We start from the raw sequence: 278,244 nt of genomic DNA, 5'->3' as shown, positions 1-278,244 counted from the left end.
CTATACTTTTTTTGTTCACTGCAACATCAGTTTTGATTATTCCTATTCCCCGCCAATACGCGTCTACATTTTTTTTGTTCGCTTCAACATCAGTTTTGATTGTTTCTATTTCCCGTGTATACGCGTCTATATTAATAAGGAGTGTATTTATTTCCTTTGTATGCGTGTCTACACTCCTTCTGTTCGCTGCAACATCAGTTTTGATTGTTTCTATTTTCCGTCCATGTGCGTCTATATTATTTATGATCGTTGCAACATTAGTGCTGATTGTTTCTATTTCCTGCTCATGCGCGTCTATATTCCTTTTGTTCGCTGCAACATCAGTTTTGATTGTTTTTATTTCCTGTCCATACGCAGTGATATCATTTATAGTTGTTGTAATCTCATCCAGCTTGGTATTTTTTTTACCAAAGAATTTATCAAAGTTGTCATCGATCCTGTTAACATTTTTTCGTAACGTGTAAAATTGGCCCGACAGCGTTGTAAACTCCGAAATAGTAGTTTTTATCCCCGCAAGATTCGGTTCGGTTACCGTCGGGGTCCCAAAAAAACTAGCGGTAGTGAGTTGTATATCGGTGACAGATTTTTTCACCTCGGTGACAGATTTTTTCACCTCGGTGACAGATTTTTTCACCTGCGCGTCGAGTTCGGTCACCGATCTATCCAACCTTATAAAACCGTCTTGGATTAATGTTACCCTATTCGTTATCGTCAGTAGATGTTCACCCGGTTTGAGTCGTCCGTCGCTGGTATACAACGCGATAGCGTTCTCGGCGGCATCACGCTGTCGTATTAAAACGCCATCCAGCGACACATTACTGGATTTCAATTTACCCTGGCGGTCTTGAAATACAACTATTTCACCTGGGTCAACACTGGTTAAGTTTAACGTATCAGCGATTTCATCCTCGATTAGTTTTTTTATGTCATCGGTGGTGGGCGTTTCCGTAGATTTTTTCAGCGCCGAAACCGGTCGTCCCCAAATATCAATCATCGTTATTGTAAAAAAAACGGTGTTTTTAATTAACCCGCCGGGCCTCTACGACCCCACTAGTGTATTCGTTTACAACCACATGAGGTGGTTTTCGCGATGATGAAATCGCCGCGAGCACGTTCAATACCTCACGGCCACATATCGGTGGGTCACTTAATCGCTGTGTTGGCAGCGTGGAATAAAAAACCGGGGCTGAACACGCCCGGATATACCGCATGAACTCGTTTGGCGGGGCTAACCCGTATGAATCAAAATAGACGATCGCACGCGGATCAATCGCGTACGCAACCCAATGAGTTCCCGCTCCGGAGGACCCATCGAGGTTAATTATGCCGGTTTCAATATTCCTTGGTGCCGCCGGTAATTGATCCCTCATAAAAACACCTCTGAAGTTTTTTATCGCTAACGCGTTTGCGGCGTCTATTAAATCAAAATTAGACATAGGAGTCATTAAACGGTTCCCGGTAGTCTTAAACCCTTTCCCGAATACCATGAATACGGGGTTCCCGGTAGTCTTAGACCCTTTCCGGCCACGGATCGTTTTATTTATAGCCTTTCCCGGTTGCCTTTTTCAGTGCCATCCCCGCCGCGGTACCAACGGCTCCTAACGCCGCCGCCTTAGCCACTGCTGGTGCGGCCGCGGCAATCAACGCTGGAATCGCAGCTAACAGCGGAAATATCCCACCGGTCTTTTCCATGTTTTTAATCGCTGTGGCTGAAAAAGTTATTTGAACACCCTTTTTATTCTTCATCGCATCATTGAAATGTTTTATTTGACGCGCCGTCAACGATATCTTATGATTACCACCTACCATCTGCGACGGCTTCAGCGTTATTGTGGTTCCGCATTGTTTAGCCGACTTTGATCGTAATTTCTTGACTTGACCATCAGTCAACTCTACACTGACAACACTATACGACATTTTATTGTAAACGCGTTTGTGTTTTCAATTACATGTTTTCCACTGGCGCATCAACGATTCTCATTCGTCCACCAACACCTTCCAGCAGCATTGATTTATCGCTGAGAATGACAGCAACCGCTCTATAATTGGCACCAGCCGGGGCTATACGAGCTCGGAAGTGTATATCAACGACGGATTGTCTCGTTAAATCAAGATGTTCCAACGAAAAATAATAAATCGGATACAGGTTTTTAAAATCAAATTGTGATATTTGCAAACCAGTGTTGACGTTTTGATCACGACCCATATATGACAGCAATCGATGATACACACGTGCGATATGGTTGTCGCCGTAATTAAGCTGTATATCCTCGGATGGTTCCTGTTGTCCGTTTATTCTCAGCGAAACATCCCTGACTCCTAATTGATCAAATATCATATGGCTGCGTTCTTGATTACCCAATCGTTCCCTATTCTGTAGCGCTATGAATATATGACGCGGGGCTGAAACACCCTGTTTTGATGCCAAGTGCCATGTAAACGTATCGGCGACGTTATCCTCTTTAGCATCAGTTGTTACCGCTAGCCAACTCAACAACGATTTTCCTCCCTGTTCCATAAATGCTAACAATCGTGCTTCCGTGGTAACTGATGGAGTCAGCACCGGCATCCACAATGCCATTTTAGTTAAAATGACTTTACCAGCAGCGACGCCAGCAGCACGCCATATTGCATTGTTATCATCGCCCCTTCGCGTCAGCGCGATTGTATGCTTAGCCCCATAGATAACTTTTCTGACATTTCTGCAGAATCCAAATATGTGATGGAGTGGAATCGCGCATGAAAACTTTCGGCGTGGTCTTTGCAACATCCCTACTCGTGTTGCGAATCCTAGATTGTAATTATCGTTAAGACTTTTTATAATAGTGAAATCAGCGCCTGGTCTTGCCCTGCGGTCTGGATTGGCTGCTTCAGCCTGTGGGTCAACTGCGTTATCTCTTGCCGTCAGCACGTTGACGTACTGAAGATGATCAGCGTTATCGGCGGAGTCCTTTGCGAACATCATAGATGGGCCCGCCGATCTTGTATAATCATCCGAGTATCTCGCTAACCCAATTATCGTCGTTGCAACATCAACCTCGCGTTCTATTGATTCAATTTCTCGCCCGTCAATAAGATATCTGGCGCTCTCAAATAACGCCATGATACCGTTGTTGACAAAGCCAACTCGAACACGATTGTCATCTGCGTATGGTGCATTATCGGCAGCATTTGTCACGAGTTCTCCCTCGATTTCGATAAACGCTTCACACGGCAAAAAATATTTACTGGTATCTTGGACTTGAAGTTCAATTCGCGATCGTAGGTCGGGTTGTGCTGCATAATAAGAATAATATTGATAATCACGGACAGAATCATCCCTGCGCACTGGGGCATCCATATCAAACGCGGGATCAGCGGTTCGCGCAAACATTTCTATTATTATTCATGTCCGTGTTTTCAATTGAAATCCATCAACGTCGTTTTCGTCGTAAATTCTTTGAATTCTGTTTAAGACCACTTCCCGCTATCGCGTTCATGAGCGCGTTGGTTGCCGCATCGGCGGATGACTGAGCCGCCAACGAGGGAGTCGTCATCAATGACTGAGCCGCCAACGACTCTAGTTTTTCTTCCACGGCGTTATTTATTACTTTGCTGACATTTGCAGGCATCACCGTCGTTGATGGCATCACCGGTGGTTTCTGTTTTCTTTTTCTCACCAACGACATTAGTTTGTCCTTTGCTGCAGAAAACGCCTTTCCGGCAACATCGATTCCCTTATCACGAATAACATCAATAGCCTTCATTCCTAATTGTTTGGCTAACGGCGCTACTTTTGGAGCCATTCTTGTAAATAACCCCGCAATGGTGCTACCGAGACCATCTCCATAGTACGCGCGGTAAACAGGCAATCGCGAGTTTACCACGTAGACGAGTACTGGTTTATCGTGATTGTAGTGTATGATCATCTTTATTATAAAAACAGTTTTCCAATTAGTGATTGATCACCCCCCCCCCCACCACCGAATCATAAATTTTGTCAAAAACATCGATTTTCTCTAAACGATTTCCTGGGGTTTTCACCTGTAAAAACCGACCAAAAAACGACCAAAAACGACCAAAAAACGACCAAAAATTAACAAAAATTAACAAAAACAACAATTTTATAATTTTTTTAATCATCCACTAACTCGTCTATGAGCGTTCGATATGCATTAATGTCCATGATACCGCCTGCAAATAACCGCTTGCAAATATCAGCGGCCTCATTGATTATTTCCGGCTCGTTTTCCTCCGATTAGTACCTCTAGCCGTGATATATCACTGAGAACACTATTAGGACAGGTAACGCCGTAGGATTCTTTACCAACAGAGTATCCTTTTCCTTTTTTTAGTTTTACCCTTTTTTCAACTTCCTTGTGGAATGCGTCGTAATCGGGATCACCACGATGTGGTAATGCGTTCTCATGTTTACTCGCTAAATACACTATTCTTGTCCAATCCTTTAACGTCTTTATATTTTTCTCGTAACCGCTATTGATATGCTCCTTATCTCGTATGCTCTTAGCAAAATTAGAGGCAGTAAAATCAACTAATTCTTCCCTGCTGCTGAAGCCTCTAATTTGATCTATTGTGCTCTTCTTGAGTACATTACGGGGTATATTCCCCCCTTTCTCTTTTTCTTCCGGTATTTCTTCCGGTATTTCTTCCGGTATTTCTTCTTCTGGTTCTCTTGCGGTAGCACCTAGTTCTTCTTCGTCGGCCATTGTAACATAAGGTTCTTGTGGGTCCATTATAGCGAGTGGTGGTGGCCTCCGTGTTGTTTCTAAAGACCTCTTCGTTTGTTCGGTCTGAGCCGCTATCTTTTCAAGTACGCCAAGCAGTGACGCCTTTTTCTTTCTTTCTTCGTCGGGAATATCCCCGTATATCGCTGTTTTCACGTCTTTGGTTGCACTCGTTATCGGAGCAAAGAGTTGTTCGCTTCCAACAGTAAAATCGGTTTGTAGTTGCTGCAGCGTTTGAAGTTGTTCTCGGACCCTGTCTCGTAACGGTATGAACTTTTTAAGCGCCGCTAGCCGCTCTCTGGCTAGTCGAGTAGTAAGTGATTCGCCTACCATTATTGCAATTGCTCCGCAATTTCTAATTTCCCGCCGAGTGTACCATCGGGGGCTCCACGGAGTTTTCGTCTATAATCCTTCTAATGTTTTTGATCTTACTAGAAATCTCCCGGCGTCGTTCATAAACACGTCCGAGTTTTTTTCGTATTATTTCAACGGCAGTGAATAGTCCAATGAATGCATTTGCGTCATTGTGGTACAAGTTTTCATTAATCGTATGTTGTAATCGTTTTATAAAAAAGTACTCGCGGGCCGGGGTAAAACGCCCCCGTTTCGATTGCTCGTTAATAATCTCATAATCGGATAATATTTTTTCGCTGTCGAGACTATCAGATAATTCAATTCCTTGATTTTTTAATTTTGAAATCTCGGCTAATATATTATTGATGTCTTCGATATTCATTATTCTTATAAAACATCTTGTTTTTAAATATAAAAAAATGAACTCTAGGCAGTGTGTTAACATTCGATAAAACCGTAGAATAATTCGTTTTCTTTCGGTGTAGCGTTCGCACTGTCATGGCGACTTCGTCAGCGCCATGGGCGCCGCTGATATTTGTGTACGAAAATCGAATTCTGTGTCCTTTTTGAGATCGCTGTTTGATATACTCGTTCTGCTACTTTTCGTATTGAGGCGATACAAATGTCAAAATATTTTCCTGCCTCATTCATCGACTGAAATATTTTTTCCTCGTGAGTTGTTGTATCAAATGACTTTACGGGTTTTGCTTTCTTTGAGTATTTACCAGTTTCGCCTTTTTTGGTATTTTGACTTTGCGAGATAGCTTGCAAGTTTATAAGAGAGTTATCAGTCTTATTATTATTAATATGATCAATCACAAGCCCATTCTCGATTAATCCGTTGAATACTTCAAATACCATCCTGTGAACATAATACTTCTTCTTTCCGGCACCAAACATCAAATACCCCTGATTGTTTACGGTGCCAACCGGTTTCTTCAGTCTACAATTTCTAACAACACCGTCGCGAGATGCCTCGTAATTAACGAGCACAGGGTGAGGTCTGAACTCCTGGTCCATTTGTATAATAATACTACTTGTCTATTTCATTATTTGGTTTAATTATAAACCTTTCAACGTAGTCTTGGGGGGTTTTAATGACGAAGTCAGCGGTGGGGTCAATGACGGCGTTTTTTATTCGTTTGTCATAATAGCGTTTTAACTCTCTGTATCGCTTTCCACCACAATTAATACACAACTGCGATTTTCCTCTTACACCAACGTGGCAAACCAAGCACGGGAGGGGGCCAAGAGAACCATTACGAACGCTTTGTAAATGATACCCGCAGAATTCACCCCTACATGATTTATTGCACGGGGTTGTCGACCCAATCATCAATCATTTGCATTTATTCATTATACTATATTCTTTCATTTAAATACTTGTTTTAATTATATGGATGAGTTCGAGAGATTAGCAGCAATTAAGCCCTGGAAAAATATTAAGTTCAATCTCGATAGAGTCCTCAAGGACGCACCAAAAGCGTTAATAAACGATAGAACCCTGTTGAGTAAAATACGCGATTGTATCAATGAATTCAAGCGTGATGGTGCATCTCATAGTTGGTCAACATTTCGAATTGATGGCGTTGTTGATGCTACCATGAACGACAACCGCGCAGCAACGATAATATCACAACTTGGTTCCAGCGAGTATTTCTTCAGAGTAAAATTCATTGTCCGGGTGGAATCAGGTAATTGGATCATACGTGATAAATTTGAACCGGTTCTCAGCGACAAGAAAACAGTCATTGTTAGCCGCGACTCCAAGCCGGGGCTGTTAACCGGAATTGACAGACCATACTATGAACGAGCGTATCCTGAAACAGCAGTTGTTTATGGAATATACCCGTTAAATAAGAAACCTGATATCGGAAAACTAGCGCCGATGAAACAGTCAACGGGGATAAATTGTGTAGCAGAACGAATAATAGAGCATTTTACAAATGCATGTCGAGGAAACAAATTGACTGATTTACGACGCAGCAAAGTCAACCAGTGGGAGGAGACAGTGCGCGAGCGTGGAGCGACCATCAGCGACATAGCGAGATTAGAAACGTCGTTAAGATTTCCAATAACCGTTACAACGATAACCGGTGAAGTATTACACGAATCGAAGTATAAATCAAAGGGAGCCCCAATTAAAATTATTGATCATAACGAACACGCGTGGACGCCCGCGATCACAGTGTTTCCACGGGATAGAACAGTAAAGTATATCCCCGGGGAATTTATACAAGATGGTTTTCTCGCGGAGAGGAAACTATTTGATGCTATTGCCTGCTTGTGTAAAAACGACCCTGTGTCAGTGTGGTTACTTCGCAGCGCTGAAAACGATGCGGATACTTTTGATCAGTTTGTAAGGCCAAACGGTGAATTATACCGCACTAAAGCGTTTCACAACAAGATGAAAAAAACCGCCATAGAATTTGAGGAGCATGATGAACAACTGCTAACAAATTGTTTTACGATTTCATCGGTTGCGGCTCATGTTGCAGCAAGGAAAAATGCGTGGAGTCCAACACGCAAGGAATTTCTACCGGATGTACAATCCAGTTGTTTGGAATACTATCACGGTGGACTATGGAACACTGAATACAGCCGCGACGCTATGATTTCCGTTGATATGGTTGCCTGTTATCCAGCGAGTTTTCTCGGGTATGGATCCGCCGCTGAGTATTTCAAACGATTTGGACACCCCAGACATGAAATGACTCGTGTTGCTATTAATGGACCACTGCCTGATTTTGATTTAACCGGATTCGCTCGCATAGTATCATTTGAGTTAGCGGCAGGACTTCATCGCTGTTGCTATATTTGGATCGGTAGACACATGGCTGAAAAGAAGTGGCTGCCAATAGCGCTGCTACGGTATATGATTGATTGTAAAATGCTAGTTTCGTTGATTGTCAGTGACGCGATTATATCATACCGAGCGCAGACTGAAGTCTGGTTACCAGAACCGGAGCGTCTAGATAGTATAATTGACGAATCCAGAAAACACATCGATGCCGACGAGGAATATATCATCGAATGGTCCAGGAGGATATTCAACCAACGAAACCGCGAGGCAAAAGATCTCGGTAGAAGAATAATCGGCAAGTTCACACAAGGTGGAAAAAACTGCGACTACAAACGATATTGCTCACGACTGATTATAGATGACGCAGAATATGATTTCGTAATCAAGGACGCAGTGGCGAAAAATAAATACGTGAACTGTAAAACAGCTTTCTTGTCCAATGGAACAAGGTTGGGTACAGTTGTTACTTACAGCGATGGAGACAGCCCGGCATACCCGCATTTGAGGGCGTCTATGCTGGGTTACGCCGCTATCAATTTATTCTCGACGATAAATAAATTTCCCGACACCGCGGTTAGAGTAGCCGTTGATTCATTTTACATAGACGCGAAGTATAAGGAAAACGTAGCCGAGTTTACTAGTCCGGACGAAAGTTGGGGAACATGGAGAATTAAAAAAGAAATACGACGCGATTATTCCCCGTCAGCAGATGTCACCGTTGAAAACAACTACTTACGCGGTGATAAATTGTCAGAATGGTCTAATGCACCACCGTGTTCTGATCCAATTTGTAGACACAAAACAGTTTATTTAAGCGGCTGTGGCGGGTCAGGAAAGACGACTCGGGCAATTGAATTATTTCGAACGCGGGCAAGTATAATCGTGCTTACACCGACCCATAGACTAGCGCGAGAGATAAAACAACGAAATGTTGACGCCGTTACTTATCACAGCTTTTTTCGATACAGCGGTGGTGAGTGGACTCCTGATCGAATGGGGGAAAAATTTATTCCTGAGGTTATCATCTGGGATGAGATATGTACTGTTTCGTTAGATGTTTTACAAATGTTTCTTGATTGGTTGCTGCTCGCGAATACAGCAGTAATCATGTGTGGGGATCATGGCCAACCACCACCATTTGTCGGCGAGGGTCCACATGATTGGTTAAAGGGTTTTGTGGACTATTATGAAGAAACCGATACTGATTACCGGGCACTTGATGAACAACTGCGTGAGGTTAAAAAATTAATCAGATTACAGCCGGATAGAGTTCAATGTGAAATAATCCGCGAGGTGATTCCGGAAACGCCGTTAAATGAATTCTGGGAAACATGGAGACCAAACGATTTGATTGTAGCGAGTAGAAAGATAGTCAGAGACACACTTCAGCGGAAGTTGTTTACGTTGCATAAGGAAAAGTTTCCAACGCGTCCAGTGCCGTTATGTTATAGACCCGCGGATACACAGCGGCAGAACAATGAAGTTGAAATCCCGGCCCCGACAGCGTCAGGGACAAAAAAACAAATTCTCGTGCTGAATGATATCGTGCTCGTTGATATCAGCGTCGTCGAGGACGCGCTACGTGCTGATAAATCCCCGTGGACGCTAGGATACGCAACGACAATACATTCCTCGCAGGGACTAACCATCACGGACACAATTGTTTGGATGGTTGATAATCGCATCGAATGGTCAAATCTAGTCTATCTTGCGGTGTCCCGAGTACGGAGAATAAATCAGCTTCGAAGAATTGTTGTTGACGGAGTCAGTGACGAAGCCAGTGACGGAGTCAGTGACGGAGTCACCATCGATGCAAGCGTCATTGATAGAAAACTCTCGGGTTACCGCCAACAGGATAAAAAAAAACAGCGGCGTTTTGATATTGATGCCGAATTAATAATTGCGTTACGACAACAACAGAATAATCACTGCGCGAGTTGCAATTGTATAATGAGTTGGCGCTATTCGGATAAAGACGCTCGCCAATTTACCGTGGACAGGATCGATAACAGTCTCGGTCATGTCAAAAACAATGTGAGGTTGACCTGTCTTGAGTGCAATAGACGCAACGGCGCTAGTTAAGACCACGCGGGGGTAATTGAGTATCGTCAGGTATCACTTGTAGTTGCTCGCGTGTAAACCCCCGCTGTGGGGCAGTTGGATCCAGTCTATAGATCGGTGGTCTACCAGTTGATCGTGTTATCGTTGATATGTTATGTGTGGTAACACTCCAGATAGGATCAGTAGCTCTTTTTTTACCGCCTTCAAGCTCTCCTGGTTCATACAGATATCTAACAGTGACATCGCCGAGAATCGGCTTGGAAACGCTATCTATTTTTGATCTTCCGGGTATATACTTTTCTTTAATCGCGTCGCTGGGCTTCATGTTGATTGCTCGGGTAATCTCGTTATTTAACGCGGCAATTACGCCTGGCAACCTTTTGACCCATTCACGAGATCGTTTTTCTTGGATAAATTCCTTCGCGTATTGATATCCAAATAACCGTTCAGCAACAGTCCGATTGAATCGTTCAACAATTGCCTGATCACGATGTAGCGCAGTATGACCTCGTCGTATCGCGACGCTATGATGTTTCAGCGTTGATAGAACAGCGCCGCGAAATTCACTACCGGGATCAACTTGTAATAGATTTGGCCAGCGCAGAGGACCTCTTCGATAAATCCGCTCAAACGCATCGGCTACTTCAGTTGCTGACTTTGTTTTTAACGGCTCCGCTTGTTTGTATCGACTCGCAACATCAACTACGGTTAGCGCGTATTTGTAACCGTTGTCATGCGGCAGAAATAGTATATCAGCCTGATGAACTTCATTAGGTACGCTAACATCAAAGCGCGAGAAGTTGATTTGTTTAGGCGGTGGTAGATAGATTTGCCATATAGCCTGTTTGGATAACCAATTAGCCGCAGTGGCCCTCGTTACTTCTGCAGCGCTTGCAAGCTTACCAATTGCGGCCTTCCCCTTCCAGTATCCTCTCGGAGAATAATAGATGGATTCCATGTTGTTATTATAAACGCTAGCGTTTTCAATTACCAGCGCGAGAAGCTCCGCTTCCAATCATTAATTTACCTTTCATAGCCGATTTTACCAACCATGAGGCCAATTTTTCTTTGAAGGATTTATCAGGAATAGCATTTAGCGCGTGAATTAATTTTACGTCCGCGATATGACGCTGTTGCAGATCGCTACTTTTGTAAGCAACATCATGAGCATGACACGCCTTATCGATAGCGTTTATTGGATACTCACCGGGTTTGGGCTGATTTTGATCATCGAGTCTGATATCTAATCGCGTTCCGGGGCCACAGTAGCTATATCCTGGGAGGTGTTTTTCTCCTGGATACTTTGCCCACGGGGTTCCGGGGAGTTTTGATAACTTGGCTGCAATATCACCTCCTCGCTTTTTTTTAAAACATCTCCGGGTCTAATAGAAATAAATCTAAATTTCTTTACACCGCATTGTACACACTTACCAGTAAGCGCCGATCTATTATTTCTTGTTGTAACGGTTGTCATATCATTTGTGCCAGTACGCACTCTGCACTTCACACAATATAGATCCATAATTTATGTATAGAGATATGAATATAATTGATTTTTCGGCGATTAAAACAAGAGAACCAGTTAAGCATGTTGCAGCGTTACCAAACTCGATCCGGATGATTATCATCGGACCATCTGGATCCGGCAAGACGCAATTGTTACTTAATTTAATAATAAGATGGATGAAGTGGGATAAGTTGTATTTGGTTGCTCCTAGCGTAGATGATCAACGATGCTACGAGGTGTTGAAAGATTTCAACGAGAATGCATCAGCGATCGCAGAAAAAAATGTTATTGAGTTTATTACAGATATCAATGATGCACCAGGCATCGATGATATTGATGGCGACGTTAACAATCTAGTCGTGTACGATGATGTTATGTTAGACAATCAAAAAAACCCAGCTAGGATATTTTCCAGAGGCAGGCATAAAAACACTGACGTGATATATGTCACTCAACGATACACTCAGATTCCAAAAGTAATCAGAGACAACTGTAATATTCTTGCTGTATTCAACGGCGTTGATACACACACGCTACGAAATATTTGGCAGACATGGTGCGGCGGTGACTTGGACTTTAACGTTTTTCGAAACTTTTTTAGTCATGCTCAGTCGACCCCACATGGATTTGTAACGATAAATTTACATGATCCTCGGACACGATATCGTATCGGACTTGACCAAATATTCGGTTAAATTGTAAATAACCACTTAGCAGCAGGGGGGGGGGGGGGGCGATGACATCGACGCGGTCGTCGCGCTCTTTTACCGAACGCTGACAACGCTGGGATCGCTGAGTGCAGAAGGTATCAATTAAACTAAATGACGATTGGACGATCCCCCGACGACGACGTCGTCTTTTTTTTTACCGGGTGCTGACGACACCGGATCCGCTGAGTGCAGAAAGTATTAATTAAGCCAAATGACGATTCAGACAAATGTCCGATTCGCCCCCCCCTGCTGCTAAACTTGCAGCAATCAGTTTATTGGTTTTAATTATTGTTTTCAGCGATTTATCTATTTGGAATAAACCTTAAACAATACGAGGGTATTCTAAGTGAAATGAAAGAATTTTAAGGTTACAAAATAAGAGGCTTCGGATATTACCTACTACAGACCAGCTATAGGGGCCCCGAGTGGTCTAAAGCGCTTTCCGTCACGGATCACTGCCATCTCACCTCTGTCTGCATGGGATCGAGTCTCGGATTCGGCTAATGTGGGTATATGAGAAAGCTTGCCAGTAGCTTCTCGTGGGTTGGTGGTTCTTTCCGGGGTTTTCCCGGGTTCTTCCTCCACCATTAATACTGGCCGCCATGTATAGCCTATCGTGTGCTGCAAAATGGCGTTAAACCCTACAACAACAGACCAGCTATATCATTTTTGCTACGTGTATTCACTCAACAAAATAAATGTTTTCAAAGTATTTAGCGTGTGTTGTATTAAAAAAAAGTAATAATTTATATTGAAAGGCACAAGATGAATGTATAAATGATCTTAACTTAGATGAGTGTTTTGACCGGGAAAACAAATATTTATTAGTACACAAGTGTACAAAAGATTCTTATCTTTAATGATTTCATATGAAAAATTCCCACAAAATGTTACCTACAAATGTTCCTTTCACACACAGTGAGAACTGGACTAGACAACGTGTTTTCTTTTCGTAGAGAAAGTGAAGAATCAATTTTTCTGTGTGTTGCATGATTGAGCTATATGTAATTTGGATAAAATTGTTGAGGTTGCTGAAAGACAAATGCATACACCTTGCACATTTTAACTTCACAGCAGTAGTTAAAGTATCAGGAATAAATCAAGTTAATGTCATGAACTTTAAAATGCGATTTTACCTTTAGGAAAGAACTATATATTTAAATTGCATATGCACACTATTGTCCCAAAAACATGGCAACGTTTAAATCAGAAAAGTACACAGCCTAAAAAAATTGTCATTGAGATAAATTCAATCAAAGATGAAGGATTGTAAAGGCATAACTTATACATTATTTATGCATTAATAATATGCAACCAACTTTACTGTGTGAAGCATAGAGCACATTTTATTATATGTGAGGGAATATCATCGGTTTTGGCCTATACGTTTCTGAGACTATTATACTAGACAAAAATAAGGGAACAAATATTTTATTGGTGATATAGAAGACAACAACAAATGTATCGAAATTCTCTCTCTCTCTCTCTCTCTCTTACACACATACACCAATAAATTTCCTTCCTCCTGTACTTTCACTTGGCTTTTTGATTTTATACACGACTTGAAATTGATAATAATCCATGCATAGTCAATATTGTTTGTTTAACTTGTCACCTTTTCAATTCTTTTAAGGTAGTCCGTGACCCTCGCATGACCTTTAGATCCACTTCGTCCTTGTGCCTGTCGCTCATGTCGTTACTGTGCCACTATCACAGGTAGTATAAGTAACTAGCGGCGTATATGTGGTTTTTTAATGCCTCTCTCCGACTGGAGTTACTGCCGGTGTCAGTAATGATATTTAGCAGGGTCCATAATCCACAGTAGCTGTACCACAGCAGGTGCTTTTCCTCTGGACACCTAATCCAGAGGAACCCGTGTGGTTTTCCAATGCTGGCCACGACGTAGACGCCACAGGTTCACGTCGGCCATGTGCCTGTCGCGCATGCCGTTGCTGTGCCACTACCACAGATCGTATAGGTAACTAGCGGCGTCACGCTCTCAATGTTCACCATGTGGATGCAGGCCATAACGCCGCCGATGGAGGTGAAGACTAACATGCTTCACTTTATACGTGGAGGGCTGAGTACCATGTCCTTCCAGGCCACGAACACAGATACACAGAAGAGCGTGGTCCCCGGCCAGTTCTTCTGGCAGATAAGCACCCTGGAAGCCCTTAAGCATCGGCACGAAATAATGGCCAGAAGTGCAACACGACGCTGTTCGACACGTTTAGATTCACGTAAGCGAGTCTGTGCCTCAAAAGCCACCAGAAGCCGACAGAGGAAATCCTGTTAGGCTTCGCGCCCAATAACCTGGACCGGACCTACCGCCAGATTCTGAGATTCAAGGGTCACGTTTAGAACATTGACACAGGTCTGCAGATGAGCCAGAAAAACTTCATCGGACAATATCATTATCCAGAATTTCAGCATGGAGAAACTCAAAATGGTCAAGCAGTCGATTATGAACATGTATTTTAAAGCTTGCGTCTTCCTGGAAAATGCTTGTCCTCTCAGATAAAATGAAGAACATCGATGGTGCTGAGGAATGAATGAGTCTCGTGGAGACCCCGGCAAATCATACAAATTAAAGTGCTGTTTATGTACACATGTGCACACATTACCACAGGAAAGACACTTTGTATCCGTTGCCTAAGTCAACTGAACAAGCTCGATGTATCATGAAGGATCTGCGCGGAAACAACCTCAAACAGGACGCTGGAGAGCTCCAGAAGCGTTGTCCTATTATGCTTACGGTCTCTCCGGTAAAGTGCCTCCAAGCGGGTAGCCAGACTGAGTCGACTTAACATTTCCGTCTCGGTCCTAAAGGCTATGCAAAAATGTTGCGTCTTTCTGCTGGTAGACCCTCCACTTCCTTGGTGATTGCTGCCAAGGTGGCAGGTATTCCAGCTCTCGAGCCCGCTGACAAGACGGCAGCCTTTGTGCAGCTGATCACCTCGCTTCCCTTCGAGACAAACTGAAGCACCTGCCAGGGCACAGCGGACAAGACCTAGATACACAGCAAAAACATTGAACTCATTCATCAGCGTTCCCGGCAATGGCACACTGCCTGCTCTATTTCGACTTGTTTGGACTCGTACCGAATAAAGAGCTCATTCTGTGATCCCTCTGGGCCCGAGGTGGCGACCCACTGACCCTTCGGCTCACATATTCGACCGTCCCTGTTAACAGGTGATCGACCAATATGTGACATCGCGTCCATAGAGGTTCTTACGCTGCCCCAGTACGTTGGGAACCTAAATTCCTCCGGGGTAAACCGTTCCTCGATGTTGACTCGCCCTGCTTTGCGTAGATTCCCCAGCTAAACTCGCTTTGTTCCATGCCTATGACAAGCAGGGCGACGATGGCAGGACATTCGAGAGCCTACGCCACCTGGAAATGACGTCACAAAGAGATTCTTTGACCTCCAAAATACGGATGCAAATATATTTCTGACAATAAGGACACGGAGGTAAAGAAAAAGAAACGTCGACGACCAGGACGCTGATGCTAAAGAGCACGCCAACAACATGGACGTAGCTCGAAATAAAGACACTGATACCGTTATAGAACGCTTTGACGAAATGACCACGATACGGTATGTTGATGAACAAGTCGCTCTTCGATTGACCGTTTAGGCTGTTTTTGACAGTATCCTATAGAGCTGGGTACCGCAGAAATGGTATTTGTCAACGTGCAGCGATACCTACTATGGTATGCCTCGATCACATTATGGAACAACAATTCAATGTTCTGGGGCAGGAGCCTGATAATTCTTTGTTTCATTTCTGTCTGTCAATAACTGGAAAAATATCTTGCTCTGAAGTGTAGCAAAATAACACCGTATTATATCCATTATATTATTAGGACAAAATAACACACTATTATTTCCATTATATAATTATTTTTAAAAAAATAGTAGTTATCGTGAGATAAAAGAAATTAAAATAATTCAGCAAAAAAGAAAATCAGAGCCTCCATCAATGGATAGTAACTTACAGTGGATAAATTTGATGAATTTATTATGTGCATGTTAAATATTGTACAAGTTGTAATTTAAAAGCTGTAATTACAGTGGGATGATTAAGTTTACGCCTTAGCTGATACTCGTAAAAACATCGTGCTGACAGTAGCGAGTGTATCGATAAAAATTTGAAGTGTTTGATATTAAACCTGTAATCAAAGACTGGGAACGTGTTCGTGGGATGCGGAACACGAAGGCAAGATATTTATCAGAGAGGGTCCGTAAACATTAAACACACTCAGTAAACAAGAAAATATTTAGTGGCCTTGAGAAATTATATATAGTTCAGATAGAAAACTGTGTGCTATTGAAAAGTGTAGGATGATATAGTCTTAAAGTTGTCAATAAAATATTGCTTCTACTTTTTACAGTTACAACTAGGATAAACTCTCAAAAGATTCTCTGCACTAAAATGTTATTTTTAATTATCAACCTATCCTGGCCAAACAACCCCATATACTCTATTCTTCTATCGTGAGTCCTACAGCGGTTTTCACTAAATGATTACTGATCATACTCCGCACTGCATCTAGCGAGTTGACGTGATGCAATTCAAATTGTTTTACAAATCATAACGTGTCTACAAGAACGAATGCTCTTTATCCGTCAGCCATGGTAGCATAACTGTAAAGACACTAGTGCCAAAGTAACCAAGAACAAATCATCGTAAATCCAATATCATAACTTAGTTTGGCACTATTTTCAAGGTCATGATTGCATGTCACATGCTGCGGGATAGTCGCTTGGTATTTAAATTCTAAATAATGTTATAAATATAGTAAACGGTGCAGTCACTCTTTGTTTATAAATGTATAATTACTGAAAACAAAATAATGTTTTTAATTTGTTTTGATATATTGGTGATAACCTGATCACATCTTCCCAGTAAAGGAAGACCATTATTCTGCAGAATTGGATATGCATCATTGACTTGTGGAAACGGTGTCACACTGATTTTTGCATTATGAAACAGTGCACACATTAGTCCATGGTTCCTCTGACCTTTGACATCCCATTTTTAAATATTTGGACAGCTATGTCCAAATATCAAAAATGGGGCGGCAAGGGTAAATAAAAAAAAAACTAGGATTATGCAAGCATCTAAATCAATTACATTAGCTCATGAACAATGACGTTTGCACATTTAACAGCCTAAACTCATTTAGCATTGAAATATGCTAGATATGTGAAATGTTATGTCAAAACCAATATTCCCTACTCTCCCGTTATATTTTTCATACTTAATACACACACACTTATAATTCATTTTCGCCCGACCGCCTAAGTGGCCTAGTGGTTAGAGCGTCCGCCTCGGATGCGAGAGGATGTGGGTTCGAATCCAGGCCGATTCATACCTAAGACTTATAAAAACTGTACTAGCAGTTGCCTCGCTTGACGCTCAGCTTTAACAGGTTTGTGTTAAAACTGGTTGACCTGGTGTTGGATAATGTGGCTGGGTGGGGCATGGTGCTACATGTTTGTGTCATGATGCCCCAGTGCTAGACGTAACTGTAACCTACCACAATGCAGACGTCGTATGGATATGACTGGAAAATTGTTACAAATCTAATTGACACACACACATTCGCCTCCTTATGCATATGTTAAGTTCTTGCTTATTTCAATTAATGATATTTTCCTTATGGAATATGTATACACTTACAAAGCAGAAGTAGGTAACGGTTATTTATCCCTTCGTTAATTTGTTTTTCCTTTTACTTATATCATACTTTTCTTTATGCAATTGGAAACTTTCTCGCATGCGCTACCAAATATAAGATTTTCTGTCCACTCCAAAACAGTGTCATCACGTCATATACACATTACTGTGTTCTGCAAGACCCATCAAAACAAACCATGCAACAAAAAATTGTATGCAACAAATTCTTTCCATTTCATTTCACACACGTAATGTATATAAATTTGCTACCTTTTATTATTCTTGCGTGCTCTGCCGGTATTTTTCTTAAGTACCTATATTCTACGCGGTTCTATTAAATGCCACCACATCTGGTGTTTGTATACAGTAAGAGTTACCTTGAAATGATTATGTAAGCTGATTTACTCACAAAAGCTATGCTATGTCTAAAATTACTTTAACTGTGAGCCATACGAAAGTTTTCATTTGTGTCATAATGCTTAATAAGAAAATATGTTATGGTAACCGAAATCGATATTTCAGCCGCTAAAAGTTGTAACAAAATCATTTCCCGACATTATTATTAACACAAGTAAAAGTAATATAAAAGTTGTCTTTCTCATCATTTGCATGAGTGTAAATATATTTTTCGAAGCCGCTATATAAGCTTGAATTTGGCTTCGAAAACTGAAGTAAGGACGGGTACGAAATGTGCTTCTAAAATCTTTATTTTGTAGATTTATTTCAAAACGACATATACATTTTAAATTGCAACGTGTGTGATTAAAAAGCCGTATGTAAAAGACTGTTTATTTCATCTTCTTTTTAGTTCTTGCTTTGGTTTTAAGTTTCCGTTTTCTTTGGTCATTGTTATTAATGGAATTGGTGGTTCATCTGACATTTTCTTTGGTGTGTGTGTGTATTGATGTGGTGGTGGTGGTTTACGAGCGTCCATGCACCATATTATGTTGATATTGTATCCGAATACTAGCTAATATTCATCAGAGTAATACGTGACGACAGTCGGCGCCAGGTGTAGCTAAATAACTACCTTATATCGATTGAACTTTAGAGTTGCGTTTCGCTCTTTGCGTTTTTTATGGTGTTCTGGACCTTTCTACCCGCTCTCTTCTGATTTTGTTAGGTTTTCAGCCTGCAGAAGGAGTTCGGGTGTAAATTCAGTTTTACAAAACTATAATCTTTCGAACCATTCATTGCAGATATACTGATTCCACTGTAACAATTAACAAATTTTACAAGGCTATCATACAGCTAACTGATACAGACTTTCCAAGTGCTGGGCATTCTAGACATGCGTCGTGAAGTCAGGCGAGCACAGAAAAAAAGGCCGAATACATGGACTGTTTTTGAATAATTGTGTCTTTGTTTAGGACTAATTCGATGCTGCATCTGTAAAGGAGTTCAATTGTTCTTGACTCGGTGGCAAAGGAGTTGAACATGCAATCTCCGTCAATATCGGCTCTGAATGAATCGTCAGATAAAATAACCCCTTTCAGCTTATTAAGGGTCACCTTACTTATGCCATGTGTAGATAATGATTTTTTGTCCCTTGCTAACGAATTTTTTATTGATCCAATTTCTCTTGAAACAATTTAGGCGAATTAATGTAATTTCATTTTTTTGTATTCTTCAAAGTCCATATCCTTTCCAACTTTATATTTTTAGAATCGAAATATTTACTGAAACCGTAGTAAGAACATGTTGGGTCCTTTTCCCAGAAGGAAAGTCATATTCACGAAAAGGACCCCACCGGCTAAAAGAACCTTTAAACGCTCTTTATTAAAACGATATCTTAAATGCTGTGGAAAACGAGTTATTACGCATTATAATTTCACTTGTGATATACAAATATTGATTGCAACTGATAGTAAAATAGAGTCAACCCATTTCGCAGACGGGTAAGTCTTTAAGTGAAAAATAAACCATTCAATAAAAGGACCTTTTTGAATACTTTATATATAGAAAACATATATTAAATCCTATTTAGAATGAGTTACTGTACAATATAATTTAATTTGTGAAATAGAAGTATTAATTAAAACTGAAAATCAAAATATAGTCTCTCTCTCTCCCTCTCCCGCCCCCCCCCCCCCTTCTCACACACACACACACACACCCACACCCACACCCATGTGTATACACCAACAAGATACTTACGCTCCTCTTCTGGCAATCGTATACTCATTATTCCTACTATGAAAACAAAGTCATATGGACGGCGTTCTTTTGCATACCAGGGCCCAGCAACGTGGAATGAATTGCCCACCGAACTTAGACACAAAGACAAAGTGACCACATTCAAGAGTGCTCTTAAAACTCACTTATTTCGACTGCAAGAACAAACTTAAAGACCTAATAATGTTTCCTACCTTAAATATTTTTTTAATAATGTTTTCTAATTTCACGGTGTTGGTTTTTGTAATCATATCATTATATATGTTTTTTATGTTATAGGTGTTGTCTAATGTTGTAGAGCGCTTAGAGCTTCTAAAGATTAGGCGCTATACAAAGTCCTCATTATTATTATTATTATTATTATTATTATTATTGTTATATATGTGTGTGTGTGTGTGTGTGTGTGTGTGTGTTAATATCGCCATCGAATATAAGTTTCCTAACTTTTTGCAATATTTTTGTAACTTTTCACAATATTTGTGTAACTTTTAGTAACTTTTCACACTTTAGTCATACTGGAGTTATTCCCCGTGTTGTACTAGAAAACACGTCATAGGACTGTAAGAAATGTCTCCTCCAACAGACAGGCAGGTGGTAATCCGGATCGTATTCAGCATCATAGGCATTTTTATTGGAGTTTCTGTAGCCATTGTGTTTGCAGCTAGGTACCACAACTGGAATGTGTCTATCTGGGGACTTTTATCAGGTATATTTCTAATTCTTTTAAAGTAGAACATGGTTTACTTTCTCCGACAACACTCTTACCTTCATTTCGCAATAGGTTGGTGTAAAACAGGGGAGATAATGATGTGATGACTTTGTGTTAAAAATAAATTCAATAAAATTAAAAGGTATTTCTGAACAGAATCTGTCACATAAATGTCAGCTCTGATGTTCTAATAAAGTATTGATGAATGTGAAATCGAGAGAGCCATTAAATTGTGTTTCGCCACTATAACATATGTTACACTTTTTAACCTCACTTCGTGTGGCAGTGTCAAAATCCAGATTCGTATGACCGATTACATCAGGCTTAGCGGATTATTTTAATACCACATGCTTATAGTTCTTGGAATTTGGTTGCCTTTGTGGTTATTTGAGACTCAAAGTTAACCGCATAGCGATCAAATTTAATATAATTTTTTGCAATCCCTTCAACAACAACAAAAATGGTCAATTCTACATTTTTAATTGTCCCAAATTTTCATTCTTTTGACTGGGTTCGACAAGATATTTGCATACTAAAAACAAAAACCAAAAACAATGTACAACATATTTATTTCTTCATCGGCTTTGATTTTGTAGTATATCTTATTGGCAAGGTATCTTGTAACTATTTCTGCTCCAATATGGGGTGTTATCGTTCATTATTCCATCAGCAGGAATGGAAAGAAATTTACTGGAATTCAGACCTTACCTAACTTCTCAAGATTTCATTCAGGGGCACAGGAGCAGTTTTGAGATTGAGGTGGTGATGTACAGCGGGTTGGGATGGCTGGGTGTTTTTCACTCATGGGGGGGGGGGCTGTATTTTAGAGCATTCTGAGCATAATATAATTAAAACACTACGGTTCTTTATCTTATTTAGAACAATACATAAATCCATAAAAAGAACAATCTAAAAATTTAATTAAAACAATACATGATTTACATTAGCACTTTACTGTTGATTCAAAACTTCCCCAAATTGCCTGATGTGTTTCCTTAGTTTTCACAAAGTCACTATCCACATGTCTCAGTACAATGATGACCTGTTCACAATTAGACTGATCTGTTGTTTCATGCACCATGATGGTAGAGAAGCGATTGTTTGTTATTATATTCAGGGCAAATTCCTAATTCCATCACTAATAGCATCTCATTTTATATGCCTGGAGATGTAAACTTGTAAGTTTTCTTTTCCATCCACTTTAATATTGTATCATCTGTATTGCTGTCCAATTTTAGTATCTGAATAAAATTACTGTTATTTGGCCATGACCTTGCAGTGCCAGTCTTTGGTATGCAAGAAATCGAACATTACTCAGGATTGTGAGAAACGGCTGTCTGTTCTTCTTTTCTCTGAGTGTGCAGATAATAAGGTCTCTTTAATGTATTTCATTTGTTGTGGCAGCGTGATATCTCTCTACGGCTTCTGCGTGGCATTGTGAGTGCTGATATTTCTTGAACTTTGTAAAATTTTGCGTCTTTCCAGCTGCAGAAGCCTTTTGATATGAAGCATTTGTCTGCCCTGGTATTGTTGATCTTCCCTTCAACCAATGCCAATATGCATATGAAGTAAAATACCACTGACCAACTTCTCAGATTGGAAACAGACATCAAACTCGCTTTTAACGCACATAGGAAAACCGATCGCAACCTCATAGCGGTTTTTTTAGACCTAGAAAAAGCGTTTGACCTAGTATGGACCAATGGACTAATGGCCAAACTAAACCAATTTAGAATAACTGGATGCTTGTTCAACTGGATTGGCGATTTCCTCACAGGCTGGAAAATTACCACAAGAATAGGCAACACCCATTCGGAAGAATTTTCACTTGATAATGGAACACCGCAAGGCAGTGTAATAAGTCCGTTAGTATTTAACCTAATGGTAAACGACCTTGACCTCAATGCAGCCTCCACAAAAATAAACTTGTCACAATTTGCAGATGATAGTGGCATATGGAGGAATGGAAATCCTGCCAATAACACAGTAGTTAAAGAAATCCAGCAGAGCCTAGACAACATAGGGAGATGGGCGGACAAATGGGGTTTCAAAATATCTCATGAAAAAACTGTGGCAATCATATTCACCCCAAAACGAAATAACAACCTAGTCTATCCAAACTTCTATATACAAAATCAATTAATCAAATACGTAACAGTAGTAAAATTCCTAGGAATGTTCTTTCACAACCACCTCACATGGAAACGGCACATTGAACAACTCACCCAGAATTGTAACAAAGATTTCAGTTTACTCAGGAACATCACAGGGACTGACTGGGGATCCAACCAGGAAACCCTCCTCACGATATATAAAGCCTAATTAGATCAAAACTGGATTATGGTTGCCAAGCATATAACTCGGCTAAGCAACCTGTACTACAAAAACTTGACACTATCCAGAGAAAAGCCTTACTGTTATGCACAGGAACACTCCCCTCAACATCATTAGAAGAACTACAAACACTAACAGGAGAACTACCCTTAAAATTACGTTGGCAAAAACTGGTCCTCTGATACTCCATTCGATTAGATACCCACCCAAAAAACCATCCCACCAAAATGGCTATAAATAAGTGTAAAGTTGTCTTCAAACCCAAAATCATACCCATCACACCAAGTGGCATAGTAATCCTTGAACTAAGAGAAAAGATACCTCTACTAAAAAAACAGGTAACAGACAATACAGACCAGAACAGATCACCATGGTTACAAAAACCACCAAGGATTAACACTGAAGCTACCAAATTAGGCAATAAAGAACGACAAGAAAACTTACTAAAACCTGTACTGGTAAATGAAATCGACCAAAAATACCCGGACTATGTTAAAATATATACCGATGGATCAAAAACAAACAACCCACCAAGAACAGCAGCAGCAATAGTCATCCCTGAATTCAATATACAAACGGGATCCAGATTACCTAACTATTGCTCCATTTACACCACTGAATTCTGGGCTATACTTAAATCACTACAATGGATCAAAGACAACCAAATACCTAAAGCAGTCATTATAAGAGATTCCCTAAGCGTTATCAGATCGATCCAAAATCGCAATACACACTCTAGGGAACAATTCCTCAACAGAGCATGCCAATTAATTGACAATATCACCACAGCACATCAATTAGTCGAGCTCATGTGGATACCGTCGCACATTGGAATCTCTGGCAATGAAACAGCAGACAAAGTTGCAAAAACCAAACTAGGAGATCAAAACTCTATCAAGCTTAACTATAGCTCTACAGAAGCAATAAGCTTCGTACAAACATATATAGACCAAACATGGCAAGATTTTTGGAACTCCTCCACAAAAGGTAAAAAGCACCATGAAACCCAAAAAAACGTAGATAGGAACATACAGCTACCAAAGGGTACCTATTTAGAACAGAAAACCATAAACAGGATAATAACTGGAAAAACTAAACTAGCAAGCAGTTTTGGAAGGTTTATAGGACCCAAACCAGCAACCATTAACTGCTTTAACTGCCACACCACCGAAGATCTACACCACATATTCAATATATGCCCAAAATATCAACCCGCTCAGATAATATTTATTTATAAAACCAAAAAGAGATTGGATCACCACACACATACCCAGAGTTACTTATGGACTTTAAAAATAAACAATCAGCATATAAAAATATAAATCAATTCATAGACTCAGCAGGACTTAGGAACAAAATATAATTACTATCCCCACAAAACCAAAAGACCAAGTAACTAGCTAAATAAATTTAGAAGCCACCACATAAAAACCCATAACATATCATTCAATTTTATAAAAGTATTAATAAATAATTCACTTACGAAACACCTATAAAAAACTAAGGAAACCGCAAAATTGGATGTCCTAGATGTCCTTAACGAACCGAGTAATCAGCTAGGATTCCGGTCCTAGATGTCCTTAACGAACTGTGTAATCGGCTAGGATTCTGGTCTCTTGCTAAATAAAGTATAAATAACATTCAATCTCTAAAAACATTAATTAATAAATAACTTAAAGAGGTAATATCTAAAAACTTATAAATAACATAACATAGGAAGCATACCCTAAACACCTCGACTAGTAATAAGTAATACCATAATAACCTTGAAAATCTCTCTTCATACATGATTTCTACTAAGAACCTCTATAAACAGCATAGAACATCCCCCCTCCTTTTAGAACATTTTGAAGAAGAAAAAAAAAAAATCGAAAAATAAAAGAAAATCCCAAGAAACACCAGGCAAGTGCAACAAGAAACTAGCAATGTAAAGCAAGCAGGACCATTCCCGAGCTCTCCTTCCCACTAATGACAGCCAACCATTCAACTGTAGTGACCTTTATGGACCCACAGATTGAGGCCAAACTATCAGGGTTCCTTGAATCCATAAAAGCCTGGGGGAGGTGGCACCATCCCCTTCCCCAGGAACAACTAGCAGACTGCAGTGCAGTCAGAAAAAGTGGCACATGCACAATTGTGTGCACGCCACTATAATTAAACTCAACAACAACAAAAGCCAGGTCTTGAGACTGAAAGTATATAAAACACGACAAGTTATCAACAATAAACAATAGAGACCAAATGAATATCTCGTGTATGAAATAGTATTGTTTTGTTCAAGATGAAGGAAATGTTACACATGTAAACATTTGAGAGCTTGTAAGCACAGTTTCTTTTATTTTGTATTATTTATTTTACTTGGAGCTTGGAACCTATTTTAATAGATAAAAATTCATTGATTTTGTTGGATTGAACATGATCAGATACTTACCAGTTTAACAAAACGGTGATGTTTGACTCACCTTACTTATCATCCGTCAGTGTCATATACTCCTGTGCACTGTCAGTTATCAGGGGCCCCGAATGGCCAAGTGGTCTAAAGCGCTCTCCATTACGGATCACTGACATCTCACCTCTATCTGCGTGGGTTTGAGTCTCGGATTCAGCCAATGTGGGCATGTGCAAAAGCTTGCCAGTAGCTTCTTGTGGGTCTTTGGTTCTTTCCGGGGTTTTCCCGGATTCTTCCTCCACCATTAAGACTGGCTGCCATGTATAGCCTATCGTGTGCTGAAAAATGGCATTAAACCCTACAACAACAACTGCCAGTTATCCAATTAATGGCCATGCATTGTTTAACACATCCTGCATAGTCTGGCCAATTTCCATTATTGGCCGTCATCACCAAAGTGACAAATAACAAGCCATATTTAGGCACATTTGCTGTTTATTCATGCTTTGTAAATAGTGGATTTTTATCTTGCTGTCCCTGCCACCCCAGCTCTGGTGCTCCTGTAATTGATCGACAGAATGAAGTCTTTTCCTCATATCAGTTCTTATAGTAGCACAAAGTTTAGCACCATGTTTAAGACCATTCTCCAGGAATGCACAGTGCATTTCCATATCAGAAAATAGCATACACGCTAGCCCAGTATAGAAGACTGTTAAAAAGAGCTCTTATTTTATTTGGTTTTATTTTTCATTCTCATTTGGTTTTAAAATAACCTTTCCTAGTGGATTGTTAACAACTATAACTTGGGGATTTTTCTGCACATGCTGGTTGGTGTCATGAATAAATACTGTACTGCACAGGCCTTATGAGGTCCATGACTGTCTTGAAGCTTGTTTGATTAAATCCTGAATTTGTTAGTTCCGTTGACACACAAACCAGCTGAACCAGTTTGGAATATTGTTTGCATTAAGTGCAAAGCATCTTTTCTTTAGAGTCAATGAATTTAAGCCAGAAAGTTAGCAAAATAATTCTATTCAGAAAGAATCATCTGATTCGGCAACTCAATCTACTGTGTAATCATAACATAAATTTTGTAATTTAAATGCACAGAACGGTCCTTGATCATAAATGTTTCAATTTATACTCAATACAGCACACTGAAGTCGACTATCTGTAAAGAAGGCATCGCTGTCATTGAATCAGTTAATAAAGGAAATGGACAATGATGTTGATAAGTGCCTTTTATTAATTTCATTGCACTGATTGGATAGACTGAATACAAATGATTATCTGCTTATGATTATCAGGTTGTGGTGCTAATTTAATTAATCATACCAGATTTGTTTTGTTTGAAGTGTTTGGATCAGCTGATAATTTAGTAACCTAGGCACATACCCAGTCAAGCAGTAATTGATCTCAATTATCAGTGACCACATGCTGTATGTAGCATCACAGGATGTGAATGAATAAATGGAGGTTGATTCAAGCATTCAGTATGCCCAGAGGCCATGAATAGTCAGGTAAAGGTACATAAAATGATAGCCAGGTAAAGGTAGATAAAATGATAGCCAGGTAAAGGTAGATAAAGTGCTTAGAATATGAAAATTGACAATTGGCCAACTCGTCTTAAAGTTGGGGAAAAAAGCACTAGTCCTGGACTACTTCTATGGAAAAGTTTACTTGTCTGACTTTAAAAATGTATAATCTGTTACATTGGGCTCTTGGATTTGATCAGCCCTGATAACTGATTTCAACAACTTGCCTTGAAGCATTAATTTAGGGCCATCAACTTATCCTCTCACTGTTTATGATCTAGCCTAAGGTAAAAATGAATGCTATTTCTTTCCATTATTAAAGTTAGAAAACAGCGATATTTTTGCAGATTATAATGCAGGGGTGGACAAATCTTAACTATATGTGGTAGTTAAGTGGGCTACCCAAATGGGAATTATAGTAGCCCACAAGAAATATTGGTAGCCCTCAGTTTTCAATGGATAAACATTTTCATTTAGCATGCCATTAAAAACGTGTCGACACATAAACTTGTATTGTGGTTAGAGGTTTAGAAAAATAAAATGACAAACACTCAAAGTACCTAAAATGGATGATGTAATTCTGTTTCATTTCTTTTTTTCAGCATCCAGTTCTCAGATATCTGTAACTTTAACTCAACAATCATTTAAAACTGTTTTCCCTATGGTTACAAGAATTTACATATGCTAGAAACAATAGAAATCCAGTTTTTGTTTTTGCAAATAAATGAAAGAAACAGTGTAGCATTAAGTACAAATCAAATGAAAATAAAATGTCTTGATTTTAAAAAGGCCTAAATGGGTGTCTGTACCACAGTCATGCAGTTTATACTACATCTAGTTTGTAATAGTCAGTAACCCACATGGCATTGTGTGGCTCCCTTCTGATTTTAAAGTGAAAAGCCTGAAGGATATAAATAAATGCACAGGTTAGACCTTGACTCAGCTTTAAGTAAATTACCTTAAAAAACATGACAAAATTCAGGTAGGCCAAAACTCTACCTTCAGTTACAGTTAAAAACATTAACTTTTATATATAGTGTCCAGTATACAGTAAAAACTGTATATACTGTAGATATACAGTACACTCTAGGGCACATAACACTGAACCTTATAAAATGCATCCTTTATTTAACTGTGTTGTTGTATGTTTCTATTTTTTTTTTAAATTCTGACAACACATACCAGTATAAATCTTATAACATCAGAAACTGATAATCTCTCAGCTGATTTGAGGAAGAGGTAATAAAAGCAGAGGATTTAAAGATGTTATCTCAACAAAGTTTTCCTTTCTGCCTTATTTTTACTTGCTTAATATATCTTTGAGTTTTCTTTCGATTTTCCATTTCTCTGTTGATTTTGTTTAAGTTATTGAACAATTAATTGAAGAAGAAAGTCTGATTGGAACAAAAGCTTGTTATTTACATTAATGACTCTTTAGAGTCAATCTTTCCTTGTGGTGAAATACAGACTGTGATGTCAATTGCTCTTGATCTAAAGGTTCACCCACACAAAGTAGTTCAACATAAACCACAGTCTATTCTTCCCTATAAGTGTTTATAGTAAAAGTTTGGTAAACTAAATTTTCTCTGGTTTGAGGTCACCCATTTTTTTGTTGTTTTTGTTAACTTGTTACTTAATTTGGTCATCTGAGCATCACTGGCCTTGTACCCACACGAATTACATGTACTAGTCTGTTTGCGTTGATTAAAACTAATTTACAGTATGCAGGTTGTCACATTAGTGTTGGGAAACAAAAAAACAAAATAATTTGACATGTTTGACATGTTATGGGTTTGTTTATCACAATATGTCATCATTAGGGCGTTGCTTTAACCCATTTTATCCTACACTGTATAACTATGAAATGTCATGGCCTGACCACATACATGGTAAATGTTTTACACACTTACAGTAGTTAAGCCTGCAATGTATGAAAGGTCAGATTTAAATTTTAACTAAAACTGAAACCATTTTGTTCACAAGGGCATGCACCAGATGAAACTTATTTGTTTTGTTTGATAAATTGATGTTCATTGAGCCCTCATATAAAACTCCCATTTGATAAAGTAAATTCAACAAAACAAGTGAGGATAATTGCAGGATATGCTAAAAACAAGTTAGGATAATTGCAGGATATGCTAAAGCCAATAGCACGTCAAATATTAGTCAGTGCTATCAAAAGAATTTCTTCATTAAGAGTCCAGGACTCTAAATACCTAGAGCTTGAATGACCCCCCACCCCCATCCTTCAGCCATTTTGTAAAGTGCAAGTTAATGTGATCATATAAGTGTATTTGCTGATCTTTCCTAATGTTGTTGTTGTTGTTGTTCTAGGGTTTAACGCCATTTTTCAGCACAAGATAGGCTATACATGGCGGCCAGTATAACTGGTGGAGGAAGAACCCTGGAAAACCCACGAGAAGCTACTGGCAGGCTTTCCCACATACCCACGTTAGCCGAGCCTTGGACTCGAACCCACGCAGACAGAGGTGAGATGGCAGTGATCCGGAACTTTGAGCGCTTTAGACCACTCGGCCACTCGGGGCCCCTTCTTTCCTAATGTAGTGTTACCAGTGTATGTTCATTCACTATTGCTGCATAATTGTACTTTAGTTTTCTTAACAAAATTTCCCTGTGAAAATAAATTGCAATGCACTTTTACAATGGCGGTTTGACATCAAACCAGGTGAAGAAATGTGGATGTCATGTCTATTACATGGAGAATCAAGTTATGTTAGTGTACATTAGCATTCATTTTGTTGTGTGTATTCCTTGGGATACTTTTATAATGAGCTTTCAAGGATTCTCATTGAAAAAGAATGAAATAATATGAATAATCGCAATTTAAAGGTATGTACAGTATATTCAGATTTTGAAAAAAATGACACCTGAAATGGTATTCTTAATAGGATTTTGAAAGTTGCAGTCTAGGACTTCTGCCTTCTACCACCGTTTTTCTAAATACTGTACGTGTTAAATTGCATTTGTTCCAAACTTCGTAGAAAGATTTGAAAAATATGATGGAATCAGAGTGTGAAAATGTATTCTTTTCAAGTGACATCTCAGATTAAATGTGTTTGTAATTAGTCTTTTGAGCAAAATAATCATTAGGCACTAACAATAAATAAACAGGTGTCTTAATTTCATTGTCTGCTATGATCTAATCGATGTGATTAACGTCTCAATAGATTTATTTTTCTTGTGATGGTCATTATCAATAACGATGATCATAATAAAAATCTAATTATGAAGACATTTTCAAAAGTCCGCTAGTAGCCTGCTGTGTTGCCGTACCTTGACAAAGTCCATTCTGGTAGCCTGTTGTCTTGCCGTAACTCAACACAATCCAAACATTCTGGTAGCCTGTTGTGTTGCTGTACCTTGACACAGTCCATTCTGGTAGCCTGCTATTTTGCCGTAACTCAACACGGTTCAACTATTCTGGTAGCCTCAGGCAACAAGTTACCACAACATTTGTCCAACCCAAAGATCATAGAGGGCAATTGTTTATAAATGTAGCCATATGTCCATGGGGCCATAACTGCACAATATATTGCCAGAAAACACACAAAAAATCAGTTACATGAACTTAATCAAACGGTTCATAATGTAAACCCTCATAAAATTTGGTTTTATTTCATGACGTCTTTCAAATCAGAGCTGACAGTTAGAAGCATGGGGGGGGGTGTTTATGTAGCTAAGCAAAGAAACTTTCAAAATGCAGTTACTCAGTTGAAAGGCCAAGTTCTGAAGTCAGACAGGAGAAATAACACCATTATATTTGGCTAGAAAATGGTGAAGTTGAACTTGACTAAGGCCTTCTTAATGTAAGGCCTCATAGGGCCTTCTTAATGTAAGGCCTCAAACTTTATTTCAGTCCATAAAGTCTTTTAAAAGTATTAGAGCAGACATGAAATTGATGGTAATGTTCTGTGACAGATATGGCCATAACTCAGTTATATTTTACAGGGCAGAGTAAATCAGACTTGTCCTGGGTCTTCTCAGTGTGAATTTAATACCTTTGGCTGTGATCCATTTAGTCTTTATATCTAGAGTGCCTTTCTGCACATTGTAACTGGACTAAAGGAGGAAGGAGCCATGATGTCTCAGTGGTTAGTGTACCAGACTGGTGACAAAAACAGTGCATGTTTAGAATCCAACGATCAGGTCAACCTGGGTTGACTACCATAGTGTCTATGGGCAGGGCATATTACTTCAGTTGCCTCATCACTGCATGTGTTACTATTCCATAAAAAAGTTTTTCAAAAGTCAGTGGGTATAAAGACTATATGAGATGGGTCGATTTGTGTTGTGAAATAACATTATATACTGTCTCCAGGGATTAGAGTATAACACACATTTTAAATTTTAATATGTAAATGAATTAACAAAGTTTAGGTGATTGGTTAGCAAATGAGTAAACTAGATATTGGTATTTAATAATAGGTCCTACAACATTTTGATTCACTAGCTGTATCAGCCATTTCTGTTGTCTTCTGACCACTCCAGTGGCCTAAGTGGTTAGAACATCGGCCTTGGATACAGGAGGTCGCGGGTTTAAACCCCAGCCAAGTCATACCAAAGACTTTTAAAAATGGTACTGCCAGCTGCCTCGCTTGGTGCTCAGCATTAAGAGGTTAGTGTTTTGACTGGTCAGCCTGGTGTCAGGATATTGGGTGGGACATACTGCTGTGTGTCTCTGGCATGATGCCCCAGTGCTAGATATCACTATAAATCGCACACTGAAGACATTATAGCAGTATGACTGAATCTTTTAAAAATCTAGGTTAAAATCTAAATCACATACACACACTGTTGTCTTCTTATATTTTATAGGGCTAGCAGCTGCAGCAACCTTGTATGTTCATGTATGCTACAAGAAGAAGAAATGGGAGACAGATCCATATCAACTGAAGGGTTACATGCTAGCAGGATGTTTTGTACAACTGATTGGGGTCTGTGGCTTTGCAGTCTACCTTACTCTTGCAATAACACAGAAACAAGGTGGGTATCAAATGTTTACTTCATTGATGGAAAAAAGTGCATCTCTTATTTACCTAGGTTTACCTCAATGACATACAACTCGGCTCCTTTTTATCCCCCTTTTCAATGCATCTTTCTCTACCACTCTCTTACATATGGATCAGACTACTGTGAAATTGTTTAATTTTGTGATTTGGTAAAAAAATGACATTTTTGTGTGTAGTAACCTTAATTATTTGGGGATGGTGTCCAGTATTTTCCATGGAAGGATCTTTGTTTGCTGGGTATTTAAATTAGTGGTTAGTAAGGTCAGTTAGAATTGGTCCATGAAAGATATGAAAATTGTGTCCATGAAATCTTTGAAAATTGGTCCCTGAAATCTGTGAAAATTGGTCCATAAACTAAGAAAGTTGATCCCTGAAATCTGTGAAAATTGGTCTATAAGCTATGAAAGTTGGTCCCTGAAATCTGTGAAAATTGGTCCCTGAAATCTGTGAAAATTGGTCCATAAACTACGAAAGTTGGTCCATGAAATCTGTGAAAATTGGTCCATAAACTATGAAAGTTGGTCCATGAAATCTATAAAAATTGGTCCACAAATTTATAAAAATCTGAAAATTGCTCCATGATATCTTGAAAACTTGGTCTTCAAATTGTATAAAAATTGGTCCACAAGGACTGTGATAATGGGTACCTATGAAGGATAATGAAATTACTCTTCTTGTAATTTTTCCTTCTTTCTTTTATCCTGGTGTCGAACATTGGCATTACTCATGTTTAAAACAAAATCTCTTTTTCACTTTCTCATTCTTTGGATGGCAGGGCAATAGATATCTTGAGCAGCAAATTTCATCAGTACATATATCTACTTCATTTCGCTTGTCTGATTAAATGTGTCTACAATCTACTTGATTATCTATTGTGTAGCAGTACAGATTATGACAAATACTGCCCCACTGATGTTATGCATATGATGTATACATTTTCTGTATATTTTCTCTCAATTATGAAGTTTTAATAAGAAAATGGGAGTCTGAAAACTTTTAATCTGTCAAAGTAAATGAATTCTGTAAATATAACATGTTATTTATCCATTTTTTGTTTATATTTACAAATAATTTTACATGTTCAGTATGGACAGATATATGGAGTGTTTTCTTCAAAGTTTTAATCGAGTTCCCATATTTTCTCAGGGTGAAACAGTTAATTCGTGTATCAATTCATCAGTAATTATGCCATTTTGATACAGTGAAACAAAAGGCAGAGAATCAATTCAAAACCATATTTATGTTATTAAAGGTACTTTTAATCTTAAGTGACACGAATAATCATTTGCCATTATTTTTTTATGTATGTTCATATATATTGTAAATTGTGTATTGTGATACTTATTGATAAGTGGCATAGGTGTATGGTTTGACATCTGTTTTCTTGTTTACTTTTGAGTCATCTCATGTGACATGATAGAAAATATAACCCTATCCAGTGTTTAAATGTATGGTGTACATGTTGTGTATGTGTAGAAATGTACATGTTGTATATGTCTAGAAATGTGCATGAAATGTACATGTTGTGTATCTTTAGAAATGTACATGTTGTGTATGTCTAGAAATGTACATGTTGTGTATGTGTAGAAATGTACATGAAATGTACATGTTGTGTATGTGTGGAAATGTACATGTTGTGTATGTCTAGAAATGTATGTTGTGTATGTCTAGAAATGTACATGAAATGTACATGTTGTGTATCTTTATTAATGTACAGGTTGTGTATCTTTGGAAATGTACATGTTGTGTATGTGTAGAATGTACATGTTGTGTATGTCTAGAAATGTACATGTTGTGTATGTCTAGAAATGTACATGAAATGCTTTTAAGGTTACACATATGATGTCAGTCTGCTATCAAAGAAGGCCGATGTTACTAAAATTAGAACAGCCTTTAATAACTTCTAAAAATCACGAAGTAGAATTTGACCAAGACAGAAAACACCAAGCGTCAAGGCCTGTTACATTTATACAGATGATGCATCAAATATGGCCACATTACCATAATGTTTAGCAGATACAACCATACTGTTGACAAATCTAATATACATTTTTTTCCCCACATCCCAAGGTGTGGCATGTACATTTTAAGAAAATTCAGTTACCAGCAATTTATTGATTTTAAAACAATCTCCTGAGATTGATTCGTTTGCATCAAAAAGATTAGTATTATTTAGATTTGGCACATACGACTTTTTGCTTGTATCATTGGAGCTTTAAATATGCAGAGCTTCTGGGACACGTGAGATATTTGAAATGCTCAGATGTGAAATCGAGCCAGGAGATAAGATTAAATTAAGGTATAGCAAAAAAAGTTCAGATGTATATTGTGTGCTTTTTATGATATTGAATAATTTTCGAATACTCTTTCACAGATGTAATGAATTTTGATCATCAGATGTTCATCAGTAAAATGGACAAGACTTGGGTATTGTTTTGTTTTACAGGATGTGGTGGCACCTAACGTGTAATAAATGAATTGGTTCAGGTTTTTGAAAGTCGTAAAAGTCAGATAAAATAATATGTCATAGTGATGTTTGTAGATAAGACATTGTATGATGCAGAGCTGTTCTTTAATCAATTTATCTGTTTATTTATTTACTTATATTTAAGTTTAAATAGTTGTTTGCTAAAGGTTAGGTAACATTGGCATTTCTTTTCATGATGTTTTGTTCAAATGAGTCTTTTAGTAATAAACTAGACATGCATCAGCTAAATGTTTGCAAAGTAAAACAGGGTTTTTATGTCTTATCTTTTTTGAGGGTGCAATTTTTCTTTGATACTAGATTGATTGCATGTCCTAGATAGGAATAAAAAAAGTATTAAAAAATTACGAGCGAGTTTAAAGGAAAGTTTAAAGATAAAAATACCCCCCAAAAAAGAATACAAAAAAACTTTCTGGGTGCCACCGCAAATTTTCAACTTGTGACCTCTTGTTTGGCAAGCAATACACACAGAAAGAAAGACAAATGTGGGTGTTTATATGCAAGATTGTTAGACTGAAATCAGTTTGTGATGTTTATTATAAAGTGAGTGACAATTAGAGAACCAGTCTGTGAAACAGCAAATTGTGGATTGATTGCCAGGGTAAACCTCACAGAGACTTGAATGTTGACAAGTCATTCTAAATGAAGCATCTAAAAGTAGTGAAAGAATAGAAAATGTTAACCTATGCATCTGAGTCATCATATGTACTCGCTTCACAAAGTCAATCCAACAGCAAACAACAGACCCTGGTCTGCTGGTGCATTATGCAACGGCAGATCTGGATCTACCAGGTATGCAGTTTACAGCTGGGCTTGACTTATAAATGAGTATATACAGAATGTCTTGTTTATGATTCAAATATAACCATATATAAATAAAATTATTATAGAAAACGGTAGATATTTTACGTTGATTTGTATCATTTCAGGTTTAATCATTGAAGGTCAAGGATACTATCTAACATGTGTCTGGTGTTTCATGACTTGGAAATGGGGATTTTTCCTCTTCTACTTTTCACGCATTTACCGCAGGCTTTACTGTGATATATACACCATACTGCCGAAGGATAATGATGACAACACATACACTGATTAAGCCCCATCAAGCATTTAATAGAAAATATCATTGACAGCAAACTAGGAAAATTCCTTGTCCTTCAACCTTGCACTAGTTTTTGAAAGTATAAAATATAAAAAGCTTTCAAAAGAATTTGTATTGAATAAAATGCAACTAGTGCATGATTTTAAGACTTTTCAGAATATGAGATTTAGATTTGGTGGCAAGACTTTTCAACACTACTTAAAAAAAAAAATTTCTGTTTATATATATATATATATATATATATATATATATATATATATATATATATATATATATATATATATATTCTCTTATTCATATGATGGTATCTTGGAATTAATATATTTAATTATGTTTCATTCCATTTTCATTTTTATACACCTGCCATGAAATAAAGCACATTATGGGGATGATCTCCACATGTCTGTTAACAGTTTTGTTTCTGTATGCTGTCTTCCATAGGATTTTAAACTGAAGGGTCATTGATTCTTGGGCTGAAATTTCCAAGAGTTGAATTTTGAAGACTAAGGTTTCACACTTAAGAGTCGTGAGAAAAACATGAGAAAGAAAAAACTAATTATTTACTTTTATTATCAAACATAGAAAGCATCAAAGAGCCTTGTTTAACACAAAAAGCACTAACACAAAACAACACAATTATAAAAAAAAATATAAAGAGGAGAACACAAGGAAAATTTAACAATAGATATTACATTGCACTCATTTGTAGAGTTTGTACTCCTCATTGTGGCAAATGGATTTTTCAATTGTGCATCTTTGAACCATGTGCAAAATCAATTGTTTGTCCATCATTATTCATTGATGTTTCAATCAAGGTGACTTTCTTCCTTGTGTCCCTGAAACATGAAATAATTCACTCATATGTAAGTCAATACATTGATAATTTTGATGTTTTTATATATAAATTGATTCTTTAGGTAGATTTGGGATTCAAAACCATGTGTACCTTATAATAATTACCTTTAGTATTCATTGGCCATGAATAATTATTTGTCCTTTACTTCATTATTCTTTTTCTGTCACTGTGTCATAGGTTGTGTATTTCAGTACATAATCTATCTGTGGTATAGGCAGATTGTTTCAACCCTGGTGGCTTGGGTAAATATAGAAACCTTTAGAAGATTCAGGAGTCTAAAGTCTAATTAAAGCAAAAATTTCTGTATAGCAAGTTTAATTCAAAAGTGCATACCTTGACCAAAGAGCCTGGTCAGTGATTGTCATTGGTCAGTAATCTCCAGAGTCAAACATACCATTGTATCTAGTACTACCACTGAGGTGTACCAAATAAGGGTTCATACATAATGTGTCTCGCACTGTATGTTAACAGTCTGCTCATCTTCTGATATATACACGTTTACTTATATATTCATATATGTATACTTATATGTTCATGTAACTTGTCAACGTATATATTTAATTTGATTGCTGTATATTCATGTTGCTTTTTTTTGTTTATAGTTTTGATACACTTTATTGAAAGATTGGCATTACAGTAAGCATGTTACCATTGTTTTGGTAAGAGCTCTTACCCGTTTTCTGGTCAAAGCAATATTTTTCAAACAGTTTATTTTTGTGAGTTCTGATAACTACTTACTTTGCAATGGTATACTTCAAACTTTGTTCATTTGTAACAAGTGCCATTTAAGTCAGTATAACATTTGTATGACTAAGTGCCTATAATCAAATACATGTATAGATCAAAATTGTACAACCTTAAAATAATATATTTTATGTGTGACTGTTTTTTTTACACATTGTTTTCTTACTTTGTAGACATTTAGTTTTGTCTTCCTATGAAGATGATTATATTGTTCAACCATGATACTTTTTCTTTTTTTTTAAATTTGCTTAACAGAGGTGACACGTGTAAAAGGTTTGACTGTAGCTGAAACAAAATGCAATATATTTCAATGTCTAATTTGACTCTTTGGTTTTGGATGGGGACATAATCAGTATATTGGTATGCATTTGTCTACATTGTTGGGGAAAGGTTCTGGAATGATCTGGGGAAACCCCTAATTGTCTTGTAGGATATCATACATCAGGCAAGATTTTTAAAAAGAAATATTTGTAAAGCAATTATGTTTACTAACATCGGATGGCATTTGCATATATTCTACTAGTGTATTTTACTGTATGCATTTTTGTAATGGTGTCTATAAAATTCATGATTCTTTATTTGTACACGATAAATCAGTTTTGTCCATAATGTATCAAATATACTTTAAAATACTCAAAATGTAAACTGCAATGTTTCAAAAACATATATACTTGTGATATTACAGCAGAATACTAAAGCACATATTGTATTGTACAACAAAATTATTCAAACTGATATTTACATAGCAAATATTTTTGTCGTCCATTTGTAGAAATTGTAAAGATTTTTCTTCAATTTTGTGAGAAAGTTTTCATATGTATATTCTATATTTCAAATTGATTAACATGAGTAAGTAAGTTGAACAGTAATTTTCAAACTTTACATTTTAAAAATATTTATTATTTAATTTATTGCTTATATATATGCATGAATATATACCAATGGAATATCTACCTATGTTGTACAGTTTGACCTGTGCAGTCAGCAGACCAGTGAAATATTCTCTGACTGTACAGTTTGATCTGTGCAGTCATTGGACCAATGGAATAACCTCTGGGTATACAGCTTGATCTGTGCATGGTCAGTGGACCATTGGAATGTCCTGAGTGTACAGTTTGATCTATGTGGTCAGTGGACCATTGGAATGTTCTCTGACTGTACAGTTTGATCTGTGCATTCATTGGACCACTGGAGTGTTCTTTGAGTGTACAGTTTGATCTGTGCCTGGTCAGTAGACCAATGTAATATCCTGAGTGTACAGTTTGAATATGCGGTCAGTGGACCATTGGAATATTCTCTGATTGTACAGTTTGATCTGTGCGGTCAGTGGACCAATGGAATGTTCTCTAAGTATATAGTTTCATCTGTGCCTGGTCAGTGGACCAATGTAATATCCAGAGTGTACAGTTTGATCAGTGCGGTCAGTGGACCATTGGAATGTTCTCTAATTGTACAGTTTGATCTGTGCGGTCAGTGGACCAGTGATATATTCTCTGGATATACAGTTTAATACGTGCAGTCAGATCTGTGTATCAGTACTCCTTGGGGGACTACACATAAGTGGTCTTTATTTACATGTATAGGTATATATCCCCCTTAATATTCATTCACGGGGATTTTAAAGAAATGGACATGGATCTATTGTAGTACATTTATCGATATTTAGATACAAAGAGAGGACGGGTAACAACAACAAGTATCACTTTTTTAAAATGCAAAGACTCCAGTAAAAAAAGCAGCAAAACTATCATATATATTCATTTGGTAGACAAGTGCAAATGAATTTTGTCAGTAATAATGTTTTTAAAAAAAATTATTGGTACTATGCACAGCTTCTTGTTGTTTTCTTTCAACTTGTATTATACATTTTATTCATTAATTCAAGGGTAATGGTCTAATATTGGTGTTGTGTGTCTTTGCTCTTAAAATAAGTAACAGAAAAGAGTGTAAAGCAACAAGCTTTGTAAAATTCAACAAGTAATTTATTTCACTAGAAAACAAAATGAAAATGAAAAAGAAGAACTTATTGTGAATAAAATCCGAAAAAAATCCTTGAATTACAGACACAAGTCCTAATAATTTAAAGCCCTGAATAAAATTCAATAGAAGTCTAAATCAAATCCAAAACTGAAGGTGATAATGTGTCTGTGGTAGCTTGTAGAGTGTTGATATGCCACATCTTTTATTGAATCACAGTATAATAATTCCAGGTTTGAATTCACTATAAGTTCCAGTGACTGTCTCTATTCAATATTTTTATCAGAGCACTTTTGTATTTCCAGAGAAAATAATCACTTGAATCCATAAATTTGAAGAAAATAGATTTGAGCACAAAATAATACTGGACACTATATATAATACAACTTGTTTATGCTAGAACTTAAAGCACACATGAAATATCCTGTTACAAGATTATATAGTTCTCTACTTGACCTCAGGTCACAATTAACATTTTCTATAAAAAAGAATATTACCTAATGGAAAATAACCTAGAATGATCCTGATGTTTACAGAATACAAATGTTAGTTATTATTAGAAACCAGAACCTGGACTATGTCAAAATACACTAAGGAAATTCCAAAACATAGACCAAGACCCAAATAAACATATTTACTTCTATTAATAATAATTCTGATTTTAAACTCATCACATAGAGAACTTTAGCTCTGTATTAGTTGTTTACAGATTAAAATAATAAAGCCCATTCAGGTCAAGCAGAAAATGAACTCAATTTTGGACAAGGTCAAGTCCAATATACAATGTTACATTACAATAGCATGTAATGAAATACATTTTTTTGTAAGAAAAACCTAACAGTGCAATGCAAATACATAACATTGGTCATGAGGTCCATAGTAGTACCATGTAATATCAGGAAATGAATTGTAATGTTGGACATGGGGGTCCATAGTAAGACCAGGTAATATCAGGAAATGAATTGTAATGTTGGACATGGGGGTCCACAGTAGTACCATGTAATATCAGAAAATGAATTATAATGTTGGACATGGGGGTCCATAGTAAGACCAGGTAATATCAGGAAATGAATTGTAATGTTGGACATGGGGGTCCATAGTAAGACCAGGTAATATCAGGAAATGAATTGTAATGTTGGACATGGGGGTCCATAGTAAGACCAGGTAATATCAGGAAATGAATTGTAATGTTGGACATGGGGGTCCATAGTAAGACCATGTTATATCAGGAAATGAATTGTAATGTTGGTCGTCGGTTCTATAGTAGTACATATACTATGATGTATCGGGAAATGTATTATAATGTATAATAGTGCTGCCCATTATTGTATCATGTTTTTGCTTCATTGTTTACAAAGAGTATATAATATTTTATTATCAGGCACAGCCTTGGCTGCTTGTGTATTGCTCATATATGAAAGATTTTGCTTACATGGTATGTAATATTTTTCGAAAGGAGTAACATTCTTCTTATTCATTAAAATCAGCTCTTGCAGACCATGACAAGGAAAATGGCAACATACCATTTGCCGCCAAATTGATTCATGCAGTTTGATAACTTAGAAAATAGAATGCAATTTACGATAAATAAAATCGTGGACACATTTGAAATTGTGTCCCTATCCTAACATGTAAAATTCTGATTTGTTTGTTATTATTATGTAGGTCCAATAGCAATAATAGGCTTGCTCCGACATGGTATTACCGGTAATATAGAAATTCTTGTTTTTATTGTTTTATTTTCACAATAAAGACTAAAGCTGTTGTTATCTTCTCTACTCGAGTTTTTGTTATGGTTGTTTTCATCGTTTCCACAGCTTGAAATTTTTTCATTAAAACTTAGTTAATATGTCTGCATGTTGTGTGACGTCTGTACATGCATAATGTTCCCATCCCCTAATCAACCGACGCACTGTCAGTAATTAAAGTTTAAAAAGAAACCAGATTTGTGTTCATAAAACATGCATTACCCACACATGCACAGATAAAAATAAAATCTACAAGTTCAAATACGAGTTTGACCAATTTGTTATAATGCACGGGTCATCTGAATATGACTACAAAGATGTATACAAAATATCATTTATCTATGTGAAGTGGTGTTTGCTAAATTGTGCTAAGAATGTGCTAGTAAAAACGTTGAAACGGTGTGTAATTAAAAAGATACTTTACAAATTTTTGTAAAGGCCTGAAAATTGGCACACGAATACAAAATGTTTTTTCTACATTCTGTGGGTGTACAATCATGCGAAGACTTTATCTTTTGTAAAGAAAAAAAGTCCAAAACGTATTTTAAAACATGTTGTTGTTGTTGTGGGGTTTAATGCCATTTTTCAGCACATGATAGGCTATACATGGCAGCCAGTATTAATGGTGGAGGAAGAATCCGGGAAAACCCCGGAAAGAACCACCGACCCACGAGAAGCTACTGGCAAGCTTTCTCACGTACCCACATTGGCTGAATCCGAGACTCGAACCGCCGCAGACAGAGGTGAGATGGCAGTGATTCGTAATGAAGAGCGCTTTAGACCACTCGGCCACTCGGGGCCCCTTTAAAACATGTAAAAATTGCATGGATGTCTAGAAAATCTAATCTATTAACTTGCATATGAATGCAAGTTTAGTGTGGTGGGGGTTAACATACATCAGCACCTTTTAGGCTATACATAGCAGCAAGTTTATTTGGTGGAGGAAGAAACTAGGAATGCCATGGGAAGAAACACCGACCCACATGAAGCTATTTGCAAGCTTGCTCACATACACATGTTGGTCAACGCCATAGACTACTCGACCCTCCCCTATATGAATACCAATATGCCTACTATTGTGTTTGTCTACCTTTATTAGTGAAAATAGAGGACATCCATAAAGAACGTACACAAACAATCGACCAGTTTCTAACTTCCCGTTAGTAGTAAATGGGGATACCCTAGCCTCAATGGGAATTATCATTACAGGACCCCCTGGGACAATCTAGCCTCAATGGAAATTTAACATGGAGAAAAATCGTGGGACAATCTAGCCTCAAGGGGAATTTAACATGGGAAAAAGTCTTGGGTCACTCTAGCCTCAAGGGGAATTGAACATGGAGAAAAAACCCTGGGCCACTCTAGCCTCAAGTGGAATTGAACATGGGATTTTTTTTTTTTTAATTTTTTTTAAATTTAAATTTAAATTTAAATTTAAAAAAGGGTAGGCAATGGAAAGGCTATCTCTTTTCGAGAAATATGGCTGGCCCTGAAAAGGGCCTTTGGGTTTTCTTCTTCTTCTGCTTCTAATTTCTTCTTTTTCTCCACCAACTTCTTATTTTATCTCCAACACTCTTTCTCTTCTTTTCTTTCTTTTTTTTCTCCTCCTCTTCTTTCTTCTTCTCTTCCTCCTCTTCTTTCTTCCTCTTTTCATTTTCTTCTTCTTTTTAATTTTTTCATTCCATGCTCTCATCCTTATCCTTTCCTCTTCATCCTCCTTCTCCTCCTTTATCTCTTTCATGACACCACTTATCTTGTCCTTTACCTTTCTCAAGTTATTAATTTCCATCTTTACACGATGGGGACTTCAGGAATAGTGGTCTTCAACGAGTCTTATTAACATCTGCTCCATCATTCCTAAATTGTCTAAAACGTCTTGCAATGTTTGCATCTTGTCAATTTGGTTCGAAGCCATCTTCTTTGTAGAATGGTTTGAACGACGAATACTGTGGGTTCTTATAGTGAAAGCGCGGACGTGATGGAAAACATCCCCCTTAAAACATAAAATTGATATTACCTAGATCATGACCTAACATCGTGCAGACGTGAAAGAAAACATCCCTACTTTTCTCATTTCATATAATATACTATCCACATAAGTGAAGCAACAATAAACAAACCCCAAATCTCCTATTTACACACGCAAATCATTAAAACAAAATCCATAATCTACTATCCACACAATCGTACGTGAGCGCTTACAAAACCCAAACTATACTCTCCACATACGCTAAGAAACAATAAACAAAATCCATAATCTACTATCCACACAATCGTACGTGAGCGCTTACAAAACCCTAACTATACTCTTCACATACGCTAAGAAACAATAAACAAAATCCATAATCTACTATCCACACAATCGTACGTGAGCGCTTACAAAACCCAAACTATACTCTCCACATACGCTAAGAAACAATAAACAAAATCCATAATCTACTATCCACACAATCGTACGTGAGCGCTTACAAAACCCAAACTATACTCTCCACATACGCTAAGAAACAATAAAGAAACCCATAATCTACCATTCACACAAACTTACGTGAGCAGTTACAAACACAAACACACAAACACATACCCTCGCACTATGAAAAAAGAGTTAGTGTTTATAATCACACTACTCTACCTACACACACACACACACACACACACACACACACACACACACACACACACACACATTGGCAAATCGATAGTTATTTCTTTTCTAGAGTATTGGGTAGCCCTTAAAAGGGCTGTTTTTTTTTGAACTCCAGATGCACCTATCTAATGGTTGCACCTTCCTGGCCTGGCGCCACACACGCATCTTCTTCCCCAGTCTCCTTTCACCTTTCTTCTGGGGAGCGCAGAGGGAGGATGATTCGCTTCAACACCCCAATCCTCTGTCTCGGGAATATTGTACGACATCCTCTCTTCTAGTTTCTTTTCCTCCTCTTCTCTCCTCCTCTTCGTTCTTCATTCTTTCCTCTTCTACTATAGCCTCCGCGGCCAGTTCATTTAACAGGCGCCTGACATATTCCAGATGTATCTGGAGTTCAAGAAGTTTGCTTATTCTGCTATTCATTCTTGTGTTGATCAATCAACAAGGGTAGCTAGACTGCCCAGCGAGTTTCAATTTATAGTGAAAGCGCGGACGTGATGGAAAACATCCCCCTAAAAACATAAAATTGATCTTACCTAGATCATAACCAAAAAAAACAACAACGCGCGGACCTAAAAGAAACACTCACTCACTTTTTTATGCTACCCATCACTATTTTAAATTTTTTTATAAATCACTTCAATAGACTATCCACATACGCAAAGCAATTCAATCTAACCCCAAATTTACACCTCAAACACCAAAAAAAAGACATCATTTTAATCTACTATCCATACCAACTTACTTAACCACTTACAAACACAAACACACAAACACATACCCTCACATTTTTTTAAAAAAGAGTTAGTGTTTATTTTCACACTACTCTACCTACACACATTGGCAAATGGATTGTTATTTCTTTTCTAGAGTATTGGGTAGCCCTGAAAAGGGCTGTTTTTTTGTTTGCTATGGCATTCTTTTTTAGTTTCTAAGAATGCGATGTCCTCTGAGGATAGACTTTCTGGCGATAGGTCTGCTTCTTCGAAAAGAGAAGAAGAACTCTTTGGTGTCGATACGACAATCGACAAAGCCTCTGTCAGCTTCAGGTTGCTGCTGCTGTTGTTGTTGTTGCTGCTGTTGCTGCTGTCTCTGAAGTCTGTACTTCTCTGTCCATTCTTCTTTTTCCCTGTTCATTACTTCTCTGAAGAGCTCTTCTATCAGGTCTTCAGTGATTTTTAACATTCTCACATTCTCTATTTCTTCTGGCTTCGGTATCAGACTGTGTCTGACCCTATGCAAATTCACGTAGGCTTCGTTGAGCTTAGCTAGTTTGGAGCACATCTTCGTAGGAGGATGAGTCGACAATGGATGGTTAGACTGGAAACAACCCCGGTTCTTAAAGTCAAAGCGCGGACGTGAAGGAAAACATCCCCCACACGGTTTTTGAGTCGCAACGTTTAGTGAGTGTCATGAGAGGGATAGTAAGAAATGAAAGAGCATCAATCCAACATTCTTATAGCTAAACAAAAGACAAAGGCATTTTTTTCAAAACACAACATTTTTTATTCAAAAATCACTTAACACTAAACAACAACTCTAACATTTTTAACAATAATCCAACAATATAACATCAAACAATTTTTTCAAAACGCAACATTTTTTATTCAAAAATCACTTAACACTAAACAACAACAACTCTAACAATTTTTAACAATAATCCAACACTAAAACTTTCTCCACTAGGTAAAGAGGGATAACAGTCTTCCATGGTTTCTAGTAATCTAGGATGACTTCTCTCAAACTGTTGATTTCTATGGTATTATCGAATTCTGCATACAGGATGACGTTCACCGTTTCTTCAGGGTCTCGGTCTTTAAACTGAATTTCCACACGAATCTGGCCGGATTTTATAGGGTGGAAATGTCCCTCGTCGCTGCCTTGGTCTGGAGTGAAATCGAAAGCCCACAAAGCGTAGCCTCCTGCATAATCCTCGTACGTAATACCGTGACTGGTATTGGTTCCTAACTGTCCGGTGGCTTCGTACAGGGACAAGTACGATCTCAAGTAATTCTTCTTGGTAAAGTCAGGTTCGAAAGGTCGGGTACACAAGGTCTTGCCATCGCGACTGACTTCGATTTTGGACACGCCAAAGTGTTGAAAGTAGAAAGGATTTTTTTCGGCAGCTCCGTTGAAGGCTGTATTCTCGACGATACCAACGATCAAACGTTTGGGTAACTGTCCTTGGAAAAGATGATCTTCGATCATGGATCGCTGTCCCTTGGGAATGGTGAAGGTTTTCACTTCCACGCGTCGTATGGGATACTTGGCAGTCGTTCTGCTCAACGTCTGACTGATGTCGTTTCCCACTTTAGGTAACACTTCCACACGGCGTACGTAGAGTCTGGCTTCTAGGATTTTGGTTTTGTAACCGTCACTATCAGCCATCAAATGGAAAGCGGCACTGCTACGATTCAGTCTCAGGCGGACATCCACCCCGTTCAGCAAATACTTTTTTTGCAACCACATGTCCAAATGCAAACGATCCATCAGTTCTAAACTTGTGTCGGCTCCCGTGATTCTCTTTCTTCGTTCTAGAAATCCATCATTGTTGTCTTTCTTTTCATCAGTTTCCAATATTTCAAACTTGGTAGGTTCGTCAGCTTCCCATACCACACAGGCATTGAGATGAGTGTTCTTGGCATCTATTCCGTACGTCAAGAGATTTTCCAGGTAGGCATGATAAGGGTAAGTATCCATGCTGCTACTGACCAGTTTGTTATTCAAGTACAAGTCCACTCCATTGAACAAGGAATGCATGAAATTGTTGACGGGAGCTACTGCTTCATCGTCTATAGCACCTCCAGTCTTATCTAGAATTTTGACTTTCAGGTACAAGTAACTGCTATTCAGATCGATGTAATCTTCGGGCTGTCCTTTGATTTCAAACTCGATGGGAGCGGAATCGGTCAGTGAGGAGACGGAGTGAAATTCCACCCACTGGGATTCTTGCATCGTCATCATCGTGGGGGGCATGGCAAACAGATCCAGTTACGTCTTGGAACAAGCGCAAGATTCTCGGTGAATCATTTTTTTGTCTCTTTTCTCAATAATCGAAAACGTCTAAGTCTCGAACGGTTCTTCTTTTCTTGGCCTTTCTAGCTTGAAGTCTGGTGAAAGGGTGTTTTCTTCGTCGTCTCTTTCTGCCTTGTCCTTGCTGAATGCCTGACTCGGTAGCGTGCAGGGCATTTATAGGTGTTTCTCGGTGACCCAAAATGTCTTTGCCCGTTTGCAGCAAGACATTTTTGCCTGCCCTCATGAAGGCTTCTTTAGGGTTTTGTTTGTCGATGATGACATTTTGGAGAAATTCTTTGCCTTGCGTCAGTGCCGCATCTTTCAAGGCGTGCAATCCGCGTGTCACCATCGGTTTCAACACCGGGGCCACCGAACGAAAGGCCGATTTTAACATATCTCCTAAACCGTGTCCTCGCTGTCGAGCAACCCCTCGGTACACTGGATACATGACTTACGAATCGTGAGAAAATCGTTTTCGAAAATGGAGTTTCACCGTGACTTTTCCTTTGGTGAATGGAATATTTTGTCCCAAATCTCCTTTTATAGTAATGCTGACCGTGTCCAAATACGACTTACTGACAGGCAAATAGTGAGGATGTACAAATTCGCGGTGGACGTGGTAAGTGTTTCCACCTTCCTCGTCAGTGTTCGTGGCAGAATCCACTTTGAAAGGCATGACACGCAGTAACGGTACGGAGGTGTGTCCCACCACGTTATACTCCACCACATCGGAGTACACAAACATCAAATTCAGTCCTTGGTTCAATTCTACCGGGGCACGAAATAACTTGCTAAAAGACTCGTTGTTGTAAACGATGGGTAATTCGCTTTTCTTCATCATGCTCATTCTCAGGTTCATGTCTCCGCCCAACATGTCATACAATTCAGGACAAAATAAAATGGACAGGATTTTACTCCGTTCAAATTTCATCAAGAAGCGACGAGCTGTTTTGTGGTACTCCATGGTGACACTTTTGTTAACATGCTCCAAAGCTTTCAGAAACACGGCATTAAACCTGGAGGCTATGGTGCTGACCAAATGTTGACCACTAAAATAATAGCCTGGGGAAATGAACAAGTGATAGGTGGTGTACTTTTGTGTACGGGTTTTCTTGTCATATTTGACATTGCTATCCATCCACTGTTGCAATTGTTCGTCATGAACTTCCACATCAAAAAAATTTTGATTGGGAAGGACATTGAGGACTTGGGTCGGGTGAATCATTTCTACTAAAGCCACTTCCCAATGGGCTTCGTGATCTAAGGGGATGGCTTGAGGTAATTTGGCCGTGTAACAGCACAACGTGTTCTTGGGAAACACCTCCATGGAACTGTCACTGGGTAAGGTTAAGTAAAATTGGTTTTGGTGACTCATAATTCCAGAGTTCTGTGGCTGTCCGAGGGGTTAGTGGACGTCAGAGGCGTGTCTCCGCCCAAAATGGGGTTCTGGTTGTGGTTGGAGTGGTGACTGGCACTGGCACTGGACACAAGGTTCCCGTGGTTCCCGTTCGAGGTGAATATCAGGGAGGGATTAGGAAGCAGGTAACCGATGCAACTGCTCAATAAATTGGTCCACAATTGTTTGTCTCCTTGTTGCAAACTCAAATTGGCGATGGCTGCCCCGATGACACAATACACCACGAAGATTTGGCAGAAAAAGACGATTTGCGTTTTAGGCACACGTTCTCCACACCACACCCACAAGGGTTGTTTTTGTAAATCTTGCACAGAAGAACTGGGTGAAGGAGGAGTGGTCGACGTAGCTGCGTCTGTGTGAAAAGGCATGATGGTCACTTCTTTTTATAGTCGATGACTTGCGAAGCGTCGATCCAAGAATCAAAACTGGGCGGATATCCTTTCCAACGTACTTTGACTTCTTTGACACGTCGTGGACAAACGTGAGGCTGCCGGAGACTCAGTCACCGCCGTGGCAGGTCGTGGTTTGCGAGTGTAAGGTTGCGTCCTGGCCGAAGTGCCTCTCTTGCGACTAGTTTTCTGTGGACTTTTATTTTTATGGGGACTTTTTCTCTGTTTCTTTTTCTGGGGGCTTCTTTTCTTTTTCCGGGGTGGTGGTGTCTGGTCAGAGGAGGGTCCTGCCACTGGAGAAGTTCTCCTTGGGGACCTGGTCTTTTTCTTCTTGGGGCTTCGTTGGACTTTTGTCTTGGGTATAACTTTGGGGGCATTAGGATCCCATCTTAAGAGTGAGCGAATGATGACCCCTCCTAGAGTACCGCTCCCTCCAGGTTTCAAAATGATTTGTTTTTTGGTTTGAGTGTCGATGCGGGGATCGGCCAGTTGGATCAAAGCGACTTTGTTTCGATCAAAAAAGCGTTTGGCTTGATGAGGAATCTGAATGATTCCTTGGAGTAATTGACGTGCCGTCACCGTGAACCATCGTAAGACTTCTTTGAGACTAGCTTCTAAGACACGAGCTCGTGTTTGTGGATCTTTTTCTCGACTGATGCCATACAAGGCACGAATCAATTTGACGGGAAGATGCGACTGAAGGGACGTCATGTTCACACTGTGTGAGACAGACGAAAAAGGGTCTGAGGTTTTTATAGATTTTTTTATGGGGAGTGAAATGAAGTCGAGGACGGAGACGTGTACAGGACAGGCCCTCCGTCTTGACACCAGTGGTGAAACAAGTGGGTATGAAATCGCAAATCCTCGGGAGTCGTAGGTTTCAAATCGACGAGTAAATAGGCGTGTGGCGTTTGAGTGGCATCGTCGTACGCCTGAGTCAGCCAAGGCGTTCCTAACTGTTTGGCTAAGACTTGCACTTGCGATTTATCTCGAGGGCTTTTAAACAAGACCACGTAATGCGCATTGAGACTGATGGTGCGATGAGCTTTACTTTGTTGAAACAAATTTTGGGTGATGTAAACGACACTCGCATTACGGTGATGCCCTTTGCGCGTGAACCACAGTTTAATTTCTTCTTCGTCTTCTCCTAACATGTCGTCGAAAATGACCAAATGGGTTTGACGGGTGTCAGAGACGATGCCGTCGTCTTCTTTAGGAATGCCTTCCACAAACACGATGGAATCGCCTTGACTTTCTCGCAAGAGGCTGTACGCCGATTACCACTCTTTGTAACACCACACGATTCGTTGAGGGGGTCGATCGATCAAATGATGTTTATGTTCGATCGAACGTTTGACGAATTCGGTTTTGCCAGAACCGCTAGGTCCAGCAATGAGCATGTTAAAGGGATGGCGAAGATACAAAGCCTCCCAACTGGCACGATCTAAGTGTTCGTCGATGACTTTCACAGTAGAGGAAGAGGGAGCAGAGACAGCAGAGGTAGCCATAGTGTGAGGAATGTCACTTGTGACACGAAAAACAAACAAGACAAGAGTTTATATACTTTTTTTCAGAACACGTTTATTGAATGTTTTTTTCAAACATGAATACGAAAGACAAAAATACATAAAAGCCAAAGGCTTAAGTACAAGAATAAAAGGCACATGATAACCATGAACGTGGAATAAAAACAAGTGTCTGTACAACAACCACATGTTTTGGGTAAAGTTCTAACCAGTTCCATAGTAGGGGGTAAGGTCACACAAGTGTCCTCCCGAAAGGGTCTTTCAGGCCTGTCCACGACAGTCCCGTCCTGGGTGACGGGTTCTTCTGGCACCGTCACTAACACGGGTTGAAAAGTAACATTTTTCCTTGAATAACTCTCGTGCATACTGGGCCACCTCTTGTGTCCAAGCCTCAAAACCCTGGTCTCGGTGATGTCCAACATTTGACTCCTAACCAATGTGGTTTCTTCTTCGTCAACGACATGGTAAGTTACTTCAATGAACAATGAACTATCGATCTTGCCTAGGGTTCCTTTTCATATACAGACCAATACCGACGTGACCGTACGGCAACGTAAAGTGATTGGGAAGTCTCACTCGCTTCTGGTACACGATTTGATAGACTTTTTCTAGGAGCCGACTGACGATGTGGTGAGTGGGTAAACGTACAATCTTGTTCGGTTGATAAGTGGTCACTTTAAAGTTTCCATCCTCTCCCGATTGCAAGGCTTCTTTCAATACCCCAAAGTTGACCACTCGACTGGTACGATGATTCAGAGTCAGTCCTTTCACTTTGCACGTCGTGTGCACTTCTCCTTGTTTGTCCCGGTATTCGTAGCCGTAATTTTTGGGACCACCACTGACGAAACTTAGAATCTTGTCGTCGGGATGCTCGTCTGTCCAGGCTCCTAAACGGTCTCCTTCGATGTCAGGGTGATGTTGAATCGGGTGATGGATGTAAATGCAACTGTCCGTGTCAAAGTACAGGACGCGTTCTTCTAACAGTTCTAAAGCTTCGTACAATTTTAAGCGAGCATGAGCTGTCACGTAAGCCGCAATGATGACATTTCCAAAAGGGTCGTCTTGTACAAAGTCCAGATCTTCTTCGTAATTGACCAAGATCAAATCCTCTCGAACGACGTCCACGTGTTTCATGTATTTGGTTTTGTCGTGAATCATCTGGAAGTAGCGGGAAGGTTCTGTCAAATATTCCGTCTTGGGTAAACACGGTCGTTGTGCCATTTTACCCCACAAGCAATTTAACATCACTTTGGCAAACGATCGCCTGCCTTCGTTTTTTTCGATGTGGTCTAAAGAGATGCCTTCTTGTTCGTAGTATTTCTCTTTGAATTGTATTTGGTCTTCGGGAGTGTGACACCAGGAAGGATAGCCGCTGGCTTCTTGTTTCAGTTTCAAAAAGGCATCCACGTAGTCGGCGAAAATGCCTTTCTGAGTAGGGTCACCCTTGTGGTACTGTTGTGTCTTGGGAAAGTGGCAAATTTCGTACACTTCTAACAGTTGGTATCCCATGTCCAGAGCTTTGAACAATTCCACGCTGACCCAGGTTCCCGTCAAGGCCCGTTCTTCCTGGCTGTGATGGCAAGGTTGGTCCTGGTTGCACGTTTCGGCACAAGTACGGCACAAGGGAAACATCAGTTTGCCTTGACAATGGTGAGGTAAGACGGGATGGTATAGGTTCGTGGGAGGCAAAACTTTACACTTGATCAAGCCTTCGTATTGTCGAATGTTTTTCAGGTCGATGTGTTCCGTCAGCAATTGCGGGTGCCCTACAGGAAAGCGATAATATTTGCACACGTAGGGATACAGTGAACACACGTCCAAGTATTTGATTTCTTCTCCTTTCTCTTCGTCGGCTTGGTACAGCAAACAGGTGGCATTGGTTCTTCCTCAGTACAAACTATCCCTCGGGTTCAACGGGTCCATGAACTGGTAACTTTCCACGAGGCGTTTAAACTCGGGATCGGTTTTCATACGGTGATCGTACTCGTGTTCCCACATTTCCACCACTTGGTATCCTTGCTGTTCTAACTTTAGGCGTCGCTGACAAGTGTCCTGGTACAAGTCTTCCATGGTTCGTTGTAAAAACTGATTTTTAATGCTACGGTCAGGGTAACAGACGGGACATCCATGAAATAAGCAGCCGTTAAACTCGTACACGATCTTGGGGTTTTCTAAGTCCCAGCCATCGACCGAATACGTTCCGATGGTCTTTTCGCCTCCTCCGTTGCGGGCATGCTGAATCCATTTGTCTTCCTTGTCGCACAAGTAATGTAACCAGCGTAGGGCTTTGACCGAGTATTGACGCTTGACATAGTGGGTCGTTTGAGGGCTGATGACAGCCACGGTGTTTTCAGGCATGAATCGTTGTCGGTACACTAAGGAACACGCTTTGGCAATGGTGCAAGCTTCTTTCAAAGGATCGACCTCTCCGTGTTCCATGAACAGTTCTCGAAATTTTCCACAGCAACGCCGTAAAATGTCCACGTCGGAACGACAATACTTTAGCATTTCTTCCTGAAAGTCGAAAGGGTCCGAGGCGTGAGCCTGGTACCAAGCGTAGAAAGCTTCTCGTTGTTCGGTACGCATGTTGTCGGGGTCGTAATAGTGAGCCTCAGGCAAATGGGGTAGAACGGCATGTTGATTGGCTTCCGTATTGAAAAAGTGTGGAAAGTACCCTTTAGCCATTTCTGTCATTCCAAACGTTTTAGGCATTCGACTCAAAGGCATGGCCAAATAGCTCATCGAATCTTTAAACTGCACTTGTCCCACTTGCATGAAAATGATTTTAGCTCCGTTCAAAGTCACTTTAGGACGCTCGGTGCCTTGTTCCGTATAGTACCTCAAAAGAAACTGTCCATCGTATCCAGAGAAATTGTGAGCCATCACCGTGGCATGACGATGACAATCTCCGTAACGTTCGATGTCCTCTTGGCTCCACGTCTTGTCGATGGGGTCTAAGACCCATCGGGCAAAATCGGCTAACGTGTTCGGTCCCCGAAAGATTTTTTCACGCCCTCCAGGAATCTTGCTGCAGTGAAGGCAATGACTGAAGATAGGTTCTTGAATGCACTTCTCGCACGCTCGATGAGCCACGCAGAAATTAGGAATGTGAATGCCGGTCTCTTGCATGCATTCGAAATCGAAAAAGATGAAATTGCCTTTCTTCTTGTGACCGTCCTCTTCCTCTGGTGGTTGTTGGTATTTTTGCACGTAACATTCGTGTTCCAAGTCCACGATGTGGTGACAAATGTGACATTTTTTCTTTCCTCGACATACGTGTGCCTTGGTACTATTGGTACGTATGCCTTGTCCACACGTAAGGCACAATCTCAGGAGTTGACAAGCACATTTCTTCTGTGAACCTTGTGTTTTCAAATGTTGCTGGTAACAGGCAGGGCTGACAAACGTGCGCAGACAAGTTGAACAAGGCACTGGTTCTTCGCTCAGACAGGGTGGAGAGGCCAAACATCCTGGGCATTTCCATCCACAAGACTTGTGTTGCTCTCGATTGTTATAACCATAATCACATTTCTCACAATAATAACCGTATCCCAGGAATCCAGTGATACTGGTAATGGTATCGAAATGTTCATCGTGATAATAGACATGAATATATTTTCCGTCCTTAAATTCTTGGCCTCGAAACAACAGAGACCCACGCATTTCTTGAGGGTGCACTTTCAAGGTGTAGCGTGGAGCTAGGGCATCTTGCAATTTTTGCATCTCAGGAATGTCACAGGGTGTGTCTTTGGACAGGCCAGCTTGTTGCAACAGGAGTTCTGCTTCGTTTCGTTGTTTGGCTCGGTCCGATTGTCGAATAGTTTTCCAGGCTCTTTTCCATTCTGTCGTGTCGTTCTTGTTGGCATAGGTTCGTCACACCACGATGGCTCGAGCTAAACACATCTGGTCTTGAGGGTTGTTAATTCGGACGAGACTTGTTTTGGTGTTGCGAAGGTCGTCCACCAATAACATCTTTTTGCGTCCAGTCCCTTGAGGAGGAGAGACGTGGGCCATTTTCAGTGTGGCTTTACCATCGGTGATGTCAAACTGGTCATTAGATTGTTGTACGTGTTGAATCTTGTCCATGACTTTGGAAGGGGTTAGTTCTGCGGGTCTGCTAAACTCGATCCAAACAGGGGATTTCAAACCGTCGTGATCTATGGATAGTGTCAAGCGATCGTCTTCTTTGGCTTGACATTGTCGCTTGAGTGCGGTGAGCAAAGAATCCCACATCTTGGTGATAAACCCTTCTGCTTTCTCTAAGGGTACGTCGGACTTGAAATCTTTAAACTTCACCGTGTAGGTGTAAGCCGTGGTTCTAAATTTTCTAGAGGAGCGCTTTTCCGTCTCTCGAATGGAATAGTACTTTTCAGGGTTGACTAAGGGTGGTGAACTTGGTTTAGAGGGTTCTGATTCTGGTTCACTCATGTCCTCTTCAAAATCACTGGCATGAATTTGTGCCAAGATTTCAGCCCTGGTACGAGGCGATAGATCACGTTTCTGCCTCTTACTTTCTTCTTCTTCTTCTTTCTTCTCGAATGAATAGGATCGTTTCATCTTGAGTGAAAAACGTCAAATGACTAAAGTTTAAACACCATAGACTAATTTATAGTCATGACAAACCAGCGTATATAAAAGGGTGTGTGTCTTGTCCTTTCACTATTCATTTCACTCTCAAACCGAGCACAACGATGGAAGAGACTACCCAGATGGAACGTTTCGTCAGAGCTTTGCGAGGGGTCATTAGAAAATTCTCTTCAGACCAGCCTACGGACTACTCTCCTTCCTTTCGAGATAAAAGTCAGGATACTTGCTATATCTGTCAGAAGAAAGGGCATTGGTCTTCAGAGTGTCCAGACCGTCAAAAAAGAAAAAAAAACAGGGGCTAAAAAAGACAAAAGTCAAGATACCTGTTATTATTGTAAAGAAAAAGGACATTGGTCTCCAGATTGCCCAAAAAAGAAACAAGTGGAGTCAGAAGAAAAGAAGGATTCTTCAGAAGAAGAGAGGGATTCTTCGGAAGAAGAGAGGGATTCTTCGAAAGAAGAGAGGGATTCTTCAGAGGAAGAAGAGGAAGAAAGAAGACAATTCTATTTAAAAGAGGCAAAGAAACAGGAGAAGAAAAGAAGAAGGGAAAAAAATGAGGAAAAAAAGGTGAAGAAATTCAAAAAACAGAGAGACTAAACAAGGAGAAAGAAGAAGTCAATGAACTTTTAATTAAAGTGTTCTGTGGTGAATTGTGAATTGGATTGTAAAAAATGGAGAAAAGAATACATGAATGATATAAGGTAAGTGTCTTTGAGTTTTGATTTTAAAATAAGAAGCTACACTCACGCACTCATACACAGACACGTACTATAAGGGTAAAATGGGTGGGGTTTATTTTTGAGTTATTGGCAAATTGAAATTGTATTTCTTTTCGAGAAATGTGGGTGGCCCTGAAAAGGGCCTTTTTCTTTATGGTGTAGGAGTGAGTTTAACCAATCAACTTTAACTGCCTTAAGCCTTTGCCACGGCCAAGGCCTACTTCTGATGATTGGGTTGAAATCACTAAGGGTGGTACGATAGGCTTAGTCACAGGGTTGGCGTGTTTAGCTCGGGAAGGTCGTATTCTCTTCGGTCGTGATAAAGAAGTCTGATACATTTGTTTCAGACTTCTTAACTCCGCTAAAATGTCCAACAGTACCGTAGCCGTTTGATTTTCACCCTCTTGTTTCTTTGCTGCTACTTCTTCTTGCTGTTGTTGCTGTTGTTTTTTTCTTACCTCTTCTTGTTGCTGTTGCTGTTGCTGTAGGAGAAAAGCTTGTTCCGCTTCCTTTTGTCGTTGCATAAATTTCTCCAATTCTTCTTTCTGTCTCTGTCTAAAATTCTCCACTTGCGGTAATGAAGAATGAGACGAAGGTTCCGGAACAAATTCTTGCGAGGTAAGAAAATCCACAAAATCCCAATGTACCTCTTCTGAAAGTAAGTCCGGGTTCCCTTGGGCGGTCTCCCCTGCTGGTACACCCCAATGGATCGTTTTCTGAATTTCCGTCATATTGAATCACTGTCGCATAGATTGACTGCACACAAGCGCTAGCGAATCTATATAGACCAACTGACGTCACAGACTAATCTCTTCGGATTGGATGCGGGCTGACTGAATTTTGTAACGCGTGTTTGGATTGGTGAATGAACTCAATCCGTTTCAATCCTACCTCTACCTATAAATAAGCGCAGTTCAGTGCATTGATTCACTTGTTCTCGTCGCTTCAAGATGTGGACCGTTGTGCAATCTTCTACGCTTGTGTCTTCCATGATGTTCCGGACGGACATACCCATGTATGTCCGTTCCAAGTGGACCGTTGTCCACAGGACAAACACCAGCCTGTGGATACGTAGGATCTACGTAGAAAGACAAGGATGCCTGAAAAGAGTGCTGATTTACGGTCCTACAGTGAAACGCAGCCTAAGGACAAGAAGAAGACCAATGCGGTGCCCTTTATGTTAATGGATACATTAACATAAACCCAAAGGCCCTTTTCAGGGCCAGCCATATTTCTCGAAAAGAGAATTACTTTATTCAATTGCCTACCCCTTTTTTAAATTTAAATTTAAATTTAAATTTAAATTTTAAAAAAATTAAAAAAAAAAATCCCATGTTCAATTCCCCTTGAGGCTAGAGTGGCCCAGGGTTTTTTCTCCATGTTCAATTCCCCTTGAGGCTAGAGTGACCCAAGACTTTTTCCCATGTTAAATTCCCCTTGAGGCTAGATTGTCCCACGATTTTTCTCCATGTTAAATTTCCATTGAGGCTAGATTGTCCCAGGGGGTCCTGTAATGATAATTCCCATTGAGGCTAGGGTATCCCCATTTACTACTCCCGTTGCACAGCGTTCAGTTTTATACCCCCTTGTAAGTAAATGTATGTGTCACCCAACCCCAAACCCCCAACAATAGCTGGGACGATCAAACTTTAAAAAATGAAGTTTAATACATTCATTAAAATAAACAGTTTTAAGTTTTAATGCTATGCAACGAAACTTAACCAGAATTATTTTTAATGGTCGAAAACGAAATTGAGGCGGTGTTAACATCAACTACAAAGCATAGCTTGAATTGACACAAATTGTAACCAAGGTACATTACTCAGGGAAGAAAGATTAAATGTAACATGGTAAAAGCGACAGTATAATAGAGGTAAATGTTCAAATTTGGGGTGGGGGAAAAACTAACAGCGAGAAAAGAATTTTGTAAGGTATGATAAACATCCCCAAACTGTACATTTGTTGGTATCTTTAGTGATATTTTGTGGGTGTTCTACCGTAAAATGGCCAAAGGAAGAAAGGAATATTTATAACAAATGGCCATTGCCTGATTCTAATCAAAAGCACTTGTTCGGTAATTCTGGTACGTTGTCATACGATGGTAGAGGAACACATGCAAGGTTGTGTACTGTTTTCTATTACCAGTCAACTACTTGTCTTGAAGCGATTGCCAGCCTTTGCATATTTACTGAGACTAACAGGTATGTTAGTATCAAATACTTGTTATGTCCAAGTAGGGATTTAATCCAAATTTTTGTGTTTATTTTGCTTCTAGATTACATTAACAAGTACGTGTGTATTCATCGTGGAGATATAATTCTCTATTCATTGCTGTATCGATTTAAATTTCCAATATTTTCTGGACTGGTTTGTAGTTCTTGTGACACTCATTCAGGTAATTTTAAGTCAACATCTTTAAATACCCATAGTGTTATAATGTGGAGGGTGAGGTTTTTTTTAATTGTTTTTTTTAAATATTTTATTGACAGCATTAAGGCTGCTTGAATTAATCCATTACGAACAAGCACAATTGAATTAGAGAGTTCTCTAATTCTATTAAAGATTTGTATAATTCAATTATAGAGGTCTCCAAATAGAACAAATATTTACTAACAGGTTTTCTAAAGATGTTTCATTACTCGATGGCTGTTTAATCCAATTGAAGAGTTCAGGATTGAACTGGATACATGTCAAATGGCCTACATATGAAAAGCAAAGACATGAGACGATCACCTGAAAGGGATAGGAACAAAGAGCGAAGGAACTAGGAACAGATCATGTTTCCAAGGATCTCCATAAAATGGGAGTTTGGTGTTGGGATGCTTTTTAAAAAAAATTATTAGGCTTTTGATGACTGATATGGATCAGGTCAGCACATTACAACACCACATGGCATAATGTATACCACCATGTCAGCCAGTTCTGCGCGTCAGGTAATTCTGCGCAACGATACGTCATTTCTGTAAACATTGGATCACGTGTTATTCTGGGTACAAAAATCCATATTGTATCAAGAAAGAACGATCGTATTTTAATTAAGAAAAGTGATATTCATAAATTGTACAAAAATATCCCACAATTCGACTCGAAATGCATAGGAAAATGTGATTTCTAAATGTCGATATGAAGACCCACTTCATGACTTTCTTGAACCTGTAACCCAGAAAATCCTATTTACTATGTATCTTTAATTCTTTTAGAATCATACAAATAAATACATTATTTAAAAGATGGAAATGTTTACCTTAAAAATTCTACATCTTAATCCAAGTTTTCAGTTGTGCATGAAGTTGTCCCACAAAATCGTCTTCTACCTAACGTGTCAACTAGCCGCTAGAATGAGATTCTCAAGAAATCCCCCAGCATATAGTCCGTTTTTGAATTCTTTAGTAATTTTCCCCATAAACAAGACGTTGTAAAGACATTGCTTCCTATTCATTGTTGTTTCTCATCCACGTAATATCTTACTATTTGTTCTAAAATTTTGAACTTTACTAAACAAAATTACAATTTCGGTTTAGTTTGCTTAATATATCTTGCCATTTATTGGCATTTTTACGTTGAATTTTGTATAACTTGCTATAAATCTGACATAATTACTCGACTGAACTGCTGACAGAAACAGTCCAAAGTAATGTATTTAATTTCGAGCGATAGCCCGAATGATAAACATTACATCTGTTCAAAGCTGTGCGCAGAATAGGCTGACGTATCGCTAGTCATGACAACACGGGGTTGGTATCCCGTGCGTCCAAAGTTAATATTATTTTGAACAGAATATTCTGGTGACTAAGCATAGCAGTATTTTATTTTCGTCAATCGGTTGAATTCGATATGCGTTTTGCTTTAATATTTATAAAGGAAACATTAGGTGCGCCGACCTTCCCGATATCATTGTAGAACAGTTAATCAGTGTTGGATACAGAGCACGGGTTTCTGGCAATATTTTCTCCTGTGTTTCCAGAATCTCGACTCCAGTGCGCGCTTTTCCAAGGAAAAGATCACCGTGTGGTGCAGACGACAAAGTTAAGGTATCAAACTGTCAAAGCATATAAGATTATCTCCCTTGTTGTAGCACTAATAGTGCATCTGCCATTTTTCTTTCCCTATTAAAATGTTGTGGCCCAGATCCTTTTGAACCAGGGTGTAGCACTTGTGAAAGTTTGAATGACGAATAACGCTGAAGATAAAAAACAAGGATGGTGGAGGTGGTAAAATATCAGACATCTTCATCACCGACTCGAGATGTTTTGGCTACATTTTAGTAAACTAGAGAATTGGAATATATGAATAGTTTGACTAAATTTGAGAAAATACCCCCCAGTTCCAAATGACAGTTCTGTGGCCATTTTATGTGGAGCAGGAAATACATAATTAGCAGCATTTCCAAGTGGAATGAGGATGTGTGTGTGTGATTCGGATTTTTAACGTAGCTTTAACAATTTTTCAGTCATATCACTACGATGTCTGCACTGTGGCAGTTTATAGCTATGTCTAGCACTGGTGCCTGATGTCCCACCAAGTCACATTATCCTGACACCAGGCCGACCAGTCCTAACACTAACCGCTTAATGCTGAACGTCAAGCGTGACAGCTGTTAGTACTATTTTTATGTCTTTGGTATGACTCGACCGGGAATCGAACCCACGACCTCCCGCATCCGAGACGGACGCTCTAACCATTAGGCGACCGGAGCGGTAGGAATGAGGATGTAAGAAACTGAATAATGAAAAACAGCATTCCGGAACAACGCGTATGCATTGTGTATTGAATAGCCACTTGCCATGGCACGTAGTTACCACTTGACAATGGAGCTGGGAAGGGATATACCATTTTGCACGTCCATAAACTCATTACATGTGTACCATCCCAATATTTAGTTACCTGCCCGTGATATCAGAACCAGTTTGTTACCATTTGAAAATTGGTATGGGGATGCATATCAGTTAGAATATGTGGATCATACTTAAACTATGTTATTGTGACCTATTTTTCACACTTTTTTGTTGTTTGAACTGTTCTTAGTTGCACGCCTCATATTTTGGATTCGATCTCATCTGCACATGAAAATTGGTTTTGTAGATACATCTGGACGGAAATAACTCAACCATGCGACATCTGGACGGAAACAACTCAGCCATACAACATTGTCATATTGATATATTTTTGAACGATTGAAAGTCTTTGGTATCTTCAGCTGTTTGGTCGTTACAGTCGATATATTCGGCCCTATTTCACCAGCACTATTGAAAACTGGTATCTAGATGAACGGGAAGAGCGACAGACATGACAAATCAAGGTTAGTTTGATCAGCTTTGGATACTTGACCGACTTTTATTGCTGAAGCATCATTAACATATTGGACCGTATTTTACATGAAAATAGACACATACTTCTCAATGAAAGTCAACTCTGCCAAAACTAGGTCATTGTTACCCGATATGCACGGGTAGCCGACTTGTATTTTGATACATGTCGTAGATACAACTCAACGAAATTCAAACTTACAAATCCAAGTCATTGCAATCTAATTTGTTTATTTCATGGTCTTGTATTTACAGTTGTTTGTTTAGTACACCCTCGTTATATTCGAATATTTCACTAACACTCGTGAAAATTAGCATGTGATACCACTTCAGAATAAATTGATGATATCAAACTAGGTAGGTACAGCTTGTTTTCATCCTTGAGTGACTTTTTACTTTTTGATTAATTCATTCGTTTGATATATCGGACCCCTTTTCAACTACACGTGTAAATTGGTATGTGGATACAATCTGACAAAAGTAATGTAACCATGCCATAATTAGGTTAGTGTGAAAATGTATTAACTTCTGACTTTTGGCAGGGCTATAGAAAAAGGTTCTGCATGTCAGTGCGTACCCGTTTCCGGAGCACAACTCCTAAACGTTGTTGTTGTTGTAGGGTTTAACGCCATTTTTCAGCACACGATAGGCTATACATGGCGGCCAGTATTAATGGTGGAGGAAGAACCCAGAAAACCCCCCAGAAAGAACCACCGACCCATGATTAGCTACTGGCAAACTTTCTCATATACCCACATTGGCCGAATCCGAGATTCAAACCCACGCAGACAGAGGTGAGATGGCAGTGGTCCGTAACGGAAAGCGCTTTAGACCACTCGGCCACTCGGGGCCCCCACTCCTAAACGTGTACAACATCACAATCGAACATGGTACACATATTAGACTCGTTTTCATTTCCATATGAATAATTTTTCATTTTCAATATTTCTATTTGTATGTCCATTTATGAAATTTTTGTTTATTGTCCATCGATTATGCACACTTCGATTTCCTCAACATAACTAACACAACACTTTTGTGACATTTGTAACGCACTAAATAAATCCAGGCATGTCTCCTCCATGTCACATTATTTCAGATTCAGTACTTTTAGTGTACGCCTGTTCATTCGTCCGTCATTTACTCTCGTTACTAGAGCAAATATTCAAACAACCGTTCAAGATTTTTTTTATATGAAGTACACTTATTTGACTAGTGCTCCAGATTTGAATTTTCCTTTTCACAATATTTAAATTTCATATTTTTTTAATATATAATTTTCTCCATACATCCATCCAAATATCCGCGGATTACATTTTGGGGCAAAACTCCAGAAGATATCATTAAGAAACTGGTCATTACCAAGTTTCAATATTTTGAAGGGCTACTGTACGACCTCCGGCGTTCGCACGTTAAAAACAGCTACGTAAGTGCATCATCAAAGCATCTCAGCCATTCTTTCTTTAGTTTAGATTCATCTCGACAAGTACTGCACTATACTTACAAAAAGGAGGTCTCTATATCCTTTTTTCACCGACTCGAGTCAAATTTCGTTTTAAGTTTTATTTTTCAATTTCTGTCCGTGCTTGATCCATCAAAACTGGACGATCGTATGCCTTTGTATTAGTACCATACCAAAAAACTGGACGATCGTATGCCTTTGTATTAGTACCATACCCAAAAACTGGACGATAGCATGCTTTTGTATTAGCACCATGCCCAAAAACTGGACGATCGTATGCCTTTGTATTAGTACCATACCCCAAAAACTGGACGATCGTATGCCTTTGTATTAGTACCATGCCCAAAAACTGGACGATCGTATGCCTTTGTATTAGTACCATACCCAAAAACTGGACGATCGTATGCCTTTGTATTAGTACCATGCCCAAAAACTGGACGATCGTATGCCTTTGTATTAGTACCATGCCCAAAAACTGGACGATCGTATGCCTTTGTGTTAGCACCATACCAAAAAAAACTGGACGATCGTATGCCTTTGTATTAGTACCATACCCAAAAAACTGGACGATCGTATGCCTTTGTATCAGTACCATACCAAAAAACTGGACGATCGTATGCCTTTGTATTAGTACCATACCCCCCCCCAGCCCCCCAAGTTACAAACCTATATTTCCCATTTTACTACCTTAGGATATTATTGCGTCTAAGCTAGGACCACGTTTTTCTTTTGCACCCTAGAATCGCACAAGTTGACGAGGTGATGCATCTTGACGCGTACTACACTTTCCTCACAAAAGTAAGTCACCGTGACCAATATTTTACGCTCCACAGTTCAAATTTTTGTTTTAAGTTTATTTATGAAGCACAGTTCAAGCACGAATTACCAATCTAGACGATTGCATGCATATGTCAGTACCACAGCATTAAAATCAAAGGTCACCGTGACATACTTTGCACACACCTGGTTTAAGGCCATGACCATTTAGTTTTCATTTCTTTTTACATGCATGCATGCATGCATGCATACCTACCTACATACCTACATACAGACAGATCTACGTACGTACACACACACACACACACACACACACACACATTGATCCTTTAAACTTGGCGAATGCATGCATCTTGGCGAATACTACACTCTAATTTAAAGAAGCAAGCTAGCCAGGAAAGCGCATTACAAAGATATTACATAAAGTCGTCAGGCTGTGTCCTATATTCACAAGGAAAGATTCAAATTGTTCTTGCCTTCTTAGCTGCAATAAAGAGCTCACAGAGTGAACACGATTTCTGTTTCTTCTAGTGACTTTGATATTTGCAATTGTTGTAGAGAAAAGAAAACAAAAGTTTCATAGGTAGATCGCTGTCAGATGTGAATTCCTTCAAAAGCAATTTTACAAACAATGTTAATTGAAAAGTATTGGCCACATACGAAACAATGAACTATAAATGTGTTAACCTTTTGTTACACGCACAGAAATGACAATGTCAGATTGAGGAGCCAACGAATGAAGCATTGATGTAAAACACGTATTCTTGATCTCAAGACCAAACGTTCGTGCGAGAATTATTTGTATTTGGCTTCAGAATGATTCACGCCACGCATATGACAATATATCAAAGGATTAGGGATATACGGTATACGCAATTAAAAAAAATTAACTGTTTTGCGCCGACGCGAGAAAAGTGATTATTTCTCGCGTTCGTATCAACGGGGACTCGACAATTAAAAACTGAAACAACGTTCCCCACACGTACAAAAATTATGTCTGCAGAACGTTTATGACAACTGAACAGAAGGTTATAAACAAACAATCCCTAAAATGTAAAACGTTGTAATGCAACTTTATACGTGCTTTGTTTCGAGCTGGCGGAATAACGAGTTTCATATGGCATAAGGATACGTCTAGGCGGTTAGGACGAGATTTATTTATAATCCTCAGCAAACGAATTATTACTACCTCAGGAACATAATATGAACAAGGTTTCGTATTTATTACATAGCCCTCGTTTGCGCTTTTTAAATTAGTTTTAGAAGAACAATATGAATGAAAACCAAAGCGAGTAGAAATATATACAAGTTAGATTCACGGTCTAAAAATGTTGATGAGTGGATGACAAAGAAGACACCAAAACAAGTTTTATCTGGTTGTGCAATACGGAAATACGGACCGAAAATGTTCATCGTATGCGAGATCAACCATATAAGATTAAGTGTCTATGTAATAAACACAAAACTATACGTGCCTTGTTTTGAGTCGACATGAACGAATTAGATATAACGTAGGGATACGAATCGGTTGTCAGGCCAAATTGTATCCATAAGCCAGATAAAGCGAGTTCTTTCCACTGACTCAGCACAAAACACGAATGCAATTTTAATTTTTATTACATAGCCCCTCTTGCACCCTTCTGAAATATTTATCATTGCTGTATGAAAAACGAATTGGGATTTATTCAAGTTCGAGTCACTGCTTTTGAAAATATCAGCGCGGACTTTGTAGAAGACAGTTAAGTAGTTCCAATCTGGATGTGCGATTCTGTAATCCTGATTGAACAGTTTTATCGAACGCTAGTTCAAGCATCTAAAATTAAATGGGTATTGTATGCTAAAAAAATAAAATCAATTCTTGAAATTCACGCCTTGAAAATAATTTAAACATTTAACTGTGCAACAGATGTGTAATGATGACGAACCGATGATACTGTAAAAGTCCGATGAACTATTTCATCAAAAGTCTTATTTGTGTGATTCCTAAAACCAGCAGGAGAGACTTTGGGAAGGGATACAGGGATTTTAAATTTGTATACACCAGCTCAAGACGTAGCACAACGTTCAACACAAGGAAGGTAAGTGCATATCAAACTGTACTATACTCGCAACAGAACAGAAGACATTTAAAAGTATGAAATGAAATTAAGGTTTTCTTTAATTTGTAATAAATAGACTGTAAATATGTTTTGTACGTTGCACGTGCTCTTGCTAGACCAGCTTGTGTCAGAGCCTAGCCTGGGCATTGACATTGTTTATTGACAAAATGATTAAAGCTTCCAATGCAGTGCAATTGTAATTGTTTAAAATCATATCTTCAGAGTTTGTTCTTTAGAAAAATGTATGGAAACTGTAACACACTAACATTATTTCAGTTAGAATGAATTAATGAACTAGAGCCCATGTTTTATTTCATGCAAGCATTTTTTGGAACTGTCGGTCCACGGGTTTTTTACTCTTTCTTTCCGAATTGCCCCTGCATCTCGTCTTTTCCCCCCTCCTCTCCCTTAGGTCTCTCTACCTTGGAATCTGAAACATAAACGAAAAGGTCAGAATTACTGTATGGCAGATTTCAGTCATAAACTTATTATCCTTCGTAGCACATTTCCCAGAGGACCACGCATCGTCATATGCCTCATGTAGTGCGATCTAAATGACAGGCTCCTTCAACAGGTCATGTAGCATGTGTATTTTTCCTTCACCAGTATATAACGTATGGATAAATTGTAATATGTATTACTAATTCTTCTATAGCGAGACATTTTTATAGATACCAAAACGTCTGGCATCAAAATGTGATCTTCCAAGACGGGTGGACTCTTTGGAGTTGATAACATTTAAGATGTGGCTTTCCGAAACAGTGAAATTTCGATAATGATTTTACTTCATATGTGTGTGTGTGTGTGTGTGTGTGTGTGATTTGGATTTTTAACGTAGTTTTAACAATTTTTCAGTCAGATCGCTACGATGTCTGCAGTGTGACAGTTTATAGTGATGTTTAGCACTGGGGCATCATGCCGCAGACATGTAACATGATGTCCTATGGAACGCCAGATCTACCAGTCCTAACACTAACCTCTTAATGCTGAGCGTCAAGAGGGGCAGCTGTTATTACTATTTTTATAATTCTTTGGTATGACTGGGCAGGGGATCGAGCCCACGACCTCCCGCATCCGAGGCGGACGCTCTAACCACTAGGCCACCGGAGCGGTCTTGGCTTCATTGGAATGTTTTCTTAATTTCAACTCAACAACCAAACAAGAAACCCTCTATTTGTCGCGTAGGCCTTTTATCTATCTGCAAAGTAGACATTATTAACATAGAACTCAATTTATAAATGTATAACACTGACCTAAATATAAAGTGTGGACGGAAGTACGGATGGACATGCACAAGGATACCATAGTTTGTGCGTTTCGAAGTGGGTCTGACAATACTGACCAACCATGTTTATTGTAGAAATAACATTTTTATTTGTAATCTGATAGAAAGAGCCGAAAACTGCTCTGTAAGGACGTCAAATGCTTTCGCAGTTTTTAATAAATTCAAATTACCCACTAGTCGACTCCAAACCCATTCATATGACTATATTATTATTATTATTATTATTATTATTATTATTATTATTATTATTATTGAGACTATATTGGAAACTAGTTTTTTCTTCTTCTTCAGGTTTACCTTTCAGCAAAGAAAACTGAGTGTGCAACATACCAAGGTTTCAGAATAAAAGTTGCTCAGTAGCCCGAGGCAAATGAAAGTGAGTATGGGACAAATGAAGATTTTTGGATATTAAAGAAGACCATACTACGAAGACAATATTCACATAAATTGCAACTAGTACGATTCAGCAAATGTTTATTCAACATAAACTTGTCCTTGTGAATTGCAATACTTCTAAAATATTCCATTTAAATTATGGCCACTCAGCTTAAAAATCTATCCTACAAAAATGCGTCATCTTGTTCTTTCCTAGTTCGATGCTTGCATATCAGAATATTAACATACTGCGCAAGGATGTATTTTGAAAAGTTATGAATATTAATGTACTGTACAATAACGTTAATAAACTATATACTAGTTCATCATCTCAAAGTATTCCTTGACAAGTTCTTCAAACTTTCTCATTCGAATTATCTAATTATTAAATTATTAAATGCCCTCAATTCATTGCCAAACGCATTGTGGTTTTCAAATAATTTGTCCCTCGGCGGATGTTTGGTAAAAGTATTCAGAGCGAGAAAGCACTTGAAGCCATCTCGGACTGCATTGAAGATGTAGCACAGTTTGGATGCTGTCGTCATTCAGAAAGTCTGTCCAAAGGGCAGATATATGCATTAGTGTATTGACATCGAATAGATAGGTACCTCGGGTACCGCTGCACGGACATGTGTTTTAGTGTGTTCAACATCATTTGGCAATACTTTGCATTATGTTCGGTGACACTAGCCGAGTCAGGCACAGGCAATCGGAAAATAAGGCATTTTGTATCGAAAAATAATGTGTATAAAACTCTCTTGATTATCCGAATACATCGAGTGATTTATGGCCTCTGCTCTATTCTCTGATCCAAAACTTATTTCCTCTCGAGTCGGGTTCAAAAGTAAATTCGTGTTTCATCACCTGTGAGAATCTCATTCGAACGCATCTGGTCACTTTTCATATTTGCCGAGTTATTGTTAGGAGATATCAACCCGTCAACAAATACAGGACACATCTTGCACTAACTTTCCATTGAACATCGACATTTTCATCCTGAATAAAGTGGGTTATCTGTCCTGCATCGGACTATACCCACACTAATGAATTTGCTCGCATATTGGCACACGAATTTCGGACAGTCAGCACAATCACAGCATGAGTGAAACTGCTCCATCTTTATCCATGTCGTGGGATGGAGTCCAGAGTACACTGCTCCAGTTCTGATCAGAGATATCTCATCCTAAAATGCTGAAGTCGATATGGAGGAATCTTTTACCGTGGCACAAAAGGCTAGCCGTCCAGATCGTTCAACAACTTCGTACAGACACGGCTTAAGAACTTCCGCTAGATTTACAAAAGGGAAAGATTTTCCTTTTCGATGCCGCTCCACAACAGATGGAGTCTTTTCCAGTCGTGTTGTCTAGAAGTTGTCTCACAAATTGTATGGGACTGGATATGGTCTCTCAGCGGTAATGTGATGCATCTCCCTCCACCTTTTACCTATTCTCTTAAGGAATTATGATTGCGTAACGTATTTAAAGAAGAAACCGTTTATTTTCCTTGTAAAATCTATTTCTTTGAGAATACTTATCCAATCATAATTTACACACATCCTCTCGGTCCCTCCGCAGTCACATCGACATAAAGAGCATGCCTTATGCCCCAGTAGTAACCGAGCCATTCACAGGTTTTGACACCAATCTACATACCATGGGAGATCACTCTGTCCTACCGCCACTTAGCTTGGCAAATAACTTTTAGCTTCTTTTAGCTAAAATTGTTATCCGAGAGGGCTCGATTTGCGAGGTAATAGTAGTTCTCCTAAGGTATTATGATTGAGTAACGTATTTAAAGAATAAAATAAAAGATGCACATATCGATAAATCACCGTATTCCCAAAAAATATTTACGAGTTATTGCCCCTTTTGGTTGTCAGCGGGATTGAGCGTCTGACATCTTGGGAACGGAAGAAAGGTTTTTTTGAAGGATTATGTGCTAGCCATTTGGTAATCGTCTCAAAAAGCGCGTTTGAATAATTCACAGCGATCTTCCTAATTTTTCTAGAGTTATTACTAGTTAAGGCTTGAGCTGGATTTTGCGTAATATTGTGGATGCAACTCTCATCGGTTGTCTGTAGGTCGCTTTGAAAACTATTTGTAATGGCCATCGTCTGAAGATGTACATATAGACAAATCAATATGTGCTCTCGCAATTTTTTGTGTGCAGATCCTGCTCTGTCTTTTATTTTCTGGGCCTGCATGCAATACAAGACAGGCTTCTGAAGGTTTTTGTGTGGTTTGGAATATTTAATCTTATTAATCTTACGGCATCTACCAATGCAAATAACACGTGATATTCAAGCCAGTAAAGCCTATCTATTGATTTCACTGGTTGTCATGTAACATATGAGATATGTTTTACTGACATTTCTGGTAAAGAGGGCTCTCTGCAGTTAGAATGTACTTTTGAGCGAGTGACCGGTTTTCTTTGCATTTGCAACAATCACAGTGGAAAGAATGTTGGCACACCTCTATTTTAAGTTCATGTACTGTGACTGAAGTTTCTTTGGATATTGTGCTTGTGGAAATTGTATGTCACGTTGTGGGGAAAATCTGCTGATGCTCCGATTCATGTATGCACATATTTTCTTATAGCTACTTTGTAGTGAGAGCACCTGGATATGTTAATACGTACTGTGTAAGGTTTCGACTATAGACCCAATTCTGGACAAAGAAACTGCCTGCTCGCGGCTTATTTCAAAAGGAATTCTACGTCGGGACGCCTTCGTTTGCTTTGCACTCAGTCCGCCATGTCGTAATCGGGAATTCAGTGCGACAGGTAAGTCAGAAATTACCCCAGGTTAGTTTTCAAGGAGACCCGGCCATAGCCAATCGGAACCGAGAGACTCAAATCTATGGCGGAGTCTCAATAGGCAATTGGTTCGGACTCGGCCCATTTTTCCGTCAGTGCATGGATGTTGGCAAGAGCAGATCATAGGGAAGTTTTGAGACACTAGGCTGCGCTCTGATTGCCGACGTGCGCTCGTTAAAAAAGCGGGAAAAGAATTCCAGGGAAATTCTAAGCTGGATGGTGAACGAACGTTTATTGAAGCTTTGCGAATGGGAGCGAGAGGTAACAGATGAGAATCGGAGAGAAGAAAGACACGTGATCTAACGCGACTTAAACAGTCGGGGAGGGGGGAGAAGTAGTACCGGAAGGAAGCGTGGAAGATAGTTCCGGAAGTGGAAGGAGAGAACGGAGTCGAGGGTACCGGAAGTACCAGAGGGCAGAGGAGTAAAAGAATCAACACCTAAAAGAAACACGTTCTCTTAAGACTAACTTCATATGACAATAGTAATTGGCAATGGAATCGACAACAGTTTGTATTTGTCGAAAGCATTATTTGAGAAATTGTAGATGAACTAGTTGATATTTGTTAAATTGTTATACCTTTCACCTTGAGTCTTTAATACACATAGACCGTCGGCATTGCTGACTGGGGGCTCAGAGCTATCTAAATTTTAAATTGTCCGTCCTTCTCCGGTGTTAGAAATAATACGGTGGGGGGCACATTACATTGTACAGGATTTAAACACACAGCTAACTAAAATTTTGCTCCCATGTGCTCGAAAAAATCAGCCTGAATTAGTCTAATAATGTACACTATATCTAGCTGTTATTAAAAAAGGGAAACGAATTTTGCCAGACTAGACAATACTAGCTTCTGAAAGCGCAATGAATGATTTAAAATATATAAACAGTACAAAATAGTATAGGCTCTTTCATAACATTTGACCTCAAAAGTCCATAAAGTGAAAATGATGAAGCAAAGCAAGCAGTAAGGACATGTTGTATACTCTAAAACCCAATTACATCCATCAGTCATACAGCAAAATAAAGGAAATGAAAAGTTATTTTAACAATACCTAATATATTCAAGGGTTTGTGGAAATGACCAAGATAACCAGTGAGGAAAACCTGGGAAGTTCCTTTTTCTTTTAAAATCAAACCCTATGCAAAATACCAAGCTGTAGAGACCATCCAAATGAAAACTGGGCACATATGGTTATGTGGTTCGCAAACAACTTAACGTTTTGCTAAAGTAGTACCTTCTGAGAAGTTGGCGCTAGTAGTTAGCGACACATTTCCATGACGTTACAAATAAATATGTTATTCAAAAACGCACGCAAAAACATATTTGTGTTATAGTGAACAATAGGCCGATCAATCATTCTGTTGAGACTGAAGACACAGTTACTATTTTCGTCTGCCTCACTAACTTTTCAGCCAATATGAGCAAGTGAGAAAGCTTGCCAGTAATGTCCCGTGGGTCAGTGCTTCTTTCCAGTTCCCCCCCCCCCCCGGTTCCTCCGCCAGATATACTGGTCACTATATATATAGCCTGTAATGTACTGAAAAATATCGTTAATGCCACAAGTCAACCACAGCCACTATCTGAGAGTGCAAATTATGCTAGATAAATGTGTACGGATGTTAAGCCAGTTGAGACATCCTTGAAAATAATTACTTTTTGCACTGATCTTAAAAGTCGTTCAATGGCTAAGTCATGATCATTTTAAAAAAAATGTGCCTATTTATATACTTCGTACCTGCTGAAACAAAAATGTGCGAAGTCGAATCCACTTCATATCCGCGTGCCACAATTCCTGCGAGAACTGCATTCTGACTTTTGAAACCACCAGTTAGAGAAGCGATTTTCTCATCCACAAGTCTTGACACGAGATCAACTAAGACTTTGGGGACTTCAGAGGTGTCTTCATGAAACCCAGTTTGTACGCCTGAAATAAAAAAGCATCCAAGCGACACGGTTGCTTCCCCTTATATAATGGAGTTGAAGGGCAAATTTCTAAGTTATAATCGTTCACGGCTCCTAAAATTTGTATTTCGAAAATGTTATAATTGACATTGACCTAGATATTCTCAATGTGAAACCTCGTACTAACTTTGATTTCAATGTGAAATTCGTTATGACATGACGTGAACGATTTACGTTCGTGGGTAACTGTATATCCTTAATTAGAAATTCTACGCGAATAAAAATCTCAAACACTTTAGTTGCTTATGAGAAAAATATTCGTAGCTATTATTTCTGGTGTTTAGCAACATATTTTACTGAAAATTCATAGAATCGAGTTCAAAGTACACAAAAAGGTTTGATTTGAAGCAGTTTTCAAACTTCGCAACACAAATTACTCCTACCCTAAGCAGAGTAAATGCACGCTAACTGCTTATAGGAAGAATAAGGGCGCTAACTGTGCTTATAAGAAGAATAAGTTAAAGGGTAACACATTAAAACCTTACTGCAAAATTATATCCATGGGAGAAGTCGTTTGCCAAGGCTGATCGACTGTTTCATGCACATCAAAAAGGCTTTTGCGAGTACAAGAAACGGTGATGGATGGACGGCCGTCCGCACATACCGATAAAACCCCCGAGACAGAAATAATACATCCACTTATTTTTTGAAAAGCGGGTATAAGAACTGTAAATTTCTTCCAGGCATGTGAAGTTTTACCTCCTTGAATTATTGCCTCATAAAAACCAAATGATTATATTTCTTTCTCTTGGTGAATAAATCACCTTTATACTTCAAAGGAACTCATTAACAAATTAGACTTTTGTTTGCAAAGTAAACGTCCCAAGTCTCGAGGTGTACTCGAGCTTTTGAAAAGGAGCAATGGCTGTGTTATAATGACATGAAATATCTAATTAAGTCATCCATATCAGCAAACATACCAAATTTCACTAGATTACTTCAAGTGAGTTTTGCTTAATCATTCTTGTAAGGCTCTCGCAAACAAAAAGTGCACATCCAGAAAGTGTAATGGTCAAATATATAATCCGGTCACCCTCATATGCATGCAAACATACATACTTCATTACCTCATTCATTTGTCTACCTCTATTAATTTCGTTCAATCATGTTAAAACTTACCACCCACCCTAATCTTATTACGTTTCAGGTATGTAAAACATATCCGAAAAATATGAAAGAATTGCTATAATAGTCCTAATGTATACTGAAATCATCAACACATGAATGCATGCATGCCTTCAAAATATAATTTGTCTGCCTCGAAAACTGTTGACTTTATCTCAATAACAAGGTTTTCCTCAAGAAAATATCAAAAGCTAAACAGTATGTTTACGACCTAGAACGTCTTTTATCGAAGAAGGATACCCCATCATTGCCTCAAATAACTTAAACGTGGACTTTTACCAATGTTTGACGGACGGATGGACTTTCATCGTATGTCATAGTAACTGATTGACAATTACTGTTATTATATGAAAATGTAATCGGGTATTATACACACGTGTACCAATGTGCCTACCAAATTTCAATTGTCTACTTTGAATGTGTTTTGGTTTATTGTATAAAACAATATTCTCGAGACATAGGGATGGATGAACGTTCGGGTTTGACCAAATGAAAATACATAATCAGCTGGGGCATACAAACAAATCACAAATAGTTTTCTTGTTATAGTTTGTAAAGAACATGTTCTTGATATATTTTGAAATTAGAGCCTGAGACAACGCAATCAGACGAAAAGTACTTATTCAGTACACATACACACCCTCGCTACCACCAATGGATCCAGATAAGCTTAAGCTGATGGGACTTTCCCTGATTTCGGACAATATTTCGTTCTTCAAATCTGTACGCAGCTCATTTAGACTCATAACTGGAATTGTATGATCTGGCTGTTTGGGTACTTTCGACGTGCGACCTGAAAAAATGTTCGATTCGTTTGGGCTAAGAGTCAAATTCCCTCTGACGTCAAGTTTCGCCTCATCGCGACTCTTCTGAAAGTTATCGGATACTACGTCAGCTCCCGATTCTGGAAGATCTGCGGTGAATCCCACATTCGGTATTTGCTGACACATTGCTTGACTGGCCTCCTCAGCGTTGGGTAACTGAACCAATGATCGGAAGACTTGTTCGGCGGCGTCGAGTTTAGCTTTCTTCTTCGAGGGACCTTTACCTACGAATGTTTGGCCGTTTGCTTCCACAGACATTGTAAAAATCGGTTCAGTTTGAGACACAAACTGGAATCGGACATAATGTTTCATATGATAGAGTTGCTTCAGGGCATTTTCGGGAACTGTTGATTCGTTAGTCGTTTGCTTTACCATGCTCAAGGGAACATTTGCCGCGTCAGAGATTTGGGATTCGGAACATCCGGGCATCTCGCAATCAGCATCACCTGATTTTGTTATCTTGGCATCTAAAGAAAGTGAGAAAGATGAAAAATATTTATATTGTCAAATTTGTGCCGAAGAGAACATTTTCTGACACGACAACACAATAGTAGGCTTCCACATATTTTGTTGTTTGCAATGCAGTTGTTTCAAATAGGACCACCTGTATTCAGCTAGTTTAGGTATATTTACCATTATCATCAACCAGGTTCGAGACGTGGGTGTGCGCCTGTATGTGTTGGTGTGCGTTTGTGTGTGTGTGTGTGTGTGTGTGTGTGTGCAAAATCACATAAGAGTACCTTAATGGTTATTAAACTTGGATACCTGAACAGATATGTAAACATCACGCGGTAATACCTCGAGTAATACAAATACGTTAGTGGCAAATCTCACTAGTCAACTTCATTTTCTTTCATCATTGACAATTGTACAGCTAAGATGCAACTGCGAGAAGCGGACGGTCTTTAAGTCTACTTCTTTTATAATATTAATATTCCATTAGTAACGGACTATCGGGCTAGATTGCTGACATTTATTATAGGCCAGGACAAATCATTTAGAACGTCCTTTTTCCAGCTACTACGATTGTGATAAATAAAAAAAATAATGATGCTGAGAGAGAGAGAGAGAGAGAGAGAGAGAGAAAGAGTTGTTGTTGTTGTTTTTGTTGTTGGGTTTAACGCCATTTTTCAGCACAAGATAGGTTATACATGGTGGCCAGTAAAACTGGTGAATGAAGAACCCTGGACCTCCCCCCGGCCCCGGAAGAATCACCGACCCAGGAGCAGCTACTGGCAGACTTTCCCACGTCCCACGTTAGCCAAGCCTGAATGCAGACAGAGGTGAGATGGCAGTGATCCGGAACGGTGAGCTCTTTAGACCAATCAGTCAGAGAGAGAGAGAGAGAGAGAGAGAGAGAGCATCTTTACAATTACTGTTTATAAAGCTTATAATTTTTGCAATTTAAAAGGTGGTTAGAAAATATAAGATATTTCGGAATAAAATTAAAGCCTGCTCTAGAAACTAGGCAAGTTTAGAGGACCTCCAAATGTTTCAGGGCCAAATAGTCTATGTAAAATTAACTTCATATAACAGGATCCGTTTCATTAAAGACGGTTCCAATAGTGAACCTCTCTTAGCGCTTTCATGGTTTAATAATTATAATTTTTTCATAAATAAACCTTTTAATTTCAGTTGAAACAAAAATAGTAATACATATCTATCATTGTATCCAGATGTCGAGTACAGAAAATGAAGGAAACGTTACATTAGGTTGAATCATAATGAGAACATTCCAAGGAATACAGTGATGTCACTTTATGAAGCTTGTTCACTGGAGCAATACAAGTTACTAGCGTATTAGGCAAGAGAGCTTTAAAGTGAGGTGTTTTAAAAAGGCTATGATTGTGCATAAAATAAGCAATATGAATATAACAATGTCGGACCCATTTTAATGTCATAACCTGCCCCAAACTTAAATGAAATAAGGTGAAATCAATTAAGTAGCAATGTCAAGATAAAACATAAATTTATTCTATTTATTACTATTAGTCTGGCTCCCTGCTTAGGTCTCACTGGATAGTTTCGTATTTTGACACCCCCCTAATTTTTAAGGTAGAAGGCATGAACCTAATTATCACAAGCCTAGCATTTATAAATTCACACATAAGCTAAATCTATAATGTGGTTCAGATTTACTTTGAGTTAGGCTTGGAAATAGGTTGGCTTGTTGGTGACTGCCTGTCACAGTTAGATTTGCATTGGAGATCAAATGCGTAACTTGGGCTGCAAATGAGCTGTCGACTTGGCTTACGTATTTATGTGTGTCTGCTACAGAGGTAAATATCTAAAAATCTAGATGGTTGAGGGGTGATGAAAAGTATGCTAATTTGTTATAGTACTAGTGAACTTTATTCATGCATAAGGCACATACTGATTCTTTTAGCTGCTTTGTCACAGAAAAATATTCAAAATAGCTATTTCTTGTCAAAAATGAATGTAAAATTTAGGGGTTGGTGGCAGTGTTGGTTCAGTATAAAAACCACCAGTTGCATCAGGAATTAACCTGATTACTGCAGTCAAAATCTCACATGTATGCTTTCTACAAAACTCATTAGTTTGTTTTTATTTGTATCTTCAGTGTAAAATTATTCTCATTTTTCTGTAATTGGTCATCGTCGGATGAAAATTCACCAGATAAACTGTCCATTGAGACCTTAAGAACCGGTGTCATTTTTTCAGTCTTGTCAAATGTGATTCACTGTGCCATAAATCATATCCTTATTACCTCCATATCTTGAATCTGACATAGTTAGGTATTCCAAACACACACTTCATATAGATTTGATTGCATTTAATCATAGTAGAAGAAGGGACTTAACTCAACAGTTTTAATACTACCAGGTATTGCTCCTGATCCATTCTTCTAATGAACAACAAAAGCCTTATAAGTTTCATGCAAGGTGGTTTAATTGAAGTATTTCACATAGTTATTCAGTTTATCAACATTTTCAGTACAAACTTAGTATATTTTCCTAATTTTATGATGATTGCCTTAATTTAATGCTCTTACATCCATATCTACTTATGATATAATGTTTCAATACATATATTTCATCTTATTTACAGAAATTTAAGCTATAATGGCCTATATATAAGAAGTTCAGGGTTTTATTTTCTTGTAGGCCTCAAGGTGTATGGGAGCACACCTGCCAAAGTGATATTGCTAACAGCAGGACAACATCAACAATTTATTCGGAGTCAGACATGCCAATTGTTGTGGAGCTTTCACAGGAACAAATATATCTACACCAGTTTCATTGAAGTTTTGGTGAGTTATGTTAAATGGATGTCCCTTTTTCCATTGTGTTTTTTCTCCTCCCCTTTTTTACTTTGCATGATTTTCTATTTGCTTTAGATTCAAATCTATGCAGGTGACAATCACTAGCCAAACACACTTCTAAATAGCAGCAACTTCAACAACATTATGTGTCGGCCAGTATGAAAATGATTTAAAGGTGACTTTCTTAGTGTTCTTAAAATACATTATCCTTGCATATTGTTTTATCAACAGATGGGATCAATATGGGTATAGAATTTCACTGGTTAAGTTTCCCAGCTGATGTGGTTCAGTTTACAAAGATTGGTCCATACATTTGATGTTACCTGATGAGTTGCCTCCCTTAAGTCTATCTTGGATTTCTCTATTCTAGAATAGATTTGACCTTCTTCATGAAATCAGTGAGAGAGTTCTGGTCAGTTTATATATGCAGTGCATCGTTATTATTCTTTCAAGTACTTAGCATGTACATTCTGCAGCTATTGTATAAGAAATTCAGCTTGGCTTCTTTTACATCCTTTATTCACTACTATTTCAGATTGCATGAAGAGTTGTATTATTTATGCTCTCAGATATCTCTGATATCACCAGGCACTCACAAGACAGGGTGTATTAGCTATGAAAAATGATGAAACTGACATATTATAAAGAAATTGTATGTTTCAGAGGGGAAAGTAATACATGAAGTATGAAGCTGTCTCATAGCTGTTGCTCTGTTTGATAGGTTTTGGTCATCGATAAATTCAATAAATCATAGGAAACAAACAATTTTGAATTTTAAACTTCTTAAGGTTGCGTTTTATTTAGAATTGGTCAAAGTTTTGAAAATAAGAAGATTTTCCCTTAATCAGACTGCTATTTGAATTCTTAAGGTCTCACTGGATAGTTTCGTATTTTGACACCCCCCTAATTTTTAAGGTAGAAGGCATGAACCTAATTATCACAAGCCTAGCATTTATAAATTCACACATAAGCTAAATCTATAATGTGGTTCAGATTTACTTTGAGTTAGGCTTGGAAATAGGTTGGCTTGTTGGTGACTGCCTGTCACAGTTAGATTTGCATTGGAGATCAAATGCGTAACTTGGGCTGCAAATGAGCTGTCGACTTGGCTTACGTATTTATGTGTGTCTGCTACAGAGGTAAATATCTAAAAATCTAGATGGTTGAGGGGTGATGAAAAGTATGCTAATTTGTTATAGTACTAGTGAACTTTATTCATGCATAAGGCACATACTGATTCTTTTAGCTGCCTTGTCACAGAAAAATATTCAAAATAGCTATTTCTTGTCAAAAATGAATGTAAAATTTAGGGGTTGGTGGCAGTGTTGGTTCAGTATAAAAACCACCAGTTGCATCAGGAATTAACCTGATTACTGCAGTCAAAATCTCACATGTATACTTTCTACAAAAATCATTAGTTTGTTTTTATTTGTATCTTCAGTGTAAAATTGTTCTCACATTTCTGTAATTGGTCATCGTCGGATGAAAATTCACCAGATAAACTGTCCAGTGAGACCTTAGTATGTTCGTTCTGTTGCCCTCTGCTAGTGCAACCCAGGGAACATACTAAACCGGGAACCAGACCAACACTACTATACGCACGTTAAAAGACAGTGATACACCAAGGGGCTTTACTCCGAGGACTACAATTCTAATACAAGAAAGAGTTCCTGCCCTTAAATCCCCCGTGGTTGATTCAATGAAATGTTCATCAATCCTTTTTATCAGCTACTGCCACGAATAGAATCTTCACTATAACGACAAAAAAGATGGTCTACGATTAACCAACGGCCATTTTTTCCCCACAAATTTTTTGAAAGATACTTCTCAGGCTAGTAGTGTCCATGGAAATATACTACGATACAATTTAGTATAAAAGTGGGTGGTAAATAATTTGGAAATCGCAATGGTCTAATTAAAATCTAATAAGGTCATCCACATATGTATGTCCCGGGTCAGGAGCGTAATATGGAATATATAACAATGCAGTTAACTATAAAGTGTATAAATAATCAGAAAATTACTGAAAAAGTCTGAAAATCTGATCAGGTCATTGACATTTACATGTATAAAGAGACACACCACATCACAATTATCTATCTCCACTACTTTCTCCAGTCATGTAATATGGGTTTTCCTAAAGAATTCGGACCATGAGGTGTAAAAACAGCCCCCCCCCCATTAAAAAAGAACAAACGAAAATTTCCTGTCAACATATCCATGCTTTTTTAAAATTATTGGTCAATGATATATCAGTGCAGACATGACCACCTAAGATCGTTTGACAACTTGAAATGGTATTTACCTAATCGTTCTAACAACGTTTTCTTTTAAAAGAATGTGTTCGTTTAACGCCGTAAACACAAAACCGCACCTGCAATGATCTAAAAGTGAATCTCCGCAAAGGTGCGATTGGACGAACGGACGAACCATAATAAATCTGTGGGATAGATCAATTGAAATAATACTGTAATAGCATTGAAAATATCCATGTCATCTACATACACATGCAAAACTCCCCACCAGATTTAATGCATCTTCCTTGAGCAGTTTGTGCTTAAATTTACGAAGACTCTTTTTAAAAGACGGATGGGTTTTATAGTCGGATAGAATAATTAAAACACCCCAATGCAAGCAGTGTGGTCAAACAAAAAAATCATAACTATGCTATGCTGTTAGAGACAGGTAAACATGTTGTTCATGAACATTGTAATTCGAGTTCGAGACGATTACCATTGTTCATCAAGACACGAAAAAACAAAAAAAAAGTACTTATGGATCCATGCCAAACCATGGATGATAGCGTTTCCCCGATGTCTGATATATATTCATTGCTTAAACCTGGACGTAGATAATTTAGAATCACCACCTTATGTTTGCTATTTGGAAATTTGGGCGCTGTGGATATGCGAATTAGTGGAAGATTTGAACCGTTTGGGAGAAAGAGTCAAGTTACCTCTGACGTTCAGTTTCTCCTCATCGGGACTCTTCTGAAGTTTACTGAATAACACGTCAGTCCCCGATTCAACTGCGAAGTCCACATTCGGTATTTGCCGACCCTTTGGTTGATCGGCGTCCTCAGTTTTTGGCGACTGAAGAAGTGATTTGACAGCTTGTTCCGCAGCGTTGAGTCTAGCTTTCTTCTTTGATGGACCCTTACCTGTAAACGTTTGGCCGTTTACCTCCACGGACATAGTAAAAATCGATTCAGTCCGAGACACAAACTTGAACTGGACCCAACGTTTTATATCGCAGAGCTGCGTTAGGGCATTTTTCTGAATCGCTACTCCTCGTTTCCTTCGCTTTTTCTTGACGAAAGGAACTTTTACCTCGTTAGAGAGTTGCCGTTTTAAATGCCTGTGCATCTCGTCTGTTTCACATGTTGCATCCTCAGAGTCCTCTTCCTTGACATCTATAAAAAGATTTAGAGATTAAACTTATTCTGCTGTCAAATCTGTATTCAAAATAACCACGTCCTATGGGGAGGTTCATAAACTGGATTCCAACTTTATTTTACAATGCAAGCAAATGCGTTATGCATCTTAATTTTGGTGTCCCATTTGTAATCTCTTTGACGATGCCCTGTTGGATGTTACTTCTGTAAGCGATAAGCCCTTCCTCTATGATAAACCCACAGCCATTGCTACCACAAATTTTAAATTTACTTCCTAGACCTTCGTAATATAGCATGATGCAGTTAACTATCTCATGCACATATTCTTATCTGATTGGTCAAAAGAAAAAAATCTGAATCGGTGAAATCTACCGGTTGGTGCAATCCTGACATATTAATTGTGCTCGGACAGTCATGCGACTGTCACAGTTACATATGTAAAACCACAATAGCCCTTACTCTATGGTAAACAAAATATATATTTAATGCTTCCTAGGGTAAGCTAATAAGAGCAAAACTATCATGATTTATTTAACAATATCTGCCAGATTTAACTTGTTGATAATTAAGGACGATTCGGATCTGATGTCACCTTTTTCTTTAATTAAAATTAAAATTTGCAATTTTCTGCATACGAACATGTCCGGAAACAAACACTAGCATATCGTTGAGACACTTACCTGTATTTGATAACAGCCGCATATAGCCGAAAAATTCAAAATGGCCACAGAAAGTAGGGTACCAGTGAGAAGCCATTACATATGAATTTGAAAGGCATTTGTACAAACACGGAATGGCAGTGGAAAATTGCTTATTTATGAATCCATTCAAGTTGTGTGCACCCCTGGTTCATGTAGAAAGTGTTCAAACTTGCACAACTTAATTTTGATGGGATGAGGTGACTTGACGCCGCATCCAATGAAATTCACAGACCCAAAGCACATAAACATCTGCTCCCTCTGCCAGGTGTATACAGGATTAACATATCTGAACCTCTGCTAGCGAAAATGGAGAGATGCGAGAAAAACAGTAAGTGTACAAAATATACACCGATGTTTTGAGGACAGGTTTGCATGCAAAACTTACTCCATTTTATAAATAGCTGTCATCATATCCCTAAACCGTCCCTAAGTATCAGCTCAGGTTTGGGGGCAGATTTATCGTAATTGGCCAATGAAGCAACATACGAGGTTCAAATTTTTCTTACACTTTGTGGCTATAAAAACCAAAATTAATTTCTTAGTGGATATCGAGCTATAAAATACAAATAATGAATTGGTTAGTATAGTTGTTGTTGTTGTTGTTGTGTTTAACGCCATTTTTCAGCACACGATATGCTATGCATGGCGGCCAGTATTAATGGTGGAGGAAGAACCCGGAAAAATCCCGGAAAGAACCACCGACCCACGAGAAGCTAATGGCAAGCTTTCTCACGTACTCACATTAGCCGAATCCGAGACTCGATGTTAGTATAGGAAGATAATATGAAACTAATAATGTGAAATACATGGATACATTTTTATTAGTTTTGCTCTCTAAACATTTACCTTGTGCACTACGTAGATATATAGAAAGACCACGTGGTTATCTTGAGGAGTTTTTGTTCCTTAAATATACATGATGTTAACCATACTGAAAGACTAAATGGATTTTTAGAAGCGTTCAGTTTTGCTCATTAACCATGTATAATGTGGCCCACATGGATACATGCCATAATCACATGGATATCTAGAAGAATTGTATTTTGCTCAATAAATATGTTTATTTTATATTGAAGTGTGAAATGTAGAGACTTATTGGGGAAATAATTTTGTCTATAAATGAGGTTAGGAGTTTGGGCTTTTCCTTTCCTTGTTGACAAGTTTTGCCTATGATTTTAGATTATATATTAATATAATAACTTGAAGGTTAACATGTTTATGTGGACTTTGGCTTTGGAAGTTTCTGAATTTGATGGAAAAATGGAACACATCCTGGTTCTGTTATTATGTTTTAGTTTTATTCTATAAGGGTTGTTTACATCGGAATTACTCAACCCATATTTTAAAATAATGGCTCTTAGATTACAAGACTGACGCTCTAACACGCTGTAGATGGGCTTATATTTGAGACAACGAAGACACCTATTGGTTTTAGAGATAAAAGTGCAAAGGCCAAGGTCAGAGGGATTTCAGCAAGGAAACTGCTTTTCACAAACTAGCTAGTACAAACCATGACCAAACAATTGACCTGGTGCCCAATAATTTAAACTGTACAGTATACAGATTCTAGAACTATGTCACAACCAAGACTTTCGAAATATGGTCTGCAGCAAATAAGTTTTCCGTCAACTACTTCTGGGCAGCCAACTAAAAAGAAACATGGTACACACATTTTTTATGTAAATAATCATAGTTAATTAGGTCTTTCAAACATTTTCACGTGATGCACAACTATTCATTCATCATGAATCAGCTTGTATCCATGGACAGTATCACAAGACTGGGCACACAAAGCTATGCAACATAATAATCATATGACTGAGTGAATATAAGTCATCGAAGGGTCATGGTGACCCATTTTTGGCATCACCCTTTAGTTCTCTCCAAGTTCTCTCACGCACTAAATTTTAAGATCCTTCAAATCAGAGTAACTGAAAACTTCACCTGAAGTAATGCAAATATAAATCATGGTAAAATGGAGGAAAGGACAGATGGATGGGTAGGCATATGAAGTTAACATGAAAGCCTCATTTACATTTACTGTTGTATGAAAATGTTGATTTTAATGTATGAATAAAAAGGACAATGAACGGATAGAGTGAGAAACCTTAATCTCCTACCTTTGTCACTACAGGCTGTAATAAAAAATCAGTAAAATATTGTTTTAAAGTAAGGGTTACGCAATCCTTAACTACAAACGTGAAATTAAAATGATCATTTTCTGCTAAGGTGTTTAATCAAACTTTAAACTGTCGTCCACATATAATAAAACGTAAAGACAAACTTGAATTTCATAATTTTCCTCAAAATTTGCATAAAAAGGGAAATAAAAAAGTCAGTAAAATTGGGTATAAAGATGTTACATGCGGTAAGACGTGCTTTTTAACACCGAGGCAAAGTAGAAATTCCATGTTCCTTCATATATGTAATACAAAAGATCTAAAATTAAAAAATTTAAACACTAATCTCAAACTTTGCGCCAGAAATTGTAAATGCCATAAAAGTGAGTGAAGAGTACGAACTAGTTCAGACATATGCAAATTATCACAGCATGCATGGATTTCGTTGTTGCTTTGGCTTCAACACCATATTACTGCACAATATATGCTATATAGTATACCTGGCGGAGAAAGAACCACCAACTCACGGGAAGCTACTGGGTAGGTTTTTCATATACCCACATCAGCCGTATATATATATATATATATATATATATATATATATATATATATATATATATATATATATATATATATATATATATATATATGAAATAGCATATTACTGTACTAGCAGCTCGATAATTCAATTATAAAACAGGCCTATTTCTCTCAAACGAAAGGTTTTTATCTGAGGTAAACTTGACGAGAATAGAAACATTTTACCTTTACATGCTGGTGTTACTTCTTCAGAATTGGACATTATAATCGACTTAAGAAATCTTCCAGGACGATAGATTACATCAACTCGAGGCAAGGCTAGCCATTCACTTGTTCTTCTCGGGAATGATGTCACGGAAGCTAATAAGAAAATACGAGGGGATTATGATTAATCCTAACACTTTGCTCATTAAACCATGTACATAGACCATATACCGTCAACAAGACCTCAACAGGAACAATACTAACACACTGTAATGCATGCTAGCTACCTGTGGTATCCGGAATCTAGCATAATATTTGCCAATAGACAAAACTATTTAATAAACTACCACCAGAAGAGATTGTTGTTTAATGCTTATTAAAAATTCGTCGAAAGTTTATAATATTCAAAGCATTATTATGTTATTTTGAAACAAGACGTATAAATATACAGGAGAGAACATGCACAAACGTTTCACATAACAGTGATACTGATTCGGAAAACAGCGATCGCTGAAGTAACGAGCGGGGAAACTCAACTTTATAACTGCGTCATTAATGGGTCCAAGGTTATGTGATTTTTTTTTCAGTTAGTCACTGTTTGGTCAAGTTTTAGAAAACAAAACAAATTGTTCTCGTGGCAACTGATTACCAAATGTTACCTATTTTTAATTACCATAATTTTATATAGGTATTAATATCGTATTTGCATGCATTCCCGTTCGTTTGTACCTCACAATGGATTTTAAAAAAAAAAGGGTTAAGGATATAAAAATGCACGAAACTTAGTCATTCGATTGATTATTTTTATAATTTCTAACCGGATTGTCGTCAGAGGGTCCTAAACACTGTCAACGTTTGGAATAAACAGATTTGTTTAGTAACACGGTCACCATATTTGCATGGTTAAGTATGTTTTCAAGCGACAGATTTGATGAAATGTACCGTTTTAATAATCTCAATAATTCCGTAAAGTTTGGGGTGACATCTCTTTGACACAAAAGAGTTCCTCCTTTTTATTTGTTCTATATTTTTTTTATAGAAATATTCAAAATATGTATTGCACATATTGGACGCATGAATCACAGTCTTTACTGAAATGGATGGTTCTCGACACTGGAAAAGAACTGCTGTCTGTCTGCTTGTTTACATAGAGAGCTTCCAATTTGTTTGAAACGTCAAGAACTTGACAGTGTTAGGTACCCCCGGCAACAATTGGGTTAGGAATGGAAATGACAAAAGTTGTTTGCATTTTTTATATCCTCTAATCTTTTTATTTTTAATATCGGTAGGGGTTACAGACAGACGGGAGGGTATATTATAGCAGGTATAATTCATTACTACTGTGCACATTTGAAGTCATGCATTTAAATTTACTGCCACTAGAACAAGCGATCCGTTTTATTAGTTCGTATAACATCAATACAAAGTAAAACGGGCTCACTCTGATTTACGCCTGAAACCTATGGAGGTTTTCTTCCCTGTGTGGTCATTCACCATGTATTTGACCATGTATAAATTCAAATGAGCATATCAAAAACAACGCATTGTAATTCTAACAGCTAGAATAATTAAAAAAAATTAAAACTGGTTACTAAAATTTCACTCGAATCCCCAACGTTTTGAAACAACCCCTACACATGTACATGAACGCACGTGCACAGATTGCTTCTGATAGTAATGTAGTAAAGCCACTGTGTTTGAGGAGATTAACCTCGACGTTACAAGTACATTTCACGGGGATGAATACTAATAAATGGATGCTAATATTTTTTGTACTTTTAAGTTTGAGAACTGACATAAATTACATTGTTTGTTCTAGTGATGGTTGTACAGTTTCTGGAACCCCCTACCCCCATTCGAAGAATATTGCATAAGGAAAATAAAGACATACTACAACGAATATAAAAAAGAAAAAACGGATACTAGAAACTATGAAAAGTGTGTTACCTCATCACGAATTGTTCCCTGTCTGAATACATTGCTTGCAATGCTGGCCGGAAACTTATGTCTCATGTTTGGTTCCATTCAATAATGAAGGGTGGTTTGGGTTCTCTTCACAAGGAAATCGACAAATGCTAACATTTACCGAAGAAAAAAAAAACAAACAAAAAACAACACAATTTTGTAATCTAAGTATATGTGAATTAGAAAGAAAATCCAGCCACGCTCATGGCTAAGGTAAAACGAATAGAAATTATATAAAGGTCATTACACATGACCTTTAAATGTACATGGACCGTTCTATCTTCAACAACAAAATCCATTCTGCAGTGAGTTATTTACGTGTTTTTTTTGTAGCAAGAGAAGATAACGTGGTCGCCAAGTAACTGGAGCTGAAGGACTTGAAGTTAAGTTGCACGTGCACCTGCTTTTCCTTGAGAATGTCACTCAGAAGAATAAATCAAATTTAAATCAGTGTCACCTATTTCTTACTGTTTAATTCGCCGTTGAATAAAACATCTATAAACTAAAAGGCATATTTGTATGGATTAGGAAATGTTGTTTCAATATGAACAAAAGCTAATAATCGGTGTATTTGATAAATAAATGACGAGTAATTGTAAAGACTTACGCAGTCATTTGTCCGCAGAATCATTATAATATTAACATAGTCGAAGATAAGTTATTTTAAAGGGTAACTGAGACACATACAACATTTATGAAAAAATAAAAATTGATTCACAGCAAGGAACGATCACATTTGGGAATATTTATTCAAATTTCGACAGAATCGAGATGAATACTGTATATTCCTTCTCATAAGCAACTGATTTGTACAGAATGTTAATATAATACGTATACAGTGATATATACATGCTTACAGTCTAGAAAGCGCACGCGTTGTACTTCAAAATATTTACAGGTCATCGCGCGGTGTCAGTACACCGTACGCACATGACATCGTGCGATGTAAGTCACACGTTAGGCTTATATATATATATATATATATATATATATATATATATATATATATATATATATATATATAATGTAGCTTTTGCCTATAATGTAGCTTTTGCCTTGGATTGAAATTAATGCGTGCACTTGACAGTGAATGTCATCATAGCTGTCATACAGGTACTGTCTTACAAGCAGGGCTAATTAATTACACACACGTGGTTTATTACATGATTTTGTCTTGGTGCATCACTGGAGAGAAAGAAGCAATGTGTTCGATTTCAGACGTTGGTGTTTTTCTTCTGGAAATCCTGACTCTACTGGCTCAATACCACGGTAAGAGACATATTCAACTTATTAGGAGTCAATATATTTAGAAATTAATATATTATCGTTTTCCCCCCAGAAAGGAGTACTATATACTTAGGTACAATACTGTTATGGCGGATGTCACGCTTCAGTAGTTTTGTATATGTATAAACAGAACAATATGGCTAACTACTTGGTAAATGATGTTACCACTTGTTACATTTTTTGTCTGACAGTTTGTATATCAGTAGAATTTTCACAAAAAGTGCACCAGACTACTAAAATCTCGCTTTATGACCATTAATCCACCAACACAATTTTAATGTATGCCCCCTCCGCCCTCTCTCTCTCCCATACTTATATGCATACAAAGTAACTGGGCTAAAGATTTTAATGTTTTCAAAACTTTATTTTCAAAGCGAATTTCTGATTCAGATGTACTTTAATGTGAAAATAATAAACACATCTACTTTATTTTCATCGATATTAGAAACCAGCTCAGTGTAACTAAACAAACTAAAACACCAAATACATACACACAACGGAATCTTTGAAGCCAGTATGTTATGGATGTTCTTTTTCCCAGTACTAAATACAATATCTACACAATTCAAAGGTTGTAGGCCCAGTGAGGGTATGTAAGAAAGCTTGCCAGTAGCTTCCCATTGGCCGGTGGTTCTTACCGGTTTATTTTTGTCTTCCGGTTTCTTCCTTCGCCGGTTGAACTGGTCGCCTCGTATAAGCCTATCATGAGTTGTGTGTGTGTGTGTGTGTGTGTGTGATTTGGATTTTTAAAGTAGCTTTGACAATTTTTCAGTCATATCGCTACGATGTCTGCAGTGTGGCAGTTTATAGTAATGTCTAGCACTGGAGCACCACGCCGCAGATATGTAGCATGATGTCCCACCCCGTCACATTATCCTGACTCCAGGCTGACCAGTCCTAACACAAACCTCTTAATGCTGAGCGCCAAGCGAGGCAGCTGCTAGTACCATTTTTATAAGTCTTTGGTATTACTCAGCCAGGGTTAGGACCAGCGATCTCCTCATCCGAGGCGGATGCTCTAACCAATAGGCCACTGGAGCGGTCTGACATGGAGGAGAAACATACTACATGTATTTATCCCGCGTTACTTTATATAAAATTGGGGGGTGGGGTGGGGTCAATGTGATGTTTTACCCCAACCCCTTGTATTATACATGTATTTATAAGTCTGTAAGTGGAGCCAGGTAAGCTTTGTTTTTCCAAGTGCCTAAGTTGGCTAATCCTCTTACGTAACCCAGTCTTTGTTTGAGCTCTTGAGTGGAAATCTGGCGGGAATCTTTGTACATGGGAACACGTGACGTAGACAACTTCAAAGAGCCGGAAGCCGACAATGGTAGGCTGGACAGTACATGGGGACACACAGACTGACATTTTTATGATTGACAGTTCGATCAAATGACCAGAGTCCGTCGCCATCCAATCGGGATGCGTTGTAGGTGGGACTTGATTCGAGAAACTGACATAAGACTGGTACAAGCCTGAAATTCGTCAGTTGGTGTTTAAGAGTCGCAGTGACACACACTCCGTTAGCCATTCGTAAAAATTGGCGGAATTTAGGAAATTCATGAAATAGCTTCGATCAGGAAGCTTTCGGGGGACGAAAGAATTTCAGAGAATTTCGGGGGACGAGAGAAGTTCAGAGAATTTCGGGTGACCTCAAGGGATATCGTCAAGGGTTCCGGATACTAGAAGAGGAACCGGAAGTCAAGATAACGGAAGGAACAAGGATTATAGAAGAGGAAGCGGAAGTGGAGATCACGAAAGGAGAGAAAGACAAGGGAACGAAGAGATTTAGATGAGTAGCACTCAAGAAGGGAAAAATCTCCTCACACTGTGAACTCAAATGATGATCAAAGGGATCATTGGGTGAAAGAGAGACATTGATTACTTTAAATTCTTTTAAATTTCATTTATTAAATTGTCATTGTTTAAATTTCATCTTTGTATTTCTTTTAATTTACTGTCGGCATTGCTGACTGGGGGCTCGTAGCCATAAATATATTTAGTCAATAAATAATATAGTGTCCAGAATTAACCTTCTGAATAAGGACCAGGGGAACTTCTCATAATTCGTTAAAGTCTATAAGAAGAACCCCACCCCTAGACAACCACTACATCCCCACAGTGGGCGCTTCGTCCGGGATATGAATTAGACATATATATTATTTTGGGACTTAAAGTTATTGGTAGAAGTATTAGTGAACAGTGTGAGATATTTTCCATTCTTTGTATTTGAAATTTTGTGATTTTCTCATCTTGTATTTTTATTGTCATATGTGCAGGCTTTGTAGATCTTCCATTCATAGCAGTACGTGTGAAGCAGATATCGAACAAATATCTTACCTGAACGAAACTAGTTGTTGTCGACAGGTAAGTATTTAAACTGGTATTACAAATATCTGTATATTGTTTGAATTTGAGACAAGGTATCACTTTACATTAATATAATGGCTACCGAACGACAAATGATAAAGGAATACCGCGCCATGGGGTCGGAAGATCTTGGATACGAGGGAGATCGCCTGGCAACCTTTATAGAAGAAAGGATCAAGGAATGGAAGGCCGAAAAAGCAGCGGAAAGAGAAGCCCAGAGAGAACTAGCCAAGATAGCAGCGGACCAAGAGTTAGCCAAGATAGCCGCGGACCGAGAAGCAGCGGACCGAGACGCCCAGAAAGAGCTGGAGCTAGCCAGACTCGCTCACACTCTGGAGATGGAAAAGGTCAGAGTTGAAGTTAGGACCAACGGACGGGACGACGCCAGTACAAGCTCTGGAACAACCGGCCGACCTTTCATCGACCACCGGATAGTCCAGATCAACATGTCACGCTTCAATGATAGGGAGGAGGCTATTGACGATTTTCTCGTCCAGTTTGAGAAACTCGCACGCGCTCATCAGGTCCCTGAACAGCACTGGGCCCTTAATGTCTCAGCCTTTTTGCAAGGTGCAGCTCGGGAAGTCTACCACGGCTTAACTGCAGAAGAGGCTGATGACTACACTGCCCTCAAGAAGGCGCTTCTCTGCCATTATCGGCTGACCGCCGAGACTTACCGGAAACTTTTCCGGGACTCGGTGAAAAAGGTAACAGAGACCCACTCTCAATTCCACAACCGTGTTCGAGGTTTATTTGAGAAGTGGATGAAAATGGCCGAAGTCGAACGCACGTACGAAGGGCTACGCGAGGTAATACTCAAGGAACATGTCCTGGGTACTTACCGTCGCGAGTTGACAGTTTTCTTAGCAGAAAGAGAACACCGGACGCTCGAAGAGATCGCTAACATGGCGGAGCGATACGAGCAGGCGCACTCGAAGAGTGGAGGTTCCGGGGTTGCTGACCGACCCCGACCCTCTGAGTCGCGTCGTATGGGGGAGGTTGAGCCGGCTGTCCGTAACCGTCAGGGCGACGGGAAGGTCGGAGGGGCACCTACAGGTAGGGCTGCCGCCTATCGACCTGGACAGGCCTCACCCACGAAACCAGGACTTGCAAGTCGGCGAGGGCCGCCGACATGTTTTAATTGCAAGCGCCTGGGGCATTTTGCCAGGGACTGTCCCAAGGGCAGGCAGACCCAGGTGAATGTCGTAGCTAAGAAGGAATGTGTGCCGGAAGCGAGTCGCAACCCAGCCAACCTTGCGGCCGCAACTGTCAATGGTGACGGCGCCACCATCTTGTATGACACTGGGTGCAGCGTCCCCGCGCTTGTCGACAAGAAATATGTCAAGCCGGAGGACTATACAGGGGAGGTAATAGAAGTTCAGTACGCGAACTGCGCGCGTGACTCATTACCAGTAGCTGTCATTGACCTCGATTCACCATACGTGAATTGGAAAATTGAAGCTGCTTGCTTGGAGGGGCTATCACATGACGTCATATTGGGTTGCCGTTATGTGTTACCCCAGCCGAACCCCGAAACCTGCACACCTATGCCAGTGAGTGCTGTTGAAACCAGGGCCATGAGTCGACAGCCGAAACAAAAGCCAATCCAAGTTACATCGACACCAGTTAGTAATGTTATTCCAGCGGAGTTAAGGAAGCTGCAACAGGAGGACGCAACTCTGGCGCAGTTGCACAAACACGCAGAAGCGGGAACAGAAAGGGAAACTCCGAACGGCGCGGTGAAGTTTGTCTACAAGAAGGGAATCTTGTATCGCCACGCCAGGAAACACAACGAACACTTCAAGCAAGTCGTCGTGCCAAAGGAAAAGCGTTGCGAAGTACTGAAACTTGCACACGAGAGTCTCATGGGTGGACACATGGGAATTGCTAAGACGCGTGACCGTCTTGTAAAAGAGTTTTACTGGCCAGGGGTCCAGGGAGACGTAAAACGGTTCTGTCTCTCCTGTGACAAATGCCAGAGAATGGCACCGAAAACGGATCAGCGACCCATCCCTTTGGGGAGTACGCCCCTTATCGATGAACCAGTTAGACGTGTTGCCATGGATTTAATCGGACCGATAAAACCCGCGTCTGCGCACGGAAATCGATATATTTTAACGGTTGTCGATTATGCTACACGCTATCCGGAGGCTGTTGCGTTGCGTAACATTGACACGGAAACCGTCGCGGAAGCTCTGTTTGCGATCTGGTCAAGAGTCGGAGTGCCCGACGAGATCTTGACCGATCAAGGAACACAATTTATGAGTCGTGTGATGGCGGAGGTGAATCGTCTCATGTCGATTAAACACCTCACGACTACACCGTATCACCCCCAATGTAACGGATTGGTCGAACGGTTTAATGGGACCTTGAAAAACACGCTCAAGAAATTGTGCGAAGGCCGCCCCAAGGATTGGGACCGGTATATTCCGGCCATGCTTTTTGCATACCGGGAAGTACCGCAAGCGAGTCTGGGGTTCTCTCCCTTTGAACTCTTGTACGGGAGAACCGTACGCGGCCCAATCGCCGTACTGAGACAGCTGTGGACAGACGACCACGCTGTAGAGGAAGTACGCACTACCTACCAGTACGTCGCGGACTTGCGCAACAAACTGGAAGAGGTTTGTTCTCTCGCGCAAGAAAATCTCAAACGAGCTAAGGCGCAACAGGCGAAAAATTACAATAAGCGCGCAAAACCACGTCAGTTTGAGGTAGGGGACAAAGTGTTGTTGTTGTTGCCCCAGGAACACAACAAGTTGCAAGTTTCCTGGAGGGGTCCATACGTCGTCACCAAGAAGGTCGGAGGTCAAACCTACCGGATACAGCTACCGACGAAAGAGAAATTGTACCATGCCAATTTGCTCAAGAGGTACCGGGAAAGGGAGACCGCCAGCGATTTTGTTGTCGCAGCGATAGTCACCGAGGATATCGAAGGCGATACGGAAGGTGCTAACACTGTCCTGAGCTGTCCATTAACGAGGGCCGAGACTCCGTCGGACGTGGAGTGTGACCCCATGTTAACTGAAGGGCAGCGGAACGAGATAGAGACCTTGCTGGCCGGATATTCCGACGTGCTAACAGAAAAACCCGGGAGGACGACGCTTGTCGAGTTCGGGTTAAAGATGGTGGACGACCGACCAGTTCAGCGTAAACCCTACCCCTTGCCCCACGCGAAACGACAAGTTGTAAGGGAAGAAATCGAGCAGATGATTGCTCTAGGAGTAATCGAACCTGCCGACTCTCCGTACAGCTCACCAGTAGTCTTAGTGCAGAAGAAGGACGGCACCCATCGGTTCTGCGTCGACTACCGGAAGCTGAATCAGGTGACAGAATTTCAAGTTGAAATGCTACCTGACCCCGAACATATCTTCGCTTCGGTCTCGAAAGCGAAATATTTTTCCAAACTGGATTTGTCCAAGGGGTATTGGCAAATTCCGGTAAGGAAAGAAGACCGACCGAAGCTTGCTTTTGCTACTCCCGACGGGACATACCAATGGTTGGTGATGCCGTTCGGGGTACAAAACGCGCCCAGCGTCTTTACCAGAATGATGCGGAAGTTGTTGGAGCCCTTGCGCGATAGGGGTGTCCACAACTTCATGGATGACCTCTTGTTAGCTACAGAGACATGGGGTGAACACCTCGCTCTGTTAGCTGACGTTTTGGAGCGGCTACGTCAGGAGGGCTTGACAGCCCGCCCTTCCAAAGGTCACCTTGGTTTCAGGACATTAGACTATTTAGGACATACCCTGAGCCAAGGCACGCTGTCTCCAGAGAAGTCGAAGGTGGAGCAGTTGAGAAACGCCGCACGCCCCACCACGAAAACGGAAGTGAGGTCATTCCTGGGACTGGCCGGATATTACCGGAGGTATGTCGCTAATTTCAGCGCGATTGCGGGCCCGTTGTCTGACCTAACCAAGAAACGGACCCCGAGTAAGTTCGTTTGGACAGATGCGTGTGAGCACGCATTCCAAACGCTAAAGGATAGACTTACATCCGACGCAGTTGTTCGTCTACCGGACTTGGATAAAGAATTCGTTCTGCGCACCGATGCATGCGACACGGGACTGGGAGCAGTACTGCTCCAGGAGCATGACAAGACGCTTTTTCCTGTCGCATACGGCAGCCGAAAGTTGTCTGCTGCCGAGAAGAATTACTCAGTATCGGAGAGGGAATGTCTTGGAATCGTGTTCGGCATATCACGGTTCGAGCGATACCTATATGGACGTAAGTTCATATTGGAGACCGACCACCAACCACTCGCCTATCTGGCGCAGGCAAAGTTGTCCAATGGTCGATTGATGCGATGGTCGCTGTTTTTACAGCAGTACCAGATGCAGATCAGATACGTGAAAGGATCTGAAAACGTAGGCGCAGATTTCATGAGTAGAAGCGCCGAAATGATATAGATCATTTGTTATATTTTCGTGTTCATACTCAGTTTAGCATTTAGTTCATTTGCTGATTTTGTTCTTTATATCGTGTAACACTTTTGCTTTTTTAGTTTGAGTGAATAAAATCCTGATTTTATTCTCAAGCGTGGGGGGATGTGATGTTTTACCCCAACCCCTTGTATTATACATGTATTTATAAGTCTGTAAGTGGAGCCAGGTAAGCTTTGTTTTTCCAAGTGCCTAAGTTGGCTAATCCTCTTACGTAACCCAGTCTTTGTTTGAGCTCTTGAGTGGAAATCTGGCGGGAATCTTTGTACATGGGAACACGTGACGTAGACAACTTCAAAGAGCCGGAAGCCGACAATGGTAGGCTGGACAGTACATGGGGACACACAGACTGACATTTTTATGATTGACAGTTCGATCAAATGACCAGAGTCCGTCGCCATCCAATCGGGATGCGTTGTAGGTGGGACTTGATTCGAGAAACTGACATAAGACTGGTACAAGCCTGAAATTCGTCAGTTGGTGTTTAAGAGTCGCAGTGACACACACTCCGTTAGCCATTCGTAAAAATTGGCGGAATTTAGGAAATTCATGAAATAGCTTCGATCAGGAAGCTTTCGGGGGACGAAAGAATTTCAGAGAATTTCGGGGGACGAGAGAAGTTCAGAGAATTTCGGGTGACCTCAAGGGATATCGTCAAGGGTTCCGGATACTAGAAGAGGAACCGGAAGTCAAGATAACGGAAGGAACAAGGATTATAGAAGAGGAAGCGGAAGTGGAGATCACGAAAGGAGAGAAAGACAAGGGAACGAAGAGATTTAGATGAGTAGCACTCAAGAAGGGAAAAATCTCCTCACACTGTGAACTCAAATGATGATCAAAGGGATCATTGGGTGAAAGAGAGACATTGATTACTTTAAATTCTTTTAAATTTCATTTATTAAATTGTCATTGTTTAAATTTCATCTTTGTATTTCTTTTAATTTACTGTCGGCATTGCTGACTGGGGGCTCGTAGCCATAAATATATTTAGTCAATAAATAATATAGTGTCCAGAATTAACCTTCTGAATAAGGACCAGGGGAACTTCTCATAATTCGTTAAAGTCTATAAGAAGAACCCCACCCCTAGACAACCACTACACCCCCACAGTCAACCTCATGCAAAAAAGTGTAAGCTTTTTCGATTGTTGATTTGGGTCGAGTTTTGTGGACTTTGGATACCTTTTGTCAAGTTTTTGCAGCATGTGCCAATGCATGCTTGAGGCCACCTGGACTTGTATCATTGCTTATTTATTTATATAACCATATGAATAAACATACACGTTGCATTGTTAAGTATTGACACAACTCCCTGTGATTGAAGTACTGTGTCATGCGTCTCAGTCAACTTATTTATACAACTCCCTGTGATTGAAGTACTGTGTCATGCGTTTCAGTCAACTTATTTATACAACTCCCTGTGACTGAAGTACTGTGTCATGCGTCTCAGTCAACTTATTTATACAACTCCATGTGATTGAAGTACTGTGTCATGCGTCTCAGTCAACTAATCATGTCATTTAATATGTCAAATTAGGAATATTAAATTAATACCTAATCCCGTAGACGAATAAATTGTGTAATCATGCATAAATGCACAACAAATTCATCAACGCAACTCTGAACAGCAATTGTTTTGTGGTCTATTCGTATATTTTCATTTAACGTTTGATGTTCAGCTTCCCCATAGTTTTGTGTTTTGGTAGTTCATAAAAGGGCACCATTTAACCTTTAACTTCGCTATTGTTTTGTGGCTGATGGGTTAATATGACCGAGTGGGACTTCTTGCCAGACGTCTTCGGCATGTTGCCCACGTGCTAGACATCACTTTAAACTGAGACACCGTAGATATCGTAGCGATATGATTGAATGAACGTTTTTAATGCTACGTTAAAAATCCAAATGACACACACACACACACACACACACACACACACACACACACACATCTCCTCCATGTCTTATCACATTTTTTCTGTACACACTGCCTAAAGGTATTTTTACAGTCAAGCGAATAAAGATTAATCGTTATAACATGTTTCAAGAAACATGTAATTGTCGACTTAATTAACAGGTAGCACAGATAAACAGCAATACAAGGAAATACAATTTATAAGGCAGGTTACAATTTAGGCGGATGTGAAGCCAGGCTTAATGACCTATTACCCTAAATAGGACAGTGTCTTAAACCTACGGACAAACTATGAAGCATGTATACTTTTTTAAAACATGTAGAATTAACTGAAGACGATGTTCCTGGACGAAATTACCTTACAGCCTAATAAAAAACCACTCTGTTGTAAATTTAAAAGGGTAATTACAAGGTAATCTCCTTACAAGTGGATCGAAGTAACTTTATATTTCTTTTAATAATTTAGGATATCGTCCTATAATACATGCAAAAAACATATCGCTATATTGGAGCACAGTGCACTTGTCATAATATAACTGTCATGTTAAGTACAAGTTTTTGTCTAAAAGGGATATAAAATGGGGACTTTGAGACAAATCAAGCCACATAATTTTATTCATATGGAATGGCACACTGACGTTTATTATAACATTTTTTGTTGTTGTAATGTCTTGGTAATTTTTTTAAAATGCAGTTTTCGTCATGAACTATGTTATATATCATTACCATATATTTTATGCTTGATTTTTGTCTGTGATTGAGGGTACAGTATCTGCCTACCTGACTTTTGTAATTTATTAAAGATATTTACTAAAGGTTTAGTTCATTGCTACTTTGGTATGTTCTGGGAAAGAACATGTTGAGAATAGTCCATAGTTTTTTTTCAGAAAATGCTACTGCGAGTTAGGTCAAGGGTATATAAAGGGTTCTGGGTACAAATTGATTCATTCCTATCTCAAGATAAGTCTGTAGAATCATTTTTAGTTGTATTCAGATATAATGAGAAGAAATAATTATTTAAATTAATCTATGGAATTGAAAAGTGCTCATTTACTTTTGGATTAAACACTACTTTGAGATTACTGAGGACTTATTCAAAGACAAATTGGATTGTATCATTGTGGTACAGGAACACGTTAAATTGCCACTGGCACATCACATCAGCACATTGGTAAATCTGCACATTCAATACTATTGGTACATCATCACATTCAAAACTGTTGGAATTCATTCGGAACATTATATATATTTTTGAACTTTTGATAGGACATTTAGGATTATTTGGGATTTGATTCACAATGCTGTGTCTTTTGAATTTTCACCTTGTATACAGGGAGATAAATTATTTGTTGAATTTTACTTGAATTGTTGGTTTCACTTCTCTGTTACTTAGTTGGAAACCTATAATCGTAACAACTATTTTTTTGCGGGCGTGTGGGGTGGGGAACAGAAGTTGCAAAACAACTTTCTGAATGAAAGTCACCTTCGTATCTACCAGCCTCAGTATCAGCTTTATGGCTAGAACATTTAAATATAGAAAAGTCCAGATGAATGTAAAGACCTATGTTTTGTAATTGACCGTTATCCCAAATCCAGTGACATTTATTTTATAAACAACATAATCCATAGCTAATATTCTCTAAGATTATTTATTTAATATTCATGTAATTATTAATGGTAGTAAACATGTTTATTTGAATCTGAGTCTAGGACATCAGTTTTCCACTTGGAAATTCCTACACTTGTTGACATCTTTGATTGTTTTAGAGAGGAGACTGGCTTATTCCCTCTATTATTGTGTCTTAGCTTTTTATTTCAATGTTGTTTACTTCAAATATTGGCCGCTCCGGTAGCCTAAGTCGTTAGAGCGTCCCCCGCGGATGCTGGAGGTCGCGGGTTCGAACTCCGGCTGAGTCATACCAAAGACTTATAAAAATGGCACTATCAGTTTCCTCGCATGGCACTCAGTATTCAGAGGTTAGTGTTGGACTTGTCGTCTTTGCGTGTGGATAATGTAACTGGTTGGGACATGATACCATATATCTGCGGCATGATGCCCCAGTGCTAGACATCGCTATAAACTGCCACACTGTAGATATCGTCGCAGTTATGACTAAATTTGTTAAAGCTACGTTAAAAACCAAATCACGCACAAACATACTCGAAATATTAATATTTCTTGCTTTAACATTTATGGCGGAAAAAAGTGTTATTGTTGTGCTGAGTTTTTAATTTATTTAATCAAGTTATTATTCACTGGAATTACACAGTGCTAAATAGTATTCTTGGACTAAAACATTTTGTAAAAATTTCTAGTGAATTCAGAAAGTACATTTTGGATTATAGCATTGTGATACATCAAAGACTTAACACATCACCACATTCGAGGCCATCGGCACAATAACGCGTTTCGAGACTGCAGACACAAACACATTAAATATAGGAACTTATTCGGAACACTACCTGAATTAAAGTGGAACTTCATACATTTGGTCTTGGGTTAGAACTTTTAGGACTATTTGGGATTTAATTCACAATACTGCAAGCTCTTTAAAAAAATTTCACTTTGTATTCTTGGAAAAGAAATTATTTATTCCAATCAATAAACACTTCAGTAGTTACAATGAATTATTTAAATAATGCTTCATTTTAGAGTATATCTGAACACAGCTAAATAATTCGACAAGACTGAACTTAATATAGGAAAGAAAATTTTTATTTATAAGAAGTTATATAAAAAAACTTAAGACACAAGAAAATGACCAGGATGTCGGTCAAATTTCATTTCCAGAACTTTATAAGTTGCAAACGATGTAAGGTCGTTTACTTAAATTTTAATAAACAACATGAAAAAGATTAGGTAAGCTGTAGAATTTCCAAGGGAAAAACCAAGTTCCTGAGCCCGAACTCAAGTAAACATATTTTTAAAATAGACCTTAGTAAGTAGACCCAAACTCCTAACTTCAGTTACGGCCAAAGGTCAAGCACACAATACAAATTCAATATGCATAACACTAGTTAGATTCGGGATAGGAGATACCTGTAGTGGTCGATCCGGCCTAATTTAGGAAACTATCCAGTTGTTTGACGGTCATTTTTCCTTTTTTGGATTTTCATTTTTGGCAGGGGTGAGAGTGTTTAGGTCCCCTAATCTGCCCCTTTTCCGACATAGTCGACAAGTTCTGACAAAACAGTTACGTTAATCTTTGTAACCAATCGTTTTCTTTCTTATCAAGCTGTTAGTACCTACACCCCCGAGAAAAGTGAGATTTTATTTTGTATAAATCTGTCATTTTCTGAAGGTCGAATTGTAAGTGTTGGAGACGCAGTGTGTCATGTTTGGTAAAGACCACTAAAGCCGCCATGCAGCAAGACGATAACGGCAACAATATCAACTAGCTTTGCATATATCCATTCCCAAACAACCTTTATCATTATGGCTTCATTTGTACCGATTTTCGGAAATTTGAATATTCGGATCACTATTTCTCACTTGGTAATAAAAAAAAAAAGGGTTGTAATACGAAATGCCATCTATTTAGACAGCTCTTGCGCATGAATTTGGCCAAAGCTTCGCAATTTCCCGAAGAATTCGGATCCACCCCCCCCCCACTTTCATCGGTGAGCTGTGTCCTTAATGTACCTACATAGTTGCATATGATTTATTCTATCAGTTGTAACATTATTAGAGTTTGTTTCTTTGATGCAAATTACCACAGTCAATAAAAACTCATTTTGAGAATCCACAGTGGTGGATATTTTACACCGGCAAATGCGTGAAGGAGCCTGTCTAACTTTTACGGTGAAGCGTCGCTCTTCTTTTCTGCTATACTTAATTCATTTAATTCCAAAAATAGATATGAACCACTTTATGAGATATGTTATAAACCTTACAATATATATTTCTAAAAGAATGAACATGTAAGATATAGTATATACTTTATAAGATATCGCATATACTGTGTAATATATCGCATATACTTGATACAATATCTCGTATTTTATAAGATATCACTTATTCTTTTATAAGTAATCCTTTATATTTTGAGATATCGTATAAACGTTATAAAATATCGCATATACTTTATAAGACATCACATACTTTGAGTTATGCACTATAATGAATATCGTATAAATACATTATTTGAGATATCTTAATATGTCATATATACTATTTACAAGATCACATCATTTATAATTATAAAATTACGTATATCACTTATAATTTATGATATATCACATACTTGATATCACATGCACTTAATTAGATATCACGTATACTTTAAGAGCTATGCCCCATAATAAATAACATATCTTATGAACAAATTTTAAATTTCTTGTAAATTTGATATATTGCCTTACAAAGTTTAAAAAATCTGATAAAGTTTGCAGTAGATCCGCTCCGGTGGCCTAGTGGTTAGAGCGTCCGCTGCGGATGCGGGAGACCGTGGGTTCGATACCCGACCGAGTCATACCAAAGACTTACAAAAATGGTTCGAACAGCTGCCTCGCTAGGCACTCGGCATTAAGAGGTTAGTGTTAGGACTGGTCGGCCTGGTGTCAGGATAATGTGGCTGGGTGGGACATCATGCTACATGTCTGTGGCATGATGCCCCAATGCTAAACATCACTATAAACTGCCACACTGCAGACATTGTTGCGATATGACTGAAAAACTGTTAAAGCTACGTTAAAAATCCAAATCACACACACACACACACACACACACACACACACGCACGAGTTTATAATATATTACGTATACTTGATGATATATTGCATACACTTTGTAACAAGATAACCGGGTGGGATTTTTGGATTTACAACAGAACACTTTTGACGATGATATAAATACAATGTTTAATAATGGATGACTTGAATGAGCAACTAATTATGAAAATGTGAGTGTATATATAATCTAAATATTGGATTTAATTAGCACAGACTTGATGAAAAATATAAATAAATTAATTTAGCAAATACAAAGACAAGGAGTGAATGGTTCACAACGATTTGACAATGAAACGATGGATATAGTTTATTCAGGTAGTAAACGATGTAAACTTTTACTCATGTAGTAAAATGCATTCACTCAGGTAGCGAAATTATGGTGATAAAAAGTGGGACAGATATACAACTTATCTTTACAATCCCGAAAGATACACTGGCTTTTACGAACCCCAAAATTAGCCCACGGCTAACAAATTACATGTACGGAGATACACTCCGTCATCAGTACAAGGTTTCAGCTCCACGGCTGCTACAATCCAGCTTCACAGCTGCTATAGACTCCGGACACTCGGAACACTTCGGAAGACTCCTAACATTAGACCCTCTGGACATTAGACACCCCGGACATTACACACTCTGGTCACTTCAGACACAGACACATACACTCTAGTCACTCCAGACACAGACATTCTGGTCCCAGACATAGACACTCCGGGCACAGACACAGACTCTCTGGTCACAGACAGTAGATATTCCGGACACCCCGGACATTAGACAGTAGACAGGACGGACAAACCGGACATTAGACCCTCCAGACATTCCGTACACTGGACATTAGACATTCCGGACACCCGGACATCCCGGTCACAGACAACTCTACAGCTGAAGATGTGCAAGTCCTTGAAGCAGACTGCCCGCTGACAAGACTCTTTCATATTGTAAAGAAATGTACATACGGTGAGGTATTTTTTACACAGACAGTCTGTGCAATGTAGGCATTCGGTTCGTCCCATCGAGAGCACTTCGCACGTGCGGCATGGGATGAACCGAACTCACTATTTCGAAATACGACACACTCTACATAAATCACCCTCGGGTATCGTTGTACACAAAAAACGAAACTCGAGTACATGTATTCAATAAATAAAAGTTTAATTCCGCGACACACTTTATAAGATAACACTTATACTTATAATATATCACATATGCTTGATAAGATATGACATACGCTTTATAAGATGTCACGTATACTTTATGAGCTATGCACCTAAAACAAATTATTTGAAATATCCTTTAAATTTGACAAATGCCTTACAAAGTTTGTAAAATATATCATCAAGTTTACAGTAGATCGTTTAAACTATATAAGATATCTTATTTTAATTTGCTTCATAAATATCATATATACTATATAAGATATCATAAATGGTTGATAAAATTGCTCCCACATTTATGAGTTATATAACTGTTTTATATACTTGCATACAGATCAATGCACTATCTTATGTTAGTAAATTATGAATATATACACACAAAATTTAATAATCCGGGAAATGTTAGAACACAAAAATTCTGCCACTACACCAGATTGGTCATTTTTGGATGGAAAGAAATACACGTGCAGTCTGAAATCTAAGCCAGGTCCCAAAAAGGCCGGGTTATGGTATTTTCGCTTGTATATCCAATGCGGAACGTAGTACTCTTTGTGGAATGTAATACTTTTTAGGGAATGCAATAATCTACAAGGAGTAATTTATATGGAATGTAACAAGATCCCATGAGTACACATTTACTGATAACCTCATGATACAAAAGAAGTCTGTAATATTATCGGTTTTAAGTTTTTATGACAAAACAATAACTAAATAAATGAATAACTAAATAGACAAATAAATAAATAGATATAAATAAATAAATAAATAAATAAATAAAATTAGCTTATTTATGCAAGAGATCTATTCTTTTCAGCATTTATATTACCTATCAATGAGTACAGCTGCACAGAAAATGGGCTCATGCAAGCAAAAATGTGCATGTAATCAATTTCAAAGTTGTGCAGCTAAAATATATTATTCTACAATGCACGTTTAATCATCAGGTAATCCTATGGATGACTAGCATGTACCAAACTAAATGAGCTGTACTTTGTATAAATTAATTGTTAATATGGACTGATTCAATTTAGATGTTAAATTAAGTATTCAGTTGATGTAAAATATCTTATAATGGTTGCAAATTGTGAAACAATTTGTAACCTAATTTGTATAAGCTATCAAAATAAGTTTATGAAAAATCTGAATTAATATTATTACGTAATTTTTTAGATATTAAAAAATTCTTATAATCTTTTTACCATATATTCAAAGTAACAGATGATAACTTTTATAAGATATCTTTAAAAATATTTATTTTATAAACAGTATACATTCGGATGTCCAAAACATTTCGTAAGAAATCTTCTATACTTTGTCTTAAATATATTTAGTATAACTTACATGCTGAAACATGTAATAAAAAATATAAAGTGTAGGAGATATCTTGTTATATGTTATAAAAGGTATAATAAATTATAAAAATGATTCCTCTTTTCGAATAAATATTTATCTCACTTTCTATACTTCTTGCGTATTTATTTTAGGGACACATTATAGCTATTTCCCTTTTAGTTTACTGTTTCTTGCCTATTAAATGTTAAATGCCAACACAACAGTTTTTCTGTTTTAATTGTTTGTCTTGTCAATGTTTTGTATTTGCCTTTGAAAAAAACTCATTAAGAGTGGAAAACGCTCAGGCTAATTAGATACTAGTTTTGCACTGTTAGTAGTCAGTTTATTACATTTGTCTTAATCAATCCCTGACACACGTGATCCCTTGCTGGATCCAGTGCACTTGAAAGGACTGTTATTCGCCATATGATTTGTATTCTTTATATATAACTGAAAATGTGCCGAAATATATCTCAGATAAAGAAGTTACAGAATAATTCAATCTGAAACAGATGTTCTGTTGGGGTCAAGAAATCATTCACGATCACGTATAGCTGTTCCATTTGCTGCGCTTCCTTGTAAATTAAGAAACAAAAGTGACTAATTTAACAAATCAACTGTCAATTAGTAAATCTGGTCTCGAAAAATGAGTTTACCTATTTGTGATAAGGCAAAACCATGAACCTGTAGGCGTTAACTGGGGATGTATTACACCATGCTAAGAGCCACTTCGGGGGGCCCCCGAGTGGCCGAGTTGTATAAAGCGCTCACCGTTCCGGATCTCTGCCATCTCACCTCTGTCTGCGTGGGTTCGAGTCTCAGGTTCGTCTGACGTGGGTACGTCAGAAAGCTTGCCAGTAGCTTCACGTGGGTCGGTGGTTCTTCCCAGGGTTTTCCAGGGTTCTTCCTCCACCAGTTATACTGGCCGCCATGTATAGCCTATCTTGTGTTGAAAATGGCGTTAAACCCTACCAGAACAACAACTAAGAGCCAATTCAAATAAATTTATAATTTGTTAGGCGTTTCTGCTAACACAGTCTCCACAGATATATACACATATACGCTAAGACCAACTCCACAGAAAGATATGATTTACTGTGCATACGGAGAAATCTGGTGTCCGTCCTATGGATTTAACTGAGAACTCCTTAATATGGACAATTTATTCTGTTATCAAAGTTTGTTTTAAGAACAAAAATTATTCCTAAAAAATTTAGATTTATGTAAAATATTCACGTAGCTGTCCTCATTTTCTTGCTTCGTGCCACATGCTTATGTTACCAAATTCGCGGTGAGTTTCATTGACGGTTTCGAAATCGACAGTATCAGCTGTATCCACAAGCAATCTGTCATTAGCAGCCAAATTTCGAGTGCAAAATTGACCCTTCAAGACAGGTGGCTACTAAATGAAGCTTTTCTACAAAATTTTGGTTCCGGTGACATCGTAAGCTCTTTAAAACAAGTGGCTGTTTAATAGGATTAGCATTAAGGCAGGTTAAATTGTATGTATGTATGTATGTATGTATGTATGTCTGTATGTGAACGAAAGGTATGACTTCTAATAACGAGTTCTGTCAGAGCTATGCCAAAGGGACCCGTCCTAGAGGCGAGCTTTTCTTGTAACGCGTATGATCTGAACAGTTGTCCAGATGCAAAATGCTTTCTGGCTTTAAATTTCTGTTTTGTTTTCCTCAAAATTTACTCCGTGTGAGTACTTCGGCAGGTAAATCAACAGTCAGAGCAAAGAAACAATAGTCGGCGTAAGGGTCTGTGGAAATCCTTTGACGCCAAAATGGCTAATTCAGAAAGGGAAAATATTCATACCTTACAAGGTTTCGAAGGATAGAAAGAAAAAAAAAAGATAAAGCAAGAGACTCTGAGACATTTTTATTGAATGAGTTCAGAATTGCAAGCAGCTTAAGATTTTGTGGGTTCTTTCTTCTGCTTTTAATGAAGATGTATAAATTCATTTTCCGAATCAAATAGCTTGGATAATTATCTTTGGTCGTTATTTGCTGCTTGTTTAGCAATTTACACCATATACACAGAAGTAGTACAACCGTAAACTCTTAATTATTGTTGTTATTGACACGTGGGCCTCAAATGTATAGAGAGAAATCCTTCCGACACTTTCCACCTCCCCAATCGGTAGATGTATTATGTCCGTCTGTACACGTATGACGTAATCTGTTGTCTTAGAATTTGCCTATTTCAGCTTTCTATTATTAGAGACGAAAGAGAATGTTGGTTTTGATTCTTAGGACGAGCTCCGAAATAGAATTAGGTACAATACTGGTAATAAGCTTTTATATGTGGTCCCAACTAAGGAATTTTGCAAATATAACATTTTGATCTTGTGTTTGTTTTAACGGCACTTTTAACACATTATAATTTACATCATGCAGAGGAAAGGGGAGTTAACTGACTTTCCCACGGACACACCAAGGCAGCCTACCCAAACTGGTCAGGGACGGTTATCCCATGACACTGGGGTTACGAGCATGATGCTCTTCCAGATGAGCAAGAGGGGTTCCCGATTTATTATGATATACGTTCGATTACGATAAATGAGTCTGAATATTGTCAGTTTTGTTCGTTGGGTATTTATTTCTAATATAGGTCAAACAGATCAGTGAAATAGCAGTTGGTACTCTCTCTGTGAATCGATTCATGTCCTTCCTTCAGGTATCTGAATATAGGTAAATTGTCGATTATATTTCTGCCAATAGGCGTTTTGTTTCATTCTGCGATATTTACATTTATGTCTTAGTTTTAATTACAGTAATTACATAATGCCAAGCAGACTTAATTGTATTGTACAGGTGTTTTAATTACAGTAATTACATAATGCCAATCAGACTTAATAGTATTGTACAGGTGTTTTAATTACAGTAATTACATAATGTCAAGCAGACTTAATTATATTGTACAGGTGTTTCTGGGATCCAGTGCTACTCCTGCAGCTATACCAGAAGCAACGACTGGAAAGTTGATTACGAATGTGTAACGGTTCCAGCTAATATAACAAGGGGGCATCCACAACCGAATTGTCATGTCGCAGAGTCAAGTTGCTATGTCAGAACGGTATATACAGAAGGTACATGCAAATAAATTAATGTCAAGGTCATACTTTTACATGTTTTTCTGCCATTTAAGTCATCGAGTTTTGACAGAACATTATTCTATTATTGTAACCTTACTTATCACCAACGGGGCCCTGGGTGACCGAGTGTTTTAAAGCCCTGTGTTGCCGAGTGGTCTAAATCCTCGGGTGGCTGAGTGGTCTAAAGCCCCTGATGGCCGATTGGGCTAAAGCGCTCGCCTTTACCGATCGCTGCCATCCCACCTTTGTCCACGTGGGTTAGAGTCCTCTGGTCGGCCAATATGGGTATGTGAGAAAGCTGCCCGTAGCTTCCCTTGGGTCGGTGGTTCTTCCTGGGGTATTCCTGGGGTTTGGCTCCACCAGTTACTCTGGCTGCCATATATAGCATATCTTGTGCTGCAAAATGGCGTTAAACCCACAAACAACAACAACAACAGCAGCAGCAACAACAATAACAACTTACCACCAACAGATCAAGCCGAGAGATTTACAAACAAACTGATATGAAGACGGCTGTCTAGTTCTGTAGATTGTTAATTATAAACAACCAATCAAGTAATTCACTAACTGCTTAATCAGGAGAGACTGATATGAATAAGACCTTCAGTTTTTCCACAGATGCTTCAGAGATGCGTGATAAGTCTCGTTTGTGTAATTATTGCCAGTGCTCGTTGCCATCCGTTTCGATCTCAGAGTTCAAAAGCGGATGCAATTGAATCAGATAATTTAACTGATTAAGCAATATCTCGTTTGATTTTGCTGACCAATAATTCTGAAAGTCAAAATAAAACTGCGTAGAAGTATTAACATTTTATATCTTCCATTGAATGATTTGCAATTATCGCAATTATCCAAAACAGTTAAAATATTTCTTTTGGAAGGACAGAATTGATGACAATCGAAAACGTTACAGACCTCTTAAAAATCTCACATATCCTTGAAAACTAAATATCCTGGAAAACTAAAAATATAACGATTAACAACAGTACTATTTTTTATCATTCGTGGGTGTCGAAGGGGGTAAAATTTGATGAGGAAGATTTATATTTATCACGTGATTGATGTAGTGAGTTGTATCATTTTTCACCTTGCATTACACAGTTTTGGGGCACTTTTTATTATTAATTCAGTCAGGCTATATTTTAAAAGATTAAACGTGTGGGACCTTGAGTGGCCTAGTGGTCTAAAGCACTTACCGTTGCTGATCATTGCCATCTGATCTCTGTCTGCTTAGGTTTGAGTCTCGGGTTCGGCCAACGTGGGTATGTGAGAAAGCTTGCCAGCAGCTTCTCGTGGGTCAGTGGTTCTTTTCTGGGTTTTCCCCGAGTTCTTCCTCCACCATTTATAATGGCCGCCGTGTATCGCCTATCTTGTGCTGAAAATGGCGTTAAACGCTACAAACAACAACAACAACAACAACAACACCATTAAATTTGTAAATGAGAATAAAGCTTGCACGCTTTTTTCCCGAAGAATATTGAATCTCTACTCAGGAATCGACACGGATACACATTGATATGTAAGTTTAGTAAAACAATATTTTTTCAGCGTCTCAAAGTTCAGGAAACCTTTTTTTTTTAAATCCAGCATTTTGAAAGATAGAGATTGGTGGAATAAGGTATAATCGATTCCGTATAACATTACTTTGGCTACATAATTATGGTGGTTCCAGTTTAGAAGTAAACAAAACGTACTGACTACAAATATTGTCTTATTCATAATAGGTTAAGTCGCTGATAAAATGCGTTCTTTCTGTAACAGTGAGGAAGAAACGGTGAAACATTTAGTTGGCAGATGTGTGAAACAATTTTGTTGTCGGGTTTTAGTTTTGTAGAACCATACTATGATTATACCTCGAGATTCTGAAAATCTAATTCTATTTAAAAAAAAATCTTTCCAGTCACATTTTGTAAATCAAGTATTGTCACTAGCGAAATCTGTTTTATTTAGATTAACATTTCGAAACAAAACCAAGCCCGCATGTACTCTACTTTGATTTGATATTTCATTTTAAATCTGAAGCTAATAAAGTCTAATTTAGGAGATCCAAAAGTATAAACATTATGTTTAAAATAGAGTCATGTAAAAGTATTTGTAGGGAAATAGAACAGTAACTATGACAATAGAGTAGTTGTTATCCGTGAATAATTTTTTTTTTTGTTAATGTGACCACTAATTGAAACGTTGGCTTTGAGAAAACAGATTTTTACTATTTGATAACAATAAATAGGCTTCAAGTTATATTGCAAGCTTTTGTGAAAAAATTGATGTTTAACAAATGTTTAAAGATGAGATTTTATTTAGTGCTTTTCTACAAATATATAGATGCATAGACTTATACATAAAACCTTTCACAAATCAAATAACTTGATCACGATGGCAGTAACTAAGTTTGTATTTTATGATTTCAATTAATTTAGGAGAATAACAATATAGAAATGTTTTTAATTATATTCTCCTCCTCTTACTCATCTTCCTTCTCACGCTTAACCGCTCTCCCTCCCTCCCTCCCCCCCCCCTCTCTCGCTCTCTCTTGAATTTAACTGAATTGAATTGAAATCTTCAGACATATGGAGTTGAAAAAGATGTAACACAAAGATGCTTATTTGCTAATCCGAAGGTTTTTATAATTTGTACATACATACGTTTTTATTATGCATAAATGTAAAGTTCTACGTTTTGTAAAAGGTGATTATAAGACACCAATCTTTGCCACCGCAATATATCTGGGCAATAAAAAGCATAATAAAACTTCCTAAAAAGTCAACTTTATGGATAGCAGAATTTAACAAAAGTGTGAACTTAGTCATAAGTTTCAAATGATTGAAGAATCTTTGCAAATTGCTGAAAATACAGATACATATTTGATGGTGATTCTGTAGGTTTATTGATAATAACTAAAAACTAATTTGGCTTGAATAATTTTCTTGATCATATATAGGTTTAAAGAACTGACAAAAGTACTCAAGACAGCTTTGCTAAGATCTTGATAAGTCCATTTGCTTTCTAAAATTTCAATCAGATGTGAAAACATAATAAACGAAACCAAAAGAGGGACACGAAATAGACTGAATTGAAAGAATGGTTAACTAAACAGTCAACTTACACAATAATCAAGCAAGCGAAATATATTGTGTAGGTTATTTGGCTGAACAATTTGTTAGTAGGCGTAATTGACATTGACACTTCTGATAAATACAATGGATATAAAGACAGTTTGACAATATTGTATAGTTATGTGTATCTATATGGTGTGTTTAACTTCTGTCCATATCCATATTGTGTGCTTAACCTTTGTCCATGACTCTGGATTGGACTTTAAGATCATGTAAACATTTTGACACGGCCTTTTGATCTTAGAAGGTTCTACAAGACATACCTGGTTCTTTGTCTTGTTTGTAAGTTATGTATAAGTTATCTACTTATTTTTTAATTCAAAGTCTAGTCTTGGAATGTTCTAGAAGAACAATTGGTTACAAACTTAATGGGAAAATGACTCAAATCCTGGTCATGTTATTGTTTATTTTGTTTTCATATAAGTCGTAAGTAAACAGAATGATTTCGTTCTTTTGTTTAGATATAATTTGAGAGAAATCATTTATTAAAAAAATATTCATTGGACTTGTAAAGTGCTTATCAACATTGGGACTAAATCATTATTTTCGTATTATTGTGAATTCATTCAAGGACATTCTGGATTATATCATTGTCATACATTAAGACTGTAGGCATACAACCTTTTCCAAGACTATTGGCACATCAGCGCTTTCAATACTGGAATTCATTCGGAACACTCTTTACTTTTGTACTTGAGATAGAACTTGTAGGATCATTCGGGATTTAATTCACAATACTGTCAGTTCCTTTAAAATTTTCACATGTATTCTTGGAAAATAATTATTTTCTGAATGTTACCAAACTTGTTATTTTTCGTTGTTTCTGTTAGTTAGTTTAAGACCATAGAATCGTGGCAATATACTTTTTTTTTCAATACACAGACAGAAAAGGTAGATGGCAAAACATACCCAACAATTCTTTTATATGAAAAGAAGGGAAAGTATTAAAAGATACATTATTTACTGGAATAAAAAAACTAAATATTTTTCTAAATATTCAAGGGATTGTCAGTTGTGGACAGATTTAACATGACCTAAAATACTAAAATATGGAAGCAATTTATTCAAACTCAAATCAGAAAACAGATTAACGTGTTACAAATTTGATTAAGTATCGCTCATTATTGATCAATTTACGTGACTCGAGTTGAAGCAAGTAAAGAAGAAATGAGATCAAACGTAGAGATAAATACATGCAGTTACCGAACAGCTGATATATTTGGAACACCTAAAGTAAAAATCGACGAAACTTTTAGAGCTTAAGATACAAAGCAATTTTCAAAAAGGGATATCTTTTTAACATAAGAATGGAAATATGTAAAATCAGACAAGTAATTTTAGGTGATCTAGTCGTTTGTAAATTGGAAAACTTGAAAAGAAATGACGCAGAGGGAACCAAAAAAAAAAAAAGAAAGTAAAAGAGAATAAAAAGTACGCACTTTTAAAATGGAAAGGATATCATGAATCGTATAATAGTTAGTAGTAAACAATTCTGGCTGGTTCCTAAGTCAAGTGGACTGTTGTATGTGAGGTGATGTCCATGTACAGTAGAAGTTTATCACTGGCATAGACCTTAGCCAACACTTTTGTGGTTGCTTCCTGGGGACGCAGCTGTGGAGGAGGAATGTTGCTGAGTACCGGATGCCATGGTAAAGGAGTAGGACGTAGTGTTCCAGAGTACCATAGTAAAGAAACAGGTTGATTCATCTGTCACAAATACCAACATCAATGATTCATTTAAACAGATCGTAGGATGCAATCATACAATCAACCATACTAAACCGTTTTTACTTATCTGTAGCTAACACCAGTATCATTATATAACCTTCTATTTATTTTGAGACGTACGTCAAATATATTTTCAGGTTATGTGCGAGTAAATTCAGCACTACGGGGCTGTGGAAAGAGTGACATGAGATGTAAGGATAAAACGTGCTGTAATGAATTTGGTCCGTATCCAACATGCTGGACGGTGTGTGACACAGATTTGTGCAATGACCTAGACGGTGAAATAAAACTGGCAGTTAAAAGTGAACGATCCGAGACCACACAAACGGTGAAAATAAATGACAGGAATGCAGGTGTGCGCCACTGGAATAATTTCTGGATACTGTTGACTTTAACTGCCACTGTGCTCTCGAAAATGACAAATTTGATTTGACAATGTATTTTAGTTTCACGCCATGCATGTACAGCAAATCAGACCACTAATTGTTAATTGAGCAGGAAGCAAGGTAACAGTCTCGTGGCGAGGGGAGGTCAGCACTGCTTCCACAAACCATTTTTAGAAAAGTGCAGCACCATATGTCTTGTTCCTTTTAGGCACCAAGATAAAACTCACACGGCAAGTAGCCCCTTTGCCTACTATTAATGCCACTCTTTTGTTCCTCTTTAGTGTTTACACATGTTCGAATCCTTCTTAATTATTATGTTTTAATCACGCTTGCAATTAAACCAAAAAAAAAGGACACAAAACAAGTTTATTAATAACTTTACTCACAAGAAAATGTTTTTATTCCCATAGGTTGCTTGGACAAGCATGACAAGTGTGAACGCAGTGCTAAATACTACCAGCCTTTTTTTCAATTAATAAAGCAGTCGGTACATCGGTCGGCCAGTTCGTCAAGTCGAGAAATAGCCTATGGTTTTAATAGGAACATCCTCGGCGTTTTACGTCAGTTCGAAAAAGAAGTCTCGTTTGCACTTCATGACCATTCAGAACTACATATATATTTTGAATTACTTTTTTTCACATGACATACTAACCGGTGGAAGGATTTAACATCCCAATCAAAACGTTGTTCACCTTTTCTGATGTAACATATATGGCGCACTCCCCCAAAGACGAATCATCAAACTCATAAATATACTTGACCTTCCAAGGATATTTCTAGACTTGACGGAGATGGCAGAGTAATGATCCGATCGCTGACGTGTAGTTTTAGGAATGCATATAAATTTGATGGGTTTAATGATTGGTTTAAGTATTTTACCAATTAATTCTTACAGAGATATATAAACTAGTTTTCTTGGAACAACTTTGCACGCTGTCTGAAGTTTATTTTGCAAAACTACTATTTTACTCCGTCTTTTTCGTTATCATATTCCACGATTGTAAGTTAAACAAGCTGTCTTTATTCCAGAAATGTATAAAATGCTGGATAATTTTAATATAAAAGAACTCTTAAAATTGCGAATTTTTGAAGGTCGACTCCAGGTTAACAAATCAGAGTGAACAGGTATTGCTAAATTCGAAGTTTGTGTTTTACACGAAAATGGTTTGAATTGTAGACTTTACGAAGATATTTCTCTTAGTCGATTTCAGAAGTTTACTACTTAATGCAGATAGCAAAGTCATTTGCTATAAGGTTCCGAACCATTTAATTTCGGGGGTGGGAGATGCGATTTTCTTTTGAGCTATTTTGGTTTCTTTTAGCTTAAGAAATGGTATCTTGGTGTTAATATGGTGTTATTTTGCTATGAATCAGAGCTAGATTTATTCGAATGAGAGACAGAAATAAAAAATGAATATATATATATATATATATATATATATATATATATATATATATATATATATATATATATATATATACAGACACACACACACACTCTCTTGACGTAGTAAATCCATTATATTTATATACCGTTTATTAATAGAGCAAAGAGTTGCCTTCTTTATCCCTCCATGCCCACTTGCAACTGTCCCTAAGGTTACAAAACCTCACCCTTAAATCATATACACTTACTTGACTTGATACGGGGAATCATCGACATAGATTCTCTGAGTTGTCCTCACTTACTTAGCCTTGACGTCTTTAACGTGGGTACGATTGAGATTTCCACCCTAGAACCTTATATACACTTTGATCCAATAAAGCCCCAAATAATTTATGTTGTCACCAATTGCCTATGAATCTTTTCCTACCCCCTCTGGATTAGTTCCTGTATTATGACAAAACAATTAGCGAGAAACCCATCCAGTAACTATATAGATATCCATGAAAAGAGGGTTGTACTGTATATTAACCAACGAGAAAGATCGGAGATTGTGTTCCACGGAATGCTTGTTAGCGTTTATGTTCTAAAGTGCAAAGACAGAGTGCTGTTACAACAGACCGCTCGTTTGCTGTCTAATGACATATCTAATAGATTTATGATTTACAGATGAAATGTCTTTTTTCCATTTTCAACCAAGTATACATTTTAAAGTTAGCATGTAACGAGCATTAAACTTATGAGACTGTCACGGAAAGCAAAAGCTCATAACAGAGTTAAAAGTATTCTTACTTTAAATAAAAACGAAACAACACCTACAAACCATTTTTAAAATTTATTTTGCTTAAAAAATCCAAAGTTTATCCTATCAGGATATTATAATGAAATAATTAAGAAGATAGTTAAGTATTTTAGCTTTCTCGATAAAGTTTGTAGTACACACATTGATGCATATCAATATTCTCACTGCGGGCTCAGGAATGTAGAATATGCCCCATGCGCCAGCCTGCTTGTCGGAAGAGGCGACTAACAGAGTCAGTCTTTTCGATTTGGAATGCTACCCATTGTGACTGAGTTTTAAAAGTGTTGAGTTTATATCAACCATTGGCCTGGTTGTTAGAGCGTCCGCCTCAGAAGCGGGAGGTCGTGGGTTCGAACACCGACCGAGTGATACCAAAGACTTATAAAAATGATACTAACAGCTGCCTCGCTATGCGCTCAGCATTAAGAGGGTAGTGTTAGGATTGGTCGGCCTGGTGTCAGGATAATATGGCTTGGTGGGACATCATGCTACATGTCTGCGGCATGATGCCCCAGTGTTATACATCATTATAAATTTCCACACTGCAGACATGGTAGCGATATGACTGAAAATTTTTTAAAGCTACGTTAAAAATCATCACACACATTTTCAGAAGTTGTCTCCCTTTGATTAAATGTTGTCCAGTACATTGCATTCTTCTCTGGTCAGATTAATCCTGATAACGTGAAAATTTACTTGTAAGATAAAATTGTTTATGGCATATTTCATAATGAAATATTAAGATATATGATTGGGATAAAAATTCTATCGCCACGTGGCGATACAAATTTCATCGCCCAAGTGGCAATATCACTTTTCGAACAACTTTCTTTTCACATTTAGGAAATATGTCTGCCGTTATGTATGTTATTCAAATCTGCATTTCAAAATTTAAGTCAGTTTCGTTTTGGCCTAATTCTCCTTGTTCTTGTTCTACTTGTTCTTCTTCATCTTTTTGTTCTACTTGTTCTTCATGTTCTTGTTTTTGTTCTACTTCGTCTTCTTCTTCTTCGCCATCTTCTTGTTCTTGTTCTACTTGTTCTTCTTCATCTTCTTGTTCCTTTTCTACTTGTTCATCTTCATATTCTTGTTCTACTTGTTCTTCTTCATCTTCTTGTTCCTTTTCTATTTGTTCGTCTTCATCTTCTTGTTCTACTTGTTCTTCTTCATCTTCTTTTTCGGGCCCCGAGTGGCCGAGTGGTCTAAAGCGCTCACCGCCATTTCACCTCTGTCTGCGTGTGTTCGAGTCGCGGGTTCGGCCTATGTTGGTATGTGAGAAAGCTTGCCAGTAGCTTCTCGTGGGTTGGTGGTTTTTCTGAGGTTTTCCCGAGTTCTTCCTCCACCATTAATACTGGCCGCCATGTATAGCCTATCTTGTGCTGAAAAATGGCGTTAAACCCTACAACAACAACAACAACAACAACAATCATCTTCTTGTTCCTTTTCTACGTGTTCTTTTTCATCTTCTTGTTCCTTTTCTACTTGTTCTTCTTCATCTTCTTGTTCTTATTCTATTTGTTCTTACCCCCTACTACTGCCATTTGTGTCATTCTACTTACCCTCTACTACAGCCAGTTGTATCAATCTACTTACCTACTACTGACAATTGTATCATTCTACTTACCCACTACTACAGCCATTTGTATCATTCCACTTACCTCTTAGTACTGCCATTTGTATGATTCTACTTACCCCTACTACTGCCATTTGTATCATTATACGTACCTCTTAGTACTGCCATTTGTAACATTCTACTTACCTCTTAGTACTGCCATTTGTATCATTCTACTTACCCCCTACTACTGCCATTTGTATCATTCTACATACCTGCTACTGCCATTTGTATCATTCTACTTACTCCTACTACTGCCATTTGTATCATTCTACTTACCTACTACTGCCATTTGTATAATTCTACTTACCTACTGCTGCGATTTGTATCATTCTACTTACCTCTTAGTACTGCCATTTGTATAATTCTACTTACCCCCTACTACTGCCATTTGTATCATCTACATACCTACTACTGCCATTTGTATCATTCTACTTACCTACTACTGCCATTTGTATACTTCTACTTACCACTACTACTGCCATTTGTATCATTCTACTTACCATCTACTACTGCCATTTGTATCATTCTACTTACCCTCTACTACTGCCATTTGTATCATTCTACTTACCTCTTAGTACTGTCATTTGTATCATTCTACTTACCTACTACTGCCATTTGTATGATTCTACTTACCTCGGCAATTGATCCGTATATTAGTAACAACATGAAAGGAAATCTAATGCGCAAGTACAAAATCAAACTTTCTCAAGAATAGTTATCGTAATCAATGATCGTCGGTTTAAGTACCGCACATGAAAATGCCTAATTGTATTAGGGTTAAGTTTTCTTGTATGCGTTCCTTCAATTCCGTGGATGATTGCATTTATTGCAGAGCAGGTCTTTTTTGTATTTACTAATTTTTGGATGTGCATTCGATGAATCCTTGGATTTTGCCACTTGGAGAATGGAGTAATGCAACTAAAATGGTGGTAGAAATTTTCATTCAAATTGTAGCATAATTTATAGTAGTAACTACGTCTTTGCAATTAAATTATGAACTGACAACTATCTAAACCTGTCAGAAACTATTTAAGATACACGTTTTACAGAGAGGCTTGAATTCAAAGCACATCTATCTCACGCAATTCGCGTTGTCTTGACACTTTACTTGCTTTTCAAAGCACCCTAGCCGACTATATCTGTTAAAGATACCCTGTCATTAAACATGGACCTTTGGGTGAAATATTATTGGATTCTGTGTTCTTTTTTCCAGTTAGAAGTGTGATAAAAGCATACTAATTAATAGGATTCGACCTATTGTAAACAACAGAGAGGACTAGAAGGTGGGAGGGTACTACAAATTAGCAGAGGGGCAGGGCAGCAGCAGAGAGGGTGATCATACCTTTTGCTGAAACGTCATTTTGAAAACTAAAACCTCATGCGAAAAAAATGAAAACAATAAGGTCAATGAAGCCAAACCAAAGCCTCTAACTTTACCGAGAGTTTCTCTAAATGGGATAGTTAGAAATAGACCTTTCAGATATGACCGTAATTATCATGAATTTTTCCGTGATGTAAAAAGACAAAAAGAAGATGTTCCTGGTTCATTATTAAGCCTGTATACTTCTAAACCAACCGCTACTGGAAGTGATTGTTCTACTCAAGGAAAATGGTCTAGGAACTTGTCCTGATAGTGTTCTTGCTGATGTAGACCGAGTAAAAATTCTGATCGGAAGAAAACGTGCAGGAAATAATTCTCCAGAAATTATTAATGAAATATCTGATATTTGTCGAAGACTATTTACAGAAGGTGTTATGGACCGTAATGTTTATCATTCTCTCATTAATGTAATTGTCGATGATTATTACAGCGACTGAAACAATTAATTAATCAGCATGTAATTTAAAATGATTATACATAATGATCAACGTGGGCCTGTAATAGTTAGGGTAGTAAACTCACGATTGCAAACTTAAAAAGCGATTTACGGAGATGGACTTGGTGATGTTGTTCATGGTTTATTTAAGAGAATAGCTCCAAAAGTAATACCGATTACAAAACAATTAGGGATGAAGGCTATTGAGGCTGTTTGTGTGAAAGATATTAGTGCTGTTGGTAATGTTGCCGGTAAAGCATTTTCATCGATCAAAGAAAGATTGGCTCGATTAGTACGAAGAAAACCATAACCATTAAAATTACCCAGTACTGAAGTTGTGCATGCAAAAAATTAGTAAAATAATAAATCGAGCTGCAAATGAAAAACTAGCAGAGTTGGCTGATATACCCCGTCAGAAAAAGAAAAAATATAACGGCAAGTTTAATAGCAGGAAGTGGTCTTCATGTTAGACAATAACAATTATAGTAAAATGTTCAAACGTATATCTAATCCATTGTTCGATATGGACACACCAATTCTCAAAGATGAATCCATACGCGATATTCTTATGACGCACGACAACCAGATAGCGTGGTCGAATTGAATTACAAGTTCAAGATACAAGCAGATATTTCTTACCTGCTGAAGCGCTTATTGAGGTAGAAGGGGTACTTTTGAAAGCTGATAATACAGAATACAATGCCAATCATAGAATTAGTTTCGTTAATAACGGCATCATGGCGTTGTTTGACAGTTCTACATACATGAGTGATGGAAAAACTATTGAAAATATTCAAAAAGACTTCGATGTTACTACAATAATAATAGGTCTTGCAAGATATTCAGATGATTATACAAGATCAGCTGGTCCATCAATGTTGTTTGCTAAAGATACATCTAATCATCCAGAACACGTCAGGGAATTTGTGGTGATGTAGGAAACGCTGAAATTAACGCTGCTATACCACCAATTGTATCAATCAACGTAAAGTACAACTTAGGTTTTGCTACACGTCGATCAATGTAAAACGACGAAGAAGCTTTTTCATGTGCAATGCAACTATCTCATATCTTTGGATTTTGTAGAAATGTTAGAAAAGTTTTTTTTTTAGAGCTAAACATACAGTTGTACTTGTTTGCTATAAACACTGCTGACATTCCTGACAACAGAGAGTATATTATAGGACAACTAAGAAACTCTGCTAACACCGCTGATGTTGATTCACAACATGTAACGATTAAAGTTAATGCGCGCTTCAACTTAGGTTTTACAACCCGTCGATCAATGTTAAGAGATAATGGAAGATTTTCATGCGCGATTCCACTGTCTCACATCTTTGGATTTGTAGAGTTGTACTTGTAAGAAAGGCTACTGATGATGATGCTATTCGGCGAGAAAGTGTTGGCGTTGATGCTGGTAAAGTATTGCTAACAAAGATGTCGTTGTGGATGCCGGTAATGACTCCAACGATTGCTGAAGAACACAAATTACTCTCTTTTATGGATTCAGGCGGTAAATCATTCTTATCATTTTTAACAGCTACAGACAGTGTTCAAAGTACCGTTTATGGTTTATTCACGTGGCATATAGCATATCAGCAAGGTGTTTCTGCGCTAAGGCATATTTTCATTGTTTTTCAAAATACTGAACGAGTTAACTCGCAAAGAGACAGTCCAGTGATATTGACAAACTCGGAGTTTCTGAAGTTTCACTGAGGATAAATGGACATCAAGAACCAGCTGAAGATATATTATTAAATTTTGAATTAAATGATGTAGCACGTGCATATCATCGGTTAATGATATTTATGGGACGTGATCAAAATATAGATACTGTTTTGCAAATATCACAACTAGATTTTACCAATTTGTATCCGATTTCTTACTTTTCTCTGGATCATCTTGATTTATCTAGATAATCCGTCGTTGATATTCACTTTCTAGCTTTAGTAAATAGAGACACTGGAGCTGTTCCTAATTAAAGAGCAATCGCTGTTATACTCAGTGACAAATCAGTGTTTCTTGGTGTTGGTGGACGAATGTGAAATATTGACGCACCACTAGAAAAAATAAATTAAATCGCTCATGATATTTATAATGTCATGTAATCAGGTTAATGTTACTCTGACTTCCGGTCAGGTAAAAAAATTACAATCAAAACTTGCAAATATATGCGGAACAAAGATAACACTAAAAAAAGATCAAATTTCTAGTGGTGGTCCAAACAAATTATCATTAACCAAGACTCAGCTTAAACATTTTAAGAAGGCTCTAGAATCAAAAACCGGAGTTCAACTTCATCTTTCTCCGAGTTCCTTTTTAAGAATCAGTTAAAACAGGTGGTATATTTCCACTTTTTGCAGCTTTACCAGCGTTAATAGCCGCTACAGCTCCAGCTATTGCAAAAACAGCTGCACTTGTTGTTTTAAGAGGTGCTCCCTGAGGTCTTGGTAAAATGGCTGTTGATAAAATAGCAGGAAAAGGATTTTAAAAAAGGCAGAAGGTCTAAGATTACCAGGAACTCCTTATTGGTACGGAAAAGGTCCGAGACTTCCAGGAACTCTTCGTTAATTCATCCAATGTCAAATTTTGATTTATTTGATGCTGCTAAAAATTAAATATAAAATATTTTAAAGGTGTTTTTATGCGTTATCAGTTACATTTCAAACCAAACAATGTTGAAACAGACATTATTAATCTCGATAATTGTTCTGGTCCAGGAACTCATTGGGTGGCATACGCAATTGATCCATGTGGAATTGTTTATATCGATTCGTTTGGGTTGGATCCACTAAAAGAATTTTTAAATTATGTAAACACAATAAAAACTCCAATCTTGTATTCAACATTACCAACACAGACACAACTCATCCGCCGATATGTGGTCGTGAAGTAATTAATGTATTCAGTGTTATATTTTCATCAACATTACCACCTCATAAAGTCGTGCACGATTATGCAAGTAGCCGTTAATCGTTTTAAACAGATCTTAAAGTATAACAGTTGATATTTACGGAAGATCTTCTATCAAAAACAAGGAAAAAAAAGATGATATTGATTTGTCTAATTACGCGACTAAAGATGAACTCGCCGATAGTATTAACCTCTCCGAAGTTGACCGAGATGATTTTTTTTTTCAGGATAAATACGGTGTTTCAAAGACGAGTAATATCAAATGGAATGACATAGTTCGTAGAATTCTTGGCGCTACTGAGGATAACATTCCAATATTTGCCAAAGACGAAAAAATCAGAGACTCAAATCTATCAATTGCAAAAATATTAGAAATGAAATTGCAAAAAGCGTTGCTAATCGTTTACGATCTACCGGTGATATAAAGACAGGCGAACTCAGCATGAATGGAAATAAAATAGTTGTTTTAAGAGATCAAACATCTGATGAGGATGCCACAACAAAAAATAATATGTAGACAATAACTATAATACAGTAGATACTAAATTAAGCACGCTGCGAGCTGAGTAGAACGCTCACGTAAATGTGTTTTTAAGTCTTCGTAGAAATTTTCAAAAACGCAGTTGATTTCTTTGGACGTCCGTTGACTGCCGTCGTAAAATTAAAACAGCTATGTCAGACATTGAAACGATTGATTGATAAACGATTAGGCGTTTTCAGAGATCCTAAATCATTTTCAGAGCTACTTACGGTAGCGGAGAGTAATATCGATGATATAAGAAAAAAAACTAGAAGATGTTATAAGTGGAATTCCTGATATCGTAAAAAATTTAATCTGATTACAATTCCCCACAAACAGATTACCAACACAGTATACACAGCTTCATCAGGATTCTCAACATGGTCACAGCAAAATAACACTATAAAATATACCGCAGAAGTCACTGGCGTGTATTGGCTGTCCGTGTTCAGCGATGCAGAATTTAGTATATTCCCCACGTATCCTTGGTGTCATTCAAACGATAGTTTTTTTTTTCTGGAACAGTGTCTATTTTGTTAAATAAAGGAGACGAAGAAACGTTTATGCTGGAATCATTTGATAAAAAGTTAACCGCAGCGTCTTACTGGTGGTGTCTGTAATTTGTCGCTGAAACACCTCAATTGATTACTAAATAATTATAATATAATTAGTATTCCGATCAACGTTGAACATTTTAGATACAATCAAGCACGCGAATGGCAAACAAAATTAAAAAATATCGTTGGCGAGTATACCGTAAAAGTAAAACAATATCGCAGACGTGTAGGTATCGTTCACATAATTGTTTATTCAGCGTCTGCTGTTATTGCTAGAACTGGCGTATTATTATCAACAATAACAATGACATCACCAGTAATTGTAACAATTTGTGTTTCAGCTGCAACAACGATTACCGGTATTCTTAATATCACCACAAAAAATATGTACGTGCACAAATGCAAAATTGCATGATTTTATAAAAAATTACACACAGCGACTGTAGCAACTTCCAAATTATCCTCGTTATTATCAACAAGTCTTAGTGATGGAAAAATATCAGATTGTGAGTTTACAGAGATGATTCAAATTTATGAAGAAGCAATGACTGTGATTGATTTAGAAAATCAGAATTTAAATAAGAATGTCAACTCCACTGACATGGTCAGGAGAGCTATTTCAACAAATTGTAACGAACACAACTCTGTCAAAAACTAGATGATATAAGTGAGGTCAACTAATCCAGAATTTAATTTACTTTCCAACTGCAGTTCCAGTGAAAGAAATCGCACTGGCACAATTACGTGTATACCATAGTTGCCCAAATATCAGATGAAAATAATTCGGTGGATTCCAGACGAATAATTCGCTTGTACTTTCAAATAAAATTAAAGATGATGGAATACCAGACTGGAATGTTTTCGGAATTCCACAAGCCAGTTATCAGATTGAACAAATCAATGATGAATTCCAACGCAGAATAAAATCTATAACATGAAGAGAGTCGAACGTAGCTATAACAGTTCATGAACCGACGTTATCTGCTGCGATAGAAATATATTCACCAGATTACGTCGTTTATATTTGTTCTTCATCATTCAGAAGCTTTTTAGGATGGGCAGAAATAGCACCTGTTTATCAAGAAATACCAGAACCAAAACGTGTCAATTTCTCCATGGACAAGAAAATATTTATAAAACTTCCAGAATATCGAAAAAAAGAATTATGGAAATTATCGATTTACGGTGTTTTTAAAGATCAACCCGATAGAGTAGTTCATTTTATTGGGTCATATGATGAAATAACACCATGTATATTTAGCTTATTTAGTTTTGATTCTTCTGTAAAAAGGATTATAAACGAAGAATATATTATTATTATTATTTTAAGAGAAACTAAATCTGCATTTATACGTATATTTGGTAACTTACAAAATTTATTTTTAAATATCATACAAAATTACTCTGACGAATCAAAACAACAAGTTATTGAAACAATACATTAGAATCAGGTTGTATCAGATATTAAGTATACTAACCAGCGTATGTGTGCTATTATTTAGTTATAATAATGAAAAAGATAAAAAGAAATTACTTTTTGATCATTACAAAATAATTGAATCGGAATTACCAAAATATTTTTGATACCAGGATTTAATCACGATGAACTAAAAAAATCACTTATCAATGAAAACATTCCTAAAATCTTTGAATCATGGAGAAAAATATCCCCAACAGCATCCCTTCTCAAAGATGACAATGATCGGTACGGTGGAGGTCGTCATATTTCACCAGGAATCGGTAATATAACTTCAACTATTGCTGTCAATCTTGTATGTGATGTAACTGATGGCAGTCATCAAATAGATCTTGAAAAATCAAATCAGGCTCAACAAGGATATATTTTATATACATTTACTCCGCAAGTTCCTCCTGGATATTTGATTGTACAAGAACCGATCAGTCCAGTTTATCTATGTTGTCATAAGCCGCTGTTATCAAGAATACAAACTTACTGACTAATCCAGTTATTTAATCGATTTATGTGGAGAATCTCTAAGTATAAATCTTTACGTAAAATCTTAACGAACTGTGCAGAGTGTTTTACAATTAATTATTTGATCATGTGAACGTTTTTATACACGCCCCCAGTCAATACAGAACAATTTAATGTTAATATAATTATTGATGAATACAGCAAAGAAGACTTTTGGTTGACGCAGGAACAATTAAATGAACTGCGGAGAAAAAATATTATGATCACGTATGATAATGAGCAGATTATGAATTATGTCATTCTTGTATTAAATTTGATCAGGTTAAAAATATGTCTAATTATGAATAAAACATAGCATTTCAGTAAACTGATGGGTATATTACCATAACCTAAGATAAAAAAAATACAGATTTTTTTAATTTCTCAGGTAGAATAAGAGTCAGATGAAAATTAACCACGACATTGCCGTGACTTTCATTTTCGTCAGTGATGTTGTCAATACTTTCACCATTTTCACTTTCGTCACTACCTTTACAAGTGACGTTGATGCTACAGTCACTGACAGCACGTTCGCTTTCACGATCTGACATAAACGTTTTCAACTGCCTCACGCACGTGTTAATGTTTTTATTTGTTTGGTATTCGTGAGCTAATTCTGATCTAAGTTTTTCGATCACGCTGGATACGAATGTTTTAACTTCCATATCTTTTACAGTAGCCAAAGATTGGAGCATAGCTTGTTTTATAATCTTTATGAACATATATTCCGCTGCTTGTGTATATCTATTTTCAAATTTTCGTGTTTGCAGTGATTCAAAATCAGAAATATTTTTTCTGAAACAAGTTGAATTTTTATGCCGTGTTTTTTTTTATTTTATAAAAAAGCATTATTGCAGAAATAGGATCATTAATATTTTCGTAATTCATTATATAGTATATGCATTATAAAATATATATTTCAGATTAAATATATTAGGTCATCGTTGACTGTTTTTTAAGCCAACAGCGACTGATTTTTGTTTTGAGGGCGGCACAACATATAATTTTTGTTTTAAGGATGTCACAAATACATATAGTAGCATATTTACAGCATTGTATTAAGCTATTTACAGCGTATATTTAATCTTTATTATTTGGACAGCACAACATATAATCTTAATTCTAAGGACGGCAATTTAAGATTTTTCTAGTGAGAATAGCCAAATTGAGATTTTTTGTAGTGAGAATAGCCAAATTGACGTTTGTCTAGTGAAAATAGCCAAATAAACGTCTATCTAGTGTGAAAAGCCAAATTAAAATTTTTCTAGCAAGAATGGCTAAATTGACGTTTGGCTCGTGAGAATAGCCAACGTGAAGTTTGTCTAATGAGAATAGTCAAAGTCACGTTTGTCTATTGAGAATAGCCAAATTGAGATTTGTCTAGTAAGCTATTTACATGTATAACTTAATTCTAAGGACGGCACAAATACATATATGGAGCCTTCTCTGCGTTCAACAGATTTTTGCACCCCCCAATTTGCAATTAACGCTCCGTGTACTATCTCGCAAGTTACACAAATCATTATTTTTATTATCTAAATCAATATGATCGATCACAAGACCGTCTTCGATTACTCCGTTGAAACACTCGTATATAACTTTATGAGAAAGATAATGTTTCTTCCACTCGGCGCTGAACATTAGATAACCACAATTATTGACATAACCGACTGGTTTGTTTAGTTCACAGTTCCTGATGATACCATAACGAGATGCTTCATAATTATTGATGATAGGATGCTTTACAAATTCTTTTTGTTCCATTTGTATATAAAAATATCATTTGTTTAAATGACTATTTATCTAAATCATTATTTGAAAATCCTGCCAGATAGACTTCAGCTTTTCTTATAACTATGTCATTATTGTCGTTGTTATATTTTATCATAATATCTTTTGAGCTCTCTGTATATTTTTTCACCACATTGCACACATAACTGCGTATTACGTCTAACTCCAACACCACACTTCAGACACGGTTTAGGTTCTAAACTCCCTATCCGTACACTTTGTAAATGATATCCTCAGAATTTGTTTACACAAACTTTGTCACAAGGAGTTATAGAGCATATCATAAGCCATCTGCATTTGTTCTTTGTTTGAATCATTGTATTTCTCTCTCTCTCTCTTTCTCTCTCTCTCTCTATCTATCTATCTATATATCATATATATAATCTATCTATCTATATATCATATATATATATATATATATATATATATATATATATATATATATATATATATATATATATATATATATATATATATATATATATATATATATATATATATATATATATATATATATATATATATATATATATATATATATATATATATATATATATATATATATATATATATATATATATATACACATACATACATATATGAATTTAAATATATATTTTTCTTAATTATAATATGAACGAATTGACAGAGATTAAAATTAAGCCTTCTAGAGATAAATTTATTCTTGACAGAATTTTCCCTGACTTACCGATGCGAGCTCTGGTTGATCCGAAGAATAAAAGTTTGATTAATAGTATTAATGACGCCAATATTTTTTTTTAGCAAGGATGGTGCATCTCATGTGTGGTCGACGTTCAATATCATACGTAACACCGATGGTGTCGACAATGTCATCGATGCTACAATGAAGGACAACACGAATGACAACGATTATTATTTTATCTCGACAATCGAAGATAGTTTTTCAGAGCAAAGTGTATTTTTTTTCCCGCAGAAACAAACAATAATACTTGGATTATCAGTGACACACGTGACCCTGTCCTTCATAATGAAACACCACCTTTTGTTGGATTGTTTCCACATAAATGGATCAGGAATTTTGTAGATTATTATGAAGAAATAACTGATGATCAGACCACTTGATCCAGAATTAAAAGAGTTTGAAATTTATCAGACAACAGCCGAAAAAAATTTCAATGTGAAATAATGCGTGAAATAATTTCAGAAACTCCTGTAAACAATGTTTGGAATTTATGGAGACCAGATGATTTGATAGCTGAAAGTAGAAAGATAGTTCGTGATAAACTTCAACAACAATTATTTATGTTACATTATTGAAAAGTTTCAAATCTACCCGTACCATTATGTTATCGACCGATTGATACGCCACGGCAGAATATCGACGTTGATATACCAGGATCATCAGAGAAACAAAATCTTGAGTTAAATGATATTGTCTTAGTTCCTGTCAATGGTGTTGAAAGCGCGTGAACCATGGAAAAATCTCCATAGCCGCTAGGATACGCAATGACAATTCATTCATCACAAGGATGAACTATCTCTGATACAAATGTTTGGATCGTCGATGATTCATATCCAATGGTCAACTTTAGTTTATCTCGCAGTGTCTCGAGTCAGAAGAATATCTCAGCTGCGGAGAATTGTCATACACATTACAGAAACGTCTGGTAATAGCGATGTTATTGACAAGAATTTTTTTAAAGTTATAAACAGTGTTGAAAAATTAAACGTGACTTTGATATCGATGCTAAATTTATCATGAGATTGAAGCAACAGCAAAATAATCATTGTGAGAGCTGTAATACAGCAATGTTGTGGCAGTATTTAAATAATAATCGAAGACAATTTACTGTAGACAGAATTAACAGTAATTTTGGTCATACACCCGAAAATGTGATGCTGGCCTGTCTTGAATATAATCAACGTCTAGGTGCTAGTTTACAAAAGTGAATGTGATGGTAATTGTGTGTCTTCAGGAAATACAAGTAATTGCTCGCGTACAAATCCACGTTGAGGAGCAGTTGAATGTAATCTATAGATTGTAGATCTACCCGTGGATCTTACCATGCTAGAAATTGTATGTATGATCAGTCGCTCGTTTTTTTACCACCTTCAAGTTCACCGGGTTCATATAAATATCTTACAGTAACGTTACCTAATACTGGTTGTTTTGAAAAGTCATGTCGTTGTATTGGTATATGCTTTTTTTGTAGTCGCTTTAATAGGTTTTATAGAAGCTGTTCGAGTAATTTTATTATTTAATGCATTTATCACACTTGGTAATCTTGCAACTCATTCGCGGGATCTTGTTTCTTTCTGAATTATTTTCTTTGCATATTGATATCCAAATAACCGCTTAGCAAGTGTTCGATTAAATCGTCCAACATTTGCCTGATCACGATGAATAGCAGTATATCCTGGTCTAATTTTGACGTTATGTTTTTTCATTAGAGATGATACTGCACTAAGAAATACCTTGCCAGGATCAACTTGTAATAGGTGTGGCCATTGTAAGGGTCCTCGTTGATAAATTCATTCAAAGCAGAAGAAATTTCAGTTGCTGTTTAAGTTGAAAATGGTTCAGCTTCCTTATATCTACTTGCAACATCAACGACAGTCAACGCGTATTTGTTTGTTGATTGACGTCTTCCAATTTTAATATTATCATGTGGTAAAAAGAAAATATCTGCTTGATGAACTTCATTAGGGGTGCTGAGATCAAAATGTGCATGCTGATTTTTTTTTGTAGGTGGTGGTAGATAAATTTGCCATAATTCGTGTCGTGCTAACAATTTTTCAGCAGCAGAACGTGCAACATTTGCTGCATCAGCGAGTTTGCTAAGAGCTGCTCTACCCCTCCAATATCCTCTTTGGCTAAAATAAATCGAGTCCATTATTTCAATAATCGGTTGATTCATTACCGGCTCCGAATAATAATTTACCTTTCATTGCAGATCTTACCAACCAATTAGCTAGAGATTCTCTGAAAGATTTAATTTTTTAAGGAATTGAATGCAGGAATAAACTTCCCATCTGCAGTATGTCATTGTTGCAGAATTTTACTTTTTTATGCTTCATCATGAGCGTGACATGCTCGATCAATATCATTTATATAATATTCCCCAGGTCTTGGTTGAACTCGGTTATCAAGTCGGATATCAAGTCTGGTTCAAGGACCACACTAATTATATACAGGAAGATGTTTCCTCCTGGGTATTTAGCCCATGTAGTTCCATGTAATTTTCCTAACGAAGAAGCGATATCACCACCAATGTTATTATTAGAAATAAATTTATATTTATTTGTACCACATTTTACACATTTACCTGTAAGTGCACGCTTTTTATTTTTTGTTTTTATTGTTGTTAATCCAATTGTGGGGGTAGATGCTCTACATCGAACACAATATAGACTCATATTATTTATTATATTTCTACAACATGAATGTCATTGATTTCTCAGCGACACGAAAAGAATATCCAGTCAAACACATTTCAGCATTATCAAATTATCAGAATGATAATAATAGGTCCATTGGGGTCCGGTAAAACGCAATTATTTCTTAATTTGATAATGAGATGGCTGAAATGGGATAAGTTATTAGTTCCGTCAGTTGATCATCAGAGCTGCTTCCATGCACTTAAAGATTTTAATGAAAATGCAAAGTTACTGAATAAAGATGGCGCTGTTATTATTAATTTTATAACTGACATTGATGAAGCACCGTCCGTAGATAATTTATTAATAATCTCGTAGTATAAAACGACATAATGTTAGATAACAAACAAATCCAGCAGAAATATTTTCTTGAGGCAGGCATGAAAATACTGAGTGATTTATGTTGCTCGACGATACACACAAATACCTAAAGTGATCAGAGATAACTGTAATATTTTAGTTGTGTTTAATGGAGTTGATACACATACTTTGAGAAGCATTCATCAGACTTGGTTTGGTGGGGATATGGACATGATTAATTCAAAAATTTCTTTTCAAAAACGCAATCTACTCCACACGGATTCATAACAATAAATTTACACGATCCCAGAACAAGATATCGTGTAGGTCTTGATAAAATATTTGCTTGATATAATAATCATTTAATTATAGCAGCAGAAATGGTGCGACCTCAATGAAACGTCAGGCGGGTAAACGAACTCACATTCTAATTTAGAAAAACACAAACGACAAAAACATTGTAACCAAAAAACTAACCCAATTAGAGAAACTCTCCTTTTAGTTAGAGGCTTTGGTTTGGCGTTACTGACCTTAATTTGTTTCATTTGTTTAGTATGAGGTTTTAGTTTTCAAAATTACGTTTCAGTAAAAGGTCTTGTTCACTCTTTCTGCTCCTAGGACCGTAGAGAGCGATCACGGGCCCTGGAGTAAGAAACATCCAGGCCTCTCCTAGTTCTTATTCAAGCCAAATTTTTCTTTCACAAAATAAAAAGTGTTGTTCGACCGGGAATATATGCCCCGGTTGCCCTCCCCCAGCTCTTGTCGGCCCTGCAGAGAGGCTGCATGCACATTTAGTGTTGTCCCAAAGTACCTAAAATAAACTAGATAGAGTGCCGCACCATTCTGAAAGTCGTTAGAACAAACACATCCCTCCCCAACTCGAGACTGTCAATTAGGAATTTGTAATCTGATTTCTAACACGTTAACTGAAGATAATTAATATATTGTCAAATAAAACCTCTGTTTACAAAGCACAATGATAGTACAAGTCAACAGTGTCCAGTAATTGTTCAAGCGACATGTACCCATAGTCGTGCCACCTAATCCCTGCGGTTTTGATGAGACATCCATGTCGTTGCACAAATCCGTATCACACACCGTCCAGCACGTTGAATACGGGCCATTTTCATCACAGCATGTTCTATTATTGCACGGCGTGCCACCTTTTCCACATCCTCGCACTGCTGAATTTACCTGCATAACACCTGAAAATATATTAAATGTATGCCTGAAAGTCAAAGTTATACAACGATACAGCTGTTAACAAACAAATGTATTAGTAAAACAAATGTTGTGGGTGTGTTGATTATATGATCGTATTTTATGATATGTTTAAATGTATCGTTGATGTTGGTATTTCTTTCATGGAATAATCGATACACATTTCTTTATATGGCTGAAAAAATGTTGAATGAGTATCATCATTGATGAATTTATAAAACATCAAACATACAAGACTGAGATCAAGCAGCACGGTTTATTTTTCCTCTGGCTTGCGAGCGATATTAACATAATATCTACATTAATTCATTCCTCCTGTATTCTATCTTTCGTTTTGTTCTTTTGCTTATTCTGTACATTCATAATAATTCAAAATCTTAAGTCTATCATATTCAGTAATATTATTATTTATTTGCTTTCGATCAGACATCTCTGATGAATCTGCACACCCTGGATACGTCGTCTCCAAATTGGATGTGTGCTATTGACACATTTATTTAATGGCATAACAATTTGACTGGCTTGAAACTATTCATAATATTCTTTCCATTTGACATGCTTATACTTTCAATCACCAATTCTTTGTTTGTTATGCAGAGATAATTTTCTTCTCCCTTAAACCATGCCATCTGATATAGATACACGTTCAAGTCCTCCGGTTTATAAAGGAATGTATCGCCGAACTACTTTGCTGATTTCAATTATTTTCAGCTATTAAGTCAGGAAAGAAACCCATTTAAATTTATTTAGTATTTTGATATTCTAAATGATTAACATATCTTAACTTAAGGTATTCCAAAGGAAGCAACTCGTGTCTATTGATCAGTAATGCATTTTATTACATCCCCCAATATATTTCAGACTTCAATCTATTTTTTGATTTTCCAAATGAGATACATTGACTTTCTAGCCTTTTGAGTAATTTAAGTATTGATCAGTATTTTCATTTCCCAGCGTTGCTATTGTTAATTTCTTTTTCTTTGTCAAACTGAAACGTTTGAGCATTTCACCCTTTAAAAATCTATATTAGTGTTTTTATCTACCTATCTGGTTTTCGCATTTTTAAGCGCAAGTGTAGTTTTAAAAATTATGTATTTCTAACATACTGTATTCATCTTTAGCCTTTGTATTTTTCAAAAGCATCGATGTCAGCTATGACTATTTCTCACTTTTCATCCACAAGATTTACATAAACATTTTGCAGTGAAATTATTTTACTTCCTTGTTTAGTGTTTATATAGACTGTTCGGTTTAGCATTCTTTAAATATTTTGGTATATTTTCAACTCTTTTTGTCCGTATAATATTTTTCCTACAATTGCATAATATGTATGGGAGAAAATGAACTTTCAAGACTGGGAAGCTCTTTGAAATGCTGTTGTTTGCATTGTGCCCTTGCTGCGGTTCATTTTAAACCGATATATAATCATGGAATGAGTATACTTTACGTCTAATACGTCAATGCTGTCAAAAAGCATGGGCAACCACCGTCAATTAGGTTCATTTATATCCAGCAAATGTCAATACTTTATCAATTCTTTCAAACGTATGACTGATTTCAGATTTTGTCAGATTTTGACATTCATATAGTTGTTTATGTTAAAGCTACTTCATTTACTGCGTCAACATGTGATATCTTAAATCGGACTTTGTTTTCCGTAAATTTTACATCTACTTTTGATGGATCATTCTGGATTGACATTGGAAATGTTACGAGTCTTTAAAGTTGCAGTACCAATCTATGAATATACGAATTTATTTATTTACTTTCCAGTGGTGTAGCAAGAAATTCTGGGTACCACCACAAAATTAAAGTTTTGGGCCACCTCACAACTAAACGTTTTGTTTGATATGAATTTTGGACCCCACTGGGTCTGCTCGTCTCCATGTCCCTTCCCCCAACAGTTGCAGGGCTTGCTTGGATATTTGCCATCCCACCTTTACCCACAGGAAATACGTAATTTATTCCTTCTTCATGCTGTGTCGTTATAAGGATTTTCATAAGAGGGTTGATGATGCTTTTCTCGATGATATCATAATTAAATCATTACATGTAAGCTGTAAATCTGCATCTTTTTTATATTGGAGTACACCAGTTTGGTGTCTGAAATAAAAAAATTACTACTTTAACTCTCTTGTATGTTATTTTGTTTACAAATCAAAATTGAAGCCAACTTTAATTACATCAAGACCTGTACATATATAGGCATTTACTCTATATACTGACCTGATAAACTCGTGAAATATTTGTATCACTTCTCTGAAAACTGTTGAAATCAGTATAATGTTGCTTTGTGCCAATACTCGGTATCTGAGCTCGAGTAGGCAAGTAAAAAGGCGATCCTTCACATGTAATCGTCGATTTTGATCATAAATTTCACCCGAAAGCATATCTGCGTTCCCTCTGTTTTCTAAAATCCCGGGGGTAGCGCGGGTGGTTTATTTGCACATGTGTTTTTCCACAAATATTTTGAAAATCATCCATTCCATCTTTCAGACTCTTTAATACAACTGAGGTAGAATTAAATTTGTTACTTTTTTTTAAAAAAAAAATAGCCCATTGGGTTGTAGATTTAATGGAAAAGAAAATGCTAACATTGGATTTAGCTGAGACTGTACTGTTTAATACTACTTTTTAATCTGGAAACTGTCGTGTTTTTAATAGAAAGGTAAATCTAAATATAGTTTATGTTTATACTAGGACTACGAGTCTTAAAAAGGAAAATTTAGATACAAGACAAACGCAAGAAAACTACAAGATTCTACGCTAGATTGAACAGGAGCACCTAGGAAAAATTGCAACCAATGTTTGTCATAAGGACTCCAGTTAATAATAAAATAAGGAGCAATAAGGGGAAATTCGGGTCATTAATAAATAAGGAGCTATAAGCGGAAACTCACTTAAGTTCAATCCGTGTTCAGCGGGATTTGAGGACTGGAAATATAGGATAATGCATAATTCTTGCAAAGAACTGAGAATTTCTCTCCAATGATACGTGACAATTTGTTAATACTGATCATGTGTTAAAAGATGCACACATGTTATTGCGACGCGCATTGTTATAATGATGAAATTATGTTTGTCGACGAACTTCTTTGTGGTGGGAGGGAACAATCGTCTGTTTATTAGAACTGTAGGAAATTATTTATATTTATTAGTCTAAATCATAAATAAAATCAAACAAAATCCGTATTAAAATTATAAACATCCTTATATTGCGAGAAACACTAAACAAATAAAAAAAATTTTCTTGAGTTCCGTTTGAGTTTCAACTATTGCCATTAATTTGCTGATACTTTAAATTTACGAAACAATTAGAAAATATCAGAGAGATCGGTGTGTGTGTGGTGTGTGTGTGTGTGTGTGTGTGTGTGTGTGTGTGTGTGAGAGAGAGAGAGAGAGAGAGAGAGAGAGAGAGAGAGAGCTCAGGTGGGTTTAGTATGAAGCGTTTCTATCTGTTCAATTTAGATTTGATTGCATTATACGAAAGTACTGAGAAGATGACTTCTTTCCTTGATAACAAAGAAACTTTGTTCGTATCGAACCTATGTTCCCTGGATTACGAATCCAGACTTCCACCAAAGGTTCTACCACGGCACTCATATATAGGATCCTGTGTTGTGTCAAAACCATTTGTACAGTGCATTTTAACATCGTAGGACAACATACAAAATCGCACAAGGTGAAAGCATTTGTAAAGCGTACTATAATTACGAGGGACCAGATAAATTATTTCACACAGTAAAAGCATTATACTATCTTAGAACCACATAAATTATCTCGCGCGATAAAAGTCTTCGTACAGCGTACTAATATCGTGCGATAATATAAATTATGTCACACGATTATTATGATTGCACAAACATCTAACGCGTTTCATTTGATAGCGAATTTCAGATTTGTATTTAGGAAACCTTATTATATGATATTATTTGCTGGTACCTTACATAATCTTCTTGAACTATTTCTATTTCAATTTTGCCATTTTTCCTTGTTGTATCTGGTGTTTGTATCAATCTTTTTTCATTGTCTTCCTTTATATATGTTCTTACATTTTTCCTTGACTTCAATTCTCGTTATAATTGTTGACAAACATTCTTACTTAATGTGCTGTTTGAACTTATTTATGTTGTTGTTGTAGTGTTTAACGCCATTTTTCAGCATACGATAGGCCAATCATGGTGGCCAGTATAAGAGGTGGAGAAAGAACCCGGGTAAAGCTCGGAAAGAACCACCGACCCACGAGAAGTTACTGGCAAGCTATCTCACATACCCACATTGGTCGAACCCGAGATTCGAACCCACGCAGACGGAGGTGAGATGACAGTGACCCGTAACGGTTAGTGCCTTAGACCATTCTTCCACTCGGACAGCGCCTGGCATCATTTCAAGTGCAGTGAAAACTGATCGCCATCAATTGCATCGGACTTGTTGCCAGACCTCTCGGCATTGTCTTGCCACTAGGTGAGAGATTGAGGGTGACTGTGCGCAACGTTCCCTCTCTTAAACCCAACTCACGCGCAAGTAATGACATCATTTCCGTCCATCACCAGATACCTTAAAGTCCTGTCGCGATTGTTGAGCGGCAAGTAAGCAGGTGTGGATCCAATGGGAGCTTTAACAACATAAATGAACACAGGTGGCTCAGGGCATAATGTCGCTTGTCCCTGCACCGAAATGAAACTCGGCATCCTCTGAGATGAGTGGGCATCCCATTTTAGGATTACACTGCTCATCTCCGTAGTATGAGGAAGGGCTAGAAAAGGTGCCCTAAATATTGAGCTTGGGCAGCATACTGACACTAACAGGGATTAGCGGTCGAAAACCTAGCAAGAAGACAAAGGTACCTCGACTCACCTTATGTGCCTAGAATTAGCGCTAAATAAAGGATATTCCACAAGCCAATTGAATCGAGAGAAGAACGGATCTAGCTGGAACTGGACTGACTAGGTTCAATAAACAGATATGAGCCACAAGTGAAACTCGCCTAATTGAAGAATGACAAATCAATAAAGTTGAAGCTGGCTGCACAGTCTTCTGTGGTGAACGAAGTTAAGAAGAGCGACGCGAGGCTTATGTCTGGTTTTCCGTTACGTCACAGCTCCTGAGCATTCCTCACAAATCTCCCAAAAGGTATGGATGACAGACTAAAGAAAGAGAAGTACGCCTGTTATCTTGAGAAAGACATTAGTATCTGCGTTTATGCACCCAGTATGAAAAACCCAGATTAGATGAAGGTACAATTTTATGAAGATATGGATTGTGCAGAAGAGCTCATCATTCCTATTTCTTTAGGATAGAGTTGGCAGATATAACCAGACATAGCAAGATGTTATTGACAATAACGACTTTGGCATGTTGGAACAACAACGGATTCATCTACTGAGGAAATACACTAAACATTGTCCTGCTAATAACCAATACAATATTCCGTCTGCCAAACCGCAATGTGACATCTTGGATACCCTCACGCTTTAAGCACTCACATCTCTTTGATCATGTGATCGTCAGGAGAAGGGACAGGCAGGATGTTCGAGTAACCAAGGCCATGAAACATGCAGAATGCTGGACTGACCACAGACTCATAGTGTCTAAAAGCCCAATATACATATTCAGTCTAGGAGATGACCACATGGCAAAAAGTGCCCCGAAAGTTTAGCATCTGCAAATTGAAGCAGGAGAATGTGCATCAGACATTCGTCGACCAACTGTACAGCCAACTAGATACACTCGATCTGTACTCAGAGAAAGTCGAAAACCCCAGAGAATCAGTCAGAGAGTCTGTATACTCATCGTCTGCAACCGAAAATGTCAGTCCCACCAAAGGTAACCATCAAAATTGGTTTGATAAGAAAGACGCAGCCATACAGAGACTTCGGAGGACCTGTGTAGAAGACATAACTTCATCATCTAAGAAGGCACCCTTCAACAATATCAAGAAGACTGCCCAATGCATACTCATACAATTACACAACTCATGGTGGAGCAATAAGGTGAATATGAAGAATGGCACGAAGAGAACATATATGACGCTTTGAAGTCTATTTTAGGGCTACATTCATCACAAACAACTTCAATTATGAATGCTGACAGCAACACAAAGCACACGTACAAAAGTAAATATGTTTCAACGACGAACAGTATAATTCAACAACATCCTCAATCAACAGTCATCTATCAGTTAGTAGTTAATTGATCGACTACCCGAAGTGGAAATCAACTTATAACTTGCTGATCCTCCAACGCAGACTCAAAGTGAGAAAGCAATTTAACTGTTTTCAAGTGGCAAATCACATGGAGCAGATGTCATATCATCAGAAGTCTACAAAACCAGAAAGTCAAACATGGCACAGAATTTAACCGAACTCTTCCAGTCCATTGCGAATTAATAAACTATGTCCTAAGAGTGCAAAGATGTATACATGTCCCACTTGTACAAGCAAAATGTCATTAGACAATTCTACAAAACCCACAGGGCAATCTCCTTTCTGTCAAGATCTGGCAAAATCCTCGCCAGAATTCTGATGAATCGCCTTGTGCATCACATCGATCCAGCGCTCCTGCCAGAGAGTCAGTGTGGCCTCTGAAAAAGACAAGGGACCACACACATGGTGTTTGCAGCTCGCTAACTCCAGTGTTTGCAGCTCCGTAAACTGCAATGAATATAACCTGTACACGACATGATTGGACCTGACAAAAGCAAAATCTGATTGGTCAGAGAAATTCGTCGTTATGGTTCTGCAATTCCGTGATGGCCTTTTCGCTCTCGTCATGGACGACAACAATTAATCGAATTATTCACAATCCCCAATGGAGTCAAGCAAGGATGTATGCTGGCCCCAACCCTCTTCAATATCATACTCTCTGACATGTTTACTGATGCTATCCGTGACCATGACACTGGGTTTGACATTAGATACCGGACTTACGTGAAACGTATCAATGTCAGAAGGCTACATGCAGAGATGAAACTATAAGAACTGACTATTTATTATTTCCAATTTTTTGACGTCTGTTCCTTGAATGCTAAATCTGAGTCTGACATGGATAATATCGGTCTCAAAATCACTATCAAAACAAAATAGGTGTTGTACCAACCTGCACGAGGAAAGCCATACGTAGTCTACTGACAAAGTAAATGACGAAACACATTGGACATATTCACCTATACCAGCAGCACACTGTCACGTGCAGTCCACGTCGAAGACGGATTCAATGACAGACTTGCTAACCCAAGTGTAGCCTTTGACAGACTATGTGCGATTGTGTGTGAGCGCAGAGGTAGCAGTCTACAAATAAAAGTGAAGGTTGCTACTGTTACCAACGAGTCTGTATGCTTACGAAACATTGACAGTGTACAGACGCTTCGTCAAGAATGTCAACCTATTCCAAATAAGCTCCCCGAGGACACTGATGAGGATACTTTGGCAGAGTATGATCCTATACACTGACCTTCTCACACGGGCAGATATTCCAAGCATCCACACACCACTGATGAAACCACAGCCGAGATGGGCATGTCACATTTCCAGGATGACTGAAGAGTATCGCCTGTGCTGAGCTGAAGGTGGTTGTCAAAAGAAAGTATTCAAAGATTCCTTAAATAATTCTTGACTCACTTCAACATTGACCTTCAGTCTTGGGAAAGTCTCGCATATGATAGCTCGATCTGGTACATTCTTATCAATACTGGAGCTGTAGACATTGAAGTGAGGAGATTTGCACAGGTAGTGCAAAAGCGTTAGTAACGTGAAATTCATAACTGCAGCACTTTCCCTATTGATCAAGAAAACCGAAGTAACATATGCGGTTAAGTGTGCCTCATATAGTTCAGAGCACAAGTTGGACTGATCAGCCACTAATTCGCTCACACAAACCAAACCACTTAGTGATTTCATAGTCACCTCTGAACAGGAAAGACAAAGAAGTTTGTGAACATTATGGTAGCAAAAAAAATCAAGGGATTAAATGATGGAAAACAATATATAAAAATATAACTTTGAAATTAATTTATTTGTATATACCTTCTTTATATACCGTTTTGACAAAGCAGCTTGATTCGGTAGGACAATCTGGCGTTGGATTACCCCTTGTCACATTAGCTGCAGCTGTTACGCATCGATAGTCAACTGTCCAATCGGCGCTTTTAGTATAATTGCAGGAGTAACACTGGATCCCTGAAACACCTGTGAAATATAATGAAATTGATGAGGCATTATGTAATTACTATCTTCGGACCCATTCACTGCAATCACACCTATTCTTAGTGAATCGGGGCCACAGCTCCGGTGGCCTAGTGGTTAGAGCTTCCGCCTCCGATGGGGGAGGTCGTGGGAACGCGTTCATCATTAAGAGGGTAGTGTTAGGACTGGTCGGCCTGGTGTCAGGATAATGTGACTCGTTGGGACATCATGTTACATGTCTGCGGCATGATGCACCAGTGCTAATCATGATTATAAACTGCCACACTGCAGACATCGTAGCGACTTGACATAAAATTGTTAAAGCTACGTTAAAAATCCAAATCACACACACAGAGAAACACAATGAATCGGGAGCCTTAGTAGTAATGTTGATAGAGCGTCAGTTTCTAAAACCAAGGGTCAATGTTTTGATACCTGCGCAGGCCGAGCGGGGTCAGCTCCCTCACCGTGTCCTTAGAAAAGACACACAGCTATAATTTTTTTGGCATGGTAAAGCCAATAATATGTTCATCGTGTTGTTAAAACCATTCATCCCGAAACTGTCTTGGTAAAGCCTTAGTGGGGAACAAATATATAAACTTACTACCAGTACTCTTTGTAATTCTATTCCTAGCTGATCCTAAAGATCCAGAACAATTTTGTTTCGTTTCATGGAAATATAAATTAACATATGATCTTCATAGGACAACCGAGTGCAATTTGCGTCGTGAATGTACAGACGGAAAATCGATTGGGCGCTTCGCCATACAGTTGTGGCGGACATGCGAATAGCATTAACAATTAAGAGTTTATAATTGCACTTTTCTCTGCGTTTATTGTGACAACTGCCAAATTACACAGCAAACGACGTACAAATGCCGTTATGCTAGCAATATCATTCGGCAAATGGCATTATATACGTCCATATGCGCATGAGAAATTTAAAAAACAAATCCAAAGAAAACAAACTCATTTTGATTGCAGTCATGGGCTCACTGAATAAAAATGTCTTGGAGTTTCTCTGTTTTGCATTTGTTTTTCTTTTCTAATCTTCGAAACCTTGAAAGGCTTGAATGTCCTCAATATCTTTTGTACAAAGCTTTTTTTCTGGAACTGAAAGGTTTTCTCGGACCTCTATGCTGGCATTTCTTTTAAAAATGCAGTTATAATAAATTGCAATTTCCTTAGAATTGTCTTATTTCATTTACGAGAAGAAAAACAACGAAGATTTTCTCAAACTTTACGAATTTGTCAACTTGTATTTCAAGAAAAAGAAGTCTCTGATGTGCACATTAAAAATAAAAGTTATTTTTCATCCTTTGTATTGTATCTGCTTCACACCAAAAAATTCAATATTGCCAGAAAATTCATAAACAAAATGAGGGAAAGTGTGAATTCGAGGGAAAAAAGAGAACTTTTGTATAAATCATAACAGGCAGTCCTTTATAAAATTAACAACTGTGTTGTACTGATCTGAGTCAAACAAAACATTGTTCCTGTCTGCAATTATGTAAAGTGATTGGAAATCGATTTCTCCCTCCTTTTAGGAGAGAATACACGAAGCATGCTTGCACAGTGTTTCTGTTTTATGTATTAATATCAAAGTTCCAAAAATTAAAGTCCTTACCAAATGACTGAATGGCTGTTTACGAAACTTCTGTGAGTGTGCGAATATCATGGGATGGGAGAAGGCCACGAAGTTTTAGTTTAATTTTGCAAAATCTTAAACAAACATCCTCTCACTCTCTTTCCATTCGATATTGATAGGGAGGTAACTTGTAGCGATCTCGTTCGTTCACTCGTGTGTGAACGTCGGCTTGAAATGTATATGATAAGAAACAAGACTGTAGAAAACACATTTTAGCATTATCGAATTATCAGAATGATAATAATAGGTCCCCTCGGGGTCCGGTAAAACGCAATTATTTCTTAATTTGATAATGAGATGGCTGAAATGGGATAAGTTATTAGTTTCGTCAGTTCATGATCAGACATGCTTCGATGTAGTTAAAGATTGTAATGAAAATGCAAAGTTAATGAATAAAGATGGCGATGATATTATTAATTTTATAACTGATATTGATGAAGCACCGTCCGTAGATAGTTTATTAATAACCTCGTAGTATAAGACGACGTAATGTTAGATAAACAAACAAATCCAGCAGAAATATTTTCTCGAGGCAGGCATAAAAATACTGTGATTTATGTTACTCGACGATACACACAAATGCCTAAAGTGATCAGAGATAACTGGAATATTTTAGTTGTGTTTAATGGAGTTGATAAACATACTTTGAGAAACATTCATCAGACTTGGTGTGGTGGGGATATGGACATGATTAATTCAAAAATTTCTTTTCCAAAACTCAATCTACTCCACTCGGATTCATGACAATAAATTTACACGATCCCAGAACAAGATATCGCGTAGGTCTTGATAAAATATTTGGTTGATATAATAATGATTTAAATATTGCAGCAGAAATGGTGCGACCTCAATGAAACGTCCAGCGGGTAAACGAATTTACATACTAATTTAGAAAAACACAAACGACAAACACAATGTAACGAAAAAACTAACCCAATTAGAGAAAATCTCCTTAAAGTTAGAGGCTTTGGTTTGGCGTTACTGACCTTATTTTGTTTCATTTTTTTAGTATGAGGTTTTAGTTTTGAAAATGATGTTTCAGGAAAAGGTCTTGTTCACTCTTTCTGCTGCTAGGGCCGTAGAGAGCGATCACGGGCCCTGGAGTAAAAAACACCCAGGCCGCTCCTAGTTCTTGTTGAAACCAAATTTTTTGTTACAAAATTAAAAAGTGTTGTTCGACCGAGAATATATCCCCGGTTGCCCTCCCCCAGCTCTTGTCGGCCCTGTAGAGAGCCTGCATGCAGATTGAGTATTGTCACAAAGTACCTAAAATGAACTAGATAGAGTGCCGCACCATTCTGAATGTGGTTAGAACAAACCTATCCCTGACATTACCTGTGACTGTCAGTCTGCCCTTGCTCAGTTAGGAATTAGAAATCTGATTTCTAACATTTTAACTAGAGATAATTAATATATTGTCAAATAAAACCTCTGTTTACAAAGCACAATGACAGTACAAGTCAACTGTGTCCAGTAATTGTTCAAGCGACATGTACCCATAGTCGTGCCACCTAATCCCGGCGGTTTTGATGAAACATCCATGTCGTTGCACAAATCCGTATCACACACCGTCCAGCACGTTGAATACGGGCCATTTTCATCACAGCATGTTCTATCATTGCACGGCGTGCCACCTTTTCCACATCCTCGCACTGTTGAATTTACCTGCATAACACCTGAAAATATATTAAATATATGCCTAAATGTAAAAGTTATAGAACGATACAGCTGTTAACAAACATATGTATTAGTAAAACAAATGTTGTGGGTGTGTTGATTATATGATCGTATTTTATGATATGTTTAAATGTATCGTTGATGTTGGTATTTCTTTCATGGAATAATCGATTCACTTTTCTTTATATGGCTGAAAAAATGTTGAATGGGTATTATCATTGATGAATTTATAAAACATCAAACATACAAGACTGAGATCAAGCAGCATGGTTTATTTTTCCTCTGGCTTGCGAGCAATATTAACATAATATCCACATTAATTCATTTCTCCTGTATTCTATCTTTCGTTTTGTTCTTTTGCTTATTCTGTACATTCATAATAATTCAAAATCTTAAGTCTATCATTTTCAGTAATATTATTATTTATTTGCTTTGCTTCAGACATCTCTGATGAATTTGCACACCTTGGACATTTCGTCTCCATATTGGATGTGTGCTATTGACACATTTATTTAATGGCATAACAATTTGACTGGCTTGAAACAATTCATAATATTCTTTCCATTTTACATGCTCATACTTTCAATCATACATTCTTTGTTTGTCATGCAGAGATAAATTTGTTCCCCATAAACCATGCCATCTGATATAGATACACTTTCAAGTCCTCCGTTATATAAAGGAATATATCGCCGAACACTTTGCCTAATTTCAATTATTTTTCGCTCTTAAGTCAGGAAAGAAACCCGTGTAAATTTATTTAGTATTTTAATATTCTAAATGTTTAACATATTTTAACTTAAGGTATTCCAAAGGAAGCAACACGCGTCTATTGATCAGTAATGCATTTTATTACATCCCCCAATATATTTCAGACTTCAATCTATGTTCTGATTTTCCAAATGAGATACATTGACCTTCTAGCATTTTGAGTAAGTTAAATATTCGTCAGTATTTTCATTTCCCAGCGTTGTTATTGTAAATTCTTTTTCTCTGTCAAACTGAAATGTTTGAGCATTTCACCCTTTAAAAATCTATATTAGTGTTTTTTATCTACCTATCTGGTTTTCGCATTTTTAAAGGCAGTTGTATTTTTAAAAATTATGTATTTCTAAAATACTGTATTCATCTTTAGCCTTTGTATCGTTCAAAAGCATCGATGTCAGCTATGATTATCTGTCAATTTTCATCAACAAGATTTACATAAACATTTTGTAGTGAAATTATTTTGCTTCCTTGTTTAGTGTTTATGTAGATTGTTCGGTTTAGCATTCTTTAAATATTTTGGTATATTTTCAACTCTTTTGTCCGTATAATATTTTTCCTACAATTGTATAATATGTATGTAAGCAAATGAACTTCCAAGACTAAGAAGCTCTTTTAAATGCTGTTGCTTGCATTGTGCCCTTGTTGCGGTTCATTTTAAAACGATATATAATCATGGAAAGAGTATACTTTACGTCTAATAAGTGATCGTTCAATGCTGTCTAGAATCATGCGCAAGCACCGTCAATTAGTGATATTTATTTCCAGCAAATATCAATACCTTATCAATTCTTTCAAACGTATGACTGATTTCAGATTTTGTCAAATTTTGATTTCATGAAGTTGTTTATGTTAAAGCTACTTCATTTACTATGTCAACATGTGGTACCTTAAATCAGACTTTGTTTTCCGTAGATTTTACATCTACTTTTGAAGGATCATTCTGGATTGACATTGGAAACTTTACGAGTCTTTAAAGTTGCAGTACCAATTTATCAAAATGCCAATTTGTATATTTACTTTCCAGTGGCGTAGGAAGAAGTTCTGGGTGCCACCACAAAACTAAAGTTTTGGGCCACCTCACAATAAAACGTTTTGTTTGATGTGAATTTTGGACACCACTAGGTCTGCTCGTCTCTATGACCCTTCCCCCAACAGTTGCATGGATGGCTTGGATATTTGCCATCCCAAATTTACCCACAAGAAATACGTAATTTATTCCTTCTTCATGCTGTGTCGTTATAAGGATTTTCATATGAGGGTTGATGATGCTTTTCTCGATGATATCATAATTAAATCATGACATGTAAGCTGTAAAGCTGCATGTTTTTTATTTTGGAGTACACCTGCACCGAGGTGAAACTCGGCATCCTTCGAAATGAGTGGGCATCCCGTTTTAGTATTACACTGCTCTTCTCCGTAGTATGAGGAAGGGCTAGAAAAGGTGCCCTAAATATTAAGATTGGGCAGCATACTAACACTAACGGGGATTAGCGGTCGAAAACCTAGCAAGAAGACAAAGGTGCCTCCACTCACCTTATGTGCCTAGAATTAGCGCTAAATAATGGACATTCCATAAGCCAATTGAACTGAGGGAATAACGGCTCTAGCTGGAACTGAGCTGACTAGGTTCAACAAACAGATATCAGCCACAAGTGAAACTCGCCTAATTGAAGAATGACAAATCAGTAAAGTTGGAGCTGGCTGCACATTCTCCTGTGGTGAACGAAGTTAAGAAGAGCGACGCGAGGCTTATGTCTGGTTCTCCGTCACGTCACATCTCCTGAGCATTGCTCACAAATCTCCAAAAGGTACGGATGGCAGACTAAAGAAAGAGAAGGACGCCCATTGTCTGGAGAAAGACATTAGTATCTGCGCCTATGCACGCACTATGACCAACCCAGATTAGATCAAGGTAAACGTTTATGAAGATATGGATTCTGCAAAAGAGCTCATCATTCCTATTTCTTTAGGATAGAGATGGCAGATATAACCAGACATATCAAGATGTTATTGATAATAACGACTTTGGCATGTTGGAACAACAACGGATTCATCTACTGTGGAAATTCACTAATTATTGACCTGCTAATCACCAACACAATATTCTGTCTGCCAAACCGCAATGCGACATCTTGGATACCCTCACGCTCCAAGCACTCACATCTCTTTGATCATGTGATCGTCAGGAGAAGAGACAGGCAGTATGTCCGAGTAATCAAGGCCATGAAATATGCAGAATGCTGGACTGACCACAGACTCATAGTGTCTAAACGCGAAATATACAGATTCAGCCTAGCAGACGACCACATGGCAAAAAGTGCTCCGAAAGTTTAGCATCTGCAAATTGAAGCAGGAGAATGTGCACCAGACATTCTTCGACCAACTGTACAGCCAACTAGATACACTCCATCTGTACTCAGAGAATGTCGAAAACCTCAGAGAATCATTCAGAGAGTCTGTATACTCATAGTCTGCAACCAAAAATCGTCAGTCCCACCAAACGTAAACATCAAAATTGGTTTGATAAGAAAGACGCAGCCATACAGAGACTTCGGAGGACCTGTTTAGAAGACATAACTTCATCATCTAAGAAGGCACCCTTCAACAATATCAAGAAGACTGTTCAATACATACTCACAAAATTACACAACTCGTGATGGCGCAAGAAGTTGTATATGAAGAATGACACGAAGAGAACATATATGACGCTTTAAAGTCTATTTTAGGGTTACAGTCATCACGAACAACTCCAATAATGAGTGCTGACAGCAACACACCGCTCACGTGCAAAGGGAAATATACTTCAACGATGAGCAGTATCATTCAGCAACATCCTCAATCAATAGTCATCTATCAGTTAGGAGGTAATTGATCGACTACCCGAAATGGAATCAACTTATAACTTGCCGATCCTCTAACGCAGACTCAAAGTGAGAAAGCAATTGAACTGTTTTCAAGTGGCAAAGCACATGGAGCAGATGTCATATAATCAGAAGTCTACAAAGCCAGAAGGTCAAACATGGCACAGAAATTAACCGAACTCTTCCAGTCCATTGCGAATTAATAAACTATGTCCTAAGAATGCAAACATGCATACATGTCCCACTTGTACAAGCAAAATGTCATTAGACAATTCTACAAAACCCACAGGGCAATCTCCTTTCTGTCAAGATCTGGCAAAATCCTCGCCAGAATTCTGCTGAATCGCCTTGTGCATCACATCGATACAGCGCTCCAGCCAGAGAGTCAGTGTGGCCTCTGAAAAAGACGAGGGACCACACACATGGTGTTTGCAGCTTGCTAACTCCAGTGTTTGCAGCTCCGTAAACTGCAATGAACACAACTTCAACCTGTACACGACATGAATGGACCTGACAAAAGCAAAATCTGGTTGATCAGAGAAATTCGTCGATATGGTTTTGCAATTCCGTGATGGCTTTTCGCTCTCGTCATGGACGACAACAATTAATCGAATTATTCACAATCCCCAATGGAGTCAAGCAAGGATGTATGCTGGCCCCAACCCTCTTCAATATCATACTCTCCGACATGTTTACTGATGCTATCCGAGACGATGACACTAGGTTTGACATTAAATACCGGACTGACGTGAAACGTATCAATGTCAGAAGGCTACATGCAAAGATGAAGTTACAAGAAATGACTATTTATTATTTCCAATTTTCTGTCGACTGTTTCTTGAATGCTAAATCTGAGTCTGACATGGATAATATCGGTCTCAAAATCACTATCAAAACAAAATAGGTGTTGTACCAATCTGCACGAGGAAAGCCTTACGTAGTCTACCGACAAAGTAAATGACGAAACTCATTGGACATATTCACCTCTACCGGCAGCACACTGTCACGTGCAGTCCACGTCGAAGACGGACTCAATGAGAGACTTGCTAACGCAAGTGTAGCCTCTGACAGACTATGTGTGATTGTGTGTGAGCGCAGAGTTAACAGTCTACAAATAAAACTGAAGGTTGCTATGCTACTGTTACCAACGAGTCTGTATGCTTACGAAACATTGACAGTGTACAGACGCTTCGTCAAGAATGTCAACCTATTCCAAATAAGCTCCCCGAGGACACTGATGAGGATACTTTGGCAGAATATGACCCTAGACACTGACCTTCTCACACGGGCAGATATTCCAAGGATCCAAACACCAGTGATGATACCACAGCCGAGATGGGCATGTCACAACTCCAGGATAACTGAAGAGTATCGCCTGTGTTGAGCTGAAGGGGATTGTCAAAAGAAAGTATTCAAAGATTCCCTTAAATAATTCTTGACTCACTTCAACATTGACCTTCAGTCTTGGGAAAGTCCCGCACAGGATCGCTCGACCTGGTGCATTCTTACCAATACTGGAGCTGTAGACATTGAACCGAGGAAATGCGCAGAGGCAGTGCAAAAGCGTTAGCAACGTGAAATTCATAACTGTAGCACTTGCCCTATGATCAAGAAAACCGAAGTAACATATGCTGTTAAGTGTGCCACATATAGTTCAGAGCACAAATTTCAGTGATCAGCCACCAGTTCGCTCACACAAACCAAACCACTATGTGATTTCATAGTCACCTCTGAACAGGAAAGACAAAGAAGAAGTTTGTCAACATTATGGTAACAAAAAATCAAGGGAATAAATGATGGAATACAATATATAATAATATAAATTTGAGATTAATTTATTTGTATATACCTTGATTATATACTGTTTTGACAAAGCAGCTTGATTCGGTAGGACAAGTTGGCTTTGGATTCCCCCTTGTCACATTAGCTGCAGCTGTTATGCATTCATAATCAACTGTCCAATCGGCGCTTTTAGTATAACTGCAGGAGTAACACTGGATGCCTGAAACACCTGTAAAATATAATGAAATGTATGAGCCATTATGTAATTACTATATTCGGACCAATTCATTGCAATCACACATATTCTTAATAAAGACCGCTTCGGTGGCCTAGTGGTTGGAGCGTCCGCCTCCAATGCGGGAGGTCGTGGGTTCGATCCCCGGCCGAGTCATACCAAAAGCTTACAAAAATGGTACAAACAGCTGCTTCGTTTCGCGCTCATCATTAAGAGGTTAGTCTTAGGACTGGTCGGTCTGGTGTAAGGATAATGTGACTCGTTGGGACATCATGCTACATGTCTGCGGCATGATGCCCCAGTGCTAGGAATCACTATAAACTGCCACACTGCAGACCTCGTAGCGATATGACATAAAATTGTTAAAGCTACGTTAAAAGTGCAAATCACACACACACACACACACACACAATAAATCGGGAGCCGCAGTAGTAATGTTGATAGAGCTCCTGCTCGAAAACCAAGGGTCAATGTTTTGATACCTGCGCAGGCCGAGCGGGGTCAGCTCCCTCAGCGTGTCCTTAGAAAAGGCACACAACTATACTTTTTTGGCATGGTAAAGCGAATAATACGTTTATCGTGTTGTTAAAACCACTCATCCCGAAACTCTCTTCGTAAAGCCTTAGTGGGGAACAAATATACAAACTTACTACCAGTACTCTTTATTATTCTATTCCTAGCTGATCCTAAAGATCCAAAACAATTTTGTTTCGTTTCCAATAAATATAAATTGAAATATGATCTTCATAGGAGAACCGGGTGAAATTTGCGTCGTGAATGCACAGACCGAAAATCAATTGGGCGCTTGCCATAGAGTTGCAGCCTACATGCGGATAGCACTAACAATTAAGAGTTTATAATTGTGCTTTTCTCTGCGTTTATTGTGGCAGCTGCCAATTTACACAGTAAACGACTTTCAAATGGCATTTTTCAAGCTGTATCATTCGGCAAATGGCATTATATACGTCCATATGCGCATAATAAATTTATAAAACAAATCTAAACAAAACAAACTCATTTTGATTGCAGTCATGGACTCACTGAATAAAAATGTCTTGGAATTTCTGCTTTTATATTTTTTTCTTTCTTAATCTTCGAAACCTTTAAAGGCTTGAATGTTCTCAATATCTTTTGTACAATGCTTTTGTTCTGGAACTGAAAGGTTTTCACGGACCTCTATGCTGTCATTTCTTATTAAAATGCAGTTATAATAAATTGTAATTTTCTGAGAATTGTCTTATTTCATTTACGAGAAGAAAAACAATGAAAATTTTCTCAAACTTTACGAATTGGTCAACTTATATTTCAAGAAAAAGAAGTCTCTGATGTGCACATTAAAACTGAAAGTTATTTTTCATCCTTTGTATTGTATCTGCTTCACACCAAAAAATTCAATATTGCCAGAAAATTCCTAAACAAGCTGAGAGGAAGTGTGAATTCGAGGGAAAAAAGAGAACTTTTGTATAAATAATAACAGGCAGTCCTTTATAAAAATAGCATCTGTGTGGTACTGATCTGAGGCAAACAAAACATTGTCGCTGTCTGCAATTATGTAAATTGATTGTAAGTCGATTTCTCTCTCATTTTAGGAAAGGATACACGAAGCATGGTTGCACAGTGTCTCTTTTATATATTTATATCAAAGCTCCAGAAATTAAAATGCTTACCTAATGACTGAATGGCTGTTTACGAAACGTCTGTGAGTGTGCGAATATCATTGAATGCGAAAAGGCCACAACGTTTTAGTTTAATTTTGTAAAATCTTAAACTAACATCCTCTCACTCTCTCTCCATTCGATTTTGATAGGGAGGTAAATTGTAGCGATCTCGTTCGTTCGCTCGTGTGCGAATGTCGTCTTGAAATGTATACGATAAGAAACAAGACTGTAGAAAATACATTGCAGCATTATCGAATTATCAGAATGATAATAATAGGTCCATCGGGGTCCGGTAAAACGCAATTATTTCTTAATTTGATAATGAGATGGCTGAAATGGGATAAGTTATTAGTTCCGTCAGTTGATGATCAGAGATGCTTCGATGTACTTAAAGATTTTAATGAAAATGCAAAGTTAATGAATAAAGATGGCGATGATATTCTTAATTTTATGACTGATATTGGTGAAGCACCGTCCGTAGATAGTTTATTAATAATCTGGTAGTATAAGACGATATAATGTTAGATAAACAAAGAAATCCAGCAAAAATATTTTCTCGAGGCAGGCATAAAAATACTGAGTGATTTATGTTACTCGATGATACACACAAATACCTAAAGTGATCCGAGATAACTGTAATATTTTAGTTGTCTTTAATGGAGTTGATACACATACTTTGAGAGACATTCATCAGACTTGGTGTGGTGGGGATATGGACATGATTAATTCAAAAATTTCTTTTCAAAACACAATCTACTCCACACGGATTCATAACAATACATTTCCGCGATCCCAGAACAAGATATCGTGTAGGTCTTGATAAAATATTTGGTTGATATAATAACGATTTAATTATAGCAGCAGAGAGGGTGCGACCTGAATGAAACGTCCGGCGGGTAAACGAACTCACATTATAATTTAGAAAAAGACAAACAACAAAAACAATGTAACAAAAAAACCCCTAACCCAACTAGAGAAACTCTCGTTAAAGTTAGAAGCTTTGGTTTGGCATTACTGACCTTATTTGGTTTCATTTCTTTAGTATGAGGTTTTAGTTTTCAAAATGACGTTTCAGCTAAAGGTCTGTTCACTCTCTCTGCTGCTAGGGCCGTAGAGAGCGATCACGGGCCCTGGAGTAAGAAACACCCAGGCCTCTCCTAGTTCTTGTTCAAACCAAATTTTTCTTTTATCAAATTAAAAAGTGTTGTTCGACCAGGAATATATCCCCGGCTGCCCTCCACCAGCACTTGTCGGCCCTGCAGTGAGGCTGCATGCAGATTGAGTTTTGTCTCAAAGTACCTAAAATGAACTAGATAGAGTGCCGCACCATTCTGAAAGTGGTTAGACCAAACACATCCTTCCCCCAACTCGAGACTGTCAATTAGGAATTAGTAATCTGATTTCTAACACGTTAACTGCACATAATTGATATATTGTCAAATAAAATCTCTATTTAGAAAGCACAGTGACAGTACACTTCAACAGTGTCCAGTAATTGTTCAAGCGACATGTACCCATAGTCGTGCCACCTAATCCCTGCGGTTTTGATGAAACATCCATGTCGTTGCACAAATCCGTATCACACACCGTCCAGCACGTTGAATACGGGCCATTTTCATCACAGCATGTTCTATCATTGCACGGCGTGCCACCTTTTCCACATCCTCGCACTGCTGAATTTACCTGCATAACACCTGAAAATATATTAAATGTATGCCTGAAAGTCAAAGTTATACAACGATATAGCTGTTAACAAACATATGTATTAGTAAAACAAATGTTGTGGGTGTGTTGATTATATGATCGTATTTTATGATATGTTTAAATGTATCGTTGATGTTGGTATTTCTTTCATGGAATAATCGATTCACTTTTCTTTATATGGCTGAAAAAATGTTGAATGAGTATCATCATTGATGAATTTATAAAACATCAAACATACAAGACTGAGATCAAGCAGCACGGTTTATTTTTCCTCTGGCTTGCGAGCAATATTAGCATAATATCCACAATAATTCATTTCTCCTGTATTCTATCTTTCGTTTTGTTCTTCTGCTTATTCTGTACATTCACAATAATTCAAAATCTTAAGTCTATCATTTTCAGTAATATTATTATTTATTTGCTTTGCTTCAGACATCTTCGATGAATTTGCACACCTTGGACACTTCGTCTCCATATTGGATGTGTGCTATTGACACATTTATTTAATGGCATAACAATTTGACTGGCTTGAAACAATTCATAATATTCTTTCCATTTTACATGCTCATACTTTCTATCGTACATTCTTTGTTTGTCATGCAGAGATAAATTTGTTCCCCATAAACCATGCCATCTGATATAGATACACGTTCAAGTCCTCCGGTTTATAAAGGAATGTATCGCCGAACTACTTTGCCTAATTTCAATTATTTTCCGCTCTTAAGTCAGGAAAGAAACCCGTGTAAATTTATTTAGTATTTTGGTATTATAAATGTTTAACATATTTTAACATAAGGTATTCCAAAGGAAGCAACTCGTGTCTATTGATCAGTAATGCATTTTATTACATCCCCCAATATATTTCAGACTTCAATCTATGTTCTGATTTTCCATATGAGATACATTGACTTTCTAGCCTTTTGAGTAAGTTAAATATTCGTCAGTATTTTCATTTCCCAGCGTTGTTATTGTAAATTTCTTTTTCTTTGTCAAACTGAAACGTTTGAGCATTTCACACTTTAAAATTCTATATTGGTGCTTTTTATCTACCTATCTGGTTTTCGCATTTTTAAAGGCAGTTGTATTTTTAAAAATTATGTATTTCTAACATACTGTATTCATCTTTAGCCTTTGTATCTTTCAAAAGCATCGATGTCAGCTATGATTATTTGTCACTTTTCATCAACAAGATTTACATAAACTTTTTGTAGTGAAATTATTTTGCTTCCTTGTTTAGTGTTTATGTAGATTGTTCGGTTTAGCATTCTTTAAATATTTTGGTATATTTTCAACTCTTTTGTCCGTATAATATTTTTCCTACAATTGTATAATATGTATGTAAGCAAATGAACTTCCAAGACTAAGAAGCTCATTGAAATGCTGTTGTTTGCATTGTGCCCTTGTTGCGGTTCATTTTAAACCGATATATAATCATGGAAAGAGTATACTTTACGTCTAATAAGTGATCGTTCAATGCTGTCAAGAATGATGCGCAACCACCGTCAATTAGTTACATTTATTTCCAGCAAATGTCAATACTTTATCAATTCTTTCAAACGTATGACTGATTTCAGATTTTGTCCAATTTTGACTTTCATGTAGTTGTTTATGTTAAAGCTACTTCATTTACTGTGTGAACATGTGGTATCTTAAATCGGACTTTGTTTTCCGTAAATTTTACAACTACCTTTGATGGATAATTCTGGATTGACATTGGAAATGTTACGAGTCTTTAAAGTTGCAGTACCAATTTATCAAAATACCAATTTGTATATTTACTTTCCAGTGGCGTAGGAAGAAATTCTGGGTGCCACCACAAAACTAAAGTTTTGGGCCACCTCACAATAAAACGTTTTGTTTGATGTGAATTTTGGACCCCACTGGGTCTGCTCGTCTACATGACCCTTCCCCCAACAGTTGCATGGATGGCTTGGATATTTGCCATCCCACCGTTACCCACAGGAAATACGTAATTTATTCCTTCTTCATGCTGTGTCGTTATAAGGATTTTCATATGAGGGTTGATGATGTTTTTCTCGATGATATCATAATTAAATCATTACATGTAAGCTGTAAATCTGCATCTTTTTTATATTGGAGTACACCAATTTGATGTTTGAAATAAAAAATTATTACCTTAATTCTCTTGTATGTTATTTTGTTTACAAATCAAAATTTAACCCAAGTTTAATTACATCACAACCTGTACACATATAGGGATTTACTGTATATACTGACCTGATAAACTCGTGAAATATTTATATCACTTCTCTGAAAACTGTTGAAATCAGTATAATGTTGCTTTGTGCCAATACTCGGTATCTGAGCCCGAGTAGGTAAGTAAAAGGGCGATCCTTCACATTTAATCGTCGATTTTGATCATAAATTTCACCCGAAAGCATATCTGCGTTCCCTCTGTTTTCTAAAATCTTGGGGGTAGCCCTCTCTGGAGTTTTAGGTCCATCGGACAAGACTTATCGGTTTATGTCAGGGTCAATCGAGAGGATTCTTGTATTGGATTCCTACGTTGAATCAAGTGGGTTGTCGATGAATCACTTACATTATCTGGCTGAATTTAACCCGTATCTATTTGATAGATCGAAATTAAAGGCAACGAGCTCTGGTCGTAATGCTTTTGTTTGGCATGCACTGTAACCTGAAGTAATGTCGTCCTCCTTGGGACTCAAGAAATAATCAACTAGAAGAAACTGGTGTGCTTAATTATCAAATATGCTAATTTCCTTATAGGCTATTCTTGTATACGTTAATGTTTCAATAGTATGTGGTTCATTTGAAGATGTGTTTTTTTTTTCCACAAATATTTTGAAAAGCATGCACGCCATCTTTCAGACTCTTTTATACAACTGAGGTAGAATTAAATTTATTATTGTACTCTTTCTTTAAAATAAATTTATCCCATTGGGTTGTAGATTTAATGGAAAAGAAAACGCTAACATTCGGTTTAGCTGAGATAGTACTGTTTAATACTACTGTTTAATCTGGAACCTGTCGTGTTTTTAATATAAAGGTACATCAAAATATAGTTCATATTTATAGTAGGACTACGAGTCTTAAAAAGGAAAATCTAGATAGAAGAGAAGCGCAACAAAACCACAAGATTCTACACTAGATTCAACAGGAGGACCTAGGAAAAATTGCAACCAATATTTGTTAAAAAGACTCCAGTTAATAATAAAATAAGGAGCAATAAGGGGAAATTCGGGTCATTAATAAATGAGGAGCTATAAGGGGAAACTCACTTAAGTTCAATCCGTGTTCAGCGGGATTTGAGGACTTGAGGATTTGAGGATTTTACCACACGGTAAAAGTACTATAATATCTTAGAACCACATAAATTATCTCGCGCGATAAAAGTCTTCGTACAGCGTACTAATATCCTGCGATAATATAAATTATCACATACGATTAGTATGATTGCACAAACATGAAACGCGTTTCATTTGATAGCGAATTTCAGATTTGTATTTAGGAAACCTTATTATATGATATTATTTGCTGGTAACTTATATACTCTTCTTGAACTATTTCTATTTCAATTTTGCCATTTTTCCTTCTTGTATCTGGTGTTTGTATCAGTCTTTTTTCCTTGTCTTCCTTTATATATGTTCTTCCATTTATCCTTGACTTCAATTCTCGTTATAATTGTTGACAAACATTCTTACTTAATGTGCTGTTTGAACCTATTTATGTTGTTATTGTAGAGGTTAACGCCATTTTTCAGCATACGATAGGTCAAAACATGGCGGCCAGTATAAATGGTGGAGAAAGAACCCGGGAAAACCCCGGAAAGAACCACCGACCCACGAGAAGTTACTGGCAAGCTATCTCACATACCCACATTGGTCGAACCCGAGATTCGAACCCACGCAGACGGAGGTGAGATGACAGTGATCCGTAACGGTTAGCGCTTTAGACCATTCGGGTACTCGGACAGCGGCTGGCATCATTATGGTAACAAAAATTCAAGGGAATAAATGATGGAATACAATATATAATAATATAAATTTGAGATTAATTTATTTGTATATACCTTGATTATATACTGTTTTGACAAAGCAGCTTGATTCGGTAGGACAAGTTGGCTTTGGATTCCCCCTTGTCACATTAGCTGCAGCTGTTATGCATTCATAATCAACTGTCCAATCGGCGCTTTTAGTATAACTGCAGGAATAACACTGGATGCCTGAAACACCTGTAAAATATAATGAAATGTATGAGCCATTATGTAATTACTAAATTCGGACCAATTCATTGCAATCACACATATTCTTAATAAATCGGGGTGACCGCTCCGGTGGCCTAGTGGTTAGAGCGTCCGCCTCCGATGCGGGAGGTCGTGGGTTCGATCCCCGGCCGAGTCATACCAAAGGCTTACAAAAATGGTACTAACAGCTGCCTCGCTTCGCGCTCATCATTAAGAGGTTAGTCTTAGGACTGGCCGGCTTGGTGTAAGGATAATGTGACTCGTTGGGACAGCATGCTACATGTCTGCGGCATGATGCTCCAGTGCTAGGCATCACTATAAACTGCCACACTGCAGACGTCGTAGCGATATGACATAAAATTGTAAAAGCTACGTTAAAAATCAAAATCACACACACACACACACACACACACACACGCACACAATAAATCGGGAGCGCAGTAGTAATGTTGATAGAGCATCTGCTCGAAAACCAAGGGTCAATGTTTTGATACCTGCGCAGGCCGAGCGGGATCAGCTCCCTCACCGTGTCCTTAGAAAAAGCACACACTATACCTTTTTGGCATGGTAAAACCAATAATATGTATATCGTGTTGTTAAAATCACCCATCCCGAAACTGTCTTGGTAAAGCCTTAGTGGGGAACAAATATACAAACTTACTACCATTACTCTTTATAATTTTATTCCTAGCTGATCCTAAAGATCTAAAACAATTTTGTTTCGTTTCATGGAAATATAAATTAAAATATGATCTTCATAGGACAACCGAGTGCAATTTGCGTCGTGAATGTACAGACGGAAAATCGATTGGGCGCTTGGCCATACAGTTGCGGCCTACATGCGGATAGCACTAACAATTAAGAGTTTATAATTGTGCTTGTCTCTGCGTGTATTGTGACAACTGCCAAATTACACAGTAAACGACGTTCAAATGGCGTTTTTCAAGCTATATCATTCGGCAAATGGCATTATATACCTCCATATGCGCATAAGAAATTTAAAAAACAAATCTAAACAAAACAAACTCATTTTGATTGCAGTCATGGACTCACTGAATAAAAATGTCTTGGAGATTCTTCTTTTCTATTTTTTTCTATTTTAATCTTCTAAACCTTTAAAGGCTTGAATGTTCTCAATATTTTTTGTACAATGCTTTTTTTTCTGGAACTGAAAGGTTTTCACGGACCTCTATGCTGGCACTTCTTATTAAAATGCAGTTACAATAAATTGCAATTTTCTGAGAATTGTCTTATTTTATTTACGAGAAGAAAAACAATGAAAATTTTCTCAAACTTTACGAATTGGTCAACTTGTATTTCAAGAAAAAGAAGTCTCTGATGTGCACATTAAAACTGAAAGTTATTTTTCATCCTTTGTATTGTATCTGCTTCACACCAAAAAATTCAATATTGCCAGAAAATTCCTAAACAAGCTGAGAGGAAGTGTGAATTCGAGGGAAAAAAGAGAACTTTTGTATAAATAATAACAGGCAGTCCTTTATAAAAATAGCATCTGTGTGGTACTGATCTGAGTCAAACAAAACATTGTCCCTGTCTGCAATTATGTAAATTGATTGTAAGTCGATTTCTCTCTCATTTTAGGAAAGGATACAGGAAGCATGCTTGCACAGTGTCTGTTTTATATATTTATATCAAAGCTCCAGAAATTAAAATGCTTACCTAATGACTGAATGGCTGTTTACGAAACGTCTGTGAGTGTGCGAATATCATTGAATGCGAAAAGGCCACAACGTTTTAGTTTAATTTTGTAAAATCTTAAACAAACATCCTCTCACTCTCTCTCCATTCGATATTGATAGGGAGGTAAATTGTAGCGATCTCGTTCGTTCGCTCGTGTGCGAATGTCGTCTTGAAATGGATACGATAAGAAACAAGAATGTAGAAAATACATTTCAGCATTATCGAATTATCAGAATGAAAATAATAGGTCCATCGGGGTCCGGTAAAACGCAATTATTTCTTAATTTGATAATGAGATGGCTGAAATGGGATAAGTTATTAGTTCCGTCAGTTGATGATCAGAGATGCTTCGATGTACTTAAAGATTTTAATGAAAATGCAAAGTTAATGAATAAAGATGGCGATGATATTCTTAATTTTATGACTGATATTGATGAAGCACCGTCCGTAGATAGTTTATTAATAATCTGGTAGTATAAGACGACATAATGTTAGATAAACAAACAAATCCAGCAAAAATATTTTCTCGAGGCAGGCATAATAATACTGAGTGATTTATGTTACTCGATGATACACACAAATACCTAAAGTGATCCGAGATAACTGTAATATTTTAGTTGTCTTTAATGGAGTTGATACACATACTTTGAGAAAGATTCATCAGACTTGGTGTGGTGGGGATATGGACATGATTAATTCAAAAATTTCTTTTCAAAACACAATCTACTCCACACGGATTCATAACTATAAATTTACGCGATCCCAGAACAAGATATCGTGTAGGTCTTGATAAAATATTCGGTTGATATAATAATGATTTAATTATAGCAGCAGAGAGGGTGCGACCTCAATGAAACGTCCGGCGGGTAAACGAACTCACATTCTAATTTAGAAAAGACAAACAACAAAAACAATGTAACAAAAAAAACCTAACCCAACTAGAGAAACTCTCGTTAAAGTTAGAAGCTTTGGTTTGGCATTACTGACCTTATTTGGTTTCATTTGTTTAGTATGAGGTTTTAGTTTTCAAAATGACGTTTCAGCTAAAGGTCTGTTCACTCTCTCTGCTGCTAGGGCCGTAGAGAGCGATCACGGGCCCTGGAGTAAGAAACACCCAGGCCTCTCCTAGTTCTTGTTCAAACCAAAGTTTTCTTTTATAAAATTAAAAAGTGTTTTTCGACCAGGAATATATCCCCGGTTGCCCTCTCCCAGCTCTTGTCGGCCCTGCAGAGAGGCTGCATGCAGATTGAGTTTTGTCTCAAAGTACCTAAAATAAAACTAGATAGAGTGCCGCACCATTCTGAAAGTGGTTATACCAAACACATCCTTCCCCCAACTCGAGACTGTCAATTAGGAATTAGTAATCTGATTTCTAACACGTTAACTGCATATAATTGATATATTGTCAAATAAAATCTCTGTTTACAAAGCACAGTGACAGTACACTTCAACAGTGTCCAGTAATTGTTCAAGCGACATGTACCCATAGTCGTGCCACCTAATCCCTGCGGTTTTGATGAAACATCCATGTCGTTGCACAAATCCGTATCACACACCGTCCAGCACGTTGAATACAGGCCATTTTCATCACAGCATGTTCTATCATTGCACGGCGTGTCACCTTTTCCACATCCTCGCACTGCTGAATTTACCTGCATAACACCTGAAAATATATTAAATGTATGCCTGAAAGTCAAAGTTATACAACGATACAGCTGTTAGCAAACATATGTATTAGTAAAACAAATGTTGTGGGTGTGTTGATTATATGATCGTATTTTATGATATGTTTAAATGTATCGTTGATGTTGGTATTTCTTTCATGGAATACTCGATTCACTTTTCTTTATATGGCTGAAAAAATGTTGAATGAGTATCATCATTGATGAATTTATAAAACATCAAACATACAAGACTGAGATCAAGCAGCATGGTTTACTTTTCCTCTGGCTTGCGAGAAATATTAGCATAATATCCACATTAATTCATTCCTCCTGTATTCTATCTTTCGTTTTGTTCTTCTGCTTATTCTGTACATTCATAATAATTCAAAATCTTAAGTCTATCATTTTCAGTAATATTATTATTTATTTGCTTTGCTTCAGACATCTCTGATGAATTTGCACACCTTGGACACTTCGTCTCCATATTGGATGTGTGCTATTGACACATTTATTTAATGGCATAACAATTTGACTGGCTTGAAACAATTCATAATATTCTTTCCATTTTACATGCTCATACTTTCAATCATACATTCTTTGTTTGTCATGCAGAGATAAATTTGTTCCCCATAAACCATGCCATCTGATATAGATACACGTTCAAGTCCTCCGGTTTATAAAGGAATGTATCGCCGAACTACTTTGCCTAATTTCAATTATTTTCCGCTCTTAAGTCAGGAAAGAAACCCGTGTAAATTTATTTAGTATTTTGGTATTATAAATGTTTAACATATTTTAACATAAGGTATTCCAAAGGAAGCAACTCGTGTCTATTGATCAGTAATGCATTTTATTACATCCCCAATATATTTCAGACTTCAATCTATGTTCTGATTTTCCATATGAGATACATTGACTTTCTAGCCTTTTGAGTAAGTTAAATATTCGTCAGTATTTTCATTTCCCAGCGTTGTTATTGTAAATTTCTTTTTCTTTGTCAAACTGAAACGTTTGAGCATTTCACACTTTAAAAATCTATATTGGTGCTTTTCATCTACCTATCTGGTTTTCGCATTTTTAAAGGCAGTTGTATTTTTAAAAATTATGTATTTCTAACATACTGTATTCATCTTTAGCCTTTGTATCTTTCAAAAGCATCGATGTCAGCTATGATTATTTATCACTTTTCATCAACAAGATTTACATAAACTTTTTGTAGTGAAATTATTTTGCTTCCTTGTTTAGTGTTTATGTAGATTGTTCGGTTTAGCATTCTTTAAATATTTTGGTATATTTTCAACTCTTTTGTCCGTATAATATTTTTCCTACAATTGTATAATATGTATGTAAGCAAATGAACTTCCAAGACTAAGAAGCTCATTGAAATGCTGTTGTTTGCATTGTGCCCTTGTTGCGGTTCATTTTAAACCGATATATAATCATGGAAAGAGTATACTTTACGTCTAATAAGTGATCGTTCAATGCTGTCAAGAATGATGCGCAACCACCGTCAATTAGTTACATTTATTTCCAGCAAATGTCAATACTTTATCAATTCTTTCAAACGTATGACTGATTTCAGATTTTGTCCAATTTTGACATTCATGTAGTTGTTTATGTTAAAGCTACTTCATTTACTGTGTGAACATGTGGTATCTTAAATCGGACTTTGTTTTCCGTAGATTTTACATCTACTTTTGATGGATCATTCTGGATTGACATTGCAAATTTTACGAGCCTTTAAAGTTGCAGTACCAATTTATCAAAATACCAATTTGTATATTTACTTTCCAGTAGCGTAGCAAGAAATTCTGGGTGCCACCACAAAAATAACGTTTTGGGCCACCTCACAATAAAACGTTTTGTTTGATGTGAATTTTGGACCCCACTGGGTCTGCTCGTCTCCATGACCCTTCCCCCAACAGTTGCATGGATGGCTTGGATATTTGCCATCCCACCTTTACCCACAGGAAATACGTAATTTATTCCTTCTTCATGCTGTGTCGTTATAAGGATTTTCATGTGAGGTTTGATGATGCTTTTCTCGATGATATCATAATTTAATCATTACATGTAAGCTGTAAATCTGCATCTTTTTTATATTGGAGTACACCAATTTGATGTTTGAAATAAAAAATTATTACCTTAATTCTCTTGTATGTTATTTTGTTTACAAATCAAAATTTAACCCAAGTTTGATTACATCACAACCTGTACACATATAGGGATTTACTGTATATACTGACCTGATAAACTCGTGAAATATTTATATCACTTCTCTGAAAACTGTTGAAATCAGTATAACGTTGCTTTGTGCCAATACTCGGTATCTGAGCTCGAGTAGGCGAGTAAAAGGGCGATCCTTCACATTTAATCGTCGATTTTGATCATAAATTTCACCCCAAAACATATCTGCGTTCCCTCTGTGTTCTAAAATCTTGGGTGTAGCCCTCTCTGGAGTTTTAGGCCCATCGGACAAGACTTATCGGTTTATGTCACGGTGAATCGAGATGATTCTTGTATTGACTTCCTACGTCGAATCAAGTGGGTTGTCGATGAATCACTTACATTACCTGGCTGAATTTAACCCGTATCTATTTGATAGATCGAAATTAAAGGCAACGAGCTCTGGTCGTAATGCTTTTGTTTGGCATGCACTGTAACCTGAAGTAATGTCGTCCTCCTTGGGACTCAAGAAATAATCAACTAGAAGAAACTGGTGTGCTTAATTATCAAATACGCTAATTTCCTTATAGGCTATTCTTGTATATGTTAATGTTTCAATAGTATGTGGTTCATTTGAAGATGTGTTTTTTTTTTCCACAAATATTTTGAAAAGCATGCACGCCATCTTTCAGACTCTTTTATACAACTGAGGTAGAATTAAATTTATTATTGTACTCTTTCTTTAAAATAAATTTATCCCATTGGGTTGTAGATTTAATGGAAAAGAAAACGCTAACATTCGGTTTAGCTGAGATAGTACTGTTTAATACTACTGTTTAATCTGGAACCTGTCGTGTTTTTAATATAAAGGTACATCAAAATATAGTTCATATTTATAGTAGGACTACGAGTCTTAAAAAGGAAAATCTAGATAGAAGAGAAGCGCAACAAAACCACAAGATTCTACACTAGATTCAACAGGAGGACCTAGGAAAAATTGCAACCAATATTTGTTAAAAAGACTCTAGTTAATAATAAAATAAGGAGCAATAAGGGGAAATTCGGGTCATTAATAAATGAGGAGCTATAAGGGGAAACTCACTTAAGTTCAATCCGTGTTCAGCGGGATTTGAGGACTGGAAATATAGGATAATGCATGTCGGAATAGTTCTTGCAAAGAACTGAGAATTTCTCTCCAATGATATGTGACAATTTGTTAATACTGATCATGTGTTAAAAGATGCACACATGCTATTGCGACGCGCATTGTTATAATGATGAAATTATGTTTGTCGACGAACGTCTTTGTGACGGGAGGGTACAATCGTCTGTTTAGTAGAAATGTAGGAAATTAGTTCTATCTAGTAGTCTAAATCATAAATAAAATCAAACAAAATCCGTATTAAAATTATAAACATCCTTATATTGCGAGAAACACTAAACAAATAAAAAATATTCACTTGAGTTACGTTTAAGTTTCAACTATTACCATCATTTTGCTGATACTTTATATCTACGAAACAATTAGAAAATATCAGAGAAATCGTTTGTGTGTGTGGGGGTGGGTGGGTGGGTGGGTATGAGAGAGAGAGAGAGAGAGAGAGAGAGAGAGAGAGAGAGAGAGAGCAGTTGGGTTTAGTATGAAGCGTTTATATCTGTACCATTTAGAGTTAACTGCATTACACGAATGCAGAAGATGACTTCCTTCCTTGCCATGAAAGAAACTTTGTTGGTATCGAACCTATGTTCCCTGGATTACGAATCAGGACTTCCACCAAATCGCTACCACGGCACTCATATATAGGATCCTTTGTTGTGTCAAAACCATTTGTACAGTGTATTGTAACGTCGTAGGACAACATAAAGGATCGAAGAAGGGGAAAACATTAGTAAAGCTTACTATACTACCGTGGGACCAGATAAATTATTTCACACGGTAAAAGTACTATAATGTCTTAGAACCACATAAATTATCTCGTGCGATAAAAGTCTTCGTACAGCGTACTAATATCGTGCGATAATATAAAGTATCACATACGATTATTATGATTGCACAAACATCAAACGCTTTTCATTTGATAGCGAATTTCAGATTTGTATTTAGGAAACCTTATTATATGATATTATTTGCTGGTAACATACTTAATCGTCTTGAACTATTTCTATTTCAATTTTGCCATTTTTCCTTCTTGTATCTGGTGTTTGTATCAGTCTTTTTTCCTTGTCTTCCTTTATATATGTTCTTCCATTTTTCCTTGACTTCAATTCTCGTTATAATTGTTGACAAACATTCTTACTTAATGTGCTGTCTGAATTTATTTATGTTGTTGGTGTAGCGTTTAACGCCATTTTTCAGCATACGATAGGCCAAACATGGCGGCCAGTATAAATGGTAGAGAAAGAACCCGGGAAAAACCCGGAAAGAACCACCGACCCACGAGAAGTTAATGGCAAGCTTTCTCACATACCCACATTGGTCGAACCCGAAATTCGAACCCACGCAGACGGAGATGAGATGACAGTGATACGTAAGAGTTAGTGCCTTAGACCATTGGGCCACTCGGACAGCGCCTGGCATCATTTCAAGTGCAGTGGGAACTGATCGCCATCAATTGTATCGGGTCCTGTTGCTAGACTTCTCGACATTGTCTTGCCACTAGGTGAGAGATTGAGGGTGACTGTGCGCAACTTTCTCTCTCTTAAACCCATCTCACGCACAAGTAATGACATCATTTCCGTCCATCACCAGATACCTTAAAGTCCTGTAGCAATTGTTGAGCGGCAAAAAAGCAGGTGTGGATCCAATGGGAGCTTTAGCAACATAAATGAATACAGGTGGCTCAGGGCATAAGGTCGCTTGTCCCTGCACCGACGTGAAACTCGGCATCTTCCGAAATGAGTGGGCATCCCATTTTAGGATTACACTGCTCATCTCCGTAGTATGAGGAAGGGCTAGAAAAGGTGCCCTAAATATTGAGCTTGGGCGGCATACTGACACTAACGGGAATTAGCGGTGGAAAACCTAGCAAGAAGACAAAGGTGCCTCCACTCACCTTATGTGTCTAGAATTAGCGCTAAATAATGGACATTCCATAAGCCAATTGAACTGAGGGAATAACGGCTCTAGCTGGAACTGAACTGACTAGGTTCAATAAACAGATATCAGCCACAAGTAAAACTCGCCTAATTGAAGAATGACAAATCAGTAAAGTTGAAGCTGGCTGCACATTCTTCTGTGGTGAACGAAGTTAAGAAGAGCGACGCGAGGCTTATGTCTGGTTCTCCGTCACGTCACAGCTCCTGAGCATTGCTCACAAATCTCCCAAAAGGTACGGATGACAGACTAAAGAAAGAGAAGGACGCCCATTGTCTGGAGAAAGACATTAGTATCTGCGCCTATGCACGCACTATGACCAACCCAGATGAGATCAAGGTAAACCTTTATGAAGATCTGGATTCTGCAGAAGAGCTCATCATTCCTATTTCTTTAGGATAGAGTTGGCAGAGATAACGAGACATACCAAGATGTTATGGATAATAACGACTTTGGCATGTTGGAACAACAACGGATTCATCTACTGTGGAAATTCACTACCTGCTAATCACCAACACAATATTGCCTCTGCCAAACCGCAATGCGACATATTGGATACCCTCACGCTCCAAGCACTCACATCTCTTTGATCATGCGATCGTCAGGAGAAGAGACAGGCAGGATGTCCGAGTAACCAAGGCCATGAAATATGCAGAATGCTGGACTGACCACAGACTCATAGTGTCTAAACGCGAAATATACAGATTCAGCCTAGCAGACGACCACATGGCAAAAAGTGCCCCGAAAGTTTAGCATCTGCAAATTGAAGCAGGAGAATGTGCACCAGACATTCTTCGACCAACTGTACAGCCAACTAGATACACTCGATCTGTACTCAGAGAATGTCGAAAACCTCAGAGAATCAGGCAGAGAGTCTGTATACTCATAGTCTTCAACCAAAAATCGTCAGTCCCACCAAACGTAAACATCAAAATTGGTTTGATAAGAAAGACGCAGCCATAAGGAGACTTCGGAGGACCTGTTTAGAAGACATAACTTCATCATCTAAGAAGGCACCCTTCACCAATATCAAGAAGACTGTTCAATACGTTCTCATAAAGTTACACAACTCATGGTGGAGCAATAAGGTGGATAGGAAGAATGACACGAAGAGAACATATATGACGCTTTGAAGTCTATTTTAGGGCTACAGTCATCACGAACAACTCCAATAATGAGTGCTGACAGCAACACACCGCTCACGTACAAAGGGAAATATACTTCAACGATGAGGAGTATCATTCAACAACATCCTCAATCAACAGTCATCTATCAGTTAGGAGGGAATTGATCGACTGGTCGAAATGGAAATCAACTTATAACTTGCTGATCCTCCAACGCAGACTCAAAGTGAGAAAGCAATTTAACTGTTTTCAAGTGGCAAAGCACATGGATCAGATATCATATAATCAGAAGTCTACAAAGCCATGTTTGCAGCTCAAACATGGCACAGAAATTAACCGAACTCTTCCAGTCCATTGCGAATTAATAAACTATGTCCTAAGAGTGCAAAGATGCATACATGTCCCACTTGTACAAGCAAAATGTCATTAGACAATTCTATAAAATCCACCGGGCAATCTCCTTTCTGTCAAGATCTGGCAAAATCCTCGCCAGAATTCTGATGAATCCCCATGTGCATCACATCGATACAGCGGTCCTGCCAGAGAGTCAGTGTGACCTCTGAAAAAGACGAGGGACCACACACATGGTGTGTGCAGCTCGCTAACTCCAGTGTTTGCAGCTCCGTAAACTGCAATGAACACAACTTCAACCTGTACACGACATGAATGGACCTGACAAAAGCAAAATCTGGTTGATCAGAGAAATTCCTCGATATGGTTTTGCAATTCCGTGATGGCTTTTCGCTGTCGTCATGGACGACAACAATTAATCGAATTATTCACAATCCCCAATGGAGTCAAGCAAGAATGTATGCTGGCCCCAACCCTCTTCAATATCATACTCTCTGACATGTTTACTGATGCTATCCGTGACCATGACACTGGGTTTGACATTAGATACCGGACTGATGTGAAACTTATCAATCTGAGAAGGCTACATGCAAAGATGAAGTTACAAGAACTAACTATTTATTATTTCCAATTTTCTGACGACTGTTCCTTGAATGCTAAATCTGAGTCTGACATGGATAATATCGGTCTCAAAATCACTATCAAAACAAAATAGGTGTTGTACCAACCTGCACGAGGAAAGCTTTACGTAGTCTACCGACAAAGTAAATGACGAAACTCATTGGACATATTCACCTATGCCAGCAGCACACTGTCACGTGCAGTCCACGTCGAAGACGGACTCAATGACAGACTTGCTAACGCAAGTGTAGCCTTTGACAGACTATGTGTGATTGTGTGTGAGCGCAAAGGTAGCAGTCTACAAATAAAAGTGAAGGTTGCTACTGTTACCAACCAGTCTGTATGCTTACGAAACATTGACAGTGTACAGACGCTTTGTCAAGACTGTCAACCTTTTCCAAATAAGCTCCCCGAGGACACTGATGAGTATACTTTGGCAGAATATGATCCTAGACTCTGACCTTCTCACACGGGCAGATATTCCAAGCATCCACACACCACTGATGAAACCACAGCCGAGATGGGTATGTCACAACTCCAGGATAACTGAAGAGTATCGCCTGTGTTGAGCTGAAGGTGATTGTCAAAAGAAAGTATTCAAAGATTCCCTTAAATAATTCTTGACTCACTTCAACATTGACCTTCAGTCTTGGGAAAGTCCCGCACAGGATCGCTCGACCTGGTGCATTCTTATCAATACTGGAGCTGTAGACATTGAACCGAGGAAATGCGCAGAGGCAGTGCAAAAGCGTTAGCATCGTGAAATTCATAACTGCAGCACTTGTCCTATCGATCAAGAAAACCGAAGTAACATATGCTGTTAAGTGTGCCACATATAGTTCAGAGCACAAATTGGACTGATCAGCCACTAATTCGCTCACACAAACCAAACCACTTAGTGATTTCATAGTCACCTCTGAACAGGAAAGACAAAGAAGAAGTTTGTCAACATTATGGTAACAAAAAATCAAGGGAATAAATGATGGAATACAATATATAATAATATAAATTTGAGATTAATTTATTTGTATATACCTTGATTATATACTGTTTTGACAAAGCAGCTTGATTCGGTAGGACAAGTTGGCTTTGGATTCCCCCTTGTCACATTAGCTGCAGCTGTTATGCATTCATAATCAACTGTCCAATCGGCGCTTTTAGTATAACTGCAGGAATAACACTGGATGCCTGAAACACCTGTAAAATATAATGAAATGTATGAGCCATTATGTAATTACTATATTCGGACCAATTCATTGCAATCACACATATTCTTAATAAATCGGGGTGACCGCTCCGGTGGCCTAGTGGTTAGAGCGTCCGCCTCCGATGCGGGAGGTCGTGGGTTCGATCCCCGGCCGAGTCATACCAAAGGCTTACAAAAATGGTACTAACAGCTGCCTCGCTTCGTGCTCATGATTAAGAGGTTAGTCTTAGGACTGGTCGGCCTGGTGTAAGGATAATGTGACTCGTTGGGACAGCATGCTACATGTCTGCGGCATGATGCCCCAGTGCTAGGCATCACTATAAACTGCCACACTGCAGACGTCGTAGCGATATGGCATGAAATTGTTAAAGCTACGTTAAAAATCAAAATCACACACACACACATAATAAATCGGGAGCCGCAGTAGTAATGTTGATAGAGCGCCTGCTCGAAAACCAAAGGTCAATGTTTTGATACCTGCGCAGGCCGAGCGGGGTCAGCTCCCTCAGCGTGTCCTTAGAAAAGGCACACAGCTATAATTTTTTGGCATGATAAAGCCAATAATATGTTTATCGTGTTGTTAAAACCACTCATCCCGAAACTGTCTTGGTAAAGCCTTAGTGGGGAACAAATATACAGACTTACTACCAGTACTCTTTATAATTCTATTCCTAGCTGATCCTAAAGATCCAAAACAATTTTGTTTCGTTTCCAAAAAATATAAATTAAAATATGATCTTCATAGGACAACCGAGTGCAATTTGCGTCGTGAATGTACAGACGGAAAATCGATTGGGCGCTTGGCCATACAGTTGCGGCCTACATGCGGATAGCACTAACAATTAAGAGTTTATAATTGTGCTTTTCTCTGCGTTTATTGTGACAACTGCCAAATTACACAGTAAACGACGTTCAAATGGCGTTTTTCAAGCTATATCATTCGGCAAATGGCATTATATACCTCCATATGCGTATAAGAAATTTAAAAAACAAATCTAAACAAAACAAACTCATTTTGATTGCAGTCATGGACTCACTGAATAAAAATGTCTTGGAGATTCTTCTTTTATATTTTTTTCTATTTTAATCTTCGAAACCTTTAAAGGCTTGAATGTTCTCAATATCTTTTGTACAATGCTTTTTTTTCTGGAACTGAAAGGTTTTCACGGACCTCTGTGCTGGCATTTCTTATTAAAATGCAATTACAATAAATTGCGATTTTCTGAGAATTGTCTTATTTCATTTACGAGAAGAAAAACAATGAAAATTTTCTCAAACTTTACGAATTGGTCAACTTGTATTTCAAGTAAAAGAAGTCTCTGATGTGCACATTAAAACTGAAAGTTATTTTTCATCCTTTGTACTGTATCTGCTTCACACCAAAAAATGCAATATTGCCAGAAAATTCATAAACAAGCTGAGAGGAAGTGTGAATTCGAGGGAAAAAAGAGAACTTTTGTATAAATAATAACAGGCAGTCCTTTATAAAAATAGCATCTGTGTGGTACTGATCTGAGTCAAACAAAACACTGTCCCTGTCTGCAATTGTGTAAATTGATTGTAAGTCCATTTCTCTCTCATTTTAGGAAAGGATACACGAAGCATGCTTGCACAGTGTCTCTTTTATATATTTATATCAAAGCTCCAGAAATTAAAATGCTTACCTAATGACTGAATGGCTGTTTACGAAACGTCTGTGAGTGTGCGAATATCATTGAATGCGAAAAGGCCACAACGTTTTAGTTTAATTTTGTAAAATCTTAAACAAACATCCTCTCACTCTCTCTCCATTCGATATTGATAGGGAGGTAAATTGTAGCGATCTCGTTCGTTCGCTCGTGTGCGAATGTCGTCTTGAAATGCATACGATAAGAAACAAGACTGTAGAAAGTACATTTCAGCATTATCGAATTATCAGAATGATAATAATAGGTCCATCGGGGTCCGGTAAAACGCAATTATTTCTTAATTTGATAATGAGATGGCTGAAATGGGATAAGTTATTAGTTCCGTCAGTTGATGATCAGAGATGCTTCGATGTACTTAAAGATTTGATTGAAAATGCAAAGTTAATGAATAAAGATGGCGATGATATTCTTAATTTTATAACTGATATTGATGAAGCACCCTCCGTAGGTAATTTATTAATAATCTGGTAGTATAAGACGACATAATGTTAGATAAACAAACAAATCCAGCAAAAATATTTTCTCGAGGCAGGCATAAAAATACTGAGTGATTTATGTTACTCGATAATACACACAAATACCTAAAGTGATCCGAGATAACTGTAATATTTTAGTTGTCTTTAATGGAGTTGATACACATACTTTGAGAAAGATTCATCAGACTTGGTGTGGTGGGGATATGGACATGATTAATTCAAAAATTTCTTTTCAAAACACAATCTACTCCACACGGATTCATAACTATAAATTTACGCGATCCCAGAACAAGATATCGTGTAGGTCTTGATAAAATATTTGGTTGATATAATAATGATTTAATTATAGCAGCAGAGAGGGTGCGACCTCAATGAAACGTCCGGCGGGTAAACGAACTCACATTCTAATTTAGAAAAAGACAAACATCAAAAACAATGTAACAAAAAAAACCTAACCCAACTAGAGAAACTCTCGTTAAAGTTAGAAGCTTTGGTTTGGCATTACTGACCTTATTTGGTTTCATTTCTTTAGTATGAGGTTTTAGTTTTCAAAATGACGTTTCAGCTAAAGGTCTGTTCACTCTCTCTGCTGCTAGGGCCGTAGAGAGCGATCACGGGCCCTGGAGTAAGAAACACCCAGGCCTCTCCTAGTTCTTGTTCAAACCAAAGTTTTCTTTTATCAAATTAAAAAGTGTTGTTCGACCAGGAATATATCCCCGGTTGCCCTCTCCCAGCTCTTGTCGGCCCTGCAGAGAGGCTGCATGCAGATTGAGTTTTGTCTCAAAGTACCTAAAATGAACTAGATAGAGTGCCGCACCATTCTGAAAGTGGTTAGACCAAACACATCCTTCCCCCAACTCGAGACTGTCAATTAGGAATTAGTAATCTGATTTCTAACACGTTAAATGCATATAATTGATATATTGTCAAATAATATTTCTGTTTACAAAGCACAGTGACAGTACACTTCAACAGTGTCCAGTAATTGTTCAAGCGACATGTACCCATAGTCGTGCCACCTAATCCCTGCGGTTTTGATGAAACATCCATGTCGTTGCACAAATCCGTATCACACACCGTCCAGCACGTTGAATACGGGCCATTTTCATCACAGCATGTTCTATCATTGCACGGCGTGTCACCTTTTCCACATCCTCGCACTGCTGAATTTACCTGCATAACACCTGAAAATATATTAAATGTATGCCTGAAAGTCAAAGTTATACAACGATACAGCTGTTAGCAAACATATGTATTAGTAAAACAAATGTTGTGGGTGTGTTGATTATATGATCGTATTTTATGATATGTTTAAATGTATCGTTGATGTTGGTATTTCTTTCATGGAATACTCGATTCACTTTTCTTTATATGGCTGAAAAAATGTTGAATGAGTATCATCATTGATGAATTTATAAAACATCAAACATACAAGACTGAGATCAAGCAGCATGGTTTACTTTTCCTCTGGCTTGCGAGAAATATTAGCATAATATCCACATTAATTCATTCCTCCTGTATTCTATCTTTCGTTTTGTTCTTCTGCTTATTCTGTACATTCATAATAATTCAAAATCTTAAGTCTATCATTTTCAGTAATATTATTATTTATTTGCTTTGCTTCAGACATCTCTGATGAATTTGCACACCTTGGACACTTCGTCTCCATATTGGATGTGTGCTATTGACACATTTATTTAATGGCATAACAATTTGACTGGCTTGAAACAATTCATAATATTCTTTCCATTTTACATGCTCATACTTTCAATCATACATTCTTTGTTTGTCATGCAGAGATAAATTTGTTCTCCATAAACCATGCCATCTGATATAGATACACGTTCAAGTCCTCCGGTTTATAAAGGAATGTATCGCCGAACTACTTTGCCTAATTTCAATTATTTTCCGCTCTTAAGTCAGGAAAGAAACCCGTGTAAATTTATTTAGTATTTTGGTATTATAAATGTTTAACATATTTTAACATAAGGTATTCCAAAGGAAGCAACTCGTGTCTATTGATCAGTAATGCATTTTATTACATCCCCAATATATTTCAGACTTTAATCTATGTTCTGATTTTCCATATGAGATACATTGACTTTCTAGCCTTTTGAGTAAGTTAAATATTCGTCAGTATTTTCATTTCCCAGCGTTGTTATTGTAAATTTCTTTTTCTTTGTCAAACTGAAACGTTTGAGCATTTCACACTTTAAAAATCTATATTGGTGCTTTTTATCTACCTATCTGGTTCTCGCATTTTTAAAGGCAGTTGTATTTTTAAAAATTATGTATTTCTAACATACTGTATTCATCTTTAGCCTTTGTATCTTTCAAAAGCATCGATGTCAGCTATGATTATTTATCACTTTTCATCAACAAGATTTACATAAACTTTTTGTAGTGAAATTATTTTGCTTCCTTGTTTAGTGTTTATGTAGATAGTTCGGTTTAGCATTCTTTAAATATTTTGGTATATTTTCAACTCTATTGTCCGTATAATATTTTTCCTACAATTGTATAATATGTATGTAAGCAAATGAACTTCCAAGACTAAGAAGCTCATTGAAATGCTGTTGTTTGCATTGTGCCCTTGTTGCGGTTCATTTTAAACCGATATATAATCATGGAAAGAGTATACTTTACGTCTGATAAGTGATCGTTCAATGCTGTCAAGAATGATGCGCAACCACCGTCAATTAGTTACATTTATTTCCAGCAAATGTCAATACTTTATCAATTCTTTCAAACGTATGACTGATTTCAGATTTTGTCAAATTTTGACATTCATGTAGTTGTTTATGTTAAAGCTACTTCATTTACTGTGTCAACATGTGGTATCTTAAATCGGACTTTATTTTCCGTAAATTTTACATCTACTTTTGATGGATCATTCTGGATTGACATTGCAAATTTTACGAGTCTTTAAAGTTGCAGTACCAATTTATCAAAATACCAATTTGTATATTTACTTTCCAGTGGCGTAGCAAGAAATTCTGGGTGCCACCACAAAACTAAAGTTTTGGGCCACCTCACAATAAAACGTTTTGTTTGATGTGAATTTTGGACCCCACTGGGTCTGCTCGTCTCCATGACCCTTCCCCCAACAGTTGCATGGATGGCTTGGATATTTGCCATCCCACCGTTACCCACAGGAAATACGTAATTTATTCCTTCTTCATGCTGTGTCGTTATAAGGATTTTCATATGAGGGTTGATGATGCTTTTCTCGATGATATCATAATTAAATCATTACATGTAAGCTGTAAATCTGCATCTTTTTTATATTGGAGTACACCAATTTGATGTTTGAAATAAAAAATAATTACTTTAATTCGCTTGTATGTTATTTTGTTTACAAATCAAAATTGAAGCCAACTTTAATTACATCAAGACCTGTACATATATAGGCATTTACTCTATATACTGACCTGATAAACTCGTGAAATATTTATATCACTTCTCTGAAAACCGTTGAAATCAGTATAACGTTGCTTTGTGCCAATACTCGGTATCTGAGCTCGAGTAGGTAAGTAAAATGGCGATCCTTCACATTTAATAGTCCATTTTGATCATAAATTTCACCCGAAAGCATATCTGCGTTCCCTCTGTTTTCTAAAATCCTGGGGGTAGCCCTCTCTGGAGTTTTAGGCCCATCGGACAAGACTTATCGGTTTATGTCACGGTGAATCGAGAGGATTCTTGTATTGGTTTCCTACGTCGAATCAAGTGGGTTGTCGATGAATCACTTACATTACCTGGCTGAATTTAACCTATATCTATTGGATAGAGCGAAATTAAAGGCAACGAGCTCTGGTCGTAATGCTTTTGTTTGGCATGCACTGTAACCTGAAGTAATGTCGTCCTCCTTGGGACTCAAGAAATAATCAGCTAGAAGAAACTGGTGTTCCTAATTATCAAATATGCTAATTTCCTTATAGGCTATTCTTGTATACGTTAATGTTTCAATAGTATGTGGTTCATTTGCAGATGTGTTTTTTACACAAATATTTTGAAAAGCATGCACGCCATCTTTCAGACTCTTTTATACAACTGAGGTAGAATTAAATTTATTATTGTACTCTTTTTTTAACAAATATCCCATTGGGTTGTAGATTTAATGGAAAAGAAAACGCTAACATTCGGTTTAGCTGAGATAATACTGTTTAATACTACTGTTTAATCTGGAACCTGTCGTGTTTTTAATATAAAGGTACATCAAAATATAGTTCATGTTTATAGTAAAACTACGTGTCTTAAAAAGGAAAATCTAGATAGAAGAGAAGCGCAACAAAACCACAAGATTCTACACTAGATTCAACAAGAGGACATAGGAAAAATTGCAACCAATGTTTGTCAAAAAGACTCCAGTTAATAAGAAAATAAGGAGCAATAAGGGGAAATTCGGGTCATTAATAAATGAGGAGCTATAAGGGGAAACTCACTTAAGTTCAATCCGTGTTCAGCGGGATTTGAGGACTGGAAATATAGGATAATGCATGTTGGAATAATTCTTGCAAAGAACTGAGAATTTCTCTCCAATGATATGTGACAATTTGTTAATACTGATCATGTGTTAAAAGATGCACACATGCTATTGCGACGCGCATTGTTATAATGATGAAATTATGTTTGTCGACGAACGTCTTTGTGACGGGAGGGTACAATCGTCTGTTTAGTAGAAATGTAGGAAATTATTTCTATCTAGTAGTCTAAATCATAAATAAAATCAAACAAAATCCGTATTAAAATTATAAACATCCTTATATTGCGAGAAACACTAAACAAATAAAAAATATTCACTTGAGTTACGTTTAAGTTTCAACTATTGCCATCATTTTGCTGATACTTTATATCTACGAAACAATTAGAAAATATCAGAGAAATCGTTTGTGTGTGTGGGGGTGGGTGGGTGGGTGGGTATGAGAGAGAGAGAGAGAGAGAGAGAGAGCAGTTGGGTTTAGTATGAAGCGTTTATATCTGTACCATTTAGAGTTAACTGCATTACACGAATGCAGAAGATGACTTCCTTCCTTGCCATGAAAGAAACTTTGTTGGTATCGAACCTATGTTCCCTGGATTACGAATCAGGACTTCCACCAAATCGCTACCACGGCACTCATATATAGGATCCTTTGTTGTGTCAAAACCATTTGTACAGTGTATTGTAACGTCGTAGGACAACATAAAGGATCGAAGAAGGGGTAAACATTAGTAAAGCTTACTATACTACCGTGGGACCAGATAAATTATTTCACACGGTAAAAGTACTATAATGTCTTAGAACCACATAAATTATCTCGTGCGATAAAAGTCTTCGTACAGCGTACTAATATCGTGCGATAATATAAAGTATCACATACGATTATTATGATTGCACAAACATCAAACGCTTTTCATTTGATAGCGAATTTCAGATTTGTATTTAGGAAACCTTATTATATGATATTATTTGCTGGTAACATACTTAATCGTCTTGAACTATTTCTATTTCAATTTTGCCATTTTTCCTTCTTGTATCTGGTGTTTGTATCAGTCTTTTTTCCTTGTCTTCCTTTATATATGTTCTTCCATTTTTCCTTGACTTCAATTCTCGTTATAATTGTTGACAAACATTCTTACTTAATGTGCTGTCTGAATTTATTTATGTTGTTGGTGTAGCGTTTAACGCCATTTTTCAGCATACGATAGGCCAAACATGGCGGCCAGTATAAATGGTAGAGAAAGAACCCGGGAAAAACCCGGAAAGAACCACCGACCCACGAGAAGTTAATGGCAAGCTTTCTCACATACCCACATTGGTCGAACCCGAAATTCGAACCCACGCAGACGGAGATGAGATGACAGTGATACGTAAGAGTTAGTGCCTTAGACCATTGGGCCACTCGGACAGCGCCTGGCATCATTTCAAGTGCAGTGGGAACTGATCGCCATCAATTGTATCGGGTCCTGTTGCTAGACTTCTCGACATTGTCTTGCCACTAGGTGAGAGATTGAGGGTGACTGTGCGCAACTTTCTCTCTCTTAAACCCATCTCACGCACAAGTAATGACATCATTTCCGTCCATCACCAGATACCTTAAAGTCCTGTAGCAATTGTTGAGCGGCAAAAAAGCAGGTGTGGATCCAATGGGAGCTTTAGCAACATAAATGAATACAGGTGGCTCAGGGCATAAGGTCGCTTGTCCCTGCACCGACGTGAAACTCGGCATCTTCCGAAATGAGTGGGCATCCCATTTTAGGATTACACTGCTCATCTCCGTAGTATGAGGAAGGGCTAGAAAAGGTGCCCTAAATATTGAGCTTGGGCGGCATACTGACACTAACGGGAATTAGCGGTGGAAAACCTAGCAAGAAGACAAAGGTGCCTCCACTCACCTTATGTGTCTAGAATTAGCGCTAAATAATGGACATTCCATAAGCCAATTGAACTGAGGGAATAACGGCTCTAGCTGGAACTGAACTGACTAGGTTCAATAAACAGATATCAGCCACAAGTAAAACTCGCCTAATTGAAGAATGACAAATCAGTAAAGTTGAAGCTGGCTGCACATTCTTCTGTGGTGAACGAAGTTAAGAAGAGCGACGCGAGGCTTATGTCTGGTTCTCCGTCACGTCACAGCTCCTGAGCATTGCTCACAAATCTCCCAAAAGGTACGGATGACAGACTAAAGAAAGAGAAGGACGCCCATTGTCTGGAGAAAGACATTAGTATCTGCGCCTATGCACGCACTATGACCAACCCAGATGAGATCAAGGTAAACCTTTATGAAGATCTGGATTCTGCAGAAGAGCTCATCATTCCTATTTCTTTAGGATAGAGTTGGCAGAGATAACGAGACATACCAAGATGTTATGGATAATAATGACTTTGGCATGTTGGAACAACAACGGATTCATCTACTGTGGAAATTCACTACCTGCTAATCACCAACACAATATTGCCTCTGCCAAACCGCAATGCGACATATTGGATACCCTCACGCTCCAAGCACTGACATCTCTTTGATCATGTGATCGTCAGGAGAAGAGACAGGCAGGATGTCCGAGTAACCAAGGCCATGAAATATGCAGAATGCTGGACTGACCACAGACTCATAGTGTCTAAACGCGAAATATACAGATTCAGCCTAGCAGACGACCACATGGCAAAAAGTGCCCCGAAAGTTTAGCATCTCCAAATTGAAGCAGGAGAATGTGCACCAGACATTCGTCGACCAACTGTACAGCCAACTAGATACACTCAATCTGTACTCAGAGAATGTGAAAAACCTCAGAGAATCAGGCAGAGAGTCTGTATACTCATAGTCTTCAACCAAAAATCGTCAGTCCCACCAAACGTAAACATCAAAATTGGTTTGATAAGAAAGACGCAGCCATAAGGAGACTTCGGAGGACCTGTTTAGAAGACATAACTTCATCATCTAAGAAGGCACCCTTCACCAATATCAAGAAGACTGTTCAATACGTTCTCATAAAGTTACACAACTCATGGTGGAGCAATAAGGTGGATAGGAAGAATGACACGAAGAGAACATATATGACGCTTTGAAGTCTATTTTAGGGCTACAGTCATCACGAACAACTCCAATAATGAGTGCTGACAGCAACACACCGCTCACGTACAAAGGGAAATATACTTCAACGATGAGGAGTATCATTCAACAACATCCTCAATCAACAGTCATCTATCAGTTAGGAGGGAATTGATCGACTGGTCGAAATGGAAATCAACTTATAACTTGCTGATCCGCCAACGCAGACTCAAAGTGAGAAAGCAATTTAACTGTTTTCAAGTGGCAAAGCACATGGATCAGATATCATATAATCAGAAGTCTACAAAGCCATGTTTGCAGCTCAAACATGGCACAGAAATTAACCGAACTCTTCCAGTCCATTGCGAATTAATAAACTATGTCCTAAGAGTGCAAAGATGCATACATGTCCCACTTGTACAAGCAAAATGTCATTAGACAATTCTATAAAATCCACCGGGCAATCTCCTTTCTGTCAAGATCTGGCAAAATCCTCGCCAGAATTCTGATGAATCCCCATGTGCATCACATCGATACAGCGGTCCTGCCAGAGAGTCAGTGTGACCTCTGAAAAAGACGAGGGACCACACACATGGTGTGTGCAGCTCGCTAACTCCAGTGTTTGCAGCTCCGTAAACTGCAATGAACACAACTTCAACCTGTACACGACATGAATGGACCTGACAAAAGCAAAATCTGGTTGATCAGAGAAATTCCTCGATATGGTTTTGCAATTCCGTGATGGCTTTTCGCTGTCGTCATGGACGACAACAATTAATCGAATTATTCACAATCCCCAATGGAGTCAAGCAAGAATGTATGCTGGCCCCAACCCTCTTCAATATCATACTCTCTGACATGTTTACTGATGCTATCCGTGACCATGACACTGGGTTTGACATTAGATACCGGACTGATGTGAAACTTATCAATCTGAGAAGGCTACATGCAAAGATGAAGTTACAAGAACTAACTATTTATTATTTCCAATTTTCTGACGACTGTTCCTTGAATGCTAAATCTGAGTCTGACATGGATAATATCGGTCTCAAAATCACTATCAAAACAAAATAGGTGTTGTACCAACCTGCACGAGGAAAGCTTTACGTAGTCTACCGACAAAGTAAATGACGAAACTCATTGGACATATTCACCTATGCCAGCAGCACACTGTCACGTGCAGTCCACGTCGAAGACGGACTCAATGACAGACTTGCTAACGCAAGTGTAGCCTTTGACAGACTATGTGTGATTGTGTGTGAGCGCAAAGGTAGCAGTCTACAAATAAAAGTGAAGGTTGCTACTGTTACCAACCAGTCTGTATGCTTACGAAACATTGACAGTGTACAGACGCTTTGTCAAGACTGTCAACCTTTTCCAAATAAGCTCCCCGAGGACACTGATGAGTATACTTTGGCAGAATATGATCCTAGACTCTGACCTTCTCACACGGGCAGATATTCCAAGCATCCACACACCACTGATGAAACCACAGCCGAGATGGGTATGTCACAACTCCAGGATAACTGAAGAGTATCGCCTGTGTTGAGCTGAAGGTGATTGTCAAAAGAAAGTATTCAAAGATTCCCTTAAATAATTCTTGACTCACTTCAACATTGACCTTCAGTCTTGGGAAAGTCCCGCACAGGATCGCTCGACCTGGTGCATTCTTATCAATACTGGAGCTGTAGACATTGAACCGAGGAAATGCGCAGAGGCAGTGCAAAAGCGTTAGCATCGTGAAATTCATAACTGCAGCACTTGTCCTATCGATCAAGAAAACCGAAGTAACATATGCTGTTAAGTGTGCCACATATAGTTCAGAGCACAAATTGGACTGATCAGCCACTAATTCGCTCACACAAACCAAACCACTTAGTGATTTCATAGTCACCTCTGAACAGGAAAGACAAAGAAGAAGTTTGTCAACATTATGGTAACAAAAAATCAAGGGAATAAATGATGGAATACAATATATAATAATATAAATTTGAGATTAATTTATTTGTATATACCTTGATTATATACTGTTTTGACAAAGCAGCTTGATTCGGTAGGACAAGTTGGCTTTGGATTCCCCCTTGTCACATTAGCTGCAGCTGTTATGCATTCATAATCAACTGTCCAATCGGCGCTTTTAGTATAACTGCAGGAATAACACTGGATGCCTGAAACACCTGTAAAATATAATGAAATGTATGAGCCATTATGTAATTACTATATTCGGACCAATTCATTGCAATCACACATATTCTTAATAAATCGGGGTGACCGCTCCGGTGGCCTAGTGGTTAGAGCGTCCGCCTCCGATGCGGGAGGTCGTGGGTTCGATCCCCGGCCGAGTCATACCAAAGGCTTACAAAAATGGTACTAACAGCTGCCTCGCTTCGTGCTCATGATTAAGAGGTTAGTCTTAGGACTGGTCGGCCTGGTGTAAGGATAATGTGACTCGTTGGGACAGCATGCTACATGTCTGCGGCATGATGCCCCAGTGCTAGGCATCACTATAAACTGCCACACTGCAGACGTCGTAGCGATATGGCATGAAATTGTTAAAGCTACGTTAAAAATCAAAATCACACACACACACATAATAAATCGGGAGCCGCAGTAGTAATGTTGATAGAGCGCCTGCTCGAAAACCAAAGGTCAATGTTTTGATACCTGCGCAGGCCGAGCGGGGTCAGCTCCCTCAGCGTGTCCTTAGAAAAGGCACACAGCTATAATTTTTTGGCATGATAAAGCCAATAATATGTTTATCGTGTTGTTAAAACCACTCATCCCGAAACTGTCTTGGTAAAGCCTTAGTGGGGAACAAATATACAGACTTACTACCAGTACTCTTTATAATTCTATTCCTAGCTGATCCTAAAGATCCAAAACAATTTTGTTTCGTTTCCAAAAAATATAAATTAAAATATGATCTTCATAGGACAACCGAGTGCAATTTGCGTCGTGAATGTACAGACGGAAAATCGATTGGGCGCTTGGCCATACAGTTGCGGCCTACATGCGGATAGCACTAACAATTAAGAGTTTATAATTGTGCTTTTCTCTGCGTTTATTGTGACAACTGCCAAATTACACAGTAAGCGACGTTCAAATGGCGTTTTTCAAGCTATATCATTCGGCAAATGGCATTATATACCTCCATATGCGTATAAGAAATTTAAAAAACAAATCTAAACAAAACAAACTCATTTTGATTGCAGTCATGGACTCACTGAATAAAAATGTCTTGGAGATTCTTCTTTTATATTTTTTTCTATTTTAATCTTCGAAACCTTTAAAGGCTTGAATGTTCTCAATATCTTTTGTACAATGCTTTTTTTTCTGGAACTGAAAGGTTTTCACGGACCTCTGTGCTGGCATTTCTTATTAAAATGCAATTACAATAAATTGCGATTTTCTGAGAATTGTCTTATTTCATTTACGAGAAGAAAAACAATGAAAATTTTCTCAAACTTTACGAATTGGTCAACTTGTATTTCAAGTAAAAGAAGTCTCTGATGTGCACATTAAAACTGAAAGTTATTTTTCATCCTTTGTACTGTATCTGCTTCACACCAAAAAATGCAATATTGCCAGAAAATTCATAAACAAGCTGAGAGGAAGTGTGAATTCGAGGGAAAAAAGAGAACTTTTGTATAAATAATAACAGGCAGTCCTTTATAAAAATAGCATCTGTGTGGTACTGATCTGAGTCAAACAAAACATTGTCCCTGTCTGCAATTGTGTAAATTGATTGTAAGTCCATTTCTCTCTCATTTTAGGAAAGGATACACGAAGCATGCTTGCACAGTGTCTCTTTTATATATTTATATCAAAGCTCCAGAAATTAAAATGCTTACCTAATGACTGAATGGCTGTTTACGAAACGTCTGTGAGTGTGCGAATATCATTGAATGCGAAAAGGCCACAACGTTTTAGTTTAATTTTGTAAAATCTTAAACAAACATCCTCTCACTCTCTCTCCATTCGATATTGATAGGGAGGTAAATTGTAGCGATCTCGTTCGTTCGCTCGTGTGCGAATGTCGTCTTGAAATGTATACGATAAGAAACAAGACTGTAGAAAGTACATTTCAGCATTATCGAATTATCAGAATGATAATAATAGGTCCATCGGGGTCCAGTAAAACGCAATTATTTCTTAATTTGATAATGAGATGGCTGAAATGGGATAAGTTATTAGTTCCGTCAGTTGATGATCAGAGATGCTTCGATGTACTTAAAGATTTGATTGAAAATGCAAAGTTAATGAATAAAGATGGCGATGATATTCTTAATTTTATAACTGATATTGATGAAGCACCCTCCGTAGGTAATTTATTAATAATCTGGTAGTATAAGACGACATAATGTTAGATAAACAAACAAATCCAGCAAAAATATTTTCTCGAGGCAGGCATAAAAATACTGAGTGATTTATGTTACTCGATAATACACACAAATACCTAAAGTGATCCGAGATAACTGTAATATTTTAGTTGTCTTTAATGGAGTTGATACACATACTTTGAGAAAGATTCATCAGACTTGGTGTGGTGGGGATATGGACATGATTAATTCAAAAATTTCTTTTCAAAACACAATCTACTCCACACGGATTCATAACTATAAATTTACGCGATCCCAGAACAAGATATCGTGTAGGTCTTGATAAAATATTTGGTTGATATAATAATGATTTAATTATAGCAGCAGAGAGGGTGCGACCTCAATGAAACGTCCGGCGGGTAAACGAACTCACATTCTAATTTAGAAAAAGACAAACATCAAAAACAATGTAACAAAAAAAACCTAACCCAACTAGAGAAACTCTCGTTAAAGTTAGAAGCTTTGGTTTGGCATTACTGACCTTATTTGGTTTCATTTCTTTAGTATGAGGTTTTAGTTTTCAAAATGACGTTTCAGCTAAAGGTCTGTTCACTCTCTCTGCTGCTAGGGCCGTAGAGAGCGATCACGGGCCCTGGAGTAAGAAACACCCAGGCCTCTCCTAGTTCTTGTTCAAACCAAAGTTTTCTTTTATCAAATTAAAAAGTGTTGTTCGACCAGGAATATATCCCCGGTTGCCCTCTCCCAGCTCTTGTCGGCCCTGCAGAGAGGCTGCATGCAGATTGAGTTTTGTCTCAAAGTACCTAAAATGAACTAGATAGAGTGCCGCACCATTCTGAAAGTGGTTAGACCAAACATATCCTTCCCCCAACTCGAGACTGTCAATTAGGAATTAGTAATCTGATTTCTAACACGTTAAATGCATATAATTGATATATTGTCAAATAATATCTCTGTTTACAAAGCACAGTGACAGTACACTTCAACAGTGTCCAGTAATTGTTCAAGCGACATGTACCCATAGTCGTGCCACCTAATCCCTGCGGTTTTGATGAAACATCCATGTCGTTGCACAAATCCGTATCACACACCGTCCAGCACGTTGAATACGGGCCATTTTCATCACAGCATGTTCTATCATTGCACGGCGTGTCACCTTTTCCACATCCTCGCACTGCTGAATTTACCTGCATAACACCTGAAAATATATTAAATGTATGCCTGAAAGTCAAAGTTATACAACGATACAGCTGTTAGCAAACATATGTATTAGTAAAACAAATGTTGTGGGTGTGTTGATTATATGATCGTATTTTATGATATGTTTAAATGTATCGTTGATGTTGGTATTTCTTTCATGGAATACTCGATTCACTTTTCTTTATATGGCTGAAAAAATGTTGAATGAGTATCATCATTGATGAATTTATAAAACATCAAACATACAAGACTGAGATCAAGCAGCATGGTTTATTTTTCCTCTGGCTTGCGAGCAATATTAGCATAATATCCACATTAATTCATTCCTCCTGTATTCTATCTTTCATTTTGTTCTTCTGCTTATTCTGTACATTCATAATAATTCAAAATCTTAAGTCTATCATTTTCAGTAATATTATTATTTATTTGCTTTGCTTCAGACATCTCTGATGAATTTGCACACCTTGGACACTTCGTCTCCATATTGGATGTGTGCTATTGACACATTTATTTAATGGCATAACAATTTGACTGGCTTGAAACAATTCATAATATTCTTTCCATTTTACATGCTCATACTTTCAATCATACATTCTTTGTTTGTCATGCAGAGATAAATTTGTTCTCCATAAACCATGCCATCTGATATAGATACACGTCCAAGTCCTCCGGTTTATAAAGGAATGTATCGCCGAACTACTTTGCCTAATTTCAATTATTTTCCGCTCTTAAGTCAGGAAAGAAACCCGTGTAAATTTATTTAGTATTTTGGTATTATAAATGTTTAACATATTTTAACATAAGGTATTCAAAAGGAAGCAACTCGTGTCTATTGATCAGTAATGCATTTTATTACATCCCCAATATATTTCAGACTTTAATCTATGTTCTGATTTTCCATATGAGATACATTGACTTTCTAGCCTTTTGAGTAAGTTAAATATTCGTCAGTATTTTCATTTCCCAGCGTTGTTATTGTAAATTTCTTTTTCTTTGTCAAACTGAAACGTTTGAGCATTTCACACTTTAAAAATCTATATTGGTGCTTTTTATCTACCTATCTGGTTTTCGCATTTTTAAAGGCAGTTGTATTTTTAAAAATTATGTATTTCTAACATACTGTATTCATCTTTAGCCTTTGTATCTTTCAAAAGCATCGATGTCAGCTATGATTATTTATCACTTTTCATCAACAAGATTTACATAAACTTTTTGTAGTGAAATTATTTTGCTTCCTTGTTTAGTGTTTATGTAGATAGTTCGGTTTAGCATTCTTTAAATATTTTGGTATATTTTCAACTCTATTGTCCGTATAATATTTTTCCTACAATTGTATAATATGTATGTAAGCAAATGAACTTCCAAGACTAAGAAGCTCATTGAAATGCTGTTGTTTGCATTGTGCCCTTGTTGCGGTTCATTTTAAACCGATATATAATCATGGAAAGAGCATACTTTACGTCTGATAAGTGATCGTTCAATGCTGTCAAGAATGATGCGCAACCACCGTCAATTAGTTACATTTATTTCCAGCAAATGTCAATACTTTATCAATTCTTTCAAACGTATGACTGATTTCAGATTTTGTCAAATTTTGACATTCATGTAGTTGTTTATGTTAAAGCTACTTCATTTACTGTGTCAACATGTGGTATCTTAAATCGGACTTTATTTTCCGTAAATTTTACATCTACTTTTGATGGATCATTCTGGATTGACATTGGAAATTTTACGAGTCTTTAAAGTTGCAGTACCAATTTATCAAAATACCAATTTGTATATTTACTTTCCAGTGGCGTAGCAAGAAATTCTGGGTGCCACCACAAAACTAAAGTTTTGGGCCACCTCACAATAAAACGTTTTGTTTGATGTGAATTTTGGACCCCACTGGGTCTGCTCGTCTCCATGACCCTTCCCCCAACAGTTGCATGGATGGCTTGGATATTTGCCATCCCACCGTTACCCACAGGAAATACGTAATTTATTCCTTCTTCATGCTGTGTCGTTATAAGGATTTTCATATGAGGGTTGATGATGCTTTTCTCGATGATATCATAATTAAATCATTACATGTAAGCTGTAAATCTGCATCTTTTTTATATTGGAGTACACCAATTTGATGTTTGAAATAAAAAATAATTACTTTAATTCGCTTGTATGTTATTTTGTTTACAAATCAAAATTGAAGCCAACTTTAATTACATCAAGACCTGTACATATATAGGCATTTACTCTATATACTGACCTGATAAACTCGTGAAATATTTATATCACTTCTCTGAAAACCGTTGAAATCAGTATAACGTTGCTTTGTGCCAATACTCGGTATCTGAGCTCGAGTAGGTAAGTAAAATGGCGATCCTTCACATTTAATGGTCCATTTTGATCATAAATTTCACCCGAAAGCATATCTGCGTTCCCTCTGTTTTCTAAAATCCTGGGGGTAGCCCTCTCTGGAGTTTTAGGCCCATCGGACAAGACTTATCGGTTTATGTCACGGTGAATCGAGAGGATTCTTGTATTGGTTTCCTACGTCGAATCAAGTGGGTTGTCGATGAATCACTTACATTACCTGGCTGAATTTAACCTATATCTATTGGATAGATCGAAATTAAAGGCAACGAGCTCTGGTCGTAATGCTTTTGTTTGGCATGCACTGTAACCTGAAGTAATGTCGTCCTCCTTGGGACTCAAGAAATAATCAGCTAGAAGAAACTGGTGTTCCTAATTATCAAATATGCTAATTTCCTTATAGGCTATTCTTGTATACGTTAATGTTTCAATAGTATGTGGTTCATTTGCAGATGTGTTTTTTACACAAATATTTTGAAAAGCATGCACGCCATCTTTCAGACTCTTTTATACAACTGAGGTAGAATTAAATTTATTATTGTACTCTTTTTTTAACAAATATCCCATTGGGTTGTAGATTTAATGGAAAAGAAAACGCTAACATTCGGTTTAGCTGAGATAATACTGTTTAATACTACTGTTTAATCTGGAACCTGTCGTGTTTTTAATATAAAGGTACATCAAAATATAGTTCATGTTTATAGTAAAACTACGTGTCTTAAAAAGGAAAATCTAGATTGAAGAGAAGCGCAACAAAACCACAAGATTCTACACTAGATTCAACAAGAGGACATAGGAAAAATTGCAACCAATGTTTGTCAAAAAGACTCCAGTTAATAAGAAAATAAGGAGCAATAAGGGGAAATTCGGGTCATTAATAAATGAGGAGCTATAAGGGGAAACTCACTTAAGTTCAATCCGTGTTCAGCGGGATTTGAGGACTGGAAATATAGGATAATGCATGTTGGAATAATTCTTGCAAAGAACTGAGAATTTCTCTCCAATGATATGTGACAATTTGTTAATACTGATCATGTGTTAAAAGATGCACACATGCTATTGCGACGCGCATTGTTATAATGATGAAATTATGTTTGTCGACGAACGTCTTTGTGACGGGAGGGTACAATCGTCTGTTTAGTAGAAATGTAGGAAATTATTTCTATCTAGTAGTCTAAATCATAAATAAAATCAAACAAAATCCGTATTAAAATTATAAACATCCTTATATTGCGAGAAACACTAAACAAATAAAAAATATTCACTTGAGTTACGTTTAAGTTTCAACTATTGCCATCATTTTGCTGATACTTTATATCTACGAAACAATTAGAAAATATCAGAGAAATCGTTTGTGTGTGTGGGGGTGGGTGGGTGGGTGGGTATGAGAGAGAGAGAGAGAGAGAGAGAGAGAGAGAGAGAGAGAGAGAGCAGTTGGGTTTAGTATGAAGCGTTTATATCTGTACCATTTAGAGTTAACTGCATTACACGAATGCAGAAGATGACTTCCTTCCTTGCCATGAAAGAAACTTTGTTGGTATCGAACCTATGTTCCCTGGATTACGAATCAGGACTTCCACCAAATCGCTACCACGGCACTCATATATAGGATCCTTTGTTGTGTCAAAACCATTTGTACAGTGTATTGTAACGTCGTAGGACAACATAAAGGATCGAAGAAGGGGAAAACATTAGTAAAGCTTACTATACTACCGTGGGACCAGATAAATTATTTCACACGGTAAAAGTACTATAATGTCTTAGAACCACATAAATTATCTCGTGCGATAAAAGTCTTCGTACAGCGTACTAATATCGTGCGATAATATAAAGTATCACATACGATTATTATGATTGCACAAACATCAAACGCTTTTCATTTGATAGCGAATTTCAGATTTGTATTTAGGAAACCTTATTATATGATATTATTTGCTGGTAACATACTTAATCGTCTTGAACTATTTCTATTTCAATTTTGCCATTTTTCCTTCTTGTATCTGGTGTTTGTATCAGTCTTTTTTCCTTGTCTTCCTTTATATATGTTCTTCCATTTTTCCTTGACTTCAATTCTCGTTATAATTGTTGACAAACATTCTTACTTAATGTGCTGTCTGAATTTATTTATGTTGTTGGTGTAGCGTTTAACGCCATTTTTCAGCATACGATAGGCCAAACATGGCGGCCAGTATAAATGGTAGAGAAAGAACCCGGGAAAAACCCGGAAAGAACCACCGACCCACGAGAAGTTAATGGCAAGCTTTCTCACATACCCACATTGGTCGAACCCGAAATTCGAACCCACGCAGACGGAGATGAGATGACAGTGATACGTAAGAGTTAGTGCCTTAGACCATTGGGCCACTCGGACAGCGCCTGGCATCATTTCAAGTGCAGTGGGAACTGATCGCCATCAATTGTATCGGGTCCTGTTGCTAGACTTCTCGACATTGTCTTGCCACTAGGTGAGAGATTGAGGGTGACTGTGCGCAACTTTCTCTCTCTTAAACCCATCTCACGCACAAGTAATGACATCATTTCCGTCCATCACCAGATACCTTAAAGTCCTGTAGCAATTGTTGAGCGGCAAAAAAGCAGGTGTGGATCCAATGGGAGCTTTAGCAACATAAATGAATACAGGTGGCTCAGGGCATAAGGTCGCTTGTCCCTGCACCGACGTGAAACTCGGCATCTTCCGAAATGAGTGGGCATCCCATTTTAGGATTACACTGCTCATCTCCGTAGTATGAGGAAGGGCTAGAAAAGGTGCCCTAAATATTGAGCTTGGGCGGCATACTGACACTAACGGGAATTAGCGGTGGAAAACCTAGCAAGAAGACAAAGGTGCCTCCACTCACCTTATGTGTCTAGAATTAGCGCTAAATAATGGACATTCCATAAGCCAATTGAACTGAGGGAATAACGGCTCTAGCTGGAACTGAACTGACTAGGTTCAATAAACAGATATCAGCCACAAGTAAAACTCGCCTAATTGAAGAATGACAAATCAGTAAAGTTGAAGCTGGCTGCACATTCTTCTGTGGTGAACGAAGTTAAGAAGAGCGACGCGAGGCTTATGTCTGGTTCTCCGTCACGTCACAGCTCCTGAGCATTGCTCACAAATCTCCCAAAAGGCACAAATGACAGACTAAAGAAAGAGAAGGACGCCCATTGTCTGGAGAAAGACATTAGTATCTGCGCCTATGCACGCACTATGACCAACCCAGATGAGATCAAGGTAAACCTTTATGAAGATCTGGATTCTGCAGAAGAGCTCATCATTCCTATTTCTTTAGGATAGAGTTGGCAGAGATAACGAGACATACCAAGATGTTATGGATAATAACGACTTTGGCATGTTGGAACAACAACGGATTCATCTACTGTGGAAATTCACTACCTTCTAATCACCAACACAATATTGCCTCTGCCAAACCGCAATGCGACATATTGGATACCCTCACGCTCCAAGCACTGACATCTCTTTGATCATGTGATCGTCAGGAGAAGAGACAGGCAGGATGTCCGAGTAACCAAGGCCATGAAATATGCAGAATGCTGGACTGACCACAGACTCATAGTGTCTAAACGCGAAATATACAGATTCAGCCTAGCAGACGACCACATGGCAAAAAGTGCCCCGAAAGTTTAGCATCTCCAAATTGAAGCAGGAGAATGTGCACCAGACATTCGTCGACCAACTGTACAGCCAACTAGATACACTCAATCTGTACTCAGAGAATGTCAAAAACCTCAGAGAATCAGGCAGAGAGTCTGTATACTCATAGTCTTCAACCAAAAATCGTCAGTCCCACCAAACGTAAACATCAAAATTGGTTTGATAAGAAAGACGCAGCCATAAGGAGACTTCGGAGGACCTGTTTAGAAGACATAACTTCATCATCTAAGAAGGCACCCTTCACCAATATCAAGAAGACTGTTCAATACGTTCTCATAAAGTTACACAACTCATGGTGGAGCAATAAGGTGGATAGGAAGAATGACACGAAGAGAACATATATGACGCTTTGAAGTCTATTTTAGGGCTACAGTCATCACGAACAACTCCAATAATGAGTGCTGACAGCAACACACCGCTCACGTACAAAGGGAAATATACTTCAACGATGAGGAGTATCATTCAACAACATCCTCAATCAACAGTCATCTATCAGTTAGGAGGGAATTGATCGACTGGTCGAAATGGAAATCAACTTATAACTTGCTGATCCTCCAACGCAGACTCAAAGTGAGAAAGCAATTGAACTGTTTTCAAGTGGCAAAGCACATGGATCAGATATCATATAATCAGAAGTCTACAAAGCCATGTTTGCAGCTCAAACATGGCACAGAAATTAACCGAACTCTTCCAGTCCATTGCGAATTAATAAACTATGTCCTAAGAGTGCAAAGATGCATACATGTCCCACTTGTACAAGCAAAATGTCATTAGACAATTCTACAAAATCCACCGGGCAATCTCCTTTCTGTCAAGATCTGGCAAAATCCTCGCCAGAATTCTGATGAATCCCCATGTGCATCACATCGATACAGCGGTCCTGCTAGAGTGTCAGTGTGACCTCTGAAAAAGACGAGGGACCACACACATGGTGTGTGCAGCTCGCTAACTCCAGTGTTTGCAGCTCCGTAAACTGCAATGAACACAACTTCAACCTGTACACGACATGAATGGACCTGACAAAAGCAAAATCTGGTTGATCAGAGAAATTCCTCGATATGGTTTTGCAATTCCGTGATGGCTTTTCGCTGTCGTCATGGACGACAACAATTAATCGAATTATTCACAATCCCCAATGGAGTCAAGCAAGAATGTATGCTGGCCCCAACCCTCTTCAATATCATACTCTCTGACATGTTTACTGATGCTATCCGTGACCATGACACTGGGTTTGACATTAGATACCGGACTGATGTGAAACTTATCAATCTGAGAAGGCTACATGCAAAGATGAAGTTACAAGAACTAGCTATTTATTATTTCCAAATTTCTGACGACTGTTCCTTGAATGCTAAATCTGAGTCTGACATGGATAATATCGGTCTCAAAATCACTATCAAAACAAAATAGGTGTTGTACCAACCTGCACGAGGAAAGCTTTACGTAGTCTACCGACAAAGTAAATGACGAAACTCATTGGACATATTCACCTATGCCAGCAGCACACTGTCACGTGCAGTCCACGTCGAAGACGGACTCAATGACAGACTTGCTAACGCAAGTGTAGCCTTTGACAGACTATGTGTGATTGTGTGTGAGCGCAAAGGTAGCAGTCTACAAATAAAAGTGAAGGTTGCTACTGTTACCAACCAGTCTGTATGCTTACGAAACATTGACAGTGTACAGACGCTTTGTCAAGACTGTCAACCTTTTCCAAATAAGCTCCCCGAGGACACTGATGAGTATACTTTGGCAGAATATGATCCTAGACTCTGACCTTCTCACACGGGCAGATATTCCAAGCATCCACACACCACTGATGAAACCACAGCCGAGATGGGTATGTCACAACTCCAGGATAACTGAAGAGTATCGCCTGTGTTGAGCTGAAGGTGATTGTCAAAAGAAAGTATTCAAAGATTCCCTTAAATAATTCTTGACTCACTTCAACATTGACCTTCAGTCTTGGGAAAGTCCCGCACAGGATCGCTCGACCTGGTGCATTCTTATCAATACTGGAGCTGTAGACATTGAACCGAGGAAATGCGCAGAGGCAGTGCAAAAGCGTTAGCATCGTGAAATTCATAACTGCAGCACTTGTCCTATCGATCAAGAAAACCGAAGTAACATATGCTGTTAAGTGTGCCACATATAGTTCAGAGCACAAATTGGACTGATCAGCCACTAATTCGCTCACACAAACCAAACCACTTAGTGATTTCATAGTCACCTCTGAACAGGAAAGACAAAGAAGAAGTTTGTCAACATTATGGTAACAAAAAATCAAGGGAATAAATGATGGAATACAATATATAATAATATAAATTTGAGATTAATTTATTTGTATATACCTTGATTATATACTGTTTTGACAAAGCAGCTTGATTCGGTAGGACAAGTTGGCTTTGGATTCCCCCTTGTCACATTAGCTGCAGCTGTTATGCATTCATAATCAACTGTCCAATCGGCGCTTTTAGTATAACTGCAGGAATAACACTGGATGCCTGAAACACCTGTAAAATATAATGAAATGTATGAGCCATTATGTAATTACTATATTCGGACCAATTCATTGCAATCACACATATTCTTAATAAATCGGGGTGACCGCTCCGGTGGCCTAGTGGTTAGAGCGTCCGCCTCCGATGCGGGAGGTCGTGGGTTCGATCCCCGGCCGAGTCATACCAAAGGCTTACAAAAATGGTACTAACAGCTGCCTCGCTTCGTGCTCATGATTAAGAGGTTAGTCTTAGGACTGGTCGGCCTGGTGTAAGGATAATGTGACTCGTTGGGACAGCATGCTACATGTCTGCGGCATGATGCCCCAGTGCTAGGCATCACTATAAACTGCCACACTGCAGACGTCGTAGCGATATGGCATGAAATTGTTAAAGCTACGTTAAAAATCAAAATCACACACACACACATAATAAATCGGGAGCCGCAGTAGTAATGTTGATAGAGCGCCTGCTCGAAAACCAAAGGTCAATGTTTTGATACCTGCGCAGGCCGAGCGGGGTCAGCTCCCTCAGCGTGTCCTTAGAAAAGGCACACAGCTATAATTTTTTGGCATGATAAAGCCAATAATATGTTTATCGTGTTGTTAAAACCACTCATCCCGAAACTGTCTTGGTAAAGCCTTAGTGGGGAACAAATATACAGACTTACTACCAGTACTCTTTATAATTCTATTCCTAGCTGATCCTAAAGATCCAAAACAATTTTGTTTCGTTTCCAAAAAATATAAATTAAAATATGATCTTCATAGGACAACCGAGTGCAATTTGCGTCGTGAATGTACAGACGGAAAATCGATTGGGCGCTTGGCCATACAGTTGCGGCCTACATGCGGATAGCACTAACAATTAAGAAGTTATAATTGTGCTTTTCTCTGCGTTTATTGTGACAACTGCCAAATTACACAGTAAACGACGTTCAAATGGCGTTTTTCAAGCTATATCATTCGGCAAATGGCATTATATACCTCCATATGCGTATAAGAAATTTAAAAAACAAATCTAAACAAAACAAACTCATTTTGATTGCAGTCATGGACTCACTGAATAAAAATGTCTTGGAGATTCTTCTTTTATATTTTTTTCTATTTTAATCTTCGAAACCTTTAAAGGCTTGAATGTTCTCAATATCTTTTGTACAATGCTTTTTTTTCTGGAACTGAAAGGTTTTCACGGACCTCTGTGCTGGCATTTCTTATTAAAATGCAATTACAATAAATTGCGATTTTCTGAGAATTGTCTTATTTCATTTACGAGAAGAAAAACAATGAAAATTTTCTCAAACTTTACGAATTGGTCAACTTGTATTTCAAGTAAAAGAAGTCTCTGATGTGCACATTAAAACTGAAAGTTATTTTTCATCCTTTGTACTGTATCTGCTTCACACCAAAAAATGCAATATTGCCAGAAAATTCATAAACAAGCTGAGAGGAAGTGTGAATTCGAGGGAAAAAAGAGAACTTTTGTATAAATAATAACAGGCAGTCCTTTATAAAAATAGCATCTGTGTGGTACTGATCTGAGTCAAACAAAACACTGTCCCTGTCTGCAATTGTGTAAATTGATTGTAAGTCCATTTCTCTCTCATTTTAGGAAAGGATACACGAAGCATGCTTGCACAGTGTCTCTTTTATATATTTATATCAAAGCTCCAGAAATTAAAATGCTTACCTAATGACTGAATGGCTGTTTACGAAACGTCTGTGAGTGTGCGAATATCATTGAATGCGAAAAGGCCACAACGTTTTAGTTTAATTTTGTAAAATCTTAAACAAACATCCTCTCACTCTCTCTCCATTCGATATTGATAGGGAGGTAAATTGTAGCGATCTCGTTCGTTCGCTCGTGTGCGAATGTCGTCTTGAAATGCATACGATAAGAAACAAGACTGTAGAAAGTACATTTCAGCATTATCGAATTATCAGAATGATAATAATAGGTCCATCGGGGTCCGGTAAAACGCAATTATTTCTTAATTTGATAATGAGATGGCTGAAATGGGATAAGTTATTAGTTCCGTCAGTTGATGATCAGAGATGCTTCGATGTACTTAAAGATTTGATTGAAAATGCAAAGTTAATGAATAAAGATGGCGATGATATTCTTAATTTTATAACTGATATTGATGAAGCACCCTCCGTAGGTAATTTATTAATAATCTGGTAGTATAAGACGACATAATGTTAGATAAACAAACAAATCCAGCAAAAATATTTTCTCGAGGCAGGCATAAAAATACTGAGTGATTTATGTTACTCGATAATACACACAAATACCTAAAGTGATCCGAGATAACTGTAATATTTTAGTTGTCTTTAATGGAGTTGATACACATACTTTGAGAAAGATTCATCAGACTTGGTGTGGTGGGGATATGGACATGATTAATTCAAAAATTTCTTTTCAAAACACAATCTACTCCACACGGATTCATAACTATAAATTTACGCGATCCCAGAACAAGATATCGTGTAGGTCTTGATAAAATATTTGGTTGATATAATAATGATTTAATTATAGCAGCAGAGAGGGTGCGACCTCAATGAAACGTCCGGCGGGTAAACGAACTCACATTCTAATTTAGAAAAAGACAAACATCAAAAACAATGTAACAAAAAAAACCTAACCCAACTAGAGAAACTCTCGTTAAAGTTAGAAGCTTTGGTTTGGCATTACTGACCTTATTTGGTTTCATTTCTTTAGTATGAGGTTTTAGTTTTCAAAATGACGTTTCAGCTAAAGGTCTGTTCACTCTCTCTGCTGCTAGGGCCGTAGAGAGCGATCACGGGCCCTGGAGTAAGAAACACCCAGGCCTCTCCTAGTTCTTGTTCAAACCAAAGTTTTCTTTTATCAAATTAAAAAGTGTTGTTCGACCAGGAATATATCCCCGGTTGCCCTCTCCCAGCTCTTGTCGGCCCTGCAGAGAGGCTGCATGCAGATTGAGTTTTGTCTCAAAGTACCTAAAATGAACTAGATAGAGTGCCGCACCATTCTGAAAGTGGTTAGACCAAACACATCCTTCCCCCAACTCGAGACTGTCAATTAGGAATTAGTAATCTGATTTCTAACACGTTAAATGCATATAATTGATATATTGTCAAATAATATCTCTGTTTACAAAGCACAGTGACAGTACACTTCAACAGTGTCCAGTAATTGTTCAAGCGACATGTACCCATAGTCGTGCCACCTAATCCCTGCGGTTTTGATGAAACATCCATGTCGTTGCACAAATCCGTATCACACACCGTCCAGCACGTTGAATACGGGCCATTTTCATCACAGCATGTTCTATCATTGCACGGCGTGTCACCTTTTCCACATCCTCGCACTGCTGAATTTACCTGCATAACACCTGAAAATATATTAAATGTATGCCTGAAAGTCAAAGTTATACAACGATACAGCTGTTAGCAAACATATGTATTAGTAAAACAAATGTTGTGGGTGTGTTGATTATATGATCGTATTTTATGATATGTTTAAATGTATCGTTGATGTTGGTATTTCTTTCATGGAATAATCGATTCACTTTTCTTTATATGGCTGAAAAAATGTTGAATGAGTATCATCATTGATGAATTTATAAAACATCAAACATACAAGACTGAGATCAAGCAGCATGGTTTATTTTTCCTCTGGCTTGCGAGCAATATTAGCATAATATCCACATTAATTCATTCCTCCTGTATTCTATCTTTCGTTTTGTTCTTCTGCTTATTCTGTACATTCATAATAATTCAAAATCTTAAGTCTATCATTTTCAGTAATATTATTATTTATTTGCTTTGCTTCAGACATCTCTGATGAATTTGCACACCTTGGACACTTCGTCTCCATATTGGATGTGTGCTATTGACACATTTATTTAATGGCATAACAATTTGACTGGCTTGAAACAATTCATAATATTCTTTCCATTTTACATGCTCATACTTTCAATCATACATTCTTTGTTTGTCATGCAGAGATAAATTTGTTCTCCATAAACCATGCCATCTGATATAGATACACGTTCAAGTCCTCCGGTTTATAAAGGAATGTATCGCCGAACTACTTTGCCTAATTTCAATTATTTTCCGCTCTTAAGTCAGGAAAGAAACCCGTGTAAATTTATTTAGTATTTTGGTATTATAAATGTTTAACATATTTTAACATAAGGTATTCAAAAGGAAGCAACTCGTGTCTATTGATCAGTAATGCATTTTATTACATCCCCAATATATTTCAGACTTTAATCTATGTTCTGATTTTCCATATGAGATACATTGACTTTCTAGCCTTTTGAGTAAGTTAAATATTCGTCAGTATTTTCATTTCCCAGCGTTGTTATTGTAAATTTCTTTTTCTTTGTCAAACTGAAACGTTTGAGCATTTCACACTTTAAAAATCTATATTGGTGCTTTTTATCTACCTATCTGGTTCTCGCATTTTTAAAGGCAGTTGTATTTTTAAAAATTATGTATTTCTAACATACTGTATTCATCTTTAGCCTTTGTATCTTTCAAAAGCATCGATGTCAGCTATGATTATTTGTCACTTTTCATCAACAAGATTTACATAAACTTTTTGTAGTGAAATTATTTTGCTTCCTTGTTTAGTGTTTATGTAGATAGTTCGGTTTAGCATTCTTTAAATATTTTGGTATATTTTCAACTCTTTTGTCCGTATAATATTTTTCCTACAATTGTATAATATGTATGTAAGCAAATGAACTTCCAAGACTAAGAAGCTCATTGAAATGCTGTTGTTTGCATTGTGCCCTTGTTGCGGTTCATTTTAAACCGATATATAATCATGGAAAGAGCATACTTTACGTCTGATAAGTGATCGTTCAATGCTGTCAAGAATGATGCGCAACCACCGTCAATTAGTTACATTTATTTCCAGCAAATGTCAATACTTTATCAATTCTTTCAAACGTATGACTGATTTCAGATTTTGTCAAATTTTGACATTCATGTAGTTGTTTATGTTAAAGCTACTTCATTTACTGTGTCAACATGTGGTATCTTAAATCGGACTTTATTTTCCGTAAATTTTACATCTACTTTTGATGGATCATTCTGGATTGACATTGCAAATTTTACGAGTCTTTAAAGTTGCAGTACCAATTTATCAAAATACCAATTTGTATATTTACTTTCCAGTGGCGTAGCAAGAAATTCTGGGTGCCACCACAAAACTAAAGTTTTGGACCACCTCACAATAAAACGTTTTGTTTGATGTGAATTTTGGACCCCACTGGGTCTGCTCGTCTCCATGACCCTTCCCCCAACAGTTGCATGGATGGCTTGGATATTTGCCATCCCACCTTTACCCACAGGAAATACGTAATTTATTCCTTCTTCATGCTGTGTCGTTATAAGGATTTTCATATGAGGGTTGATGATGCTTTTCTCGATGATATCATAATTAAATCATTACATGTAAGCTGTAAATCTGCATCTTTTTTATATTGGAGTACACCAATTTGATGTTTGAAATAAAAAATTATTACTTTAATTCTCTTGTATGTTATTTTGTTTACAAATCAAAATTGAAGCCAACTTTAATTACATCAAGACCTGTACATATATAGGCATTTACTCTATATACTGACCTGATAAACTCGTGAAATATTTATATCACTTCTCTGAAAACCGTTGAAATCAGTATAACGTTGCTTTGTGCCAATATTCGGTATCTGAGCTCGAGTAGGTTAGTAAAATGGCGATCCTTCACATTTAATGGTCCATTTTGATCATAAATTTCACCCGAAAGCATATCTGCGTTCCCTCTGTTTTCTAAAATCCTGGGGGTAGCCCTCTCTGGAGTTTTAGGCCCATCGGACAAGACTTATCGGTTTATGTCACGGTGAATCGAGAGGATTCTTGTATTGGTTTCCTACGTCGAATCAAGTGGGTTGTCGATGAATCACTTACATTACCTGGCTGAATTTAACCTATATCTATTGGATAGAGCGAAATTAAAGGCAACGAGCTCTGGTCGTAATGCTTTTGTTTGGCATGCACTGTAACCTGAAGTAATGTCGTCCTCCTTGGGACTCAAGAAATAATCAGCTAGAAGAAACTGGTGTTCCTAATTATCAAATATGCTAATTTCCTTATAGGCTATTCTTGTATACGTTAATGTTTCAATAGTATGTGGTTCATTTGCAGATGTGTTTTTTACACAAATATTTTGAAAAGCATGCACGCCATCTTTCAGACTCTTTTATACAACTGAGGTAGAATTAAATTTATTATTGTACTCTTTCTTTAACAAATATCCCATTGGGTTGTAGATTTAATGGAAAAGAAAACGCTAACATTCGGTTTAGCTGAGATAATACTGTTTAATACTACTGTTTAATCTGGAACCTGTCGTGTTTTTAATATAAAGGTACATCAAAATATAGTTCATGTTTATAGTAAAACTACGTGTCTTAAAATGGAAAATCTAGATAGAAGAGAAGCGCAACAAAACCACAAGATTCTACACTAGATTCAACAGGAGGACATAGGAAAAATTGCAACCAATGTTTGTCAAAAAGACTCCAGTTAATAATAAAATAAGGAGCAATAAGGGGAAATTCGGGTCATTAATAAATGAGGAGCTATAAGGGGAAACTCACTTAAGTTCAATCCGTGTTCAGCGGGATTTGAGGACTGGAAATATAGGATAATGCATGTTGGAATAATTCTTGCAAAGAACTGAGAATTTCTCTCCAATGATATGTGACAATTTGTTAATACTGATCATGTGTTAAAAGATGCACACATGCTATTGCGACGCGCATTGTTATAATGATGAAATTATGTTTGTCGACGAACGTCTTTGTGACGGGAGGGTACAATCGTCTGTTTAGTAGAAATGTAGGAAATTAGTTCTATCTAGTAGTCTAAATCATAAATAAAATCAAAGAAAACCCGTATTAAAATTATAAACATCCTTATATTGCGAGAAACACTAAACAAATAAAAAATATTCACTTGAGTTACGTTTAAGTTTCAACTATTGCCATCATTTTGCTGATACTTTATATCTACGAAACAATTAGAAAATATCAGAGAAATCGTTTGTGTGTGTGGGGGTGGGTGGGTGGGTGGGTATGAGAGAGAGAGAGAGAGAGAGAGAGAGAGAGAGCAGTTGGGTTTAGTATGAAGCGTTTATATCTGTACCATTTAGAGTTAACTGCATTACACGAATGCAGAAGATGACTTCCTTCCTTGCCATGAAAGAAACTTTGTTGGTATCGAACCTATGTTCCCTGGATTACGAATCAGGACTTCCACCAAATCGCTACCACGGCACTCATATATAGGATCCTTTGTTGTGTCAAAACCATTTGTACAGTGTATTGTAACGTCGTAGGACAACATAAAGGATCGAAGAAGGGGAAAACATTAGTAAAGCTTACTATACTACCGTGGGACCAGATAAATTATTTCACACGGTAAAAGTACTATAATGTCTTAGAACCACATAAATTATCTCGTGCGATAAAAGTCTTCGTACAGCGTACTAATATCGTGCGATAATATAAAGTATCACATACGATTATTATGATTGCACAAACATCAAACGCTTTTCATTTGATAGCGAATTTCAGATTTGTATTTAGGAAACCTTATTATATGATATTATTTGCTGGTAACATACTTAATCGTCTTGAACTATTTCTATTTCAATTTTGCCATTTTTCCTTCTTGTATCTGGTGTTTGTATCAGTCTTTTTTCCTTGTCTTCCTTTATATATGTTCTTCCATTTTTCCTTGACTTCAATTCTCGTTATAATTGTTGACAAACATTCTTACTTAATGTGCTGTCTGAATTTATTTATGTTGTTGGTGTAGCGTTTAACGCCATTTTTCAGCATACGATAGGCCAAACATGGCGGCCAGTATAAATGGTAGAGAAAGAACCCGGGAAAAACCCGGAAAGAACCACCGACCCACGAGAAGTTAATGGCAAGCTTTCTCACATACCCACATTGGTCGAACCCGAAATTCGAACCCACGCAGACGGAGATGAGATAACAGTGATACGTAAGAGTTAGTGCCTTAGACCATTGGGCCACTCGGACAGCGCCTGGCATCATTTCAAGTGCAGTGGGAACTGATCGCCATCAATTGTATCGGGTCCTGTTGCTAGACTTCTCGACATTGTCTTGCCACTAGGTGAGAGATTGAGGGTGACTGTGCGCAACTTTCTCTCTCTTAAACCCATCTCACGCACAAGTAATGACATCATTTCCGTCCATCACCAGATACCTTAAAGTCCTGTAGCAATTGTTGAGCGGCAAAAATGCAGGTGTGGATCCAATGGGAGCTTTAGCAACATAAATGAATACAGGTGGCTCAGGGCATAAGGTCGCTTGTCCCTGCACCGACGTGAAACTCGGCATCTTCCGAAATGAGTGGGCATCCCATTTTAGGATTACACTGCTCATCTCCGTAGTATGAGGAAGGGCTAGAAAAGGTGCCCTAAATATTGAGCTTGGGCGGCATACTGACACTAACGGGAATTAGCGGTGGAAAACCTAGCAAGAAGACAAAGGTGCCTCCACTCACCTTATGTGTCTAGAATTAGCGCTAAATAATGGACATTCCATAAGCCAATTGAACTGAGGGAATAACGGCTCTAGCTGGAACTGAACTGACTAGGTTCAACAAACAGATATCAGCCGCAAGTAAAACTCGCCTAATTGAAGAATGACAAATCAGTAAAGTTGGAGCTGGCTGCACATTCTTCTGTTTTGAACGAAGTTAAGAAGAGCGACGCGAGGCTTATGTCTGGTTCTCCGTCACGTCACAGCTCCTGAGCATTGCTCACAAATCTCCCAAAAGGTACGGATGACAGACTAAAGAAAGAGAAGGACGCCCATTGTCTGGAGAAAGACATTAGTATCTGCGCCTATGCACCCACCACGACCAACTCAGATTACATCAAGGTAAACTTTTATGAAGATCTGGATTCTGCAGAAGAGCTCATCATTCCTATTTCTTTAGGATAGAGTTGGCAGAGATAACCAGACATATCAAGATGTTATGGATAATAACGACTTTGGCATGTTGGAACAACAACGGATTCATCTACTGTGGAAATTCACTAATCATTGACCTGCTAATCACCAACACAATATTCCGTCTGCCAAACCGCAATGCGACATCTTGGATACCCTCACGCTCCAAGCACTCACATCTCTTTGATCATGTGATCGTCAGGAGAAGAGACAGGCAGGAAGTCCGAGTAACCAAGGCCATGAAATATGCAGAATGCTGGACTGACCACAGACTCATAGTGTCTAAACGCGAAATATACAGATTCAGCCTAGCAGGCGACCACATGGCAAAAAGTGCCCCGAAAGTTTAGCATCTCCAAATTGAAGCAGGAGAATGTGCACCAGACATTCGTCGACCAACTGTACAGCCAACTAGATACACTCCATCTGTACTCAGAGAATGTCGAAAACCTCAGAGAATCAGTCAGAGAGTCTGTATACTCATAGTCTGCAACCAAAAATCGTCAGTCCCACCAAACGTAAACATCAAAATTGGTTTGATAAGAAAGACGCAGCCATACAGAGACTTCGGAGGACATGTTTAGAAGACATAACTTCATCATCTAAGAAGGCACCCTTCAACAATATCAAGAAGACTGTTCAATACATACTCATAAAGTTACACAACTCATGGTGGAGCAATAAGGTGGATATGAAGAATGACACGAAGAGAACATATATGACGGTTTGAAGTCTATTTTAGGGCTACAGTCATCACGAACAACTCCAATAATGAGTGCTGACAGCAACACATCGCTCACGTGCAAAGGGAAATATACTTCAACGATGAGCAGTGTCATTCAACAACATCCTCAATCAACAGTCATCTATCAGTTAGGAGGTAATTGATCGCCTACCAGAAATGGAAATCAACTTATAACTTGCTGATCCTCCAACGCAGACTCAAAGTGAGAAAGCAATTTAACTGTTTTCAAGTGGCAAAGCACATGGAGCAGATGTCATATAATCAGAAGTCTACAAAGCCAGAAGCCACATGGCACAGAAATTAACCGAACTATTCCAGTCCATTGCAAATTAATAAACTATGTCCTAAGAGTGCAAAGATGCATACATGTCCCACTTGTACAAGCAAAATGTCATTAGACAATTCTACAAAAACCACCGGGCAATCTCCTTTCTGTCAAGATCTGGCAAAATCCTCGCCAGAATTCTGATGAATCGCCTTGTGCATCACCTCGATACAGCGCTCCTGCCAGAGAGTCAGTGTGGCCTCTGAAAAAGACGAGGGACCACACACATGGTGTGTGCAGCTCGCTATCTCCAGTGTTTGCAGCTCCGTAAACTGCAATGAATACAACTTCAACCTGTACACGACATAAATGGTCCTGACAAAAGCAAAATCTGGTTGATCAGAGAAATTCCTCGATATGGTTCTGCAATTCCGTGATGGATTTTCGCTCTCGTCATGGACGACAACAATTAATCGAATTATTCACAATCCCAATGGTGTCAAGCAAGGATGTATGCTGGCCCCAACCCTCTTCAATATCATACTCTCTGACATGTTTACTGATGCTATCCGTGACCATGACACTGGGTTTGACATTAGATACCGGACTGATGTGAAACTTATCAATCTGAGAAGGCTACATGCAAAGATGAAGTTACAAGAACTAACTATTTATTATTTCCAATTTTCTGACGACTGTTCCTTGAATGCTAAATCTGAGCCTGACATGGATAATATCGGTCTCAAAATCACTATCAAAACAAAATAGGTGTTGTACCAACCTGCACGAGGAAAGCCTTACGTAGTCTACCGAAAAAGTAAATGACAAAACTCATTGGACATATTCACCTATACCAGCAGCACACTGTCACGTGCAGTCCACGTCGAAGACGGACTCAATGACAGACTTGCTAACGCAAGTGTAGCCTTTGACAGACTATGTGTGATTGTGTGTGAGCGCAAAGGTAGCAGTCTACAAATAAAACTGAAGGTTGCTATGCTACTGTTACCAACCAGTCTGTATGCTTACGAAACATTGACAGTGTACAGACGCTTCGTCAAGAATGTCAACCTATTCCAAATAAGCTCCCCGAGGACACTGATGAGGATACTTTGGCAGAATATGATCCTAGACACTGACCTTCTCACACGGGCAGATATTCCAAGCATCCACACACCACTGATGAAACCGCAGCCGAGATGGGCATGTCACAACTCCAGGATAACTGAAGAGTATCGCCTGTGTTGAGCTGAAGGGGATTGTCAAAAGAAAGTATTCAATGATTCCCTTAAATAATTCTTGACTCACTTCAACATTGACCTTCAGTCTTGGGAAAGTCCCGCACAGGATCGCTCGACCTGGTGCATTCTTATCAATACTGGAGCTGTAGACATTGAACCGAGGAAATGCGCAGAGGCAGTGCAAAAGCGTTAGCAACGTGAAATTCATAACTGCAGCACTTGCCCTATCGATCAAGAAAACCGAAGTAACATATGCTGTTAAGTGTGCCACATATAGTTCAGAGCACAAATTGGACTGATCAGCCACTAATTCGCTCACACAAACCAAACCACTTAGTGATTTCATAGTCACCTCTGAACAGGAAAGACAAAGAAGAAGTTTGTCAATGGAATAAATGATGGAATACACTATATAATAATATAAATTTGAGATTAATTTATTTGTATATACCTTGATTATATACTGTTTTGACAAAGCAGCTTGATTCGGTAGGACAAGTTGGCTTTGGATTCCCCCTTGTCACATTAACTGCAGCTGTTATGCATTCATAATCAACTGTCCAATCGGCGCTTTTAGTATAACTGCAGGAGTAACACTGGATGCCTGAAACACCTGTAAAATATAATGAAATGTATGAGCCATTATGTAATTACTATATTCGGACCAATTCATTGCAATCACACATATTCTTAATAAATCGGGGTGACCGCTCCGGTGGCCTAGTGGTTAGAGCGTCTGCGGGAGGTCGTGGGTTCGATCCCCGGCCGAGTCATACCAAAGGCTTACAAAAATGGTACTAACAGCTGCCTCGCTTCGCGCTCATCATTAAGAGGTTAGTCTTAGGACTGGTCGGCCTGGTGTAAGGATAATGTGACTCGTTGGGACAGCATGCTTCATGTCTGCAGCATGATGCCCCAGTGCTAGGCATCACTATAAACTGCCACACTGCAGACGTCGTAGCGATATGACATAAAATTGTTAAAGCTACGTTAAAAATCCAAATCACACAGACACACACACATACACACACACACACACACACACACACACACACACACAATAAATCGGGAGCCGCAGTAGTAATGTTGATAGAGCGCTTGCTCGAAAACCAAGGGTCAATGTTCTGATACCTGCGCTGGCCGAGCGGGGTCAGCTCCCTCAGCGTGTCCTTAGAAAAGGCACACAGCTATAATTTTTTTGCGTGGTTTAGCCAATAATATGTTTATCGTGTTGTTAAAACCACTCATCCCGAAACTGTCTTGGTAAACCCTTAGTGGGGAACAAATATACAAACTTACTACCAGTACTCTTTATAATTCTATTCCTAGCTGATCCTAAAGATCCAAAACAATTTTGTTTTTTTTCCAAAAAATATAAATTGAAATATGATCTTCATAGGACAACCGAGTGCAATTTGCGTCGTGAATGTACAGACGGAAAATCGATTGGGCGCTTGGCCATACAGTTGCAGCCTACATGCGGATAGCACTAACAGTTAAGAGTTTATAATTGTGCTTTTCTCTGCGTTTATTGTGACAACTGCCAAATTACACAGTAAACGACGTTCGAATGGTGTTTTTCAAGCTATATCATTCGGCAAATGGCATTATATACCTCCATATGCGCATAAGAAATTTAAAAAACAAATCTAAACAAAACAAATTCATTTTGATTGCAGTCATGGACTCACTGAATAAAAATGTCTTGGAGATTCTTCTTTTATATTTTTTTCTATTTTAATCTTCGAAACCTTTAAAGGCTTGAATGTTCTCAATATCTTTTGTACAATGCTTTTTTTTTCTGGAACTGAAAGGTTTTCACGGACCTCTATGCTGGCATTTCTTATTAAAATGCAGTTACAATAAATTGCAATTTTCTGAGAATTGTCTTATTTCATTTACGAGAAGAAAAACAATGAAAATTTTCTCAAACTTTACGAATTGGTCAACTTGTATTTCAAGAAAAAGAAGTCTCTGATGTGCACATTAAAACTGAAAGTTATTTTTCATCCTTTGTATTGTATCTGCTTCACACCAAAAAATGCAATATTGCCAGAAAATTCCTAAACAAGCTGAGAGGAAGTGTGAATTCGAGGGAAAAAAGAGAACTTTTGTATAAATAATAACAGGCAGTCCTTTATAAAAATAGCATCTGTGTGGTACTGATCTGAGTCAAACAAAACATTGTCCCTGTCTGCAATTGTGTAAATTGATTGTAAGTCAATTTCTCTCTCATTTTAGGAAAGGATACACGAAGAATGCTTGCACAGTGTCTCTTTTATATATTTATATCAAAGCTCCAGAAATTAAAATGCTTACCTAATGACTGAATGGCTGTTTACGAAACGTCTGTGAGTGTGCGAGTATCATTGAATGCGAAAAGGCCACAACGTTTTAGTTTAATTTTGTAAAATCTTAAACAAACATCCTCTCACTCTCTCTCCATTCGATATTGATAGGGAGGTAAATTGTAGCGATCTCGTTCGTTCGCTCGTGTGCGAATGTCGTCTTGAAATGTATACGATAAGAAACAAGACTGTAGAAAATACATTTCAGCATTATCGAATTATCAGAATGATAATAATAGGTCCCCTCGGGGTCCGGTAAAACGCAATTATTTCTTAATTTGATAATGAGATGGCTGAAATGGGATAAGTTATTAGTTCCGTCAGTTGATGATCAGAGATGCTTCGATGTACTTAAAGATTTGATTGAAAATGCAAAGTTAATGAATAAAGATGGCGATGATATTCTTAATTTTATAACTGATATTGATGAAGCACCGTCCGTAGATAGTTTATTAATAATCTGGTAGTATAAGACGACATAATGTTAGATAAACAAACAAATCCAGCAAAAATATTTTCTCGAGGCAGGCATAAAAATACTGAGCGATTTATGTTACTCGATGATACACACAAATACCTAAAGTGATCAGAGATAACTGTAATATTTTAGTTGTCTTTAATGGAGTTGATACACATACTTTGAGAAAGATTCATCAGACTTGGTGTCGTGGGGATATGGACATGATTAATTCAAAAATTTCTTTTCAAAACACAATCTACTCCACACGGATTCATAACTATAAATTTACACGATCCCAGAACAAGATATCGTGTAGGTCTTGATAAAATATTTGGTTGATATAATAATGATTTAATTATAGCAGCAGAGAGGGTGCGACCTCAATGAAACGTCCGGCGGGTAAACGAACTCACATTCTAATTTAGAAAAAGACAAACAACAAAAGCAATGTAACAAAAAAAAACCTAACCCAACTAGAGAAACTCTCGTTAAAGTTAGAAGCTTTGGTTTGGCATTACTGACCTTATTTGGTTTCATTTGTTTAGTATGAGGTTTTAGTTTTCAAAATGACGTTTCAGCTAAAGCTCTGTTCACTCTCTCTGCTGCAAGGCCGTAGAGAGCGATCACGGGCCCTGGAGTAAGAAACACCCAGGCCTCTCCTAGTTCTTGTTCAAACCAAAGTTTTCTTTTATAAAATTAAAAAGTGTTGTTCGACCAGGAATATATCCCCGGTTGCCCTCTCCCAACTCTTGTCGGCCCTGCAGAGAGGCTGCATGCAGATTGAGTTTTGTCTCAAAGTACCTAAAATGAACTAGATAGAGTGCCGCACCATTCTGAAAGTGGTTAGACCAAACACATCCTTCCCCCAACTCGAGACTGTCAATTAGGAATTAGTAATCTGATTTCTAACACGTTAACTACATACAACTGATATATTGTAAAATAAAATCTCTGTTTACAAAGCACAGTGACAGTACACTTCAACAGTGTCCAGTAATTGTTCAAGCGACATGTACCCATAGTCGTGCCACCTAATCCCTGCGGTTTTGATGAAACATCCATGTCGTTGCACAAATCCGTATCACACACCGTCCAGCACGTTGAATACGGGCCATTTTCATCACAGCATGTTCTATCATTGCACGGCGTGCCACCTTTTCCACATCCTCGCACTGCTGAATTTACCTGCATAACACCTGAAAATATATTAAATGTATGCCTGAAAGTCAAAGTTATACAACGATACAGCTGTTAGCAAACATATGTATTAGTAAAACAAATGTTGTGGGTGTGTTGATTATATGATCGTAATTTATGATATGTTTAAATGTATCGTTGATGTTGGTATTTCTTTCATGGAATAATCGATTCACTTTTCTTTATATGGCTGAAAAAATGTTGAATGAGTATCATCATTGATGAATTTATAAAACATCAAACATACAAGACTGAGATCAAGCAGCATGGTTTATTTTTCCTCTGGCTTGCGAGCAAAATTAGCATAATATCCACATTAATTCATTCCTCCTGTATTCTATCTTTCGTTTTGTTCTTCTACTTATTCTGTACATTCATAATAATTCAAAATCTTAAGTCTATCATTTTCAGTAATATTATTATTTATTTGCTTTGCTTCAGACATCTCTGATGAATTTGCACACATTGGACACTTCGTCTCTATATTGGATGTGTGCTATTGACACATTTATTTAATGGCATAACAATTTGACTGGCTTGAAACAATTCATAATATTCTTTCCATTTTACATGCTCATACTTTCAATCATACATTCTTTGTTTGTCATGCAGAGATAAATTTGTTCCCCATAAACCATGCCATCTGATATAGATACACGTTCAAGTCCTCCGGTTTATAAAGGAATGTATCGCCGAACTACTTTGCCTAATTTCAATTATTTTCCGCTCTTAAGTCAGGAAAGAAACCCGTGTAAATTTATTTAGTATTTTGGTATTATAAATGTTTAACATATTTTAACATAAGGTATTCCAAAGGAAGTAACTCGTGTCTATTGATCAGTAATGCATTTTATTACATCCCCAATATATTTCAGACTTCAATCTATGTTCTGATTTTCCATATGAGATACATTGACTTCTAGCCTTTTGAGTAAGTTAAATATTCGTCAGTATTTTCATTTCCCAGCGTTGTTATTGTAAATTTCTTTTTCTTTGTCAAACTGAAACGTTTGAGCATTTCACACTTTAAAAATCTATATTGGTGCTTTTTATCTACCTATCTGGTTCTCGCATTTTTAAAGGCAGTTGTATTTTTAAAAATTATGTATTTCTAACATACTGTATTCATCTTTAGCCTTTGTATCTTTCAAAAGCATCGATGTCAGCTATGATTATTTGTCACTTTTCATCAACAAGATTTACATAAACTTTTTGTAGTGAAATTATTTTGCTTCCTTGTTTAGTGTTTATGTAGATTGTTCGGTTTAGCATTCTTTAAATATTTTGGTATATTTTCAACTCTTTTGTCCGTATAATATTTTTCCTACAATTGTATAATATGTATGTAAGCAAATGAACTTCCAAGACCAAGAAGCTCATTGAAATGCTGTTGTTTGCATTGTGCCCTTGTTGCGGTTCATTTTAAACCGATATATAATCATGGAAAGAGCATACTTTACGTCTGATAAGTGATCGTTCAATGCTGTCAAGAATGATGCGCAACCACCGTCAATTAGTTACATTTATTTCCAGCAAATGTCAATACTTTATCAATTCTTTCAAACGTATGACTGATTTCAGATTTTGTCAAATTTTGACATTCATGTAGTTGTTTATGTTAAAGCTACTTCATTTACTGTGTCAACATGTGGTATCTTAAATCGGACTTTGTTTTCCGTAAATTTTACATCTACTTTTGATGGATAATTCTGGATTGACATTGGAAATTTTACGAGTCTTTAAAGTTGCAGTACCAATTTATCAAAATACCAATTTGTATATTTACTTTCCAGTGGCGTAGCAAGAAATTCTGGGCGCCACCACAAAACTAAAGTTTTGGGCCACCTCACAATAAAACGTTTTGTTTGATGTGAATTTTGGACCCCACTGGGTCTGCTCGTCTCCATGACCCTTCCCCCAACAGTTGCATGGATGGCTTGGATATTTGCCATCCCACCTTTACCCACAGGAAATACGTAATTTATTCCTTCTTCATGCTGTGTCGTTATAAGGATTTTCATATGAGGGTTGATGATGCTTTTCTCGATGATATCATAATTAAATCATTACATGTAAGCTGTAAATCTGCATCTTTTTTATATTGGAGTACACCAATTTGATGTTTGAAATAAAAAATTATTACTTTAATTCTCTTGTATGTTATTTTGTTTACAAATCAAAATTGAAGCCAACTTTAATTACATCAAGACTTGTACATATATAGGCATTTACTCTATATACTGACCTGATAAACTCGTGAAATATTTATATCACTTCTCTGAAAACCGTTGAAATCAGTATAATGTTGCTTTGTGCCAATACTCGGTATCTGAGCTCGAGTAGGTAAGTAAAATGGCGATCCTTCACATTTAATGGTCCATTTTGATCATAAATTTCACCCGAAAGCATATCTGCGTTCCCTCTGTTTTCTAAAATCCTGGGGGTAGCCCTATCTGGAGTTTTGGGCCCATCGGACAAGACTTATCGGTTTATGTCACGGTGAATCGAGAGGATTCTTGTATTGGTTTCCTACGTCGAATCAAGTGGGTTGTCGATGAATCACTTACATTACCTGGCTGAATTTAACCTATATCTATTTGATAGATCGAAATTAAAGGCAACGAGCTCTGGTCGTAATGCTTTTGTTTGGCATGCACTGTAACCTGAAGTAATGTCAACTCATACCCTTGGCATCGATTTCATGTCGAACTCCTTGGGACACAAGAAATAATCAACTAGAAGAAACTGGTGTGGTTAATTATCAAATATGCTAATTTCCTTATAGGCTATTCTTGTATACGTTAATGTTTCAATAGTATGTGGTTCATTTGCAGATGTGTTTTTTACACAAATATTTTGAAAAGCATGCACGCCATCTTTCAGACTCTTTTATACAACTGAGGTAGAATTAAATTTATTATTGCACTCTTTTTTAACAAATATCCCATTGGGTTGTAGATTTAATGGAAAAGAAACGCTAACATTCGGTTTAGCTGAGATAGTACTGTTTAATACTACTGTTTAATCTGGAACCTGTCGTGTTTTTAATATAAAGGTACATCAAAATATAGTTCATGTTTATAGTAAAACTACGAGTCTTAAAAAGGAAAATCTAGATAGAAGAGAAGCGCAACAAAACCACAAAATTCTACGCTAGATTAAACAGGAGGACCTAGGAAAAATTGCAACCAATATTTGTCAAAAATACTCCAGTTAATAATAAAATAAGGAGCAATAAGGGGAAATTCGGGTCATTAATAAATGAGGAGCTATAAGGGGAAACTCACTTAAGTTCAATCCGTGTTCAGCGGGATTTGAGGACTGGAAATATACGATAATGCATGTCGGAATAGTTGTTGCAAAGAAGTGAGGATATGTTTAATAGAAATGTAGGAAATTATTTATATCTAGTAGTCTAAATCATAACTAAAATCAAACAAAATCCGTATTAAAATTATATAACAACGTCCTTATTATGCGAGAAACACTAAACAAATAAAAAATATTCACTTGAGTTACGTTTAAGTTTCAACTATTGCCATCATTTTGCTGATACTTTATATCTACGAAACAATTAGAAAATATCAGAGAAATCGGTTTGTGTGTGTGTGTGTGTGGGTGGGTGGGTGGGTATGAGAGAGAGAGAGAGCAGTTGGGTTTAGTATGAAGCGTTTATATCTGTACCATGTAGAGTTAACTGCATTACACGAATGCAGAAGATGACTTCTTTCCTTGCTATGAAAGAAACTTTGTTGGTATCGACCCTATGTTCCCTGGATTACGAATCAGGACTTCCAGCAAAGGCGCTACCACGGCACTCATATATAGGATCCTTTGTTGTGTCAAAACCTTTTGTACAGTGTATTGTAACGTCGTAGGACAACATAAAGGATCGAAGAAGGGGAAAACATTAGTAAAGCTTACTATACTACCGTGGGACCAGATACATTATTTCACACGGTAAAAGTACTATAATGTCTTAGAACCACATAAATTATCTCGTGCGATAAAAGTCTTCGTACAGCGTACTAATATCGTGCGATAATATAAAGTATCACATACGATTATTATGATTGCACAAACATCAAACGCTTTTCATTTGATAGCGAATTTCAGATTTGTATTTAGGAAACCTTATTATATGATATTATTTGCTGGTAAGATACTTAATCGTCTTGAACTATTTCTATTTCATTTTTGCCATTTTTCCTTCTTGTATCTGGTGTTTGTATCAGTCTTTTTTCCTTGTCTTCCTTTATATATGTTCTTCCATCTTTCCTTGACTTCAATTCTCGTTATAATTGTTGACAAACATTCTTACTTAATGTGCTGTCTGAATTTATTTATGTTGTTGGTGTAGCGTTTAACGCCATTTTTCAGCATACGATAGGCCAAACATGGCGGCCAGTATAAATGGTAGAGAAAGAACCCGGGAAAAACCCGGAAAGAACCACCGACCCACGAGAAGTTAATGGCAAGCTTTCTCACATACCCACATTGGTCGAACCCGAAATTCGAACCCACGCAGACGGAGATGAGATGACAGTGATACGTAAGAGTTAGTGCCTTAGACCATTGGGCCACTCGGACAGCGCCTGGCATCATTTCAAGTACAGTGGGAACTGATCGCCATCAATTGTATCGGGTCCTGTTGCTAGACTTCTCGACATTGTCTTGCCACTAGGTGAGAGATTGAGGGTGACTGTGCGCAACTTTCTCTCTCTTAAACCCATCTCACGCACAAGTAATGACATCATTTCCGTCCATCACCAGATACCTTAAAGTCCTGTAGCAATTGTTGAGCGGCAAAAAAGCAGGTGTGGATCCAATGGGAGCTTTAGCAACATAAATGAATACAGGTGGCTCAGGGCATAAGGTCGCTTGTCCCTGCACCGACGTGAAACTCGGCATCTTCCGAAATGAGTGGGCATCCCATTTTAGGATTACACTGCTCATCTCCGTAGTATGAGGAAGGGCTAGAAAAGGTGCCCTAAATATTGAGCTTGGGCAGCATACTGACACTAACGGGAATTAGCGGTGGAAAACCTAGCAAGAAGACAAAGGTGCCTCCACTCACCTTATGTGTCTAGAATTAGCGCTAAATAATGGACATTCCATAAGCCAATTGAACTGAGGGAATAACGGCTCTAGCTGGAACTGAACTGACTAGGTTCAACAAACAGATATCAGCCACAAGTAAAACTCGCCTAATTGAAGAATGACAAATCAGTAAAGTTGAAGCTGGCTGCACATTCTTCTGTTTTGAACGAAGTTAAGAAGAGCGACGCGAGGCTTATGTCTGGTTCTCCGTCACGTCACAGCTCCTGAGCATTGCTCACAAATCTCCCAAAAGGTACGGATGACAGACTAAAGAAAGAGAAGGACGCCCATTGTCTGGAGAAAGACATTAGTATCTGCGCCTATGCACCCACCACGACCAACTCAGATTAGATCAAGGTAAACTTTTATGAAGATCTGGATTCTGCAGAAGAGCTCATCATTCCTATTTCTTTAGGATAGAGTTGGCAGAGATAACCAGACATATCAAGATGTTATGGATAATAACGACTTTGGCATGTTGGAACAACAACGGATTCATCTACTGTGGAAATTCACTAATCATTGACCTGCTAATCACCAACACAATATTCCGTCTGCCAAACCGCAATGCGACATCTTGGATACCCTCACGCTCCAAGCACTCACATCTCTTTGATCATGTGATCGTCAGGAGAAGAGACAGGCAGGAAGTCCGAGTAACCAAGGCCATGAAATATGCAGAATGCTGGACTGACCACAGACTCATAGTGTCTAAACGCGAAATATACAGATTCAGCCTAGCAGACGACCACATGGCAAAAAGTTCCCCGAAAGTTTAGCATCTCCAAATTGAAGCAGGAGAATGTGCACCAGACATTCGTCGACCAACTGTACAGCCAACTAGATACACTCCATCTGTACTCAGAGAATGTCGAAAACCTCAGAGAATCAGTCAGAGAGTCTGTATACTCATAGTCTGCAACCAAAAATCGTCAGTCCCACCAAACGTAAACATCAAAATTGGTTTGATAAGAAAGACGCAGCCATACAGAGACTTCGGAGGACATGTTTAGAAGACATAACTTCATCATCTAAGAAGGCACCCTTCAACAATATCAAGAAGACTGTTCAATACATACTCATAAAGTTACACAGCTCATGGTGGAGCAATAAGGTGGATATGAAGAATGACACGAAGAGAACATATATGACGCTTTGAAGTCTATTTTAGGGTTACAGTCATCATGAACAACTCCAATAATGAGTGCTGACAGCAACACATCGCTCACGTGCAAAGGGAAATATACTTCAACGATGAGCAGTGTCATTCAACAACATCCTCAATCAACAGTCATCTATCAGTTAGGAGGTAATTGATCGCCTACCAGAAATGGAAATCAACTTATAACTTGCTGATCCTCCAACGCAGACTCAAAGTGAGAAAGCAATTTAACTGTTTTCAAGTGGCAAAGCACATGGAGCAGATGTCATATAATCAGAAGTCTACAAAGCCAGAAGCCACATGGCACAGAAATTAACCGAACTCTTCCAGTCCATTGCAAATTAATAAACTATGTCCTAAGAGTGCAAAGATGCATACATGTCCCACTTGTACAAGCAAAATGTCATTAGACAATTCTACAAAAACCACCGGGCAATCTCCTTTCTGTCAAGATCTGGCAAAATCCTCGCCAGAATTCTGATGAATCGCCTTGTGCATCACCTCGATACAGCGCTCCTGCCAGAGAGTCAGTGTGGCCTCTGAAAAAGACGAGGGACCACACACATGGTGTGTGCAGCTCGCTATCTCCAGTGTTTGCAGCTCCGTAAACTGCAATGAATACAACTTCAACCTGTACACGACATAAATGGTCCTGACAAAAGCAAAATCTGGTTGATCAGAGAAATTCCTCGATATGGTTCTGCAATTCCGTGATGGATTTTCGCTCTCGTCATGGACGACAACAATTAATCGAATTATTCACAATCCCAATGGTGTCAAGCAAGGATGTATGCTGGCCCCAACCCTCTTCAATATCATACTCTCTGACATGTTTACTGATGCTATCCGTGACCATGACACTGGGTTTGACATTAGATACCGGACTGATGTGAAACTTATCAATCTGAGAAGGCTACATGCAAAGATGAAGTTACAAGAACTAACTATTTATTATTTCCAATTTTCTGACGACTGTTCCTTGAATGCTAAATCTGAGCCTGACATGGATAATATCGGTCTCAAAATCACTATCAAAACAAAATAGGTGTTGTACCAACCTGCACGAGGAAAGCCTTACGTAGTCTACCGAAAAAGTAAATGACGAAACTCATTGGACATATTCACCTATACCAGCAGCACACTGTCACGTGCAGTCCACGTCGAAGACGGACTCAATGACAGACTTGCTAACGCAAGTGTAGCCTTTGACAGACTATGTGTGATTGTGTATGAGCGCAAAGGTAGCAGTCTACAAATAAAACTGAAGGTTGCTATGCTACTGTTACCAACCAGTCTGTATGCTTACGAAACATTGACAGTGTACAGACGCTTCGTCAAGAATGTCAACCTATTCCAAATAAGCTCCCCGAGGACACTGATGAGGATACTTTGGCAGAATATGATCCTAGACACTGACCTTCTCACACGGGCAGATATTCCAAGCATCCACACACCACTGATGAAACCGCAGCCGAGATGGGCATGTCACAACTCCAGGATAACTGAAGAGTATCGCCTGTGTTGAGCTGAAGGGGATTGTCAAAAGAAAGTATTCAATGATTCCCTTAAATAATTCTTGACTCACTTCAACATTGACCTTCAGTCTTGGGAAAGTCCCGCACAGGATCGCTCGACCTGGTGCATTCTTATCAATACTGGAGCTGTAGACATTGAACCGAGGAAATGCGCAGAGGCAGTGCAAAAGCGTTAGCAACGTGAAATTCATAACTGCAGCACTTGCCCTATCGATCAAGAAAACCGAAGTAACATATGCTGTTAAGTGTGCCACATATAGTTCAGAGCACAAATTGGACTGATCAGCCACTAATTCGCTCACACAAACCAAACCACTTAGTGATTTCATAGTCACCTCTGAACAGGAAAGACAAAGAAGAAGTTTGTCAATGGAATAAATGATGGAATACACTATATAATAATATAAATTTGAGATTAATTTATTTGTATATACCTTGATTATATACTGTTTTGACAAAGCAGCTTGATTCGGTAGGACAAGTTGGCTTTGGATTCCCCCTTGTCACATTAACTGCAGCTGTTATGCATTCATAATCAACTGTCCAATCGGCGCTTTTAGTATAACTGCAGGAGTAACACTGGATGCCTGAAACACCTGTAAAATATAATGAAATGTATGAGCCATTATGTAATTACTATATTCGGACCCATTCATTGCAATCACACATATTCTTAATAAATCGGGGTGACCGCTCCGGTGGCCTAGTGGTTAGAGCGTCTGCGGGAGGTCGTGGGTTCGATCCCCGGCCGAGTCATACCAAAGGCTTACAAAAATGGTACTAACAGCTGCCTCGCTTCGCGCTCATCATTAAGAGGTTAGTCTTAGGACTGGTCGGCCTGGTGTAAGGATAATGTGACTCGTTGGGACAGCATGCTTCATGTCTGCAGCATGATGCCCCAGTGCTAGGCATCACTATAAACTGCCACACTGCAGACGTCGTAGCGATATGACATAAAATTGTTAAAGCTACGTTAAAAATCCAAATCACACAGACACACACACATACACACACACACACACACACACACACACACACACAATAAATCGGGAGCCGCAGTAGTAATGTTGATAGAGCGCCTGCTCGAAAACCAAGGGTCAATGTTCTGATACCTGCGCAGGCCGAGCGGGGTCAGCTCCCTCAGCGTGTCCTTAGAAAAGGCACACAGCTATAATTTTTTGGCGTGGTTAAGCCAATAATATGTTTATCGTGTTGTTAAAACCACTCATCCCGAAACTATCTTGGTAAACCCTTAGTGGGGAACAAATATACAGACTTACTACCAGTACTCTTTATAATTCTATTCCTAGCTGATCCTAAAGATCCAAAACAATTTTGTTTTTTTTCCAAAAAATATAAATTGAAATATGATCTTCATAGGACAACCGAGTGCAATTTGCGTCGTGAATGTACAGACGGAAAATCGATTGGGCGCTTGGCCATACAGTTGCGGCCTACATGCGGATAGCACTAACAATTAAGAGTTTATAATTGTGCTTTTCTCTGCGTTTATTGTGACAACTGCCAAATTACACAGTAAACGACGTTCGAATGGTGTTTTTCAAGCTATATCATTCGGCAAATGGCATTATATACCTCCATATGCGCATAAGAAATTTAAAAAACAAATCTAAACAAAACAAACTCATTTTGATTGCAGTCATGGACTCACTGAATAAAAATGTCTTGGAGATTCTTCTTTTATATTTTTTTCTATTTTAATCTTCGAAACCTTTAAAGGCTTGAATGTTCTCAATATCTTTTGTACAATGCTTTTTTTTTCTGGAACTGAAAGGTTTTCACGGACCTCTATGCTGGCATTTCTTATTAAAATGCAGTTACAATAAATTGCAATTTTCTGAGAATTGTCTTATTTCATTTACGAGAAGAAAAACAATGAAAATTTTCTCAAACTTTACGAATTGGTCAACTTGTATTTCAAGAAAAAGAAGTCTCTGATGTGCACATTAAAACTGAAAGTTATTTTTCATCCTTTGTATTGTATCTGCTTCACACCAAAAAATGCAATATTGCCAGAAAATTCATAAACAAGCTGAGAGGAAGTGTGAATTCGAGGGAAAAAAGAGAACTTTTGTATAAATAATAACAGGCAGTCCTTTATAAAAAATAGCATCTGTGTGGTACTGATCTGAGTCAAACAAAACATTGTCCCTGTCTGCAATTGTGTAAATTGATTGCAAGTCAATTTCTCTCTCATTTTAGGAAAGGATACACGAAGCATGCTTGCACAGTGTCTCTTTTATATATTTATATCAAAGCTCCAGAAATTAAAATGCTTACCTAATGACTGAATGGCTGTTTACGAAACGTCTGTGAGTGTGCGAGTATCATTGAATGCGAAAAGGCCACAACGGTTTAGTTTAATTTTGTAAAATCTTAAACAAACATCCTCTCACTCTCTCTCCATTCGATATTGATAGGGAGGTAAATTGTAGCGATCTCGTTCGTTCGCTCGTGTGCGAATGTCGTCTTGAAATGTATACGATAAGAAACAAGACTGTAGAAAATACATTTCAGCATTATCGAATTATCAGAATGATAATAATAGGTCCCCTCGGGGTCCGGTAAAACGCAATTATTTCTTAATTGATAATGAGATGGCTGAAATGGGATAAGTTATTAGTTCCGTCAGTTGATGATCAGAGATGCTTCGATGTACTTAAAGATTTGATTGAAAATGCAAAGTTAATGAATAAAGATGGCGATGATATTCTTAATTTTATAACTGATATTGATGAAGCACCGTCCGTAGATAGTTTATTAATAATCTGGTAGTATAAGACGACATAATGTTAGATAAACAAACAAATCCAGCAAAAATATTTTCTCGAGGTAGGCATAAAAATACTGAGTGATTTATGTTACTCGATGATACACACAAATACCTAAAGTGATCAGAGATAACTGTAATATTTTAGTTGTCTTTAATGGAGTTGATACACATACTTTAAGAAACAGTCATCAGACTTGGTGTGGTGGGGATATGGACATGATTAATTCAAAAATTTCTTTTCAAAACACAATCTACTCCACACGGATTCATAACTATAAATTTACACGATCCCAGAACAAGATATCGTGTAGGTCTTGATAAAATATTTGGTTGATATAATAATGATTTAATTATAGCAGCAGAGAGGGTGCGACCTGAATGAAACGTCCGGCGGGTAAACGAACTCACATTCTAATTTAGAAAAAGACAAACAACAAAAACAATGTAACAAAAAAAAACCTAACCCAACTAGAGAAACTCTCGTTAAAGTTAGAAGCTTTGGTTTGGCATTACTGACCTTATTTGGTTTCATTTGTTCAGTATGAGGTTTTAGTTTTCAAAATGACGTTTCAGCTAAAGGTCTGTTCACTCTCTCTGCTGCAAGGCCGTAGAGAGCGATCACGGGCCCTGGAGTAAGAAACACCCAGGCCTCTCCTAGTTCTTGTTCAAACCAAAGTTTTCTTTTATAAAATTAAAAAGTGTTGTTCGACCAGGAATATATCCCCGGTTGCCCTCTCCCAACTCTTATCGGCCCTGCAGAGAGGCTGCATGCAGATTGAGTTTTGTCTCAAAGTACCTAAAATGAACTAGATAGAGTGCCGCACCATTCTGAAAGTGGTTAGACCAAACACATCCTTCCCCCAACTCGAGACTGTCAATTAGGAATTAGTAATCTGATTTCTAACACTTTAACTACATACAACTGATATATTGTAAAATAAAATCTCTGTTTACAAAGCACAGTGACAGTACACTTCAACAGTGTCCAGTAATTGTTCAAGCGACATGTACCCATAGTCGTGCCACCTAATCCCTGCGGTTTTGATGAAACATCCATGTCGTTGCACAAATCCGTATCACACACCGTCCAGCACGTTGAATACGGGCCATTTTCATCACAGCATGTTCTATCATTGCACGGCGTGCCACCTTTTCCACATCCTCGCACTGCTGAATTTACCTGCATAACACCTGAAAATATATTAAATGTATGCCTGAAAGTCAAAGTTATACAACGATACAGCTGTTAGCAAACATATGTATTAGTAAAACAAATGTTGTGGGTGTGTTGATTATATGATCGTAATTTATGATATGTTTAAATGTATCGTTGATGTTGGTATTTCTTTCATGGAATAATCGATTCACTTTTCTTTATATGGCTGAAAAAATGTTGAATGAGTATCATCATTGATGAATTTATAAAACATCAAACATACAAGACTGAGATCAAGCAGCATGGTTTATTTTTCCTCTGGCTTGCGAGCAAAATTAGCATAATATCCACATTAATTCATTCCTCCTGTATTGTATCTTTCGTTTTGTTCTTCTGCTTATTCTGTACATTCATAATAATTCAAAATCTTAAGTCTTTCATTTTCAGTAATATTATTATTTATTTGCTTTGCTTCAGACATCTCTGATGAATTTGCACACATTGGACACTTCGTCTCTATATTGAATGTGTGCTATTGACACATTTATTTAATGGCATAACAATTTGACTGGCTTGAAACAATTCATAATATTCTTTCCATTTTACATGCTCATACTTTCAATCATACATTCTTTGTTTGTCATGCAGAGATAAATTTGTTCCCCATAAACCATGCCATCTGATATAGATACACGTTCAAGTCCTCCGGTTTATAAAGGAATGTATCGCCGAACTACTTTGCCTAATTTCAATTATTTTCCGCTCTTAAGTCAGGAAAGAAACCCGTGTAAATTTATTTAGTATTTTGGTATTATAAATGTTTAACATATTTTAACATAAGGTATTCCAAAGGAAGCAACTCGTGTCTATTGATCAGTAATGCATTTTATTACATCCCCAATATATTTCAGACTTCAATCTATGTTCTGATTTTCCATATGAGATACATTGACTTCTAGCCTTTTGAGTAAGTTAAATATTCGTCAGTATTTTCATTTCCCAGCGTTGTTATTGTAAATTTCTTTTTCTTTGTCAAACTGAAACGTTTGAGCATTTCACACTTTAAAAATCTATATTGGTGCTTTTTATCTACCTATCTGGTTCTCGCATTTTTAAAGGCAGTTGTATTTTTAAAAATTATGTATTTCTAACATACTGTATTCATCTTTAGCCTTTGTATCTTTCAAAAGCATCGATGTCAGCTATGATTATTTGTCACTTTTCATCAACAAGATTTACATAAACTTTTTGTAGTGAAATTATTTTGCTTCCTTGTTTAGTGTTTATGTAGATTGTTCGGTTTAGCATTCTTTAAATATTTTGGTATATTTTCAACTCTTTTGTCCGTATAATATTTTTCCTACAATTGTATAATATGTATGTAAGCAAATGAACTTCCAAGACCAAGAAGCTCATTGAAATGCTGTTGTTTGCATTGTGCCCTTGTTGCGGTTCATTTTAAACCGATATATAATCATGGAAAGAGCATACTTTACGTCTGATAAGTGATCGTTCAATGCTGTCAAGAATGATGCGCAACCACCGTCAATTAGTTACATTTATTTCCAGCAAATGTCAATACTTTATCAATTCTTTCCAATGTATGACTGATTTCAGATTTTGTCAAATTTTGACATTCATGTAGTTGTTTATGTTAAAGCTACTTCATTTACTGTGTCAACATGTGGTATCTTAAATCGGACTTTGTTTTCCGTAAATTTTACATCTACTTTTGATGGATAATTCTGGATTGACATTGGAAATTTTACGAGTCTTTAAAGTTGCAGTACCAATTTATCAAAATACCAATTTGTATATTTACTTTCCAGTGGCGTAGCAAGAAATTCTGGGCGCCACCACAAAACTAAAGTTTTGGGCCACCTCACAATAAAACGTTTTGTTTGATGTGAATTTTGGACCCCACTGGGTCTGCTCGTCTCCATGACCCTTCCCCCAACAGTTGCATGGATGGCTTGGATATTTGCCATCCCACCTTTACCCACAGGAAATACGTAATTTATTCCTTCTTCATGCTGTGTCGTTATAAGGATTTTCATATGAGGGTTGATGATGCTTTTCTCGATGATATCATAATTAAATCATTACATGTAAGCTGTAAATCTGCATCTTTTTTATATTGGAGTACACCAATTTGATGTTTGAAATAAAAAATTATTACTTTAATTCTCTTGTATGTTATTTTGTTTACAAATCAAAATTGAAGCCAACTTTAATTACATCAAGACCTGTACATATATAGGCATTTACTCTATATACTGACCTGATAAACTCGTGAAATATTTATATCACTTCTCTGAAAACCGTTGAAATCAGTATAATGTTGCTTTGTGCCAATACTCGGTATCTGAGCTCGAGTAGGTAAGTAAAATGGCGATCCTTCACATTTAATGGTCCATTTTGATCATAAATTTCACCCGAAAGCATATCTGCGTTCCCTCTGTTTTCTAAAATCCTGGGGGTAGCCCTATCTGGAGTTTTGGGCCCATCGGACAAGACTTATCGGTTTATGTCACGGTGAATCGAGAGGATTCTTGTATTGGTTTCCTACGTCGAATCAAGTGGGTTGTCGATGAATCACTTACATTACCTGGCTGAATTTAACCTATATCTATTTGATAGATCGAAATTAAAGGCAACGAGCTCTGGTCGTAATGCTTTTGTTTGGCATGCACTGTAACCTGAAGTAATGTCAACTCATACCCTTGGCATCGATTTCATGTCGAACTCCTTGGGACACAAGAAATAATCAACTAGAAGAAACTGGTGTGCTTAATTATCAAATATGCTAATTTCCTTATAGGCTATTCTTGTATACGTTAATGTTTCAATAGTATGTGGTTCATTTGCAGATGTGTTTTTTACACAAATATTTTGAAAAGCATGCACGCCATCTTTCAGACTCTTTTATACAACTGAGGTAGAATTAAATTTATTATTGTACTCTTTTTTTAACAAATATCCCATTGGGTTGTAGATTTAATGGAAAAGAACACGCTAACATTCGGTTTAGCTGAGATAGTACTGTTTAATACTTCTGTTTAATCTGGAACCTGTCGTGTTTTTAATATAAAGGTACATCAAAATATAGTTCATGTTTATAGTATGACTACGAGTCTTAAAAAGGAAAATCTAGATAGAAGAGAAGCGCAACAAAACCACAAGATTCTACGCTAGATTAAACAGGAGGACCTAGGAAAAATTGCAACCAATATTTGTCAAAAATACTCCAGTTAATAATAAAATAAGGAGCAATAAGGGGAAATTCGGGTCATTAATAAATGAGGAGCTATAAGGGGAAACTCACTTAAGTTCAATCCGTGTTCAGCGGGATTTGAGGACTGGAAATATAGGATAATGCATGTCGGAATAATTCTTGCAAATAACTGAGAATATGTTTAGTAGAAATGTAGGAAATTATTTCTATCTAGTAGTCTAAGTCATAAATAAAATCAAACAAAATCCGTATTAAAATTATATAACAACGTCCTTATATTGCGAGAAACACTAAACAAATAAAAAATATTCACTTGAGTTACGTTTAAGTTTCAACTATTGCCATCATTTTGCTGATACTTTATATCTACGAAACAATTAGAAAATATCAGAGAAATCGTTTGTGTGTGTGGGGGTGGGTGGGTGGGTGGGTATGAGAGAGAGAGAGAGAGAGAGAGAGAGAGAGAGAGAGCAGTTGGGTTTAGTATGAAGCTTTTATATCTGTACCATGTAGAGTTAACTGCATTACACGAATGCAGAAGATGACTTCTTTCCCTGCTATGAAAGAAACTTTGTTGGTATCGACCCTATGTTCCCTGGATTACGAATCAGGACTTCCAGCAAAGGCGCTACCACGGCACTCATATATAGGATCCTTTGTTGTGTCAAAACCTTTTGTACAGTGTATTGTAACGTCGTAGGACAACATAAAGGATCGAAGAAGGGGAAAACATTAGTAAAGCTTACTATACTACCGTGGGACCAGATACATTATTTCACACGGTAAAAGTACTATAATGTCTTAGAACCACATAAATTATCTCGTGCGATAAAAGTCTTCGTACAGCGTACTAATATCGTGCGATAATATAAAGTATCACATACGATTATTATGATTGCACAAACATCAAACGCTTTTCATTTGATAGCGAATTTCAGATTTGTATTTAGGAAACCTTATTATACGATATTATTTGCTGGTAACATACTTAATCGTCTTGAACTATTTCTATTTCAATTTTGCCATTTTTCCTTCTTGTATCTGGTGTTTGTATCAGTCTTTTTTCCTTGTCTTCCTTTATATATGTTCTTCCATTTTTCCTTGACTTCAATTCTCGTTATAATTGTTGACAAACATTCTTACTTAATGTGCTGTTTGAACCTATTTATGTTGTTATTGTAGAGTTTACCGCCATTTTTCAGCATACGATAGGTCAAAACATGGCGGCCAGTATAAATGGTGGAGAAAGAACCCGGGAAAACCCGGAAAGAACCACCGACCCACGAGAAGTTACTGGCAAGCTTTCTCACATACCCACATTGGTCGAACCCGAGATTCAAACCCACGCAGACGGAGGTGAGATGACAGTGATCCGTAACGGTTAGCGCTTTAGACCATTCGGCCACTCGGACAGCGTCTGCATCATTTGAAGTGCAGTGGGAACTGATCGCAATCAATTGCATCGGGTCTTGTTGCTAGACTTCTCGACATTGTCTTGCCAGTAGGTGAGAGATTGAGGGTGACTGTGCGCAACTTTCCCTCTCTTAAACACAACTCACGCACAAGTAATGACATCATTTCCGTCCATCACCAGATACCTTAAAGTCCTGTCGCGATTGTTGAGCGGCAAGTAAGCAGGTGTGGATCCAATGGGAGCTTTAACAACATAAATGAACACAGGTGGCTCAGGGCATAATGTCGCTTGTCCCTGCACCGACGTGAAACTCGGTATCCTCTGAGATGAGTGGGCATCCCATTTTAGGATTACACTGCTCATCTCCGTAGTATGAGGAAGGGCTAGAAAAGGTGCCCTAAATATTGAGCTTGGGCAGCATACTGAGACTAACGGGATTAGCGGTCGAAAACCTAGCAAGAAGACAAATGTGCCTCCACTCACCTTATGTGCCTAGAATTAGCGCTAAATAATGGACATTCCATAAGCCAATTGAACTGAGGGAATAACGGCTCTAGCTGGAACTGAACTGACTAGGTTCAATAAACAGATATCAGCCACAAGTAAAACTCGCCTAATTGAAGAATGACAAATCAGTAAAGTTGAAGCTGGCTGCACATTCTTCTGTGGTGAACGAAGTTAAGAAGAGCGACGCGAGGCTTATGTCTGGTTCTCCGTCACGTCACAGCTCCTGAGCATTGCTCACAAATCTCCCAAAAGGTATGGATGACAGACTAAAGAAAGAGAAGGACGCCCATTGTCTGGAGAAAGACATTAGTATCTGCGCCTATGCACGCACTATGACCAACCCAGATGAGATCAAGGTAAACCTTTATGAAGATCTGGATTCTGCAGAAGAGCTCATCATTCCTATTTCTTTAGGATATAGTTGGCAGAGATAACGAGACATACCAAGATGTTATGGATAATAACGACTTTGGCATGTTGGAACAACAACGGATTCATCTACTGTGGAAATTCACTACCTGCTAATCACCAACACAATATTGCCTCTGCCAAACCGCAATGCGACATATTGGATACCCTCACGCTCCAAGCACTGACATCTCTTTGATCATGTGATCGTCAGGAGAAGAGACAGGCAGGATGTCCGAGTAACCAAGGCCATGAAATATGCAGAATGCTGGACTGACCACAGACTCATAGTGTCTAAACGCGAAATATACAGATTCAGCCTAGCAGACGACCACATGGCAAAAAGTTCCCCGAAAGTTTAGCATCTCCAAATTGAAGCAGGAGAATGTGCACCAGACATTCGTCGACCAACTGTACAGCCAACTAGATACACTCGATCTGTACTCAGAGAATGTCAAAAACCTCAGAGAATCAGGCAGAGAGTCTGTATACTCATAGTCTTCAACCAAAAATCGTCAGTCCCACCAAACGTAAACATCAAAATTGGTTTGATAAGAAAGACGCAGCCATAAGGAGACTTCGGAGGACCTGTTTAGAAGACATAACTTCATCATCTAAGAAGGCACCCTTCACCAATATCAAGAAGACTGTTCAATACGTTCTCATAAAGTTACACAACTCATGGTGGAGCAATAAGGTGGATAGGAAGAATGACACGAAGAGAACATATATGACGCTTTGAAGTCTATTTTAGGGCTACAGTCATCACGAACAACTCCAATAATGAGTGCTGACAGCAACACACCGCTCACGTACAAAGGGAAATATACTTCAACGATGAGGAGTATCATTCAACAACATCCTCAATCAACAGTCATCTATCAGTTAGGAGGAAATTGATCGACTGGTCGAAATGGAAATCAACTTATAACTTGCTGATCCTCCAACGCAGACTCAAAGTGAGAAAGCAATTGAACTGTTTTCAAGTGGCAAAGCACATGGATCAGATATCATATAATCAGAAGTCTACAAAGCCATGTTTGCAGCTCAAACATGGCACAGAAATTAACCGAACTCTTCCAGTCCATTGCGAATTAATAAACTATGTCCTAAGAGTGCAAAGATGCATACATGTCCCACTTGTACAAGCAAAATGTCATTAGACAATTCTACAAAATCCACCGGGCAATCTCCTTTCTGTCAAGATCTGGCAAAATCCTCGCCAGAATTCTGATGAATCCCCATGTGCATCACATCGATACAGCGGTCCTGCCAGAGAGTCAGTGTGACCTCTGAAAAAGACGAGGGACCACACACATGGTGTGTGCAGCTCGCTAACTCCAGTGTTTGCAGCTCCGTAAACTGCAATGAACACAACTTCAACCTGTACACGACATGAATGGACCTGACAAAAGCAAAATCTGGTTGATCAGAGAAATTCCTCGATATGGTTTTGCAATTCCGTGATGGCTTTTCGCTGTCGTCATGGACGACAACAATTAATCGAATTATTCACAATCCCCAATGGAGTCAAGCAAGGATGTATGCTGGCCCCAACCCTCTTCAATATCATACTCTCTGACATGTTTACTGATGCTATCCGTGACCATGACACTGGGTTTGACATTAGATACCGGACTGATGTGAAACTTATCAATCTGAGAAGGCTACATGCAAAGATGAAGTTACAAGAACTAACTATTTATTATTTCCAAATTTCTGACGACTGTTCCTTGAATGCTAAATCTGAGTCTGACATGGATAATATCGGTCTCAAAATCACTATCAAAACAAAATAGGTGTTGTACCAACCTGCACGAGGAAAGCCTTACGTAGTCTACCGAAAAAGTAAATGACGAAACTCATTGGACATATTCACCTATGCCAGCAGCACACTGTCACGTGCAGTCCACGTCGAAGACGGACTCAATGACAGACTTGCTAACGCAAGTGTAGCCTTTGACAGACTATGTGCGATTGTGTGTGAGCGCAAAGGTAGCAGTCTACAAATAAAAGTGAAGGTTGCTACTGTTACCAACCAGTCTGTATGCTTACGAAACATTGACAGTGTACAGACGCTTTGTCAAGACTGTCAACCTTTTCCAAATAAGCTCCCCGAGGACACTGATGAGTATACTTTGGCAGAATATGATCCTAGACTCTGACCTTCTCACACGGGCAGATATTCCAAGCATCCACACACCACTGATGAAACCACAGCCGAGATGGGTATGTCACAACTCCAGGATAACTGAAGAGTATCGCCTGTGTTGAGCTGAAGGTGATTGTCAAAAGAAAGTATTCAAAGATTCCCTTAAATAATTCTTGACTCACTTCAACATTGACCTTCAGTCTTGGGAAAGTCCCGCACAGGATCGCTCGACCTGGTACATTCTTATCAATACTGGAGCTGTACACATTGAACCGAGGAAATGCGCAGAGGCAGTGCAAAAGCGTTAGCATCGTGAAATTCATAACTGCAGCACTTGTCCTATCGATCAAGAAAACCGAAGTAACATATGCTGTTAAGTGTGCCACATATAGTTCAGAGCACAAATTGGACTGATCAGCCACTAATTCGCTCACACAAACCAAACCACTTAGTGATTTCATAGTCACCTCTGAACAGGAAAGACAAAGAAGAAGTTTGTCAACATTATGGTAACAAAAAATCAAGGGATTAAATGATGGAATACAATATATAATAATGTAAATTTGAGATTAATTTATTTGTATATACCTTGATTATATACTGTTTTGACAAAGCAGCTTGATTCGGTAGGACAAGTTGGCTTTGGATTCCCCCTTGTCACATTAGCTGCAGCTGTTATGCATTCATAATCAACTGTCCAATCGGCGCTTTTAGTATAACTGCAGGAATAACACTGGATGCCTGAAACACCTGTAAAATATAATGAAATGTATGAGCCATTATGTAATTACTATATTCGGACCAATTCATTGCAATCACACATATTCTTAATAAATCGGGGTGACCGCTCCGGTGGCCTAGTGGTTAGAGCGTCCGCCTCCGATGCGGGAGGTCGTGGGTTCGATCCCCGGCCGAGTCATACCAAAGGCTTACAAAAATGGTACTAACAGCTGCCTCGCTTCGTGCTCATGATTAAGAGGTTAGTCTTAGGACTGGTCGGCCTGGTGTAAGGATAATGTGACTCGTTGGGACAGCATGCTACATGTCTGCGGCATGATGCCCCAGTGCTAGGCATCACTATAAACTGCCACACTGCAGACGTCGTAGCGATATGGCATGAAATTGTTAAAGCTACGTTAAAAATCAAAATCACACACACACACATAATAAATCGGGAGCCGCAGTAGTAATGTTGATAGAGCGCCTGCTCGAAAACCAAAGGTCAATGTTTTGATACCTGCGCAGGCCGAGCGGGGTCAGCTCCCTCAGCGTGTCCTTAGAAAAGGCACACAGCTATAATTTTTTGGCATGATAAAGCCAATAATATGTTTATCGTGTTGTTAAAACCACTCATCCCGAAACTGTCTTGGTAAAGCCTTATTGGGGAACAAATATACAGACTTACTACCAGTACTCTTTATAATTCTTTTCCTAGCTGATCCTAAAGATCCAAGACAATTTTGTTTCGTTTCCAAAAAATATAAATTAAAATATGATCTTCATAGGACAACCGAGTGCAATTTGCGTCGTGAATGCACAGACGGAAAATCGATTGGGCGCTTGGCCATACAGTTGCAGCCTACATGCGGATAGCACTAACAATTAAGAAGTTATAATTGTGCTTTTCTCTGCGTTTATTGTGACAGCTGCCAATTTACACAGTAAACGACGTTCAAATGGCGTTTTTCAAGCTATATCATTCGGCAAATGGCATTATATACGTCCATATGCGCATAATATATTTAAAAAACAAATCTAAACAAAACAAACTCATTTTGATTGCAGTCATGGACTCACTGAATAATAATGTCTTGGAGTTTCTTCTTTTATATTTTTGTTCTTTTTTAATCTTCGAAACCTTGAAAGGCTTGAATGTTCTCGATATCTTTTGTACAATACTTTTTTTTTTCTGGAACTGAAAGGTTTTCACGGACCTCTATGCTGGCATTTCTTATTAAAATGCAGTTATAATTAATTGCAATTTTCTGAGAATTGTCTTATTTCATTTACGAAAAGAAAAAGAATGAAAATTTTCTCAAACTTTACGAATTGGTCAACTTGTATTTCAAGAAAAAGAAGTCTCTGATGTGCACATTAAAACTGAAAGTTATTTTTCATCCTTTGTATTGTATCTGCTTCACACCAAAAAATTCAATATTGCCAGAAAATTCATAAACAAGCTGAGAGGAAGTGTAAATTCGAAGGAAAAAAGAGAACTTTTGTCTAAATAATAACAGGCAGTCCTTTATAAAATTAGCAACTGTGTGGTAGTGATCTGAGTCAAACAAAACATTGTCTCTGTCTGCAATTATGTAAATTGATTGTAAGTCGATTTCTCTCTCTTTTAAGGAAAGGATACACGAAGCATGCTTGCACAGTCTCTGTTTTATATATTTATATCAAAGCTCCAGAAATTAAAATGCTTACCTAATGACTGTATGGCTGTTTACGAAACGTCTGTGAGTGTGCGAATATCATTGGATGCGATAAGGCCACAACGTTTTAGTTTAATTTTGTAAAATCTTAAACAAATATCCTCTCACTCTCTCTCCATTCGATATTGATAGGGAGGTAAATTGTAGAGATCTCGTTCGTCCGCTGGTGTGCGAATGTCGTCTTGAAATGTATACGATAAGAAACAAGACTGTAGAAAAATGCGACTGCTGTAGCCTGGTTTGACTACATAGAAACTGAAAATGTTAAATGCCAAGATATATATATATATATATATATATATATATATATATATATATATATATATATATATATATATATATATATATATATATATTAAACAAAATAATTATAAAAAAATAAATAAAAAAAGCAGTTAAACTAGGCGCACATTGGAGAATGTAACCACGTGTCATGGTGCAAGAAAATGAGTATTCTGAAATTTAACAATGATTTAATTTCTTAGGATTGTTTTACACCTAAATTTATGAAATAGACTTTTCATAACATTGGCGAATAGTCAGTTTAAATAGGCGTCATTTAAATCCCCAGGGCAATATATTATTCCGAATCCACGTTCAATCATAACTTTTCGTTGATTGAATCTCAGCATATATGTGTAATACGTCATAACTTTTAGTGAAGTTAGTTTTAGCTGAGACGTGTTGTACGTTAAGAATTTTTTGGAGTAGACGATAGAAGAGTTCTGTAATATATCAAAGGTCAAAGCCGAAAGTTTGATGGTTTCTTCTTATCACATTTTGATATTCTCGATTTGTGACCACATTAACAAGTTTACATTTTTATTGCTCTAATAGTCCCGTTTACCTTTAAATGAAACGAAGCACAACAAATAGTCAGCTGTGACTATCAAGACTTTCTTGATCCCAACATTGTATATTTATTCTGAATGAATTATTCTTGAGATTCATTATGTACCATACATTTTGGGGACATCAGTAATTAGAGAGGTCATTTTATTTCGTGTTATCGTTAGTAACTAGACACCACATCATTTGTGGCGGTATGGGATAGACACTTGAGCATGTGATAAGGGACGTTATGTGCTAAGTATCTACCACATAGGTAAAATATACATGCAGATATTTTCGCTACGTTGTGGATTTTCCCTGCTTGTCTATAACAGTGCAAAGGATTTAAAAAAATTAAAAAAAATTAAAAAATTAAAAAAAATCAACAAAATACGTAAAAGTGTTTTTATACAATCCGTAAGGTATTTTATCTCGCCGTCAAATAAAGACTTTTTATTAAAAATAAAGTCCTTTTATTAAAAAATATTAAAACTTGTAAAACAAGAATTTATAATAATTCAGATAAATTGTTATACGTACATAACATTATGTACTATATAGAAGTTACTCGGCAAGACAAAATAAAGTAGATATAAAATAATTCTAATGTGTCCCTAAAATCACTTCTATATCCAAAACTTGGCAATTTCCAACATTTATTTCTCCAACATTTATATGGTTGCCATATTATTGTTATACATAGAAAACACAGAAAGATAACTAAATATTTAATCGAAAGGCAAGATATCTCAAATAAATTATAGTACATTTTAAAACATTTAATAAGATATCTCCCATATGTCAGTCCTTATAACATTGTTCAATATGTACGATATTTTATGCATTTCTTAACATATCAGGAATATTAGTTAATTTAAATTTTTTTGATATTCAAATTTTCACTTTATATATATATATATATATATATATATATATATATATATATATATATATATATATATATATATATATATATATATATATATACATACATACATACATACATACATGCATAGTTATATATAATTACCATAAATGTACAAGTAATTCTCTATTACTATGCAGGTACCTTAATAAAGAATATATCATATAAAATATTAACTCAGATATCTCATAAACGTCTTTAGACTTCCCATAAAAATTACGAATCGTTTCTCTCTCTCTCTCACTCTCTATATATATATATATATATATATATATATATATATATATATATATATATATATATATATATATAACCATTATGTGACAGCTTAAATAGTTTGATACGATACAGATATTAATATGTAAGTGGACTGATTTTGTATTAATAATTAATGAAAACAGGGTGCAGCTCATTTAGCTTGGTACAAGCTAGGGATGCATAAGGCTCTAATGATGATTGCATGTGCATTGTATAAGAAGAAATTCAAGCTGCATACTTTAGAAGTTTGATTACATGTATATATGCTTGTGTGTAGCAGAGCCTCAATCCTGTACTGTGTTCGATGATAGATAATGCATATCCTGAGCCGGTGGCCTGGTGGTTAGAACGTCCGCCTCGGATGCGAGAGGTTGCGGGTTCGAACCCCAGCCGTGTCAAACCAAAGACTTCTAAAAATGTTACTCACAGCTGGCTTGTTAGGCGCTCAGCATTAAGAGGTTAGTGTTTGGACTGGTCGGCGTTTTGTCAGGATAATGTGAATGGGTGGAACATCATGCTACGTGTCTGCGGCATGATGCTCCAGTGGTAGACATCACTATACACTGCCACACTGCAGACAAAGGAGCGATGTGACTCAAAAATTGTTAAAGCTACGTTAAAAATCTAAATCACACACACACACACACACACACACAAACATCTTGAGAAAAATATATCTCTTGCAAAATTAAGCAATTTTGGCCTGTATCTCGTTTATTTATCTCTTGATTAATCGTTTTTGTAATATAATTTTAGAATCAATAACATCGCAGACTTCTTTTATATAAAGAAGTACTCAGGAAAAGGTATTAAATTCCACACAACGTTTTGCATTTCTCAGAATATATTGAAGTGAAAATGTCATAACCTAACCCTTTTGTGACCCATCTTCCATTTCACGCTGCCAAGATCTTTTTTGTCATCCAAAAAGCGCCAGTTTGGCAAAATTGTTCCTTCTAAAGTTTTTCAATTTATGTGCATATATTCATGACTTACTAATATAGCATTAAATATGATACGGTCTGTAACTGTAAATAAGTATATACATCCTATATAAATACATCTTATAAAATTCATCATATAAATTGTACATAATATGTCTTGTAAAAGTAATCAGATAAACTCTAAGCAACAACTTATACATTTTGTATGATACCCGAATTACATTTGTTTCAAAGATATACATAAAGTATATGTGTTGTGATGTGATTCGGATTTTTAACGTAGCTGTAACAATTTTTCAGTCATATCGCTACGATGTCTGCAATGTGACAGTTTATAGTGATGTCTAGCACTGGGGCATCACGCCTCAGACATGTAGCATGATATCCCACCTAGTCACATTATCCTGGCACCAGGCCGACCAGTCCTAACACTAACCTCTTAATGCTGAGCGCCAAGCGAGGCAGCTGTTAGTACCATTTTTGTAAGTCTTTGGTATGACTTGGCCGGGGATCGAACCCACGACCTCCTGTATCCGAGGCGGACGCTCTAACCACTAGGCCACTGGAGCGGTGCATAAAGTATAGATTATAAAGTATATGCGATATCCAATAAAGTTTATAAAATATATCATACATTTTAAAATATATTTTATGAAGTTTATAAGACATCTCAGAAAGTTTGTCATATATTTAGTTTTTTTAATCAAATTAATTTGGCTTGACAGACAAAAAGTCCAAAGTGGTCATAGCGACTCTTTATCATGAACAGAAACTTGAAGGTTCGATAGGCCTCATCAAACGGTTGCCACTACGTAAACCATGTACTGGTGTGGATTTTCTCTATATGAATAGTAATTCACCATGGCGGATTGTACCGGAAAATTGAATCGAACAATGCTACTATCGATACACGCACTTATATAAGTATAATGTCGACAAATCTCACAAGGTTGGGGTTGGTGTCAGAATTCTTCGTCAAATTGAGAGGCTTTGTCCAGTGTCCGTGGTTTCTGTCTACATAGATTAAATTTTATAACCAAGCCTTTCTCTTTCAGTTCTGTTGATGCCGTCTTTGCTACAAGACGACTTGCTTGCAGGCTTTCATGGTCGTTACCAAACAGGACGATTTGTCTGCGCACCACTCACAATTCCGGCTTCAGAAAATAGACTGAATACAATCTCACATTTTATGGTAGTGGAGGTACGGACTGTTTGATAGGGAACAAACCAATTAGTTAAAAAATTTAACGTCACTGTTCAGTCGGAACATGACGGCTTTGGCCGAGAAAGGGCAGATACCTCCCATCGCGAATCTCACCAGAAGCAACGTCCGCTGGTTATAGTGTTCCGGAGGTGCCGATGTATATCCACACAACGTGTTGCTATTAACTATTTATTTGTGCCTGTTCGTCAGTTAGACATGTTGCCAGGATGGCAGCACGAGAAATATGCAACAAACAGATCTCAGAGTGCAAGTTCAGCATAATATTGTATATGCATATTTCCGTGAGACATTGTTGCTCCCAGCCTGCTTCCACATTCGTAAACGTTGTAACTGATTTTCCCTTGTCAAAAAATGTTATTCTGTTGTTATAAAAACATTTGAAAATGCATTATAGAGGTCACCTGGAGATTGTATCGTTGTTTAATGGCCTGCCTGCCTGCCTATCGATCGATCAATCGATAGATCGATCGATCGATCGATCCATCCATCCATCTATCTATCTATCTATCTATTATCTATTTACTTATCTACCTACCTACCCCCCCTCTCTCTCTATAGACCGCTTCTGTGGCCTAGTGGTTAGAGCGTCCGCCTCGGATGTGATAGGTCTTGGGTTCGATGCCCGGTCGAGTCATAACAAAGACTTTAAAAATGGTACTAACAGTTGCCTCGCTTGGCGCGCAGCATTAAGAGGTTAGTGTTAGGATAATGTGACTGGGTGGGACATCATGCTACGTATCTGCGTCATGCTCTCTCTCTCTCAATATATATATATATATATATATATATATATATATATATATATATATATATATATATATATATATATATATAACCATATATATTTACAGCTTTTAGTTTTACTTACATTGTTACATGCATATTTAAGGTTAAATAAACAACGAGAAAAGCCACCGTGCTTTGAGGTTCTGTTTCATAGGAATCCATCAAAAGTCTTTTTTATTAACTCTAAGTCAAATTACGAATTCTGCCTTGTTGACAATGTATAAAAAAGGTATAGATAGTCTTAAAACCATCCTCAACATCAGTTTGATATATTATCCCATACAACTAAACCGGTTTAGAAACGACGTTCATACGGCTCAATTTAAAGGTAATTAGATTTGCTTAGGAAAGAGAATCGTGTTTTTTTACATAACAACTGCAATAAACAACAGACGTCGACGACCAAACAGGGAAAACGTGATGTCATTTAGTTGACTGTGCGCATTCATGTGGGATGGGCTTTTGTCACATACGTGGGAATATAAATCTATTTTCTTTCATTCAGATCATGAGTCAGTTTTGACATCCGGGTCTCTGGAGACCAACCTTAATGGAACAAAAAGGTTAAGACTCGATTTGCATCCGTAAAGTTTTTATAGAGATTAGTACCTTAACATTATAAACCCTACCCTATTCAATTCAACGTTCTGAAAGTATTGTAAATATATTCATTTAATACATAATTTCCATAACTACTTGCATGATAAATATCCCCACCCCAAATCTAAGTTGATACCGATGGGTGATTTGTGGGTATACTGTCACATGTTTATTAAAATGTGCAATTTTGCTGCATGCAAATCTCTCGGGAACACAGCTGCGTACTGCGTTTAGATCATTACCAGTATTCGGTATAACCGTATCTAACACAAAATTCAAACTGGTTATACGACAGAGGGTCGTGCTTTTCCATGTAGATTCACAAGTCGCCGTACACAGGATTTGATCCTGAAATATTATGTACATATCGCCAGAAAAAGAAAAAACTCCAATCGACGGTAGCTCAACAGATGTGTGATACACTGATAAGTGTATAAAATGTACACCGACATGTGCAGTGGAGAGTGTATGCAAATATTTGCACACTTTAATGAAAGAGATGTCAGTCCCTAACCCTTCAGTAATATCATTACAAGTGTGGGGCTGATTTATCGGTGTATAGATGTATATACAGGTTTGTGCTAGGTAAAATAACTAAAAATTAAATAAATAATGCCCAAAATGTATTTATTTTCTAATGCGTTGTAAACATGGAAATTCATGATTTGATGTAAAACTAAACAACAAAATTTAGCAAGTATAAGGCTTGTTGGCTTGTTACAATTCATGCTTATTTTTCATACGATCATTGACAATCATACTCTGAGTAACGCCTCTTGTAGATATTTTTTTTTGTTGTAATGGTTGAATTCCAATTGATACGACGGAAATAACGAATACCCTTACGAAATAAATAAAACCGGCATAATAATTGGATTGAAGGGCCCATACGCAGCGACTGTCATATCCGACTAGCATATAACTGGATCAAAATGATCGGCCCCAAATGCCGCCCGCCCCCCCCCCCCCCCCCGAAAACAAACAAATAAAAGATAAAATATTTTTCAGATAACTTGTGTGGTGTTAGAGAGGTGCAATTCGATCACAAAATTTCAAAGGTTTAATGAATTTTTGTTTTCATTAATTTAGGTACGTGCATATATAATAAGGTTCATACTTTAGACCAGTGCTGTCCAACCCACGGCCCGCCTGGTCTTAAATGGCTCGCCAGAGCTCGAGCAGCTATATAGTCGCTACTTTTCAGTATTCTGCTGCGGCCCTCAGCTTCAAGAAAAACATTTTTCAGTGGCCCATGGTGTCAAAAAGGTTGGACAGCACTGCTTTAGACAGTGGTTAGAGCGTCCGCCTCGGATGCGGGGGGTCGAGAGTTAGAACCCCTGGCCGAGTTATGCCAAAGACTTATTTTAAAAAATAGTACTAGCAGCCGCCTCGCTTGGTGATCAGCCGTAAGAGGTTAGTGTTAGGACTGGTCAGCCTGGTGCCAGGATAATGTGACACAGGTGGGATATGATGCTACATGTCTGCGGCATGATGCCCCCGAGCTAGACATCTCTATAAACTGCTACACTGCAGATATCGTGGCGATATGACTGAAAAAAATCTTAAAGCTATGTTTCACACACACACACACACACACACGCACACACCAAGCAAATAAGTACATGTTTCGTAAGTACGAATACACCAAGTCGTATGTAGTCAGGAGCTGAATTAACACGTAAGCTTAATAAATTGAATGTAGTCAAGAGCTGATGTAGTACGTCAACTCAAGGAAGAGTAAAGTTCTATACACATGCAAAAGTACACGGTAAAATCGTCAGCGTTTCATCCCGCCATTGGTTTGTGGTCTAATAGTATATAATAATTACATTTTCAAGTTTTAACACGCCATTATTTTTTGGTTAAGTAATACATTTTAAAAGTACCATTTTATCTTTAACTTCGCTTTTTGATTTTGTGGTTGGACAATACCTTGAAATGAGGGGATGAATCTTTAACCTCGCCATTGTTTCGGGGATTACTGTCTCATTCAAATTCCATGGACGTTTCTACAGGATTATGATTATAGTTTTATATTTATATCATTGTAAGATTATTCCAAGTTCGCGCATTTTGATTTTTTAGAAAAAAACACTAACCTGTTACCAATTTTCATCAAAAATAGCTAAACTGACTAAAAATATAAATGTAATCATAAATTTATAGTGAAAATATTCTTGTGAACATTTTGAATAGAGAACTGTTCCCTTGTATGTATGTATGTATGTATGTATGTATGTATGCATGGTTGATGGTAAATAGAGTTACAATTCAAAAGTGCTGATACATTCATTTCTCACCCATGCTACAGAGAAAACTGTTTTGCTAACCTTACTTTTCTGATCTCAGTCTAGTTATTTCAGACCAGTCGTCTCAGTCAAGGTGTTCACGCGCTTAGAACTACTTTAAAAAAAGAAACCCTTGTTGTCTTCTGCTGTGCCTGACTTCTAAAATCAAACAAAAACAACAACAACAACAACAAATATATAACAAAAACGTAGTAACTTAAGGTAAGTCCATCTTTGAGAACACATCATACAAAAACATTTCGAGAGAGACAAAGACACACACACACACACACACACACGGTTTCGAGCTTTTTGGTATCATGCTAGTTCGTTCCACACAGCATAGTCAATTTTATCCTATATGCAGGAATAGCTCAGTACGTTTTCAGGTCAGCGTCATTAAATGTAGCTAAAGCTACATAACTAGTTGTAAATACTTCGTGTGAAACAAATTATATACTGTTAGCTAATTTAATGACGCTGACCTTAAAAATGACTGTACTACAGATAGGATAAAATTCTCAGTTTTTTTGTGAAATGAACTGTGACAGAAAACACTGATCCATGCACATAGACTTTAGACCTTTACACTTCATAGCCTCTCAATTATTTTAAAAGCTACAGAAAACTTAGTAACAGCCAGAAATGTGTTATGTCTGTTTGTATTCATGCATACATATATGTACGTACGTTTGTGTTATATATGTATATATGTTTGACTGCATGCCTGTTCCTATTATTTCTTTACCAGAGATTACATTTAAGTTATTTCACTATTACATAATAGTAACAGAAACGTTAAAGTGGGATGAGTGAGACACATCCTATACACAGCGTAACTATAATTACAAAGGTACATCCTGTCTCATTAGACCCTTGCATTAAGATCACATTCCACGCACCTTGCTAATACGATGTCCATTATGTACAGCACAGGATATACAAGAATATATTATCATCTTCAAAACAATACTTTTATTAGAATATCGAGCACTTGATTTATGAGTATACGTCATACCATAGCTTTAATAGAGGAGGTATATAAGTGTGATATATAGGGTGGGGAGAGATAGGTAGAAAGATAAATAAATACTTATAAAGTGCCATAGTGATAGTTTTGCATGTTTGGTGTACATAATCTGCAGATATATAAACTTTTGTACAGAACGCATACAAATTTATAACATCATTTAAGGACTCGGAATTAGCACGCCTTCTTGATTTGTTAAACATTTACAGAAGTAATGAAGGATGACAACAATATTTTTCTGTGTCCCTGAAGAGTATATATCACTGCCTTTTCTTTTGACACTGATACCATATTAATCCTTACATATACAAACCCCAGAAACTACAGTAGAATATGTCCCTTACCGTGGTATTGAGCCAGTAGAGTCAGGATTCCCAGAACAAAAACACTGAAGTCTGAAATTGAACTCATTGCGTCTTTACTTTCAAGGATGAAACAATGGAATAGCATGTAATAAAACACGCGTGCTCAATTAGCCCAACCCGTATGACACATTGACATTCCAAGTCAGGTGTAAGTACGACGTTCAGTCCAATTGTATTGTGATATAATTTTGCTTTAGAGTGTTTGCTTGCGCTTATCCAGAAACAAGATGCTACATTTACTCAGTTTTGTAGGAAAGTCTGTACAATAGAGGGTTATTTTTTTATATAGGATTTTGATAAGAAAAAAAAAAGATGATGACGAAGATAATGCCGACAACCACGATGACAATTATTATTATAATGATGTAAAAGGAAAAGACGTCCATAGTAGTAGTAGTAGTAATAATAATAATAATAATAATAATAATGATAATAATAATAATAATAATAATAATAATAATTTACCGTGACTTTTATATATAACGTATTGTTTTGGATGGATGTGAAAAGTATAGGATATTACATTAGATTGCTTCATCTTTACACGTAAATAGCGTTAACTAATGTATTCACTGAAAATATTTACATTTTTCCTTTAAAAGTAAAATAATGACCGGATTGAACATAAAAGGACTTTATCCAAGAAAATCCTTTTTTAAGTGGGGAGCATAAAAAAGGAGGCAAATGACGTTTGGAATGGAATCGCTTGTGGCGCCCCAGAGAGCTAAGCCCCTAAAAGGTTATGTATTTTAAGCGTCCTTAGGGCCTAATTGTAACCATCTTACTGTTAAGAAAACTTTCGATAGGAAACGTTCCGGTTGTCTCGCGTTCAGCAGGGGATGGATAGGTTGAGTTCCTACCCTGGTTGTAACTTTGTACTATCAGAACTCCTGCCCTATTTCTAATGAAATATGCAGCTTTAAGCAGGAAATCTTTCTCGCTTTAATTGCGTTCGGATAAATGTTATGCACACCTTTATCATCAAAATGTCGCAGTGGCGGAGTTACGGACCTTGCTTCGAGTTTTTATTCCATATGTACCGTTTCACTTAATTAACTTTTAAAATTAATTATCGTTTACTGATGTGGGAAACAGGAAAGCAGGAGAACACATTGAACTACACATCTAGCTATCACCCATATTGACACTGGGTCAACGTAGCTACCTTTTCTTGCAATGGGACAGGTATTTGCTTTTTTGTGTAATCATGACACAGTTTAGCACAACATGAATTTCATCTTTATGTCATTATAGTAAATAAGTAAATGAACATAAATAGTGTTTGGCTTTTACTAAACACCGAGGAAATTTAATTATTGTTGTTATTGTAGGGTTTAACGCCATTTTTCAGCACACGATAGGCTATACATGGCGGCCAGTATTAATGGTGGAGGAAGAACCCGGGAAAACCCCGGAAAGAACCACCGACCCACGAGAAGCTACTGGCAAGCTTTCTCACATGCTCACATTAGCCGAATCCGAGACTCGAACCCACGCAGACAGATGGCAATGATCCGTAACGGAGAGCGCTTTAGACAACTCGGCCACTCGGGGCCCCGGAAATTTAATTATAAAAAAGACAAATATAATACGCCTTGGTAAAAGAGGCAACCTGAACGACTTCAAACTTGGAGACACTGTAGAACACTTTATACGGGAGATATACTACTACAACTACTACTACTATACCACTAATACTACTACTACTAGCACCACTACTACTACAACCACCACTACTACTACAACTAACACTACTACTACTACTACAGAACTTAACGCAAAGCATGCAGAGCGAAACATTGTGGTTTTACCGACTATGCGTCATTGAATATCTTTTCATCTAAATGAGCTGAGAACATTTTAAAGTACTATTGCACAGAAGAGTGATTTAACTGCAAGTGTAAAGTAACGGATACGTTTCATGTAACCTGTGTAATGTGTATCTTGATCAGTCAACGCACGCCACTCTGCTTGAGCGTTGATAAACTGCGATTCAAAAAATCTGTTTTCAAACGATTTTCACCTGTTTTTGGGGGTTATCTTCTTCCATTCAGCATTAGAATTAAGACTGGTTGTTTAATTAAGTCTGTCTGTCTGTCTGTCTGTCTCTCTCTCCAGCAGTGCCCGAGGAGTGGCTGTGGGTCGGATGTGTCCTGAAATGCAGAAGTACCATTCATACGTCACAGCCCACCTTAAATTTACAGGGGAAATTCAATTGCGAGGTATGAAAGGAAAGCTGTAACATAACTTACATACCTGTCTTCATTTATTTAAGAAATGGACAAAATGAAAAACAAAAGCTTAATGAATATATCAGAAAAAAGTATTTGATGTACATATATTGATATATTTTGGAATAGGTAAATACACTGATAAAATAAAACCCATCTCTCTTGACCGAAGCTCCTCGAAGAATCAGACAGTTACCTCTTCTCATATTTTGTTTAGTAGAATCAGTCTCTCTCGTTCATGGTGTGAGGCCACCTCGATATGACCGTGAAGGGCACCTGTTAGATTATGTACCAGATGCAATGAGATAAGATCGACTTGCTAAATTATGCAAGAGGATGGCCAGAATGCGAGGTCCTGGTTATATTACGCATGAGTGGAATCAGATTCGTTAGGTTATGCATGAGAGGGGTCAGAATGAAAGATATCTGCTAAATTATCATGAGAGGGATTTCTATGAGACAAATTATGCATGAAATTTCTTCCTATAAGTGTGATTTGTTTGGTAAGGCATGAGCGGAATCATAAATGCAGATAACACAGTCTATAAAAATTACAACCACAAGGAGGAAAGAAAGAAATGTAGCTCTGAGTTACGATATATTGGATGGGGATAGACTGATAAAGATAATTTGCAGGTTGTAAAGACCGCACCGGTGGCGCAAGTGGTTAGAGCGTCCGCCTCGGATGCGGGAGTTCGCAAGTTCGAATCCCGGCCGAGTGATACCTAAGACTCTTAAAAATTATGCTAGCATCTGCCTCACCTGGCGCTCAGCATTTAGAGGTTAGTGTTAAGCTGGTCGGCCTGGTGTCAGGATAATGTGAGTCGGTGGGACATAATGCTACATGTCTGCGGCATGATTACTCAGTGCTAGACATCACTGTAAATATATAATGTATTACTACCCTCATTCAGGAGCCATGATTGAGGAAAAATCCATACAATTGCCAGTTCCGACACAGATTCACAATGTGTGGTAAACTCATCGTGATCTGCACGCGTCGTTTCTTAGGCGATTGTTTTTTGCACCATATGACACGGATTATACCTGTGTATATTCGAAAATAAAGCCATCGGTTCTGCTTATTTACATTATTTTACCTGCGTGAACCTATGGAGCTTGCCCAGCATTATTATTAGCCACTTTGATACCATTGCTTATATAACATCATTGCTGACAAACTGCAGAGTTTTTTTTAACAGAGGTTTGCTCCGAGGTGGAACTGGAATTTTTGCATGTATGTATGTATGTATGTATGTATGTATGTATGTATGTGTGTGTGTGTGTGTGTGTGTGTGTATGTATGTATGTATGTATGTGTATGTATGTATGTATGTATGTCTGTCTGTGTATCTATGTATGTATGTATGTATGTGTCTGTGTGTGTATGTATGTATGTGTGTGAGTGTGTATGTATGTATGTCTGTGTATGTATGTATGTATGTATGTATACATACATACATACATATATAAGCTTTAATTTGGGATTTTTAGAAGAAGATATAGAACATATGACTACTACTACTACAAATGATGATGAAGACAACCACTATAATAAATACATTATAATGATGCATAGGTAAAAGAAAAGAACGAAGATACTATTACTACTACTACTACTAATAATAATAATAAGAATACGAATAAGAAGAAGAAGAAGAAAAATAGTTAGGCATGACCTTTATTATATCATGTTGTTCGAGTGCATGTCAAAAGATTGTAGCATAATTGGTCCAACTGGTGCTGCCCATAAGGTCTGCATTGTTGTTTATTTTAAATAAACATAATTTTGAAAAACAATTATTTAAATACGTTTTAGAAGCAGGGTATTTCCTAGTGTTGAGGAAACCAGGCCGGTTTCTCTTTCTCAGGGGTTGTTCATCAGACCAGAGACTCTTGTCCAAGACTAATTCCCTTCCCTGATCTTTTTTATGATCTTTGCCGGAGATTTCCTATGTCCTGTGTTTGCCAGATGTGTATTTGCTATATTATTTGTGTGCTATATGTGATCTTGTAAGGACAGCAATATCTCAAATTGTTCACCAGGTTTTCTAATCGTGGTTTTAATGAAATCCCATTTGATTTTTTTATTTATCCTTTTAGGTTTCAATTTTCCTAAGCTTTTATCTGGTGTGAGAAACACTTGTAATTACTAAAAAAGGAGGAAATATAGCATTTTGCCCACACGTGTGTTCATCGGCGTGTTCTTCAATCATTTGTACATTACCCTCTCAATATTTAATTCTCTCTTCAACTAGTCCAATAAATCAGCCCACAAACTTGCTTTGGTATGTAGTGTGCTTTGGCCGTGATGTCGCCTATTCGAAAATCTCTTCCAATATGATCACGCTTGAGTGTTTTTAATATACTGACAACTGTTTTTTTTTTAAGCTTAACCTCAATATTTTGGGCCCATTCAACCATGCTAAACAAGGAACTTAAACCACTGCAAAAAGAACAAACTTTTCATTCTGTTCATTCATTACACCCTCATTTTCCTGGGTTCACCAGCACTTGTAAAAACTGAGTTTTTGTACATACACAAAAATAACCCAACCATATCGAAATTACAAATATGTGAACTAACTTGCACACTCACAATTCAATGATGCCCTGTGCATGCAGTCAATTATCAAGCCATGCTAATGTGTGACTATTTTTCAATCTCGTTAAGGTAACTTAAGTCGTATAACCTTGATGCAACATCTTTTGCCAATATATGTCAAGCGCCATTAGAGAGTTCATGTAAAATGACACAACGGTCAAGGAAATATTTAAGTTGTATCCAGTCTCATATCGGAATATTGATTGCAAGAAAAAGAATTCATCATGAAAAGAAAAGGAAGTAAATAGACAGTTGTCTTTGACTAAAGATCTTATACACACACACACACACACACACACACACACACACACATATATATATATATATATATATATATATATATATATATATATATATATATATATATATATATATATACGATGTAAAGAGTTTCCAGAATGACTGATTTATTGTAAGTAATAAATATGGTAGAACTCTGTTTTGTTTTGTTCAAATCTATTTTTAATACATTAGTAACATTATTGCAAGGTATATAAAGATAAAAATAAGTAGGCTTTGGCGATAATATTAACGATAATATTTTCATAATGTCCTTCAAATGTCGGAATCAGTTTTATATAACTGAGTGGAACAAATCCGCCACCAAAGCAGTAAAATCTAATTAATTTCCATGATTAAAAAGCATAACAAGTATTCTCTTGCAATATTACGAGTAGTGGAGTGGGCCATCATAGGGCAAAGGGGACTTTAATGTTAAAAAAGGGTATATCCACTATAGGGTCTATGGGAATTTAACATGGGGAATTTTAACATGGATGGGACTGTATAGCGTCAAGGGAAAATGAACATGGATGGGTCTGTATAGCGTCAAGGGAAATTGAACATGGGAGATGGAGATAACACAGACAAGAGACAAACACTAATTCAAAATGAAAACAATTTTGAGGCGAGAAAGTCATTTCTTTTCGAGACCTATGATAGGCCCTGAAAAGGGCCTTTGGCTTCTTCTTCTTCTTCTATTTCCTCCACTTCTTCAGCCATCTCCTAACCTTTCCCACAATTCCTGTCTTCTTCTTCTTCTTTTGGGACTCTGGCATCCAGTCAGGGTGACCCATGGCTCTAAACTTGTTCTGGATTTTGATTCAGTTATGGTTCAGCCTCTCAAACTCTTCCCTTTTCTTTATATTTTCTCTTTCTTTCCTCACCTTTAACCACCTGTCCTTGATCTTCACTTCTACATCTATCACCTTTCTCATCTATTCTTCCGCTTTCTTCAGTTGTTCACCACCCCTTTTGACAAAGGGCCACTCTGACCATTGCTCTATCTCTTCCAAATAGCATCCGACTTCTATTACATTATCCAGAGACTCTTTTATTCTCCCCACTCTGAGATGGGGGGGGGGGGGATTAATTAATCCTCTCAACCTCTTCACTTCTTCCTCTATTATCCCCTCTATCACCTCCCTGAATAATTTTAGTTGGTTGACATAGGCAAGACTGTTTGTTAACCTCCATTCTCTTTCAATTCTTTCAACAGCATATTCCCCATCCACCATCCAAAAGTAAATATTTCTTAAATCATTGAACAAAGCTGGCACTGCCATCTTCTCTGCTTATTCCGTAGAATGGCGCGAACGACGAACGCTTTGAGTTTTTATATCTAAAGCACGGACGTGAAGGAAAACATCTCCTATTTTTTCTATTCTCATAATATTTACTATCCACACAAAGGTGAAGAAACAAAACAAAAAAAAAAAAAAAAAACATAACCACAATCTACTATCTACACACGAGAAGAAGCCAAATCAAACCCAAAATATACCATCCACACACGGGAGAAGCTAAAAACATAACCAAAATCTACTATCCACACACACGGAGAAGCCAAATCAAACCCAAAATCTACCATCCACACACGAGAGAAGCTTAAAACATAACCATAATTTACCATCCACACACGCGAAGAAGCCAAATCAAACCCAAAATCTACCATCCACACACGCCGAGAAGCAGAAACAAACCCATCATTTACTATCCACACACGAGAAGAAGCCAAATCAAACCCAAACTATACCATCCACACACGGTAGAAGCTAAAAACATAACTACAATCTACTATCCACACAGAGAAGAAGCCAAATGAAACCCAAACTATACCATCCACACACGGGAGATGCTAAAAACATAACCACAATCTACTATCCACACACGAGAAGAAGCCAAATCAAACCCAAACTATACCATCACACACTGGAGAAGCTAAAAACATGACCAAAATCTACCATCCACACACACGGAGAAGCCAAATCAAACCCAAAATATACCATCCACACACGAGAGAAGCTAAAAACATGACCAAAATCTACTATCCACACACGCGGAGAAGCCAAATAAAACCCAAAATCTACCATCCACACACGCCGAGAAGCAGAAACAAACCCATTATTTACTATCCACACACGCGGAGATGCCAAATCAAACCCCAAATTTACTATCCACACACGGGAGAAGCTAAAAACATAACCACAATCAACTATCCACACACGAGAAGAATCCAAATCAAACCCAAACTATACCATCCACACACGGTAGAAGCTAAAAACATAACCACAATCTACTATCCACACAGAGAAGAAGCCAAATGAAACCTAAACTATACCATCCACACACGGGAGATGCTAAAAACATAACCACAATCTACTATCCACACACGAGAAGAAGCCAAATCAAACCCAAACTATACCATCCACACACGGGAGAAGCTAAAAGCATAGCCATAATCTACTATCCACACACGCGAAAAAGCCAAATCAAACCCCATAATCTACCATCCACAAACGCTGAGAAGCTAAAAACATACCCACAATCTACTATCCACACACGAGAAGAAGCCAAATCAAACCCAAAATTTACTATCCACACACGCTGAGAAGCTAAAAATATAACCATAATCTACTATCGAAACACGAGAAGAAGCCACGGAGAAGCAGAAACATAACCATAATATACTATCCACACACGGGAAGATTTAAAAAACCATATTCTCTACTATCTACACTAACTTACTTCACCACTTACAAAACCCAATAATCTACCACCCACACAAACGTACGTTAGCGCTTACACACACACACACACACACACACACACACACACACACACACACACACACACACACACTCACATCAGGAAAGGAGTAAGTATTTATAATCACACTACTTCACATTCACACATTGGCAAATTGAATAGTGTTTCTTTTCTAGATTTTTGGTTAGCCCTGAAAAGGGCTGTTTTTCTGGAACTCCAGATGCACCTGTCTAATGGCGGCACCTTCCGGGTCTGGCACCACATACACAAAGTCTACTCCAATCATTGTTCGAATTCACTCGAGTAGTTGGAAGAGCAGACGAGGGTTGAGTGGCTTCACTATCCCACTCCTCCGTTTGTGGAATAGTGAACACTTCTTGTTCCCACTGTCTTCTTTGTCTTCTATGCCACACTCGAGGATGAACAACTGGCCTCCTTGCCTACTGTGGGTCCTGTACTTGTTCTTGTTGTTGTTGTTGTTCACGTTGTGACTGTGGTGCAGCTACTGGCTGTGGTGCAGCCATTGCCTGTGGAGGTTCCCTCACCATAGGCTTCACCTCACAACTTGGTCTTATGAACAGGTGAGGTCGGATCCCTCTCTTATTTTCCTCCTCTTCTTTGATTTTTCTCTCTTCCTCCTCCTGCTCTATCCTGGCTTCTTCCACGATAGCCTCCCCTGCCAGCTCGTCCAGGAGTCGCCTGGCATACTCCAGGTGCATCTGAAGTTCCATTAACTTAGTCAGTCTGCTCCTCATTCTACTCATTCTGCACTGTTGATCAATCAACGATGGGTAGCCAGACTGCTGAGTGTTTCCGTAAATATACTTGAAGCACGGGCGTGAAGGAAAACATCCCCTAAGACCCTAATCTTACATTACCTATATCATTACCAAAAAAAAGCAAAAAAACGCGCGCACCTAAAAGAAACACTCACTTTTTTATACTGAGAATTACTTATTCAACATTTTATGACTAGTGACGGAAACGAAGGACTTAGAGTCACACTTTCTAACCAAGATAAAGAAATCATGTGCTTATAGACGAACTTCTATTTTTTCTAACTGACTAACCTACCATTTGCAATGGAATGTCTATTTCTTTTCTAGATTATGAGGTAGCCCTGAAAAGGGATGTTTTTTGTGTGAACGAAGTGATGGCAGTCTTTTAGGGTCTAAGATTGTGGCCTCTTCTGGTGACAGACTTTCTCACAGGATAAGGTCTGCTTCTTCGGAAAGAGAAGGAGAACTCTTTGGTGTCGACACGGCAGTCGACAAAACCTCTGGAAAACAGATATTTTTCGGAAGTTTATATCTTTTCTTCAGCAATTATTTTTTTAAACACAGGTATAGCAGTGAGATCCGACAAAGGTTAGAGCAACTAACCGGAGTCCTCATCCTAACAATAACAATTTATAATAAATCCACCAGACGGCACAATCAATTTGAAAATACAGATGAAAAATACAAAAGCAGATTAAAATATATTGGGTGAACAATCGTAACAATAACTGGTTAGGAACAAAAGAATCTCTCTCTCTCTCTCTCTCTCTCTCTCTCTCTCTCTCTCTCTCTCTCTCTGTATATATATATTTCTTGGTCCAGTATCATCGCTGATGAAACAAAATAATACTAAAATACGACGAGGACATACTGCAATTCATCGTGATCAGGCAATTGTTGAACGATTTAATCGAACACTCGCTGAGCGGTTATTTGGATATCAATACGCGAAGGAATTTATTCAGGATACAAGATTTCGTGAATGGGTTGCAAGATTACCAAGTGTGATAGCAGCGTTAAATAATGAGATCACTCGAACAACCAACATGAAACCTATTAACGCAATTAAAAAAAAATATACCTACACAACGAAAGGATATTGAAAAACAAAAAATACTGGGTGATGTTACACATATTTATACGAGCCCGGTGAACTCGAAGGTGGTAAAAAGAGAGCGACTGATCCTATCTGGAGTGTTACCACACATAAGATATCCACCGTAACTAGATCCTCAGGTAGACCCGCAATCTACAGACTAGATTCAACTGCTCCTCAACGTGGATTTGTGCGTGAACAATTACAAGTAATTCCCGAAGATACACAATTACCACCGCGATCACTTAACTAGCACCCCGACGTCGATTACACTCAAGACAGGTCAACATAGTATTTTCTCGTGTGTGACCGCGACTATTATCTTTTCTGCCTACGGTAAATTGTCTTGGATCATTTTTCAAATACTGCCATAATATTATACAATTACAATTTGCACAATGATTATTCTGTTGTTGTTTCAACGTGCTGATAAATTCGACAGCGAGATCAAAATCGCGTTTATTTTGTTTATCAGATCGCTTATAACCAGCTAGTTTTTTCTTATTATATCATTGTCAATATCATCATTGATCACTGACGAGTTCATGACGATTCGTCTCAGTTGAGATATTTTTCTAACTCGAGACACTGCGAGATAAACTAAGTTCGACCATTCGATGTGATCATCGACGATCCAAACAACTGTGTCAGTAATAGTTAATCCCTGAGATGAATGAATTGTCATTGCGTATCCAAGCGTCCACCGGGATTTATCAGCACGTAAAGCATCTTCAACAGCGTTGATATCAACTTTGATAATATCATTTAATACTAAATTCTGTTTCTCGGTCTTTCCTAGTATATCAACGTCAATATTTGTCGTCGCGTATCTGCTGGTCGATAACATAACGGAACTGGCAATGTTGGATATTTTTCTTTATGCAATTGAAACAACGGCTGCTGAAGTGTATCACGAACTATCTTTCTACTTGCAACTATCAGATCATTTGGTCGCCACGTCTGCAGAAAGTCAATCATGGGTGTTTCTGAAATTATTCCACGCATTACTTCACACTGAATTTTATTCGGTTGTAGTCTGATTAATTTTTTAAACTGTTTCAACGTTGCATCAAGTGCTCTATGATCATCATTCATTTCTTCGTAATAATCGACAAAGTTCTTTAGCCATCCATGTGGAGATGGTCCAGCAAACGGTGGTGGTTGACCATGATCGCCGCACATTATCACAGCAGTATGTCTTGTTAATAACCAATCTAGAAATGTTTTTAATGTTTCTAACGGCACCGTGCATATTTCATTCCAAATGATGATCCTTGGAATGTATTTCTCACCCATCCTTAAAGATGTCCATGTATCACTCTTCCATCGGAAGAAGCTGTGTAAGTGCATGATTGTACTCCTCGTTGTTTCATTTCTCGCGCGAGTCTATGTGTTGGTGTCAGCACAATCATATCTGACTTTTGAAATAGTTCGATGGCTCGAGTGGTTTTACCAGAGCCACGCGGTCCGTTTAGATAAACCGTTTTATATCTAGCTATTGGATCATATACCGACGGTAGCAACGAAGTTGTCGATGATATATTTGATCGCTGGTTTTTATAATAATCATCTTTGATCGTAACATCTGCTGATTCTGAATAATCAAGTATACTTTCTTTCTTTATTCTGCATGAACCCCACGGTGCATTATCGTCCGTAAAATCATCCAACAACGTTGCATATTTTTTATCGATGTGGAACGAATCTGTTGCAACCCTAACTGCGGTATCAGGAAAATTGTTTATCATAGATAGCAAGTTTATGCTCACGTAGGCCAACATCGATGATCTTAAATGTGTATACTGAGGCGATTCTCCATCCATATAGCTTACAATCGTACCTAATCGTGTTTCATTTGATAAATAAACATCCTCGCCGTTTATAAATATTTCTCGCTGCTGCATCAGCAACTATAAAATCGTATTCAGTATCATCCAGTATTAATCGTGCATGACGTTGTTTATGATCATATGCTCTACCTTGAGTAAACTTTCCTATTATTTTCTTCCAAGATTTTTTGCTGTTTTATCGCTATTATTGAGTTTAATCTCGAGGATTCTAGGAGCTTCTTTGATAATACTATCAAGGGAAGCGTCAGGACATTTTTCTTTAAATTCCCTAATGACCTCATCGAGACTGACATTTTCCCTCGGTGGTAATCAAACCTCGGTTTGTTTCTTATATGATATAATTGACTCACTATCCACCAACGATACCAATATCGCACAATCAAGCATATATCGTAACAAAACTATTGGTGCCCAGCATTTTTCTGAGAAATATCTACCAAACCAGACATAACATATCGTATGAAGGTCCATAGCAAACTCGAATGATTCAACACAAGCAAATCCAGTTAGATCAAAATCCGGCAATGGTCCATTTATCGATACTCGCGTTATTTCATGTGTTGGATGACCAAATCTAGCAAAATATCCAGAACAATCTCCGTATCCGAGAAAACTTCCTGGATAACACGCAACCATATCAACAGATATCATATCGTTGTAATTATATTTGGTGTTCCACAATCCGCCGTGGCCATACTCGACACAACTTGATTGTATGTCCGAAAGAAATTCATTTCGGGTTGGTTTCCACGAGTTTTTCTCTAGCAACATGAGCTGCAACAGATGAAACAGTAAAACAGTTGCTGAGCAACTCATCAATGTTTTCTGAATATCTTTGAGCAAGATTTTTCATTTCTTCATGGAGGGATTCTTTACGATATATTTCACCGTTAGGTCGCACAAATTGATCATATTTTTCATCATCTGAGCTCTTAAATAACCACACTGACACAGGATCGTTTATACTTATTTTGTTAATAAAATCAAACATGTTATCATCATAAAATTTAACAATTCGATTTCGTGGAAATATTGTTACTGCGCTAGTCCATGCATGCGCGTTATGATCAATAATTTCGATCGAAGCTCCTTTTGATTTATACTTTGATTCATATAATATTTCTCCTGTTATCTTTGCTACGGTTATTGGGAATTTTAATCTTTTTCCTAACTCACTGACATCTTTGATAGACGCACCGATATCTTTAACTGTTTCGCCCCACTCGTTTATTATTTTACGTCTTTATCTGTTAAACCGTTTCCACGGGCCGCGTTTGTAAAATGTTCTATTACTCGCTCGGCTACACAGTTTATTTTTGAAAATTTCATTGGCGCTAGTTTATCAACGCTAGGTTTTTCATTTATCACATAGATTCCATAAATAACTGCTGTTACAGGATACGCCCGCTCATAATACGGCTTGTCAATACCGGTCAATAGACCTGGTCTGGAATTTCTACTTAGTATGACAGTTTTTTCACCCCTGTGTACAGGATCATATTTGTCACGGATAATCCAGTTATCTGTTTCTGCAAGTATGACAAATTTTATTCTGAAAAGATAACTTCTATCATCGAGCTGTTTAATAATAGCCGCTGCTCTTTTGTCATTCATCGTAGCGTCGACACCTTTGTCATTGCGAATAATCCTGAACGTTGACCAGACATGAGATGCACCAAATTCCTTCTTGGCGTCGTGAATTTTATTAATCAAACCTTTATTTTTCCGATCAACCAGATATCGTATTGTCACGTCAGGAGATATCCTGTCGAAGTTGAATTTACTCGTTTTCCAAGGCTTTATTCGGGATAATCTTTTAAACTCATCCATATTATATTTCAGACAAGTATTTAAATAAAAAGTGTTACATATACAATGTCTCAGTGCAAATGGTTGATGATCGGATCATTAAATCATTGTAACAAACCCTGCAGAACGGAATTCTGCGGACAACACATGCAAAACGTTCACCGTGGAAGCTTAGGACCAATACCATGTCTGCGATGTGGTGCTGGAGTACGAGGAAAAACACAGTTGTGTCCGTTTTGTGGTGGTAAACGATACAGAGAGCTTAAAAGATATTATGACCCAAAAAATAACGTCAATAACAACGCTATAAAATCTGTTGAGGTTTATCTAAGTTTTCAGACAAATTATGATTTAAACAAATACTATTATTATATAAATGGAGCAAAATATGAACCACGAGTTTATAAAGCATCCTACAATAACAAACTACGAATCAAATATTGATGGTGTGATCAGAAATTGTCGATTGAAAAAACCAGTTGGTTATATTAATAATACTGGTTACCTATTGTTTGGTGCTGGGAAGAAAAATTATCTCTGTGATCGATTTGTGTATGAATATCACAAGGGGTTGATCAAAGATGGTCTAGTGATCGATCATATTGATGGGAATCCTCAAAATAATAGTTTATCCAATCTTCAAAGTGTTACACAGAGCGAGAACTCTGCACGGGGATGGACTGGCAAATATGACAGAACAATTGTAAGGAGGGCGGTAAAATCCACAAACATAGAAGCTGGCGAAGAAATTATATTTCAATCAATGTATTCAGCTGCGAAATACTTTGATATTAACTCGCGTGTGGTAAAATACGTCGCAGAAAATATAACCAAATCCACTCTTTCCAGTAAATATAAACAGAAAATCATGTTCCAGTATTGTTAATGAGATAAATTATCATCACTACCTCGAATTATATTAATTGACTATTTTATAATTATTTATTTTGTTTGTCAGAAATTTCCACTCGTATACTACTCACCTGAAGAAGGGGGATAACTCCGTTGAGCAGACTCATGTAATTGAGTTATTTCCCTTTGACAGTGTTCACGATCGTAAGCGGAAAATTGCTGTAATACATCTATTTCAAATTTGCGATGTATTTTTAACCATCTACGTCGTAATTAATACTCGTAGAAAAGATATTTATGGCTTCTAACTTACAAACAGAAAAAATAACTGCAGTTACATTGTATAATAGTAGATCCGTTGCAGAGATACATTTATCATTTTGATGATGCGGAAAAACCCCAGAAAAATTCCCCAATTATGGGTTTTTCCGGGTTCCTCCATTATATATACTGGCCTTATACGCTTTGTTTTTGCCTCTAAACTTGCTAGTGTGCGGTGGCAGACTAGGATTTATGGGGTTGTGATGTCTTTATTTGTATCCTTGAACTTGCTAGGCTGCGATGGCAGACTAGGAATTATGGGATTTATATGTATCCTCTAAACTTACTAGAATGCGATGGCAATCTAGGAGTTTTATATGGGGATTTAATGCCCTTGAGCTCGTAGAATGCGGTGGCAAGCTATGAGTTCTGAGTTGTGCTGTCCTTAATTAAGATTATATGTTCCGTGTATCCTCTAAACTCGTAGAATGCGGTGGCAAGCCTCGAGTTTAATGGGGAGTATATGTTGTGCTGTCTTCACCAAATACACCCTCTTGGGCCTCTAGACCATTGTTTGACGTGTTAGGGGCTCTCATAGGTGGTAGTGTTTCGTGTGCCCGTTGAACTTTGGTAGAATGCGGTGGCAAGCTACGAATTCTGGGTTGTACTCTCCTTGTATGTTGTATGTTGTGCTGTGCCTGTTAAACTTGCTAAAAGACTCGAATAGAGGTTCATAGGGGATATTTTTTTAAAAATATATATATATATATATATATATATATATATATATATATATATATATATATATATATATATATATATATATATATATATATATATATATATATATATATATATACTAAATAATGAACCATGAAAATATCAATGATGTAATTGTTGCTATTAGAAAATTAGAAAAGGACAGTATTAATATATCTGATGAACTGAATCCTGAAAAGATTATTTCTGATTTTGAAATCTTACAAGAACGTTTAAATGATGGTGGTTTTACACTGTCGTCTGAATACAAGTTTATAAAACGAATTCAGGCAGCAATGATCCGGTCACTAGCTGCAGTAAAAGATGATCAGGTCAAGGACTTTGTTCCTCTCTCTGCCGCAGTCGAAAAAATTAGATCCGAGTTATCCCACGAATACGAGGCAAAAAAAAAACGATTAGTACTAGTATAAGACAATTAAAGAAGATCATGTTAGCGAGTAACCTCGTTACTGTTGAAACGATCCAAAATAACTTCGTTGGTGAAACGACCGAACACGTGTAATATTATATATTTATTTATTTATTCTGAAATATTTTTATTTATTTATTTTGAAATATTTTTATTTATTTATTTATTCTGAAATATTTTTATTTTTTGCAAAAACTAATCGATTTTGTTAATTTTGAGTAGCCATTGACTAGTTAAAATTAACAAACTGATCGATTTGCATGATTTTGAGTACCCATTTGCTAGTCAAAATTAACAAACTGATTGATTTGCATGATTATGAGTACCCATTTACTAGTCAAAATTAACACACTGATTGATTTGCACGATTTTGAGTACTAAACTACCATACATTTCTGATAAAAGAAAAAAATATTTCAGAATAATAATAAAATATTTCTGCTAAGATAATAATAATAAAATATTTCAGATAAAATAAAAATTATTTCAGAATAATAATAAAATATTTCAGAATAATAATAAAATATTTCTTCTAAAATAATGATAAAAAATATTTCAGAATAATAATAGGATATTTTTTGTAGTATTTTTTGCAAAACTGATTGATTTGCATGATTTTGAGTACCTAAATACCCATCAGAATTAGCAAGCTGATCGATTTGCATGATTTTGAGTACCTAAATACCCATCAGAATTAGTAAACTGATCGATTTACAAGATTTTGAGTATCAACCACCATATCAATTTCAGAATAAATATAATATTTCTGAATAAATATAAAATATTTCAGAATAAATACAATATTTCTGAAAAATCTACGATAAAGTCTTAAGACAATCATGCGATAAAAGTCTTACAATAAAGATCTATGATTTCACATACAGATTGACAATCAATTCCTCCCCACGCAGGTTAATTAATCGTCCGATGTGGTCGGTTAGTTTAAAATTTATTCGTGTTAACATATTATTATGACATCGCAGATAAACAGGATTAGTTGGTTCTTGCACGATCAAAACCCCAGGGAGAACTTGTGGTGTGAACGTGTATAAAATATATCCTTGTTGAGCCTGATTTGATCTTCCGAGATCTATTTGATAGCTACCATCGATCACATCACAAACTAGATTAACCGCGACCGTTGAAGTTATATTAACAATTCCCGGAGATACGTGTCTACCGCCGCCGTGTGGATCATTATTATATCTGAGAACAAGCGGAGGTGGGGATATTTTTCTCCATGCATTGAGTATTTCAGGAAAGTTTTTCGTGATAAGATCATTGATAGATTTTTTTTAATTCGCCTGTGGAAAATCCTGGCAATATGAACGTTGGTATATCCGCGTCAGTTATCTTATAATGATCAGTAAATAATTTTTTAACTGTTATACGAGGTTCAGCATTATAAATAACACTACTACCAGTAAACGCAGACTGTCTTGGAGTGTTGATAGTAAGTGATAAAGTAATAATTTTATTAATATAATTAAGATCTGATATAACATGGTTCAAATGTTGTATTGTTTCAATAATCTGTTGTCTTGTATTTTCTGAATAAAGATGTGTTATATCAAGAAATAAATTTCGTAGATTACCGAATAGACGTTCATACTCGGACTTAATTGTACTGGAAAATAAACCAGTAAATCTTTCATTGACAAACGCTTTTTTATTATTAACATAGTACATATTATTTTTTACTATTATAGGAAGTTGTTTGCCATCAGGTGCAGTAAATACAGCTCTAGCATCACCTATATAGTAATTTATTAGAGTCCATGAGTGTTCGCTTTGATATTCTGGAGTTATTATAAACTTTATTTATCTGTGATAAAATCATTTAATTTCGGTTCTGATGGTCCTTCATGCACTGGAGGGGGGAGATCCGGCCAACCTAGTACGGATCTTATCGTGGACTGATAAATATCAACGGCATAATCAGGTGAATGTATCTCAACCGTAGAAGATAGCGTCGGTTCATGAACGTTAATCGATATTTTTGATTGTTTTCCTGTTATTGATTTTATTCTACGTTGAAATTCCTCATTGATCTCTTCAATCTCATAACTACCAGTTAGTATTCCAACAACGACCGAGTCAGGTTTTCCATCGGGTTTGTTTTTATTAGCAAATACAAGCGAATTATTTGCTTGTGTACCATTAAATGATTTTGATCTGATATTTGGCCAGCTGTAATATACCCGTAATTGCGCTAGTGCAATTTCATTCGCGCGAATCGCAGTCGGAAAGTTAATACTAAATTCAGGATTAGTTGAACTTACCGAGATCATCGTGGTCTTGTGCGGGGTTGTGTTTGTTACGATCTGCTAGAGTAATTCCGTCATTATTAATACTCGTACCTTTAACAGCACTGTTATATATTTAAATCATTTCTGAAAACTCGAAATCAGATATAATTCCATCACTGAGACTTGCTGATAACAGCGAAGAGAACTTCGAGTATGCGACCTACGCTGTATGTAATTTTATCATGTAATCGGATAACTTTTCATTCGTGCAAGTACATACATTTTTTGCAATGATATTGAACACACCTGCAATCGTTGTTGTAGCTGAAATACAAATAGTTACAGGTACTGGTGCCATCATTGCTATTGTTGATAATATCACACCGGTTCCAGCAACAACAGCGGATACTGAATAAACGATTACGTCAACGATAACTAGTCGTCGTCGATATTTTTTTTTACTTTTACCGTGTATTGTTCGACTCGATCTTTTAACGCTGCTGCCATTCACGCGCTTGATTGTACCTGTATTTATATATATATATATTTTTATGCAGTAATCAATTGAGGTGTTCAGCTACAAATTCCAAACACCACCAGTAAGATGTTGCGGTTAATTTCTTATCAGCTGCTTCCAGTAAAAATATTTCTTCGGTTCCGCTATTTAATATAACAGATACAACCCCGGAAAACTTATCAGTTGAATAACGCCATGGATACGTTGTAAATATTGCAAATTTTGCAGCACTGAACACAGACAACCTGTACACGCCAGTGACTGTTGCGGTATATTTGATAGTTTTATTTTGCTGAGACCATGTTGCAAACCCCGATGATACAGTGTATACGATGTTGGTAATATGTCCGGGAGTTATTCCGGCTGGAATTTTAATCAAATTGTTTTTTTTAACGATCTCAGGAATCTCCGCTACGATGTCTTGCTGTGTTTGTTTGATCGTGTCGATGTTCGTCTTGATATCAGAAAGTTTTATGTCAACGGTGTGCGGACTGCCGAAGAATTTGTCTATGGATTCATCGGTTTTTTGATAGTTTCTGCGAAATCTTGCAAAAGCACCTACGTGAACATTATACTCGGCCCGCAACGTGGATAGTTTACCATCTACGGTGTTGTAGTTGACGTCAACGTCCTTTTTTGTTGCTGCGTCTTCGTCGGATGTTGGATCTCTTAAAACTACTATCTTATTTCCGTTCATGCTGAGTTCACCCGTCATTGTGTCGCCGGTGTTTTTCATGCGATTAGCAACATTTTTTTGCAATTTCATCTCTGATGGTTGTAAACGATATACTTGAATCCCTGATTTTGCCGCTCTCAGTTAACACAGGGATATTATCCGTAACTGCACCGAGTACTCGTCGAATTATATCATTCCATCTGATGTTGCTCGTTTTTAGTTTACCATATCGATCCTGAAAAATAACAACCTCATCTGGGTCAACTCCAGCCAGGTTCATGATATCAGCGAGTTCATCTTTAGTCGCGTACTTTGACAGATCAGCATCGCCGAACTTTGTCTTAACGCGTGAAGATCTTCTTTCGTAAATATCACCCATTATATTTTAAGATCAGTTTAAAACGAATCGGTTGCTTGTATAATCATGCACGACTTTATGTGGCGGTTTGGATGATTTTGATATAGCGTTAAGTACATTAATTACTTCACGGCCACATATTGGCGGACCTGTCATTGTTTGTGTGGGTAGCGTTGAATACCAAACTTGCACGTGAAGTGGTGCGACATACTTGATAAATTCAATGGGTGGAGCTAACCCGTATGAATCAAAACAAAGGATTCCACGTGGATCAACCGCGTATGATACCCAATGAGTACCGGGTCCTGAATTCGAGTCGAGATTAATAATACCTGTTTCAACACTGTTTGGTTGTTTCGGTAATTGATCTCGCATAAAAACACCTCTAAAGGCTTTTATTTTTAATTTTTTAGCAGCTTTTATCAAATGAAAATTTGATGCTGGAGCATCTAACGTGGAAGCCTCAGACCTCTTCCCCAACGAGATCCCGGTAATCATAGGCCGCGTCCCTTTTTTTTGTATCCCTTTCCTGTTGCTTTCTTTAGAGCCATTACAGCAGCTGTTCCAACAACACCTAATACGGCTGCTTTTGCTACGGCTGGAGCATCAGCAGCTATTAATGCTTGAATAGCCGCAAGAAGTGGAAATATACCACCTGTTTTAACCATGTCCTTGATGGCGCTCGGAGAAAGATGGAATTGAACTCCGGTTTTTGATTCTAGGGCTTTATTGTAATGTTTAATCTGATTATTTGTCAACGATAATTTGTTTGGATCACCACCAATCTGTTCACGTTTTAGTGATATCTTAGTTCCCGCATTTGTTGGCGTTTTTTGACTGAAGCTTTTTGACCTGACCAGGGGTCAGAGCAATATTAACATGACTATACGACATTTTATATAAATATATTTTTCTAAATAACATGATTAAAGATTTTCCACTGGTGCATCAACGACTCTCATTTAACCACTACCACTTTCAAGTAACATCGCTTTATCGCTGAGTATGACCGCGATTGCTCTGTAGGTGCCGCGAATAAGAGGTGGACCAGCTATATCAGGAGAAGGGTTAGTAACACGAGCTCGAAAGTGTATATCAACGACAGATTGTTTAGATAATCAAGATGTTCCAGTGAAAAATAATAAATCGGATATAATGTTGTAAAATCTAACTGTGATATTTGCAGCCCAGTATCCACGTTTTGATCACGTCCCATGAATGACATCAAACGATGATATACACGCGCTACATGATTTTGATCAAAATTTAGTTGTATATTCTCTGTTGGTTCTTGTTGTCCGTTTATCCGCAAGAAAACTTCATTAACTCCAAGTTTGTCAAATATCATATGTGAACGTTCTTGATTATTCGTCCGAGCATTATCTTGCAGCGCAATAAAAATATGCCGTGGTGCAGAAACACCTTGTTGTGATGCTATATGCCATGTAAATAAACCATTAATAGAACTTTGAGCAGCATCTGTGGTTACTGTCAACCATGATAACAATGATTTACCGCCTTGATCCATAAAAGAGAGTAACTTTTGTTCTTCAGCAACAGATGGAATCATTACTGGCATCCACAATGAAAGCTTCCTTATATTTACTTTACCAGCATCAGCAACACCAACACCTCGCCAAATTGTATCATTATCATCACCTTTTCTTGCGAGCACAACTGTGTGTTTAGCTCCAAAGATGACCTTTCTAACATTTCTACAAAATCCAAAGATGTGAGACAATGGAATCGCACATGAAAAACTTCTATTATCTCCTGACGACGCTGCTCGGCGTGTTGCAAACCCTAAGTTTTAAGTTGCGTTAACACCCATAACTACAGGCTCCACATCTGCGTCATCAGCAGCGGCAGAGTGTTTTTTTGGTCGTCTTATAGCATACTGAACATGATCAGCGTGGTTAGTAATATCCTTGGCAAACATCATTGTTGGACCGGCTGATCTTGTGTAATCATCAGAATATCTCGCTAGACCAATTATTGTTGCAGCAACATCAACATCATTCTGAATTGATTCAATATTTTTTCCATCAATCATATATGTGGCGCTACTAAACAGTGCCATAATCCCATTGTTGACAAAACCAACTCGGTCATTGATGCCGTAGTTAGTATCATCCGCCTTTACAAGTTCACCTTCTACTTCAATAAACGCCTCAGCGGGCAAGAAATATCTACTTGTATCCTGAACCTGTAATTCGATTCTCCCCCGCTGATTTGGTTGTCTTGAGTCATAGGAATAAAACTGATAATCACGTACCGATTCATATTTGAGGACCGGTTCATCCATTTTAAAAGCTGAGTTGGATATACGTTTAAACATTTTTATTATAATTACTATTTTTCCAAATGGTGATCTAAATTATCATCGTCGACGAAGACCGCTTCCTGCTTTTAAATTTGCTGTTATATTTCTTTCTGTTTCTTCAGATAATTCCGCTAGTTTTTGATTTGCAGCCTGATTTATTATTTTACTGACATTTGCTGGCATCACTTCAGTACTTGGTAATTTTACTGGCTGTGATATTCGTCGCATTAATCGTGCTAGTCTATCTTTGATCGCCGAGAACGCCTTACCAGCAACATTGACAATTGCACCAGGAGCTTTTTCATGAACAATATCAATAGCTTTCATCGATAATTGTTTTGCAACAGGTGCTACTTTTGGAGCTATCCTTGTGAATAATCCCCGTACAACATCACGAAGTCCATCTCCTTAAATTGTTCCATAGATTGGTAATCGTGAGTTTACCGCTCTGACCGATACGGATTTACGATGATTATTGTGTACTATCATCTTATTTAATTTGTTATTTATCTAACAACTAGTCACTGTAATCATCAACAAGTTCATCGATAAATTCTCGGTAAACGCCGATATCCATGATACCACCTTGAAATAATCGCCGACAAATATCAGCTGCTTCATTAATTATTTCTGGTAAATTATTTCTAGCTCGTTTTCCTCCTATGAGAACTTCTAACCGTGACACATTATTAATGATATTATCGGGACAAACAAAATTATTTCCCACTGTATTCAGGGAAGAAAAACCACTTCCAGTAGCGGCAAAAGAATCATCGCCAGGATCTCTTTCTTTACCCAGTGAACGTAATTTATCCTGTTGTTTAGTTTCTATATCTCTGAATATTTCTTTTCTTTGTTTCCATTCTTCTTCTGTTTTTCGCTTCATTTCTTTTGCCATCTGTTTCCTTTTCTCTCTAGATGGTTTCAACATCATCTCTTTTTGCGGTGAAGAAGATTGTTGTTGTTCTATTTGTTGCAGAGGTGGAGGAAGTTGATATGAAGGTTCCTGTTGGGAGAGTTGTTCTTGTTTTAGTTGTTCCAGTCTCTCTCTATAAATTCTTTTTACTTCTTCATTAATATTTTCATAGTCTGGACCTCTAGCGTGTTTTTTGTTTCTATATACGCGATATATCCATCTAATAAGATTATCATCACTTACTTTTTCATGACGGGGTTTTAAAATGTTAGATTTATTAAATACATAAAATAGTATTGTTTCGGGTAATTTTTCTCTTTTAGTATTTCTAATATCTTCGACAAACCCTTTCCTAAATTTTGCAATCAATTCTACGTTTTCTTCTACTAGTTCGGGTTCAGGTGCAAGTTCTCTTTTTTACGTCGGCGACTTCAGTATGAAGTTTTCCAATACCTTCAAGTATTTCTTCACCAGCAGGTGAAGGTTGAGCCGCAGCTATATCAGTTGGAAGATCTTGTAAAATCTTGTTTGTCTGTTTAGTTCTTCTTGCTATTTTGTCAGTCTGCGCTGCAGTTTGTTCTAATACCGGAAAAATACCCTTTTTCCTCTTCTCATCTTCCTCCGCAGTATCTCCCCATATAGTTTTTTCAACAGCGGCTGAAACTTTCTTAGTAGCTGCAGTGACGGGTTTAAACAGTTTTTTAGTGTCTTCTTCGTACTCAACTTGTGATTGTTGCTGCGCTTGTAAATTTTTTCTGAATGAGTCTCTGACAGGAAGAAATTTTTTGATTGCTTCTAATCGTTCTCGAGCTATCCTTGCAGTATGAGATTCCGGATGTACCATTATTTTTAATAACATAATGATTTAATTATAGCAGCAGATAGGGTGCGATCTCAATAAAGTTCTCACGTGGTAAAATAAACCATTCTACGAACAAAAAAAAGTCAGCGACGGTAAAGTAACACCAATTTGAGAAATCTTTTGGAAGATTTATTTTTGCTTCAATTTGTGTCGACGCTTTTTAAAATCTGTCGATGCTTTTTATTTTTTTTGCTCGTAAAATGGTTTATTTTTAATTTTTAGACGCTTTTCGACCATTGGTCTGATCACCCTCTCTGCTGCTTGAAGAGTGTTTGATTTTTATGTTATCCATATTTACTGTGTGGGATAATTTATGCTGTTCTCAAATGTCAGAGTACGCAGTAAAACTGCTTTCGACATATCAACAAATCCTGTACACGGGAACTTCCGAATCGCTTTAAATCATTGTCAAGTAAGACAATCTAACTCGGCTGAATGGGTTGAGTCAAAAGGGGGTATATTATCCAATCAACGTTAAGGATAAGAGTAGACATTACTTCAGATTATAGTGCACACAAGACGCAATTTATACTCTGTAGAGTGTAGCAATCTGATTGAAATAAGATCTTTGCTGTCCTACATGGATATACGACGAAGACCGCTTAAGGGTCATGTTCAGGTAAATTTCGAATTTGCCAATGGAAATGCATCTTTCAAAAATCTGAAAGAGAATCAAATTGTCGGTACACATTCATGCTCTTCGTCCACACTGCTCAGTATCCAAACGCGAAAATATAAGACTTCGTCTGATTGGTTGATAAAATTAGCGATTATGGTAATAACATAGGTTACCAGAACACGATCCTTAACAGTGGAGATCTGATTTTAATCAGATTGAAGAGTGTAGACAGTGTAATTATTGCCAGTGCTCGTGCCATCCCTTTCGATCTAAGAGTTCAAAAGCGGATGAAATTGAATCAGATAATTTAACTGATTAAGCAATATCCCGTTTGATTTCATGCAAGAAACCAACGCGTATGAGAAAACGACGAGTTCTGTCCATGCGGGTAAAACAGTTAGAATCTTTTTATAAAATCTTTGAAAATATCTTCGATAAAGCATTTGCTGACTAATAATTCTGAAAGGCAAAATAAACCTGCGTTGACGTATTGCATTTTATATCTTTCATTGAATGATTTTCAATTATCGCAATTATCCCAAATAGTTAAAATATTCCTTTAGGAAGGGCAGAATTTATGACAATCGAAAACTTACAGACCTCTTAGAAATCTCACACGAGGGTATCTTGGAAAAATAAAAATATAACGATTAACAACAGTACTATTTTTTATCATTCGTGGGTGTCGAAAGGGGTAAGATTTGATGAGGAAGATTTATATTTATCATGTGAGAGATGTAATGAGTTGTATCATTTTTCACCTTGTATTACACAGTTATAGGGCACTTTTTATTATTAGTACATTCAGGCTATATTTTAAAAGATTAAATTTGTGGTGCCTTGAGTGGTCTAGTGGTCTAAAGCACTCACCGTTGCTGATCATTGCCATCTGACCTCTGTCTGCTTCGGTTTGAGTCCCGGGTTCGGCCAACGTGTATATGTGAGAAAGCTTGCCAGCAGCTTCTCGTGGGTCAGTGGTTCTTTCTTGGGGTTTCCCGAGTTCTTCCTCCACCATTTATATTGGCCGCCATGTAACGCCTATATTGTGCTGAAAATGGCGTTAAATGCTACAACAACAACAACAACAACACCATTAAATTTGTAAATGAGAATAAAGCTTGCACGCTTTTTTTCCCGAAGAATATTGAATCTCTACTCAAGAATCGACACAGATGCACATAGATATATAAGTTTAGTAAAACACTATTTTTTCAGCGTCTCAAAGTTCAGGAAACCTTTTCTTTTTAAATCCAGCATTTCTAAAGATAGAGATTGGTGGAATAAGGTATAATCGATTCCGTATAACATTACTTTGGCTACATAATTATGGTGGTTCCAGTTTAGAAGTAAACAAAACGTACTGACTACAGATAGTTTCTTATTCATAATAGGTTAAGTCGCTGACAAAATGCGTTCTTTCTGTAACAGTGAGGAAGAAACGGTAAAACATTTAGTTAGCAGCTGTGTGAAACAATTTTGTTATCGGGTTTTAATTTTGTAGAACCATACTATGATTATACCTCGAGATTCTGAAAATCTAATTCTATTTAAAAAAAATCTTTCCAGTCACATTTTGTAAATCAAGTATTGTCACTAGCGAAATCTGTTTTATTTAGATTAACATTTCGAAACAAAACCAAGCCCGCATGTACTCTACTTTGATTTGATATTTCATTTTAAATCTAAAGACAATAAAGTCTAATTTAGGAGATCCAAAAGTATAAACATTATGTTCAAAATAGAGTCACGTGAAAATATTTTAGGGCAATAGAACAGTAACTGTGACAATAGAGTAGTTGTTATCCGTGAATAATCTTCATTTATTTTTTTAATGTGACCACTAATTGAAACGTTGGCTTTGAGAAAACAGATCTTTACTATTTGATAACAATAAATATACTTCAAACTATATTGCAAGATTTTGTGAAAGAATTGATGTTTAACAAATGTTTAAAGATGAGATTTTACTTAGTGTTTTTCTACAAATATATAGATGCATAGACGTATACATAAAACCTTTCACAAATCAAATAACTTAATCACGATGGCAGTAACTAAGTTTGTATTTTATGATTTCAATTAATTTAGGAGAATAACAATATAGAAATGTTTTTAATTATATTCTCCTCCTCTTACTCATCTTCCTTCTCTCGCTTACCCGCTCTCCCTCTCTTTCTCTCTCTTGAATTTAACTGAATTGAATTGAAATCTTCAGACATATGGAGTTGAAAAAGATGTAACAAAAAGATGCTTATTTGCTAATCCGAAGGTTTTTATAATTTGTACATGCATACGTTTTTATTATGCATAGATGTAATGTTCTTCGCTTTGTAAAAGGTGATTATAAGACACCAATCCTTGCCACCGCAATATATCTGGGCAATAAAAAGTATAATAAAACTTCATAAAAAGTCAACTTTATGGATAGCAGAATTCAACAAAAGTGTGAACTTAGTCATAAATTTAAAATGATTGAAGAATCTTTACAAATTGCTGAAAATACAGATACATATTTGATGGTGATTCTGTAGGTTTATTGATAATAACTAAAAACTAATTGGGTTTGAATAATTTTTTTGATCATATATAGGTTTAAAGAACTGACAAAAGTACTCAAGACGGCTTTGCTAAGATCTTGATAAGTCCGTTTGCTTTCTAAAATTTCAATCAGATGTAAAAACATAATAAACGAAACCAAAAGAGGGACACGAAATAGACTGAATTGAAAGAATGGTTAACTAAACAGTCAACTTACACAATAATCAAGCAAGCGAAATATGTTGTGTAGGTTATTTGGCCGAACAATTTGTTAGTAGGCGTAATTGACATTGACACTTCTGATAAATACAATGGATATAAAGACAGTTTGACAATATTGTATAGATTATGTGTATCTATATGGTGTGTTTAACTTCTGTCCATATCCATATTGTGTGCTTAACCTTTGTCCATGACTCTGGATTGGACTTTAAGATCATGTAAACATATTGACACGGCCTTTTGACCTTAGAAGGTTCTACAAGATATACCTGGTTCTTTGTCTTGTTTGTAAGTTATGTATAAGTTATTTACTTATTTTTTAATTCAAGGTCTAGTCTTGGAGTGTTCTAGAAGAACAATGGGTTACAAACTTGATGGGAAAATGACTCAAATCCTGGTCATGTTATTGTGTCGTCGTTTTCATATAAGTCGTAAGCAAACAAAGTTATTTCGTTCTTATGTTTAGATTTAATTTGAGAGGAATCATTTATTTAAAAAATATTCATTGGACTTATAAAGTGTTTATTAACATTTGGGACTAAATCACTTTTATAGTATTATTGTGAATTCATTCAAGGATATTCTGGATTATATCGTTGTCATACATTAAGACTGTGGGCATACAACCTTATCCAAGACTTTTGGCACATCAGCGCTTTCAATACTGGAATTCGTTGGGAACACTCTTTACTTTTGTACTTGAGATAGAACTTGTAGGATCATTCGGGATTTAATTCACGATACTCTCAGTTCCTTTAAAATTTTCACTTGTATTCTTGGAAAATAATTATTTTCTGAATTTTACTAAACTTGTTTTTTGTTGTTTCTGTTACTTAGTTTAAGACCATAGAATCGTAGCAATATACTTTTCTAAATATACTTAGGCTGAATAAAGGGAAGACAGAAAAGGTTGATGGCAAAACAGACCCAACAATTACTTTATATATATGGAGGGGAAAGGATTAAAAAATACATTATTTACTGGAATAATAAAAAAAACTAAATATGAAATAAAAAAGTGATATTAACGATAATAAAAGATTTAAGTTCTTGAAAGATAATGAATTCAAAGAATAGGCAAGTATATGAAAAGAAGGGTGCATTATAACAAGAATGAGTTAAAGCCTACATAATATGAGTTAAAGCCTGCATACTATGAGTTAAAACCTGCATGCTATGAGTCAAAGCCTGCATACTATGAGTTAAAACCTGCATTCTACGAGTCAAAGCCTGCATACTATGAGTTAAAACCTGCATACTATGAGTCAAAGCCTGCATACTATGAGTTAAAGCCTGCATACTATGAGTTAAAACCTGCATACTATGAGTCAAAGCCTGCATACTATTAGTCAAAGCCTGCATACTATGAGTTAAAACCTGCATACTATGAGTCAAAGCCTGCATACTATGAGTCAAAAGCCTGCATACCATGTGAATTTGTTTTGATTACATAACCAGAGGAAGAATAAATTGTTTTTCTTGTTGCTTCATCCTGTATGTTTTAAATTGATGGATGATAATTGTTTCAACCATAGTAAAGAAATAAGTTGATTCATCTGTCACAAATACCAACATCAATGATTCATATAAACAGATTGTATGATGCAATCACACAATCAACCATACTAAACCGTTACTTATCTGTCGCTAACACCAGAATTATTATGTAACCTTCCTTTTACTTTGAGACGTACGTCAAATATATTTTCAGGTTATGTGCGAGTAAATTCAGCACCACGGGGCTGTGGAAAGAGCGACATGAGGTGTAAGGATAAAACGTCCGTATCCAACATGCTGGACGGTGTGTGACACGAATTTGTGCAATGACCTAGACGGTGAAATAAACTGACAGCTAAAAGTGAACGATTCGAGAAAACACAAACGGCGAAAATAAATGACAGGAATGCAGGTGTGCGCCACTAGAATAACTTCTGGATACTGTTGACTTTGTTTGCCATTGTGCTCTCTAAAATGACAAATTTGATTTGACAATGTATTGTAGTTTCACGCCATGCATGTACAGCAAATCAGACCACTAATTGTTAATTGAGCAGGAAGCAGGGTAACAGTCTCGTGGCGAGGGGAGGTCAGCACTGCTTCCACAAACCATTTTTAGAAAGGTGCAGCACCATATGTCTTGCCCCTTTTAGGTACCAAGATAAAAACTCACACGGCAAGTAGCCCCGTTGCCTATTATTAATGCCCCTATTTTGTTCCTCTTTCTTGCTTACACCTGTTCGAATCTTCTTAATTATCATGTTTTAATCACGCTTGCAATTAAACCAAAAAAGGACACAAAACAAGTTTATTAACAACCTTACTCGCAAGAAAATGTTTTTATTCCCATAGGTTGCTTGGACAAGCATGACAAGTGTGAACGCAGTGCTAAATACTGCTAGCCTTTTTTCAATTAATAAAGCAGTCGGTACATCGGTCGGCCAGTTCGTCAAGTCGAGAAATAGCCTATAGTTTTAATAGGAACATCTTCTGCCTTTTACGTCAATTCGAAAAAGAAGTCTCGTATTCACTTCACTGCCATTCAGAACTACATATATATTTTGAATTACTTTTTCCACATGACATACTAACCGGTGGAAGGATTTAACGTCCCAATCAAAACGTTGTTCGCCTTTTCTGATGTAACATATATGCCGCACTCCCCCCAAAGACGAATTATCAAACCCATAAATATACCTGACCTTCCAAGGATATTTCTAGACTTGACGGAGATGGCCGAGTAATGATCCGATTGCGGACGTGTAGTTTTATGAATGCATATAAATTTGATGGGTTTAATGATTGGTTTAAATATTTTACCAATTAAAGCTTACACAGATATATAAACTAGTTTTCTTGCAACAACTTTGCACTCTGCCTGAAGTTTATTTTGTAAAACTACTATTTTACTCCGTCTTTTTCGTTATCATATTCCACGGTTGTAAGTTAAACAAGTTTGTAAAACTACTATTTTACTCCGTCTTTTCGTTATCATATTCCACGGTTGTAAGTTAAACAAGCTGTCTTTATTCCAGAAATGTATAAAATGCTGGATAAATTTAAAATGAAAGAACTCTTAAAATTGCAAATTCTTGAAGGTCGACTCCAGGTTAACAAATTTGAGTGAACAGATATTGCTAAATTCGAAGTCTGTGTTTTACACGAAAATGGTTTGAATTGTAGACTTTACGAAGATATTTCTCTTAGTCGATTTCAGAAGTTTACTGCTTAATGGCAGTTTCATTCCCTCTTTAATAGTGAAAGTAGGAAAATAATGTCCTTGACCTTTTGAATCATGTGGGATCCTTGCCAATATTAAGCTAAATATTTTCTCAGCTCTAGAAGAATAAAAAAGTAGACTCCTCAGTGGTTGATCATTTTCTATCCCAATGTAGTCTTCTTACACATGACAGTGACAAGTTTTGTGTGATATTATAGATAAAGTTTGTGAGCATGTTTACATGCATTTAGATTCAATATGAAGTATTGATTTCTTGCATACTCTTTTACGAAGAGTTTCAGCTATAGCATAAATCAGCCCATGTGAGATACAGCGTTTTGGTTATCACTTATACGACAAATAACATGCATATAGAAAATTCATCTACTATAAGGTTCCGAACCATTTATTTTCGGGGGTGGGAGATACGATTTTCTTTTGAGCTATTTTGGTTTTTTTTATCTTAAGAAATGATATCATGGTGTTAATATGGTGTTAATTTGCTATGAATCAGAGCTAGATTTATTCGAATGAGGGACGGAAACAAAAAATGAATATATATATATATATATATATATATATATATATATATATATGGACAGACACACACACACACACACAGACACACTCTTGACGTAGTACATCCAGTTTATTTATATCCAGTTTTTTTACAGAGCCAAGAATTGCCTTCTTTATTCCTCCATGACCACTTGCTACTGTCCCCAAGGTTACAAAACCTCACCCTTAAATCATATACACTTACTTGACTTGATACGGGGAATCATCGACATAGATTCTCTGAGTTGTCCTCGCCTACTTAGCCTTGACGTCTTTAATGTGGGTACGATTGAGATCCCCACCATAGAACCTTATATACACTTTGATCCAATAAAGCCCCAAATAATTTATGTTGTTACCAACTGCCTATGAATCTTTTACTATCCCCTCTGGATTAGTTCCTGTATTATGACAAAACAATTAACAAGAAACCCATCCTATAACTATATAGATCTCCATGAAAAGAGGATTTTACTGTATATTAACCAACGAGAAAGATCTTAGATCGTGTTCCACGGAATCCATGTTAGCATTTATGTTCTAAAGTGCAAAGACATAGTGTTGTTACAAAAGATTGCTCGTTTGCTGTCTAATGTTATATCCATTAGATTTATCATTTACAGATGAAATGTCTTTTTTCCATTTTCAACCAAGTATACATTTTAAAGTTAGCATGTAACGAGCATTAAACTTATGAGACTGTCACGGAAAGCAAAAGCTCATAACAGAGTTAAAAGTATTCTTACTTTAATAAAAACGAAACAACACCTACAAACCATTTTTAAAATTTATTTTGCTTAAAAAATCCAAAGTTTATCCTATCAGAATATTATAATGAAATAATTAAGAAGATAGTTAAGTATTTTAGCTTTCTCGATAAAGTTTGTAGTACACACATTGATGCATATCAATATTCTCACTGCGGGCTCAGGAATGTAGAATATGCCCCATGCGCCATCCTGCATGTCGGAAGAGGCGACTAACAGAGGCAGTCTTTTCGATTTGGAATGCTACCCATTGTGACTGAGTTTTAAAAGTGTTGAGTTTATATCAACCATTGGCCTGGTTGTTAGAGCGTCCGCCTCAGAAGCGGGAGGTCGTGGGTTCGAACACCGACCGAGTGATACCAAAGACTTATAAAAATGATACTAACAGCTGCCTCGCTATGCGCTCAGCATTAAGAGGGTAGTGTTAGGACTGGTCGGCCTGGTGTCAGGATAATATGGCTTGGTGGGACATCATGCTACATGTCTGCGGCATGATGCCCCAGTGTTATACATCATTATAAATTGCCACACTGCAGACATCGTAGCGATATGACTGAAAAATTGTTAAAGCTACGTTAAAAATCATCACACACATTTACAGAAGTTGTCTCCCTTTGATTACATGTTGTCCAGTACATTGCATTCTTCTCTGGTCAGATTAATCCTGATAACGTGAAAATTTACTTTTAAGATAAAATTGTTTATGGCATATTTCATAATGAAATATTAAGATATATGATTGGGATAAAAACTCTGTCGCCACGGTGGCGATACAACTTTCATCGCCCAAGTGGCAATATCACTTTTCGAACAACTTTCTTTTCACATTTAGGAAATATTTCTGCCGTTATGTATGTTATTCAAATCTGCATTTCAAAATTTAAGTCAGTTTCGTTTTCGTCTAATTTTCCTTCTTGTTCTTGTTCTACTTGTTCTTCTTCATCTTTTTGTTCTTGTTCTATTCGTTCTTCTTCATCATCTTCTTCTTGTTCTACTACTTCTTGTTCTTCTTCTTGTTCTTCTTCTTCTTCATCTTCTTGTTCTTGTTCTACTTGTTCTTCCTGTTCTTGTTTTTCTTCTACTTCGTCTTCTTCTTCTTCTTCGCCATCTTCTTGTTCTTGTTCTACTTGTTCTTCTTCATCTTCTTGTTCATTTTCTACTTGTTCGTCTTCATCTTCTTGTTCTACTTGTTCTTCATCATCTTCTTGTTCCTTTTCTACTTGTTCGTCTTCATCTTCTTGTTCTACTTGTTCTTCTTCATCTTCTTTTTGGGGCCCCGAGTGGCCGAGTGGTCTAAAGCGCTCACCGTTACCGATCACTGCCATTTCACCTCTGTCTGCGTGGGTTCGAGTCGCGGGTTCGGCTTATGTTGGTATGTGAGAAAGCTTGCCAGTAGCTTCTCGTGGGTTGGTGGTTTTCCGGGGTTTTCCCGAGTTCTTCCTCCACCATTAATACTGGCCGCCATGTATAGTCTATCTTGTGCTGAAAAATGGCGTTAAACCCTACAACAACAACAATAACAATCATCTTCTTGTTCCTTTTCTATGTGTTCTTCTTCATCTTCTTGTTCCTTTTCTACTTGTTCTTCTTCATCTTCTTGTTCTATTCTCTTTGTTCTTACCCCATACTACTGCCAATTGTATCATTGTACTTACCCTCTGCTACAGCCATTTGTATCATTCTACTTACCCTCTACTACAGCCATTTGTATCATTCTACTTACCTCTTAGTACTGCCATTTGTATCATTCTACTTACCCTCTACTACAGCCATTTGTATCATTCTACTTACCCTCTACTACAGCCATTTGTATCATTCTACTTACCTCTTAGTACTGCCATTTGTATCATTCTACTTACCTCCTACTACTGCCATTTGTATCATTCTACTTACCCTCTACTACAGCCATTTGTATCATTCTACTTACCTCTTAGCACTGCCATTTGTATCATTCTACTTACCCTCTACTACAGCCATTTGTATCATTCTACTTACCCTCTACTACTGCCAATTGTATCATTGTACTTACCCTCTACTACAGCCATTTGTATCATTCTACTTACCTCTTAGTACTGCCATTTGTATCATTCTACTTACCCCCTACTACTGCCATTTGTATCATTCTACTTACCCTCTACTACAGCCATTTGTATCATTCTACTTACCCACTACTACTGCCATTTGTATCATTCTACTTACCCCTTACTACTGCCATTTGTATCATTCTACTTACCCCCTACTACTGACATTTGTATCATTCTACTTACCTCTTAGTACTGCCATTTGTATCATTCTACTTACCTACTACTGCCATTTGTATCATTCTACTTACCTACTACTGCCATTTGTATAATTCTACTTACCTACTAATGCCATTTGTATCATTCTATTTACCCCTACTACTGCCATTTGTATCCTTCTATTTATCCCCTACTACTGCCATTTGTATCATTCTACTTACCCTCTACTACTGCCATTTGTATGATTCTACTTACCTCTTAGCACTGCCATTTGTATAATTCTACCTAGCCCCTACTACCGCCATTAGCATCATTCTACATACCTCTTAGTACTGCCATTTATATCATTCTACTTACCCTACTACCGCCATTTGTATCATTCTACTTACCTACTGCTGCCATTTGTATCATTCTACTTACCTACTGCTGCCATCTGTATCATTCTACTTACCTCTTAGTACTGCCATTTGAATAATTCTACTTACCTACTAGTGCCATTTGTATAATTCTACTTACCTACTACTGCCATTTGTACCATTCTATTTACCCCTACTACTGCCATTTGTATCATTATACTTACCTACTATTGCCATTTATATCATTCTACTTACCTACTACTGCCATTTGTATCATTCTACTTACCTACTACTGCCATTTGTATCATTCTACTTGCCCTCTACTACTGCCATTTGTATCATTCTACTTACCCCCTACTACTGTCACTTGTATCATTCTACCTAGCCCCTACTACCGCCATTTGCATCATTCTACTTACCTACTGCTGCCATTTGTATCATTCTACTGACCCCTACTACTGCCATTTTATCATTCTACTTACCTCCTACTGCCATTTGTATCATTCTACTTACCCCTTACTACTTCCATTTGTATCATTCTACTTACCCCTACTACTGCCATTTGTATCATTCTACCTAGCCCCTACTAACGCCATTTGCATCATTCTACTTACCTATTGCTGCCATTTGTATCATTCTACTTACCCCTACTACTGCCATTTGTTTCATTCTACTTACCTACTACTGCCATTTTATTATTTTACTTACCTCCTACTGCCATTTGTATCATTCTACTTACCCTCTACTACTGCCATTTGTATCATTCTACTTACCCCCTACTACTGTCATTTGTATCATTCTACTTACGCCCTACTACTGCCATTTGTATCATTCTACTTACCCCTACTACTGCCATTTGTTTCATTCTACTTACCTACTACTGCTATTTGTATCATTCTACTTACCTACTACTGCTATTTGTATCATTCTGCTTACCCTCTACTAATGCCATTTATGTCATTCTACTTACCCTCTACTACTGCCATTTGTATAATTCTACTTACCCCCTACTACTGCCATTTGTATCATTCTACTTACCCCTACTACTGCCATTTGTTTCATTCTACTTACCTACTACTGCCATTTTATCATTCTACTTACCTCCTACTGCCATTTGTATCATTCTACGTACACCATGCTACTGCCATTTGTATCATTCTACTTACCCCCTACTCCTCCATTTGTATCATTCTACTTACCCCCTACTACTTCCATTTGTATCATTCTACTTACTCCCTACTACTGCCATTTGTATCATCCTACTTACATCGGCAATTGATACGTACATTAGTAACAACATGAAAGGAAATCTAATGCGCAAGTACAAAATCAAACTTTCTCAAGAAGAGTTTTCGTAATCAATGATCTTCGGTTTAAGTACCGCTCATGAAAATACCTGATTGTATTAGGGTTAAGTTTTCTTGTATGCGTTCCTTCAATTGCAGAGTAGGTCTTTTTTGTATTTACTAATTTTCGGATGTGCATTCGATGAATCCTTGGATTTTGCAACTTGGAGAATGGAGGAATGCAACTAAAATGGTGGTAGAAATTTTCATTCGAATTGTAGCATAATTTATAGTAGTAAGTACGTCTTTGTCATTAAATTATGAACTGACAACTGTCTAAACCTGTCAGAAACTATTTAAAATACACGTTTTACAGACAGGCTTGAATTCAAAGCACAGCTATCTCACGCAACTCGCGTTGTCTTGACACTTTACATGCTTTTCAAAGCACCCTAGCCGACTATATATGTTAAAGATACCCTGTCATTAAACATGGACCTTTGGGTGAAATATTATTGGATTCTGTGTTCTTTTCTCCAATTAGAAGTGTGATAAAAGCATACTAATTAATAGGATTCGACCTATTGTAAACAACAGAGAGGACTAGAAGGGGGGAGGGTACTACAAGTTAGGAGAGGGGCAGGGCAGCAGCAGAGAGGGTGATCATACCTTTTGCTGAAACGTCATTTTGAAAACAATAAGGTCAATGAAACCAAACCAAAGCCTCTAACTTTACCAAGAGTTTCTTTAAATGGGATAGTTAAAAATAGACCTTTCAGATATGACCGTAATTATTATGAATTTTTCCGTGATGTAAAAAGACAAAAAGAAGAAGATGTTCTTCTAAACCCGGCGCTACTGGAAGTGGTTGTTCTACTCAAGGAAAATGGTTTAAGAACTTGTCCTGATAGTGTTCTTGCTGATGTTGACCGACTAGAAATTCTGATCGGAAGAAAACGTGCAGGAAATAATTCTCCAGAAATTGTTAATGAAATATCTGATATTTGTCGAAGATTATTTACAGAAGGTGTTATGGACCGTAATGTTTATCATTCTCGCATTAATGAAATTGCTGATGATTATTATAGCGACTGAAAATCATTAATTAATCAGCATGTAATTTAAAAATGATTATACACAATGCTCAACGTGGGCCTGTAATAGTTAGGGTAGTAAACTCACGATTGCAAACTTAAAAAGCGATTTACGGAGATGGACTTGGTGATGTTGTTCATGGTTTATTTAAAAGAATAGCTCCAAAAGTAATACCGATTACAAAGCAATTAGGGATGAAGGCTATTGAGGCTTTTCGTGGTAAAGGTATTAGTGCTGTTGGTAATGTTGCCGTTAAAGCATTTTCATCGATCAAAGAAAGATTAGCTCGATTAGTACGAAGAAAACCATAACTATTAAAATTACCCAGTACTGAAGTTGTGCTTGCAAAAAGTTAGTAAAATAATAAATCAAGCTGCAAATGAAAAACTAGCAGAGTTGGCTGATATACCCCCGTCAGAAAAAGAAAAAATATAACAGCAAGTTTAATAGCAGGAAGTGGTCTTCGTGTTAGACAATAACAATTATAATAAAATGTTCAAACGTATATCTAATCCAGTGTTCGATATGGACACACCAATTCTCAAAGATGAATCCATACGCGATTATCAGTATTATTCTTATGACGCACGACAACCAGATAGCGTGGTCGAATTGAATTACAAGTTCAAGATACAAGAAGATATTTCTTACCTGCTGAAGCGCTTACTGAAGGAGAAGGGGAACTTTTGAAAGCTGATAATACAGAATACAACGCCAATGATAGAATTAGTTTCGTTGTTTGACAGTTCTACATAATTGATTGATAGAAAAACTATTGAAAATATTCAAGAAGACGTCGATGTTGCTACAACAATAATAGGTCTTGCAAGATATTCAGATGATTATACAAGATCAGCTGGCCCATCAATGTTGTTTGCTAAAGATAGATCTAATCATCCTGAACACGTCAGGGAAGTTGTGGTGATGTAGGAAACGCTGAAAAGAACGCTTCTATACCAGCAATTGTATCAATCAACGTAAATTACAACTTAGGTTTTGCTACACGTCGATCAATATTAAATGATGAAGAAGCTTTTTCATGTGCAATGCAACTATCTCAAATCTTTGGATTTTGTAGAAATGTTAGAAAAGTTTTTTTTAGAGCTAAACATACAGTTGTACTTGTTTGCTAAAGACACTGCTGACATTCCTGACAACAGAAAGTATATTATAGGACAACCAAGAAACGCTGCAAACACCGCTGATGTTGATTCAGAACATGTAACGATTAAGATTAATGCGCGCTTCAACTTTAGGTTTTACAACCCGTCGATCAATGTTAAGAGATAATGGAAGATTTTCATGCGCGATTCCACTGTCTCACATCTTTGGATTTGAACAGTTGTACTTGTAAGAAAGGCTACTGATGATGATGCTATTCGGTGAGAAGGTGTTGGCGTTGGTACTGGTAAAGTATTACTAACAAAGATGTCGTTGTGGATGCCGGTAATGACTCCAACGATTGCTGAAGAACACAAATTACTCTCTTTTATGGATTCAGGCGGTAAATCATTCTTATCATGGTTAACAACTACAGACAGTGTTCAAAGTACCGTTTATGGTTTATTCACTTGGCATATAGCATATCAGCAAGGTGTTTCTGCGCTAAGGCATATTTTCATTGTTTTTCAAAATACTGAACGAGTAAACTCGCAAAGAGACAGTGCAGTGATATTGACAAACTTGGAGTTTCTGAAGTTTCACTGAGGATAGATAGATATGAAGAACCAGCTGAAGATATATTATTAAATTTTGAATTAAATGATGTAGCACGTGCATATCATCGGTTAATGACGTTTATAGGACGTGATCAAAATATAGATACTGGTTTGCAAATATCACAACTAGATTTTTACAAATTTGTATCCGATTTATTACTTTTCGCTGGAACATCTTGATTTATCTAGATAATCTGTCGTTCATATTCACTTTCGAGCTCGAGTAAAAAGAAACACTGGAGCTGTTCCTAATTGCAGAGCAATCGCTGTTATACTCAGCGACAAATCAATGTTACTTGAAGGTGTTGGTGGACGAATGCGAATTATCACCAATAGAAAAAATAAATTAAATCGCTCATGTTATTTATAATGTCATGTAGTCACGTTAATATTACTCTGACTTCTGGTCAGATAAAAAAATTACAATCAAAACTTGCAAGTAAATGCGGAAGAAAAATAACACTAAAATAAGATCAAATTTCCAGTGGTGGTCGAAACAAATCATCATTAACCAAGACTCAGCTTAAACAGTTTAATAAGGCTTTAGAATAAAAAACCGGACTTCAACTTCATCTTTCTCCGAGTTCCATTAAAGATTCAGTTAAAACAGGTGGTATATTTCCACGTTTTTGCAGCTTTACCAGCGTTAATAGCCGCTGCAGCTCCAGCTTTTGCAAAAACAGCTGCAATTGTTGCTTTAAGCGGTGCTGCCTGAGGTCTTGGTACGATGGCTGTTGATAAAATAACTGGAAAAGGATTTTAAAAAATGGGGAAGGTCTAAGATTACCATGAACCCCTTATCGGTACGGAAAAGGTCTGAGACTTCCAGGTACTCTTCGTTAATTCTTCCAATGTCAAATATTGATTTACTCGATGCTGCTAAAATTTAAATATAAATTGTTTTAGATGTGTTTTTATTTCTGATCAGTTACCTTTCAAACCAACCAATGTTGAAACAAACATTATTAATCTCGATAATTGTTCTGGTTCAGGAACTCATTGGGTGGCATGTGCAATTGACCCATGTGGAATTGTTTATGTCGATTCGTTTGGGTTGACTCCACCTAAAGAATGTTTAAATTATGTAAACACAATAAAAACTCAAATTTGGCATTCAACATTACCAACACAGACACTAACTAATCCGACGATATGTGATCGTGAAGTAAGTAATGTACTCAATGATACATCTTCATTAACATTACCACCTAATAAAGTCGTGTACGATTATACACGTTGCCGTTAGTCGTTTCAAACAGATTTTAAAGTGCAATGGTTGATATTTATGGAAGATCTTCTGTCAAAAACAAGAAGAAAAAAAGATGATATACATTTGTCAAATTACGCTACTAAAGATGAACTCGCCGATAGTATGAACCTCTCTGGAGTTGACCGAGATGATGTTGTTATTTTTCAGGATAAATACGGTGTTTTAAAGACGAGTAATATCAAATGGAATGACATAGTTCGTAGAGTTCTTGGCGCTACTGAGGATAATATTCCAATATTTACCAAAGACGAAAAAATCAAAGACTAAAATATATCAATTGCAACTATTAGAAATGAAATTGCAAAAAGCTTTGCTAATCGTTTACGATCTGCCGGGGATATAAAAACAGGTGAACTCAGCATGAATGGAAATAAAATAGCTGTTTTAAGAGATCAAACATCTGATGAGGATGCCGCAAAAAATATAATATGTAGATAATAACTATAATACATTATATACTAAATTAAGCACGCTGCGAGCTGGGTATAACGCTCACGTAAGTGTGTTTTTAAATCTTCGTTGAAACTTTCAAAAACTCAATAAAATCGCTGATGTTTTATTTGGACGTCCGTTGGCTACCGACGTAAAACTAGGCGATATTAAAACAGCTATGTCAGACATTGAAACGATTGATAAACAATTAAGTGTTTTCAGAGATCCTAAATCATTTTCAGAGCTAATCACGATAGCGGAGAGTAATATCAATGATATTAGAAAATGAACTAGAAGATGTTATAAGTGGAATTCCTGATATCGTAAAAAAATTAATTTTATTTCAATTCCCCACAAACAGATTACGAACATATTATACACAGTGTCATCAGGATTATCAACATGGTCACAGGACAATAACACTATAAAACATACCGCAGAAGTTACTGGCGTGTATAGACTGTCCGTGTTCAGCGGTGCAAAATTTAGTATATTACCCACGTATCCTTGGTGTCATTCAACCGATAGTTTTTTTCTGGAACCGTGTCTATTTTGTCAAACAAAGGAGACGAAGAAACGTTTATGCTGGTAACATTTGATAAAAACATTAACCGCAGCGTCTCACTGGTGGTGTCTGCAATTTGTCGCTGAAACACCTAAATTGATTAGTAAATAATTATAATATAATGAGCATTCCCATCAACGTTCTACCTTTTAAATACAATCAAGCACGTGAATGGCTAACAAAATTAAAAAATATCGTTGGCGAGAATACCGTAAAATTAAAAAAATATCGCAGACGTGTAGGTATCGTTGACATAATTGTTTATTCAGCGTCTGCTGTTATTGCTGGAACCGGCGAATTATTGTCAACAATAACAATGACATCACCAAAAGTTGTAACAATTTGTGTTTCAGTTGCAACAACAATTACCGGTATTCTTAATATCATTGCAACAAATATGTACGTGCACAAATGCAAAATTGCATCATTTTATAATAAAATTATAGACATCGACTGTAGCATATTCCAAATTATCCTCGTTATTATCAACAAGTCTTAGTGATGTAAAAATATCAGATTGTGAGTTTCCAGAGATGATTACAATTTATGAAGAAGCAATGACTGGTATTAATTCAGAAAATCAAGTTTTAAATAAGAATGCCAACTCCACTGACATCGTCAGGAGAGCTACTTCAACAAATTGCAACGAACACAGCTCCAACCAAAACAACAATGAGATCAGTAATCTCAACTAATTCAGAATTTAGTGTTAACTTTCCAACTGCAATTCCAGTGAAAGAAATCGCACTGGCACAATTACGTGTATGCCATAGTTTTCCAAATATCAGATCGAAATCATTCGGTGGATTACAGACGAATAATTCGCAATTGTATTTGCAAATAAAATTAAAGATGATGGAATACCACACTGGAATGTTGTCGGAATTCCAACAGCCAGTTAATCAGATTGAACAAATCAATATGAATTCCAGCGCAGAATAAAACCTATAATTTGAAGATATTCGAACATAGCTATAACAGTTCATGAACCGACGTTATCTGCTGCGATAGAAAAATATTCAAAAGATTACGTCGTTTATATTTATTCTTCATCAATCAAAAGTGTTTTAGGATGGGCAGAAATAGCGCCTGTTTATCAAGAAATACGAGAACCAAAATGTATTGATTTCTCCATGGACAAGAAAATATTTATAAAACTTCCAGAATATCGAAAATAAGAATTATGGAAATTATCGATTTACGGTGTTTTTAAAGATCAACCTGATAGAGTAATTGGTTTTATTGGATCATATGGTGAAATAACACCATGTATATTTAGCTTATTTAGTTTTGATTCTTCTGTAAAAGGATTATAAACGAATTATATATTAATAATTTTTAAGAGAAACTAAATCTGCATTTATACGTAAATTTGATATCTTACAATTTGTTTTAAAAAAGTTTCATACAAAATTACTCTGACGAATCAAAACAATAAATTATTGAAACAATACATTTAAATCAGGTTGTATCAGATATTAAATATTTTAACTTGCGAATTCGTTCTATCATTTAGTTATAATAATGAAAAAGATA

At 37.4% G+C, this 278,244-nt stretch overlaps 4 protein-coding genes and 5 non-coding genes across 12 annotated transcripts; 7 read left to right on the top strand and 2 right to left on the bottom strand.

Moving 5' to 3' along the window:
* The first annotated feature begins 20,564 nt into the window (after positions 1-20,564).
* Positions 20,565-40,943, top strand: LOC149792414 (heme transporter hrg1-A-like). The gene is made up of 3 exons (XM_089970981.1): positions 20,565-20,724; positions 31,822-31,989; positions 35,430-40,943. The coding sequence occupies exons 1-3, from the start codon at positions 20,586-20,588 to the stop codon at positions 35,594-35,596; spliced, it is 474 nt and encodes a 157-aa protein (XP_089827107.1). The 5' UTR covers positions 20,565-20,585; the 3' UTR covers positions 35,597-40,943.
* A 23,966-nt stretch (positions 40,944-64,909) lies between these two features.
* LOC149792413 (double-stranded RNA-specific editase 1-like) lies at positions 64,910-85,557 on the bottom strand. The gene is made up of 6 exons (XM_089969387.1): positions 85,447-85,557; positions 83,521-83,655; positions 79,497-79,952; positions 73,074-73,724; positions 71,082-71,270; positions 64,910-65,298 (listed from the first exon to the last, which is right to left on the bottom strand). The coding sequence occupies exons 2-6, from the start codon at positions 83,555-83,557 to the stop codon at positions 65,222-65,224; spliced, it is 1,410 nt and encodes a 469-aa protein (XP_089825513.1). The 5' UTR covers positions 83,558-83,655; positions 85,447-85,557; the 3' UTR covers positions 64,910-65,221.
* Positions 85,558-86,537: 980 nt separating this feature from the next.
* Positions 86,538-116,008, top strand: LOC149792412 (uncharacterized). Its single transcript, XM_089970980.1, has 3 exons — positions 86,538-86,733; positions 105,624-105,788; positions 110,776-116,008. The coding sequence occupies exons 1-3, from the start codon at positions 86,628-86,630 to the stop codon at positions 111,069-111,071; spliced, it is 567 nt and encodes a 188-aa protein (XP_089827106.1). The 5' UTR covers positions 86,538-86,627; the 3' UTR covers positions 111,072-116,008.
* An 11,780-nt stretch (positions 116,009-127,788) lies between these two features.
* LOC149792406 (uncharacterized) lies at positions 127,789-236,320 on the bottom strand. 4 transcript variants are annotated; one of them, XM_089970976.1, is made up of 19 exons: positions 236,184-236,305; positions 225,106-225,267; positions 216,657-216,836; positions 213,286-213,447; positions 204,874-205,053; positions 201,501-201,662; positions 192,967-193,146; positions 189,627-189,788; positions 181,063-181,242; positions 177,723-177,884; positions 169,177-169,356; positions 165,837-165,998; positions 157,265-157,444; positions 153,907-154,068; positions 149,666-149,845; positions 146,326-146,487; positions 140,667-140,846; positions 137,364-137,525; positions 127,789-129,323 (listed from the first exon to the last, which is right to left on the bottom strand). In XM_089970976.1, exons 1-19 carry the CDS (start codon positions 236,287-236,289, stop codon positions 129,055-129,057), a joined length of 3,273 nt encoding a protein of 1,090 aa, XP_089827102.1. In that variant the 5' UTR covers positions 236,290-236,305; the 3' UTR covers positions 127,789-129,054. The 4 variants fall into 4 exon arrangements, with proteins under 4 accessions (XP_089827102.1, XP_089827105.1, XP_089827104.1 ...); XM_089970979.1 differs by lacking the exons at positions 216,657-216,836; positions 225,106-225,267 and having other exon boundaries at positions 236,184-236,320; XM_089970978.1 differs by lacking the exons at positions 137,364-137,525; positions 140,667-140,846 and having other exon boundaries at positions 236,184-236,304.
* Positions 154,161-154,237, top strand: Trnar-ccg (transfer RNA arginine (anticodon CCG)). The gene has a single exon. It is a non-coding gene; the product is annotated as a tRNA-Arg (tRNA).
* Trnar-ccg (transfer RNA arginine (anticodon CCG)) lies at positions 166,091-166,167 on the top strand. The gene has a single exon. It is a non-coding gene; the product is annotated as a tRNA-Arg (tRNA).
* Positions 177,977-178,053, top strand: Trnar-ccg (transfer RNA arginine (anticodon CCG)). Its single transcript has one exon. It is a non-coding gene; the product is annotated as a tRNA-Arg (tRNA).
* Positions 189,881-189,957, top strand: Trnar-ccg (transfer RNA arginine (anticodon CCG)). Its single transcript has one exon. It is a non-coding gene; the product is annotated as a tRNA-Arg (tRNA).
* Trnar-ccg (transfer RNA arginine (anticodon CCG)) lies at positions 225,360-225,436 on the top strand. Its single transcript has one exon. It is a non-coding gene; the product is annotated as a tRNA-Arg (tRNA).
* Positions 236,321-278,244: the final 41,924 nt, after the last annotated feature.

The sequence above is a fragment of the Sinohyriopsis cumingii genome, chromosome 9 (genome assembly GCF_028554795.1).
Source record: "Sinohyriopsis cumingii isolate HCF-2022 chromosome 9, ASM2855479v2, whole genome shotgun sequence".
In the NCBI taxonomy this organism is placed as follows: Eukaryota; Metazoa; Mollusca; class Bivalvia; order Unionida; family Unionidae; genus Sinohyriopsis; species Sinohyriopsis cumingii.
This window is presented reverse-complemented; position numbering and strand designations above follow the sequence as displayed.

Coding starts and splice junctions, on each gene's coding strand:
- LOC149792414 (XM_089970981.1), top strand. CDS start 20,586: ATGTCTCCTCCAACAGACAGGCAGGTGGTAATCCGGATCGTATTCAGC. Junction 20,725..31,821: donor TATCTGGGGACTTTTATCAG/GTATATTTCTAA, acceptor TATATTTTATAG/GGCTAGCAGCTGCAGCAACC. Junction 31,990..35,429: donor TGCAATAACACAGAAACAAG/GTGGGTATCAAA, acceptor GTATCATTTCAG/GTTTAATCATTGAAGGTCAA.
- LOC149792413 (XM_089969387.1), bottom strand. CDS start 83,557: ATGTCCAATTCTGAAGAAGTAACACCAGCATGTAAAG. Junction 79,953..83,520: donor AGTAACACCAGCATGTAAAG/GTAAAATGTTTC, acceptor ATCTTTTTATAG/ATGTCAAGGAAGAGGACTCT. Junction 71,271..73,073: donor ATCCATTGGTGGTAGCGAGG/GTGTGTATGTGT, acceptor TTTTTATTTCAG/GCGTACAAACTGGGTTTCAT.
- LOC149792412 (XM_089970980.1), top strand. CDS start 86,628: ATGATTTTGTCTTGGTGCATCACTGGAGAGAAAGAAGCAATGTGTTCG. Junction 86,734..105,623: donor TCTACTGGCTCAATACCACG/GTAAGAGACATA, acceptor TATATTGTACAG/GTGTTTCTGGGATCCAGTGC. Junction 105,789..110,775: donor CAGAACGGTATATACAGAAG/GTACATGCAAAT, acceptor ATATATTTTCAG/GTTATGTGCGAGTAAATTCA.
- LOC149792406 (XM_089970976.1), bottom strand. CDS start 236,289: ATGCTATTCCATTGTTTCATCCTTGAAAGTAAAGACGCAATGAGTTCA. Junction 213,448..216,656: donor ATTAGGTGGCACGACTATGG/GTACATGTCGCT, acceptor TATATTTTACAG/GTGTTTCAGGCATCCAGTGT. Junction 169,357..177,722: donor CAAAACAGTATATAATCAAG/GTATATACAAAT, acceptor ATATATTTTCAG/GTGTTATGCAGGTAAATTCA.